We start from the raw sequence: 252,850 nt of genomic DNA, 5'->3' as shown, positions 1-252,850 counted from the left end.
GAGAAGGGGGAGGTATCACGCAATTGCTTTTGTCATTCCAAATCAGTTACAAAAGTCCCCGCAAGATGGCGCTTGATCATACTATACGTCAAAATAAACGAAAGAAAGCTTTAAATTGAGAGGCAGGTTGCCCTCATGAAGTCTCCCCTCGCTTTGTACAGGCTGCTTTTAGACAGAGTGATAATAAACTTGTAGTTCAGTTCATTATAACTTTAATTTCACGCCCTTAGGCTAACAGACGTACTGTCTTCATCTGAAGAAGTAGCTGTCATCGTGTCACAGGTGTCAAAGCAGTCATCTATTTCATTTTCACTGCCAAAGCAAGCATTATTGTTTTCTCTCTAAGTCTCTGTTGGCGAGACGAAAATGCAAAAATGTGCATAAAAAGCTGTAACAGTAATTGTAATGTAACATTATTAAACATGCTGTTTTGCATAACCTATTAGTATAACCCTCCCCCTCCTTCCATCATCTACCATTAGACCGACCTGCATGGTCTGCTAGTACACTGGGGCTGTTCCTGAGAACCACAGACCTGCTGGGGCACTGGGGGGCACTGGGGTACACTGGGGTACACTGGGGCACTGGGGTACACTGGGGCTGTTCCTGAGAACCACAGACCTGCTGGGGCACTGGGGTACACTGGGGTACACTGGGGTACACTGGGGCACTGGGGTACACTGGGGCACTTGGGTACACTGGGGCACTGGGGTACACTGGGGCTGTTCCTGAGAACCACAGACCTGCTGGGGCACTGGGGGGCACTGGGGTACACTGGGACACTAGGGTACACTGGGGTACACTAGGACACTGGGGTACACTGGGGCACTGGGGTACGCTAGGACACTGGGGTACACTGGGGCACTGGGGTACACTGGGACACTGGGGTACACTGGGGGACACTAGGACACTGGGGTACACTGGGGTACACTGGGACACTGGGGTACACTGGGGTACACTGGGGCACTGGGGTACACTGGGACACTGGGGTACACTGGGGTACACTAGGACACTGGGGTACACTGGGGTACACTGGGACACTGGGGTACACTAGGACACTGGGGTACACTGGGACACTGGGGTACACTGGGGCACTGGGGTACATTGGGGTACACTGGGGCACTGGGGTACACTGGAGTACACTGGGGCACTGGGGGGCACTGGGGTACACTGGGGTACACTGGGGTACACTAGGGCACTGGGGTACACTGGAGTACACTGGGGCACTGGGGGGCACTGGGGTCCATTGGGGTACACTGGGGCACTGGGGTACACTGGAGTACACTGGGGCACTGGGGGGCACTGGGGTACACTGGGTCACTGGGGGGCACTGGGGTACACTGGGTCACTGGGGGGCACTGGGGTACACTGGGGCACTGGGGTACACTGGGGGGCACTGGGGTACACTGGGGCTGTTCCTGAGGACCACAGACCTGCTGGATCGACCACAACCAGGGAGCTGCTCCACACCACTGTGTCTCTGTACTGTTCTCTCCCCCTTACACCTCCTCACAAGTGGAGAGACTGATGTCAGAGATACACACATCGACGTAGGTTTAGGGGCGGACCAAAAGGACATGTCCCTGCCGGCGTCGAGACCATTGAAAAGTCCACATCAGTAATGACCAGCAAGGCAAGGGTTAGTGTTAGCAGACAGGGCGATAAAAAAATATTTGTCCCCACCAATGTTCAAACCAAACCTCTGCCCTTGGATACATGACCAACCCAGAGAGACATCCTCCTAACAGAGCTCGGCTTAATGTTGGGCTATATTTAAAAGCTTGTTCTTCATTGGCTGGTAATGACACTGACCCTGTGGACCAGTTCCCTTGGAACAACTTCTTTTAACACTGAAATGGCATGAAATTCAGTTTTTATCCAAACATTTTTCCTGTCCTTCTAGAATAAGACAAAGTTAGAATCCAATTTAACAATTTTGCACGGTTAAATTACGCGTGCATCCCACCCTCTTTCCTTAAAAGCCAATTAAAATATGCTAAAACACAGTCCTTCAATTTTCTCATAAAAATGGAAATTATACACAAAAAGGCTTGCTAAAATCTGAGGAATAATGATCAAACAATGGAAAATAAACCTTTCTTTCATTATGGTGTTTAAAGTAATAAGATGACTGGGAAACGATGGAAAGATCATCCTTAAGGGGATAACCAAGCAATAATAATGAAAACATCTGTATTTTCGAGAGAGAAAATTACATGGATTAGGAAGTAAAATGATTGAGTACTGATCTGAAGCACAGTCACTAAACTTTCCAAAGTGAAGGAAGACATAGTATCCCTGCTTCCTTATGGACACAGCAGAATTAGATGATACCTTGATCAAACATAGTCAGGTTAAAGCATGTTTGATGATTTAAGTGTACTATAACACTGACATCCCTTTCCTCTGGCTCAAGGGCTGGGGATAAAAGTTATAACGTAGAAAATATCAAAGTAGTTTCGTTTGATTAAAACTTAATTGACTTAATTAATGCATGTAAATTAAAATAAGCAAACTGATATTTACAGACAAGCATGTACCTCTTTAGCGGTCTCAGTTTCTCTACAGTTGTGGTGATTGCTGTCATGGAAACTCAAAGCCAATCGACAGTGTGTTTAACAATGCCTTTGTCTGCTATTAGGAGCCCCCCTGAATACTTTCAACGTATCCTTAGAAGTCATTCTTCATAATAGGATCATAAAATTGGAATCAAGACTTAAAAGTTCAAATGGTGAAGACTCCTTTCATGACTGTCCCCTGATGTATTTGGTTCACAATAACCCTCCCCTGCCCTCCCCTCCCCTCCCCCCATGATGTTCTGTAGATGAGTGTAGTTTATCCTTGGAATGGGAGGATCTCCTGTGGGAAAACTGGATGCAGCTTTAAATCTCATTAAGTATGCAAATATATTATTTTGTTTTATTATTTTTAAGTCCTGTACACTAAGGACCATTAAAACAGACCTGCTGTGTGGTTGTTTCCAGTGATCGCCGACCTAATGTCTACAGTCAAACGTTCGTTTTCAGAACCACATGAATGTGATTGAATAAGGTTTGTGTGACAGAAGTTCATTGGCTGCAGTTTTTGTGGTGATTTAAGGGTCGTAGCGTGGACCATTGTTTGACTGTCCGCCAAGAAGCCGAGGAATGAGGGGGAGCCGGGCCACAAACCACATGTCCACGGAGATCATGTCAATGCTAGGAAGGAAATCTTTCCTTGTCCAAGACCAGCACAATTTATATGAGTTTTCACAGAACTAGAATATTGTTCCTGATCAATTATTGGATATAACCAATTCAGCATGCATCAGTCTTGTCCCCAGGGTCTCTATAGCCTGGAGATGTTGGCTTCAGAGCAAGCAGGCCACAAGAGCTCATCCCTCTCTGCAGTTACAGGCTGCGGCGATAGGGGGCGCACCTGCAGGAGAAACAGGCTTTGCCCAACCCGTGTCAAGTTCCTGAAGAAGTAGCTGGTCTATATTCTGCATGCCTTAAACCATGCCAGTCAGTGTAATCAAATCAAATCAAATTTATTTGTATAGCCCTTTTTACACGCAAGCATGTCACAGAGGGCTTCACATATGCCCATAGAACTGCCCCTCAACCAACCTAAACCCTCAAGAAAGACAAGGAAAAACTCCCAAAAAACTCTCAACAGGAGAAAAAAATTGAAGAAACCTTGGGAGGAGCAATTCAGAGAGGGATCCCCTCCTCCAGAGACGGTTGGTGAGAGAGAGGAGCAGAACACAGGCTAAACATAGTCATACAGTGTCGATGGGTTTTTAAAACACCAAAATCCATTGTTCAACTTTATAGATGTAGGACAGGACCGGGAGACTCGCGACCAGGTCCTGCGTTGGCTGACCGACGACCAGGCAGGTGCTGACAACTCAAACCCCCCACACCACAAGGGATGTGCGTGGGGGGGGACAGAGAGAGGAGAGCAGGGATTAGAGAATGCCAGGAGCAGCTAACAGTTACAGTCATAATAGAATGAGATCCCCACCGGTCAAGTGTGGACTGGTGCAGCAATTCAACAGAGCAAAAAAGAGGAATTTGATGCAACCCCACACACCAAGACAGCGACAGCCCCCCTCATTTGGAACATGAAATCTGTTCCAGGGGAAGGGAACTCTAAAATAAGTTATACTTATAGAATAAGGATGGAAGCAACCCGTCCCCCATTGCCTCCAACTAGTAACATACTTACCTTTAACAGTCGTAGAATTGACTAAACAATAACGTTTTTAACCGAATTTTAAATGTCGAAACAGTATCAGACTCCTTAATTGAGACGGGTAATTTGTTCCAGAGAAGAGGTGCTCTATATGAGAACGCCCTACCTCCAGCTGTTTTTTTCTTAACTTTGGGAACCACCAGATAGCCGGCATCTTGAGATCTAAGTGTCCTTGCGGGGCAATAGGGTGCAAGGAGACCGGAGAGGTACAGTGGTGCCAATCCATGCAGAGATTTGTATGTTAGTAGTAGAACTTTGAAGTCAGCTCTGGCTTGGATAGGGAGCCAGTGTAGAGAGACAAGAGTAGATGTTATGTGATCAAACTTTCTTGATCTGGTCAATAGTCTAGCAGCAGCATTTTGCACCCGCTGTAAATTTTTTAGGTGGGTAATTGGGAGGCCAGAGAACAACACATTGCAATAGTCCAATCGGGACGTAACAGTGTACTTAAACCTGAGCAGAGGAATAAAAACATGCGAGGGTTGTCTTTGAAATGATAGTGGATACATCCTCATTGTTGAGATGTACTTGAGTTCATACTGGTTTATTATGACATTAAAACTGCTCTATGACTGGTAGTCTGTTAGACTTTGACTCTTGGACTTTTTAAGGAATGATCATGATTCCGAATGTAAAAGAAAAAACCCCAGTGCTGTCGTAGTGGTCTGGTGCAGATGTCAGTTAAATTATGGCTGGCTACAGTTATCAGCACATTCTTCTGAAATTGGTGTCATTCTCATTCTGATAAGTCTAATCAAATTGCAGATCTTTTCAGGACCTGATAAACATAGCTTTCCTGGAACACACACTGTACAGTATCCACGAAGGCAGAGACATTACTGACCATTCTGGGCCAGGTGTGCAAAAAAGCTTAACAAAATATGGTGGGTTAGGGTTTGTTTTTTCGTAGTATTTTTTTATAATAATAAAAAATACATGTAGACTCAATTGCCCCAAAAGTATATGTATTTTAGAGGGGCAGGTGTGGGGTGCCCACCCGGAGCCCCCCCCCCCCCCCCCCCCCACAGGTGGCACACTAGACGACCGGTTACCTATGCCCAGATACGCCCCTGCCTGATGGGTGGGGATGTCCCAGAGGCTGGAGGCAAATCACTTCCTCACATTTCCAAACGTTGTTCTCGTCCCTCTAACTTTATAAAGTCCCAGTCAAGGTCATGTGATTAGGCAGGGCCAGTCAAGGTCATGTGATCAGGCAGGGCCAGTCAAGGTCATGTGATCAGGCAGGGCCAGTCAAGGTCATGTGATCAGGCAGGGAACAGGTTCCACTTGTGTTCAGCCCAACTTTGAATCCCAACATACACCACGGCTTCATGGACAAGCCACAATGATGGAGCACTGAGCGTGGTCAAATATAGCTATATAGATGATAAAGATTCAGAACTTAGGCTTTAGACTAGTAAAAGCTACATTAAGTCACAGTTGAATCACTATCGCCTCCATCTTCTTACTTTGTCTTACGCTGATCAACATTGTTTAAACACCCAGTTTGAGGTTTAGTGTGTCTTTACAGCGGTTCTATCAGGCCCTATCCACAAGTAAGATGGCCGTATCGTCATGGAGACACTGCGATCAAACAGCCTGCCGGTGAGAGAAGTTTCAGTTCAGGAACTTTGTTATGTAACACTGAGCTGTCTCTTGTCAAATGCATCACAAGCGATGGGATTTGTTTTTGTTGCTGTAACACTTTCCTTGGTTGTGCAATGCTGAATGTCATGTCATCACTGCAAGAATTGTATTTAAGTATCCGTTTGTAGTAAAAGTACGTTCCAGAATGGAATGAAACCAAAATTCTAATATTGTCCCTAATACCAAAATTTAACAGGAGAAATTAACTATAGCCATGTCAAATCATGATTAATTGTGAAAGAAATATCCCTTTACTTTAATGCTAAAGAGTAACTATAATCTGCAATTACATTTGAGATATTGTATTATTATGTAGAAATGTATCCTAGATTGATCGTCATTCATGCAGCCTGTATCTTGCAGAGCACAAGCTAAATAGTTGAGTTGCTAGTTATGTCTTCATATACAAAATTATATAAACGGATGCATCCATGATGCATTTTCCCAATGCGCATAACTAATACATGCAACTTTTAAATACTCCAGTATGACTGTAATACAACTTCAACTATCCCCTCTCACAGACCTGCGCTCGAGAATGTACTGAGAACCCTACTATGGATTCAAGTTCTCATCAGTGACCTCACTCTGAAAGGTACTGGGGAACCTAATTCATACGCTCACTCATGATAAAATATTAAAAAAGCCTCCCATTCAGGGTCATTAAAGTAGACTAGGTCTGACATAGGGAAAATGTTAGATTTTTTTTTATTCTCACACAGTATTTGGGTCATTTCAACAATAGCATATCTTTTTAAGAGCATGCTAAGCACCCCATTAGGAGCTAAAACAAGACACTTTCATTCAACAAAAGCTATTAAATATTATATACAAGAGAGTGAAATCTTCCACCGAAGACATGATCAATTCACAAGTTAAACACTTGCCTTCCTTGATATGATATGTTACAGTGAATACCAGCTCATGGTACAAGTTACTTTTTCTAGAATCCCAAATGAACTTATGAGACAGACTTCATATACAAAAAAATGTCTACACAGACCAGCAATGTTAGAGACAATTTTCAATACGTAGGAAAGAACCGAAAGGGAAACAAAATAGACTAATTATATTGTAGCTTACTTTGTACTTCAACTATAGGACTTTTATTGCACTAGTGAATACTATCGAACTGGCTCTAACTTGGGCTACAACATATTCCTCATGTCTTCCCTTTTGACGTGATCAAGCGTCTTGTCGTGACACTTAATTTTTTTGTTCTGGTGAGTTTTGACATGTTTTGCCAAATGGTCACTCCTCATGAACCTCTTACAACAGTCCGGGCAAACAAAGCGCTTCTCCCCCGTGTGGGTCCTCAGGTGCCTCTGCAGTTCGTCCGACCTGGTGAAGCTCTTGCCACAGAAAAGCCAGTTACAAACAAACGGGCGCTCTCCAGAATGCCACCTGAGGTGCGCTTTGAGGTGGGAAGTTTTACCGTAAACTTTCCCGCAGCCTGGAATGTGGCAAATATGTTGCTTCTTCTTCCCGGGTTCGTCGTTCGAGGTCGAGGATTGGCAGTTCGGGCACCTGCATCGACGGCAACGGCGGGCAGTAGCGAGGGGCGATTTGGTGTGAAGGAGGGCAGCGATCTGTGTCTGATACTGCGCGAAGTCTGTATGCCCCAGCACCAACCCCCTCTGCAGCTGGAACCGATGAGGACCCAGGGATGACGGGTGACTGACGTGATTCCCCTGCTGAAGACTCCACCACGGAATATCCTCCCCGGGGTTTGGGGACAGCTGTCTCTGTTGCTGGTGCACAAGGCCAGAATGTCCCGTAACGAAACCTGACATGGCAGGCGGAATGGAAGTTGGCGCTGCGTAAGAAACCGCGGGAACGTACGTGGGTGGGCATGTTGACTGTAACGACTGCATGGAGCACGGCAACATCTTCACCGGGGAAAAGTCATAGGGGTATGAGGGGTCCGCTGGAGGGGTAAGAGGGAGCTCGTGGTGGGTAGTAAAGGAGCTTTGGATGTGCGCTGAGAGCTGGGATTTGGAGGATAGTCCGAAAGTTGAATTGCTAGACAAAGTGCTTTGATGATTCCCCTCGCTACTCCACGGGTGGAAAATACGCGAAGGGGAACCTAAGGTTGCGTCATAGGGAACCTGGAGAAAATCTGCAGGACTTGATCCGTGATGATGTCCGATCCTGTTACAAGTGGCAGCCAGTAGCGCCAGTGGAGAGTGCTTGCAGTTCTCTGGCGAGGAGTTCGGAGTACGATCCTGGATGAGCAAAATAAATAATGATTTTGAATACACGCTGAACTGTTATTGTAAACATTTTCTGTTATTTGTAAACTCATAAGTCATGCATTAGGCTACAAATAGTTGAAAACAAAGTTCCTCCATTAGACTTTCTTGCGTCTGCGTCGCATTTTGCGTTTTAGTTCATTTCACACAAACATATCGGGTAGAGGGTCTACTCTGTTCGAGTGTTAAATCCCAACATTCACATTTAATACATACAACATGAAGTGTATATACGGTGTCCTATAAACAGCTTTACTTATTACGAACAGTTATTGAAAAAGTGGTAACACAACCATTCTCCATAATAGAGAAACGCATTCAAGCGAGTCAAAAAGTCCTCCAAACATTATACAATGAAGTTAGATTTAGCAGTCTACACTGATAATGGTCTAAAGGAGACAAAATTCAAGAACAAACCTGAAGAAAAGCCTGGAGGGTTTCCGTCCTCAGCACAGCCACTGCTGCCATGGTAAAGTTCCACGTCCCTCTTACCGAAAACAGATCAAAATAAAAAAGACTAATTGAGATAAAAATGTATAAACGTAGAAAAATGTCTTGACGTCGTGAAGTCTTCCTTCTCAGTGCTTCCTCTCCTCGAGATATCCTTGGACTATCTGAGGAGTGAGGGATCACTTCTTAGAATTTGATAAGGACTTTGGTGGGCCGCCAGCCAGTCAGAAATAAGATTTATTACTTTGAAGTTCGCCGCTGCCCAATCATCAAAGAATAGCGGCTCTTTGAGGGGGGAAAGCAAATCCTTTGAATCCACAAAGCTCCAATGGTGTGTTTGTTGGTCTGGATAAAAGAGCTGATTATTAGGGGGGATGGGAAGGGAGGAGATAAAGGCGGGACAATTAATGAAGTAATCACTATGTGGGAAATGTATATACACAAATAATTGGATTTTCTTGATCAAAGACCCCACGCCGCCTGGAGACCCCGGTATTGGATGCTGTAGTCATCCGATCCTCTTTTTGTAATTAAGGATTTGTAGCAGAACCCTGTGTGACAATGTGACATTGTTATCTCTTGAGATCTCCTGGCATCGGGCTGTTTGATAACTTCAAGAAGAGGAATAAGACGAAATCAAGTGACTCAACACAAAGTTCATGTCTCTCTGAAGCAGTGGTTCTCTGCTCTTAAAAAAGGCGTCTCATGTCTTATTCATTTGCAGCGGTTATACCGTTGATAACATGTTGATGTTGAAGGAAAAACGGTTGAAAGTATAATTAGTGTCTTTTAGGGACACAAGGTTGCATGTGTTTGAACCCCTCACAGACAGTAATCAAATTAAGTAGTAAAAAAACAAAACAAATATGTGCTCATATTAGTTTCATGAATTGGTATGAATCGATGACAAAATATGGTTTTGTAGTTTTTTTCTATTTTGCCAAAATTGAGACTGACAATTTTCACTGTCATGTATGTCCAGTACAGGTAAATTACTGCAACTTTGTCAACAATTAAAAACAGAAAACAGTCCCCATGTTATTGTTGGTGTCCATTGACCCAGGTACCAGGAGTGGCACCTGAACCTGAAGCCAAGCTGACGGCTCTATCATGTTTGTGTCTTAAACCTCCTGAACCACCGTGGCCCGGCTTAGAGGGAGGAGTTGCCGTCCTCAGGAAAGTAGAACCAGACTCTCACCCGCCTCATCTCCTCCTCTCGTGTGATGGGAAACACACACTTATAATGAGACAGGAAAACACTGCGTGGGTTTTATAATGTGAGAGCAATATGAAACAGGAAGAGCGTAGCCAAAGACATAATGTGACAGAAAGTTTAGATTTGACAAACTAGGTTACCCCATGATTAGATTTTTTTATTCCAAGATAATCAGAAAAGTTTTTTTTCGTGTGATATTGACTCAACTTCCACAGCACTGGATTGGTAGTTTTCTATATCAACGCAGTGATCTTTATCGTGTTTCCCCGCAGAAACAATCACTGTCCTCTCAACTAGTTTGGAGCGGCTGATTTCGAATTAGATCTGTTCCTTTGAAGGGATTAATGTTCCCGGTCGGCTCCCACGGCTCGGCACACAGTCATGGGGGAGCGGGGGGAGCCGTGCTGGGCTGAGCTGCCCCCACGGCTCCTGGAGGAGCACCTCCTGGACCAGGGCGCAGCGCAGCCCAGGCGCTACGAAACAAGCTGACCCCAGCGTACGTGAGCCTCGTTTACACGCAGGGTCAGTAGAGGAGGCAGAGCTGAACCCCTTGTCAGCAAGACCCTGGAGACTGCCTATGAACTGATGGGGTAACGGCAGAGAAATGTCCAGACTCTGGGGCGAGGTCAGATCAGTATGGATGCTGTTATGCTGGCCGGCGGAGGGGAAGGACTGAAAACAGGAAGGAAGAAAATAATCAAATAATCAAGCAAGGACAAAGGTTGAGATACATTTGGGGAAACTTTAATAGTTTTACTCTCTTTATGATTATGGTACAAAAGATTGTTAATGGAACGATAGCTACAAGCAGGTGAAAGGGTAGGGACTATGAATACACCAACATGCACATACAGTAAAAGTACTAATAATATTCTCCCGGTAATACTGTCATAGTAAACAAGCCTATGACATGCATATAGATTTGTAAACATTCATATAAAATCACCTGTAAAGAAACAATGCAGCAGTTATGATGAGCAAATAATTCTATTTACAGATGTATTACAGTGCACGTATTTTGGTTTAAGAGATATGAATGATGACCATCGATCATTAGCCTTAATAACAGCTTTACCTGGTCAAAGAAAGAAAGAAATGCTGTTATGTGAACAGACATTCTCCGTAGAGTCTCTGTCGTAGACGGTATTTCACATCGACTTAAAATAAATAAATAAGGTAAACCATATGTAGACAGCACAACTCAGATATGAACATCCTATTTGGTTGAGGATCACATCAGGATCAACGAAGGCAATCTGAAACAGGAAGATAAAAGTTGTGTTACCTATATGATGCCAGCTGATGGCTGAAATTAAATCCCCCTCACCCTTTACTAAATAATACGTATTACTGTATAGTAACAAAGTATTAAAGTTGACAAAACAATCATTCCCATTTAAGTGTATATCAGTTAGTGCAGGTGGAGTTGCATGAGTTCTTGAAGCATTGGGTAAATTGACAGTGAGGATTGTAGATTTGCTGGAGTTGGAGGCCATGCCAAAACATGAACCCCTTTTTAACTTTTCATATTCTCTGGACAGTTGGAAAGAAAACCAGGTTCCACATCTGTCTCGCACAAGAGACATGAGAGAGAATGGGGGAGAGAGGGGGGGGGGGAGACAGAGAGAGATGTGTGTACGTGAGAGAGACACAGAGAGAGGGAGAGAGAAACAGTCAGAGAGATATGGAGGGAGAGAGAGAGAGAGGGAGAGAGAAACAGTCAGATAGATATGGAGGGAGAGAGAGAGAGAGGGAGAGAGAAACAGTCAGATAGATATGGAGGGAGAGAGAGAGGGAGAGAGGGAGAGCAAGAGAGAGATGCTTGAGGCTACTGGGTATTTGAGCCGCTATAATGGTGTCTCGTATGAGAAAACATCTGTGAATTTCCTCAGTGATCTACAACAAAGTATAACTCAGAGCAGTCACTCTGCAGACCTTTGAAGTTGCTCTCTGACAGAAAGCTGCCATTGTTCGCAGCCCCCAACACGGAGGAGCTCCAACTTTGGTCTCGCTAATTTTCAAGATTTTCCCTGCAATGCGATACCACCCCCCCAATACGCCCCCCCACCCCCTCGGACCGTATGAAGTGGGGGATCTCTGCATATTCAAGAGCAAAGAGCAAAGCCTTGGCAGTGAGCGTGCTGGCCTGGGGGTCAGGGGTGGAGGAACAGGGCACCTCACCTACCCCCGGCCCACCCTGGGTGGGGTAATTCAGATCCCGGGCAGGAAGTCTCCCTCCCAGCAGAACTCCCAGGGTTAAGGCCTGCAGTGATCTCCAGAGACAGATAGGGAGATCAAGTCATTATAATACCGCGTATGAGAAGTCAGGCACAAAGGCACCTCTTTGAGACTCGCAGCATATGTGTGGGTGTCCATGCAATATGATGATATTCAGACGATAAGATGCGATAATTGTTCGACTGGAGGATAACACAGGATATCTTTATATTCCTAACCTACAGTAGAGAACGACGCAAATCCTGAACAATTTTCCATATTTCCAACCAGTTTTGCCGTACGTAGACCCTAAATCTGACTGTGTCCTTAATTAAAAGGTTATTTCCTGAAGCACTAGGTGATACGTTCCTTTAGCTCCTGGCTATGGCAAAGAGACAGATTTCTCTGTTTTGCATCCTGAACTAAAACAGGGCCGTGGTGATTCTCCCACTGTTACCCACCCAGCGTTTATTCAAAGGCAGCTGGTCACACCATCTGGGAGAGCAGAGCCGACGCAAGACAAAACAGGTTCCACCTTTGGCCATGCCAGGTCTGGTACTACCCCTGCCCACTCCACACACCGAGAGGGGCTAATCACAATTTCACGCTCTGATTTGTCAAACCCCATTCCAGCACCAGAGGCACACGAAAAACTTCCAAGTAAACACATTTCCCGATACGGAAGATAGGAAACAGAAAAGGAAGTTTCTGTCTTTCTGGCAACGTTCTGAGCGATCTAGAACACTCTGTAGGCCTTCTGCCTCTGTGAGTGCTTAAGCACTATGGCTGTTGTGCTGCACTTCAAAGGGAAACCTAACCGTAATTTCAAGGGAGACGTTTGGTCACTACCAACATTAGAGCAAGGGAACTTTCTTAGAAAGCTTCTATTCCCTTCCCGCATTTTATAATCATGCAAATTCTTAACAACTCGCCTGTGCATAGAATGCCCTCAACAAACTGCAGGTGTGAGGAGCTGAAACAAAGGCCACTGTAACCCTAATGGCATCCCTTGTCATTAAGAGCCCTTTGATGTGCATACTCAACCAAGTCTTTTATCTCCTCCTTCCTCTATGCCTCTTCCCTCTCTCCCTCTCTCTCTCTCTCTCTCTCCTTTATTAATGCCGTCTTTAGGGAATGTTCTTTCGCACAGAACTCTCAACACATCTGACATCTGGTTGACGCTCATGCTTGTCCGATTCTTTGGCATCAATCATTAGCTTTGCTAAGAGTATCATAATGTTCAGGCGGGCAGAGACTTCCAAGCACCTGCTCAGCACCCCCCCCCCCCCCCCCCCCCAACGCACTCGCAAAGTCGGAGAACACACCAAAACAGACACCTTTTTAGAGTCGTCCATTAATCCGTTACTGAAGATATAAATACTATTGTATTCACTATTAGACATTTTCAGCGTGCCAGTCGAAATTTGTATTCACAAAGCTAAACATCTGTATATCAAAAGCCCACAAACTGCATGCAAAACTGCAAAGGGTGCATCTGAAAAGACTGCGCAAGAAACATTGGTATTCAAACTCTCCCTTTGAACTGAAAGGATATAGAAGCAGGACAATGTTGGGCTAATCACGTTTCCTCTTTGAAGTGAGACATCACTATTAGGTGAAAAGGTAAGTACGCTCCTGTCGAAAAAAGCAAGTCTATTCATCGTCTGCTGGGGCTGGAGCTGGAGAGATACCAGGAAGCTGAGGTGGAACTCTGGATGTGAAGGTTTCAGCCGGCTATGGATGGTAGCTTTAACAAAACCACGGTGTGTGGAGCAAATAGCTCCAATGGCAAAAATAACATTGGTGGTAAAGTCTAACCACATTAAAGGAGTCTTCTCCCAGTCCAGATGCAGTCAGTTTTAATGAGGGGAAAACAAGAAGGGCGCTGGGTTTATGAAGGGGTATTAAAGAAAGCAGGTGTCAGGCCTCGTGTTGACTAGCGTCAGGTCTGTGCGGCTCCCCGTCCTGGGGGAAGTCTGCTGGCTGGTTCACCTGCAGAGGTGCGTCAGCTCCACTAGGCCGTGTGCCCGTACCAGGTCCAAGTGAAGAGCAGGGTTTAGCCTCACCACAGTGGAGGTGCCCGTGATATAACAGCTCAGTTAACGACACTCACACCTCGGCCCATCTCCTTTCATAATATGCTAAATCAGGCAATCAGCCAGGGAGGTAATTTGGCAGGGACGAAAAGGGGGTGAGAAACACCCACTCCAGCACCATATGTCACCACAGTCCAACCTTGTTATTCAAACTAGTCAGCCTGTTTGAAATTCCTCTCTCTCCCTGGTAAAACAGGGCCAAAATAATCAAGGGAGCATGATCACACTTAATTGATTCAGTGTACTTTTAAGACGCACTACAGGGTGCTTGGGTGACCTATTTCATACACGCTCTACAGAGGAAGGAAATATCCCCGGCACAACGAGTATTCTAATTACCGCCGAATCTGGGGTTGAACATCCGGAGGTGAAAGTGCTTTTGAACTAACTGGAAAGCCACATTATACTGTGGCCAATGGTCGGGTCTATTTTTCTTGCAATTCTGCAAATTCTATTGGACTTCCTCCTTATTCTATGTCGAACTGTGTGTGTGTGTGTGTGTGGGGGGGGGGATAAAACACTTGAATGCATAAAACGGTCATCTTAATGCAATCAAATGAAATATTTTTGGTTTCCCGTTTTAAGTAACTGGTCACTCTAGTTAGGGCTGTTAGTGGACATTTAGTCTAAATGTCCACCAACACAACCTAGTTGTGACCCTAACTGTCCCTAGTTTCTTGGCCTCCTATCTACCCGGGGGGCTTCTGAGTGAACCTGGAACTAACTCCAGCCAGCCTCGCTATCCAGGCAGAGCTCTAATGTTTCCCCCGCTGTGCAGGAGGAGGATGGCCTCAGTCATACCACCCTACTCTTCCTATTAAGATCAAAATCTATTCTCAGGCCCTGGGGTGTCAACAAAGGAAGATGCAGTAAATGATATGCAAATTGAAAAGGAAAAGATGGAAAAAAGGAAAATAAGCCCCCCTCAAATCAACTCGCCAGCCCTGGGTTCCCCATACTTCACATCTTAAAAGACAATTCCTGTACTTAAGGTTGAAATTCTAAGTAGGGTCTGGCTTTGAGTCTGTAAGAGTGTCAGAGTGTGTTGGAAGAGATTCAGGTGCTGGGATATCACCCAGCCTAACCAAGTGCAACAACGTCCTTTAAGCCATCTTTTAACAGTCTTGATTTTTGAGCATTTTTCTCTGTTTTGATAACCGAAAGTTTCTCTTGAGAAATATTTTCTGACAGGAAACTTAACCATGACTGAGCCAGTGCAGGGAGCAGATGTGGCAAGAGTTTTACTAAGAGGTTCAGTACAACCAAAACACACATTTTGGGAGAAATGAAAGATGTGCACCGCTATTCACTTGGGTTACACCACTGCTATTTCCTCTGTGGACTGAGGATTTTCTTTGAGTGTCTGTCTAGTCCTGCTGGAGTCTCACCGGTTGACAGGGATGGAGGAGCAAGGCTCAGCTCTGACTGACAAGGGGGCCTCTAGACAGGGAGGAAGGGAGCCCAGGCGAGTAGTCTTCCTCAGGGATCGACTCCACCACCGACAGTAACGTGTAGTACTCATCCTCCGCGTCCAGCACTTTGACTTGGCTGTGATGTGGAAGAGAGGAAGACAGAACGAGTGTGTGTGTGTGTGTGGGGGGAGATAACGATGGGAAATGTTGAGGTGGGCGGATGGTTTTCAAGCCGATGCTAATGTCATGAGAATAACGTGTAATCTCAAAAGAAATGTATTATTATAAATGTTTTAAAAGCAGTAATATCCACCGCAGATGAGCATTAACAGGTTCAAACTCTTTGTTTGAATACTGACCCCCTAGACTGAACCAGGAAATCACTTACAAAGACAAGCCAGACCTCTGACAATTAACATTAACATGCTGACAAAGCCTTAATGTGGAGCCTCGTCTTAATGACGCAGAGGAATTGCTCATGAAAAGCCTGTTATTTTCAGCGTTCCCATTTACATTATTTGAAAACAAAATCCATTTCTGGATTCTCCAATTCCACAAAGGGCCTGCTCTGTTTAGAGTTGTTGTAAGTAGGAAAGCAGTTATTTACCCAAGTTTCCTCGGCTTCCTCTTGCTCCCCTGGTAATCCAGAGTTCTCTGAGGAAAGGGCCAAGAGCACACAGTCAAAAGATGAGCAGAGAGTCATTAATTTTTAATTCAAAGTGATTTTGTGTTGAATGCGAGCAGATGCTGATAATATCAGAAGTCACAGCATAATTTTTTTTGATCAAAGGGCTCAAGTGAGTCTGATGCAGCATGCATCTTGCTCAGCTTTGATAAACCACATCAATTATTCACCGTGAAGGCAGACATCCTGACATGAAAGCAACAGATAAAGAGCATAAGCACATGTTCAAGACAAGAGGCAGAGAAGTGGGGGTGGGTCTCCAGGCCCTGGCACAGGTAGATTTAATTGTATTATCATCTGGAACCAAAGTCAGACAAAGGCCTTTATCGCCGCTTTGAACTCACATTGAGCTGGTTGTAGTAGAGGCTGTCTTCGGGGCTGTTCAGCAGCTTGGGCTGGTGGGGCCTGCGGCGAGGGGTTCTCTGCTGTAGCTTCAGCTCTGGACCTGCAACACAGACACACAGCACACACACACACACACACACACCATGAGGCACGGCGCTCGCCAGGCGCCTCCCGCAACAACAATAAACAACAACAACAACCGACAAGATCACAGCAGCCGTCCGCAAAACCGTCTCCCCTGCTCGAAGCCCCCCGAGACACGAAGAAAAAGGACGGAAAAACGATCGCACACACACATCACATATATACGTTTTAATATTAATATATGCCATTAAGTAGACCGTTTAATTCAAAGTTATTTGCTTTCGATGGATTGCATACATGTGAGTGCCGTCTGAGGGGGGGGAGGACCCCCAGTGCCAGTCATCGCTCAGACAGCAACACAGGAAGGAGGAACGGCACAAAGACAGGGAGGCACCGGAGACCTCGCGAATCTAGAGATGTGGAACTACCGCTACGGTTATCCAGAGAAGAGCAGGTCCCATCGAAGGGCTTCCCACGTTCAGACAGGGGCCACCAATATAGCCCAGCCTTCTTAATGTTAAACTCCACGCAAATACCCAGGGAGCCTCTCGACTGGTCCATCCAGTTCCTCCAAGATGCGTGGTTGGGATGTTATAATGCAGTTCTGGGTGCAATCAAGCTCAGCAAGCTCACGCTATTCTACAGCACCAGTGTATCAACACATCCTCGCTCCATGCTCGTGGGGCACATGGCTGTGGCACTGCCAACTCAATGTTGTTTCCGCGTCACGTTCAAAGCAACATGACTGTTACTATTTATTATTCATAATACCACAGTGTGATATATCACAGTCGGTTTTCCTGTTAGGTAATGAGCTGTCTTATACGATCACTTGATTAAACAAACATGAGACAATTACCAAGGCATAGCAGATCTATTCTGTAACTGTACATCCAATGTTAAGTTTTTATGAGATTTATGAGTTACAAAAATGCGTTTTAAAACTCAGACACCTTTACAACGAAGTATATATATTTAATGGTAGACAACGTTTCATCTTCTCCTGTTGGTTAGGGTTGAGACAGGACCTCCCTTCATCATCTCCCATTACCTCGGCATCCCAACCCTGACTAAAGCGGCACTTACTTTTTCCAGCTTAACACTACTTTGTACTCACTTTGAACAGACCTCATCGCATCTCAATCCTATAGATCAAAGCCCAGACATTTCGCCCCTTCTTCATTTCACCCTCTGCTTTCTTGATGTTATTCAAACCAGCGTAAGTTTAGTGAATTTGCGCTTTGGAGATGCTCATGAAGATCCTGCGATTCCTTTACCACATCTGAATCTGGGATATGAGGTATTATCCCGTAGTACCTTTAAGGTAATCTCGTATCCTTAAAAATAACGGTCTTCGGGGAGTCAGTTAACTACATGTTTTGTAGTGTATGCACATACTGTATTTAAATACAGGAAATATGTATAGTTATAGTTGTACTCTACGTTGTCATGTAGTCATTTCAAGTTATAAGTTATGTGTGTGTACTGAAGGGGTGCTTGACTGTGACGTTTGCTGTTGAGAGCCTGTGTGGGGGATTGTGTTGAGCCAGTCAAAAACACATGTGCAAACTGAGAAATGTAGTTTATCTGAACAGTCATTATCGACATGGGTGGGAGTGTGTTGCCATGAGCAAGAAGGCTGTGGGTGAAACCACTCCTGCTTTGAATACCAAACATATGTGAAACTACCACAGTTGATGAAATAATCAGATTGCTCCAAAACAAAGGCGGAATCTGTTAGACACGACTGAATGTTTTCTTCTAATTTCGAATAAATCACCTATTTCAACAAAGGTTTTGCATCGCAGGTTTTTCAAAAAAAGGTATGTGGCACATTGTTCTGCTAATTATGTCTGAAAAGGGGTTTGATAAGCAAATTCTAAATTCCCCTGAAACCGCATCAAAGCCCTCAATCACTTCTAATGAATCCTGACGGCCTTGAACAAAGTTTCATAATGCAATCATAGCGCATACTAATTGTACCAAATAGCAGCATGAACTGTTAATCATTCCAACAAAATATATGTTATCAAATACATACATGAAATAATGATTTGTTTTGCTCTAGACTAGCAAACTAGTTAACTTAGGTAAGCAAATGCGCTTGTTCCAAGTCGATTTACAAACCATAATCACAATGTACTTAGTTAGGTAGACACACAGGAACAACCTAAATCCAGCGGACTCTTAAGAGCATTACAGTACACGGATGTGCAGGGTATGTCAGCAGAGCAGGTTCCTGCTGGGGTGAGGCGAGAGGAGACCCTTCACTGTGCCAGACTGAGAGGATCATCTGTGCTCCAGCACCCAGCTGTCTGGCTGTGCTCCGGCGCAGCCCTGGGAGAGGGAGACAGCTCCCACACAGCTAGCATCCCCGTTTATCCAGGCTCCGACCCGCAGCCATTAAAGCGCCGAGCAGATCAGAGGGAGGGGGGGGGGGGGTCAGGCTTTCCCATCTCCGTCTCTGTTTGGGAAATCACTGCCATTTGATCCAGGCCAGCCCCAGAGGAATGCTGCTCCTGCAGATAGGTTACAGGGACAGGGGGCTGCCAGAAGCTTCTGGCACAGCAGGGGCTAGGCTCAGGCAGGCCTGGGAGGAGGTCAGACTGGCTCGCTGGGGCTGGGCTCAGGCAGGCCTGGGAGGAGGTCAGACTGGCTCGCTGGGGCTGGGCTCAGGCAGGCCTGGGAGGAGGTCAGACTGGCTCGCTGGGGCTGGGAGATGAGGGGGGGGGTAGTATGGTGCAGGGAGAAATAATGGCCAAAGGAGAATAGAGAAGGAGGGCGAGTCATACAATATTGATTCACTCCTATCTGAAGAAACCCCAGCAGAGTTGGATGATGGGAGTTTGCCGTTTGCAGAGACTTGCATATTTGTACGCGCTTGCTTGCTTCTCGAGATAAAAAGGATGTTCTTTTAGAGATAGGTATTGCTTTCATTTTCAAAGCGGCGCACACGACTCGTAACACACATCTCTAAATACCACTTCTAAATCCCCTGAAAATCAGAACTCTCCGTCAGAAACCAGATAAAAGGAGCTGCTAAAAGGGATTCTTTTGCGGAATAAATTAACGAGACGTATCGATTTACTTCCTGGATCACGTGCCCGGATCACCTGACTTTTCCCAGACCACATTTAACCACTTGGGCTTTGTTTGTTCAGTTGGAGGCAAACGAGGCACCAAAAGGCATGGATTATAAGGAAAAATCATCAGCAGAGCTCTTTGATGTCTAAATGAGGCATGTGCAGCCCAGACCACTCTTTCCCCTCAGAAACCCCCTCACACACACGTATGCAAACACACACACAGGGGTGCACACAAGCAAACTACCGCACACACACACACATGCGCACACACTTATTGCAAACAGAACGTCCCTGAATAGATACTGTAGCTCAAGTTGAATTCTTCAAGAAGAGTTCCAGAACTTTTCAGGACTCCTGTGATTTATTACCAATGTCTTCATTTGGGACATCGTAGTTAAATGGTAACCCATGTGCTTTGAATTATAAAGCCCACTAGGAGAATCACAAGGTTTCTACAGATTATGCTACAAAGGGCGGTTTCTGCATCTGTTTTCCACTAATGCAACGAGAGGATGTTGTTACTTACAACCAATTTTTCACACTGAAATCAATCATTTCCACTGACGGCGGATTTGGTACTTTGACTCCCGAAGACATCTTTGTGTGGAGGAAAAATCTCTCCAACCTTCTGGAAGTCAATCATTTAGTCCAACATCTGTTTGATGTATCTGTCTGACCTACCAGCGGGAATGCATGTTAGTTGTTAGGCCGAGACCTGATCACAAAGTCATTAACAGGGTGACAGTTGTGAAACGGTTTGAGGACATCTCTAATGTTCCCTGCATTCAAAAGTTAGCAAACAACACTGGCCACTTCAGTTACGGCATCATCTTACACCTTGATTTTCACGTTTGAGGAGATTATTCAGAGGGAAATGGTGAAGAAGAGCCGTTTGGAAGTACATCCTGTTAGCTGCTCTCACTGACATTAAGAGGATTACGTAGGTAGGAGCAGACAGAGGTAACCCCTTCCGCTTGCCGGGAGTCGTCCTATCTGCTCCAAATCTGCCGTGATGTGGCGTTGCGCCTGTAATTTGCCTAAAACTGCAGGAATGCGTCCTGGCATGGAGGATGAGAGGCGGCACACGCAGACAGATAAATCAAGAGGCTGGGAGAGAAAGCGAGAGGGAAGGACTGGAGGGACGGAGGGTGGGAGGATGTTTGTCTGAAGAACACGGAGAGGGGTGGATCATTTGTCTGGCAGATGTACGGAGATGTGAGGCAGCTGATGGCGGTGGCTCTGGGGGGGGGGGGGAGTAGGCAGGGGTGGCTTCTGGGCCGGGGAGACGTGTTGCTGCGTCAGGGCGGCTGGGAAACGAGAGGCGAACGTGGGCTTCACCTCATGTCGGGTAACATCTCGTCCTAGCATGGCGCTCGCTCTGGCCTTCTCCCCTCAGTGTCTGAGCATGAGCAGAACAGGCCGAGAAGAAAAAAATCAATGGGCATTGATTCGAACAAAAGCACACACTGAAGGTACAGGAGAACTATAACCAATAAGTCAGTATTAGGAAACCTCAAAGGCGCCGTTGCCTTTCAGTTTCCTGCTTTCTTCTCCACTATTCAAAGGAGCAGGTTAACAATCCTTGGAGACGTGGAGGTAATTGGTCTCTGTGTTGTGACTCCTCTTTATCTCTCCTCACGACTGACATGTATGTTTACCACAACTATAATCTTCAAAAAAGCCTGTTAACATAAGTAGCTCAGCCTTCATAAACCATAAAGTCAGCTCTGACTGATCCCCGGGCCCATCCTGTTTACCACGCTGAGACGTGTAGAAGCAGCTCTCTGATCATATCTGCCTCTCGCTGGCACAGACTCTCTCTCTCTCTCTCTGCCTCTCTCTCTCTCTCTCTCTCCCTCTCTCTCCCACTGTGACTCATCCTCAGAAATATTTATTTCGTATTAATATTCAAGTTGCTAAGACAGGTAGAGAGGTATGTACTGTAAGTGTTCTGTTTACATGACGGCACGTTGCACTGGCAACTTTTTTTCGTCAACATAAAAATCAAAGGTTGACACTTCAGACATCTGAGAGTGTCTGTGAAGCGCTCTAATGCTGCCCTCCCCCCCCCCAACAAAAGGGCTTCACCGCAGGAGAAGGCTAAACCTAGAGAATAGTCCCCTCAGCCTTGTGTTAACGTACCCTCGCACAGACATCTCTCCAGCTAGAGGTAAGCTCCTTCAGTCGCGCTTTGTTTCATGCACAAAGGGGGCTGGCCTGATCCACCGCACAGCTGGACTCAGTCAAATTACTTAGAAAGGACTTAATGTCTATCAAATCCTGGGAGTGTTTCCGGGTCAAGCCACAAGGTTTCTGTTGTGGTCGCCCCCCCTCCCCCCCCTCCCCGCTTCATCGGCAGGGCCGAGCGCAGAGCGGATATCATTTCCTGGGCTAATTTCCAGCTTTCTCCGTCGGTGTCCTGAGACACTCCAGGTTCCACCTCCGCCTCAGAGCCGAGGAGATCACCAGGGGCGACAGCAGGATGAGACACAGGAGGCGGCCTGCTCTCCAAACATCTGGCAGGGCCAGGCTCACACGACTCGCTCCACCCCGGGATGGAGGAAAGAGAGGGCCCTCAGATGTGCAGGGATCAAAGTGTGCCCTGGGTGCCTGGGACAGTGTGGCCCCCCAACATATTCAAATAGGGTTTCCTGTAAAGGACCGGAGCTGCGAGCAGAGCTCGGAACATAAACGGGGGGTTGGGGTGGGGGAGGGGTGGGAGGGGATGGGGGAGGGTGGACAGAAGGTGGTGAATACCTGAATGTCTGTGTGTTCTCCACACGAAACAAGTACAGCATTAGTGAGGCCTGTGGCTCATGGGGAGGAGAAGGTTTTTTTATTCCAACATTTAGCATGTTGCCAAGAAGCTCTGCTCTCCCGAAAGAGAAGGGGATTTCAGACCTCATTAATGGACCGAGTCATCAGGAGTTCCCCCCCCCCCATAAACTCTGTTCCAGACTCATAACACCAGCACATTCTTAAGTCTAAATGAAGGAGTTTCATTATGCATTTGAAACAGAGGGCAAAATACATGTTATTTTCCATAAACAAAATTAAACCCAAAGCCTTTCATTTACCCCCCATATTCATAGTGACATTATACATTCATCAACCCCCCCCCCCCCCCGGCTCCAGTGTTGGTTGGTAGTGGGGGTCACCTGTACCCAGCATTACAGAATTAGCCGCTATCTAACCCAGACCTGCTGCGGCGTGCTGACACTAATCCCAGGCCCGCTCCAGAGCCCTGTCTGTGTTACATTATCATGTCTAATCCCCGTAATCTCCCGGCCGCGCTGCTAAACGCTATTCCACCTCAGTCTCGTACCCCACACTCCTGTAAGAACACTAATGAAGGGCCGGGCCCCTCTACACGGGCTGGGCTGGCGCTGGGCTGGGCTGGGCTGGGGGGCGGCAGTGATCCGGAGAGCCCCTCTCTGCCACCCGCTCTGCCCCCCCAGGCTGCCCGCATTAATGCAATTCATCGCCTGGGGCGGGAGGCAAACCAAACATATGTTGAACAAATCAGGGTTTGTGTATTTTTCTTGTCACCGTTACTGCACGAGTCTATTACAGCCGCTGATGAGATCTTTAGTGAAGGGCTGTGGGGGGGGGGGGGAGGAGCTTTGAAGTGCTGGTGCCACTTCTGAAAGGACCAGGGCGGCACAAGACAACGCCTAAGACGAGCTGACCCAGGTTATTAAAATACCACAGGCATGATCGCTCATAATGCTGCCTGCCTTTGTAGTCAACAAAGACATGCAGGAGAGGATTGGTAGGGATGACAGGTTGAAAAGGGTCCCGTATTCAAAATGGCACTTTATCCATTAGAGCAGGATTCCTCCTGTCTCTCTGTGTAATTACCCGCACCCTCCAGCTCCGAGCTTTACCTTGTTTACCCTGCGAGTCTCTCAGGCTGTGCGTCTCCCAGCGCGGCTTCGCCAGGCTGTCTCCTGCCCAGCCTTTGTCCCTGCTGTCGTCTCTCCCTTGTCCGTCTCTGCAGTCGGGGCCAACCTTGAGAGAGGAGGTGGGAACACAGGCAGGAGAGACAGTCAGAGGAGGCGGGGGGAACGCAGGCAGGAGAGACAGTCAGACGAGGCGGGGGGAACACAGGCAGGAGAGACAGTCAGAGGAGGCGGTGGGAACGCAGGCAGGAGAGACAGTCAGAGGAGGCGGTGGGAACGCAGGCAGGAGAGACAGTCAGAGGAGGCGGGGGGAACGCAGGCAGGAGAGACAGTCAGAGGAGGCGGTGGGAACGCAGGCAGGAGAGACAGTCAGAGGAGGCGGGGGGGACACAGGCAGGAGAGACAGTCAGACGAGGCGGGGGAACACAGGCAGGAGAGACAGTCAGAGGAGGCGGGGGAACACAGGCAGGAGAGACAGTCAGAGGAGGCGGGGGGAACGCAGGCAGGAGAGACAGTCAGACGAGGCGGGGGAACACAGGCTAAAGCAAGCCCCACCGTCTCTTGTTTAGTCACGCACGGGTCATATTCATGGGATTTTTTTGTATGTATTTTCAGGCGCATAAGCATTAGTTTGCCTTCTTAATCACGTGCTAATGTTATCACATCGGTCCCCTTATTAGTCCTACCTCCAAACAGGCTACATTGTGAAAGAGAAGAAAATAACAGCATACACAGACTTCCTTCCATATTTAATTTTTATCTTTGAATAAAAGAGCTATAGGAAAGTATTAATCTGCTTAACATTTCTAAGTACATCCTCCAAAGGATTTTGCTTTTTTAATCTTACATATGCTCAGCAGAGTTACTGGCAAAAACTGTACGTTTTCCTCATTTCATCCTTTCAACATCAAATGGTGAGCAGCAAAAATTGGATCAGACTTCAAAGCCTGCGATGTGCTCCAAGTCACGGAGTGGCTCTTCTATTTCACATATTGAATTCGAGCAGGATATCAAAGTGCTACCAAAGAACCTCAGGTCTTTACTAAAAAAGGGGTCTAACATCTGTAGAAAGAGAAGCGCAAAGACAAATCACCTCAGGGAACAGCGAGCATTTATTCTCAGCCGTGAATTTCCAGCCTTTTGATTCTCTCATTCCCGTCCCACCCTGTCTCTCCTCCGAGATGGAGTTTGGAGCAAGAGAAGTCTTTTGTCTCAAGGACTCAAAAACCTCCCAGTGAATAATCTATGTTAGAGCAGCTTTGTAGTACTGTACGGTATTATGCATACAGTGCATCTCTGAAGCCTCTTGCACATAAAGCATGTTCATGTGACTGAGAGGAACTTACCTTCTCCCTCTGAGCAACGCAAGCCTGGCTGTTCAGTGGGTCATTGTACCTGGGAAGGTAACGAGAGATTTAAAGGGAACCATCCTGTAACTGCTACATTATACATACAAAAACATTAAATCTTTACAGGCTAGTTATTAATAATACTACACACAGTACAAAACACTAGTGCTTTCGGTCGTACTTTAGAGAACATAGGACCAATGTACAGCACAAACCCTGGAAATCTGTTGGAAGCTGTAATGATGCAATGCAAGTCTTTGAAAGCGGACTCAAATAAAGATGGTTATGTACAGTAGGCGTTGAAGGTACGAGGGCAGCAGGTAGCAGGCAGGTGAGAACATGTTACAGGGGCCGAACGGCCCCGATCATGTCAAAATAGATCTATATGGAGAAATTCCAGCGCTGATTAAACAGAATTGTTAAGTGGAGGTTTGAAGTTTTTCTCACTGAGGAATACGATTGTAAACATGGAGAGATACATCTCCGAAGCATCAGATCTCTGCTTGAGTACACAACAAGCACAACATTTTTAGATGTGAAAATTTCATCTCTGGGTCTAGAGAGATTAGTAGACTCAAACAGATCTGCATTGGTTGATCATATTTTGTCAATCGAATTCCAAGGATGCTCTTTATAGAGAATCTGATTTTATTCTAAACATCTGAAGTACAGAATTACAGATGCAGGTCAGACCATTTCCAGCACTGATGTAAATCAGATTATACTACACAATTTAGCATTGTACATTCTCTCTCTCTCTCTCTGCTTAACCAGACACTCATGATAATAACATACACAGCTGGAACTCAGCCATCTGCACGCTCCATCAATCAAGAGAGAGAGAGAGAGAGAGAGAGAGAGAGAGAGAGAGACAAAATGAGAGAGACAGGCAAAATGAGAGAGTCAGAGAGAATCAGAGAGAGACAAAGGGAGAGTGAGCGAGCCAGACAGACAGAGTGTAAGGGTATGAGAGTCTGAGAGAAAGAAAGAGGGGGAAAGAGAAAGTGTGAGAATCAGAGACAGATATATAGAGAAAGAGAGTGAGAGAGTGATTCAGAAAGAGAGAGTGACAGAGTGACAAAGGAGAAAGAGAGAGAGAGTGACAGAGAGAGAGAGAGTGACAGAGAGAGAGAGAGAGAGTGACAGAGAGAGAGAGAGTGACAGAGAGAGAGACAGAGAGAGAGAGAGAGAGTGACAGAGAGAGAGAGTGACAGAGAGTGACAGAGAGAGACAGAGAGAGAGAGAGAGACAGAGAGAGAGAGAGTGACAGAGAGAGAGAGAGTGTGAGCGAGAGAGAGTGAGAGAGATAGAAAGTGAGAGAGAGAGAGAGAGAGAGAGAGAGACAGAGAGAGAGAGTGACAGAGAGAGAGTGTGAGTGAGAGAGAGTGAGAGAGATAGAAAGTGAGAGAGAGAGAGAGATAGAAAGTGAGAGAGAGATAGAGAGATAGAGTGAGAGAGAGAGAGAGAGAGAGATAGAAAGTGAGAGAGAGAGAGATAGAGAGTGAGAGAGAGATAGAGAGTGAGAGAGAGAGATAGAGAGAGATAGAGAGTGAGAGAGAGAGAGAGAGAGATAGACTGGTAGTGTCTGTGGGAGCTTCCTGACACCATGTGTTCAGCTGCTGCTCTCCTGCGTGGCGCATACTTCCTTAATGACGGACCTGCCCATGTGCTGAGTAAACACAAACTCCCCCGCGCGGAACATGTGCAGGGCAGCACACGGCCCGGCCCTGCCTGTGGCCAGACACGTGTGCTATCTCGCTGGAAAGATATTTACTACATGTATAAAACCCCAGAGAGGTGGTGGAGGGGGAGGAGCCTGTCCCCCTGTGGTTAGAACAACAGAACATTTGAGTTTCCCTGGTGGAGCTGAGGTTGAGTGACAGGTATGCAGGCCCACAGCTCAATAACTTTCTCTGTTGGTCTCTACTGGTGGTCTCTACTTGTGGTCTCTACTGGTGCTTCCTGTTTGAATACTGGGAGGATCTCATCTGACTCTCATTTACTGACCTTCGTAGGACACCGAAGACTAATACGACACTGTGCTTTGGGATGAAACACCTCGTGTTCCTGTCACAAGCAGAGCACGGGCAGGTTTACGGGAGCGTGAGGGTGGAGCGTGAGGGTGGAGGGTGGAGCGTGAGGGAGGAGTGTGAGGGTGGAGCGTGAGGGTGGAGGGTGGAGCGTGAGGGAGGAGCGTGAGGGTGGAGCGTGAGGGTGGAGGGTGGAGCGTGAGGGAGGAGCGTGAGGGTGGACCGTGAGGGTGGAGCGTGAGGGTGGAGGGTGAGGGTGGAGGGTGAGGGAGGAGCGCGAGGGTGGAGCGCGAGGGTGGAGCGTGAGGGAGGAGCGTGAGGGTGGAGCGTGAGGGTAGAGCGTGAGGGTGGAGCGTGAGGGAAGGGCGTGAGGGTGGAGCGTGAGGGAGGAGCGTGAGGGAGGAGCGTGAGGGTGGAGCGTGAGGGTGGAGCGTGAGGGTGGAGCGTGAGGGAGGTGCGTGAGGGTGGAGCGTGAGGGTGGAGCGTGAGGGAGGGGCGTGAGGGTGGAGCGTGAGGGTGGGGCGTGAGGGTGGAGCGTGAGGGTGGAGCATGAGGGAAGGGCGTGAGGGTGGAGCGTGAGGGAGGAGCGTGAGGGAGGAGCGTGAGGGTGGAGCGTGAGGGTGGAGCGTGAGGGAGGTGCGTGAGGGTGGAGCGTGAGGGTGGAGCGTGAGGGAGGGGCGTGAGGGTGGAGCGTGAGGGTGGAGCGTGAGGGTGGAGCGTGAGGGAGGGGCGTGAGGGTGGAGCGTGAGGATGGAGCGTGAGGGTGGAGCGTGAGGGTGGAGCGTGAGGGAGGGGCGTGAGGGTGGAGCGTGAGGGAGGAGCGTGAGGGTGGAGCGTGAGGGAGGAGCGTGAGGGTGGAGCGTGAGGGTGGAGGGTGAGGGTGGAGCTGAGCCGGGGCTCTTACCCGTACTGCTCCTCCTCCCAGGCCGTCCTCCCCGGGGCCCCTGGGAGGGAACAGTGCCTCCGGGGCACCTGGTCTCTCTGGGCCCCCTGGTCTCTCTGGGCCCCCTGGTCTCTCTGGGCCCCCTGGTCTCTCTGGGCCCCCTGGTCCCTCCGGACACGGTGGCCCCTGTAGGCTACACGTGTAGATATCACAGTTAGACACCGTACTGGACAATAGAACAATCATATACACTAATGAAAACACACATACAGTATATAAATATGTACATAAATACTGTATGCATACAGTACAGTTTATACATGCATACATACATGTATAAATATACACATGCCCATAGGCACTGACAATCAGCTTTACTCCACGCAGTTTGAATATTCACACATACAGAAAACAAACACACAAGATGATGTTAGCTCTTGCATAATTGCCATTTATTAAAAAAGTGCTTGTTCAATTAACTAGCCGCTAGTCACAAAAAAAACCTTTCTTTGCAAACGAGTGAGCAATTATGTTCCCCCAAACGGAACTATTAATTGGCACAAAGTTATTTCTGTGTTGCTCTATTCAAAGTGGGGGGTGTTTCTCTGTGTCCATGTGACAGTGTGTGATTAAGAGAGGAGCGTGGGCTCCAGTGGACGGCAGGCAGAGAGGCAGGGCAGGCAGAGAGGCAGGGCAGGCAGAGAGGCAGGGCAGGCAGAGAGGTAGAGAGGCAGGGCAGTCAGAGAGGTAGAGAGGCAGGGCAGTCAGAGAGGTAGAGAGGCAGGGCAGTCAGAGAGGTAGAGAGGCAGGGCAGGCAGAGAGGTAGAGAGGCAGGGCAGGCAGAGAGGCAGGGCAGGCAGAGAGGCAGGGCAGGCAGAGAGGAAGGGCAGGCAGAGGTACCGGCTGAACAGCCTTTGTGTTGCAGTTGTAGAATTACACACACAAGCGAAGAATGTTCAAGTACATTGTTGAGCCGTAGCTGTGTTCTGTGCCGCCTAATCTGATCGATGGTGAGCATGCCCCTCCCCCCCCCCCGACCCGCCCACCGCCCCCGGCCCCCCGCCCCCCCAAGACCCTGCTGGGATCTGAGAAGCCACCGGGCTCATACATTTGAAAGGCATCTGTTTATTTTCAAAATGCAAATGCGGGCCCACCTCAAAGGCTCTGAGCTGTGGAGAACACACAATGCGAGCGTGCTGGAGTGTTCCGTCAGGGGGCTGAGCCCCCACTTATGTCAGGTTCACGTTCTCCACAACCCTCCCTGCCCACACACAAACACACTTCTACAAAGAGGCTGAGGGAGAGAGGGGAGAGAGGGAGAGAGAGGGGAGAGAGGGAGAGAGGGGGGAGAGGGGGAGAGAGAGGGGAGAGGGGGGAGAGGGGGAGAGAGAGGGGAGAGGGGGGGGCAACAGTTGGGGGAAGGGGGGCTACCTTCCTTCACAGCAGACAACCCGTGTTTACCCATTCCACAGCACTATTTACAAGGGCTTTAATGGAGGACAAGTAGACAAGGTGTGCAAGCGACTGAGATGTTCCATGTGCCAGATGAGGGGCAGTCCCAAGGACCCTCTCCTCCCCAGACACCTCCTCTGCCCTGCCCCTCTTGGCTCCCTCTCTTGTCCTCCAGTGAGGGGCTCAGAGGAGGGGGAGGGGGGGGGAGGAGAGGAGAGGGGGCCCCAGGAAGGTTAATGTGCCCACTTTGATCTTCGTCAAGGCACACTGAGTAAGAATTAATTTACATTTCAGATGAAAAGGTTGACAGTCTAAAAAGGCATCTTGTTTCTGGTATGTGAGAGCTGTGTAATAGACCAGGAACTGGAGAGAGGAAGTGGAGAGGAAACAGAAGGGATAAGCCCCTCTCGTGCCATTACTGGGAAGGAGATGAAAGGAAGAAAAAAGATCTCAATATGCACTGTTCTTCTGAAACATGGAGACCAAATGCTGCCCGAACTTTCAAAAGCCTTTCGTCATACATTATTAATTAATGATTACTGTTTCGTGGAACCTTTTCGACATCACAAAAGGTTTTTCAAGGAACCAGAATAATTTTAGGCCTTACACATTTGTTTTGTGTGTGTATGGAATACATACACAGACACAATGCATTAAGCTCACACACAGACCTATGGGAGAGTTCTAGAAGGTGCCATAACGGGCTTGGAAGCAGTTGTCACGGCGACTGCTACAGTTTCTTACCGGACTGGATGCGTACAGCAGCTTCCTCCCTCTCCTTCCTGATCTGTCTGAGGGTCTGCCGAGCAGAATGGCCCCTCCAGGCTACACAGAGACAGAGAGAGACAGAGAGAGAGAGGCTTGTCATCAACCTCAGTGAAACCATCCAGGCCACACATTCAACACAAGATCCCACTTCAAAAAAAAGAAAGGCTAAACCAGGTGGCAACGAGACCGACCTCTGAACTCTGAGGTCCTGTTGTCTATTCTGAAGCATTGCTCTTGGCCCCCCAGTCACGCCATAGTGAGAAAGCTCATCTGCTTTCCCAGGACTAGCTAGGTTATTAGACACATGCTCATTAAGGGACCTGAGGTCAAAGTCACTAAGCATTTGCACCTGTTTCGTCTACAAAACAATAAAAAAAATAAAGCTTAAAAATTAAATGTGTACATAGAGTGTCATTAGTAACCATTCACTAGGTGTTTATCTTGGACTTCCTGTTGGTTCATGTAAGCATAAGAAGGAAAACGGGAATGAATGTTGCAGCTGGTCCACATTTCCCCCCAGCGCCTGCCCCAGTGAGAAGGTGCCCCAGTGAGAAGGTGCCCCAGTGAGAAGGTGCCCCAGTGAGAAGGTGCCCCAGTGAGAAGGTGCCCCAGTGAGAAGGTGCTCCAGTGAGAAGGTGCCCCAGTGAGAAGGTGCCCCAGTGAGAAGGTGCCCCAGTGAGAAGGTGCCCCAGTGAGAAGGTGCCCCAGTGAGAAGGTGCCCCAGTGAGAAGGTGCTCCAGTGAGAAGGTGCCCCAGTGAGAAGGTGCCCCAGTGAGAAGGTGCCCCAGTGAGAAGGTGCCCCAGTGAGAAGGTGCCCCAGTGAGAAGGTGCCCCAGTGAGAAGGTGCTCCAGTGAGAAGGTGCCCCAGTGAGAAGGTGCCCCAGTGAGAAGGTGCTCCAGTGAGAAGGTGCCCCAGTGAGAAGGTGCCCCAGTGAGAAGGTGCTCCAGTGAGAAGGTGCCCCAGTGAGAAGGTGCCCCAGTGAGAAGGTGCCCCAGTGAGAAGGTGCTCCAGTGAGAAGGTGCCCCAGTGAGAAGGTGCCCCAGTGAGAAGGTGCTCCAGTGAGAAGGTGCCCCAGTGAGAAGGTGCTCCAGTGAGAAGGTGCCCCAGTGAGAAGGTGCCCCAGTGAGAAGGTGCCCCAGTGAGAAGGTGCTCCAGTGAGAAGGTGCCCCAGTGAGAAGGTGCCCCAGTGAGAAGGTGCTCCAGTGAGAAGGTGCCCCAGTGAGAAGGTGCCCCAGTGAGAAGGTGCTCCAGTGAGAAGGTGCCCCAGTGAGAAGGTGCCCCAGTGAGAAGGTGCTCCAGTGAGAAGGTGCCCCAGTGAGAAGGTGCCCCAGTGAGAAGGTGCCCCAGTGAGAAGGTGCTCCAGTGAGAAGGTGCTCCAGTGAGAAGGTGCCCCAGTGAGAAGGTGCCCCAGTGAGAAGGTGCTCCAGTGAGAAGGTGCCCCAGTGAGAAGGTGCCCCAGTGAGAAGGTGCCCCAGTGAGAAGGTGCCCCAGTGAGAAGGTGCCCCAGTGAGAAGGTGCCCCAGTGAGAAGGTGCCCCAGTGAGAAGGTGCCCCAGTGAGAAGGTGCCCCAGTGAGAAGGTGCCCCAGTGAGAAGGTGCCCCAGTGAGAAGGTGCTCCAGTGAGAAGGTGCCCCAGTGAGAAGGTGCCCCAGTGAGAAGGTGCCCCAGTGAGAAGGTGCCCCAGTGAGAAGGTGCCCCAGTGAGAAGGTGCCCCAGTGAGAAGGTGCCCCAGTGAGAAGGTGCCCCAGCACGCCGTCTACCTGACTGGATGACGATGGCCCCGGTGTTCCTCCTCGCCTTCTCCCGGCGGTAGCGTCGAGCGCCCAGCCAGCCCTTGGTGTAGGCCTGCAGCACCACCACGCGTGCTATCACGTCCCTCAGCAGCAGGTTCAGCTGCTCCACGTGGTAGTACTTCAGAAACACCTGACGCACAAGCACACCCACACAGGCCCTGATAACCCTCTCAACATACCTCAGCACACAGGAAGCATTCCCCTGGACTTAGAAGCAAGCTAAATACACAATGAACCTTATGGTGTTAGAATTTTACTGTTGATTGTTTTTTCTACAGTCTTGTGGGGAGTTTCATGTTGTTCAATTGTAACTTGTTTAACTGCATGCTCTTACGGTTCTTCCCTTTGGCACTTATTTGGTTTTCCACCATGTATGCTTCATGTTTTGGCTGCTCGCAATGTTTGGGGCTATCTCGTTGTTATGATCAGTGACCTATGCTCTTTTGTAAAGCTCTCTCTTGGAAGTCGCTTTGGATAAAAGCATCTGCTAAATGCATAAATGTAAATGTAGAATGCTCCTCGATTTGGTCAACACCATTTTAGTCAGGAAATCGATCCCTAAATGACTTTAGTATCTTATGTCTGAGACACGTGGAGACACATAAGACGTTTTTGTCCCTCAGTCGGTGAGACATGCTCTCTGAAACTGCTTGAGGGTCACTACCTTGGTCTTGCCCACGACCCAGTTCTCCAGCTTGGCCCGCTCCAGGATGACCACAGCGTTCTCCAGGCTCGTGTCGGGCATCTGGTGGGCGCGGAAGGCCAGGTAATAATACCTGACACAGAGGAGGAGGAGGAGAACTTGACATCTGTCATTCCATCACAACACCCACTTTTCCCAGTACCACAAAAAAAAATATATAAGTGATTTTTTTCTCTCCAGCGATTGCATTTCCACCGTGATTTCCTTCTCCGTGTAACAGAAAAAAACAACGTTGAAAGCCGAGACCAGAAGCCCAGAGGCTCAGAGAGACATCAGTCCCAGACAGAGGCCTATTGTCTGCAGCTCTTTTCAGTGGCCCCTGCTCTCTTATTTCAATGGCCTCGCTCGGCCCACAAGCCAGGGCCACTCCGCGGGCATCAGCTCCACGGCGTGTTTACACCCCAGTCTGGACGGCCCTTCAGTTCCCCTCCTGCAGCCGTTTACCAAATACCCGCATAACAGGACAAAGCTGATCTAACTGTTTGTTCAGGGACATCAAGGCACACCAGACTGCTGGCTCATCCCACATGTTCTGCTGCTGGTCAAAGAGAAGAAGAACAACAAGAAGGAGAGGAGGAGGAGGAGAGGGAAAAAAAAAGGTTCTTTGAACCTCCATCCACTCCAGTCTACAGTCCTCCATTCTAATTCCTGTTGATACCTGTTATTTCTTTGATGGTAAATACAAAGCTCGCTCCTTGGCAACATCAGACGAGCCTTTGATATGAGAGCACACATTCAAATCAGTTTCCACTAAAGGTGCAGTTTAACCATGGAGTCTGTCTGTATTAGTTCTGCCTGGCTTAGGTGGGATGAGAAGGGGTTCAATGGCAAGGTGCTATCCAGACAGACAGGACCATCGCAGACGTGCACACACTCATGTATGCACAGACTCAAACTATTTGAGGGTTAACGGTGACTTTTTAAGGTGATCAACTATTATATTTAACACCGAACAAAACATTTACACAAATTTGCGTACACTACAAACTGGCCGCAGTCCTCCACCTAAATTAAATACACAATCTTTTAAAACTCCCCTAGAGCAGAGAAACCAACCAGCTGTCTCACAGGTTTTTACACAGGCCACAAGCCTGAGCTAATTAAATTTTATATCATCTGAAAGCCTTCCCATTGGAGGTGCCCGGAATATTTTTCAAAGGATAATTGATCAAACGTAGGTTTCCTGCGTTTTCCCAAGGATCTTGTCTGAGTGTGTGTGTTGTTCATGACAGCACTAAGGAGGGTTTAAATGCCAGTTTTGAAAATTGCTGGGCTAAAAATATATTTTAAAGTGTTTGAACAGGTGATATTAATTAGACTATTAACACTTGAAAATAGTAACACACAATCGGTAAACATTTAAAAACCCTGTAAGAAAGTCACCTAATTATAGAGTCGCTTCAAATTCTGTCGTACGTAATTATCGCCCGGGGTGAAAGGGGACTGATTTTGTCCAGAACATTGAAAATAAGAACAAACCCTTCATGAATAGTAAAGAAAAGTCATTAAAATGTACACTCTCAACATCCTCTCTTCCTTCCTATTTGAACTTTGTCCTCATGGTTCAGCCAGGCAGAATCCACCCAGTTACAGCGAGTACTGTAGGACGTAGTGTTCTGCCGTCGCTAATGACTACCAATTAGTCAGTCTTCTGCTCTGCTCAAGTTTGACTCCTAACTCATTAAGGAACCCGTGTTTTCCTGTGATGTCGCACGCAGTGTGCTCGTCCTGGTCCATCTCTGGGGTTGTGTCTGCGTACGGCACCAGCGCACTCCGCCAGGTCGCGGCAGCCAATCAGGAGAGGGAGGAGAGGGGGGGGGGTAGGTCACAGAGCGCCATGGTTACCTGTTAACAAACTCCTGGAACAGGATGCGGTGGGAGTAGCCCTGCCGGCGGATGGCCACGGTCTCCAGGATGCCGGTGTAGCGCAGCTGCAGCAGCACCCTCTCCTTGCAGAAGCGCAGCGCCTGCCTGTCGTCGTTGGGCTTGATGCAGCGCACAAAGTGTGGCTGTCCCACCACCATCTTGGAGAGGAGGTCCATCAGGGAGTACTGGGGGAGGCGCAGGATGGACACGGGGTAGATATTGTTTGAACATCTATCATTGCTCCTCGTGTCTCCACCTAAACTTCACCTCTGACGTGGTCATCATTGCTGTGGCAGTCCCACTGATGCAGTCCCACTGATGCAGTATTTACAGTTGGGTTTACTGTGGCCACAAAACAAGCTGTTCTCTAGGACTTCAGTCTAACAGGTGAATGATTGGTTCTGGCTTGTCTACAATTACAAGTGATGATAATAATATAAATCATAATATCAAGGATACAAAAGGTAGTATTAAGGTAGTAATAGGCATACATAAGATAGTATTACGGCAGTAAGAAGCATGCATAAGGTAGTATTAAGGCAGTAATAAGCATACATAAGGTAGTATTAAGGCGGTAATAAGCATACATAAGGTAGTATTAAGGCAGTAATAAGCATACATAAGGTAGTATTAAGGCAGTAATAAGCATACATAAGGTAGTATTAAGGCGGTAATAAGCATACATAAGGCAGTATTAAGGTGGTAATAAGCATACATAAGGCAGTATTAAGGTGGTAATAAGCATACATAAGGCAGTATTAAGGTGGTAATAAGCATTCATACACGGAAGTAGGAGGCCACGGTCTGCCTCCTCATGTTGGTGGTCTCTTCCGGGTGACGCATCATCTCCATGGTGTCCACCTGGGCAGAGGAAGACACAGTGCACATCAGCCTCCCTCCTTCTGCCCAAGCAACTCAAGTCTCCTAATCAAGTGATTGCAGTTGGTCCAAACCAGACAGCTTCAATGAGAATGAGGGATATTAATGCCGATAGCTTTAAATGGGCTGGGCCAGAATGACTTTCTATAACTGTGTCGTCTTGAGCTGGGATGCCCCATAAACACTTAAAGCCAACTGAGAGTGGCTCCCCCTCTGCTGCGGGGCATGGGAAAATAGCAGAGCATTGGGAATAATGAGACTAGCTATCCTGAAGGAGGTAGTCATTCTGACAAGGTATTAATGAGGACACAATATAAGCATTCTAATGGTGCCTGCACTTCATGGCTTCATCAAAATTAATGAAGTAATACATATTTTATAGTAAGTCTACACAGCAAAGTGCATATCTTAATACTATATTTCATCTTCGGCACAGAAGGAAAGGTATGTCAAACATTTTCTGAATAACTTCAGGGAGTAATTGGACGACTTGACAGTTTACTATGCGGAATGCTGTTCAGTTGGAAGCCCCGTCTGTCATGCAAGGTTCCATTTCTAAGGGCCGACTAGATGTCTGCTTTAATCTGATTGCACTGATGACTTTTGTAAGCTTCTCATCTGCTAACAGTAACAAACTTTCCTCCAACTTAGACTCGAGCAAAAGATGACACACATTTTACATCAATCATGTCTTGAAATATAAGTCCTCGGAAAGTACAGTAGTGATTTCAGCACTTTGGCCTGGATCTTTTGAAAACTACCATAAAGTTGAAAATACTAGTACTCAAATTTTTGTACGGTCTATGACACATGATCATTAGAAATATAAATAAGTAAAATATATATATATTCAAGACCAACTATCACAAGACTGTCTCATTGTAAGTTTTCAAGACTAACTGCTGACTACTGTTAAACACTACTGGTTGCCCTTACCTTCAACAGGTACCTGGGAGACTGACAACAGGACATGCAGGTGAAATGAATAGATATGAGGTGACAGAGAAGCAGTAAAGGATCTGAAATGTTACACACCTAGAATCATAGTGCTGAGCTACCTCAGAACAAACCACATCAACTGTCAAACGTGCCAGGCAAGTCCACACATTCATTCAGCAAATTCAACAAAGACATCCGGCGGCAGTATATGTATTTTTTCAAAACATTTACATTATGATCTTTGTATAATTATGATTGTAGCGAATGTTAAGCCTTAAATAAGGTTAGTTTCAAAAGGAGAGACTAACAGAAAAAACAAGGGAAGCACATACTGTACACAAGCTGTCCTACCAATCAGCCAGGTAAAAAGGTGATAACAGCTGAGTGAAAGGTCAAAGGTGAAGGTAGGTTTGATTACTGACGGGCGTTGTTCCTGAACTACAGAGCGGGCTGCTAGATGGAGCACCTTGTTGCGTCCTGAGTTGAGCTGTGGAGGCAGGGATCTGGAGGCAGCCGTGACTCGGGCTCTCGATGTGGCTAGATTACCTGTCGTCATACAAAACAACCCAAAGATCAATACATCGTATCCATAAATCATCTACATACGTATACATTTAGTATAATTTCATTATTACAGTGTGTACAAAAAAAGTTCAATACTTCAACACGTGGTTTGTTGTAGAGGGTTAGGGTTAGGGGACTGTGTACAGTAGGGTTAGGGTTAGGGGACTGTGTACAGTAGTACATTTTAAGCTAATACTGTAACTGTGGGGAAACGAGTACTGGTGTCAAAGAGTAAGCCTACAACTGCAGAACTGCAGTTACTTTACAGGCTGGAAACATGCAGGATGGCATCTGTTTCTTCTCCCAGTAAGACAGGGAGCCAGCCGAGGCGTATGTGGACTTGTGCAGTACTGTATGTTAGGTCATCTTAGCAGATGGAAAAAAGGCAGTTTTAGGACCCTGAGTTGGTCTGTGATGGATCCTGTGGACCCTGCAGTGCAGCTGTCTGCCCAGCAGTGCTACAGTCCTAAACACACACACACCCACACCCACACACACAGGAGAGGATATGAACCTCGCATATGCAAGACAGTCTGAACATTTCAAAGTTTCTGCACAAGATGTCCAAATGTTTTCTCTGGCGATATCTTCAGAGGCTAAACTGTGATTAATAGCACTGAAAGAACCCTTTGAAGCCGGATTGGTGACATCAAAGTCCTAATCCATGGGTGGCAGGATTTTTATAATGAGTGGGAAGTATCTTAACACATTTCAAAGGGTTTACTCCATGAATAAACAATAGCTGTGCAGATGTGCCACACACACCTTTAGAAAAATACGCCTGTGCAGGCAGGAGGCAGCCTGCGCCAAGTAGGAGCGAATGGCAAGCAGGAAAACCTTTGTTTTCATATTAGCTAAAGTTGAATTGACAGGCCACCGATTGTGCTGGGTTTTTATACAATGGAGTAAACGAACACACAAAAAACTAGGATGAGGTCATTCGTTTGATACCTTACTGCAACGCTTTATAGGTCAGTGGGCTGTGAGCGACTATTTCATGTATCAGTTTATAATGAAAAGCATGACTCGTACATTTCATAATCTCTGAGGAGATTGAAATCAATTTGTGGTGGATTAATTAAAAGTCACATCACATCTAACTTTAGATGAAGAACGCCCTGCTCGAGCCAAAGGAATGTGTCACATCACAACACACGCACACACACAGCTGTAGTCAAAATAACCCACAGACATAACAGGAACAGGGAAGTACAGTTCTTATGCACGTAGAAAAAAAGTGCTAAAAAGCCTGCAAAGCCGAGACCTGATCCGAAGAATAAACGTGTTTGAAAAACCACACGAACCCAAACACGACACACAAACAGCGAGCGTGTTTTCCGAGCGGCGCTACCTTAACCGTGTCAGGTGCTTCCTTTCCACAGCCTGGGCTTCGCTCCAATTAGCCCAGAGTAAAGCTGGCTGGATTAATTGGAGTGGGTCTTGTGCAAGCAAAGAGCCCACTCCCCACTCCCCATTAGCGCTGCTGGGCCAGATCATCTGAGAACATTTGTCATGATGAATTAGCTGCTGGGAGTGGAACGGGCCCGCGGAGTGCCACTGGGCTGTCACGCCTCTCAGCACCATGACACCATCAAGGGGAGATGAAGGGGCTGCTGGGAGATGAGGGCGGCTATGACAGTAGCACCTAAGCCCCGCTAACGGACACTCACAGCTTCCTACATGTATTCCTCGACGGTTCGAGTTAATTCATTCTCTTCGTGATTTCGTATCCCCCCCCTCCCGCCCCCCCCCCACCCCCACGACTGGGTGATTAGAGCAGGGGTTAATCGTCAGACTCCTGGAGGACGGGTCCTTCTGAAAGGTGTCAGCCAGCACCTGTGATGTCCCTCTCAGAAGCCAGGCTTCACAGAACAGCTGGATGGTGACGAGGGCCCTGTCAGAGCTGGACGGTGACGAGGGCCCTGTCAGAGATGGATGGTGACGAGGGCCCTGTCAGAGATGGATGGTGACGAGGGCCCTGTCAGAGATGGACGGGCAGTAACCAGGGAATTCACGGCAGGTTTCAAGATGCAAAAGATCGAATTTTGCAAGCGGGGCACAGCTTCCGTTTTAAGGCAGTCCCCTTTTAGTAGTGTCATGCCAGAGCCTTTAAACCCTCGCTAAACTCAAACCACTTTGCTCTCATCTTCTGCATCCCTTTTCATAGGTTGTCATTTCCATATGTTTATATAAAACCTATTTAAGTTCCACTATACCGTATGTTATGTAATATATTATGCTCAAGGGCTTGTGTAATATGCTTGTTATCATCACTTTGCACTTTTTATGTTGTGTGAATTATTGTGTGACTGAATATGTATAGTTTAGCAGTATGCAATTGCTGCATATAACCATATTCTGTATCGATTGGTGTTGATGTTTTTTTTTCTGGGATGAACTGCAGCATGGAGCCCAAGACAGATGTACCTTTGGGGACAATAAAGATTGATCTTATCTTTCTCTTATCATATGCTATCATATCAGCCGATAGCTATCGTTTGTTCTGGCAGAGGAGAAGCAGGGTGGAGAGGGGAGAGGAACCGACTGGTTCCACTTCCCATCAGGTCACCCTGTCATCAGAAACAGGCGGTGTCGGGGCATCCGACTGATCATTTCTGCTTCATGCCTGCTGCTCTTGGCGCAGGCTGCCAGGACAGACACAGGGAGGGAGAGAGGGAGAGACAGGGAGGGAGAGAGGGAGAGAGAGGGAGGGAGGGAGGGAGAGAGGGAGAGAGAATGAAGAAAGAGAAAAAAAAACCTTCCCTGGCATCTGTGCGTTCACTTTGAAAATTAAGCCCAGCAAGAATCCTATAGAAAAAAAAATCTCAAGCTGGCAGTTGTATTGGGTTTCTATTGACAAGAATAGTCAATGTGCCCAGGATTAAAAAGCAATCCCACGTTCAATATGACACCTCCCTACACGCTTTTATGAGTGCCAGTGAGCTGCCTTGTACTTCAGAAGCGGTGGATCGAGCTGTCGACGCGGGGGACAACCCAACTCGTAAGAGAAAGCTGCCTTCCCCGAGCTGAGTTAGCAGAGGATATCTCTCCGACTCTCCTCTCATGCACTCGTTTTGAATACATGTGGATCTGGAAACTCGACTCAGCAACCAAGCAAATGAGATTACGGCAGCCATAACCTCCGCCACCCATACCCTCTTCACAAGCAGCAGCGTTTAGGCCCACGGATCACTTCGGGGCTCGGCTGATTTAAATGGCATCCTCCACTGTCGGGGCACATCAATCATAAAAAGCACGGTGTAATTGGCTTTTCGTGACACAACATAGTGTCGCGTTTATCAAAGGGTGTTCAAGCATGTGCTTTCTGAGAAGGGCCTGCTCCCGTGCCAATGAAGAGGGGCAGCAGATCCCAGTGCTGACTCCAAATGTTCTCTCCACTACTACGATTAGATTTATTTTTGTGGGGAGGGGTGGGGGGGGGGAGAGAAGAAGATGAACAAAAGTATTACTTAGTAAGTGTCTCTGCATTGACAGAGAGTGTATGGGAGTGCAGTCTGGCACCCTGGTGAAGCAGTGTGGAATGTGCCCACTGGGATGAAAGACTTTCTACTGGGAGAGAACAAAGAGCTAAATGTGTCATAACGCTGGGTGAAGGATGTCACTTCTTCACAGGGGAAGAGAGAGAGGGAGAGAGAGAGTGAGGGAGAGAGAGAGAGAGGCACACTGCACTGTCTTAGAAATAGAAAATGTTGAAACCAATATCATGTAGCTTTCACTTCAGATACTCTTACATTAAAGAAACGTTCAATATGACAAAAAAATCACAGGAATGTGAAGGCTAGTAAAACAGGCGATGGAGACTAACTGTTTTACATAGCGGGCTTCAGTAATGTAATGACAAGTCTTGATAGAGCATACGAACATCATATCTGTGGTAATAAGAAAACCGGTGTACTCTAGATAGCATCTGACTACTATAACCGCTGAGATATAGATAGAGTATGTTAATTGTGCAGCCCTGCCCATCTATACACTAGAGAGTAGTCTTCGGAGCAGGAAGAATCAGCAAGCTTACATATTATAAACAGAACATACATTGGTTTGCAAGTGCATAAGTTACAACATATGAATATTTCAGCACACTCAGCCCACCCTTTTACTCTCCTGTTTGCACCAATAAGCTGTGTGTGCCTTACAGATCACCACCAGTACAGAAGCCTGCATACAGCCATCAGCAAGGCCAATATTACAGTTCTGTTTTCCTATACATAACTGGCTTTTCGTATACTGCAAAAAAACTCAAAAATAAACAGAATGTATTGCTTCACCAGTGAAAATGCAGGAAGTTGCTAGTACTGTGTGTGAAGGGTGGCTGTTTGCATGGTTCAAACCCAAAACTGAAAGTATCCAAACTAGAGCCCGACCGATATTATCGGCCGATATTGGGCATTTTCCAAACTATCGGTATCGGCATTTATAATGGCCGATAAATGAATATTAATGTTTTTTTTTTTTTAAAGGACTTTAAGTTTCATATCTTAAGTTTGTATTTTAATTTTAAAAAATTATCAGAAACTGCATTAACATTTTATTTTAGTGAGGAAATAATAACAGGAGTCAGATGGCTGAGCAGTTAGGGAATCGGGCTATTAATCAGAAGGTTGCTGGTTCGATTCCTGGCCATGTCAAATGACGTTGTGTCCTTGGGAAGGCACTTAACCCTACTTGCCTCGGGGAATGTCCCTGTACTTACTGTAAGTCGCTCTGGATAAGAACTTCTGCTAAAAGTGACTAAATGTAAACTACAAATAACTACTGTTAGATAAATCAGTTTGTTTTGTTACGCGTTTCTGGATTTAAAAAATATTTTTTTTATATCGGCCGATATCGGATTTTTTAAATCACCAAATATTTGTATCGGTATCGGCCTTAAAAATCCTTTATCGGTCGGGCTCTAATCCTAACTTCTGATTCCACATGAAGCCATGTATAGACTATACTGTAAGTGTGCAAGGATTCTTGCAGTGTTCTCTGAAAGTGGGCTGGCTGTGATAAGTAGCCAGGACTAGGGACAAGCTCACCGGGCCCAGGGACTAGCCCACCAGGCCCAGGGACTAGCCCACCAGGCCCAGGGACTAGCCCACAGGGTGACCACGGGCTGGCCAGCCCCTCCTGGCCTCCACCACTCAGCCCTGCCAGTTCAAACACCGGGGTCTGACTGATCTGGGAAAGACCCTGGCTCAGAGGAATTTGTCCATGCAAATACATGCCATTTCCTCTGACAAAACAGCACCACATGTCCAAGCCTCCAGGTCCAAGACTCTACAAGGCTCAAGCACCTCTTCTCCTCACGAGTTGGGGGGCTGGGAGGCTGGGGGGGCTGTGAGGGCGAGGGGGGTGGGCGGGCTGGGAGGCTGGGAGGGCTGGGGAGGCTGTGAGGGCTGGGAGGGCGAGGGGGGTGGGGGAGCTGGGAGGCTGTGGGGGCTGGGAGGGCTGGGAGGCTGGGAGGGCTGGGGAGGCTGTGAGGGCTGGGAGGGCTGGGAGGGCGAGGGGGGTGGGGGGGCTGGGAGGCTGGGGAGGCTGGGGGGGCTGGGAGGCTGGGGGAGCTGGGAGGCTGTGAGGGCGAGGGGGGTGGGGGGGCTGGGAGGTTGGGGAGGCTCTCAGCTACACACTGTTCTCAAGACAACGCGGCGTGAAGAATCCTTACTCACTCTGTTAATAATAAATACTACAACAGAGACATAATACAACTTAGGTCAACATGATTTGTAAGCAGTTGCTGTCCAATGCTTGGAATCTACTGTACAACTTGAATCTTGAGACTGTTCAGAGTATAAACCTTTCACAGTACGGGGTGGAGGGCAGTATCGACTAAGTCTCTGACTGTATGTTCATACACACATTTCATAACACCGATATAAAGTATCTGAACTGTGCTAGTGATGTCTGGTCTCAGATCCAACATTAGGCTCTCACACCACAACACTGTGCATCTGCAAGGGGGACCCCTAGTGGTGACATGAAGTCACATCACTCTGCAAGATGAAACCACCAGAGTGCAAAAGATTCAGATCAGATCCAGCAGATAGTTGTAATTTCACAGATAACGGGGAATCTATAATATGAACTAAAATGCAAATTAAATTCCCCCGGATTTTACCCCGAAGAATAGAATTATAATTCTCATATGCTACTTCTCACTTAAAAGAGAACTCAAGCTTTTCCAACTTGATAAGGAGCAGCAGTGTCTTGGAGGCGCTATCTGGTTTGATTATCTCTATTTTCATGGACTGTCAGAGGAAGATGGGACCTCTGGCTCTGGAGGATGATGGAGGTCGACTGAGAGGACCCTGAGGACACAACCTCAACTCAGAGAGACAGAGAGAACAAGACAAAGAGAGGAAAAAAGAAAGAATAGAAGGAGAAATCGATTGCTACGCGCTCCACATCGCCGAGTCTCCCCGTGACTGGCGTCTCACTCTGGTGATGCATTCCACTTTGACTCGCTAAAAAAAGCCCCCAAATTCAAAATAATAATCGCAATCCCAACCTAGTGCACAGGACCAAAAGGAACTGGTCTGCAAGTGAGTTTACGTACTCGACTAGGATGCAACACGAGCAGAATTTGAGGAGCTTTTAGGCCTTAATTGACAAGACAGTAAATGGGAGATCACATTTCTGTCCCCGTTCAATTATCTGGGAACCAAAGTGCAGCTCATTCCACACCTCTGCTCATAGAATTGATTTCCCTATTAAACCTGCTGGATTCCTCTGCTGGATTCCTTGAACAGCTCACCTCCCAACTTCTCTGTACGCTGCATGGAAGGTGTTGAACAGCTCACCTCCCAACTTCTCTCTCAGCGACGCAGACACAAGGATTTTTTACTACAGACTAAACCCAGGTGTGTTTTTTTGCTATTTTATAAATCAGAGCTGCAATTAATTCCACCACAACTTAAATCAGCCATTTACCCAAAAGCAAAGAAAAATTGAATCCAGAAGAACATAATACAGCTTTGCTTGGGGGGGAGGGGGGGGGGGGGGCGATATGAAGTTGTGGGCTCACAACTGAACCCATGCATTAGCACTCCCGCTAAATCAAGTGACCACGAGGCCCCAGCCTGGGCTGATGGCGAGAACATCCCCCTCATCTCCTACTGCACCCAGCCAGGAAGAGACGGAGGAACACTCGCTATTGTGATCTCTAAATAGCGTCTATTCATCCCCTGGGTATTTAGAAACCTTATCACGGAAATATCCCGCCGCACCCCCAATCTGCAGATAGCAGAGAGCAGCGGGAAACCAAGGGGGACAGCTTAGTGAAAATAAAAACAGAGCCCTGCGCTGAGAGCTGAGCCTCGGAGGAGATAATGGGAGACGGCAGACTTATCCCCCAGAGAGAGGAGAGGCTCCGCGTGGAGGAGGACCACACCAGCCCCTTCAGAGGAGTCTTTAAGAAACCGACTTACCTGAACATTCATGGAGCACTGAACAACAGCAGGCACAAACACACACTCTCAGACCGCCATGTAGCGCTCTGGCCAGGAGGCTGCTCCTCAGTGTATAGAAATGATCAAAGTTTCCAGCGAACTGCATTCGAGTTGTTTTAGGAATGATGGCAGTGCTAAAATAACACTCCTTAATACTCGTTTAGAGTACATTTACATTTAGTAATTTAGCAGACGCTCTTATCTAGAGCGACTTACAGTAAGTACAGGGACATTCCCCCGAGGCAAGTAGGGTGAAGAGCCTTGCCCAAGGACACAACGTCATTTGGCAGAGCCGGGGATCGAACCAGCAACCTTCTGATTACTAGCCCTATTCCCTAACCGCTCAGCCACCTGACTCACTAGAGTAGACACGTTGTTACTATAGACACATTTTCTATATTTTTTGGGGGGGATTTTTATGAACACATTTGCATCTAACAAGCATCCAGAAGATGACCTGGGGAACATGCTCACCGGTTTTGGTCAGGGGGCTGGAGAACAGCTGCTGCAGAAGCTTGTTCTCAGAGGTTCTCAGGAGCACCACGATGTCTGCCGGGAGCGTGTCTCGGTTCTTCTCCAGGAAGCCGTTGACGTTGTACAAGACCTGCACACACACAGTCATTTAGCGACTTGGAATCCGCCGGACTTATGCTCAGCACTTTTTTAAATGCATCACTGATTTATCACAAAAATGTATCATCGATGGTCATTCGGTTTGATCTCCTCACGGGTGATTTATCTTATAAATAGAAAACCTAATAGCGCTACGATACTGTACCTTTCCCGCGTAGTGCTGAATGCCAAAGCAAAGCTCCAGACGCTTCGGTCTCCAGAAGTACTTGTAGCGCAGATTGTCCTCAAATTTATCTGGACAGAAGAGAGGACACATTTGGAGGTTTTAACTGTGCAGCTTAACAGGCCCTTCATACTTTAAACAACACTTTAAAGAGGATGTCAAGACCTGTTCCTGGACTAGGAGGAAACATTTAGTTTAGCAGGATTTTGGGGAGGCGTTTTCTGCTTTCTTTATAATGACAGTTTGAGAAAGACAGGGAGCGCAGGCAGAGAGAGGAGGGGATGACATGCAACAAAGGGCCCGGGGTGGAATCGAACCCGGGCTACTACGGTAAAATTATAACGGATGCATTATAACACACGCCCCAAGTACAGCAGAATACTTGAGGATGCATTATAACACACGCCCCAAGTACAGCAGAATACGTGAGGATGCATTATAACACACGCCCCAAGTACAGCAGAATACGTGAGGATGCATTATAACACACATCCCAAGTACAGCAGAATACTTGAGGATGCATTATAACACACGCCCCAAGTACAGCAGAATACGTGAGGATGCATTATAACACACGCCCCAAGTACAGCAGAATACGTGAGGATGCATTATAACACACATCCCAAGTACAGCAGAATACTTGAGGATGCATTATAACACACGCCCCAAGTACAGCAGAATACTTGAGGATGCATTATAACACACGCCCCAAGTACAGCAGAATACGTGAGGATGCATTATAACACACGCCCCAAGTACAGCAGAATACGTGAGGATGCATTATAACACACGTCCCAAGTACAGCAGAATATGTGAGGATGCATTATAACACACGCCCCAAGTACAGCAGAATACGTGAGGATGCATTATAACACACGCCCCAAGTACAGCAGAATACGTGAGGATGCATTATAACACACGCCCCAAGTACAGCAGAATACGTGAGGATGCATTATAACACACGTCCCAAGTACAGCAGAATATGTGAGGATGCATTATAACACACGCCCCAAGTACAGCAGAATACGTGAGGATGCATTATAACACACGCCCCAAGTACAGCAGAATACGTGAGGATGCATTATAACACACGCCCCAAGTACAGCAGAATACGTGAGGATGCATTATAACACACACATTTACAGTTATTCATTTAGCAGACGCTTTTATCCAAAGCGACTTCCAAGAGAGAGCTTTACAAAGTGCATAGGTCACTGATCATAACAACAAGATAGCCACAAAACATTGCGAGTAGCCAAAACATCTAAAGACACACCCCAAGTACAGCAGAATACATGAGGATGCATTATAATACATCCAACTTAAAGGACTTTCTTCCACACAGGTGTAAACACATCCATCCTGGTAGGAAGAGGATCATGGGTTCCTTTTTACCCACTAAGGTCTGGTCAGTCGCTCTTACCCACTAAGGTCTGGTCAGTGGCTCTTACCCACTAAGGTCTGGTCAGTGGCTCTTACCCACTAAGGTCTGGTCAGTGGCTCTTACCCACTAAGGTCTGGTCAGTGACTCTTACCCACTAAGGTCTGGTCAGTGGCTCTTACCCACTAAGGTCTGGTCAGTGACTCTTACCCACTAAGGTCTGGTCTGTCGCTCTTACCCACTAAGGTCTGGTCAGTAGCTCTTACCCACTAAGGTCTGGTCTGTGGCTCTTACCCACTAAGGTCTGGTCAGTGGCTCTTACCCACTAAGGTCTGGTCAGTGACTCTTACCCACTAAGGTCTGGTCTGTGACTCTTACCCACTAAGGTCTGGTCTGTGGCTCTTACCCACTAAGGTCTGGTCAGTGGCTCTTACCCACTAAGGTCTGGTCAGTGGCTCTTACCCACTAAGGTCTGGTCAGTGACTCTTACCCACTAAGGTCTGGTCTGTGACTCTTACCCACTAAGGTCTGGTCTGTGGCTCTTACCCACTAAGGTCTGGTCAGTGGCTCTTACCCACTAAGGTCTGGTCAGTGACTCTTACCCACTAAGGTCTGGTCAGTGGATCTTACCCACTAAGGTCTGGTCAGTGACTCTTACCCACTAAGGTCTGGTCAGTGGCTCTTACCCACTAAGGTCTGGTCAGTGACTCTTACCCACTAAGGTCTGGTCTGTGGCTCTTACCCACTAAGGTCTGGTCAGTGGCTCTTACCCACTAAGGTCTGGTCAGTGGCTCTTACCCACTAAGGTCTGGTCAGTGACTCTTACCCACTAAGGTCTGGTCAGTGGCTCTTACCCACTAAGGTCTGGTCAGTGACTCTTACCCACTAAGGTCTGGTCAGTGGCTCTTACCCACTAAGGTCTGGTCAGTGGCTCTTACCCACTAAGGTCTGGTCAGTGACTCTTACCCACTAAGGTCTGGTCAGTGGCTCTTACCCACTAAGGTCTGGTCAGTGGCTCTTACCCACTAAGGTCTGGTCAGTGACTCTTACCCACTAAGGTCTGGTCAGTGGCTCTTACCCACTAAGGTCTGGTCAGTGGCTCTTACCCACTAAGGTCTGGTCAGTGACTCTTACCCACTAAGGTCTGGTCTGTGGCTCTTACCCACTAAGGTCTGGTCAGTGGCTCTTACCCACTAAGGTCTGGTCAGTGGCTCTTACCCACTAAGGTCTGGTCAGTGGCTCTTACCCACTAAGGTCTGGTCTGTGGCTCTTACCCACTAAGGTCTGGTCTGTGGCTCTTACCCACTAAGGTCTGGTCAGTGGCTCTTACCCACTAAGGTCTGGTCAGTGGCTCTTACCCACTAAGGTCTGGTCAGTGGCTCTTACCCACTAAGGTCTGGTCTGTGGCTCTTACCCACTAAGGTCTGGTCTGTGGCTCTTACCCACTAAGGTCTGGTCTGTGGCTCTTACCCACTAAGGTCTGGTCAGTGGCTCTTACCCACTAAGGTCTGGTCAGTGGCTCTTACCCACTAAGGTCTGGTCTGTGGCTCTTACCCACTAAGGTCTGGTCTGTGGCTCTTACCCACTAAGGTCTGGTCTGTGGCTCTTACCCACTAAGGTCTGGTCTGTGGCTCTTACCCACTAAGGTCTGGTCTGTGGCTCTTACCCACTAAGGTCTGGTCTGTGGCTCTTACCCACTAAGGTCTGGTCTGTGGCTCTTACCCACTAAGGTCTGGTCTGTGGCTCTTACCCACTAAGGTCTGGTCTGTGGCTCTTACCCACTAAGGTCTGGTCAGTGGCTCTTACCCACTAAGGTCTGGTCTGTGGCTCTTACCCACTAAGGTCTGGTCAGTGACTCTTACCCACTAAGGTCTGGTCTGTGGCTCTTACCCACTAAGGTCTGGTCTGTGGCTCTTACCCACTAAGGTCTGGTCTGTGGCTCTTACCCACTAAGGTCTGGTCAGTGGCTCTTACCCACTAAGGTCTGGTCTGTGGCCTGGGGGAAGCGGCTCTCCTCGTCCAGCAGAGACAGCAGGCCCATGGGCTTCTGGAGGAACATGTCCAGGATGGGCCTGTTGTCCTCGTACTCCACCAGGCTGGCATCCACCCCCTCGCTCTGGTACTCCATCTAATTAGAGCCGGCGAATGTAGAACAACCTTCAGTTAACGATTTCACTAAATAACCCACTTAAACAGTGTGCTGAATGTGATGTGTGGGTGTTTGGGAGGCATCAGTACTGGTGCCACAGCTGCATGTGCAGAGAGTTCCAATTCTGTGACTGAGGTTTATAATAAGAGGCTGTCGCTGTATGTATTATACAGAGCCTTTTCGGAAATAACAAATAGAGCCACTTACTAATCTATAATTTATTTCAATTTGCAAATAACCCAGAGTCATATCATATTATTGCATCTGCTTAATTCAGATCAAAAAGTTATTTTAAATATATATTTTACTAATAAAGTGGAACCAATGGATCTAAACAAGGCTCATGTTTAAGTGATTAACTTGGAATAATAAGCTTCTGTGTACCACTGGATGGAAGCCATATTCCTTTTACAAAAAAATCCCTTTCCCGCTAAGCACTAACCCTTTATCGAAGGCAGCTAACATGTCTGTATCACGAGAACCCATAGAGGCAAGTTCACTACTAAGGTTCCAGAGAGAGACACTAACATGAAGAGGACTTGATATATGAGGTACTATAGTACGGCCTAAAGATATTCCTGGATACGTAGACGACAAAAGACATTGGCCACGTTCACCTCTTAAGTTATTTGATGTTAGTAAGCTAATGGAGGCCGGCTCATAATAATAACAGGATTTCTGAGAAGGCTGGAAGGCACATTAAGACAAAACACATTACAGCAAAAACAGCCTTTGATTCATGTCTGTAACATGACGTCAAGGAAAATGAAGAGCTTCTTCAGAGTAAACAGCTTCATTAAATCAATTAAGAAAATGATTTCCAGAGTGTGGAAGGCAAAATCATTTCAATGTCAATGTGCAGCTAGAGCAGGAGTAAGATATAATGAATTATAGTATTTTAGCCACCAGAAATGTGATTCATTAGCCAGGCTTAGAATATTGAGACGCTTTTAGTAAACAATGATTGAAAATTAACAAGGCTTAGAATATCAAGAGGCTTTTTTGTTAACAATGGTAGAGAAAAAAGAGCCCCATTATGCAGTGCAACAAAAGGGCATGTAAGGCTATTGTTGTGTAAATGTGTTCATTGCTATGTAATGGACTGCCCTCCTACTCTGAGTTCAAGAGGCAATTCATCTTCAATAACCCAGCCCTTCTAACCACCCACCTGCTCAAGGGCAAAGATATGCTGGTTGAAGTAAAACTGAATCTGTTCGTTGGCAATGTTGATGCACAGCTGCTCAAAGGAGTTTTTCTTGAAGTTCTCAAATCCAAAGATGTCCAAGATTCCCACATTCATTCCACTTTCCGCGGCACTTCAAAGGAGAAAAAGGGGACACACACTTATTTTTCTGTGAGTAAATCCCAAGCAACCACAAGAGCTGATCAAATTTTCATGATAAACCAAGTTCAACCCAAATAGAAAGAATATCTGGAATACAGAATAGAATAATTATAATGGCCTATTCTACTTTAGTAGAGAAATGCACTTTAAATAAAACTTATTTTGGATCCAGAAAATACTCTAAATTCATCAACAAATGCAACTCTTTTTGTAACAGTTATGTAAACGAAAAAACCGTCTTTCAGACTAAGTGCAGAGTTCGGACCCCAGCGCTACAGCATCACCACTTCTCTGTTATTTGCCAGTTCCACTGTCTGCACACAGAGCCGTATGTCTTAGAGGTCACCTTCAGACTGGGTTAACAGGTTATTAATGGCAATAAGAGAGAGGAGAGAGATGATTGTAGTTTAGACAGGCACAGTGGGCCGCGCGCAGCTCTGATAGAGACAGTCAGACGATTCTCTGACAGTCTACGCTCGCATTTATCAGGGAATTCTCACGGATCAATGAACAACCCTTTACAGTCTCTCTGAAGTCTTTTTAATCATCTGAATATTATTTTCTTGGCACGCAACTCGGTATCAAAAATTTATTAAAACTTCTTTTGCGGTTCTTTTCACTCCTTGTGCTTGTCCATTAATATTCCACACCCAGGGTCCACTGCTCTACACAGACTTGAGGTAAAGGTCACACGAAGCTTCACAGATCATACAAAACTAGTGAGGGGAGCTCTGCGTCCCAAGGACAGAGGGAGGCACTGGGCGGGGCGGCGTGCGTGCTCACCAGATGTTGGTGTCGGGCTGGAGGAGGGCGTTGATGCGGTTGACTATCCAGCTGAACAGCCGTCCGTACAGGGCCTTGGACATGGCGTCCCGCACGTCGGTGGCCTTGTCCACCGTGTTGGTGCGGATGATGGTCTCGCCCCGGGTCACCACGCAGTGCGAGGTCAGGGCCTCCTGCAGCTCCTCGGGGCCGATGCTCAGGAGCGCCGCCGCTGAGGCAGACGGTGATGGATGAATCTCATTTCGCTCATAACAGCTAATCCACAAAATCTGTACTGCGGTGAAACCCTGTTTCACTCTGATCAGAGATTCATTCTTCTGATACTATATTCTCTGACTGAACCAGCATATATGGGAGATTTGGACTTTTCAATGACAATCCTTCCGTTCCAGTTTGGAGACACTAGAAAGGTTGCCAGCTGAACAGAGGCCTCACCGTTCTCCAGGGGTTCAGGGTTCGGCACTTCGCTCTTATCTGTCTGGTGTTGGGATGTGATGGCAGCGAATTCAATGTTTCCTGTATTTAAAATGGCACAGAGAATCCTGTACACCGAGTTCACCTCCTACAACAACAAAAAAAACAAGGAGGGAGAAAAAAAATTGCGCCATGTCAAGACAAGGATCGACATTCAAAAGTGCGTGGAAAATTCCAGTTGAATTTGTTGAATTTATGAAATGTAAGGAGGGCAGTGTTTCAGATGAGCCGGAAGCTTCTGTGACCTCGTCTGTGAAGCCGATGATGCGGAAGCAGTCCTGAATGGCGTCAAACTGCTCCTGGTACAGCTTGCTGGACACGATGTCTTGCATCGCCCGGCCATGCTCGTTATTGATGTACCTGGGACACACAGAGATCCTCACTGAGACCTGCTTCAGGTCGAGCAGGTGTTAAGAGCCCTCAGGGCAGCAGGGGGCGCCCTCTCAGGCGTGCTCACCTGGGGGGCTTCCTGTCAGGAAGGCTGTAGTGCTTCAGTTTGCCTTGGTGGTACAGCCCAGCATAGATGTAGTAAAATATGTGGAAGTTTTTCTCCCCGCTTTGGGTCAAACAAAAGAAGAACTGTGAGTTATAGTACGGTCAAAGAGTAAGTGTGCTGGGGAGGACCACGAGGGGTGCTGGAGCTAGCCTCACTCACGTGGCCTGTTTGATGACTCGGGACTTCTCCAGGAGGTACTCGGAGATCTTGGCCCCCATGACGGCTCCGGAGGGGGTGAACTTCATCTCCAGGTACTTGCCAAAGCGGCTGGAGTTGTCGTTAATGGCGGTGCACGCGTTCCCGAAAGCCTCCACCAGGGGGTTCACCTGCAGGATCTTCTCTCTCAGCATCCGGTTGTTAGCCTGCGATCACAGGTCATCTGTCAGACGGCCTGTCGATCCACGTAGCTCAGCGCTGTAAACAAACCTCTGAGAGGGACTGTGAGGCTGGGCCTGTCTGTGAGCAGTGATGTACCTTCCCCAGGAAGGTGAGATGCTGGACAATCAAGTGGGCGCTCTCTGTCTTCCCTGCTCCACTCTCCCCACTGATGATGATACACTAACCCACAAGGGAGTAGAGCAGAATACATCAGAGTAGAGCAGAACATATCAGAGTAGAGCAGAACATATCAGAGTAGAGCAGAACACATCAGAGTAGAGCAGAATACATCAGAGTAGAGCAGAATAGAGCAGAATACATCAGAGTAGAGTAGAGCAGAATGGGGGTCAGATGGCTGAGCGGTTATGGAATCGGGCTATTAGACAGAAGGTTGCCGGTTTGATTCCTGGCTGTGCAAAATGACGTTGTGTCCTTGGGCAAGGCACTTCACCCTACTTGCCTTGGGAGAATGTCCCTGCTCTTACTGTAAGTCGCTCTGGATAAGAGCGTCTGCTAAATGACTAAATGTAAATGTCTGAATGAATGCATCAGAGTAGAATAGAGTAGACTGGAATAGAGTAGAGCAGAATAAAGCAGAGCAGAATAGAGCAGAGTAAAGTAGAGGAGAGCAGAGTAGAATAGCACTTTATTGATACTGCACACAGAATACGACACATCGTCTACCATGATCAGGAGCTGTACAACAGTCTGTACAACGGGTGTAGCCCCCACATAGTAACGTTCTCCCTCCCTACCTGGTCCCTGCTGAAGGTCACCATGCCCTGGTACACAGCTCTCCCTACCTACCTGGTCCTTGCTGAAGGTCACCATGCCCTGGTACGCAGCTCTCCCTCCCCTCCCCACCTGGTCCTTGCTGAAGGTCACCATGCCCTGGTACACAGCTCTCCCTCCCTACCTGGTCCTTGCTGAAGGTCACCATGCCCTGGTACGCAGCTGTCCCTCCCCTCCCTACCTGGTCCTTGCTGAAGGTCACCATGCCCTGGTACGCAGCTCTCCCTCCCCTCCCTACCTGGTCCTTGCTGAAGGTCACCATGCCCTGGTACGCGGCGTCAGCCGAGGCGAAGATGTGTGGAGGGTGGTCGGCGCGCTTGGCCCCGTGGTACAGCTTGGAGAACTGAGGACGCAAAGAGATACCTGCTACCGTGGCGCTTCACCCGTCACAACGCAGGACAGGCACACGATGTCGCCCTGTCACCCTGTGACGATGACAAACAAACCTGCGGGGAGTAGATGCTGAGGTTCTGGAAAGGGTTGAGGGCGATGAGGATGTCTCCAACGTAGGTGTATATCTGGAGTTCGTCGTACCTCCTGTGGAGGTGCGTGATGATGGTTTCCTAGCGGGGTGGGTCAGAGACAGCGGCTGTACTGTACACCTGCTGACACGTTGTGCACTACAGCGGTTGTACTGTACACCTGCTGACACGTTGTGCACTACAGCGGCTGTACTGTACACCTGCTGACACGTTGTGCACTGGGTCAAACTACGGAGTGACTGAACGTGCGTTACCTCGTCTAGAACCTCCAGGTTGACGAGGTCGTCGTCGGGGGAACTCTCTATGATGAGGGTCTTGCGAGTATTGATCCTCTCATGCCTGCGTGAAGCCAAGCAGAAACGGAAGACTTGGGAAGCATCCAGATGAACGGTGGATGCAGACAAATGGGGGGGGGGGGGGGGGGGGGTGATAATGTGTCGTTTCCATGGTGAGGCCCTCGGGGGAGGCCCCTCATGATCACAAGCTGTGATCGCACTTCATCTGGGCTTGACCTCTCACTCTGCAGGGGCCCGCTGGGGGAGGTCAACACGCTGGCAGCTGGCTCCCCGGGGCCGCGCAAACTCCCAGGGGGGCCCTAGAGACAAAGTGTGTGTGTATGTGTGTGTGGCTGTATGTCAGATGGCTGAGCGGTTAGGGAGTCGGCTATTAATCAGAAGGTTGTTGGTTCGAATCCCGGCTGTGCCAAATGACGTTGTGTTCTTAGGCAAGGCACTTCATCCTACTTGCCTCAGGGGGATGTCCCTGTACTTACTGTAAGTCGCTCTGGGTAAGAGCGTCTGATAAATGACTAAATGTGATTCAAGATCACAAAACTTACCGTGACCTAACTAAGCCTCACACTCACAAGCAACAGCGGCAGTATCGGATTCTCAAAGTCTATCTATATTCCATGGCAATAAATAATCGATCATATGAGAGGAAGAACAGGAGACCAGATTCACCCTGGGCCACGTGCATTTTTAACCTCGTCTGTGTTCCCCTTCATTTCCTATTCTGAGCAGAAACCCAACAGTGAGTCCACAGGGGACACATCTCCGAAGTCGTCCCTGTCACCGCGCGTCACTGGAGGCTGCACGGCAGGAAATACTCGCCACTTCACTCTCTTACACACGTCCCATATAGCCTTGTCACATACCCTCTCTTACACACGTCCCATATAGCCTTGTCACATACACTCTCTTACACACGTCCCATATAGCCTTGTCACATACACTCTCTTACACACGTCCCATATAGCCTTGTCACATACACTCTCTTACACACGTCCCATATAGCCTTGTCACATACACTCTCTTACACACGTCCCATATAGCCTTGTCACATACACTCTTACACACGTCCCATATAGCCTTGTCACATACACTCTCTTACACACGTCCCATATAGCCTTGTCACATACACTCTCTTACACACGTCCCATATAGCCTTGTCACATACACTCTCTTACACACGTCCCATATAGCCTTGTCACATACACTCTCTTACACACGTCCCATATAGCCTTGTCACATACACTCTCTTACACACGTCCCATATAGCCTTGTCACATACCCTCTCTTACACACGTCCCATATAGCCTTGTCACATACACTCTCTTACACACGTCCCATATAGCCTTGTCACATACACTCTCTTACACACGTCCCATATAGCCTTGTCACATACACTCTCTTACACACGTCCCATATAGCCTTGTCACATACACTCTCTTACACACGTCCCATATAGCCTTGTCACATACCCTCTGGTCCGGATCATACCCAAGAATGCAGGATTTCTAGCAAGACTGACATTTTGCATTCGTCGTCACAGTATGCGTACCGTTTTTCTGAAAACCTCCCTCTGTGAATGACCTCCCTGATCTGTCCTTTTCCTCTGCTGTGATGAAACCTGCCTTTCATCGCTTTGAGATTTGCCTCCAATAAACACATTCTGCCGTGGCCGCGTGCCTCTCTCCAGGTCCACCACTTCCTGAAGCCTCCGTTTCCATGGATCAATCTCTCTTTTGTTTGTCAATGCAAATTATAGCCTATTCTTTGAAAACGGAGATCGTCTCGTGGCAAATACGACTCACGGGCTTCTCTAGACACTCGGAACTCAGAACTCAGTCTCCCTCCCTCTTTAAACCGTCGGCCTCTTCTTCTTTGTGTCGTTCTGTTAGATAGCTTGCAGGTTTGCAGCTGTCTGGCTTGGTGTCTCTCTGCAGACCACAGCTAGGCTAGCTACAACTCGGAGGGCCAAAATGTGTAAAGAACCGAAATTGATATGCAGGCCAGATAAAAATGTGCAAGGGGCCGGATTTGGCTGACGGAGCCTTGAGTTTGACACACATGCTCTAAACCAGGGGTCACTAATTGGCAGACCGCGGTCCGGGTCCGGACCCAGGCTGTTCCCTATCCGGACCCGGACCTATAACCGATATATTATTATGGAATTAATTCATTTTGACGGAACGTTTCCATTTTAACTGATAAAATAGCCTATGTTCCCGTGGCTATGACACAAAGCATGGACACTTTGAACAAAATTACCCCCAGAACTCTGAGGTAAGGGCCAGAAAAATAAACCATAATTGTTCCGGACCCTGGACTGAATACAAATTTGGTTAGTGGACCTTTTGGGTTTCTAATTGAGTACCCCTGCTCTAAACCCTCCGAGTCTGAGTCCTGGCTGGGGTGAGACCAGAACTCTAAGATCACCTTCTGTCTCCTCAAGCTCCTAATCTAGTTATACACTTTCACTGTGAAGGGGGGGCAAGGGACTACAATCACTGGCGCGCCACACACACGAGGGAGGGGGGGGGGTGGCAGGGGGGTGGCAGGGGGCTGGCAGGGGGCAGGGCTGGTGTTCTGGAGCAAGTTTTCAGATACCAGGGAAAGTAGTCCCATAGAAGCCAGAGGGAAGGCTTAAAGAACAATCTCACTAATCTCACCACAATGTGGAATAGAACTCACATGGTGGCCCTGAGATATTGTTTTCTTTTATATCATTATGTATTATGATCTTATTTATATTTAAATGGACTTTAAATACAAATCCATCCATATATAGGTCCATTAAGACCAATTCCTAGCTAGTGCATTTAAGAATGTCCAGTGCTGAGCGGTGATTTGGACGGTCATTAGGACACCATCCCGGAATAACTGGCAAACGTTCCGCCATTTAGCATTTGACTACGTCTTTCCACAAGTTGATCGATCTTCCACAGCGTTTCCCCCCCCCCCCCCCCCCCCCTTACTGCTTCACCCCGGGCAGCAGAGCTCAGTTTTACTCTGCTCATCAGGATGGTTAGTGGATGCACGGGCACCAAGCACAAAGCTTTGATTCATCTAAAGGTTAGTCAGCACAATTCCGGCACAATCCCTCCTCCCAAATGAGTCTCCCTCCCCTAACCTCCCTTAATCACACTCTCTCCATCGCCACTCAGACCGGGCTGCTGTGTGATTATGGAGCGACGCTACTGTTTTAGGAGATTAGACTCTGACCCCTACTGGTGAGAAATCTCATTTGATCGGTTCATCCAATCACTCCCCTTGCTCACTACTTCACCCTACTCTTTGCCAACCAAAGAGAACCTGACAAAAAGACATACTTTTTTTTTTAAACATCCACCATAGCAGTTTCAACAACACAAGCAGACCGGGATATCGGTCAGATCTCAGCATGTGAGCCGACGGGCTTCCATGGCTTACTTGGTCTTGGTTTTGCAGCTCTTCTGAGCTTCCTGCTGCTGGTGCAGGAGGCTGGAGAGCTGCTGGCCCAGGGGGAGCTCCTTGCCGTGGGCCTGCTTGATGAAGGGGTGCTCCAGCAGGTGGGTCACGGACGGGCGCGTCTCAAAATCCTTTATCAAGCACCTGCGCAGCGGGGGTGGGGGGAGACAACACACACACACGGTCACCACAAATTCATACACCCTCACAGAGACAGCAAACACACTGTCGGTGCCGTAACCTCCTCCGCATGGACCCGGCGCCTGATGATTCAGGTGGCTGAGCGGTGAGGGAGTCGGACTAGTAATCCGAAGGTTGCCAGTTCGATTCCCGGTCATGCCAACTGACGTTGTGTCCTTGGGCAAGGCACTTCACCCTACTTGCCTCGGGGGAATGTCCCTGTACTTACTGTAAGTCGCTCTGGATAAGAGCGTCTGCTAAATGACTAAATGTAAATGTAAATGATGATGACAGATCATCTCCATCCAGCTGATCTTTTCCTCTAGTCTCTGTGGACGTCTACAGCAGAAGACGCCGGGACAAACAGTCACCTGAGCATTTTGCAAAGCTGCTTCCTCCAGGGATCGTCTCGGTACAGGGAGGATGCCGAGGCAGGGATCCGCTCCAGAGTGTCTGAGTCTGGGGCACTGATCGCCTCTCTCCCCCCTCCCCTCCTCTGGACCACATGGTCACCATCACCATGGCCCCCGTGTTTGGGAGGGCAGTCCCTGCCCCCTATCTGCACCGTGCAGTGTTTACCCCCAGCTTGTAGTCTGTCTTCCTGACACACATGCAGTCACATGGGGGGATGATTTAAATCCATCACATCTGAGATGAGAAGACACAACCCAGTGTTGTTCTCGTGACATCGTAGGGACGTAGAGTAGCAATATCAGTGTAAAGTAGAACCAACATGTCCAACATGCTAACATGCAAAGTAAAGATAAACATGATATGTTTCATGTAATTTGACGCGAAAGGCATTCACATCCAGGTCAGACAACGGGTAGACAATACGTGACTGGTCTCATTGTACAATCCCTCTAAACTCCCAAGTGCCTGGTCATGTTTGTCTGTTTGGGAGCACTGCAATACAAAACTGCAAGCAGCCCTGAGATAAGAAAGCCAAACAGCTCTAACATAGCTAGCCCTTTCCGCGCTCTAATAAAACGCTCTGGCCACGCTCCCTATCTGCTTTGTTCTGTTGTGAAAATTCATTCCCAGAATTCATTAGTGTCAGAACATTAAGCAGAGGTTGCACCCATTAGCGGTGCTGTGTGGGTGCTATGCTAAGCACAGGCCACTCTCAGCTCTCTGGCTGCCTGAGACACTGGTGATGCTTTCATTAACCCACGACAGTCGACCCCTGTTCAAACACACGCACACACACATACGCTCACTCACACACATACGCTCACACACACACAGGTCTGGCAGAGAACTGAAGAGGCGTCACAAACAGCCTGCATTGCCTGATAACATTGTCCAGCCTCCCTGCATTGTACCCTTGTGGGCTTTGTTTGAGGAGATTATTTCTGATCTCTTATCACACAATCCATTACCTCACATTACAGTGGGCACAATCCAAATCAAATCCAATGAAAAGCACTACAATCTTACAGTATAGGGTGCATTAATACAATGTATCTTTAATCAAATATAGCAGTTTTAACATCTATAGTAGCCCTATTATGATGTGTGTTTGCAGAGAGAAAAGCGTGGTGGTAATGGATGTGTGATTTAAAGAAAATGTATTTTAACATTCATCAAAAGACTCAGAAAAGGCTTGTATTAGAAAATTATTAAGAAACCGCAACCAATGGGATTAAATAAACCCAATCCCATACCTAACAGTTTGTATGTTTATGACAGGGAACGCACTCCGAGATAACTAGAAGATATAAGTGCTGTTTTTGATTAATCAACGACAGACCCTGGTGCTTTGAAAAACGCACGAGTCACACAAAGAAACAAGAAGATTCAACCCCTTCCTGGTTCCGCTTCACATATGCCTTTTTATTGTTCTCAATACTCAAAAATGAATTAATAGTCATTCCTATTCCATTTACTCTTCTTTTTTTTTTACTACTGAAATAATAATACAAAAAGGAAAACAGAAATCCACAACCCACAAATAACCTTCCAGATAAATTGAATTCTGGCTCCCATTTACACCTTGCCTCAACTCCATCACCGCATCTCTTCAGGTTAGATATTAAGGTCGTATATTAGGAGACTGCATTAAGGGCAAACGTTGACATTATGTCTTTCTGCACACCAGAGGATGTGATGACTAAACTAGGACACAGATAGAACTGGTCATTCAGTAGAATTAGTTTTCTCCCTCTGTGGCAGATTTACACAAATAGAAAAAGGGTGCAGACTGTGAAAACATACTGATATCATCTAGTTTTGACATAACGTCAATTCCCCAATTCCCAATCATCATAGGTTACCAGGTAACAAATGCATAAGCGATTCTCATGTCAATAATGAGCTACATCCATCAAAAGCAGAACTGAAAACAGCTGGTTTATGATCACTATCATATTTTCCAATAGATTATTAAATATTATAATATAAATCAGGTGAATGGAACCATGTCACAATATGGTGTTAAACAACAGTCACACTACTCATTATACCCATTCAAAGCCAGCGAGTGGTGTGATGTGCTGTAGTGTGCTGTGGGGAGGTGTGGTGAGGTGTGGTGAGGTGAAGTGAGGTGTGGTGAAGTGAGGTGTGGTGTGGTGAGGTGAGGTGTGGTGTGGTGTGGTGAGGTGTGGTGAAGTGAGGTGTGGTGAGGTGTGGTGTGGTGAGGTGTGAAGTGAGGTGTGGTGAAGTGAGGTGTGGTGTGGTGTGGTGAGGTGTGGTGTGGTGAGGTGTGGTGTGGTGTGGTGAAGTGAGGTGTGGTGAGGTGTGGTGAAGTGAGGTGTGGTGAAGTGAGGTGTGGTGAGGTGTGGTGTGGTGAGGTGTGAAGTGAGGTGTGGTGTGGTGAAGTGAGGTGTGGTGTGGTGAGGTGTGGTGTGGTGAGATGTGGTGAGGTGTGGTGTGGTGAGGTGTGGTGTGGTGAGGTGTGGTGTGGTGAGGTGTGGTGAGGTGTGGTGTGGTGAGGTGTGGTGAAGTGAGGTGTGGTGTGGTGAGGTGTGGTGTGGTGTGGTGAGGTGTGGTGAGGTGTGGTGAAGTGAGGTGTGGTGAGGTGTGGTGAGGTGTGAAGTGAGGTGTGGTGTGGTGAGGTGTGGTGTGGTGAGGTGTGGTGAAGTGAGGTGTGGTGAAGTGAGGTGAGGTGTGGTGTGGTGAAGTGAGGTGAGGTGAGGTGTGGTGAAGTGAGGTGTGGTGTGGTGAAGTGAGGTGTGGTGTGGTGAGGTGTGGTGAAGTGAGGTGTGGTGTGGTGAGGTGTGGTGAGGTGTGGTGAAATGAGGTGTGGTGAGGTGTGGTGAGGTGTGGTGAAGTGAGGTGTGGTGTGGTGAAGTGAGGTGTGGTGAGGTGAAGTGAGGTGTGGTGAAGTGAGGTGAGGTGGTGTGGTGAAGTGAGGTGTGGTGAAGTGTGGTGGTGTGGTGAGGTGTGGTGAAGTGAGGTGTGGTGTGGTGAAGTGAGGTGTGGTGAAGTGAGGTTTGGTGTGGTGAAGTGAGGTGTGGTGAGGTGAAGTGAGGTGTGGTGAAGTGAGGTGTGGTGAAGTGAGGTGTGGTGAAGTGAGGTGTGGTGAGGTGTGGTGAAGTGAGGTGTGGTGAAGTGAGGTGTGGTGTGGTGAAGTGAGGTGTGGTGAAGTGAGGTGTGGTGAAGTGAGGTGTGGTGAGGTGTGGTGAAGTGAGGTGTGGTGTGGTGAAGTGAGGTGTGGTGAGGTGAAGTGAGGTGTGGTGAAGTGAGGTGTGGTGTGGTGAGGTGTGGTGTGGTGAAGTGAGGTGTGGTGAGGTGAAGTGAGGTGTGGTGAAGTGAGGTGTGGTGTGGTGAAGTGAGGTGAGGTGTGGTGAAGTGAGGTGTGGTGTGGTGAAGTGAGGTGTGGTGTGGTGAAGTGAGGTGTGGTGAAGTGAGGTGTGGTGTGGTGAAGTGAGGTGTGGTGAAGTGAGGTGTGGTGTGGTGAAGTGAGGTGTGGTGAAGTGAGGTGAGGTGGTGTGGTGAAGTGAGGTGTGGTGAAGTGTGGTGGTGTGGTGAGGTGTGGTGAGGTGTGGTGAAGTGAGGTGTGGTGAAGTGTGGTGGTGTGGTGAGGTGTGGTGTGGTGAGGTGTGGTGAAGTGAGGTGTGGTGTGGTGAAGTGAGGTGTGGTGAAGTGAGGTTTGGTGTGGTGAAGTGAGGTGTGGTGAGGTGAGGTGAGGTGTGGTGAGGTGAAGTGAGGTGTGGTGAAGTGAGGTGTGGTGAAGTGAGGTGTGGTGAAGTGAGGTGTGGTGAGGTGTGGTGAAGTGAGGTGTGGTGAAGTGAGGTGTGGTGTGGTGAAGTGAGGTGTGGTAAAGTGAGGTGTGGTGAGGTGTGGTGTGGTGAAGTGAGGTGTGGTGAGGTGTGGTGAAGTGTGGTGAAGTGAGGTGTGGTGTGGTGAAGTGAGGTGTGGTGGTGAGGTGAGGTGTGTGGTGAGGTGTGGTGGGTGGTGGTGTGGTGTGGTGAGGGTGTGGTGTGTGTGGTGGGTGTGGTGTGGTGTGGTGAGGAGGTGTGGTGTGTGGTGAGGTGTGGTGTGGTGAGGGTGTGGTGGGTTGGGTGGTGTGGTGAGGTGAGGTGTGGTGAGGTGTGGTGTGGTGAGGTGTGGTGAGGTGAGGTGTGGTGTGGTGAGGTGAGGTGTGGTGTGGTGGGGTGTGGTGAGTGAGGTGTGGTGAAGTGAGGTGTGGTGTGGTGAGGTGTGGTGAGTGTGGTGTGGTGGGTGTGGTGAGGTGGGTGTGGTGAGGTGTGGTGGGAGGTGTGGTGAAGTGAGGTGTGGTGAGGTGAGGTGTGGTGTGTGGTGTGGTGTGGTGAGGTGTGTGTGGTGGTGGGTGTGGTGAGGTGTGGTGAGTGGGGTGTGTGGTGGGGTGTGGTGTGGTGAGGTGTGGTTGTGGTGAGGTGTGGTGGGTGTGGTGGAGTGAGGTTGGTGGTGTGGGTGTGGTGTGGTGAGGTGTGTGGTGAGGTGTGGTGGAGTGGGTGTGGTGAAGTGAGGTGTGGTGTGGTGAGGTGTGGTGAGGTGTGGTGTGGTGAGGTGTGGTGAAGTGAGGTGTGGTGTGGTGAGGTGTGGTGTGGTGAGGTGTGGTGAAGTGAGGTGTGGTGTGGTGAGGTGTGGTGTGGTGAGGTGTGGTGTGGTGAGGTGTGGTGAAGTGAGGTGTGGTGTGGTGAGGTGTGTTGAGGTGAGGTGAGGTGTGCTGTGGTGTTCAGGTAGAGAGAGCAGGAGAAGCAGAAGAGACAGGGGAAATGCTTCACTCACTGAGCGATGAAGTGGCAGAAACTCCGGCACCATTGATCTGGCTTGCGTAATGTCGGGGAGGGGTTTCTGAAACACACAGGACAAAAAAACACCAATTACATGTTGTTCTTCCTGTGCTTAACCTAACCATCATCAGTGTACTGTATGACCCTTTAAAACCCTAATGTCGTGATCCGTCCATGACTGCCTGCAAAGGCCCATTGCCCATGGCTACCTGACCATAAGATTGTATTAGCTACAGGTGTCCTAAGACTCCAGTGTGAGTTACACAAGTTTACTAGGGACCCGGCTGGAGGGTTGCCAGGTTTGCTGGAGGGTTGCCAGGTTTGTGGCAGGCAGGGAGAAGTGACAAACGATAAGAGCTTCACAGCTGTCAGGCAGGAAGCATCTGCTAGGAGGAGAGGGAAGTTATGAAAGCCGGTTATACCTCTGTCAGCAGCGTTTATGGAGCCCATCTACAATGAGGCAAGTACCTTTAAAAGTAGCTCGGTGTGTGATGTCAGGTCTGGACACCAAGGCCGAACTGCTGGGAGGGAAAACTGGAGGTCTGGTGTTCAACAGTCCTAATATTCTCCATTAAATCATTAATGGGGAGTTGACTAATTGGGAAAACTGGTAACAGCTACTTGGGAGGGAAAAAAGTAATTATCGAATTAATGTGAAACTATTCAAAACAAATGGGCTCATTTTGATTATCACAAAAAACATCAAGAACAAAGCGATGAGCATCACTCATAAACAAGTCCCTATTAAACCTCTCTATTTTTCAGCAAGAAATCTGTCATTCTCTCCAGCACTAAGTCACTCGCTGCTTTGATAAAGATTCAGACAGGCAGTCCTTTCTGAAGTGCAGATCAAAGCCAAGTAACTGACTGCTTCAATGCAAAATATAATATAAGCCCAAAGCCATGCTCTAGCCTTGATGTTGTTCTGCACTGCTTATATTACAAAGTCAATACACCAGCACACTGGAGATAACACAGTCAAGTACCCTCATTGTGCTCAGGAAATTCAGGCATCTTTTTTTTTTTATTATTATTCCAGTATTTGTGAAAGCAGTGACTCACATTGTAAACACAATTGGCTTATTCAAATCTAAGTCCAGGCACACATAGTATTGTCAAACGTTTGTCAGAGTGGATCCAGGCAAAATCAGGGGAGGCTGTCAGTGCTGCCAGCGATGAACCCTGGGTCTCATTACTGAAACAGGAAGAGAAATGAAGAAATCTGTTGGCTTAAAGAAGCTGACTTCAATGCAGAAATCGTCCTCATACCAATACCAAAACACACAGTCTGACATCATTCCTCCACTCTTAAGGCTGACTTTAGGACTACATCGTCAGCCCAGCTGAAAGCGACAGCAGTGAGAGGCAGCATGGAGGTCTATGGGACCTGCAGAGTGACACAGAGATGGCCTTTTAAAGGCTGAAAGAGTCGAAGAGGGAGGAGAAAATAAAGACTCGTTCTGGGGAAGGACCACCCGCTCCAAACCCAGCTCATCTATCACCCCCCCCCCCCCCCCCCCCCCCGTTCTCCTGGGCACACATGAGCGCACACAGAGAGGAGCCGCAACATTTGTCTTTACCCAGCCGCGCATGCTGGGGTTCTGGGGCCCAGCATGCAGGCGGCACGGTGGGAATTACTGCATAAAACACACAGGCGTCTCGAAGCTCTCCTCACTGTTCATGATTGAAATGTCACACAAACAGTAGACTATCCCGCGTCAGGGTGTCGCTACGGCCGTGTCAGATGTATTATGTCGTCTTAGAGCTACGAGATGTTGAAAAAACAGGAAGTGGATGAACAGTCGGATGAGTACTATAAATTGCTTTCTTGGATAGGTTTTATCTGGTCAGAAATCGATGAGATTTAAAAAGGGAAGAGAGATAATTAGGTTGTAAAACTTGTCAAATGATGCTATATGGCTCGTTCATTTTTCAAAACAACCCATGAAAATAAATTCCACAGTATCGTGGAAAGAAATGACGGCGATCAAACAGCATTTCGTTTATTTGCTGCGGCTCAACTCTAAATCAGGACAACCAAGTCGAAAAACAACTGCGTGTGGTCTGTGTATCCACAGAGAGAAATATAAACATGGGTCACACAGAGTGCCAAATCTCACATTTTTCTTGGAGACAATCTATGATGGATCGACCAGTTGACATGTGGTCAATAGTAATCTGCCACATACAAAAGGTTCCACAATCGTTCCGAAAATGTAAGGTCTTCAGACAGGCCTCTCTGAGTCAGAAACTAACGCAGATAACACTACCATTTACTTATCAAAATGTAAAGAGACAGCATTGTGATTTAAAGAAGACACAATGTAATTTTTTTAAATGTACAATCTGTAAAATACACGTTTCTTTTGTTGAAAGGAAAGGGTTAGAAGAAAGGGTTGGAAAGGGTTAAAACACAGTTTAAAATGTTTATGCACATACGGTTCAGTACTAGAGTCAATTCCAAATCTATTCTCTCAGGATTGAGAAATATTGGTGGAAGAAAACAGCAAAAGAAAAGGCCATCTTCCCCCCCGACTGTTCTGTTCTGTTCCGCTCTGCAGATTTCAAATCCCCCCCTGGTTCCTGCAAGGAGCACGGACCCAAATCCCCCCCTGGTTCCTGCAAGGAGCACGGACCCAAATCCCCCCCTGGTTCCTGCAAGGAGCACGGACCCAAATCCCCCCCTGGTTCCTGCAAGGAGCACGGACCCAAATCCCCCCCTGGTTCCTGCAAGGGGCACGGACCCAAATCCCCCCCTGGTTCCTGCAAGGGGCACGGACCCAAATCCCCCCCTGGTTCCTGCAAGGGGCACGGACCCAAATCCCCCCCTGGTTCCTGCAAGGGGCACGGACCCTCACCACAACACTGCTTTTGGATTCCACTCACAAGCCTCATGATTTCATTAGCCTGAGTTGCCCGGGACAAAACATCCTTTCCTCCAACCCCCTCCCTCACTTCTGTTTTACAGCTCAGACATATACAAGCCTGGTTATATACATGTCTAATATCCACTTGGATCCGGGCAAATACACCCAGCCTTGCTCTTCTTTATCTATTACCTGTGACCTTCACAGCCTTTCATCACACACAGGTCCTGATGACTTTACACAGGGACTTTCATGGTATGGCAAACTTTGCAGTGAGAATATTGGCCCAAGTAATTAACCTTCCCACATATTGAACAGCATCGTCTTAAGTTTCCATAATTAATTCGGCAGCTTACACTTTTACAGCTTTCCTCTTTTACACGCCCCATTACCCACATCTATGGTAACCATGGTCCCCACATATATGTCAAATCGGCGGCGAAATTACAGCCGGCCGTCTCATCATAACACAGGGCATATAATCCTGAAGGTTCCAGCTTCTTGGAGGTAACAGAAAAAAAGAGGGGTGCATCTACAACACCACAAAACATCCACGACACCACAAAACACTGAACATCCACAACACCACAAAACACTGAACATCCACGACACCACAAAACATCCACAACACCACAAAACACTGAACATCCACAACACAACCACGACACCACAAAACACTGAACATCCACAACACCACAAAACACTGAACATCCACAACACCACAAAACACTGAACATCCACAACACCACAAAACACTGAACACATCCACAACACCACAAAACATCCACAACACCACAAAAGTCTGAACATCCACGACGAGTCAGTCCCGATATCAAGCCCCTGTACTGCGTTGAAACCATCTCCATCTCCAACCAACCAATGTGAACCTGCAACCTCTTGATCTGCAGTCAAATTCTCTAACCACTGAGCTATACCCCTCAGCAGTGCTGTGCTAGAGAACAGGGAACACAGAAATACTTGGACAACCTTGGAATTTAAACTCTTATGTTGGTCTGTATGTTCAGGAATAGAAATACTCTTATTTCAGGAAGATGAGTGTTTTTGTAGGGTGTGCAAACCCTAACATGTGCAGGTACGTTAAGAACTGCAGAAAAGGCACACTTCCCAAGGACAGTCCTTCATCAGCACCAGCTATTCTGATCAAAGCTCGTAAGATAGTCAATTGAAAAAGGTGCTCAAGCATGGGAAGCTCTTTTCCAGGAAGATACTTCCGTAACATGACATCCAGCTCTTCAATACAGGGAAATATAGTGTCCCAGTCGCCTGGGCTCATCAGAGGGGCTCTCCAGAGCATCACTACCGTCGTGTTGGAAGGCATTTCCCCTGTTAGGATCACAGTCCCGACACGACAGGCAGGACACAGCACACGCGTCTCCCCTTGATTCTGACTGCCTTCCTGCATTGATGGGAGAATATATTTGAGATAGATGACATGTTAACAGAATCATTTCACGGTTCAGTGCCCCCCCCCCCACTGTGATTTATCGTGGAGTCGCCCAGCCAAAGGTCCCAATTCACACGATTTATGGACCCGGGCCAAATATCTATTTTGATTCGAAAGAGAGACCCAAGCCTCAATAGCGTTGGCTTGTAACACGTGTCTAATTCTATTCAAACCTTTAAGTCGGTCAAAGAGAAGAAAAGGTGATAAAAGAGATGTATGACTAGCGTTATGTAGATGCATATTAGCCTTGCTATCATGGCCTAGGCTAGATGTCAGCTGAGGATCCTTGCAGTTGCATCTCTAAAGCAGTTTCATTTACGGAACTGTACTCGATACACTTTTTAAGGGTTGTTTTGTGTCCAACAGTCTATCAGAAGTAGTCATGACTGCCTCGGAATTAACCTTTGCAGACTTTGAAAGTCCATCTCGTTCTTTTACAACCCACTGGTATTGTTGAGCCCTTTCAAAGGGATGTACATCCCTCCAGTCTTTCTCTGCCTCTCTCTCTCTCTCTCTCTCTCTCCACACAGAGAAGAATGTTGCCGTCCTCTCTGTGATTTGGGAGCCCCTCAGGTTGAGCCAGACAGCCACTGAGAATCCTTCCTCAGATACAATCCATGCGACCGGTCCTAAATTCACATCAGAATGTAGTTGTGACCAAAAGCTGTGATGACACCCATAGATTCCTGCTCGACAAGGCCAAGGCCTGCCTGCCTGTCTCCCAGCTGGCTCATGGGGGGGGGGGGGGGCATTGTGACGGGAGGCAGCTGACAGGCTCATCTCAATGTGAATGGAGCTAATCACCGATGCAAATTGCAATCAGGGGGGGCCACATCCTCACCTAACAGTTAGATAATTGCACGATTGTGCTGATAACCAAAGGTCAGCCACTTGTACCATCAAGGCATTCAAATAATCTTTAATCAAAAAGGACGTCTGCATTGGAGGATATTGTCCGATTAAATACGCGTAAAATCAAGAGAGCGTTGTTCTTAATGATGTGGAGTTCTGCAGTAAGGACTTTCAAGATAAAGAACAAGGGAACCACTATATACATATATACTCCATAAAACTGTATAACTGTTTTATACATTTACATGTATATGTGTGTGTGATTCTACATAAAAAAAAAAAAAACTTGGGTGCATTTCGTAAAAATGTTCAGTGTAGCCTTCTCAGACAGAGAGACAAGGAAAGAGAGATCTGGAGAGATTCACACTTAAGGATTCCCTCACTATCCCCCCATCTGAAATGAGGGCCGGTCGTGTAGCGAGCGTGCGGCCTCAGGGAGAGCCCAGTCAGCCGTGTGCAGAGGGCGCCCCCTGGTGCCTCACCGTGGGATCTTGAAGAGGGCTTTGACGGGGTGCATCTCCGACAGCGGGGGGTCCCCGTCGGCCAACTCGATGGCCGTGATGCCCAGCGACCACACGTCGCAGCGGGCGTCGTACGAGTAGTCGTACTGCTGCTCGCAGGCGATGACCTGGAACAGAGAGCGCGGACGTGAGCAGGTGGCACGGCGCTCTGACCACTCAGAGGAGGGGAGGGGGGGAGGAGGAGGGGGGAGGAGGAGGGGGGAGGAGGGGGGAGGGGAGGGGAGGAGGAGGAGGGGGGAGGAGGAGGGGAGGAGGCTGCCCTGCGACAGTGCTTGTAACCTACTGTTTTTGTACATAATCTCTCAGTGATAGCGGGGAGCTGGGAAAGAATAATCCCTCTGCAATGCAACACAGAAGACAGTTTCTTCTCTGCTCCAGCTTTGCTTCCTCCCCCCACAAAAGGAACATAAATACTTGAATGAAACGAAACACACAGAGAGAGAGAGAGAGAGAGAGAGACAAAGGACGCCTTGCTGGAGCAGGGAACGGCGGGTCAGAGAAGTTGTCTTTGGTGCGCTCGTCCTTCCCTCACCGTCAGTAACCATTACCCACACCAGGATTTACAGCTGGCTTTATTCTAATTGGCCCTGAGGACCCCCTCCTACCAGCACAATCATCGCGCCTCATTTCTGCCAAACAGTAATCTGGGGCCGGCCCAGACTCCCAGCTATTAACCTTGAGGAGACCTCCAGAGCAGGACGTGCACAATGGAACAACAGGAGGAGGAGGAGGAGGAGGGGAGGAGGGGATAGAGAGAACAGCACAGCCACAAACCTAGACCAGTCTGTCTTTCAACAGCTCATAAAACACATCTACTGATGCTCGTATAACCCAACGGCCATGTCAATGACCATTAACATGTTGAAGAGTCTTTCATATTACCATTTGGCGGGGACAGGGGGGGGGAGACAGGGGACAGGGGGAGGGGGGGACAGGGGGAGGGGGACAGGGGACAGGGGGAGGGGGACAGGGGGGGGGACAGGGGACAGGGGGGGGGACAGGGGGAGGGGGACAGGGGACAGGGGGAGGGGGACAGGGGGGGGGGGACAGGGGACAGGGGGAGGGGGGGGACAGGGGACAGGGGGAGGGGGACAGGGGACAGGGGGAGGGGGACAGGGGGAGGGGGACAGGGGGGGGGGACAGGGGGAGGGGGACAGGGGGGGGGGGACAGGGGGAGGGGGACAGGGGGGGGGGGGGGGGACAGGGGGAGGGGGACAGGGGGGGGGGGGACAGGGGACAGGGGGACAGGGGGGGGGGGGGGACAGGGGGAGGGGGACAGGGGGGGGGGGGAGGGGGACAGGGGGGGGGGACAGGGGGGGGGGGGACAGGGGACAGGGGGAGGGGGACAGGGGGGGGGGGACATGGGACAGGGGGAGGGGGACAGGGGACGGGAGGGGGGGTGGGGTTAGAGGGACGCAGCAGGCTAGCAGACTGACCTCCGGCGCCATCCAGAACGGTGTGCCGACGGACGTGTTCCTCCGCAGGCGCGCACTGGTCAGCTGGGCGGACACACCTGGGCAGAGTTTAGCATCGTTAACACAAGCCCCTGCATTCAAACGAGCATCCGGGCTTGTAAGGAACATCGAGACTGTATATCACATTGACGAGAAATGACAACTGCGTGTTTGTAATTATATACTAAGCAGCGTTGGGTTTGTGTGAATATGGTAATCAATCAATAAAAAAAACTGCCATTTCCATTTCCTGTGGCAACCTGCCATACCGTGATAACTATTGGCAATAATAGTCTCAAATTAAGTGGGACAGATTTTTATCAGCAGGGGTCTGTTTCATCTGTAACACATAGAGGATCGCAACATGCCCGAGGGAGACTGGAAGCTATTTACTAGAACAGCTTTCTTTTTTATATGCAAAGGATCAAATAATGCAATTCAAATGAGCAATAATAGCCTTAGGTTAAGGCTCTGGCCCATGAATTACACAGATGCTACACAGAGTGAGGAACTCAGATCGTCTGAATAAAGAAGGTGATTGTCCGTGTGTTTGGGTTGGTCTGATGCTTTGTCGATGATGCCACGGGATTTTTTGCGGGTAAATAAAATGTGTTAAACTGTTCACAACAACAGATGAGTCATCTGTCAAACAAAAACCCGCACAAAACAGACAACGCTAAAGATACTGTCAATGCGCTCCCTTTGGCATATTTCTGGAAACTATAATTGGGCTAAATTGCCCCTCAAGAGCAAAACAAAGGCTGTTACCAAAGTCAACGAGTTTGACTCCTCCCCTGTTTGTCAGAAGGATGTTGTTTCCTTTGACGTCACGATGGATGATCCTGTTGTTGTGTAAATGCTGCAGGCCCTGTCAGGGAGGGGGGAGCACGGGGGGCTTGATAAACACCAGCAGCCCCTCTTCAACGAGAGTGATCAATATCATTTAAATGCACTTCAAATAAATCAGTTCACTGTCATGCATATCAAAGGACGCCCCCTGCCCTGGTCGTAGCTGGGTAAACCCCCCACAGACCGCTGTGGAAGAACCACACCCCTCCCCTCCACACCCCTCCACACCCCTCCACACCACACCCCTCCATACCACACCCCTCCACACCACACCACACCCCTCCACACCACACCCCTCCATACCACACCCCTCCACACCACACCCCTCCATACCACACCCCTCCACACCACACCACACCCCTCCACACCACACCCCTCCATACCACACTCCTCCACACCACACCACACCCCTCCACACCACACCCCTCCATACCACACCCCTCCATACCACACCCCTCCACACCCCTCCACACCACACCCCTCCATACCACACCCCTCCACACCCCTCCACACCACACCCCGCCATACCACACCCCTCCACACCACACCCCTCCACACCCCTCCACACCACACCCCTCCATACCACACCCCTCCATACCACACCCCTCCACACCACACCACACCACACCCCTCCATACCACACCCCTCCATACCACACCCCTCCACACCACACCCCTCCACACCACACCCCTCCATACCACACCCCTCCACACCACACCCCTCCATACCACACCCCTCCACACCACACCCCTCTATACCACACCACACCACATCCCTCCATACCACACCCCTCCACACCACACCCCTCCACACCCCTCCACACCACATCCCTCCACACCACACCCCTCCACACCACACCCCTCCATACCACACCCCTCCACACCACACCCCTTCACACCACACCCCTCCATACCACACCCCTCCACACCCCACCCCTCCATACCACACCCCTCCACACCACATCCCTCCATACCACACCCCTCCACACCACACCCCTCCAAACCACACCACTCCACACCACATCCCTCCATACCACACCCCTCCACACCACACCCCTCCACACCACACCCCTCCACACCACACCCCTTCACACCACACCCCTCCATACCACACCCCTCCACACCACACCCCTCCATACCATACCCCTCCATACCACACCCCTCCACACCACACCCCTCCATACCACACCCCTCCACACCACATCCCTCCATACCACACCCCTCCACACCACACCCCTCACTACTAACCCATCCCATTCCCCGCCCACCCCACATTAGCAGCGTGGTGGAGGCCCGTCTTACGGAGAGGGCGCCGAATAAGATGTATGCGATAACGGGCTCCTGCAGTCTCTGGCCTCGCATGAGCAGGCCCTTGATGAGCTCGGTGACAGAGCCACCATTGCACAGCTGGGACAAAGAGAGGGGGAGAGACAGAGAGACAGAGATGGAGAGACAGAGACATGGAGAGACAGAGACAGAGAGATGGAGAGAGAGACAGAGAGAGAGAGAGAGAGAGAGAGGATGGAGGGAGAGGAGGAAACAACAGTAAGTCATCCATTACTCACTGTGTGGATTATGATTCATGACCTGAGCTATCTCAGCTTCCCCTCCAGTCAGGCCTCTCTCTCCTCTCCCTCGTCCGGGTCATGTTTCCATGATGGGATTGAGATATCTGCAGGGAACCTTCCAGACCCTCGCAGCTCAACGCTGGGTCTTGATCAGAGTCATCTACAGTAAATCTGTTGTTTCTGTGACACAGAGGCTGCTCTGACATCACGCAGCAACAGTCGTAACCGAGGATGGATCAGGCGTGTTTAGACTGGATCTGAGTCCGTGTGCAGAAATGTGTGAGGTGACACGGACTGGGTGGGCGGTGATAAGGTCCCGCAGCACGTTCCGGCATCAACACGTTTGACAAACACATTTTATAGACTAAGTTATGCCTTTAACAGCAGCCACATGTAGTATATAAACCCATGTACGATGAATTGCTGTACATGTGTTTACCATGCTACTTCACTGTGGGGCCTTGTGACAGGTGCTATACAGTTCTGTCCAATGAAAGACCTTCAGATGAGCTCACCTCCAGAACCAACCAGAGCTGCCCCCCGGAGATGTCGTCGGACTTGTAGAACATGCCGTAGAACTTGACCACGTTGGGGTGGTTGGACAGGGTGCGCAGGATGTTGTACTCCGCCTCGATCTCTTCGTCCACATCCTTCCACAAAGGAGGCCCCAGTTAGCCCACATCACGTTATGTACAAGGCTGCGCTAGAGCACCATCACACAGACTCTCTAGGAAGCGTAGCTTCACACAGAGTACCCCTCTGGTGTCTCCTGTAGCTCTAAGCGGAGGAGGTTGATCTGGAGGTGAATAAACTGCAACATGGAGACCTTTGATCAGGGCAGAGACCTAATAAACACAGAGAGAGACTCCGGCTCTGACTCTGGTTCTGAAGGAGCGTCTCTTTATCAGTTTAAATCTCAGGGGAGGTGAAGAGAAACAGTCAGAGAGGCAGAATTCTTCTTCCTGGATGTGTGAGCGATAGTGTCAGCAGTCTAATCAAGGAGAGGGATGAGGGAGGAGGCAGATACATCTTCATGGGCAGGCAGGGAGGGAGGGAGGCAGGCAGGGAGAGAGGAGGCAGTCAGGCAGGGAGGCAGGGAGGGAGGGAGGCAGGGAGAGAGGAGGCAGGCAGGCAGGGAGGCAGGGAGGGAGGCAGGGAGGGAGGCAGGCAGGGAGGGAGGCAGGGAGGGAGGCAGGGAGAGAGGAGGCAGGCAGGCAGGGAGGCAGGGAAGGAAGGAAGGGAAGGAGGGAGAGAGGGGCAGTCAGGCAGGCAGGGAGGCAGGGAGGCAGGGAGGGAGGGAGGCGGCCAGGCAGGGAGGCAGAGAAGCAGACCATCAGTAAGGCAGGTAGACAGTTAGACAGACAGGCAGGTAAGCCGGCAGGCAGGCAGGCAGTAGCAGAGCCAGGAGGAGGATTTCACACACAGAGGAAACACTCCTCTTCAGCCTCCAAACACAACATGGCCCCTCAGCAGGGGCCGTGTGGGCGCCCAGCACAGATCGCCAGGGAGGCGGAGCGAAGCTGAAGGAGGCGGAGGTCTCTGGCAGCTAGCTGTACATCTCTGGGTTGATGTGACAGGGAAATAAGAGGAAAGGAGGGTGCACTGACTGGTAAGGATGAGCGGGGGGAATGCGAGAGGATGACATGGAAATAAACTTGACAAGAGGATGGAGACAGCTGAGAAACGTAGGCCACCGTGTACCAGAAACAGGAAACCCATAAGCTTTTAAAACAGTCGAGGAGGAAGGAGATGGAAAGGGAAAGTCAGATGACCACTTACTCTGTTTGTATGGCTGGAATACTGAGACAAGCCCAAAAATTGGTAAAGAAAAACAAAAATGATTTCCTTTATTCATACGTTTGATTCTGACCTTTTTTGTCATAGATCTGCAATGACATTTCATCAGGAAAAAAGGAAATGTCACTTGCCAGACCCGCAGCAATCGTGCTCTCAGGGTCAGCATGATTCATCATAGTTGTATTTTCTCCAGACTTACGTTGATCGGGTCCAGGACTTTGACAGCGGCCTGACTGCCATCCTTCTTGTTGGTCACCCGGTACACCTTTCCATAGGTCCCCTTCCCGATGGTCTCCACGATATCCCAGGCTCCAGACGGATCGGCCAGCTTCTCCAGACCCATCATGCTGGCCTTGTAAGGGTACAGTCCATACAGCGACCGCCTAGAGGTTCCACAACCAACACGAACACCTCAGCTGAGAGGAGCCCAGAAGGAACTGCACAGCAACCCAGGCTAACCACCCCAGACGGAGCGCTGCACCCGACAGCCCCAACAACACGATTAAACACGACAACACGTGTTCAAATGATACCTTCCATCCACTGTTGTTTGTGAGATGGGTTTTAAAACGATTTCAGCAGCGCAATCTTTTGTAATCTGAGTGCAAAGTTTACAGAAACTAAGTTCAATGTTAATCCCTCCCAATGCTTCTACCCTCTGAGGAAATCTTTTCTAATCAAGGAGCACAGCGTGGCCTCCCCACTGCACACAGGTGTTACCTCATGACAGCCAGCAACACTGTTAGCCTGTTACGACCACAGGGTTACAGCCAACCACCCACTGATGTTACGTGCATACCGTTACAGCCTGTCCCAGCCAACCACAGGGTTACAGTCATCCACAGTGTTGAAGCCAACCACAAACAAAAACACATTCTCTACCTACGGAAAATAATATACTGCCCCTACATACTCGTGCTCACTGGCACTGCGTTTGCCAAGGGAGCCCCTTAACGCCTTAACGGGTTTAACACGCTGTTAGAGAAAGCTAACACCAGCCGGGTGACTGGACGCCTCTTACTTACACTGAGACTGTTATTTTGTCCCGACTCATCAAAGCATCGGACGGAACACTCTAATGAGCGAAGACCAGCACAACAAGAGCGCAGACACTCGCTTCAAACCTGCCGACAGACAACAAGGAGAATCCCCCCCCCCGCCCACCCCGCCCCGCCCACCCCCCCGCCCGCCCCACCCCCGCGCACTGAGTTAGTCTTCTCAGCGGGGCCCCACAGCGCGCTGAGAACATCGCAATCTCCTCAGGATCAGATGGATTTACCTGGGATTAACTCGACAAGCGCGGCCCTCCAACCGCTGAACCCAAACCACCCTCACGCAACCACCAACATCCTGACTGCAGTGCGCTGATCCCATGTGCAGCATACACAAGTCAGCGTAAGTGAAACCATTACCATGAGGATTAGTGCTACACCAAAACACCTCACATTAATCACAACAGGCTCTATAAAGTCACGTGTCTTCTATAGATCACTGATTCAAACAGGTGACAGCGTATATGTACGAGTGGCATAACATGATGTATTAAGAAATCATATTTACATGCTCTGAACAAATGTATGTTTTGGGCTGTCCGAGTGATGGATGTGTGCGTGGACGCGCGCGCGTGTGTGTGTGTGTGGACGTTTTTCAAACGGTTTGTCATCGAAGTGTCACGCCTCACGTTGTGACCCTGAAGGAGACAGCTGGAGAGGGGGGAAAAGGCCTTTACTTTGGAGCGCAGGTTGATATGAAAAATGTAAACCACGTTTAAACCACGGAGGCTGTCTGTCCCTGGCGGGGCGTGTGGGTGTATTGATGAGCTGCATGTTGAGGGATGGCGTGACACCCTGGACGGACGCCTTAATGACCGCTAGGAGACTTCTGAACACACAGCAGCACAGCAGTGATGACGGATGTCCTTCACTGCGCCCTTTGTCACAAAGCGAAGGGACTCAGAAGCTTTGCGGGGACGTCTGAGCGTGCAACACGGGGAGAGGACGTCTGAGCGTGCAACACGGGGAGAGGACGTCTGAGCGTGCAACACGGGGAGAGGACGTCAGAGGGTGCAACACGGGGAGAGGACGTCTGAGCGTGCAGCACGGGGAGAGGACGTCTGAGCGTGCAGCACGGGGAGAGGACGTCTGAAGGTGCAACACGGGGAGAGGACGTCTGAGGGTGCAACACGGCGAGAGGACGTCTGAGCGTGCAGCACGGGGAGAGGACGTCTGAGCGTGCAGCACGGGGAGAGGACGTCCACAGATCTCACTCGCAGTCTGTCTTCACACAAACACAACGTTATCGCTGATCAACCGGCCTGGTGCCATTCCAACACCACGGTGAACAGCGCATGCCTTGCGCATACAAGATTAAAAAGGCTGCTTTAATAGCATCCATTACAGTCACTGCCGTTTCCATTGTACACACGGTGCATTGAACGTGTTGCTATGAGGCTTGTTGCCCGGGCGTCTAAGACGACCTATTGTAACAAGTGGCTCATATTCCACAGAAGCAGCTGTGCCCCAAGACAAGCTGCCAGCATCATGTCCCCATTCAGCAATATCAACTTGCTCCCGAACAGTATCTAACAAGCTCAAGAGTTCACTAGCACGGCTTAAAATAGCATCTTGCTGATGGCAAAACTATTATTTTTACAAACCATTTAATGAGCTTTATGAAAGCTTAAAATGTGCCATTTAAAAGTTCAGACTACAACGCACAAAACAGTACATGAATAATCAGGTTGCCTGGCAACATTTTCTTGTCTTCATGATTGTCAAGAAAGACATAAAAATCAGCCAATATGGTCATGTAACATAAAAAGCCCTGCTATAAAACAGTTATAAAGTCAGTGAGCTACATTAAAAAAAAATTTTTTAACAAAGGTAGTTATTTGCATGTGCATTTTCAGTAAAGCGATAAAATGCCAGATCATCATAAAATGTCATAAAACTTAAAAACGTATGCATACCTGTGTCTGATTAATGATGTTAAGTCAAGTTCTGCAGAAAGTGTGTGTGTGTGTCCTTGTGTCTCAGTCTGTGGCTTGTGCCCACTAACATATCCCTGGCTAAATCATGCAAATCAGCCACAATTAATTATTAATTCAGTAGTAATCTGCAATGCGATCTAGTGTTAAATATTCAGGGGCCAGATGTATCCAGTCATAAAGGTGGAAGTTATGAAGACTCGTGTTACATGCTGGTAACCAGGAAGTCCAGGATAGTTACAGGGTCACATGACCCCTGCACGCCCCCTCTTTGTAAATAATCTGCGCCCTGACCAGATGTTATATTCTCCACCTCACCATCTACGACCTGACACTTAAGAAACTGTGAACAGAACTACATATTCACGTGTTCATGTAGCATTGTGAAGCATACTCAAGAGTGTGTGTTGCAATGTGATGTTGTGTTACAATGTACCAAAATGCTACAGGGGCATAGCTATAAAAACACAACCCTATTTTGCCGTAACACCAGTCCCAGCAGTCATGTTGCCAGGCACTCAAACCCCTGGCCAATCCTCAACATGATACACCATCACAGAGAAACATTCATGTTTTCCGTTTCAAACAGATAACTGTCAGTAGGCTAGACTAGATTTCAATTTCAATTCCAAAGCTTATTAAAAGACATCAAAACTAAACACAGCATGCTCTCATTCAGAAGATGTTGTCAAACTTTTACTGCAACCAAGAGACAGCACAATTATGTCCAGTGACTGTGATACAGGCTGCCTCTAATCACACAAGGATGGAAGCCTTCAATTGTTTTGGCTCAGGGATACACTGACTGGAGGACAGGAAGGGAAAGAGAGAGAGGGAGGGCGAAGGCGAGAGAGAGAGATAGAGGAGAAGAGAGGGAGAGAGAGAGGGAGGGCGAAGGCGAGAGAGAGAGAGAGAGAGGAGAAGAGAGGGAGAGAGAGGGAGGGAGTAGAGAAGGCGAGAGAGAGAGATAGAGGAGAAGAGAGGGAGAGAGAGAGAGGGAGGGCGAAGGCGAGAGAGAGAGAGAGAGAGAGGAGAAGAGAGGGAGAGAGAGAGAGGGAGGGAGTAGAGAAGGCGAGAGAGCGAGAGCGAGCGAGAGACAGAGAGCGTGAGTGAAAGAAAGACAGAGAGAGCGAGATCCCTAAGAACTGGACACCGGCGTAGCTTGATGAGCAGGCTCAGGTTCCTCATTGTCTGCTGCAACACTGTGTCAACATGCCACACACGATCCTGTGACCTCACTGCTATGTGTACACACAAACTCATCAGGAGTTATTCAGTGCAATTGTAGAAAATGTGTACACAGACACACGGTACGTTTTACTGGCGTAAAGGCCAACATGGATGTCTTATATATGTGCATTGTGAGAGTCAGATGGCTGAGCGGTTAGGGAGTCGGGCTAGTAATCAGAAGGTTGCCAGTTCAATTCCCGGCCATGCCAAATGACGTTGTGTCCTTGGGCAAGGCACTTCACCCTACTTGCCTCGGGGGGAATGTCCCTGTACTTACTGTAAGTCGCTCTGGATAAGAGCGTCTGCTAAATGACTAAATGTAAATGTCTATCGAATGATCCCCAACACATGGGGCGGAAGCTACACCTCACAGCTACAGCAACCGTGTCAGAGCAGAAATAGGAGCCAGGAGACCTTGACTCTTGTTAGTGCGCTGTGCATCATTCTGTCCAGCCGGTGAGGTGGGCCGAGCCTGGGAGAGCACCATGGCACTTTCCAGACCACGAGGCATACTGTCTGGCAACAGGTCGTTAGCATTTGACACCAGAACCAGTGTTGCAAAAGGTAAAAGTGGTTAATCTAATTTTCTGCTTCCGTCTAACTCTCTCTCTCCCTCTCTCTCCCTCACTCTCTCCCTCTCTCTCACACCACACACTTGATAGGCTACTACAGCATCTTAGTAACTACCAAGCCACCACACTTTACTGTGGTAAAAAAAAAACTCAGTTCCTTAGCTATAATCCCTGTTAAGGGGATATGAGAAGGCTTTACAGTAAATCCTTCATCCTCAAAGTCAAATCATAAGACCACATACTGAAGATGTCCTCTATCTCAGCCTCAATGGTAGAGAGAGAGAGGGAGAGAAAGAAAGAGAGAGTAGAGAGAGAGGGAGAGAGGCGAGAAAGAGAGAGATACAGGGACCTCACACACTTAGGAGCAAAGGGAAGGATGAGCTTAAGGTGTATTTAGAAATTGAGACCAACGTACTGCCCATTTTTCCTACAATTTGCGTTGTACTATTTAGGGGGATTTTGAGGATAATTTGGCCCTGATACCATATGTACAAAACATCTATGTGATATGTACAGGCGAATGCTACAGATAGTAGGATTCACGGTATCTGGTCCTATCTCTCACCAGATCCTGCCATGGAGGTGGAAAAACTCTTTTGCCTTGAGGTGATTTTCGTCTGTGTTTCCAAGACCCCTGAGTATTGAGTAAAAACAGCGCACCTAATTATTGGCGATACAAATACATAATTACATTAAAATGAATGAGAGAAAAAACCTGTCGCAGTTTTAGCAATCCATTCACTCAGTATCAGTCTCTATTTATGGCGACCACGTTACGTAAAAAAAATGTAGGTAAATTAAAAACTTAAAATACAAACATGTTTAGAGCTACTTGAGACAAGTACAGCTATTGTATATTATTAATCCACAGGGGTGTGCGAAGGCCTCATCCAAGATCTAGATTATAGGCAGTGAGGCCTGGGTGATTTAAGATAATTGGTCATGCAGGTGAAATAAAAACATTGTCAGGGTACTGTGGCTCCATCTAGCTAACTTTGGCCTAGGCAACACCTACAATGAGTTTATAACTGTCACTTCATTGTATAGAATCTAAAACACAATCTGAAGGAACAAGGGTTTAACTGGATGACTTTCGATGACTTTTGATGCCACAAAATAATACTTTTTAAGAAACATCTCGAAGGCACAAGCAAAATGAAGAATGACAGTCGGCTAGATTGGATATGCCTACCCTGCCGTTGCTGCCCCTGTGTTTCCATTAGTGATTCCTGCAAACAGAACAGAGACAAAGGTACACATAATAACTTTGACGACTTTTCTGTTGACATTCCCACAACTGTACGCCTACACCAAGCATCACTCGTCTCCATCACAAATTGATGACTCAACCTGCGGCGCATTTCTCCTTAGATTGCTGTTACTGTACCTCTAAACCTACACACTTTCAAGGTACTCAATGTAATATACAGTCAAATGATTTGTCAATCAATATAAATGTATTCTGTGTAGCTTACCTTCCATGGCGACATATCCGAACAGATTTTCTCTCTTTCCTCACTTAATGCAAGAGGGTAAGTGAGGATTAATTATTAACTGAAACTTGAGCACCTCTTGCAGGAAACCAAGCTACCGCACCTGAACAGACCGTATCCTTGTTAGCTATACTCGTTACCAAACAACAACAAAGTAAATGTTTCAAATGTTCGTAGGCAATTCATTTTCTGCAATTGATGGCAATATGCCACTGAAAATCGCCGTTTCATATGGAATCTTACCGAGGCTTGGGATAACTAAACTGCTAAAGTGTAATGTTGGATATAAAACCCTTTGAAAGCGCCTCCATCTGTAACGTAGCATTTGTTTTAACAGTGTAACTCTGTAAAATGCCTTGCTGGCATCAGCTGGATGTCTCGCATTTTCTCCCAATTAGAGAAGATTCCACAAAACAGGCTTTGTAGGCCCTTGTTCATTAGGTTAGAGCCTCTATTGTTTGTGAAACTTCAACCCACTTTCCCCCTCAGTGCACAAACAAGTTAGTTTTGATTAGCGTTTATGGCTGCACTGCAACAGATGAGTATTGCACTGTCCTCTGATGAGGGGACGAAAATGCGAAGATCTTGTGCTGGTTAACATGACGGACTGCCCAACTTATATCTATTATACAAGGCCAACACTATGGCTTTAAAATCTTGAGTGGAGCAAACTATGAAACCGGATTTAGCTTTCAGGTTTATGCTGCACATCCAGTTGGGAGTAAAAACAGGATGAGCACGTGGCGATGAGAGCAAATCAATTACAGGGCTTCCATGAAGAGTGCATTAAGGTTGACATGCAACCAAAACACATATTTAATTGCCAAAGTGGGTACAGGAAATAAATGGTTACAGACACGTTTTTAAATTCTGTATGGGGACATCAGCCTCTGAAACACATTATTAGCTATAATAAGACACAAAAAAGCAAAGCAGGAATCAGTGTGTTTATATTTTATTCACATATGTTACATTTTGCATTAAATGTCTAAGTCACACTTCCTGATCCAACTCAGAAAGCACCTACAGTAATGTACTGTATTCTTTCTTTTCATCCATACAGGAGAACACGCAAAGAGCTTTCAGATGAAGTGTACAGCCATCGGCCCTTGGCCACTCTGTTGCGGTCATGTACAGACTGGGGACTGTAAAACAAGAGGCTGGGGAACATCAGAGTAAACAGATAAGCAGCATGCGTGAATTCAAGAGGAAATCATTCAAGTGTTTGCCTAAAAGAAAAAGAAAAAATCCTATTTCCAGCACAATGTGGACCAGCAAAACGTACTAACACCAGCATTAATCAACCAGGGATCCCACAGTACATTTTTTTCTTTCCAATATCAAAAGTAACATGAACCTTACAGGCACAGCTGGATAAGTGTCTACTCATTCGGAGGGGGAAATGGTGAATGAAACTAAGCATTTGAAACAGTTAACTCAAAGGAGTGGAAAACATGCGTGTATGATGGGTACTGAAGATGCTCAACTGAACTCTAATGTTGGAATGCATCCATGACTTGTCAGTCAGTGATTACAATTTGGAGTAACTTGTATGGGATTGTCTACTGTATGCTTAGCTATTTTGGATATACATTTTGGCAACCAAAAACATACAGACGAAGGTAGGTGACAGTGCGGAAAATATGATCTACTGTTATTGTGATACAGCACTAATAGACTGATGACACTTCTCAAAAGTTTCACACTAGGTAACACAATGAATACACAAACGGACCAAATGTTATCCTTCAGATCTCTCTCCCCCCCTCCCGTAATCTCCTTTTAATCCAAAAGAAAGAGTTGTTTGATATGCCCACAACATTTCACGACATTTACTGCATCTTCACAGAAAGGGCTCACTGAAAGCATGTGAAACCAGACATTTGAACATTCGCCCAACGCCCAATGACTAAAAACCTTCAAACTGCTAAATTCCTCACCAGCACAAAATGATAAAGGTTTCCCCCATGTAGTTGGAGTATTCCACATCAGTATAAATCTAAACGTGTTCAACTTTACAGGAAGAAAATAACTATCGAATTTGTGAAAAATGTAATACTAAGAAATAAAGAAATATAAATCAAATGGGCAAACATGTAAACTGAAGTGGACAGATGTACTTTGATCCACACAGGTTTGTCTGTATTTCAGTCTACTGGGTTTGGTCTGGGAAACGGCTGTCTAATGTTTCTGTCAGAGCCAGCGAGGCCTAGTGGAAGGAGGACTGCGTGTCGAATCCAGTGACGACCGCACATCTCTCAACTCTGCAGTGAGCTTCAGTCAACAGGCTGTCTCTATCTCCCGTAAACTCAAAACCTTCACCATTTTTATTTTTTAGAAAAAGAAAAAGAATCTTTACAAAGGTAAAATTACTTAAATCGAACAATGAGCAGCAGCATTTTATTTAAATATTAAAAACTTCGTATTTTAAACTACAGCAAAAAAATTCCTGAGGATGAATTGCAACTTGACCCCCCAAAAAACGAGCCTTTGTTTGTTTGCAATAAACTGTGTTGATGGGTGACTTCTCCTGCCTTCCACTATGTTCCATCCAACACTCATTTTGCAACAACATCGCTACCCTCACCAGGAGCTTGAAACCCATGCCGGCAACGAGATGTTGCTTAGATGAGGGATATGCATCAACTCATACATGGAGACAAATGAGCGTTACTCTAACCAAGGGAATCTATTTTTTTGTTGTTGCAGAAAACAAACTATATGTTGGGCTTGAAAAGCCTTCTAAACCTATCTTTTTTTCTCTGGGCAAGGTTGTGCTTTCACTTATCCAGCTTGTCAAATTTTGTTTCTCCCTGTTGAAAAGCACACGGTAAATCACTTAAATAAACACACACGCTTGTTAGTCTTTAGGCATGATTGTACACCAAACTTCACATAAACCAAGGCTGTAGCAGCGCCACTCTCACTGCATGTTCGTTTATATCACATCATAAGATTCCCAGTTTTACAGAGGCAGACACATGAAACCATGGAGATTCTTTTCCAGCTGGAGTTGCGGGGCTGCTGTGTATGCAGGGCCCCTTCACAGGCCGTTGTAGTGGGGCCCCCAGCGCTTGTTGATGTGGTCGAAGGTGTGCGAGACCCACTGCAGCTCCAGCACTCGGTACCTCTCTTCACAGAGAAACAGGGGCTTGCCACGGCTGGAGGAACAAGGATTGAGATATTATTATGGTTGTTATTATTATTCTCGTTCCCCGTGCCTGGTAGCCTTGCGATGTGGTTACTCTGCACTGGGCCTGGTTAAAAACAAGACATTCCTTGACTTTTACCGCCAAAATACGGTGGGTCAGATGGCTGAACGGTTAGGGAGTCCGGCTATTAATCAGAAGGTTGTTGGTTCGATTCCCCGGCCGTGCCAAATAACGTTGTGTCCTTGGGCAAGGCACTTCACCCTACTTGCCTCGGGGGGAATGTCCCTGTACTTATTGTAAGTCGCTCTGGATAAGATGACAATGTAAACAATGTAAATACAGTCAGAACTATCTAATCCTTGACCATCAGCAGTACTCTCTACAGTGTGAGTGTGTAATGTGTAACTCGATGGATCAAACGAGCGAGCCCCCTGACTGGACGTGGGCCTGAGAGGGGGTGATATGATGCGAGGCGAGGCTGGAGCCCCCGAGCACGAACGGTCCGGTCTCTCTTACCGGAGGTCTCTGTCCTCCTCTCCGTGGGCATCCAGGTACACGGACCCCCACAGGCAGAAGCGATGCCCTCGGATGATGATGATGACGGAGGCGTTGATCAGCAGGAAGATGCCCGTCGCCGCGCCACAGTGTTGGGAGTGCTGGAGAGACAGAGACCACAGTTACCATCAAACCTGGAGAGACCAGATTCTTAGGATGCGCATTCCGCTCATGGCGAGTCAGCGCACCTACAAGGACGCATTTCAGAGGTATATGGCAAGTTTTAATCGTTTTTTAAATACCGTGTCTTATACCACTATATCTCTCTTATATCTCTGATATTACGGAAGAAACATCAAAAAGTAAACAATATATATATATAAAATAAAAGACAAGATATCACTGGTGGTCCCTCGTGTTGGGGATGAGAGACTTGTGGCTTGATAGGAGGCAGTGACTCACCAGAACACATTCACAGATGCCCTGCTGCTTGCAGCACAGGCCCTTAGAGGCAGTGACTCACCAGAACACATTCACAGATGCCCTGCTGCTTGCAGCACAGGCCCTTAGAGGCAGTGACTCACCAGAACACATTCACAGATGCCCTGCTGCTTGCAGCACAGGCCCTTAGAGGCAGTGACTCACCAGAACACATTCACAGATGCCCTGCTGCTTGCAGCACAGGCCCTTAGAGGCAGTGACTCACCAGAACACATTCACAGATGCCCTGCTGCTTGCAGCACAGGCCCTTAGAGGCAGTGACTCACCAGAACACATTCACAGATGCCCTGCTGCTTGCAGCACAGGCCCTTAGAGGCAGTGACTCACCAGAACACATTCACAGATGCCCTGCTGCTTGCAGCACAGGCCCTTAGAGGCAGTGACTCACCAGAACACATTCACAGATGCCCTGCTGCTTGCAGCACAGGCCCTTAGAGGCAGTGACTCACCAGAACACATTCACAGATGCCCTGCTGCTTGCAGCACAGGCCCTTAGAGGCAGTGACTCACCAGAACACATTCACAGATGCCCTGCTGCTTGCAGCACAGGCCCTTAGAGGCAGTGACTCACCAGAACACATTCACAGATGCCCTGCTGCTTGCAGCACAGGCCCTTAGAGGCAGTGACTCACCAGAACACATTCACAGATGCCCTGCTGCTTGCAGCACAGGCCCTTAGAGGCAGTGACTCACCAGAACACATTCACAGATGCCCTGCTGCTTGCAGCACAGGCCCTTAGAGGCAGTGACTCACCAGAACACATTCACAGATGCCCTGCTGCTTGCAGCACAGGCCCTTAGAGGCAGTGACTCACCAGAACACATTCACAGATGCCCTGCTGCTTGCAGCACAGGCCCTTAGAGGCAGTGACTCACCAGAACACATTCACAGATGCCCTGCTGCTTGCAGCACAGGCCCTTAGAGGCAGTGACTCACCAGAACACATTCACAGATGCCCTGCTGCTTGCAGCACAGGCCCTTAGAGGCAGTGACTCACCAGAACACATTCACAGATGCCCTGCTGCTTGCAGCACAGGCCCTTAGAGGCAGTGACTCACCAGAACACATTCACAGATGCCCTGCTGCTTGCAGCACAGGCCCTTAGAGGCAGTGACTCACCAGAACACATTCACAGATGCCCTGCTGCTTGCAGCACAGGCCCTTAGAGGCAGTGACTCACCAGAACACATTCACAGATGCCCTGCTGCTTGCAGCACAGGCCCTTAGAGGCAGTGACTCACCAGAACACATTCACAGATGCCCTGCTGCTTGCAGCACAGGCCCTTAGAGGCAGTGACTCACCAGAACACATTCACAGATGCCCTGCTGCTTGCAGCACAGGCCCTTAGAGGCAGTGACTCACCAGAACACATTCACAGATGCCCTGCTGCTTGCAGCACAGGCCCTTAGAGGCAGTGACTCACCAGAACACATTCACAGATGCCCTGCTGCTTGCAGCAAAGGCCCTTAGAGGCAGTGACTCACCAGAACACATTCACAGATGCCCTGCTGCTTGCAGCAAAGGCCCTTAGAGGCAGTGACTCACCAGAACACATTCACAGATGCCCTGCTGCTTGCAGCACAGGCCCTTAGAGGCAGTGACTCACCAGAACACATTCACAGATGCCCTGCTGCTTGCAGCACAGGCCCTTAGAGGCAGTGACTCACCAGAACACATTCACAGATGCCCTGCTGCTTGCAGCACAGGCCCTTAGAGGCAGTGACTCACCAGAACACATTCACAGATGCCCTGCTGCTTGCAGCACAGGCCCTTAGAGGCAGTGACTCACCAGAACACATTCACAGATGCCCTGCTGCTTGCAGCACAGGCCCTTAGAGGCAGTGACTCACCAGAACACATTCACAGATGCCCTGCTGCTTGCAGCACAGGCCCTTAGAGGCAGTGACTCACCAGAACACATTCACAGATGCCCTGCTGCTTGCAGCACAGGCCCTTAGAGGCAGTGACTCACCAGAACACATTCACAGATGCCCTGCTGCTTGCAGCACAGGCCCTTAGAGGCAGTGACTCACCAGAACACATTCACAGATGCCCTGCTGCTTGCAGCACAGGCCCTTAGAGGCAGTGACTCACCAGAACACATTCACAGATGCCCTGCTGCTTGCAGCACAGGCCCTTAGAGGCAGTGACTCACCAGAACACATTCACAGATGCCCTGCTGCTTGCAGCACAGGCCCTTAGAGGCAGTGACTCACCAGAACACATTCACAGATGCCCTGCTGCTTGCAGCACAGGCCCTTAGAGGCAGTGACTCACCAGAACACATTCACAGATGCCCTGCTGCTTGCAGCACAGGCCCTTAGAGGCAGTGACTCACCAGAACACATTCACAGATGCCCTGCTGCTTGCAGCACAGGCCCTTGAGGCAGACGAAGGCCCCACAGACGAGGCACAGGGCGGGGTCCTTTGGCACCTTCTTGCAGGCGGAGCAGGCCTTCCTGTGGTAGTACTGGAAGATGGTGTTGTAGTTGTCGGGGAGCTGCAGGAGATGGGGGGGGGCCCACTGAGGGTCCTGGACCAGCAGGGTCTAGGAGAGACCAGTCACGACAACAGATTTATTATTATTATGTATGGCAAAGCACAAATATTGTATTTCGTACTGTAAATTCAATGATGTCTTGAGTAACCTTTGACTGCTGTACACAGTGGTTATGGTTAGTCTGAGGGAGGAGAGACCCATCACAACAGGATTTATTATTCTGTATAACAACGTCAATAAAATATGTTTGGAGTAACCTTTAACAGACGTACACAGAGCAGTTCTGGTTTGGGTTAGCATGGTTGAAGCATTGGAGACACTGGCGAACTGGACCCGAGTGTAACCTACAACACCCCTAGCCTGGAGGAGCACTGTGTCTGTACTACAGGATCTGTCAATCACTGAACATCAGAGCCGAATCCCACCAGACGTCCTCTTTATTACCCATGATGCCTCAGTTTGCATGAGCTCCTCTCTACTGCCTTAATGAGGCCTGAGTCACCATTAATCAGGCTGACCACTTCTCAGATCTCCACTGCCACTAGAAGCAGGGGATGTCCACTGATTTCACTGCAGGACGTCACTGCAACATATCGACGCTTTTGCATCATCTATTTACCACAAAACACAAATAGAAATAGATAAGGTAGCTACTAGCTATAAAAAAAAAAAAAAAAAAAAAAAAAAGAGATCAAATCGCGACTTTTATTTAGCCTTCAATTGAATGAATCTTCCTGTTATCTGCTGCTGTGCTGCGCCTTCTCCTGTCCTTCAGCTCATCTCTGGGATCATAAATAACAAGTAACCGTGCAGGAGGAGTGTGGAAACAATCCAAACGGCCGATCAAAACACAGAGTTCTCATCAAGTGATGTACGGCATTCAAAGGTCAATGCTGAATGACAAAGCAGGCCGACAAACGCCTGACTTGTACAGCCATAACTCTCCTGGGCTCAGCTTACAGACCAGCCCAGGCTGAAAACCAGGAGCTTCTTCCACACGGGGCTAAAATACGTTTGAAGACGTGGCAGTACACAGTGGGGACGCTGATCGAGATCCCTGTGGGAGCCCTGGAGACATCTGGGTGCCTGGTTGCCGTGGTGAGGGTGAACCTGGTTGCCGCGGTGTGGGTGAACCTGGTTGCCGTGGTGAGGGCCAACCTGGTTGCCGTGGTGAGGGTGAACCTGGTTAGCCGCGGTGTGGGTGAACCTGGTTAGCCGCGGTGTGGGTGAACCTGGTTAGCCGCGGTGTGGGTGAACCTGGTTAGCCGCGGTGTGGGTGAACCTGGTTAGCCGCGGTGTGGGTGAACCTGGTTAGCCGCGGTGTGGGTGAACCTGGTTAGCCGCGGTGTGGGTGAACCTGGTTAGCCGCGGTGTGGGTGAAGTGCACAAGCTCACCAAGGACTGCTCAGCCTGGGAGTCGGACAGCCCGGTGACCTCGGAGCACCACTGGGTGATCAGGGGGAAGGCTCCCACTGCCCACTCCAGACAGGAGGCACTGGTGATGGGGTTGGAGGTCTGGGGGCAGGGGGCTAGGAGCCCCAGACACACAGCCAGGGAGGAGAACTCGTCATCCTCCTGAGGACACGCACAGACAAGGAGGAAATCAACATCACCTCCATCTGGTTACGGTTTCTTAGAGGGAGGGTAACACCTGTGGTGTTTATTTGACTTGCGGAGCGTTTATATACAGGTCCACTCATGAGCTGGACATGTATAAACGCTCCTGGTGTCAAATGTCCTCTGTTAAACTGATTTCATTGGTGGATTTGGAATACCTCACATATCATATCATCGACATTTAAAAGAAAACAGTCCTTGTGTTAAGAGGTGTGGGCGTGGGGAGCTTGTGGGACAGGACTCCCGGTGGCCCTGCTGGGGGAGGAGCAGCCAGGGCGGGCGGGCGGCCGGCCGTGGTGACGTACCGGGCAGCCGGACAGGTGGTCCCCGTACAGGTGGTGCTGCAGCAGGCAGGAGAGGCGCAGGAAGGGCAGGCAGAACTGCTGGAGGCTGTACTCGATGGACTGGGGGGACCACACACTGGAGCTCAGCTGGGGAAGGCAAGCGCAGTGACGCCTCATCAATAACATGGGAACAGCTGGCTGATAATGGGGTGATATATATCTCTCTCCTGGAGACTGGGGATATCTAACCATTGTGGCTCTAGGTAATGGCCAATTCATCATGCAAGAGAAAATAGGAAGACGGGGGGGGGGGGGGGATGCACAGACTAGTGGATTAGCTACCAGGAGAGATGCAGTGATAGATAGAGGAGGCCTAGTTCTGAGTTCTGCGGGTTACTGGATCAGAACATCTCCGAACTGTTCTGAAAATGGTTTGTTCGAACTGGGAGACTTACCATGGAAGGTTCCTCAAGGTTCACATCGTACACGCTCCTCTCGCTGGACAGCTCACCGATGACATGGCCTAGGAGGGCTTCACTAGACTTGTCAGCATTGGCTGCATTCTGTAGGTGTAAGGTAACCAAATAAAACAGTTTCGGACAAAATGAAGATTAGCAGCTCAGGGAGCGTACGGTAGGATTTCCAACCAAAGCAACGCCCCACGGAGTTTTAAATGATCCATTGTAAAGTTCTAGAAGTAGTGCGAGAGTTGTGTCCCGGTGTCTCCCTAAGTACTCAGTCTATCTTACAACAATGGGCTGCGCTGTATAATATGATAATTTATGCAGAATGAAACTGGTGCGCAATAATTCTTTTCATGCAATAAAATATCTGACCGTCGATAAGCACAGAGACATTACCGAATGCGTGTCCTGATAAAAAAATTCAACTGGTTTGACTAATATTTTATATGGGGAAAAGCTGCTGGCATTTATCAAGTTGACGGTGCTGGAATTTAGAACAGCAGCCCTCTTATCTAGCCTGGCGTCCTCTGTCAAAGATTTATAGAAGAGGAATTTAATGTCTCTGGATTTCCTTCCTCTGGGCTCTGATCTAGGCTCTGAAACTTGCCGTCTTCCTTTATCTCGCGCAATTTAAATACGACGACATCCTTCCAAATATGGACGGTGTTAACAATAAGGATTTGGTGTGCGTCTTAATGACAGCGAGGGCTGCATTGTTGAGGCCCAGACGAGGGGGGATATTCAGTCGTGCCTGGATAATAGATGGCAACATCCTTAAGGCAGGGGTTTCGCTATTTGTCCACTGACATTCAAACTAGCCGCTCACTAATACAGATTTAATAGGCTGAAGACGAATAGCCAATTAATGGAGCGGTGGTTTGCAATCACACGTTCACTGATAATGAAGATCGATATTCTCGGCCTCACATACAACATAAAGAAAGACTGTAATAGCTTATTCGATCTCCAAGCAGAAATCAAATACAGCTATTTAATATGGTTGTGCATTGAGAACAGGGAGAAGCAACAAAGGCAGAAACACAGAAACACACGTGAGTGACAGGGGGGTGTGAGGCCTGGGGAGAGGCAGGGCGGGGGGGGGGGGGGGGGAGAGGCAGGGGGTGGGGGGGGGGAGGAGGCAGAGGGAGAGGCAGGGGGTGGGGGGGGGAGGAGGCAGAGGCAGGGGGTGGGGGGGGGAGAGGCAGAGGGAGAGGCAGGGGGTGGGAGAGGCAGAGGGAGAGGCAGGGCGGGGGGGGGGGGGGAGGCAGAGGGAGAGGCAGGGGGTGGGGGGGGGGAGAGGCAGAGGGAGAGGCAGGGGGTGGCCTGGGGAGAGGCAGGGCGGGGTCAGCAGAGAGAGGCGGTCTGTGGTACCTTCTTCAGGGCTCCAGACGTGCTCCAGGCCTGCCTCTCCTCGGGGCTGAACCTGCCTGACAGAGCAGCCAGGGCCTGGGCGTACAGCAGGTTGTACAGCATCCTCACCACACACATGAAGTGTTCTACATGAGAAACAACACAAGTTACACACTGAACACCAACTGACATTTAGCAAGGAGCCTCGAAATCCATACAGTGCATTATGTATTTACTGTTTACATACAATAAATTACATTTCTCGGGATATAGAGAACCAATTTCAGTTTAAGGGACCCTTTTAAAGGAGAGCCCCTTAAACAGGTGGATCAGCCTGTCTTGGGTGGAGCCCACTAAGACAGGTCTATTTGCCAGGGAAATGTCTCTTTCCCTGCTCCCTGTGTTTGAAAAGGTTCATCAAACACAGGGAGGTGATTAGCAGAGTCCTCCAGGTGGGAGGTGTGATGGGGGGGACAGCTCCTGGTTCAGAACGGACACTGACACAATGAGCTCCATTATCACACACACACCACCCACCCCCCTCCCCCCCTTTCCCAATAGAACCCTAGTGACAGGTCCACTGCAACAGCTCATTGTCTTGTGTGACAGCGTTGCATTAAAAGCACACACAAACACCTTTACTGCCGTGAAGGACAAGGTGTAGAGTCATTATGGGGCCAGGCCACGCCTCCACCCTGCAGTCCTCGCCCAATCCCAGGCCAGGCCACTCCTCCACCCTGCTGTCCTCGCCCAATCCCAGGCCTGGCCTGGGCTCCCCATGCCCGGAGCGTTAATGAAACACTGTTCACACCCGTCTCTCATCCAGATGTCGATCAAAAAAATCAATCCTTGATCTCACAATGAGTGCTGTAATGATGCTTATTTTTGGCTTTAATCAATTTGGAATTGAAAAAGATACAAAGCCTATTTAAAGGCTAATGAGACATTGAGTGCGGTTTTCCCTGGCAGGCTCTGAAGAGCTGTGTGTGTGTGTGTGTGTGGACGGGGGACGGGGGACGGGGGGGTTGTCCGTCGATAGAGGACAGCCTTAGCTGCAGAGACACGACATCCCAAGCACAACCTCTCCCTGGAACAGCTCTGCTGTCGTCCTGCTCTGATGATGCTGGTGAGTTCCACCACGGCAGCTTTGAAGCCCTGGGCTTCCGTCACGTCCTCCGCTGTGGAGGGCTTTCATGACGGCGTCTGCTCATTTCATGCTCACATCTTCAGGCTCCAGGGTTTCTCCTGGGTTCAACCAATTCAGTCATCACGGAAATGATCAGCTTTGTACGACCCCGTCCCCCGTTAAACGTGATTGCTGCCGTTTGGGCATCGGCAGGGGTGGCCCTCCCTCCACCCCTCCCTCCACCCCTACCTCCACCCAGCCCTGGCCTCCTATCCAACCCCCTCCCTCCACCCACCCACCACTTCCCTCCACCCCCTCCCTCCCTCCACCTCCACCCCCTCCCTGCCTCCCTCCACCCCTACCTCCACCCAGCCCTGGCCTCCTATCCAACCCCCTCCCTCCACCCACCCACCACTTCCCTCCACCCCCTCCCTCCCTCCACCTCCACCCCCTCCCTGCCTCCCTCCACCCTTACCTCCACCCACCCACCACTTCCCTCCACCCCCTCCACCCCCTCCATCCCTCCACCCCCCACCTCCACCCCCACCCTTCTCCTCCTCTTCCCTCAAAATCCACCCCCCCTTTCCACCTCCACCACCCTCCCCTCCACCACCCTCCCCTCCACCTGCCGTGAGGGGGCCTGAGCAGCAGGAGATCCTAACAGCCACTCCCCGTCTGGAGATGAAGGGCACGTGAAGGAGACACCAGGGCCCCGTCACCCTGCTCCCCACCCCCGGCCCCCCCCGATGAGGCTGAGGAACCTGCCCCGCCCCGCGCTCGCTCATGATTAGGTCTGATAATGGCTCTGTCATCGTGGGCCTGGCCCCTGAGAGACCTACCCCCCCCTCCCTCCCTTCCTACCCCCCTCCCCTAGCCCTCCCTCAGGCCTGAAGAACAGAGCAGAGAGAGAGAGAGAGAGAAGGATGGGGAGTGGAGGCTGCACCTTTGCGTAGCGGCTGGGGCATGGTCAACACGAAGATGATCAGGAGAGAGGGGACGTCTCGGAACAGCATGGGAACCTCAGGACGCTCTTCATCCAGGCCGCTGTGGACACACACACCACACACACACACACACACACACACACACACACACACACCACACACACACACACACACACACACACACAGTCATCAATACACATGCATGACACTGCATGTGATCCATAGATAACGAGCCTTCATCGTAACGAGCCTTCATCGTAACATGTTATACTCTTGCAAACTAGGTGCAGTGAGACATAGTGACGTTTATTGGGGCATTCAAATGAGTACACACGACAGGTTAGGTCCACAACATGAAGGAATGTAGGCCGTGTTTATTCATAAGAGCAAAGTCCTCCATGACGATGAGGCGCAATTAAACTGGCCTAAACAAAGATCTACTTCCAGGTCTCCACTAGGACTCATCCACTTCAGCCTCTCATGCAGCTGTAGAAAGGCAAAGCACAGCCCTCTCACACAGCTGTAGAAAGGCAAAGCACAGCCCTCATGCAGCTGTAGAAAGGCAAAGCACAGCCCTCTCACGCAGCTGTAGAAAGGCAAAGCACAGCCCTCTCACACAGCTGTAGAAAGGCAAAGCACAGCCCTCATGCAGCTGTAGAAAGGCAAAGCACAGCCCTCTCACGCAGCTGTAGAAAGGCAAAGCACAGCCCTCTCACGCAGCTGTAGAAAGGCAAAGCACAGCCCTCTCACGCAGCTGTAGAAAGGCAAAGCACAGCCCTCTCATGCAGCTGTAGAAAGGCAAAGCACAGCCCTCTCATGCAGCTGTAGAAAGGCAAAGCACAGCCCTCATGCAGCTGTAGAAAGGCAAAGCACAGCCCTCTCACACAGCTGTAGAAAGGCAAAGCACAGCCCTCATGCAGCTGTAGAAAGGCAAAGCACAGCCCTCTCACGCAGCTGTAGAAAGGCAAAGCACAGCCCTCATGCAGCTGTAGAAAGGCAAAGCACAGCCCTCTCACACAGCTGTAGAAAGGCAAGGCAAAGCACAGCCCTCTCACGCAGCTGTAGAAAGGCAAGGCAAAGCACAGCCCTCTCACGCAGCTGTAGAAAGGCAAAGCACAGCCCTCATGCAGCTGTAGAAAGGCAAAGCACAGCCCTCTCACGCAGCTGTAGAAAGGCAAAGCACAGCCCTCTCACGCAGCTGTAGAAAGGCAAAGCACAGCCCTCATGCAGCTGTAGAAAGGCAAAGCACAGCCCTCTCACGCAGCTGTCGAAAGGCAAAGCACAGCCCTCTCATGCAGCTGTAGAAAGGCAAAGCACAGCCCTCATGCAGCTGTAGAAAGGCAAAGCACAGCCCTCTCACGCAGCTGTAGAAAGGCAAAGCACAGCTCTCTCACGCAGCTGTAGAAAGGCAAAGCACAGCCCTCTCGTACACCTGACCTACTTCCTTAATGCCGCAGCAGATACGCTACATATTGTTGTTGACTGCCAACTCCATTTAAATGGCTTTTTCCCTCCTTCTTCTGACTGCCCACAGAGAGCTTGCTCTCGCTTGGCAGGGTTTCATACGAGGTGAAAGGCACTTAGAGAATAATACCTTCCATTCTGAAGGCACTCTCTGGTTAAATGTGCAGTGCGAGGATGAAAACCGCTCCTACACGGCACCATCCCCATCCCAGACAGACAAATGCACTGGCACCGTTCGGCTATTCAATTATCCCAGACAAACTGAAATGACTCATGAATTAGTCTGTTTAGAAAAAACACAATCTCTCCATGAAACTATGTATTCAACATTTACACACCCTTTAAAATGAATGAAATGAAAGTGTGTCTAGGTCACAGTACAGGCCCCTCCCTCCCCCCTCCCCTATTTAAATAGAGCAACCAGACTGCCCCAGGACACCAATGACTGCAGATCCTTCTAATATTCCTAACAAGGTATTTTTAACACCAGAGTGGTCCTGTGAGATTCCTGCCTGGCTGCTGGTGTTTCAGCAGTAACAGGTACGGGCGCTGTCTTCCTCTGCTAACAGGAACAGGAGAGCTTGTTAGCCCGGCTAACAGCGCTGAGAGTTATACGAGTGGCTCGCTGGCAACACTTCAGAATGTGAATCTTGACAATAGAACAGTATTGACCGCTAAAAGCACATTTGACACACACAAAAATAAATCCCCCTCACAGTCAGTGAAGCAGGGAGGGGTGAGGCAGGGAGGGGTGAGGCAGGGAGGGGTGAGGCAGGGAGGGGTGAGGCAGGGAGGGGTGAGGGCAGGGAGGGGTGAGGGCAGGGAGGGGTGAGGCAGGGAGGGGTGAGGCAGGGAGGAGTGAGGCAGGGAGGAGTGAGGCAGGGAGGGGTGAGGGCAGGGAGGGGTGAGGCAGGGAGGGGTGAGGCAGGGAGGGGTGAGACAGAGAGGGGTGAGGCAGGGAGGAGTGAGGCAGGACCCTCTGGTAAATGTTAAATGTCCTTTGGCTCCAGAGCAGCGTGTTGTGAAGGCGGGCCGGCAGAGATGGCTGTACTCTGGGTTCGTACTCTGGCGGTACGCCGGGCGGGCTATTCCCGGTGCAGTGATTGTGACAGGGTCGTTTCGCTCTCTGTGGAGCAGCCGGTAATTTGCCAGATGCGGCAATTATTGGTATCTATGGCAACCACACACGGCCCCTACTCTGTTTTTAGCTCCTCTTTGTCTGGAAGGAAAAGCTGTTAGGAGCCAGGAGGAGATGGTGTTCAGAGAGAGGGGAGAGTGGCACTGGGATTACCCTGTGTGTGTGTGTGTGTGTGTGTGTGTGTGTGTGTGTGTGTGTGTGTGTGTGTGTGTGAGTGCAACAAGACAGCAGTGCTTGTGGAGGCTGGAGGGCGAGGCTGGAGGAAGGCTGTGTTAAGAGGCTGAGGTGTGGCGGTAGAGGCAAAGGCTTGGGGTGGAGGTAGAGACTGGGGGTGGAGGATGGGGGTGGAGGTAGAGGCTGGGGGTGGAGGTAGAGGATGGGGGTGGAGGTAGAGGATGGGGGTGGAGGTAGAGGCTGGGGGTGGAGGTAGAGGCTGGGGGTGGAGATAGAGGATGGGGGTGGAGGTAGAGGATGGGGGTGGAGGTAGAGGATGGGGGTGGAGGTAGAGGATGGGGGTGGAGGTAGAGGCTGGGGGTGGAGGTAGAGGATGGGGGTGGAGGTAGAGGATGGGGGTGGAGGTAGAGGATGGGGGTGGAGGTAGAGGCTGGGGGTGGAGGTAGAGGCTGGGGGTGGAGGCCACTCACTCTGCCTCTCTGCCCGGGGTGATCTGGGTGAGCCGGTTCCAGGGGTTGTACGCAGAGTCGATGCTGTACAGACGCATGTGCATGTTCAACACATGGAACAGCTGGTCTGAAAGACAAGAAAACACACACGTTACTGTCTTCTAAACATGTTAACACACACGTTACTGTCTTCTAAACATGTTAACACACACGTTACTGTCTTCTAAACATGTTAACACACAAGTGACTGTCTTCTAAACATGTTAACACACACGTTACTGTCTTCTAAACATGTTAACACACACGTTACTGGCTTATAAACATGTTAACACTCCCTCACACAGACTTGGAATGGCAGAGGGGAATTGTATTCGTGTTGGAAACGCTTCATAAAAAGCATGTTAGGAGTATGACAGAATGGAAACAACTTGAGCTAACGAGAGAGACTGGACACTGATGACTGAGCAGGAGAGAGACAAAGAGAAGGAGTGATACACGACCAGATCAGATGTCACCCTTGTGAAAGGACGTTATGAAAGAAAACGTGTTCCCTTCTGGAACCATGTCTTCACTTGATCTTAATAGCTCAAAAACAAATTAACCTACTTTCCTGTTATAGCTGTGGTTCACATGAACGCCGATTAAAGCTAGAGTGAAAAATGTGACTTCAGAAGAGGACCCAGCTAATCCTATTTTTAAGATTTTTTGGAAAACATTCAATCACGGGTTGAAGAACGAGAGCATGCCTGCATCAGATGCCAGTACACCAAAACAGACCCAAAAACACACACGTTACAAATCCTAACCTCTCGTGTCAACAACCCTACAATCCACACATACCATTGGATTTTCTGTTTGCCAGAGAGTTATGACACATCTGTAATGCACCAAAACAATACATTCACAACCAGTGCTGCAATATTGACTTCCATTTCAGTCGGCTAGCCGAAACCTAAACCAACACTGCCCTCTACAGGTGGAACATGTGCGCACCGCAACCACGCTAGCTGCAAAGCAGTTCTGCTGTTCTATCAGACGGAGTTCCTCCACAGGAGGGGGAACAGGACAGCCAGTGTGTCCCGGCAGCAGTCCCTGCCCCGCGGCCTGGCGGAAGCCCAGCGCCCCCCTGCCGGACCCCCCGCAGGGCACAGTGACGCCTCCCTATCAGTCCTCCATGCTGCCCCCAGCCTGCAGCTCCCCACGCCCTGACAGCAGCATCACAGGCGCCTTCAGCCCCCTGATATCCATCTGGCTCGGCATCCTATTAGAGCTCCCGCCATGTGCCCTGATCCTTTACACCCCCCCCCCCCCCCACCCCGCCCGCCTTTCTTGTCATCCTTTCCGATTACAGATGTGTAATGTCTGTGTGACCCATGGTGGGCCCAGATTACCCAACAAAGCCCCCGCCGCCACCCCCCTCCAACCTCTCTGCCCCCAGCCACACCCCTCCACCCCCCTCCAACCTCTCTGCCCCCAGCCACACCCCTCCACCCCCCGTGTGGAAAGGCACTCTATTAAAATCGTCAACAAACCCAGACTCATCTTAGCACGCTACCTCCTAGCACGCTACCTCCTAGCACGCTACCTCCTAGCACTCTACCCCCTAGCACTCTACCCCCTAGCACGCTACCTCCTAGCACGCTACCTACTAGCACGCTACCTCCTAGCACTCTACCCCCTAGCACGCTACCTCCTAGCACGCTACCTCCTAGCACACTACCTCCTAGCACGCTAAATCCTAGCACGCTACCTCCTAGCACGCTACATCCTAGCACGCTACATCCTAGCACGCTACATCCTAGCACGCTACCTCCTGGCACGCTACATCCTAGCACGCTACATCCTAGCACGCTACATCTTAAGTATCCTTCTCTGACGCGGTGAGATCCCGAGACTGCTAAGCACATTCTAACCCTCGCTGCTCGACTGACCGGACCACTTGAAGGGTCTGCCGTGCACAGCTGATTTAACACGAGGCACTGCCTGCCAGCCCCCCTCTCCAGCCCCCCCCCCCTTCATCAGCTAACTGGCAGAAGCAGTGCCTCGTGGGATGCAGGCTCAGGACGCCCCCTGGGGTGCTGGCAGTTAGCGCATGTCTCCCGTTCCCCTCCATAACCCGTCTCCTATGAGGAAGGAACACTAATGTTCTGCAACTGAGTAAATGTGGCCGCCAGCACGGCTACACGGTTAATGTAGCTCAGAAAATTGCGTACCTCCAGCGCGAAATCTCTTTTGCCCCACTCAAGGATGACAGGCCATTCCAACAGGGCAGCGAGTGCTTCAAATTTATCGCCACTAAACAGACTAATTAAACAGACAGAGAAAATGGCCCTTGCTCGTCTCGTCACAAAGGAAGGTTCTGGGTGACGAGTGGAATCGTCTTTCAAGATGTGACTTTAAAGTGCCCAAAAGAAATAAAAACGGCAGAAAGTCGAAAACCAGCTCACTGTCTCAGGTAAACATTACAAAAGCCTCGTGGGACGGTCTGCCCGTGTGTGCCTCCCCACTCCACCACCTGAGGCTGTCGTTAGCACAGCTGTGTCACAGAGACCAGGCACACCTCCAGACAGCTCCATCACTCAGTCTCCGCCCTCCTCCCCCTCCACCTGGCCAGAACCTCGCATCACAATCAACTAAAAACACCACTTGACCCGTTTGTCCGCTTGGTTTAGCCAGCCGGCTCGCCCCGCCGGCTCACATGGGACCTCGTCTCTCCTTCGCTGCCACAGCTAATCGACAGTTTTACAAACAGTCCCTCGGTTCGCATGGACCAGCACCTTCCATCTCAGCCGGACACCTCATTACAGCGAGGCCGACGGGACACAAGTCCTGCCACCCCCAATATCCCAACAGCCCCCATCACGGCCCCCATCGCGGCCCCCCATCACGGCCTCCAATCAAGGCCCCCATCACGGCCCCTCATCACGGCCCGTCTAAACAGCACAGCCCTGGGGTACAGAGGACACCACCTGGCCCGTTAGACCTAGATCTTTACTGGATACTGACAGTAAGTCTCTAACCACTAGACTGAGGTTCACTTCCAGGCAGGTTTTTCTATTTCAGTCCAGTCCAAATAAAGTAATGAAAAACTTGAGTATTGAAAACAGTCAAGCCTCAAGAGAAAGAAAATTCTAATGACCACGACCCCAACACTGGCCCCGACACGGGCCCCGACACGGGCCCCGACACGGGCCCCGACACGGGCCCCGACACGGGCCCCGACACGGGCCCCGACACGGGCCCCGACACGGGCCCCGACACGGGCCCCGACACGGGCCCCGACACGGGCCCCGACACCGGCGAGTTGGTAAAGGAGGTAAAGACCCCTGCAGTGACACAGATGGAGCCCTGTGATGGAGGTGGTGTGGAGGGACAGGTACTGACAGACAGGGCTAGGGTTAGGTCATGTTGGGGTCATGTTAGGGCTGGGGGGGTACTGACAGACAGGGCTAGGGTTAGGTCATGTTGGGGTCATGTTAGGGCTGGGGGGGTACTGACAGACAGGGCTAGGGTTAGGTCATGTTGGGGTCATGTTAGGGCTGGGGAGGTACTGACAGACAGGGCTAGGGTTAGGTCATGTTGGGGTCATGTTAGGGCTGGGGAGGTACTGACAGACAGGGCTAGGGTTAGGTCATGTTGGGGTCATGTTAGGGCTGGGGAGGTACTGACAGACAGGGCTAGGGTTAGGTCATGTTGGGGTCATGTTAGGGCTGGGGAGGTACAGACAGACAGGGCTAGGGTTAGGTCATGTTGGGGTCATGTTAGGGCTGGGGGGGTACTGACAGACAGGGCTAGGGTTAGGTCATGTTGGGGTCATGTTAGGGCTGGGGAGGTACTGACAGACAGGGCTAGGGTTAGGTCATGTTGGGGTCATGTTAGGGCTGGGGGGGGTACTGACAGACAGGGCTAGGGTTAGGTCATGTTAGGGCTGGGGGGGTACTGACAGACAGGGCTAGGGTTAGGTCATGTTGGGGTCATGTTAGGGCTGGGGAGGTACAGACAGACAGGGCTAGGGTTAGGTCATGTTGGGGTCATGTTAGGGTTAGGTCATGTTAGGGCTGGGGGGGTACTGACAGACAGGGCTAGGTCATGTTGGGGTCATGTTAGGGCTGGGGGGGTACTGACAGACAGGGCTAGGTCATGTTGGGGTCATGTTAGGGCTGGGGGGGTACTGACAGACAGGGCTAGGGTTAGGTCATGTTGGGGTCATGTTAGGGCTGGGGGGGTACAGACAGACAGGGCTAGGGTTAGGTCATGTTGGGGTCATGTTAGGGCTGGGGGGGTACTGACAGACAGGGCTAGGGTTAGGTCATGTTGGGGTCATGTTAGGGCTGGGGGGGTACTGACAGACAGGGCTAGGGTTAGGTCATGTTGGGGTCATGTTAGGGTTAGGTCATGTTAGGGCTGGGGGGGTACTGACAGACAGGGCTAGGGTTAGGTCATGTTGGGGTCATGTTAGGGCTGGGGGGGTACTGACTGAGGCAGGAGCGCTTGGCTGCAGCACTGGCTCCTCCTGAACACAGGTTCCCCCCACGATGCACGAGTTCCAGCTCCAGGTTGGTCCTGAGGAAACACACACACACACACACATCCCTGTTAAGCAATACGTACAGCAGGCCCTGACGAACACACACACACACACACACATCCCTGTTAAGCAATACGTACAGCAGGCCCTGACGAACACACACACTCACGACACACATCCCTGTTAAGCAATACGTACAGCAGGCCCTGACGAACACACACACACACACATCCCTGTTAAGCAATACGTACAGCAGGCCCTGACGAACACACACACACACACATCCCTGTTAAGCAATACGTACAGCAGGCCCTGACGAACACACACACACACACACACACATCCCTGTTAAGCAATACGTACAGCAGGCCCTGACGAACACACACACACACACACACACATCCCTGTTAAGCAATACGTACAGCAGGCCCTGACGAACACACACACACATCCACACACACATCCCTGTTAAGCAATACGTACAGCAGGCCCTGACGAACACACACACACACACATCCCTGTTAAGCAATACGTACAGCAGGCCCTGACGAACACACACACACATCCCTGTTAAGCAATACGTACAGCAGGCCCTGACGAACACACACACTCACACATCCCTGTTAAGCAATACGTACAGCAGGCCCTGACGAACACACACACACACACACACACAAGGTAGCAGGAGGTCCATTCTAATTGAGAAACGGTGAATAACAGTCAGACTTCCAAAACCTGTAATAACCTACGATCAGGACTTACAACATCCAGCTGATGAACGGACAATCTAAACAAGTCACACAATCAGGTTACTGACGGCCTCATTTATGGTTTATTTACATTTAGCAAGATCCATACAAAATACAATCTCTAGTCAAACCTGTTATGCATCATTTGTTGCTTTGTATACATCAATACCAGACAGCATTTCCAAGGCTGAGATCCTGCACAATATGGACCTTTAGCATCAAATCAGTTTTTGTGTATAATCCCAGCTGTGGATTTCCTATGCATAGCCAAACACTTTTCACGTCACATTCCAATTTCCACAGCCAAACGGTGATGAAATTAGGCAAAAAAACAAAACATAATAAATGGATCTGGGGAGCAAATAGGTGTTACTAAAATTAGACTGAAAAAGATCTGTTTTTATTCTGCCGTCGACCCCAGCCTCCTAGGGGGGGCAAGTCCCCTGGCTTCCTGTGAGGAAAAGCAATTTCACATAGATAATGCAGCCTCTCCCAAGCTCCATCTGCCTGCTGCTGATAACCCTGCACTGTGACAGAGGAACGTTCCACCCTGCCCTGTGACAGAGGAACGTTCCACCCTGCCCTGTGACAGAGGAACGTTCCACCCTGCCCCTGTGACAGAGGAACGTTCCACCCTGCACTGTGACAGAGGAACGTTCCACCCTGCCCTGTGACAGAGGGACGTTCCACCCTGCCCTGTGACAGAGGAACGTTCCACCCTGCCCCTGTGACAGAGGAACGTTCCACCCTGCACTGTGACAGAGGAACGTTCCACCCTGCCCTGTGACAGAGGAACGTTCCACCCTGCCCTGTGACAGAGGAACGTTCCACCCTGCCCTGTGACAGAGGAACGTTCCACCCTGCCCTGTGACAGAGGGACGTTCCACCCTGCCCTGTGACAGAGGAACGTTCCACCCTGCCCTGTGACAGAGGAACGTTCCACCCTGCCCTGTGACAGAGGAACGTTCCACCCTGCCCTGTGACAGAGGAACGTTCCACCCTGCCCTGTGACAGAGGAACGTTCCACCCTGCCCTGTGACAGAGGGACGTTCCACCCTGCCCTGTGACAGAGGGACGTTCCACCCTGCCCTGTGACAGAGGGACGTTCCACCCTGCCCTGTGACAGAGGAACGTTCCACCCTGCCCCTGTGACAGAGGAACGTTCCACCCTGCCCCTGTGACAGAGGAACGTTCCACCCTGCCCCTGTGACAGAGGAACGTTCCACCCTGCCCCTGTGACAGAGGAACGTTCCACCCTGCCCCTGTGACAGAGGAACATTCCACCCTGCCCTGTGACAGAGGAACGTCACAGGGGTCGAGGCAGGGGAAGTCTGGAGGAGAGGAGGAGCAGGTGGGGGAGGGAGAGGTTGGAGGGATGGCCAGGTAACATTACATTCAGGTGCTTGTAATAAGCATTAGTTAATAGGTAATAAGGCCCTTATAAGATACTTATTAACATTAACATGGGTTAATAAGGCTTACTAACTTACTAAGGCCGTATTAGCTATTAGCTAAGGCTCAATACAAGCACCTGATCTACAGGGCTACCAGAGGGCCCTCTGAGGCACATCTCTGGGTGACAAAACTGTTGCCTACACGAGAGTCCTGTCACTTTAGGGTGGAAGGACTGCAAAGTGCCTGCTGGTGTCATTGTGTACACCATCAGGAGAACCGCCTCCTTCAGGGTGGCTTGCTCGGCTCCGAACACAGGAGCAAGCACAGCTGTGAAGAAGCACTCTGGGGAAGAAGAGGTGCTCAAAATCAGTTGGACTGGGAGCAATAAATCCATACAGTCAAGAGTGAATAAAGGGCCTGGTGAGGGGTGGCGGAGCCCGAGTCGATACCGTTTTACTGCAGGCTGAATTGACAAGGCTGCTAATGTTGCCTGGGAAGAGCGTTTCCAGAGCCGCCTCCAGCTCCTATAGCAGTGGAATCAGGAGGTATGAAGAAAGCCAATCAAGGGGGGGGGAAAAAAACCCTCTTCACAGCTCCTGAGAAACTTTCTGAAGAAATAGGGAAAAAATGCCAAGTAATCCATACGCTCGCTGTTGGTACAAAAACTGGGTAATATCCGTATCGAATTTTTTCAAAGCCTGTTCAAGCGTTCGCCCTAGAAGCTAAGAAGTTTACACAATGGAAAAGTAACAAAACAAGATGACTAAAGTGGGTCCACCAGGCTGTTTTTCTGAGGACAGCAATCAGACTACAGGGCGGCATGGTAGCATCTGAAGGAGACGGTTTTTAGTGGAGCGGGGCCACCAGGCAGGGGGTGGGGGGAGGGGGGGGGGAGGGTAGAAGGAGACCTCCCTATCTGAGCGTGGGGGACACGAGTAGAGGGTCACTAGCCACAGGGACAAGGCTCACTGAGAGATAACCCACAGTGACCACACCATCGCTCATACACCAGCCTGGAACAAACATTCAGAGGCACAGAGGCGCTAGCGCGCACACACACACACACACACTGACACTTAAAACACACAAAGCCGTAGTTCACAGAGACGAGACAGAGAAACAAACAATGTCTCGTTTAGTCTCTTGGCGTGAGACGGTTCTAAATGGAGACGCAGGCTCCATGCCAGGTGTGCATGAGTCATCCTGAGCGGTCCCAGGGGCCGGGCGGGGGGTGACTCACCTTGCTACGGAGTACATGAAGAGGAAGTCGTTGTCAGGGGAGCCAGGGTTCCTGCCGTAGTCCATGTACTTCTTCTGGGTGGTGTTCTTGATGTCCTTGATGACCAACTCCATCTCCTTGCTCAGATTCGACTCCGTCTAGGAGGAGAACGTTACGATGAAGCTTCACAGGATCCAAACAACACCTGGGACTGGAGGATGCTAGGCTAATCTGCTAGCACAACACCTGGGACTGGAGGATGCTAGGCTAATCTGCTAGCACAACACCTGGGACTGATGGATGCTAGGCTAATCTGCTAGCACAACACCTGGGACTGGAGGATGCTAGGCTAATCTGCTAGCACAACACCTGGGATTGAGGATGCTAGGCTAATCTGCTAGCACAACACCTGAGACTGGAGGATGCTAGGCTAATCTGCTAGCACAACACCTGGGACTGGAGGATGCTAGGCTAATCTGCTAGCACAACACCTGGGATTGAGGATGCTAGGCTAATCTGCTAGCACAACACCTGAGACTGGAGGATGCTAGGCTAATCTGCTAGCACAACACCTGGGACTGATGGATGCTAGGCTAATCTGCTAGCACAACACCTGGGACTGATGGATGCTAGGCTAATCTGCTAGCACAACACCTGGGACTGATGGATGCTAGGCTAATCTGCTAGCACAACACCTGGGACTGGAGGATGCTAGGCTAATCTGCTAGCACAACACCTGGGACTGGAGGATGCTAGGCTAATCTGCTAAGACACAACACCTGGGACTGGAGGATGCTAGGCTAATCTGCTAGCACAACACCTGGGACTGGAGGATGCTAGGCTAATGTGTCAGGCCAGTGTGCGTCAGCACATTGAGGGGACAACATGAGAGATGACCAAAGCAGAGTGTCATCAGGAGATGATAGATGGTTAGATATCGGTTGGTAAAAATTAGCTCAGATTGGAGTCATTTTGAACCCTTCACCGATTTCCTGAGTCTGTCTGTCTGTGAGTGAAGATGGGGATTAGGAAAGTGGAAGAGGTATGCAGGAAGTGAGGTATGCAGGAAGTGAGGTATGCAGGAAGTGAGGTATGCAGGAAGTGAGGTATGCAGGAAGTGAGTAAAGGTTTATCTGCCTTACAGTGTGACTGCTTACTGGGAAAAGGCCCAGAGTGTCCTGCTGGTCCTCCACCTCCTTGACCAACACGCTGGTGGTCTTGCTGCTGGGGGCCCGCCAGGCCCCGGCCTCCGTTCCGCGCCCCGGACGGCACGGCAGCACGCTGTTGGCGAACTGGCGGCACAGCGGGCAGGTGAACTCGCCCTTGTCCACGGAGAAGCCCTGCAGCACCTGGTCGTTCTGGGGGGAGCAAGCCAAGGCTCTCAGCCCACACGGTGAGCATTCACGAATAAGCGCGATGGTTGGGTGAAGAGGTTTTCACCACATTAGGATGTAACCTCCCCTCAGACTCACCCTCAGAGACTCCATGTAGGACTTGTGGCAGTCTATGTGCAGGGTGTGTCCGCAGGTCTGCACGTACACGCCTCCGTCCCAGCCTATAGACACCGACTGCAGGCAGGAACTCTGAAACCAGAGAGAACAACACCTTAACCACCACCCACGGGTTGCCAGGTCGAGAAAACCCTCCCTGTAGGCCACGCTCTCAAAAGATGTCCAGCTTCTCCCCGAGTGGCAGCAGAGGAGATTGGGCTTCTCCTAATGCTGACTGAACTCTTCACAGGCTGGGACTGGACATGTCGAGGTGGAGAGGGCATTTGGCTCTGCTAGGAGCTGTAAATCCTCCATGTCCTAATCCCTTTCTGCTGGAGCAGGCAGAGACGGGGGCCGGGAGGACTGATTCACCTGAACCTCAGTCAGGACAATGTGGGACACCAGACAGGATAGGAAGCCCAGTCTGTCATGACTGAGTGTGAAAGAGGCTTAGGGATGGAGAGGGCTGGGTTGGAAACGCTAGCTCGAGTGCTACATGGATCCTTTCACTCGGCAGGTCAAAGCCAATGACAATGGGAGGAGAGACACGAGGGGGGGGGGGGGAGGAGAGAAAAGCTAAGCAGAAAACAGAGTGAAAGAGATCGACAAGAAAGAAAGAGAAAAAAAAGAGAGAGAGAGGCAGGCAGGAGAAACTGAAGGACAAAAAGTCAGGCAGAGTGGGCGTGTTGTGGGAGTGCGTCAGAGAGAGAGAGAGAGAGAGAGAGAGAGAGAGAGAGAGACCTACATCTTTGAAGAAGCGCTGCATGAGGGTGAGCCTGACGTCGTGCGCCGCGCCGCACGTGTCGGCGGGGTAGACGTGCTCCTGGTCGCAGGTGGGCAGCTTCTTCGCCTGCTCGCCCCTGCAGCGGTGGCCCAACACTGCACAGCAATCAAGGAACACAGGACACGGAACGCCGTTCACTCTCACTCGTCACAAAATGAATAACGAGCTCTCAGGCGCGCTATTTATAGGTTACGCATAATATTTACATAAAATAAATCAAAGACAGTGACTGAGACGGGACCGTGTGACGGGCTCAGGCCTGCCGGCGATCCTACACAGATGTTTTTCCATTCCACGTCCGAATGGAAAGCGACGGCTGATAAATCAGATGCGGTAATGACAGCTCATTTCCAGCAACGCAGTCGCCGTAATCAGAGGCAGTGAAACCATTCTGGAGAAACGCCCAGCTGAAAATGATTACGCTGGTCTCCCGTCTGAGGAAGGGCAACGTGACAGCGTGAAATAATGAACCTTTAAATTTGTCACTTACGATTGTTTACATTGTCTTTTGATGGGACTGCGTGGGACAACAGGTGGTAGATGACATAAGGTGTACTCCCTGACCTTGAGGAGAGGAGTGCGCCGAAAACGACTTATTACTCCACTAATTGCTAATCAAACCCAACGTTTATTTTCGTGACAGTGAGTGATACTGCTCCGTTCGCAAACACGGCACAGAAATTACCTCCACGCAGCAAACCGCTCTCGAGCAACGCAACCTGGGATCAACATGAATGATGAACGACCCAATTAAAACAACAGCTAACCTGCCTATTAAGATGAGCCGTCCAATATGGCGGAGTTAAGCTTCCATGAATGACTATTTTGGTTTAATAGGCTGGACCGCTGATAGGGGAGTGGATTCTCCTATCTGTGAAATACACGACCTGTTCATTTGACTCCCCCTCCTGCTGTTTCATTAGCTGCGTGTTTAAACAGAACTACAAATCAGGACGGCGGTGTGAACAAAGCCAGGCCGTGTAGCCCATTAATCGAGGTGCGTCGGGGAGCGCGGGCGAGTGTGGGTAGTGTAGTTCCTGACCTGAGGAGGCCTGGAGCAGGACCACCAGGCCTGTGGGCCGGTCCTCTGTGGAGGGCCCGCTCTGGCCACAGATCACACAGTCATACAGGACCTCAGACTCCATCGGCTCAGACGCTCCCAGGTCCATGGCGGCTTCAGTCTCAGGAGATTCTGACAGGAAGAGACAAAGGAAACACAGGTTTACTTTGCAGTCCGTACGAAGCAGTTCATCAACATGCAGCACTGTGCACACGTCTTAGGCAGCCAAGGTTTTTGACACGAATATTGTGTCTTCATTTATTTCTTTATAATTTTGTCTTCTGTATTTGTGGGGCAGTATAAAAGTGCAATGTTGAGAACAGTTCCGTATTTTCATTTCATTATTTCTTCATGTATTCTTGCTTTAGAATATTTGTAATGCACATGTTCTGCAGGTTCGGGTGTACTGTTGTCCAAAGCTGTATGAAGTTGGGGGGACAACCACATCGGAAGAGGAAGACGAGCTTGACAAACCATGTGTAAAGAAAATCAAGAAAAACTGAACCCCCCCCCCCCCCCCAAAGCATTAGGCGGTAATGTTGTGTGAAGCTCTCCTCCTCTGGGCAGGCTAAAACACTGAGGCGAGAAAGCTCCATTAGAGTGAGAGGATCGTGGTCACTCCAAGATACACTCGCTCTCAGGGAAATAACACCATGCTCAATTAGGTCGTTCTTCCCTGCTTCACACCAGCTTGATGACAAGCTGTGTTACAATGACGGCCCCCAGTCTGGCCTGGTCTGCTAGGAAAAAAAGGGGATTTTTCTAAATGGTCTAATAAAGAAAGGGTTCAAAGGCTAGCTATTAAAAGAAGTAAAAGAGTCCCTTTATCAGGACAAAATAAGGTCTCTTCCTGCTTCTGTCATGTTTCACGAGCACTCTGCCTTACATAGCCTTAGCTTTCCTCGAAAATCCCTCCCTATTCTGTGGTGCACAGAAAAGAATTATTTGGAGAGCCTGGCTGTATCAATATGTACTGTAGAAATGCAACTCAGTTCCCTGCTTACTGACACATCGCCAGAAATTAATGACTGATGTGAAATTAGTTTTAAATGTTAAAGACTGCGTTCTATGTGAGCAGTAAATATCGTGGCGAAATGTCAACCTGTGTTGGAATTGATTTATCGCTTTTTTTGGGGGACAAATGTGATCTCGAGAGAGAGGTGGTCATGTCCTGGGGGAAATGGAAACTGTTTGTGTTAGATGTCAACGCAAGAGCTTTAGCCTTGGGCTATCAGTGTACCCAGCCGCTCTGGGTAAGGTGTGTGTGTGTGTGTGTGTGTGTGTGTGTGTGTGTGTGTGTGTGCGTGTGTGTGTGAGGACGCACAGGGGACAAGGGCTCCACTGTTACTATAAGGGACTTGTGACATTCATGTTTTTCCGTCATCACACAGACGTGATGACGCCTGCAGTGAATCTAGACTTTGATTGCTTTTTGTCGACTGGTGTTTGGAGTCACAGGGAGTCTGAGGTGCCTTTATATGCCACACTGGCCGCACCGGAGGGTCTGTCTCATTTGTATAATATGAAATATTATTTCTGTATACACATTAACCTCAAAGTCATTGTCAAGCACTGAAGAAAAAAAAAAGCCAAGCCATTTCTGGTCAAAGCAGATGCTCACAACATCTGTTACTATACACGAGTCAAATCCATAAATGCTCTGAAACTATTATGGCATCCCAAATCCCATTTCTGGTATACGAGCATTCCAACAGGACTCCCTCAAGTGGCACATGACCTAACCTGCAAGCCACACTAGAAAACAACTCGAAAGGGGACATGAGCAGAAGCTAATGCATGAAACACAAGACCCTGTTTACAGCCTGATCTTGGCTTTGCCACAGAGCATTCAGCTCTGAAGCCAAAGAGCCCAGGAGAGATTCATGTTTGAACAGATGCTTCTGCAGTCGGACCAATCTGCCTTGTTAAAATTCCAGAGCAAATATTTATATCCCCTATGACCTTTGATTCAATCTGGGAAACAAATGTAGCTCGCCAAAAGACCTGGGCCCATCCTTTAAACTGATAAGATGGAAACACTAATGTAGAAAAAGCTTCAGCACGTCAGCTGGGACACGTGCTGACGGATGAGGCTACACACACACACACACACACACACACACACACACACACACACACACACACACACACACACACACACACACACACACACACACACACACACACACACACACACACACACACACACACACACACACACACACACACACACACACACACACACACACACACACACACACACACACACACACACACACACACACACACACACACACACACACACACACACACACACACACACACACACACACCGCTCTGCAGGGTCACACACACACACTGCTTTGCAGGGTGTGTTTGGGCCCCTACATTTCAGCTGCATCTTCCAGATCTGGAATATAGCAGATTTTACTGACTCAGCAGCCTGGAATATAATCTGTAAGTATAATTCTACCGGTAAGGGGGAGGGGGGGGGACTACATAACGCAGGGGCCAGGTGTCAATTCAGGCCTGGGACATTTCCTGCATGTCCTCCCCTCTCTCTCTCTCTCTTTCTGCATTCCTTTCTCTCTCTCTCTCTCTCTCTCTCTCTCTCTCTCCAACTGTCTCGATCAGTAAAGCTGAAAATAGGTTGAAATAAAAGTATCTGTAAGGGGCCGTTTCTGACTTCCAGGCTGGTGGAGGGTCTGTGAAGCCGGCAGGCTGGAGCCAGGGGGCGGCGAGGAGCATCGCCTGCCCTGCAGGCTGGAGCCAGGGGGCGGCGAGGAGCATCGCCTGCCCTGCAGGCTGGAGCCAGGGGGCGGCGAGGAGCATCGCCTGCCCTGCAGGCTGGAGCCAGGGGGCGGCGAGGAGCATCGCCTGCCCTGCAGGCTGGAGCCAGGGGGCGGCGAGGAGCATCGCCTGCCCTGCAGGCTGGAGCCAGGGGGCGGCGAGGAGCATCGCCTGCCCTGCAGGCTGGAGCCAGGGGGCGGCGAGGAGCATCGCCTGCCCTGCAGGCTGGAGCCAGGGGGCGGCGAGGAGCATCGCCTGCCCTGCAGGCTGGAGCCAGGGGGCGGCGAGGAGCATCGCCTGCCCTGCAGGCTGGAGCCAGGGGGCGGCGAGGAGCATCGCCTGCCCTGCAGGCTGGAGCCAGGGGGCGGCGAGGAGCATCGCCTGCCCTGCAGGCTGGAGCCAGGGGGCGGCGAGGAGCATCGCCTGCCCTGCAGGCTGGAGCCAGGGGGCGGCGAGGAGCATCGCCTGCCCTGCAGGCTGGAGCCAGGGGGCGGCGAGGAGCATCGCCTGCCCTGCAGGCTGGAGCCAGGGGGCGGAGTGGAGCATCGCCTGCCCTGCAGGCTGGAGCCAGGGGGCGGCGAGGAGCATCGCCTGCCCTGCAGGCTGGAGCCAGGGGGCGGCGAGGAGCATCGCCTGCCCTGCAGGCTGGAGCCAGGGGGCGGCGAGGAGCATCGCCTGCCCTGCAGGCTGGAGCCAGGGGGCGGAGTGGAGCATCGCCTGCCCTGCAGGCTGGAGCCAGGGGGCGGAGTGGAGCATCGCCTGCCCTGCTGGACGGCCACAGACGCAGGGCTAACTGGTACCCACCAGCCCCGGGCCTCACAGCAGCTCCGGATCACAGGGAACATTATTCATCCACTAACCACAGTGTGTCAGGGTGGCCCCTGGGAGCCCGGCCCCTCCATTAGTGCTGTGATCCGCTGTGCCCTCAGCCAGCACGGCCCCCCGGGGCCCCCGAGGAGCGCTGCCCTCTCAGGCCTCCTAACCAGCGGCCCCCAGGGACCGGGCCAGCTCAGGGCCGCTGTCACCTTGCCACACTCAGGCAGGGCACTGATGGCTATATTTGAGCCCACAGCTCCTCCTCTCCTTCAGGGACTCAGTAGAACAGGTGCACAGTGTCCTCAGAAGGACGTTCAGAATAGGGGGCCGTTTTAGCGGTAACATGGTTTTATAATCGAATCTAGTCTAAAACGTTTAAAACAATTCACCCAAAAGTAGCACACAAACGATCAAATAAATGTGTTTTATGTGTTCCTCCCGTGCTCTGAACAGCTAGCAGAAGAGGAAGCTCTGCTGCCTGGGATATGAGTGATACCGCTGGACTGCTGGAGCCTGTTCTTACCCACGTCCATGGCCGTCTCCATGAAGCTCTTCTGCCTGGAGGCAAACTCAGCCAGCAGCTTCTGCTGCCTCTCCCGGGCTCGCTGGCGCCTGGAAGGGAAACACACGGCCACGTTAAGACAGGCCCGCGTTAAGACAGGCCCGCGTTAAGACACGCCCGCGTTAAGACAGGCCCGCGTTAAGACACGCCCACGTTAAGACACGCCCGCGTTAAGACAGGCCCGCGTTAAGACACGCCCGCGTTAAGACACGCCCGCGTTAAGACGTGCCCGACGGCCCACCCCCGAATGAACGCTCTGGAGGACACCGTCGCCGCATGACCACGGCATCATGCTTATCCACGGGGAGATCATCGCCATAGCAACAGCTTCCTTGGGAAGTGTCTCTATAGTGTACTGTATTTAGAGGGTTTAACAGAAAAGTCTCAGTGAAAATCCCCCTCCCCCCCCCTCCCAGGGCTACAGGTACACTAGCTGACACACAAAACAAGCATCCCACAACTTCCACAAGGTTACATGTGGTTGTTAGCTAGCCGTTGCTAACAGCTGAAACAGCAGCCGGTGCAGGCTGGAGGGGCGCGGGGCCGACGGGAAAATAGAGACCCTTAATAACAAGACGTAAACAAACCCTGACAGGAGGGCCACAGCCCAGCGCTTACACCCTGACAGTCCTGGGGGCGGGGGGCGAGGCGGGGGCTGGCGGCGCGCCCAGTTGGCCGTGAGAAAGGGGCGGCACCCCCCCCCCCCCCCCAGTTCTTTAACTGCTATTCGTTGGCTGTGGGCGGTTGCCGTGGTAACGGCGGCAGTGCTCACGCACGGGAAGGATGCCACCTTTGTCTTTGTCGGCAGGTCGAGTCAACCTCAAAAATAGGTCATCATGGAGCGCTCATAGCCCATTCCATCATCGTTAGAGGGGGGAGGAGACAGAGGGGGGCTGGTGGAGGCGGGGGGGGGGGGAGAGGAACCACCAAATCACATCGGATTCATCTTCATTGCGAAAACTGACAATCTCCAGTCTGCAGGAGAGCGCTGGTTTGATGCTGAATTCAAAAGGTACGGGCTTGGAGCCATAGTTGTACCAGCTACATCAGGAGAGATATGGGCCAAAGGCCCACCCTTCTTTTACTCTCAAGCCGGGTTTCTGTTAATCACAACCTCTGGGGTCATTTCAGTTGTATCCTTTATTGCACTAAAAGGATCTCTCTGACAGCTTTCATCTGATCTACAAGTCATATCCGCCCAGCACGGCACTTACACCACTTTGGCTCTAAGCCCTTACAATCTACCCTTCTCTGAAGGAGCCCTCGGACAAGAATGGATTCAATGAATAAATATCACGTTGTGGCAATTAATATAAGCTAATAGGAGATCACGACTCCTAATGGCTGTGTTTAGGTGCGGTCTAATGATTGATAAACAGATCCTGGTCTTAAGGGAGGTTGTGACAGTACTTCCTGCAGGCCGAGCCCCTCACCTCTCCTCCTTGTCCATGGTCTTCTTGTCGGAGGGGCTGTTCTTCTTCGGTGGTACCGGAGGACACACCTTCCCGCAGATCTCCTGGATGCAGCGCCGGCTCTGGCGGCTGCGCGTGGCCGCCTTGGTGAGGATGCGCTCGATGGCGGTGATGCCGTCCCCGTGGGCGTGGCGCCCCGTGTCCATGTCCTCCAGCCAGGTGGCGGACAGCGCGCTCTGCTTGGCCGACAGCTTCTGGTGCAGCTTGACGAGCAGGGACACCATGCTCTCACGGATCTCCAGGATCTCCGTGACCAGCTGGGGGGGCGTGCCGGGCGGGACCCAGCGGGTGGACGAGCTCTTGGGCCGGGCCGACTGGCTGGCCTCGGTGCTGCTGCGGTTGATGATCTCCTGGAACTTCCTCCTGCGCTCCGCCACCAGGCTGAAGACCTGCGCCTCCCGCAGGTTCTGCACGACGGACACACACACACACACACACACACACAGAGAGAGAGGTTATGTCAGGGCAGATCCAGGACCACGCTTCCCATCATCCCCCGGGGCGCTAGGAGGTCAGGCCGAACACCTGCGCCTCCCGCAGGTTCTGCACGCCAACGACACACGGCACAGGAAGTGATGTCACACGGGGCAGGTCCAGGACCATGCGGAGGACACCATGCACATCTCCAAATCATCTCACAAACCATGGCTGTTTAGTAGACACAGAGATGGAGGGAGCAAGGAGGAATTGCTCCAGTCATCATCTTTCCTTCTTGTTCCCCCCATCCTAATCTGAACCCCGTCTCTAAACAAGAGCCTGGACAGGCTAGTGGGTCCGACACACACACACACACACACACACACACACACACACACACACACACACACACACACACACACACACACACACACACACACACACACACACACACACACACACACACACACACACACACACACACACACACACACACACACACACACACACACTCTCTCTCTAGTGAAATTACAACTTCACTGACAGCCCATCCAGCCCTGATGCATCCCGACTCTGACGATAATAATATGCCAGTCCTTCAGTTTTAGACAGGCACGGCACACATATCAAAGTCAAATTAAATTCCCATTATACAAATCCAGCTGACTTCTCAAGTACCTGTCCTGAGAGTGCTGGCTCATGCTCATGGGGAACATTTCAAATCATCCTGCCCAAACCCAAGACAAGTCTTTGAAGGATGGCAGTGACCTGACCCAGCCTGGGAACCAGGCCGCTGTTAAATAAACATACATCATACAGCCCAGTCATGGCTCCATCCATCACACTGACATGCAGTTAAAAAGCATTTACCCAGGCTCACATTATACACTGAATTAGTTTCAGCCGTTGAGAGGGGGGGGGGGGGGGGCGAGGGCCCATCAGAGCACAGCAGTGTACACAACACAACACACACGCACCATGGGAGACTTTCACCGTCGTATCAATATAGCGACAATTATATAGTAAAACACACGGGCATATAAACACACACACAGGGGAAAAGGAAAACAAAGGTTTGGAGAGGCCGATGCGACCAGAACAGCACACCACCACCAGAGTCTGTGAACACAGACCATGTCTGGTTAGAGGACAGGAGACAGCACACTGAGATGCAAGAGGCTACCTCTCTCCAGTTCCCTGTCAGCCGTCTGGAGTTCTGTGGGACGAAAAGCAACCAAAACGATATGCACGGGAAGACTACTTCTAGAACATACAACCACCTTACGTCTCAAATTCCCTCGTCTTCACAGAGGTGACAGGCTGAGCACTGCTCCTGCCACCAGCACATTACAGGCTGTTTTCTCAGACACAGATTAAGCCTTAGTCTAGGACTAAAACATCGAATTCAATAGAAAACTGCATTGAGCTTGTTTGTTTAGTCCTAGACCAGGTTTCGCGTCTGCGAAACCAGCCCTACATGTTGTAACCTCCATGTAGAGATACGTAGCGGTTTCTACAGTTTCCCCCTGTGTCCCAGGACTCCAGTTCCCCCCTGTGTTCCAGGACTCCAGTTCCCCCCTGTGTTCCAGGACTCCAGTTCCCCCCTGTGTCCCAGGACTCCAGTTCCCCCCTGTGTCCCAGGACTCCAGTTCCCCCTATGTCCCAGGACTCCAGTTCCCCCCTGTGTCCCAGGACTCCAGTTCCCCCCTGTGTCCCAGGACTCCAGTTCCCCCTGTGTCCCAGGACTCCAGTGCAGAGCGTACCTGGCTGAAGGTGGAGGCCTCTGCGCTGGTGCTGGGAGGGGGCTCCTTCTTCACCTCCGGGGCCGTCTCGGGCACCCGCACCCTCACGAAGTTGATGACGTGGTGAAGGTTGGTCAGCAGGTTGGTGCCGGGGAACCAGCTGTCGTGGCAGTGCTCCTCGATGCAAGGCTCCTGCAGCACACACACACACACACACACACACAGCACGCACACACACACACACACAGGACGTCACCCGACAGGAACTACACCGGGAATAATGACACTTCAAAAATTTTTGGCTTAAATAAGTAAATAAAACTGCGATAAAAAAAACTGGGGATTTCTTGAAATATGATGTGATATTTAGGCCTTTTAATACATTTTCTTAAATCTAATAATCCTTTACTTTGACACAAGATGATCCATCTTTACCAAATAATACAGCATCTTAAAAACCTTTTGAAATGTCAAAAAAGCTTGCTTTATCTGAGATATGACTGCAAACAAGATTTCAAACCTCTTCAATTAACAAGATATTCAAGACGCATTGTCTAAAAACAAGTCCGTATATCTCACTGAAATGTTACTTATCGACAAATATACTTGATGAGATTTGGATGTTTCGCAGTGAACATGCTTCAGTCGAGCCGCAAACCCGACCACGACACCACACAACATCGGGGACGCATAAGAGAGATGATATATGTGGAACATCCTGACGAATCTTTACATAGCAGACCCAGGGAAATGAAACACTGCTAACCAAACCCAACAGCCAAACCCCCCCTAATGTCCCAGAGTTCACCTCCTCCTCCTTGTCCTCCTGCACCATGTTGTCCAGGCCCAGCTCGATGAGGTACAGCACCATGCACAGGACGTGCTCCGACATGTTCTGGTGGTCCATCCAGATCTAAACCCCAACCAGACAAGTGATTAGAGACCGGCTGACTGCCTGGCTGGCTGCACAGTAGGACGGGAGGAGAGGCGGGTGTTTAGACGGCTCACCTTGTAGAGCAGGGTGAAGATGACAATGTGAAGGGTTTTGCAGTGCAGCAGTCTGGCCAGGCCTTTGTAGCACGGATGCAGAGGGGTCCTCTCCTTGTAGGGCGGCCACGGGTTCCCTGTGTGCATCCCTGACTGCTTCAGACTGGAAAGAACACACAACCCATTCCATATGGTCAATTCATCAGACGCGGGCCACGTATATCCGCGCGACGCTGGCCCGATGATTAGGGTGACGCTGAATACTCTGGAGAGCGAGCGTCTGCACAGCAGAGCAGGCCGCGCTCTGGACAGACTCTCACTCTATTAGCGATGAAAGGAACGTGCTTACATCAAAACGGGGCCGGCCTGACAGGCAATCCATCACATTCAAACAGTGTGAACAAGTAACACAAGGCTGATATCACAGACTGCACGAGGAGGGGGGGGGGTGGGGTGGGCGCGCAACTTCACGATGTTTCAAGGAGAAACGTGCTTGTGTGTCGAGCTAAAGCTTCGTCAATGTCAGAGCGATCCAGGGCGTTTCACTTCCCAGAACAAGGGTGTTTCTAACACAGGCCATACGGGATGAAACGGCGACGTTATTTCGGTTGAGTTGAAGATAACGTATTAAAGAGAAACAGAGAATCCATTAAGCAAGTAATCTCCCACCACCAGTGAACTGCCATTTCACAGAGACAAGAGCAAGCAGGGGTGGGATCTCTCGGTTCTGCCCAGCATGCCCACTTATCCCAGAGATCTTCAGGAAATTAACCTCACTTGCTATCTCCTTCACCCCAACAGACAAGTTTGTCTTCTCTGGCTTCTAAACTACATCTTACAAGGAAGGATTTCCTCAATTCTATTACACTCTGGCTTGATTTATAGATTTTGTCCTCGACAGCCAACTAATTGGAACCAACATATGGGGCCAACCCTTCTTATCCCGGAGCGGGGGGGGGGGGGGGGGGGGGCAAGCTGGAGGGAACAGCCACCCTGAGCCTCAGGACCAGAGTGTGTGGGGGGGGGGGGCGATCAGGAGGGAACAGCCACCCTGAGCCTCAGGACCAGAGTGGAGGGGGGGGGGGGGGCGATCAGGAGGGAACAGCCACCCTGAGCCTCAGGACCAGAGTGGAGGGGGGGGGGCGATCAGGAGGGAACAGCCACCCTGAGCCTCAGGACCAGAGTGGAGGGGGGGGGGGGCGATCAGGAGGGAACAGCCACTATGAGCCTCAGGACCAGAGTGTGGGGGGGGGCGATCAGGAGGGAACAGCCACCCTGAGCCTCAGGACCAGAGTGGAGGGGGGGGGGCAATCAGGAGGGAACAGCCACCCTGAGCCTCAGGACCAGAGTGTGGGGGGGGGGGGGGGGCGATCAGGAGGGAACAGCCACCCTGAGCCACACACACACACAGTCAAGTTAGACGGAACAGGAACAGAGAGTTCAATCCTGATGAAGACCATTCATGTGTTTCCTGTGAATCAGTCTGTGAATGTGTCCTGGCCCTGCAACGCGGCACCCATTTTCAAGAAGAAGATTCACACAAAAAAAAAAATTGGTGTTCACTTACAATGCAGAGTATCTGTCCATGGCAGACTGGACATCACGCCGGTACACGGTTCTGAGGATCACCATGATGGGGTCAAACTCCTTCTCCCACACCTCCGCTGGCAGGGGGGAAAACACACATCTGTTTAGTAACCCCGGCTGATAAGTTGCAACAACGAAAAGATATTCCTCCAGTTCAAAACGTGGCGTTAGGCTGCCCCCAAGTGGCACGTGTAGCACACAAGCTCAAGTCGCCCACACACACGTCCTCCCACACTTACCCTATGACACCAGCAGTTTGCTGCCTCCTACAACCAATTGTGTGCAAGTCAAATATTCTCAACGCTTCAACACATCTCTATCCCACGCCGGCCCACAGAACAATCACATCATCTCCGCCTGAGCCACAGCAACCGTGGAACAATACCACGGCAACCGTGGAACAATACCACGGCGCCGTCTTTATAATTAGAACCCATTTGAGACTGGACCGAGGCCAGATGGGGGCGACCTCTTGTACGCTTCAATCTGCTTCAGAATCACAGGGCTGATATGAGGAGGACGAAAGCTAATGAGGCAGATCCTTCTCTGCTATCACAGAGAGACCATTTCTCATAACAGCCACAGACTTACCCGGGGGTCTGGGGCCAAGGCAATACCCTATGTTGGGTAACAGAGAGAGACTAAGGGTTCATAGGACAGGACTACTTCCAAACATGAGCACAGCAGGGAGTATTCCAGAGACACCACAGGTGTGCTGGAGTTCTGTGAGCTGTGCAGCTCTAGAAGACCAGTATTGGCCCTTGTGCCACAGCCCACTGTACAGCAGAGATGCCCTCTTCAGACAGAGGAGGGCAGTAGTTCTGTCCGACATCAAGGTGCTTCACCTGTTGATCTGTTACGAGGTTAAGGACAGCTAGCGCACGTCACCAGCAATGTTCCCTCTAAATGTTTTCCCCGCACTGAGCAAATAGAAATGTGTCTATTTGGCCCTAATCAGGCCCTGTCTGTCAGCGTGCGGAGGGGCTGTAGGGGGGCTGGACTTGGTACCTTTAGGCGTGTACATGCCCTGCTGCATGGAACCCCCCGGTTCAAACACGGGGGCTTTGAAGTCCGCCACGGCCGACAGCATGTCCTCGAAGCTGCAGCTGCCGGGTACGATCCCACTCTTGGGGTTGGGATTCTCAGGAATCTGCAAGCGTACTTAAGGAGAAGCGCGGGAATTTCTCATCGGGGATGAATGAAGTTGTATCTAATCGAATGTACGGTAAACCTACTCATAATTAGCACACACACGTATGTATGTTTGGCCTTAATATACATCTCCCACATTTATACATGATATAATGGTTTGTATACACACACACACATTCATGAATGATGTGTCTGCATGGGGGCAGGATGTGCTGTAAGTGAATGAGACCGTGTTCCTTTGCGACAGGAAGCGGTGGAGGATACGAGGTCGAGCAGGGAACTGTGGGTGCGGTCGTTCATACACAGCTGAGAGACCATCTCTGCCCGGAGGATCTCATCATCTCCCATGCCTGTGAAGAAGAGAGGCCCAGTCATCACACACACCAGCGCCCCAGTCATCACACACACACACCAGCGTCCCAGTCATCACACACACACACCAGCGTCCCAGTCAGGACACACACACCAGCGCCCCAGTCATCACACACACACACACCAGAGTCCCAGTCAGGACAGACACACCAGCACCCCAGTCATCACACACACACACACCAGCGCCCCAGTCATCACACACACCAGCGCCCCAGTCATCACACACACACACACCAGAGTCCCAGTCAGGACAGACACACCAGCACCCCAGTCATCACACACACCAGCGCCCCAGTCATCACACACACCAGCGTCCCAGTCAGGACACACACACCAGCGCCCCAGTCATCACACACACACACACCAGAGTCCCAGTCAGGACAGACACACCAGCACCCCAGTCATCACACACACCAGCGCCCCAGTCATCACACACACCAGCACCCCAGTCATCACACACACCAGCGCCCCAGTCATCACACACACCAGCGCCCCAGTCAGGACAGACACACCAGCACCCCAGTCAGGACAGACACACCAGCACCCCAGTCATCACACACACACACACCAGAGTCCCAGTCAGGACAGACACACCAGCGCCCCAGTCAGGACAGACACACCAGCACCCCAGTCATCACACACACACACACCAGCGCCCCAGTCAGGACAGACACACACACACAGCAGCTTAGAAGGGAATCACCAAGCCGCTGGGTGATGTGGCTTTGTCCCCAATGTGATTTCATTCACGCCCACCCCGCCGAGTCACTCCTGTGAAAACACTCTGTTCTCTAACAGAGAGATGCTTCTAGAACGTACCGAGGTGGATGCGGAGACTGGATAGGATAACCAGGAAGGTCAGAGCCCCCTCCAGCATGGGTCTCTCCTGCTCCGAGTCCAGAACAGCGTTCTGATGCTGAGACGCCATGGTGAGCAGGTCGACCACCTTGAACCTGAGGACGGGGGAGGAGCCAGGCTTCAGACACGGCCTTTATGTTAGGTTACACTAAGGGGGAGGAGCCAGGCTTCAGACACGGCCTTTATGTTAGGTTACACTAAGGGGGAGGAGCCAGGCTTCAGACACGGCCTTTATGTTAGGTTACACTAAGGGGGAGGAGCCAGGCTTCAGACACGGCCTTTATGTTAGGTTACACTAAGGGGGAGGAGCCAGGCTTCAGACACGGCCTTTATGTTAGGTTACACTAAGGGGGAGGAGCCAGGCTTCAGACACGGCCTTTATGTTAGGTTACACTAAGGGGGAGGAGCCAGGCTTCAGACACGGCCTTTATGTTAGGTTACACTAAGGGGGAGGAGCCAGGCTTCAGACACGGCCTTTATGTTAGGTTACACTAAGGGGGAGGAGCCAGGCTTCAGACACGGCCTTTATGTTAGGTTACACTAAGGGGGAGGAGCCAGGCTTCAGACACGGCCTTATGTTAGGTTACACTAAGGGGGAGGAGCCAGGCTTCAGACACGGCCTTATGTTAGGTTACACTAAGGGGGAGGAGCCAGGCTTCAGACACGGCCTTATGTTAGGTTACACTTTTCAAGATTGAGTAAATAGAAAAGTGGTACCTCTCGAATACAGAGGAGATGAAGTAGTCTGGATCGAGTCTTGATGCACAAACCTGGAAATAAAAGACATTTAATTGTGCTACATTACTACAATACTGACAATCGGAAAACGAGGCAGGTTGAATAAATAAATAAATAGAAATCTTCAACCTTTAAAATATAAAACCTTTTACTCCTCTGGAAAGCATCCTTGGGTGTGTGAAAGACGCAGTAGAAATGTGAACCTCCTCATTATTACGATGAAGTATAGTACACTGCTTTAGTCTCCGTGAGAGGGTGGTGTGTCTAGACCTACCTGGAGCAGGTAGATGTCTGGGTCGATCATGGAGTTGCAGAAATGAGACTGGACGTAGGTCATGGCCTGTCCTTTAATCTGCAGGCCGTTCCTCACCCACATGTTGCTGTGGACCTCAGACAGGCTCGCCTAGGGGGGGGGGGAAACAACACGCTGTCAAGCTCCATCTCTAACAGGGGAACTGACACTGGACAGGGCACTGAAGCCTCCAGCGCTGCACCTGGATCTGAAGAGGATGGACCATGATCTTCATCAGCATCTCCTGGTCTGGGAGAAGGCTATCCAGGTCCAGGCCCTGGCACTTCACTGCCTGCGGGGCACAAGAACCACATAACACGCGTGTCAACATGACACGTTTAGGTCAGGCGTGTCATATGTGTGATAGCATGTCGTGTATTCAGAGCCAGGTTATCGCACGGTGATACTGTTCCTAGTGAGGGTCATTTCATCAGACTTGCCTTGCTGAGGAACATGGCATAGTAGCGGTGCAGTGGAAGGTGAAAGGTCACCTGGTTTGGAGCCGGCTGGAGAGAGAGAGACGACAGGTCAGAGGAGAAGGAGGAGGATAAGGAGAAGAGGAGGAGGAGGAGGAGGAGGGCTGTTTGTCAACACAGATGCAGACACAGTGTTTCCTAAAATGGGCTCCATCTCAGACCTACCTCATCCACAAAGCCGATGGCATCTAACCAGATCTGCAGGGTCTCCAAGCAGTAGCGCACCACTGTTTTAGTGTATTCCTGCGTCTCCTGCACACACACACGTGAACCCAACGTTAGGAAGTCATCAAAACAATCCGACAACACAGAACAAGAGCCCACGGGGTTGATAAGCAGAGCGCTGTTGTCCACGTGGTATTTGTATACATGACGTGGACGTGAGCACACCAGCTCAATGTGAGGAGAGAAAGGGATTAGACTTACTTTGACTTTGCAGTGTGTTAACAAGCCCCACATGGGCTGTGCACAGGCCTCCAATTCAGCTGCGAAGGCTGCATAGTACGTCTGGGACTCAAACTCCACGTGCTCATTCAACTCCCGCTTATTCAAGTTCATACCTAGAGGGAACAGGAGGGGTTCAGGGCTCGCCACTGCATTCAGGAAGAGTTCTGGTTGCTAGGTTTTTTATTTACGCGAGCTACCTCGGAATCTCAAACTAAGAAATGTGCAAACCTGTTCACCGTGTTTCTTGAAAGCCAGATCAAATCTGTCATGAGAGGATCCCTTGTAAGCAAGGGAAGTGCTAACAGCACATCGCTAACAGCACATACAGTGACATAGTGGCACTCTGCACCGAGCCTGAGTAAGGGGACACTCGGGTTCACAGTGTTTGAGGTTGAGAGCAATTTTTAGAGCCGTGGTTTGACTACACATGACGGTGTGCAACACACACTGCTCATACAGAGACAGCCAGTCACGTCTGATTCATCTCTATTAGTGTCACTGTTGGTGTCATACGGCAAGTTCCAAATCACAGTGAAAAACTGTGTGCCAAATATGGATTTTGCAGGAGGAAGACAAAAATAAATCCATTCCACAAGCAAACAGTTTGGCTACTATTAAAATGAATAACAATGTGATGCAATATTGGAGGTTTAGATTCAGACGTCGTCTCCTACAGCCATGACTTGCACTTCTTTATCAGCGACATTATCAATAGTGATACAGAATCACTGAAGTTGTATCATATCAATTACATTGGTGCCCATAACTGTTATAATCTGCTAACAATGAATCATTTTCAAGACATGACTCATCTTGAACACAGCGGTAGCACCCAACAACAATTCCTGAATAACAGGTATGGTGGTTAGGTGTTAGCAATGCTAGTTAGAAAGGGTTAATCACCGTCATATCGAAAACAATATGTCTACCAAAGCTATGTCAATTCAGACACTTAATTTAATAAGGATTTCAATTTACCTTGAAAAAAGGACACGAATGTCATCCACAGCATGAGCAGGGAATGGTCTTCCAGGAACTTCTTTGCTACACTTTGGTGTGAGAGAATATTGATGAAGTCGCTAACTAAAGGCCAGTAGGTGTTGTTCTTCAGCAGAGCCTCTCCACAGTTCACCACCACGTGGCGACTGTTCTCTTCATCTGAGAGAGAGAGAGAGAGAGAGAGAGAGAGAGAGAGAGAGACAGAGAGAGAGACACAGAGAGAGAAAGACAGAGAGAGAGACACAGAGACAGAGACAGAGAGAGAGACAGAGACAGAGACAGAGAGACACAGAGACAGAGAGAGATTGAGAGAGACAGAGACAGAGAGAGCAATGGGCAACAGGACAGAATCATAAGATGACATCAAACTAGATTTCTATCAATATTCAGTGTTTCTCTAGCAAACAAAACCAACACACTCTCCTTTAACAGACAAATCCCACAACGACAACCTTGATTTATGTCACAATATTCTCAGATAAACAAAACCATTAACAGCCTCATCCCACATGTGAAATCCTGAAAACCTACTGGCCGTTCCAACACAGCTCACCTTGAAGTTCACTTTTGATAAGGCAACTCTCCATCATGTACAGGAGCACAGTGACCATGATGTCCAGCAGCTGGCACTCCTCAGTCACGTGACGCGCCAGCTCCTCGTTACTGAACAGCTGGACACTGATATGGACGATCCGATTGGACATGGTGTCGGACTCATGGCTCTTCATCAGTGTTTTCATAATGAATGCGTAATGTTGAACAAATGTTTTCGTAAAGGTGATCTAAAAAGACAAAAGAATGGGGGTAATGTGACCAAGACACCACTAGAAACAAGGGTTCCACCCTCCGCAAAATGTGGTTGCTTAAGAAATAATTTACAGATGTCAGTAAAAGATAGCATGTGATGAGTTGATGTTATCTAAACATTAATTCATTCATTCCAGGATTGTTCCACAATACTGAGGTCAAACATATTACAATACTGACAATCAGAAAATTAGGCGGGTAAAAATAAAATAAAAAATAATTTAAATCTTCATCCTTTAAAAAAATGTAACCTACCTTGTAGTCTTGATCTGGCAGCATGTTAAGTAGGAAGGTAACCATCTTCTGTGGAAACTCATACTTAATTGTCCAAAACAGTAACTCCTCCAAAAAGCATTTGTGTTTTAGAGAGTCCATTATGGATGGATCTTTGGACAACAACGAAAAACATATTAGTACAACGACTCACTAAAACTACCAGTGAAAGTCTATGGCGGCAGCCAAGCCTACCTTTGGTGGTACTGCTGAGTTTTACCCTCTTCCTCTGACCAACACACTGCCCGCCATCTTGATCCTCCTTTCAACAGACAAACTCATCAGCAACTAAACTGCTGGAAATACATCTAGGGCAGCCACATGACCCATTACTCTACTGCTTTTACATTTGGAGAAATGTTCAACTAAGAAAAAATGCTTGTGTACAGTACGCATACCTCTTTATTTGAGTCATCGGGGCTAGCTGGTGCTGTGGCCCCTATGAGGGGAAGAAACAGGTACAACATTTAGCCCCTCAATCCCATATCAAATCCAATAACGAGGCCCTGTTCTCACAGAACCATACTGATCATGTCTGCCCTCGTGTGTTAAGACTGGAGAGACACTACGGTACCTAGGAGCCCCAGAGCCCCGGCCGTGGCCCCGGCCTCGGCCCCAGCCCCGGCCTCGGCTCCTGGGGGAGGTTCTGCTGCCCCAGCCTGGGCCCCGGCCCCGGCCCCAGCCCCAGCCTTCTCCTCTGAAGACACCAGGCCTGAGTTCTTCAGTGCAGACAGGTACTTCTCATAGTTATTTTTAGCATAAACATTCTCTTCTTGACCTTAAAAGAACAGGAAAAGAAACTTGCTGGGTATTTGTTTAACCAACAGACAGACTTAACAACCTTAAGAATAATGGCCAGTCATCACATGGACATTAAACAGGACCTGTTGTACACAAAAACTGTAGCAAGTCCTACAACGAACAGTGGTACAGTATCCTGTGCCAATCACAGGTGTAAATGTTAAATGCGTACCCATGCTCAAGTCCTTGAATGTTTGCTGATTGGTTAAGATCTTTGTCAACACCGTCCTCATGGCCCCACCCATCTTCGTCAGGTCTTCCAGGAAGGAGATCTGTGGCTCCAGCTGCTGTAAGACCTTCTGCAGATCCCTCTCCGCTGATGTGTCTGCAACAGCAGGATAAGAGATACGATGTAGGGACTCTGACGTGGTAAACAAACAGGGTGACCTCAAAGAAACCAAGTTACGCAAACCACATCTCAACAACCAAACAGCTTTCCTGTATGACTGCTGCACGTTGCTGGGTGACAGGGGCTTACAAACATCCTGTGGAGGTTAGTTGTTGAACAGTCATTCAGTCACCTGGTTCGGTGTATCCATCCCGTAGGTACTGTAGGATACATATGATGAACCTGGGAAGGACAGTCTCTGACATGAGAAGTAAGTCTCGTGGCACTGACGGAACATTCTCTCCTGTTCTTAACCGATGCCTTCTGCAAAACCTGCCAGGACACAGCACACAGGACCCCCATATGTCAGTTCAAACCAACACTTTAAAATTCTGTTAAGATAGAGCATTTAAAATCTCGTGAAAAAAAACATATGCATACATTGGATTGCTATGAGGTCCAGGCCAATATCTGTGATCAGACTACTGAAGGGGTAACTCCCACATAATACATTTGGTGCGTTGTATAGTTAAGACTGATCTGTTAGACCGGAGCGTGCTTCCAACCCCTACGTGCCTACGAGCTCTAAGCAATAATTGTGGTCAATCATGGTATAAGCCACCTGACCTCAGCATTTGTTTAACGTTAAACCCAACAACTGCAATCATGCACATATTGACTGTAATATGCATTAACAACTAAAGTTTTTGTTTGTGTATGAATACCTAGATAAAAAGATTGCTAGCCTTGCTAATTACTGCGGATAGGCTAACTGGCTAGCTAGCCAGGAACTGTCAAACGGTACTGTTCTGTTTCAGGGCTTGTAAATAACTCACACGTTAGCTAAACAGGTTGACACATGCTCCCATCTATGCCAACTTACGTTACAAGAACGCTGTAAGAAGTTTGTGGCTTATTACTTAGCTTGTTGTATTGTTATTAGGTAAGTTAGCTTAGCTAGAAGCCTAGCTAGCTAGCACTGAGGACTTACCCACTTTCTCGCATGACATTACTGTCTCCACAGTCACAGGCCCCACCAGCCTGGCTTCTGAACATATTGAAATCATGGCCCGTATGATCACCGTTGTTAAAGCATTCAGCGCAGAGTGACATGCACGGTGATATGCCACAGGTCCGACAGCGATATGCCACAAAATTGGCTGTCCAAACCAAGCCACAGAGAGTAGCGTTGTCATAGGACCGGACCGTTTTGCAGAACTCTTCGAACCCTTCTCCTCCTGCTATTAGACATTTACACCAGTCCAGAGCCTCTGTGTCGGCCGCTGGTTTTTCAGGATTAAGAACACAATCAAGTAGCTCTTGAAGCTGTCGGACACCAGAGCTATTGTCAGTCCGATTAAGGTCTGCCTTTAAATGGGCAGCAGTAGCTTTCTTGTCCCGGCGTAGCAGCGACGCCGCCATCATGCACTCTTGCTTATTGTCCACAAATTTATTTTTGTTGTCTTGTTGCTACGTTCTCGGGGATTCTCGCGATACCTGTCAAAGCGATTGTTACAGACTTCCAAGTTCGGGGTTCAGAGTATCAGTGGTTCAGATGTCTTCAGCTTGACTTCCATGGTCTGTGATTTGCTGCATTGTCTTGAATCTAACGACACGAAATGAAGTGATGTGAAAAATGTCAAACTACATATCACTCTCACCACACATACGCGCATACACGTACACTCTTTCTCAGCAATGGCCATGAGACTTTATGCTTTACGTTGTCTATTTTTAGTCAAATCCATTTTGATATAATTCATTAAAATGATTTAGTGAACAGGTTGTTAGTTTGTTGGAACAGGAGCAAGTAGTATACTTCTATACCGCTAGTAAGTAAAGAGTAATAGCTTTGTCTTGGTCAATAACCATGGACTTACTTAAGGATATGTTTAGAATTATATCAAAGAAATCCATTAAATCAACACCGATCAGTCCCACCGGTGTTCTGCCCCCAGATGCACCCCCGCCCTGAAAAGCACCCCCTTGCGGGAGCATGCGGACAACACTGGGAACACAGGGGAACAGATTTCCCTGGAGGCCTAAGGAAAGTGGTTCCCCCCTGTATATTACAGTCTGGACATTTATAAAGCAATACAGTGATGCTGGTATGTTATTGTGATCATTATGTATAACAAGTTTCATCTATACACCAGTCTTTTAATGCCAATACATGTGTATGTACAGGTTTGACAGGTCTGAAAACAGAATGGTCCATGGTAGGTGGGGGATGAATCTTTTTTCATTTATTTATTTTGATATATAGAGGTTTTAGTACTTGTCTTTTATAGGCTATACTTATGTGAACCTTTGGTCCGGTTTCAGGACAGCTGATATTCTGGTTCAGAAGGCTATTAGTTTTCAACTTGCTCAGGCTAACTGCATTAACCCTTGTGCTGCCTTCATTGTGACCCACCGTTGTATTGCCATAACTGATACCTGATACAAAAATAAAGTGAAGCATTTTCTTTTAACCTTCGTGATGTCTCGGGGTCATGTGACCCCCGCCGTGTTGGTGCAACTTTTCCCAATAGCATGTGCCTGTAGAGACTGAGAGCTGCAGTTTCAGGACCGCAGTTCTAGGACCCTAGATTTATCAGACAGCGCCACCTAGTGAATTGGATGACAAAATATACTATTGAGTGTCACAAGATAGGCGATTTGAATGGTTTAAGAAAGGCAACAATCAAGGAAAACTCTGGGGACACGGTTATCCAATTTGCTAGGTGGCGCTGTCAGATAAAACTAGGGTCCTAGAACTGCGATCCTGAAACTGCAGCTCTCCGGCTCTGCAGGCACATGCTACTCACTTTTCCTAATACAATGTAATAACATGATCTTCATCAGTTATTTTGATTTTCATCACTTGTTTGTATTTTTCTTAAATTTGAAATATGTGGGTTTTTTGGAAATGTAACTTGATGTAAACAAAAAAATTAACATATTTCACATTTAAGAAAAATACAAACAAGTGATGAAAATCGAAATAACTGATGAAGATCAGGGGGGTGTTCCATCAACGTCGCTAACGCAAGTCGCGCTAACACGAATAAGTCTCACTTGGGTAAAAGTCAATTTAGACTTAAGCCTCAAGCCGTTCCACTAACGTTCCGTTCCATTAACAGGCAACGCTAATTCAAGCTAGACTTCAATAAGCTTAGACTGTGCAGCCCAGATCAGGCGATCGTCGAAAAGAGGAGTTATGTCGCAAAAAGTATAGCGTAAAGCAGCAGAGGTGTGTTGTTTCAGCAGCGTAAATTGATTTTTTGATTTTTTTTGTCCCCAAAAAGGGCAATGTTGCCGCAATTAACATGACAAGGGAGACAACTTGTCAAACCATTACGACCGTTAAAATGCGTAAATTGTAGACCTACCAAATCTACTTAACATATATATATATATGCATTTAGGCCTACTGATAATTAGCGTAATTTGATGAGCTGTCTGAAACCGTTCTGACAGGCTAGCCTATGGTCGATATTCTCAACAGGAGATTGAGAATAATAGCCCAAAAAAGAACGTGGCAGCAATTGAAAATTGTAGGATAAAATTCAAAACACTGAAGAAGGCCATGGTTAATTGCACTTGATGTGGGCTAATAATGTTTTTGTCTTCACATCTTGAACAAAATCAAAAATTACTTCAAAATAACTTTGCCACACACATTTATTAACTGATAGGCTAAATGCTGAGCTTTAAGATAAAAGGGAAAGATAACCATGACTTAAATGGGGATTCACTGAAATGACTAGTATTGCACAGATCCAGGACTGACTTTTTAGATCAGAAGGTGACCCAAACTGCACACTTTGTTTGGCAGAACAGTCATTTAAAATTGCTCAGCATGACTATCATTATTATATTACGAGTATTTCCAATTAACATAGTCTGCCTCCACAGATCCAGAGGGGGCTTGGACAGTGACAGACTGTGGCTGTGCCAAGTGTTGTCACAGCCTCACTTTGGGAAAGCATGCCCTACTGGGAACATTAGGGGAGACTGTTGGGCACAGAATCTAATTGTCTTCTTTGGAAAGGGTAACATTTGGGACACTGTCATGTAGGGGCAGCATAAAGGGCACTTCAGACCAGCACCTTTTTCCATTGGAAGTAAGGGCATGGGAACAGTCCAATTTAGGCCATTGTAAGGGCACCTTATAGGGTACTGCATCACATTTTCTATACTATAAAGGAACTATTTTTACATTTATAGAGGGCACACTGTCATTTATTGCATGGGGCATCCTGTGCACTCAAGCATATTTCACAATGTGAATGGCAGACAGTAGGGCACTTGGTCTAATTTTTGCCACTCTGGGCATTTTAGAAACGCTTTCAACCATGGGGGCACCAGGCAGTCACCCCCTGAGTCTTCCAATGGGCCTGGATATACCCATGGGGACAGTATATTGCACCTATAATATTGGGGAAGCCAGAGGAGAGGTAATATACAGGCTTGTCAACATATAGGCTACTTTAAACAATGAAAATACTTTATACAATTGAATAAAAGGTCCTCCTTGATTCTTTGTGTTTCAAGATTACCTGAAAAACTGATGATAATATTCAGGTACTGCTTTGGAGCAAGGTATACCCTTCATATTTCCTGGCATAGTTGCCCGTTCAAGAATGTCCCACATGCAAAGACATAGACAGATGCAGACAGACTGAACAGTGTCAAGGCTTGGCTACAGTGGGTTTGCTTCCTTGTGTGTGATTCCAGCAGACTACATAGTCTAGGCCTACCTACTTAGACTGCAGTCTACTACCCTCCTTTCTACTATTATAGTCTACTCTCCTTTCTATTACTTTTTACAAAGGATGGTAGGCTGCTCTTATGTGTTCATTGCCATCCTTAAGAGTTGCTAAAGTGTTATTTCATATATATATATATATATATATATATATATATATATATATATATATATATATATATATTTATGTTTTTTTTTTTAAGAATTACATTTATCTAGATAAACTATGCTGGGCCTGCTGAACCTATACTTCTTCCACAGATACTGGTCAGGGAACCATTACTTCTGTCTCTGAAGACCCTTGGGGCTGGTGGGATAAACGCTCTTTGTATAATCTGAGCACCTTCATCCACCACAGGGTTGTCAAAGAACGGATACGCCATAATTGATTGTAACTTGTCTAGACGCTCTGCTTAGTTTCTAAGTCCTTATTTTATGTCAATTAACCAATGGCTTTTGAAAACAAAAGTGACATTATTTCTTAACTTGTTTATTTAAATTAATATATTTTTGGGAGATTAAGTAAACATGTAGCTAAATCATTAATGTCTGCACTTCAAAAAGTCTGAATTTACGTTTCCGAATCCGAACACGGACTAAAGTGGTTTGCGCGCAGGAATTTACTCGACGGTACTGTCTTTTGAGATTCTGTTTCCGCCTGTTTGAAATTATTTGCAACACATTTTAGTTTAGCTTGACTTTTAGCCTGACACGGATCAGGCTAGTTCCGAAGTATAAGTTACCTTGGTTACGTAGGTAGAACTAAAATAAGCCACTTTAATGGAACGGAACTCTCGCTAAAGTAAGTGAGACTTGGCGAGATAAGTCTAGCTTTTCCTTAATCGACGTTGATGGAACACCCCCCAGGTTATTACAACAACAACGTAGATTCGTAGGGGAGGGAATGTGAAGGGGGGGTACATCACATGATATATCACGTTATATCACTAGTTACCACTAGGAGGAGCCCTCGCACTGTATCCGGGTCGTTGTCACCCACCACCATGTTGTGACAACTTTTCAGAATACAAAAATAAAGTGAAACATTTTATTCCTGACGTTGTCTGCCTAGTCTATTACGCCACTCCAGGGAGGAATTGTGTAATCACAGTTAGAATAATTTAACCTTACACCGCTTTTCTAAACCTCTGGTTTCCGATGGGCTCCCGGTGAGATTAACTAACTAGTTACACATATATACCTTTATAAGAAGAATATGTTATTTTAGTGACTAGGACACTTGTCAAAAATTGACACACACACACACTATAAACACTACTTTGAGGAAGTAATTTAACACAATTACCGACATCAATACTGTGTGTACGTCTGTGTGTGCTATGTCCCCTCCCTTCACCCTCCCTTCTCTCTCCTCCTCTTTCCCCTCCCCTGCCCTTCCTTCTCCCCTCCTCTCTCCCCCTCTCTCCTCTCCTTCTCCCCTGCCATCCCTTCTCCTCTCCTCTCCCCTGTCCCCCTCCCTTCTCTCATACACCTCTCCCTTCTCCCCTCCCCTATTCTCCTCTTCTCTCCTCTTGTCCTCTCTTCTCCTCTCCTACCTGCTCTTCTCCTGCCCTCCTCCTCCTCTCCCCTGTCTCCTCCACCCCTCCTTACATCCCCTCTCCTCCTTCCCTCCTTGTCTTCTCTCCTGCCCTCTCCTCCTGTCCTCCACCTCATCTCTTATCCCCCCCCCTTCCCATCTCATCTCCCTTCTCTCTCTCTCTCTCTCTCTCTCTCTCTCTCTCTCTCTCTCTCTCTCTCTATCTTGTCCTCTTCTTTCTCTCTTCCTCCCTTCTATTTGTCTTTCTCTTCCTTTCTCTCCCCCCTTTACTCAATCCCTATCTCTCTCTCCCATTGTTCTCTCCACCCTGTCTCTCTTTCTCTCAGTCTCCTCCCTCTTTCTCTCCCTATCTTTCTTTCTGCCCTTCTCTCTCTCCCTCCACTTCTCTCTCTCTCTCTCCCTCCACTTCTCTCTTCTCCATTTCAATCAGGAGAGGCCTGGGATGAGTAAAGTGTTATTTATTTACAAAAAATGCTGGATTTAGGTAACAACAGGTGTTTGTTACTTGGACCCCACAGGGAAATCAATGATCAGTGGGCATCAGCCCTGCAGCTGTTTCCTTTAGTGTCTCCACCCCTGCTGTAAGGGAGCCCTAGAGACAGTGTGACCCCCCTCAGTCTCACCATGTGTCCATCTCTGGGTTAACTTTGTCTCAAATGTTCTCAGACGGTCTGGTACCTGAACCGGTCAGGTTAGCTCTGTCTTCTGTTACAGGGAGGGACATGTTCACAACAACTGCATTTCCTCATTCCTGGCTGGTTCTCAGAAAGAAGAGATTCATATCAGTTTAAAAACATTCCATTAGTTTCCAAAAAGAGAGGAGAACACTTTTGTAAACATTTTATAATTGATATACAGTATGAAGCAGACATTGGAGAGAGAGAGAGAGAGAGAGAGAGAGAGAGAGAGGGAAAAGAAAGAGGGTGGTGGTCCCATCTCCTTCTCACCTCCGCTATCTCTCCTCCCCCTATCTCTCCCCTATCTTTCCTCCTCACCTCCTTATATCTCCCCTCCTCCCCTCTCCTCCTCACCTCCATATATCTCCCCTCCTCCCCTCTCCTCCTCACCTCCTTATATCTCCCTTCCCCCCCTTCCTCCTTCCTTTCTCCCCTCCTGTCAGGGCCTGCATGTACCCTTACAGAAGTAAGTTCTAGTAATGACACTCCAAACAGTGAGGGGTTTATGTTTGCATTGTGAATTATACGTAATGTATAAACACCACCCTAAGTACAGCTTAAAATAAAACAATCTTTGTCCATGTTTGTTTAATAATTACTGTATATTATTTACCCATAATTCTAATAAGTCATGGGACCTACACATCTTGGCAACACCCATCATTTCTGCTGGCAGCGTCAAGTTCAAAAGAACTGCATTTCCTCATACATGAAGTTGGTTTCTCCAGAACAGAGGCTGACAGACAGATAGACATCAGACATGAGCAGGAATGCTGTGTAGCCTACAGCTGAGGAGTGGATGCCTGTAGAAGAAGAGATTCATATCAGTTTTCTATATCAGTAAAACATTCCATCAGTTACAAAAAGAAAAGAGAATGACATTTTAAACATGTAATCATTTATAAATGAAGCAAGTCCAAGTCTTTCTACTTTCTGCAGAAGCTCCCAGTGAATGTCACCGACTCTCTACATCTCTCCCCCTCCCCCTCCCCCTCCCCCTCCCCCTCCCCCCCCCTCCCTCTCACTCTCTCTCTACCTCTCTCTCTACCTCTCTCTCTACCTCTCTCCCCTCTCCCATTTGTCTTTCTCTTCCTTTCTCTCCCCCCTTTACTAAATCCCTATCTCTCTCTCCCATCCTTCTCTCCACCCTGTATCCTCCCTCTTTCTCTCCCTATCTTTCTTTCTGTCCTTCTCTCTTTCCCTCCACTTCTCTCTTTCTCCATTTCAATCAGGAGAGGCCTGGGATGAGTAAAGTGTTATTTATTTACAAAAGATGCTGGATTTAACAACAGGTGTGTGTTACTTGGACCCCACAGTGAAATCAGTGATCAGTGGGCATCAGCCCTGCAGCCAAAGAGAAACCCCCCCATGGAGTCCAGGCTCTGGTGGAGGTGGCAGCAGCTGACCACCCAGCCAGACGGGCAGGAGATCAGAAGAGACAAAGACATCGGGGAGGTGAAGGGTCGCTCACAGTGGTAGCATGGACAAACTAAACAGGGAGGTGAAGGGTCGCTCACAGTGGTAGCATGGACAAACTAAACAGGGAGGTGAAGGGTCGCTCACAGTGGTAGCATGGACAAACTAAACAGGGAGGTGAAGGGTCACTCACAGTGGTAGCATGGACAAACTAAACAGGGAGGGAAACGTATTTAAAGGCACAGCATCATTATGAGGCATGGTACTGTGCTAACTGATAACAGCCCCGGCACAGAGGTAGAGGGACAGGAGAGAGCGTGCGTAGCGGGAGGAGTGAGTAGTGAGACATAACGTGTGGCCCGAGCGTGCAGAGTTCAGTCCTGCCTGACTGAACTGGTGCTAAGCTTCATCACTCTGTCTTCCTCCCTCTGTTCTCTCTTCCTCTCTTCGTCTGTTTCCTTTAGTCTCTCCACCCCTGCTGTAAGGGAGCCCTAGAGACAGTGTGACCCCCCTCAGTGTCCATCTCTGGGTTAACTTTGTCTCAAATGTTCTCAGACGAAACAACCTGTCTGGTACCTGAACCGGTCAGGCTAGCTCTGTCTTCTGTTACAGGGAGGGACATGTTCACAACAACTGCATTTCCTCATTCCTGGCACATGGAGAGAGAGAGGGATAAGTAAGAGAAATGGTTAGAAAAGGGTGGTGGTCCGATCTCTCCTTCTCACCTCCCCGATCTTTCCTCCTCACCTCCTTATATCTCCCCTCCTCCCCTCTCCTCCTCACCTCCTTATATCTCCCCTCCTTCCTTTCTCCCCTCCTGTTAGGACCTGCATGTACCCTTACAGAAGTAAGTTCTAGTAATGACACTGCAAACATTGAGGGGTTTATGTTTGCATTGTGAATTATACGTAATGTATATACACCACCCTAAGTACAGCTTAAAATAAAACAATCTTTGTCCATGTTTGTTTAATAATTACTGTTTTTTAATTACCCATAATTCTAATAAGTCATGGGACCTACACATCTTGGCAACACCCATCATTTCTGCTGGCAGCGTCAAGTTCAAAACAACTGCATTTCCTCATACATGAAGTTGGTTTCTCCAGAACAGAGGCTGACAGACAGACAGACGTCAGACATGAGCAGGAATGCTGTGTAGCCTACAGCTGAGGAGTGGATGCCTGTAGAAGAAGAGATCCATATCAGTTTTCTATATCAGTAAAACATTCCATCAGTTACAAAAAGAAAAGAGAATGACATTGTAAACATGTAATCATTTATAAATGAAGCAAGTCCAAGTCTTTCTACTTTCTGCAGAAGCTCCAGTGAATGTCACCGACTCTCTATAGCTCTCTTTCCCTCCCCCCCCCCCCCTCTCTCTCTCTCTCTCTCTCTACCTCCCTCTCTCTCTCTCTCTACCTCTCTCTCTCTCTCTCTCTACCTCCCCCCCCCTCTCTCTCTCTCTCTCTCTACCTCTCTCTCTCTCTTGTCCGCTTGTTTCTCTTCCTCCCTTCTATTTGTCTTTCTCTTCCTTTCTCTCCCCCCTTTACTCAATCCCTATCTCTCTCTCCCATCCTTCTCTCCACCCTGTCTCTCTTTCTTTCTGTCTCCTCCCTCTCTTTCACCCTCTTTCTTTTTGCCCTTCTCTTTCTCCTTCCACTTCTCTCTCTCTCTCTCCCTCCACTTCTCTCTTTCTCCATTTCAATCAGGAGAGGCCTGGGATGAGTAAAGTGTTATTTATTTACAAAAAATGCTGGATTTAGGTAACAACAGGTGTGTGTTACTTGGACCCCACAGGGAAATCAGTGATCAGTGGGCATCAGCCCTGCAGCTGTTTCCTTTAGTCTCTCCACCCCTGCTGTAAGGGAGCCCTAGAGACAGTGTGACCCCCCTCAGTCTCACCATGTGTCCATCTCTGGGTTAACTGTGTCTCAAATGTTCTCAGACGGTCTGGTACCTGAACCGGTTAGGCTAGCTCTGTCATCTGTTACAGGGAGGGACATGTTCACAACAACTGCATTTCCTCATTCCTGGCTGGTTCTCAGAAAGAAGAGATTCATATCAGTTTAAAAACATTCCATTAGTTTCCAAAAAGAGAGGAGAACACTTTTGTTTTATATCTCCCCTCCTCCCCTCTCCTCCTCACCTCCTTATATCTCCCCTCCTCCCCTCTCCTCCCTTCCCCCCCTTCCTCCTCCCCTCCTCCTCACCCCTCCTGTTAGGGCCTGCATGTACCCTTACAGAAGTAAGTTCTAGTAATGACACTCCAAACAGTGAGGGCTTTATGTTTGCATTGTGAATTATATGTAATGTATATACACCACCCTAAGTACAGCTTAAAATAAAACAATCTTTGTCCATGTTTGTTTAATAATTACTGTTTTTTAATTACCCATAATTCTAATAAGTCATGGGACCTACACATCTTGGCAACACCCATCATTTCTGCTGGCAGCGTCAAGTTCAAAACAACTGCATTTCCTCATACATGAAGTTGGTTTCTCCAGAACAGAGGCTGACAGACAGACAGACGTCAGACATGAGCAGGAATGCTGTGTAGCCTACAGCTGAGGAGTGGATGCCTGTAGAAGAAGAGATCCATATCAGTTTTCTATATCAGTAAAACATTCCATCAGTTACAAAAAGAAAAGAGAATGACATTGTAAACATGTAATCATTTATAAATGAAGCAAGTCCAAGTCTTTCTACTTTCTGCAGAAGCTCCAGTGAATGTCACCGACTCTCTATAGCTCTCTTTCCCTCCCCCCCCCCCTCTCTCTCTCTCTCTCTCTCTCTCTACCTCCCTCTCTCTCTCTCTCTACCTCTCTCTCTCTCTCTCTCTCTACCTCCCCCCCCCCCCCCCTCTCTCTCTCTCTCTCTCTCTCTCTCTCTCTCTCTCTCTCTCTCTCTCTCTCTCTCTCTCTCTCTACCTCTCTCTCTCTCTTGTCCGCTTGTTTCTCTTCCTCCCTTCTATTTGTCTTTCTCTTCCTTTCTCTCCCCCCTTTACTCAATCCCTATCTCTCTCTCCCATCCTTCTCTCCACCCTGTCTCTCTTTCTTTCTGTCTCCTCCCTCTCTTTCACCCTCTTTCTTTTTGCCCTTCTCTTTCTCCTTCCACTTCTCTCTCTCTCTCTCCCTCCACTTCTCTCTTTCTCCATTTCAATCAGGAGAGGCCTGGGATGAGTAAAGTGTTATTTATTTACAAAAAATGCTGGATTTAGGTAACAACAGGTGTGTGTTACTTGGACCCCACAGGGAAATCAGTGATCAGTGGGCATCAGCCCTGCAGCTGTTTCCTTTAGTCTCTCCACCCCTGCTGTAAGGGAGCCCTAGAGACAGTGTGACCCCCCTCAGTCTCACCATGTGTCCCATCTCTGGGTTAACTGTGTCTCAAATGTTCTCCGACGGTCTGGTACCTGAACCGGTCAGGTTAGCTCTGTCATCTGTTACAGGGAGGGACATGTTCACAACAACTGCATTTCCTCATTCCTGGCTGGTTCTCAGAAAGAAGAGATTCATATCAGTTTAAAAACATTCCATTAGTTTCCAAAAAGAGAGAACACTTTTGTAAACATTTTATAATTGATATACAGTATGTAGCAGACATTGGAGAGAGAGAGAGAGAGAGAGAGAGAGAGAGAGAGAGAGAGAGAGAGAGAGAGAGAGAGAGAGAGAGAGGGAAAAGAAAGAGAAAATGGTTAGAAAAGGGTGGTGGTCCCGTCTCCTTCTCACCTCCCCTATCTCTCCTCCCCCTATCTCTCTCCCCTATCTTTCCTCCTCACCTCCTTATATCTCCCCTCCTCCCCTCTCCTCCTCACCTCCTTATATCTCCCCTCCTCCCCTCTCCTCCTCACCTCCCTATATCTTCCCTCCTCCTCTATCCTCCTCACCTCCTTATATCTCCCCTCCTCCCCTCTACTCCCTTCCCCCCCTTCCTCCTCCCCTCCTTCCTTTCTCCTCTCCTGTTAGGGCCTGCATGTACCCTTACAGAAGTAAGTTCTAGTAATGACACTCCAAACAGTGAGGGGTTTATGTTTGCATTGTGAATTATACGTAATGTATATACACCACCCTAAGTACAGCTTAAAATAAAACAATCTTTGTCCATGTTTGTTTAATAATTACTGTATATTATTTACCCATAATTCTAATAAGTCATGGGACCTACACATCTTGGCAACACCCATCATTTCTGCTGGCAGCGTCAAGTTCAAAACAACTGCATTTCCTCATACATGAAGTTGGTTTCTCCAGAACAGAGGCTGACAGACAGATAGACATCAGACATGAGCAGGAATGCTGTGTAGCCTACAGCTGAGGAGTGGATGCCTGTAGAAGAAGAGATTCATATCAGTTTTCTATATCAGTAAAACATTCCATCAGTTACAAAAAGAAAAGAAAATGACATTTTAAACATGTAATCATTTATAAATGAAGCAAGTCCAAGTCTTTCTACTTTCTGCAGAAGCTCCCAGTGAATGTCACCGACTCTCCATAGCTCTCTTTCCCCCCTCCCCCTCCCCCTCCCCCCCTCTCTCTATCTTTCTTTCTTTCTGTCCTTCTCTCTCTCCCTCCACTTCTCTCTTTCTCCATTTCAATCAGGAGAGGCCTGGGATGAGTAAAGTGTTATTTATTTACAAAAGATGCTGGATTTAACAGGTGTGTGTTACTTGGACCCCACAGTGAAATCAGTGATCAGGGGCATCAGCCCTGCAGCCAAAGAGAAACCCCCCCATGGAGTCCAGGCTCTGGTGGAGGTGGCAGCAGCTGACCACCCAGCCAGACGGGCAGGGGATCAGAAGAGACAAAGACATCAGGGAGGTGAAGGGTCGCTCACAGTGGTAGCATGGACAAACTAAACAGGGAGGTGAAAGGTCACTCACAGTGGTAGCATGGCACTGTGCTAACTGATAACAGCCCCGGAACAGAGGTAGAGGGAAAGGAGAGAGCGTGCGTAGCGGGAGGAGTGAGTAGTGAGACATAACATGTGTGGCCCGAGCGTGCAGAGTTCAGTCCTGCCTGACTGAACTGGTGCTAAGCTTCATCACTCTGTCTTCCTCCCTCTGTTCTCTTCCTCTCTTTGTTTCCTTTAGTCTCTCCACCCCTGCTGTAAGGGAGCCCTAGAGACAGTGTGACCCCCCTCAGTGTCCATCTCTGGGTTAACTTTGTCTCAAATGTTCTCAGACGAAACAACCTGTCTGGTACCTGAACCGGTCAGGCTAGCTGTCATCTGTTACAGGGAGGGACATGTTCACAACAACTGCATTTCCTCATTCCTGGCATATGGAGAGAGAGAGGGATAAGAAAGAGAAAATGGTTAGAAAAGGGTGGTGGTCCCATCTCCCCTCCCCGATATTTCCTCCTCACCTCCTTATATCTCCCCTTCCTTCCCCCCCTTCCACCTCCTCCCCTCCTTCCTTTCTCCCCTCCTGTTAGGGCCTGCATGTACCCTTACTGAAGTAAGATCTAGTAATGACACTCCAAACATTGAGGGGTTTATGTTTGCATTGTGAATTATACGTAATGTATATACACCACCCTAAGTACATCTTAAAATAAAACTATCTTTGTCCATGTTTGTTGAATAATTACTGTATATTATTTACCCGTAATTCTAATAAGTCATGGGACCTACGTATCTTGGCAACACCCATCATTTCTGCTGGCAGCGTCAAGTTCAAAACAACTGCATTTCCTCATACATGAAGTTGGTTTCTCCACAACAGAGGCTGACAGACAGACAGACATCAGACATGAGCAGGAATGCTGTGTAGCCTACAGCTGAGGAGTGGATGCCTGTAGAAGAAGAGATTCATATCAGTTTTCTATATCAGTAAAACATTCCATCAGTTACAAAAAGAAAAGAGAATGACATTGTAAACATGTAATCATTTGTAATGAAGCAAGTCCTGTCAGGGTGAGTGCAGGGGTAGGACCCAAATGCAAGGAAGTACGCAGCCATACTGAAAACAAAGGGTTTTAGTCTCGAAACCGGGGAACAGATAGGGTACTCACACTGACAGGTAGTAGTAGGACAAAACAAAGACCAGACACAAAACAGAAACCTAAATACACAAAACCAAACGACACACAGGTGGACACAATGACGCTAATGAGAACGAGACACAGGTGAAGACAATGACAGGGAAACACTAGGACAGGGCAAAACCAAAAACAACAGGGGGGCACGGCTGTGGCCGTGACAAGTCCAAGTTTTTCTACTTTCTGTTCTCAGACGGAACAACCTCTCTGTTACCTCAACCGATCAGGTTAGCTCTGTCATCTGTTACAGGGAGGGACATGTTCACAACAACTGCATTTCCTCATTCCTGGCGTGGTTTCTACAGAACAGAGGCTGACAGACTGATAGACGTCAGAATGAGAATGTGTTTCGAGGTTTGCCAAAAGATTGTCTGATTTGACAAATGGGTTTAGGCCACTGAACATTTGATTCAGCGAATGGGGTTTAGTTTTTTAGCAATTGTGGAAAAACTGTTAGCATATTACCAAAATAGCATTTTTCCATCTACGTGGATTAGCACCACCATACCTCTCTGGTATCTTTGCACCCTATCACCCAACCGAGGGGAGCTGGAACATGAAACCCCTTTTTGGTCTCCTAACCCTAACCTGCTGCACTAGTCCACACCTGACCAGTGGGGCCCTCGTTCTTACAGTAATAGAACTGTAACTGTTAGTTTCTCCTGGCATTCTCTAATCCCTGCTCTCCTCTCTCTGTCCCCCTCCACACATCCCCTGTGGTGTGGGGGGTTTGAGCTGTCAGCACCTGCCTGGTCGTCGGTCTGCCAACGTTTGACCTGGTCGCCAGTGGACATCGGTCTGTGACAGTCTGCCAAAGCTGGATCTAGTCGCCAAGTGGACATCGGTCTCCCTGACGGACAACAGCTAGTTCCTGGTCCCTTCCCTTCCTGTCCCTCCACCTGTCTGTGATGCTGCACTGCCTGTGATGCTGCAATGCCTGTGATGCTGCGCTGCCTGTGATGCTGCACTGCCTGTGATGCTGCACTGCCTGTGATGCTGCACTGCCTGTGATGCTGCACTGCCTGTGATGCTACACTGCCTGTGATGCTACACTGCCTGTGATGCTGCACTGCCTGTGATGCTGCACTGCCTGTGATGCTGCACTGCCTGTGATGCTGCACTGCCTGTGATGCTGCACTGCCTGTGACGCTGCACTGATCACAGTCCCCAGCCCTGTGGCTACCTCTGAAATACTGACATTTACCAACTGACCCAAGTTGAACAATGGATTTTGATGTTTCAACACCCATTGACAATCCCTGCTGTATGACTATGTTTAGCCTGTGTTCTGCTCCTCTCTGTCACCAACTGTCTCTGGAGAAGGGGATCCCTCACTGAATTGCTCTAGTGAGTTTTTCTCTGAGTTTTTCCTTGTCTTCCTTGAGGGTTTAGGTTGGTTGGGGGGCAGTTCTATGGGCATATGTGAAGTATTTTGTGACATTGCTTGTAAAAAGGGCTATACAAATACATTTTGATTTGATTTATACATATGCAAGTCAACTAGGGATGCACCGAATCCAGATTTTTGGGGTTCGGCCGAATACCGAATCCACTGGTTAAGATTCGGTCGAAACCAAATACCGAATCCACTGGTTAAGATTCGGTCGAAACCAAATACCGAATCCACTGGTTAAGATTCGGTCAAATCCGAAACCGAATACCGAATCCTACTCCCATCCTCAGTCCATTAACACAGTAAACACATTAAAGAAGTAACCAACGTCCACAGCAGTGTACACAGCAGTTTTTCATTTGTATAAAAAAAAAAAAGAACAGGAAGACAAGTGGAAAAAACTATTTTGACAATTACCATATGCCTATGTTCCTGATCTTAAGATCCAATCAATATCCGAAATATTAGCCTTTTAGATTTCTTGAATTTCTTTCGGATGTTTCATACGCAAATGTTTTAACAGCGGAGATGTTGTGTATTGTTTAGGGTCCTTGCCACCACGAGACAAATCGGCATTGCAAATTGAACATGTGACTCGACTTGAATCGCCTTCTTTTGACTGAAAGTAGCCTACTGCCAAACAACACTTTTTCTGCTCACGAGTTCCATTTTCACTTTCTCTCAGCCTACTGCATTGAACGGTCCACCTACGCAAACACCTTCCTGTAATCAACGGCGGCGTCATTATGTCGACCAGCGTAGCGCGCGTAGTGCTGGGCGTAGGGTTGGGCCGAAACCGAACCCCGTCAAAAAGCCCAATATTCGGCCAAATCCAAAACCGAATCCTGTATTCGGTGTATTCGGTGCATCCCTAAAGTCAACACATACACACACAAACACACACACACACACACACCACACAGTGGTGTACTACATTCTCCTCCACTCACACTTACATACAGTATATTTACACATACAGTACACTGATACAAACACGTTCACACATATACACAGGGTTCATTCTCTATCTTTTTCTCTATCTCTCTCTCCTTCCTGTCAAGACTCAGGCTAAGAAAATGGATATCAAGTTTGAGTCAACACATCTTAACCAGGATCAAATCCTCCCCCTCTCTCCTCCTCTACACCTCCCCCTCTCTCCTCCTCACCCCCTCTCCTTTACCTCCTCTCTCCTCCTCTACTCCTCCCCCTCTCTCCTCCTCACCCCCTGTCTCCTTTACCTCCTCTCTCCTCCTCTACACCTCCCGCTCTCTCCTCCTCACCCCCTCTCCTTTACCTCCTCTCTCCTCCTCTACACCTCCCCCTCTCTCCTCCTCACCCCCTCTCCTTTACGTCCTCTCTCCTCCTCTACACCTCCCCCTCTCTCCTCCTAACCCCCTGTCTCCTTTACCTCCTCTCTCCTCCTCTACTCCTCCCCCTCTCTCCTCCTCACCCCCTGTCTCCTTTACCCCCTCTCTCCTCCTCTACACCTCCCCCTCTCTCCTCCTCACCCCCTCTCCTTTACCTCCTCTCTCCTCCTCTACTCCTCCCCCTCTCTCCTCCTCACCCCCTGTCTCCTTTACCTCCTCTACACCTCCTCCTCTCTCCTCCTCACCCCCTGTCTCCTTTACCTCCTCTCTCCTCCTCTACTCCTCCCCCTCTCTCCTCCTCACCCCCTGTCTCCGTTACCTCCTCTCTCCTCCTCTACACCTCCCCCTCTCTCCTTCAAACCTTTGCCTTTCTCCCATCCTGTTTTGGCATGCATGCACCCTTACATAAGAAAGTTCCAGTAATAAGACTCCTAACAGGATCAACTGGTCCAAGCATAAGTGTGTTTGTCTGTGTGTGTGTGTATGTATGTGGGTGTGACACATTCAAATATGTACTGTATGTTCATGAACAGTACCAATAACAACAGCAGTAAGAGCAGTCTTTAATGTTGGGATCAGATGAGTACAAGGTAGCACTACAGGTGATCAGACTGTCAGCATTACTGTCAGACACACACAGAACCAGATGGAGCACAGAGAGGAGGCTGATGGTGAAACCAGAGTTTTATAAAGGTCAGTAGATGGTGTTTATTCATATGTTGGAGAGTGAAGGATTTACTATCAGTCCAGAATAGGTTATGATTACAGTTAGTGACTTAGCATCCCTAACCGTGGTCTGATGTCTTACCCTTTCAAATACTGGATGTGTGTTTGTTTAAAAGCATTGATCTTAGGCTTTACAGTATACCATTATTTCACGTCCATTAAACATAATGTCTGTAAATGTGATCAGGGCAGAGAGAGGAGGGTTCTGGCAGGAAAGGTGATCAGAGACAGGGCAGAGAGAGGAGGGTTCTGGCAGGGCAGGTGATCAGAGACAGGGCAGAGAGAGGAGGGTTCTGGCAGGGCAGGTGATCAGAGAGAGGAGGGTTCTGGCAGGGCAGGTGATGTAGGCTGCAGGTGAGGGAGGACAAACATCCAGAGTTACAGTACAGATCACAGTACGGTGATAAATGACATATTCTTGAAGAATTATTGATAAATACAAAATGTTATTGTAGCTCTCTTCACGACAACACAGACACAGGTCGGTTCTTTCGAACGGGCGTTTATTGCTTTGCTCTTCTGCTCTTAAGGCATCCACGTCACGCCGTGAGAACTATGTGAACGAACATAGTAAGCACGTCAAATACATTATACATTACTGAAGAAACGAAAAAATACAAATTGCACTTAGCACCAAATATAAATAAAGCTTCAAATGCAAGATAATATACCTCATTGGCTGCTTGTCTTGAAAAGAGGTTCTTAAATCTGTTAAACTCTTATTGTTCTTCTTGGCCTTTACAAAAGTGTAACTCTGTAAGCTTAATTAGCAGAGCGCTGAAACGATTTCTCTGGTCCATTAACAAATTCCACAGCAGTGGAAACCACAACAGAGAACTTTAGTTCCGAGAGGAACAAAAACACAATGAAATAAATCTAACTGTTACATCACATTCATTTTAACCAATACGTTTCCTATGTATTTACTGTATGAGATTTTAACATAAATTTACTATAAATTCCGCGTTAATTATGCATCATAACACAGCACATATTTAAACAGCACTTACAGTTATTATGATTAAGGTGGAAATGAAAATATCAATTAGATTGAACTAGCTAGCACTGTCAGTATAGGGTTAAGTTTAGCTTATAAACAGTTTTTGTTGCAGAGGGCCTAACAGGTAAGGTTTAGTTTATCGCACTGTCAGCATAGAGTTAAGTTTAGCTTAGAAACAGTTTTTGTTGCAGAGGGCCTAACAGGTACGTTTTTTAGTCTATAGCACTGGCAGCGGATTTCAAATCCCAAACTAACCAGTTACCCAGTACTTTGTCATGGGTTGCTGCCTGGGCTAAACTACAGGTGTTTCCTCATTCTTTACACAGAACACAGAGGTTGGCAACACAGAAGATGTAATTTAGTTATCACTGTTACTAAGTTTACTGTCAGAGAGGAGAGAGGGTAGGCGTTAAAAATAACATTTCCTCATTCATGAAATTGTTTCAATGTATGAGGTGTGGTAACAGAAAGAGGAGAGAGGAGAGAGAGAGAGGAGAGAGAGAGTGTAAGAAAGAGAAATGGATAGAAAAGGGTGGTGGTCTTTATGAGCCACCCTGTTCTGTCTGAAAGGAACAGAGAGAGAATGACCTGTTTATATGGTTCAGTCAGGATCATGTCTTAGGAGGCCTAGGATGCTTGACTGATATAAATAACCTGAGTGACAAACCAGCACCTTGGAAGTGTAGATTTGATCAATGCTGGGTTGATGAAGTTGTATTAAACCAGGAAAACATGATTGAATGCATCAGTGATATTAGTTCCATGATTTAGGACAGTCAGGACCCAGGTTCTAGTGGACATACAGTTCTCCTTCTTTAGGTACATTCTTGGTCCTGCCCCTCTCTGCAGTTTCCTAGTGGTGGAACTCTACAATACAGTTTCCCAGACATGTATTAAGCCTGGTCCTAAAATAAAATAAAAATTATGTGTAGATTTCCATTAAGACATTTGTAGGATAGGACTAGGCACAATCCATGTCTGGGAAACTATGTTTTATCATAATTCCTAGTTATGTTAAAATGATCAAATCCCAATTCCAAGTGAGCAAAACACGATTACAGTATAACTTTAGTCGATGCCTTGTTGAAACGGCACTGCAGAGTGTCTCGCTGTGTTCCTAACTTAATAATTGTTCTGTGTCGTCTTTGGCGTAAGCAAATAAATGAGGTGCTTTTGCGTTTGTTTTGCAAATGGGTCTTTAGCAAAAATTCCTCTGTGAAAAAAGTATTTATATTGAGCCAGGTTTGAGAACATAAAAAAAGTATTGGAGAAGATAGTTTTGGATATTAACATGAAGTTCATGGAATAGAATAACCAGAAGGAGCCGTGTACCACCAAGATCCATCAGGGCCTTCAGGCTGAGGAGCTGCTTGGGCATTAGACTAAAGCTGCTGAACACCTTTGCCCTCAGCATGTCTTTCACGGTGCCTGTGATAGTGTCTACATTCCTGTGTGTTAGTGTGTCTTAATATGTACAGTTAAGCAATGTTTCCTTTCCCTCCCTAGGAAGACTGCTCTTGAGTCTGACCACGCCCCTCACCCTTCCCAGCCTGCTCCTGTAGGTCAGCCCCCCTCCCTTGGAGTGGGCGTGGCCACAGGGTGGTCGTTGTAGCAATGAGCTTTGAGAGGCGCAGCAAAGGTGTGGTTGTGGTGGAGTTTGCGTATCAGTACACAGACAGAACTGGCAGCATCGTCTCCATCAAACCTGGTGAACATTACCTCCTCCTGGAGAAGACCAGTGATGACTGGTGGCGTGTCTGCAAGGATGAGAGGACCGAGTCCTTCTACGTCCCTGCCAAGTGTGTCAGGGAACTTCCCAGCAGGTTCCCACTGTACCATGCTCACCCCCCCAGACCAGAGACCACCAGAGTCCCTGAGACAAGACGACAACACAAGACACCACAGGTGGGTTTCAGTGTGGGGAACAGGGTCGTACTGAATGTAGAACAACATGGGGGGACAGTGAAATACCAGAAACACTCATTCACAGAGATTTAGAAGCATCATTAGTTTATAAATGTGGTGTGCAGAATGATGTGTTACAGCAGTGGACATTGAACTGTTTTAAAGGATGAGACACTGTCCTGAAACCTGCTGTACAGATCCTCCCTGAAACAACACAGGGAGCATGTGTACAAGGACAGTGGGTAACACCTGACACAGTGTCAACATGTGACACAACACAGGGAGCATGTGTACAAGGACAGTGGGTAACACCTGGCACAGTGTCAACATGTGACACAACACAGGGAGCATGTGTACAAGGACAGTGGGTCACACCTGACACAGGGTCAACATGTGACACAACACAGGGAGCATGTGTACAAGGACAGTGGGTCACACCTGACACAGGGTCAACATGTGACACAACACAGGGAGCATGTGTACAAGGACAGTGGGTCACACCTGACACAGGGTCAACATCTGACTCTTACTGAGGTTTAATCCATGTCACTTAATATGCACTTGTTGTTGCTTTTAAAATGCATTGTTAGGTAATCCTGAAAATTGTGTTTGAGTGTTTTGATTTCATGACTCTAGACTGCATCATCTAATGAAGCTAGCCTCTAATGATAAAGATAAATAACTCTCTGAACTTCGTCCTGACAGCAGTATTCCAACTTGATCCTGTGACAACTAGCCCCTGTCTCACTATTATCATTATTATTAATTTATGAATATTTACTGTGTTTCAGAGGGCTGTCTCTAAAACCAGTCTCTCTGGGGAACATGACATGGACACCAAAGCTAAGAGGTAAGATGAGAATCCATACCTGTTCATGCCTGTTCTCCATCTCAGAGCTCAGCAGTGATATTATGACATCATCATTAGTCAGAATAAATGAGAGACTGAAGGTCTGTCTCTGTTGTGTTGAAGCCCAATCCAGCAGAGACCAGCCTCACCTGTACCCAGCTGTGTGTCCATGAAGAGTGACTGGTCTATGCATCAACCTATCATGTTCAGTGATGGAGGAGGACCTTCTAATGAGGAAGGGTATGTACTGACCTCTGCTGGTTAACCTAAAACAGGGTTAGAGCTGCTGACTATAGATACTGAAGTATCCCTCATCACATCCCTACTAAAACACAGGGTTAGAGATACTGACTGTAGATACTAAAGTATCCCTCATCACATCCCTACTAAAACACAGGGTTAGATCTGCTGACTGTAGATACTAAAGTATCCCTCATCACATCCCTACTAAAACACAGGGTTAGATCTGCTGACTGTAGATACTAAAGTATCCCTCATCACATCCCTACTAAAACACAGGGTTAGAGCTGCTGACTGTAGATACTAAAGTATCCCTCATCACATCCCTACTAAAACACAGGGTTAGAGATGCTGACTGTAGATACTAAAGTATCCCTCATCACATCCCTAAGCGCCAAATGTGCTAGGACCGGTACTGGCCACACACATTCATTGACAACACACAAATCATTTGAAGTATAACGTCATCATTAGATTCAGGATCATCATGTGACATTTCTACTAAACAAAGTCAGAACTCATAGCCTGGCTATGTTCAGACCACGAGGTAGAGGTACACAGTGAGAGGGAGCTGTTATTTAATGTTATTTCATTAACATGTGGTGTTGGTCTTCTCTGTATGTATCTATGGTTTAACCACTAGACACCATCAGACACATCAACACCTTTGACCTCCTTGTTGTGTTTGATCAGTGAGAGACAGGACCACAACCTACCAGTCCACTGTGCTGCTTTAATGTTGAACTTTACCTGATATTAACACAGAGACACAACCACAACACAACCACAACACAACCACAACAAACTACCCTGAAACTAATGCAGTTATGCAAGCCATACCATACTACCATTAGGTCATTCCATGTCGGTGCAGACAAATTATTCAAAGCTGCTCTTTCTAATTCAGTAGAGACTAGAGCGAACCAGGATAAGCCTGTGAGTTACTTCTCCACCTTAAAAGACTTGACATTTATTGTAAACATGTAATTTTGTTATAATAGCTTTACATACAAATAAGAGAGATCAGTGCAGCTCTAGTGAAACTTTGACAACAATAACCTCCCTACACACACACACACATACACACACACACACACACACACACACACCACACACACACACAGACAGCATGAGAGTCAGTGTACAGCCCTGCAGGTACCAGGCCTGGTATGAGCACAGACCGGGCGGGGCTCAGCCCTCTTAGACTGGTTGAGACCAGAAGGTCTTCAACTCCTGGGTGGAGGAGTGCTGCAGTGTCTAAAGCAGGCTGCTAGCAAACATGCAGCCCTGTGTGAGGTGGACCCTGATGTCATCTTCAGTGTCTGGTTGAAACACAACACACTTGTTTACCTGGGGGTGACAGTGCTCCTATCTTTGATGAATGTATTAAAGGAATAGTGCCTTGTAGCGGTATAGAAGATGGTTTACTTGGTAGTGATGGTATCACTCTTATACAGTGTGTTTGTGTGTATGCATGAGTGGATACAGTCAAGTTTACCACTCATGCTTATGTATGATACACTCTTTAGTAGATCATCAGCCCTTGTACATGTGGTCCATGTGTTTAAGTAATGTCATCTCTTTTCCTTAGAGATCAACAGGAGAAGTCTGAGTCAGACCAGAGTCACCATGAGGACTTGTCCTCCATATTCACAGTGAGTTTTGTGTTAATCTAAAGTAAAAACAAGACAGCATAATTTTTATCATATTGTTCTACTGTGTAGATAGTTCCTGGTTCGTCTGATATCTTCCCTCTCTGTTTCAGGTGCTTGAGGAGACTGTCATCAGGTTTGTGAAGAAAGAGCTGAAGAAGATGAAGAGGATTCTGAGTTCAGATTTCCCAGAAGGCTTAGAGAGTCAGAGGGAGGACCAGGAAGTGGTGGACCCTGAATATGAGAAGCAGGAGAGCAGTGCCAGAGAGGGAGCTCTGAAGATCACACTGCACGTCCTGAGGAACATGAACCACAAGGAGCTGGCTGACACTCTGGAGAAAAGTAAGAGACTCCATATTTAGTCTTAGTAGACCGATTGATGGTACATGATGAAGGTTAAATGTACAAAGATGGTTATGAGACTCAGAGCAGCCCAATGTTGTGTAGATCTTCCTATGACCTTGTACTATTTGTGAGTATACTAAGCTGTTTCATTATTGTGTACCTGATAAATGGTCATAGATTGGAAATATGTTTTGAATTGAATGTCAAGGACACATTGTCAGTTCATAATCTGTGAATAATCAAAACTACCTTTAACAAAAACATGCACTTAACATGTGTTGTTTTTTGTTTAGATGAGCGTGCTGAGATTTGTCGACAGAAACTCAAATCTGAACTAAGGAAGAAGTTTGAAACTGTGTTCGAGGGCATAGCTAAACAAGGAAACACAACTCTTCTCAATAAGATCTACACAGATCTCTACATCACAGAGGGTGAGAGTGGAGAGATCAATAAAGAACATGAGGTGAGACAGATTGAGACAGCATCCAGGAAATCAGCAAGAACAGAAACAGCCATCACATGCAACAACATCTTTAAACCCTCAGCTGGACGAGACACACCTATCAGAATTGTTCTGACAAAAGGAGTTGCTGGCATCGGAAAAACTGTCTCTGTGCAGAAGTTCATCACAGACTGGGCTGAGGGACTAGCCAATCAGGAAATCCAGTTCATTTTTCCTCTGCCGTTTCGAGAGCTGAATTTGTTGGATGGAGAAGAGTTCAGTCTGAAGGAACTTGTCCATCACTTCTTCTCGGAAACCAGAGAATCAGGAATCTCCAACTACGACAAGTACAACGTTCTGTTTGTCTTTGACGGTCTGGATGAGTGTCAACTGCCCTTAGCCTTCAAAAAGAACAAGAGCTGGTGTGATGTCACAGAGTCCACCTCAGTGGATGTGCTGCTGACCAACTTGATCAGAGGAAAGCTTCTTCCCTCTGCTCTCATCTGGATCACCACTCGACCTGCAGCAGCCAATCAGATCCCTTCTGAGTGTGTTGACCTGGTGACAGAGGTACGAGGATTCAATGACCCACAGAAGGATGAGTACATCATGAAGAGATGCAGTGATGAGATCCTGGCCAGGAGAATCATCTCACACATCAAGACATCAAGGATCCTCTACATCATGTGCCACATACCAGTCTTCTCTTGGATTACTGTTACAGTCCTTGAACACATGCTGAGAACAGAGAAGAAAGAGAAGATGCCCAAGACCCTGACTGAGATGTACACAACCTTCCTGGTGTTACAGACCAAACAGAAGAAGGTGAAGTATGCTGGGAAAACTGAGACCGATCCACACTGGGATGAAGACAGCATTCAGAGTATTCTGTCACTGGGAAAACTGGCCTTCCACCAGCTGGAGAAAGGCAACCTGATTTTCTATGAGAAAGACCTGACAGAGTGTGGAATTGATGTCCGTGATGCCTCAGTGCACTCAGGAGTGTTCACACAGATCTTCAGACAGGATGGTAAAGTCTTCCAGGAGAAGGTGTTCTGCTTTGTCCATCTGAGCTTTCAGGAGTTTCTGGCTGCTGTGTTTGTGTTTCTCTCATTCATCAACAACAAGCAGAATCTGATGTCTGAGACTCCATCAGCTTCCAGTTCCAAAAAAGTGTTGGCTCTTTTCAGAGAGAAACCAGAAGTCCGATTCTACAAGAGTGCTGTGGACAAGGCCTTGCAGAGTAAGAATGGACAGCTGGACCTTTTCCTCCGCTTCCTCCTGGGCCTCTCAATGGAGTCCAATCAGACTGACTTACGAGGTCTACTGACTCAGACAAGAAGCAAAACACAGAGCCATGAGAAAACAATCAAGTACATCAAGGAGAAGATCAGAGAGGATCCCTCTCCAGAGAGATGCATGAATCTGTTCCACTGTCTGAATGAACTGAATGACCATTCTCTGGTGGAGGAGATCCAACACTACCTGAGCTCAGGAAGTCTCTCCAGTGAGGAGCTCTCATCTACACAGTGGTCAGCTCTGGTCTTTGTGTTGCTGACTTCAGAAGAGAAGATGGACGTGTTTGACCTGAAGAAATACTTCAGATCAGAGGAAGGTCTTCTGAGGCTGCTGCCAGTGGTCAAAGACTCCAAAACTGCTCTGTATGTATAAGGCTTTTATTTTTATTTCTATGATAATATTACAACAGCACATATTGTGATAGTGTTTGATTATCGTATTTTCCTATAATACAAAACGTGACTGATGATGTCTCATGTTCTCCTTATGTTATTAGGCTGAATGACTGTAACCTCTCAGAACGGTGCTGTGAAGCGCTGGCCTCAGCTCTCCCCTCCTCAGATCTGACAGAGCTGGACTTGAGTAACAACGACCTGGGGGATTCAGGCATGAAGCTGCTCTCTGCTGGACTGGGGAATCCAGTCTGCAAGCTGGAAACACTGAGGTCTGTATTCATGTTCAACATGACACAACTATAGTTATAATCTCACACCACGCACTGAATCACACACTGGTCATAAGTTTGTGGTCTATTAAAGGTACAAGGGGTCCGGCCAATGAATAGTCAGGGCAGTCAAGGGTCGTAATCCACAAGGAGTCATTCAGGTACAGGGCAGCAGGCAGACTCGAAGTCAGGGCAGGCAGGATGTAAGGACCAGGGGAACTAAGAGGCAGAAAACGCTAAAGGAGGTAGAGAAAAACATGCTGGTACTGTCGGCTCGACAAACAAGAAGAACTGACCCCAAACAGAAAACACAGGGATAAATGAGGGTAGGAAGGAAGATGGGAGACACCTGGAGGGGGTGGAGACAAACATGAGATGGGTGAAACAGATCAGGGTGGGACAGGAATCTCTTTAAGACATACTACTTCATTATGTTATTGTAGATTGACATGGCATTGTGTTTTGTATCTGTCCGCTAGTGTACTGTTGTCCCTGTGCTTGACACCACTATCCCTGCATCAAGGGTTGTGTGTCAGAAATAGCCAGAAAAGTATGCTGCGTGGTATACTGACAGACCTGCTATTGGATGTAATATGTAATACTTTCTTGGGGTATTGTACTACTATGACGATTTTGAGTAAGGAACAGAAGGGTAAAATTTAAGAGGCCATTGCAAATGTTACCCTTCTGTTCCTCCCTCAAAATGGTCCTTCTCAACTTTTTGGACAGAAGGACAGAAAAAGGTGCACTGCATGTACAATTTCTGACACTATAGTTTGGTACGATTCCATTTGAGAGAAAAGTAAAGTCAGCCAACCTGAACAGAAAGTCCTCTGACTGATCAAACCTTGGTGTTTGAGAGGAAAATGACAGACTGATATTATTTATTTCTACCTCCAGAGGGTAGGAGTGTTTATAATTCTTCTTATAATCATAATAGAAATACCTCAGGATGACCACATGATGTCTCAGTATACGACAAGAGATAGAATATTCCACAGGTACAATCCAGCCCAGTGACATCAGCTTCTCAGACAGGTTAATATTTCACATTGGTTACTGACTACCGTGTCATTGTGTTCAAATCAATGTTATTTGTATAGCCCTTTCTACAAGCAATGTCACAGAGGGCCCATAGAACTGCACCTAAACCAACCTAAACCCTCAAGGAAGACAAGGAAAAACTCAGGAAAACTCAGTTAAAACATTTAAGAAAGCCTGGGAGGAGCAATTCAGTGAGAGTTCCACTTCTCCAGAGGTGGTCGGTGACAAAGAGAGGTGCAGACCATAAGCAAAGCATAATCATGCATCACGAGTAGAGATGGAAATAAAATGTGCAAATGGATGTTGAACACAGATAATCAGAGTTCCAACTCAGTGCTCTTGATGTAACCCTAATAAACACCTAGACAGTGCCAGCCTCCCTGATTGAAACATGAAGTCTGTTCCAGAGGAGAGAAGCTCTATATGAGAACACCTTGTTTGAACACCCCTGTTGTTTTCAGCTTGCAACAGTAACTCACCACAACACCCATAGGAAATGATCAGACTGATTTTCTTTATTTCTACCTCTAGAAGATAGTAGTGTTAGTAATCCATATCATGATTACCTTCTACAGGCTGTCAGGCTGTCACATCACAGAGGAAGGATGTGCTTCTCTGAGCTCAACTCTGAAGTCAACCTCCTTCCTGAGACAACTGGATCTAAATAACAATGATCTGAAGGATGCCGGCATGAAGCTGCTCTCTGCTGGACTGGGGAATCCACTCTGCAAACTGGACACACTGAGGTCTGTATTTATGTTCTACATGAGACAATAGTAAAGTTATAATCCGTAATGTATTTGTATGGTTGATTTAGACAACAGAGTTTCACTCATGACTTCATCAAAGAGAGAACTGGAGGGACTATCATCTGCGGCACCTTTATGGACTCTGTAATCTAGATCAGTAGCACACAATACAGCAATACAGTCCATTTCATTTCATTTCTGGATTAGTTCCATTCATTTTCTTTTGCACACAAATCAAACAATGACACACAAACCTGACACGGTGAAAAGCTGTATGCTTTTCCACCTAGCCACACACCTGTGTATCCCTGGCTGTTAATTACCTATATGCCTTCCCAAAGACAATGCTCCACCCAGTGCTCAAACAGAAAACTGCCCATTTATTAGCATCACCAATGTGGTATATAAATAAAACAAAACAAAGTTGTATAATGGCTCCAACACAAGGGTTAAGATATACTATTCCTCATATTATTGTACATTTACCTGGACAGGGAGTTATGCATCTGGCAGCTTTTGTGCTGTTGTTTGAAAATATTCAAAGTCTTCAATCAATCTTCAAAGTTCAAAAAACGGCACTGGAACTTGGCAAAGTTTGATGCAATGGCTTTATTGGTCTTCAAGATGACAAAAATCCCAATAAATGTGAGCAGGTTCCGGAACCCAACTGATCTTTACCCCCCAGGCATGCAATTACATACTGCTCACCTATTTTCATGTGTTATTTTACTATTGATAGTTACAGATGGTCTTCGATCTTACGCATAACACCTGTTCTGGGGGTTTCAGATTTCACTCGCACCTTAGCTTTGATGCCTTTGACCTTGCTTACATTTGGAGATGTACATTTTGCTGCTGGGTGACACTAATACGTTTTTCTCTTAAAACAGGTTCTGTAGCCCACATTTACGATGAGGCTGCTCACGCTGCTTACACAATCAGGCTCGTTGTAAATCCTCCCTACTTAGGGCTAGTGCTGACCTTGTGCAGGCGGCCACAGATAAGATTCTAGGTGTGGGGTCAAAAACAGCGGATCTTGACTTCTAGCTCAGGCCTCTGCCTGCCTCCAGGTGGCCTTCTCCCTCACTCCTCAGCCTCTGTCACCCAGATCTCACACTCAGGCTCAATATCTTCTATCGTTTAGTGGTAATAATACTAAGCTCAACTATAATAAGTCAACAGCTTAACATATGGTTCCCAGTAATATAAAATAATACTAAAAGGGGTGAAAATTTTCAAAATTTCATTTTCAATCAAATAAATCCATAATCATACCCATCGTCATCGTTTCAACAGTATGGTGTCAATTTCCACGTCAGTCCCTATGGTTGGCGCCTCTTCCACTGCATGAAGGGTTTCGGATTAGGAATAGCAAGAAGTGTGCTTGGTGTATAATACTACTCTGTAACTGGCTATTTTTACTTCAGAGGATGGTCCATTTACATGTATTCTTTCAGCAGACACTTTTATCCAAAGGGACTTCCAAGAGAGAGCTTTACAAAAAGTGCATAGGTCAATGATCATAAACAACGAGATAGCCCCAAACATTGCGGGTAGCCAAAACATGAAGCATACATTGTGAAAAAGCAAATAAGTGCCAAAGGGAAGAAACATAAGAGCATGTACAATTAATCAACATGATCCTCTAAAGTGCTAGAGTGTATCTGGTGGAAAGCAAGCAACAATAATATAATTCACAGCGAGTACAAATAGTTAAATCAGTTACAACTAACCAACAGGAGTGACCAACAAGTCCCTCAATAATTGTCATTGTGTTCCTGGAGGAAATAAGCTAACATCTGATCCAACAAATCTTTAAGTGCGTCTTTAGCCTTTTCTTGAAGGTGGGGAGACAGTCAGTGTCTCTGATGGAGGTGAGGAGGTGATTCCCCCATTGGGAGGCCAGACAGGAGAAGAGCTTGGGTTGGGAGCGGGTGCTCTTGAGAGGTGGGGCCACCAGACGGTTGTCAGAAGAAGACCGTAGGTGGCGGGTAGGGGTGTAAGGCTGGAGGAGAGACTGGATGTAGGCAGGCACAGTCCCGTTCACAGCTCAGAAGGTCAGTACCAGGGTCTTGAATCTGATGCGGGCCGTGATTGGTAGCCAGTGGAGGGAGATGAAGAGCGGGGTGACATGGGAGCGTCTGGATAGGTTGATGGTAGCATTCCATCGGAGATGCAGGGATAGCATACTGGCCCACGATTTCTGTCGGTATTGCACCTTGCGTATGCGTACATTTAAGGACCAGGGAGACGTGCACAAAGTACGCACCAAACAAACGCAGGATACGTGCTGCAGCCATTCAGCATGTGTAAGTCTGTTCCAGAGGAGAGAAGCTCTATATGAGAACACCTTGTTTGAACACCCCTGTTGTTTTCAGCTTGCAACAGTAACTCACCACAACACCCATAGGAAATGATCAGACTGATTTTCTTTATTTCTACCTCTAGAAGATAGTAGTGTTAGTAATCCATATCATGATTACCTTCTACAGGCTGTCAGGCTGTCACATCACAGAGGAAGGATGTGCTTCTCTGAGCTCAACTCTGAAGTCAACCTCCTTCCTGAGACAACTGGATCTAAATAACAATGATCTGAAGGATGCCGGCATGAAGTTGCTCTCTGCTGGACTGGGGAATCCACTCTGCAAGCTGGAGACACTGAGGTCTGTATTTATGTTCTACATGAGACAATAGTAAAGTTATAATCCGTAATGTATTTGTATGGTTGATTTAGACAACAGAGTTGCACTCATGACTTCATCAAAGAGAGAACTGGAGGGACTATCATCTGCGGCACCTTTATGGACTCTGTAATCTAGATCAGTAGCACACAATACAGCAATACAGTCCATTTCATTTCATTTCTGGATTAGTTCCATTCATTTTCTTTTGCACACAAATCAAACAATGACACACAAACCTGACACGGTGAAAAGCTGTATGCTTTTCCACCTAGCCACACACCTGTGTATCCCTGGCTGTTAATTACCTATATGCCTTCCCAAAGACAATGCTCCACCCAGTGCTCAAACAGAAAACTGCCCATTTATTAGCATCACCAATGTGGTATATAAATAAAACAAAACAAAGTTGTATAATGGCTCCAACACAAGGGTTAAGATATACTATTCCTCATATTATTGTACATTTACCTGGACAGGGAGTTATGCATCTGGCAGCTTTTGTGCTGTTGTTTGAAAATGTTCAAAGTCTTCAATCAATCTTCAAAGTTCAAAAAACGGCACTGGAACTTGGCAAAGTTTGATGCAATGGCTTTATTGGTCTTCAAGATGACAAAAATCCCAATAAATGTGAGCAGGTTCCGGAACCCAACTGATCTTTACCCCCCAGGCATGCAATTACATACTGCTCACCTATTTTCATGTGTTATTTTACTATTGATAGTTACAGATGGTCTTCGATCTTACGCATAACACCTGTTCTGGGGGTTTCAGATTTCACTCGCACCTTAGCTTTGATGCCTTTGACCTTGCTTAAATTTGGAGATGTACATTTTGCTGCTGGGTGACACTAATACGTTTTTCTCTTAAAACAGGTTCTGTAACCCACATTTACGATGAGGCTGCTCACGCTGCTTACACAATCAGGCTCGTTGTAAATCCTCCCTACTTAGGGTTAGTGCTGACCTTGTGCAGGCGGCCACAGATAGGATTCTAGGTGTGGGGTCAAAAACAGCGGATCTTGACTTCTAGCTCAGGCCTCTGCCTGCCTCCAGGTGGCCTTCTCCCTCACTCCTCAGCCTCTGTCACCCAGATCTCACACTCAGGCTCAATATCTTCTATCGTTTAGTGGTAATAATACTAAGCTCAACTATAATAAGTCAACAGCTTAACATATGGTTCCCAGTAATATAAAATAATACTAAAAGGGGTGAAAATTTTCAAAATTTCATTTTCAATCAGATAAATCCATAATCATACCCATCGTCATCGTTTCAACAGTATGGTGTCAATTTCCACGTCAGTCCCTATGGTTGGCGCCTCTTCCACTGCATGAAGGGTTTCGGATTAGGAATAGCAAGAAGTGTGCTTGGTGTATAATACTACTCTGTAACTGGCTATTTTTACTTCAGAGGATGGTCCATTTACATGTATTCTTTCAGCAGACACTTTTATCCAAAGGGACTTCCAAGAGAGAGCTTTACAAAAAGTGCATAGGTCAATGATCATAAACAACGAGATAGCCCCAAACATTGCGGGTAGCCAAAACATGAAGCATACATTGTGAAAAAGCAAATAAGTGCCAAAGGGAAGAAACATAAGAGCATGTACAATTAATCAACATGATCCTCTACAGTGCTAGAGTGTATCTGGTGGAAAGCAAGCAACAATAATATAATTCACAGCGAGTACAAATGGTTAAATCAGTTACAACTAACCAACAGGAGTGACCAACAAGTCCCTCAATAATTGTCATTGTGTTCCTGGAGGAAATAAGCTAACATCTGATCCAACAAATCTTTAAGTGCGTCTTTAGCCTTTTCTTGAAGGTGGGGAGACAGTCAGTGTCTCTGATGGAGGTGAGGAGGTGATTCCCCCATTGGGAGGCCAGACAGGAGAAGAGCTTGGGTTGGGAGCGGGTGCTCTTGAGAGGTGGGGCCACCAGACGGTTGTCAGAAGAAGACCGTAGGTGGCGGGTAGGGGTGTAAGGCTGGAGGAGAGACTGGATGTAGGCAGGCGCAGTCCCGTTCACCGCTCGGAAGGTCAGTACCAGGGTCTTGAATCTGATGCGGGCCGTGATGGGTAGCCAGTGGAGGGAGATGAAGAGCGGGGTGACATGGGAGCGTCTGGGTAGGTTGATGGTAGCATTCCATCGGAGATGCAGGGATAGCATACTGGCCCACGATTTCTGTCGGTATTGCACCTTGCGTATGCGTACATTTAAGGACCAGGGAGACGTGCACAAAGTAGGCACCAAACGAACGCAGGATACGTGCTGCAGCCATTCAGCATGTGTACACGTACATAGCGGAAAGTATATTTCGGCCTTAAGTGTCAGGTGCAACGCTGCTCTTTAGGAAGTTGAACACACTTGTATTGGTCATTTGCACAGATCACTAAAGATAATATTGGCCATTATATTCCTTGAGGTTGGTTTTGCTACATGTAACATAGCATTAAAGCAAAAAGAGAACAGAATGCAGACAATAATGTAACAACTTTAAACTACACTGCTCAAAATAATTAAAGGAACTGTTTTTTATCAGGGTATGGCATGAATTAACTTCTCTGATAATGATCTGGTCAGTTAAGTAGCAGAGGGGTACTTTCCGCTGCATTGGTGTTGATGTAATTAACAACAGGTACACTAGAGGGGCAACAATGAGCCGACCCCAAAACAGGACTGGTTTTGCATGTGGAGGCCATTTCAAGTTTTTCCCTCTTGATCTCTTTGAGTGGGAGCATGAGGCAATTTCTTAACCCTACAGAAGTTGCACATATTGTCCAACTCCGTGCCGTTGCAAGGAGATTTGATGTGTCTCCCAGCACAATCTCCAGTACATGGAGGACATTCCAGGAGACAGGCAGTTACTCTAGGAGAGCTGGACAGGGCCGTAGAAGGTCCTCGACCCATCAGCAGGGCCGATATCTGCTGCTTTGTGCAAGGAGGAACAGGTTGAGCACTGCCCGAGCCCTACAGAATGACCTCCAGCAAGCCACTGGTGTGAATGTCTCTGCCCAAACAATCAGAAACAGACTTCATGAGGGTGTCCTCAGGGCGCAACGTCCTACAGTGTGCCCTGTGCTCACTGCCCAGCACCGTGGAGCTCGATTGGTATTTGCTATAGAACACCAGAACTGGCATGTCCGCTCCTGGCGCCCTGTGCTTTTCACAGATGAGAGCAGGTTCACCCTGAGCACCTGTGATAGACGTGAAAGGGTCTGGAGAAGCCAAGGAGAACACTGTACTGCCTGCAACATCATTCAGCATGACCAGGGTCACTGATGGTCTGGGGAGGCATATCCATGGAGGGACGCACAGGCCTCTACAGGCTAGAGAACGGCAGTCTGACCGCCATTAGGTATCGGGATGAAATCCTGGAACCCATGGTCAGACCCTACGCTGGTGCAGTAGGTCCTGGGTTCCTCCGGATGCACGACAATTCCCGGCCTCATGTGGCAAGAGGGTGCAGGCAGTACCTGGAGGATGAAGGAATCGATACAATTGAATGGCTCTCACGATCACCTGACCTAAACCCGATAGAACACCTCTGGGACATTATGTTTCGGTCCATCAGACGCCGCCAGGTTGCTCCTCAGACTTTACAGGAGCTCACTGATGCCCTTCGACAGATCTGGGAGGACATCCCACAAGACACCATCCGTCGTCTCATTAGGAGCATGCCGCGACGTTGTCAAGCATGCATACAAGCACGTGGGGGCCACACAAGATATTGAGAAGCATTTTGAGTTGAAGAAATTTAATTTTGGCAAAATGAACTAGCCTGTCGCATCATTTTTTCACTTTGATTTTTGGGGTGTCTATAAAATTAAGCCCTCTTAAAGTATGAAAACGTATTTCCATCAAAAGATGTGTCATCCTTTCGTTCCTAAGACATTAAACTGTCCATATCAGTATAGATATCCAACATAATTTTTTTTCACATTGTGATCTGATGTGTTTTCAAAAGTGTTCCATAATTTTTTTGAGCAGTGTAGAATATATATATATATATATATATATATATATATATATTCAACATTTTATATATAAAATGTTGAAATACAGAAAGACAGGCATGATGGTGTTGATGATTAACCGTTTGTTCCAACCCCGTTATCCACGACCAGCATCCGAATATAGCAGTTCCTGTTCTCTCAGGATGGAAGGCAGAGCCAACAGGCAGTTATGTTGCTCTTTTGTAGCAGAATATGGTTATAGCAAGATATAAAATGTTGAAATACAGAAAGACATAGGCATGATGGTGTTGATGAATAACCGTTTGTTCCAACACCGTTATCCACGAACAGCATCCGAATATAGCAGTTCCTCTTCTCTCAGGACGGAAGGCAGAGCCAACAGGCAGTTATGTTGCTCTTTTGTAGCAGAATATGGTTATCTAATGACCTAACAGAATTAAATAAATACTGATAAGCATTCTGTTATTTTAAAATATATACATTTATTGGGTAGCTAAGTTTTTTTTGCATACATTTGGTTAATTTCACTTCCATTTAATTCCCCTTTCATTTTTCAGAAGAACTTGCTGTTATTTCTCTATGATAATATTGTCCAATAGCATGACGCGTTTGCATGTTCTGTCATGTGATCTCCATCTCTGGATCAGTTAGCCGTGTTTCTAAAAAGAACGACGTTAACTAATGGCGTCGGAACCAGCGATGTATATCTGCTCAGAAAATTCAAAGATAAGAAAAATGTAGCCAACATCTGAAAGTTTAAGTCAACAAAACATGACTTTCCAGTCCAGAACAAAAGTATTTCAGAAGTTTCTTTACTGTAATTTAGAAGAAGTTTACCTCAGGATAACCACAGGATATTCGCGGTGTATAAACCAGGACATTTTGTAGGTAGCTAATAAAGAGCGACTGAGGTGGGATATTCTTCAATTGGTTCAAGTTCGCCAGGTAAGCTGATATTTCACCGTTTTATATGTAAAATGACATTTTAGGTGACTGAGGCAGGGTAGGGGGAACGGGAGGTAGTTACAAATATCTAGGAAGAGGCAGCAGGAGAGGGCTTTGCCGTTTAGTTGTTTATTAAACATAAGACCTCATTGGCGTAATGCAGGAACGTTTGTATGCCGACTGCACGACTTTCAAACAGACGATATTGTTATAAGATTTTAGCATTCAGTCGAACAACCCCATTATATTAGCCGTTTCCCAATACGGCTTTTATAGCATTCAATAAAGCGTGCTTGATGCTGCCCATACGCACTCTCCCTGCGCGTTGAACTTCAGGGTTTCCAATCTGTCAGACCAGCGCATGTGACGACAATGTCCCTTGATTGGGGATAGCGGCCAGGTTTTGTGGAATACAAAAAACCTTTTTCAGTTTGAAGCTCAAGTTCCAATAAAAGGGCGAGTTCTGGCTTAACGTTTCTAGATTTCCAATACGTATATATCGTAGCCATTATACACAGGTAGTTTAGGAGTGATCTTATGCTGACACAATGTATCAGATTTTCCAGTCCTTATTTGCCGTTTAGTTGTTATTTATTATGCATAGTTGTAAAATGTAGATTGACATACCAGGTTTCCCAATGTCATTGGTGGTCTGTGCACTGTGGTCTGTTCTCTGGTCTGGTGAGAACTGTGTCCCTTCCCTCTACCTGTGCCCCTTCCTGTCACCTGTGTCCCTAAATATAGAACCCTGTGCCTCCAATGACTGCCACCCAGTGTCCAAAATATTCTGACAATTCTATCTAACCAAAATAATATGACATGTCAATAAGAAACACAAATGGCTCCTACAGTTAGGAAAGTGGAAGATAGATGCTGTATATTCTGCCGGAAAGCTAAAGGAGAACTACAGCTTAACTACAGTTTAAACAAGAGCTCACACAGGGAGACTTATTAGTTGATTTGGTCACTACCTCCGTATACAGAGGAATGGCCATTTTTATTTATTTTTGTGTACGTCTATTAATTGTAAAGTGGTATGTTCACATCAACCAAGAGGCCAGTCGTGATGTGTCGTTTGTGAACGATTCCTTCATATTGAACGAAACTTTAGAATGACTGGGGAGTAACGAGTCGTCTCAGTGAGTGATTCGTTCATCTTCTCGTGGCAGCGCATCGGGACTGTTGCATTGGCTCAGTAGAGGAAACAGAAAGGATTCGTTCACCTCATTCACGTTCACGTGACTGCTAGGTTTAGCATAGAATACGTGAATGGTTCGAGTGATAATTACAGGTTTTGTTATTTTTGCTTTACTTAAAGTTCAGTGCAGTAATTGTTTGCTGTGATAATTAAATACCAGTGTGATAATAAGTGACCATTTCAAATCATGCAAACTGTCATGATGTATTGTATTTAATGGGGGAATTTTTGTGGAAATATTATCTGGCACACAAATGTGCAATTCCTTTCCCTATAGCCTACTCTAATTTATCTTGGCTGGTTTAGATGCACAAATATTTCTTCCTTTGGAATATGATAACTGTTTAAAATAGTGGAAATATTGAACAAGCAAACTTGCTTGTTCTTTATCCTCGATTCTCTATTATCATCCCAACATTCCCAATACAAAAACCATGTTGTACAAATATATAGAATTGTCTGTCACATGGCTCTTCTTTCATTGGCTCCCTTGCATAGATCCTGCACACGTGCGTGCGTGCGTGCGTGCATATGTCTTAAAGTGGCCCTGCTTAGGCTAACTCAATGAAATGCTCAGATAAGATAAGGATCTTGCTGTTTACCTAAGCCTTTACCTTGCCTATAGTTCACCTGGGGGGTTGGCCTCTCTCTACACAAATGGAATGCTGAACACAGTATCATTCTTATACAGTATAAAGAGTTACATCTTCAACTTTTCTGATATTGGATTACGTGGGTCACTCTGTCTAATGAGGGGAGGTGCAGCTATGACAGTACCTGCCAAATGAACCCCTCTGTGCTGACTCACTCTGGAGGCCCAGATGGATTCTGTCACAATATTGATCCTCTTTCTACAGGCTGTCAGGCTGTCTGGTCACAGAGGAAGGCTGTGCTTCTCTGGCCTCAGCTCTGAGGTCCAACCCCTTCCACCTGAGGGAACTGGACCTGAGCTACAATCATCCAGGAGAAAAGGGATTGAAGCTGCTCTCTGCTAGACTGGAGGATCCACACTGCAGACTGGGGAAACTCAAGTAAGGAGATGTTTGTTTTTTATATACCTCTTAATGTAATGTCGCTTAACACTGAATATATCTAATTACGTTAATAGGCCTTGCATTTCTTGATGTTACAATTAAAACTGCATGTTTACTCTACAATCTACAATATGGTTGTAGCCACAATCATAATTGTATTTCCAGAAAGCGGGTTTAGTGAAAACTGAGTTTTCAAACCCTGAGATGAGGGAAACTCTGGGTTTTTAGCTCCAGAAAGAGAGGTCACTAAAACCAGACGTTGTAAAATGTAGCTCAGCTCAAACCTAGGTCCTAGTGTTGGTTTGAAGTGAATGTAGCTAGGGACTTCAACAAGAAAAGAAAATGGAATCAATTTGAGCGCAAAATAGTTTTTGAGCTTCATATAATATAAACATTATGTTGGACTCATATTGTTATATTTGCCGAATGTTTTTAACCACAAATATTATTATATTTACTCAGTTTTGGACACCTTTGTGCAGAGAATGATGATACTAAGGCCCAATCCCATGTCCCCCCTAAACCCTAAGCCCTGAACCCTAACACACTTACTTGATGTCACCTAGTAAGTGATTGAGTGCAAGAGGCTACAAGAGCTCAAAATGCTATAAATTGGAATGGTTCAGCACTTTGCGGCATTATAGGTAAAATAGTAATGTTGTTGGATCAAATCTGATGAAAGCATATTTGGAATTTATCATCAAAGGACAACCTACACACTAGGGCTGCACGATTATGGCCAAAATGATAAGCACGATTATTTTGATCAACATTGAGATCACGATTAATTATCATGATTATTTGTTGATTTTAACCAAAACAACTTTTTTTGTCACGTAGGCTAATTATACCATGCAGTTCATCAGTGATGAAGTAAGCAAACAGCGCTTGATCGGCCATGACTGACGTCAACGCAGCAAACCAGGAAGCAGGAATGTCCGACTTTACGCAGCCGTTTATAACTCTTCCCCAACTGCAAGCAGCAACTCTCGCTGGTCGTTTCATGCAGCCGATGTCGAACGCACCTATGGTTTACGGAGCGCTAGATTGGCTTTGCCAAAAGAATGCCGCATTTTAAATATCGCTCCATCACGCGAATTTGATCGTGGGAAGCCAAAATCGTGATCGTGATTAAAATTGTATTAATTGTGCAGCCCTACTACACCCAGTTCTGGCTATATTAACCGTCAGTGAGCTTTGTGTTTAAACTTACTGATGTTAACTGTTATTTCTAACTTCTATTTCTGTTTACGTCAGGGTTGGTTGCTCCTTCCATGCTTGTTTGTTTACTGTTCTTCGTCTTTCTTGTCTTATGAGGAGGGTTAGCCAGGATCTTTTTCTCTCTTCCAGGCTTCCCCCGGTAACCCTCGTGTTTCACGTCACTACGCTGTGAATTGTGGGCAAGTCTGCAAAAATGCAGACTTACGGGTGCATAAAATGTGTTCGAAAGAGCCCTCACAAACTTGACAATTTGACAGTGGGACAGCCCTAAGCCCTCACAGACTTAGTGAGAACGTGCCTCAAAGTCTGTGAGTCTGTGAGGGTGGACATTGGGATTGGGCCTAACCGTTCGTAAACTCCAGATTGATTGTCCTGTTGTCTCTGAGGGAAAAAGCTGTTTGACCCGTGCATTGATTCAGAGCGTGCACGGAGAGAGGGGCTTATTCACGGACGTGTCTGTTGTAGTGAGAGAGAGAGAACGCGAGCGGGGCAAGAAGGGGCTGAATCAGTATGCTGCGTGCAGCTCTACTATTAAATATTTTTTTGTGATGTTAAACAGTAAAAGCAAAAAGACCATTTTATAAATTTGTGGTGGTAAATCTCTAATTGTGGCCGGCCGTTACAAATAAATTAATGTATGGGAAACACTGAAAACTCTGGGTGTGTTACCACGGTAACTGACTGTGAACCTCACCTGCTTGCTGGCAGCTTTTCTGTAACAAAGCATGAGTTTCTCCCCTCCCTCATGATGAGCCTGAAGCTACTGTCAGACATGGGGGGTCCTTTCCTCATCAACCTGATTGTTGTTGAAGCCATATAACACATACGGATGACATGAAATTCTACAGTTTTCCATGCAGAGCTAACCTGGCATTTACTGAACCTCTCACTGTTAATCTGTGCTGTGGAGGTTGATGGACCCTCCTTCTCGTAATCTTGTCATTAAAAAGGAGAAGAATGTGCCAGTTGTTTTGCGCACATAGGATTGTTCCATTTCCAAGACGTTAGCCTGGTCCTAACCAGACTCTCGTACATTTCATTTGTACAGAGAGTCTGGGCTCGCTCCCTTGACAAGCGTTAACTTCCTTGAAGGCGGGTACTCTGTTGAAGTTTAAAACTATTGGATCTGCCCAGAGCCACTCTGGATCTGCCATAACCAATCTCTAGCGTTCGCCTTAGCCAACTCCTTCACCACTAACGGAGCGAGCTGGAAAATCAAACGAACCCCGTGGGGATCAAAGATTGTTCTTGCTCCGGCTTTAACTTCTGGATATTTGGCAGCGTTGCCACAACAGACCGAATGGCTTCGCTCGCATCTTTCTCCGCGGCCATTACAGAACTACAATCCAAACTAGCGCACGACATCAACGTCATCGTTCTCAGCCACTCCCTCTGTTTGCTGATTGGACGGTAAAAAGTTGACTTGAGACATCAACTAATATACGGAAAGCCCTGACGGAGTACAGAAGCAAAATGAAAATTGAGCGGAAGTACGTAGGAGGGCAGAGCCAGGCTAGTAAGACGTGGTTAAATGTCAAATTAATATACTGCTTTGAAATGTACTGAATGAACAATTGCCTCTTTTGCTGTTGAAGTTGGTTTTCTGCTTTCTGAAAATGTCTTCATACTCGGCTGCACGCATGAGAATTTCTAATTCTCTGGATGAGAGCGTCTGCTAAATGACAAAATGTAATTCCAGTGAATTAGAATTGAACTCAGATCAGCTGTTCTGGAAGCGATAACTCTGAGCTTCCCATCTCAGGGTTCATCAAGTCAGAGTTCAGGGTTCGGCTCAGAGTTTGTAAAACCTGCTTTCTGGAATACACCTCTTATGATAAGAGAGAAACAACATGTTTACTTAGAAAGTCAGTTGCTAAGTCACTTATCAACAGGTGAAGTGTATTTTCATCATTCCTCTGCTTATCCCTACAGTGTGGATCATGGTGGAGAGTGCAGGATCAAACCTGGCCTTTTGAAGGCCTGGAGATGTGAGTATTGACTGCTACTTGGTTCTAGTACACAAGGTCATACAAGGGACAATACCATTAGTGACTTGGACACTGTCAAAAATGGACACACACACACACTGTAAACACACACTTTTAGAAGCAGTAATTTAACACAATTACCCACGTCAATACTGTGTGTACATCTGTGTGTGCTATGTCCCCTTCCTTCTCCCCTCCTCCCCTCTTCCCCTCCTCCCTCTGCTCTCCTCCCCTCTTCCCCTCCTCCCTCTCCTCCCATCCTCCCTCTTCCTCTGCTCTCCTCCCCCTTTCCCCTCCTCACTCTCCTCCCCTATTCTCCTCTTCCCTTCTTCCCCTCCTCCCTCTCCTCTCCTCTTCCCCTCCTCCCTCTTCCTCTCCTCCGCTCCTCCCCTGTTCCCTTCTTCCCCTCCTCTGCTCTGCTCTCCTCTTCCCCTCCCTCTTCCTCTCCTCCCCTCCTCCCCTCCTCCCCTCTTCCCTTCTTCCCCTCTTCCCTCTGCTCTCCTCCCCTCTTCCCCTCATCCCTCTTCCCCTCATCCCTCTTCCCTCTCCTCCCCTCTTCCCCTCTTCCCTCTGCTCTCCTCCCCTCTTCCCCTCCTCCCGTTTCTCTCCTCTTCCCCTCCTCCCTCTTCCTCTCCCTCCCTCTGCTCTCTTCCCCTCCTCCCCCCTTCCCTTCTTCCCCTACTCCCTCTCTCTCCTCTTCCCCTCCTCCCTCCCCTCCCCTGTTCCCCTCCCTCTGCTCTCCTCTTCCCCTCCTCTCTCTCCTCCCCTCTTCCCCTTCTCCCTCTCCTCTCCTCCCCTCTTCCCCTCTTCCCTTCTTTCCCTCCCTCTCTTCCCCTCCTCCCTCTGCTCTCCTCCCTCTCTTCCCCTCCTCCCTCTTACTCTCCTCTTCCCCTCCTCCCTCTCCTCCCTTCCTCCCCTCTTCCCTTCTTCCCCTCCTCCCTCTTCTCTCCTCTTCCCCTCTTCCCCTCTTCCTCTCCTCCCTTCCCTCTTCCTTTCTTCCCCTCCCTCTTTTCTCCTCTTCCCCTCCTCCCTCTCCTCCCCTCTTCCCCTCCTCTTGTCCCCTCTTCCCCTCATCCCTCTTCCCTTCTTCCCTCTCCTCCCCTCTTCCCCTCTTCCCTCTGCTCTCTTCCCCTCTTCCCTCTGCTCTCCTCCCCTCTTCCCCTCATCCCTCTTCCCTTCTTCCCTCTCCTCCCCTCTTCCCCTCTTCCCTCTGCTCTCTTCCCCTCTTCCCTCTGCTCTCCTCCCCTCTTCCCCTCCTCCCGCTTCTCTCCTCTTCCCCTCCTCCCTCTTCCTCTCCCTCCCTCTGCTCTCTTCCCCTCCTCCCTCTAATCCCTCTTCCTCTCCTCCCTCTTCCCCTCCTCCCCCCTTCCCTTCTTCCCCTACTCCCTCTCTCTCCTCTTCCCCTCCTCCCTCCCCTCCCCTGTTCCCCTCCCTCTGCTCTCCTCTTCCCCTCCTCTCTCTCCTCCCCTCTTCCCCTCCCCCCTCTGCTCTCCTCCCTCTCTTCCCCTCCTCCCTCTTACTCTCATCTTCCCTTCCTCCCTCTTCCTCTCCTCCCTTCCTCCCCTCTTCCCTTCTTCCCCTCCTCCCTCTTCTCTCCTCTTCCCCTCTTCCCCTCTTCCTCTCCTCCCTTCCCTCTTCCTTTCTTCCCCTCCCTCTTTTCTCCTCTTCCCCTCCTCCCTCTCCTCCCCTCTTCCCCTCCTCTTGTCCCCTCTTCCCCTCCTCCCTCTGCTCTCCTCCCCTCTTCCCCTCCCTCTCCTCCCCTCTTCCCCTCCTCCCTCTCCTCCCCTCTTCCCCTCCTCTCCTCCCCTCTTCCCCTCCTCCCATCTTCCCTTCTTCCCCCTGCTCTCCTCCCCTCTTCCCCTCCTCTCCTCCCCTCTTCCCTTCTTCCCTCTGCTCTCCTCCCCTCTTCCCCTCCTCTCCTCCCCTCTTCCCTTCTTCTCTCTGCTCTCCTCCCCTCTTCCCCTCCTCTCCTCCCCTCTTCCCTTCTTCCCTCAGCTCTCCTCTGCTCTCCTCTTCCCCTCTTCCTCTCCTCCCCTCTTCCCCTCCTCCCTCTTCCCTCCTCCCCTCCTCTGCTCTCCTCTTCCCCTCCTCCCTCTCCCCCCTCTTCCCTCTGCTCTCCTCCCCTCTTCCCCTCCTCTGCTCTCCTCTTCCCCTCCTCCCTCTTCCTCTCCTCCTCTCTTCCCCTTCTCCCTCTCCTCTCCTCTTCCCCTCCTCCCTCTCCTCTCCTCCCCTCTTCCCCTCTTCCCTCTTCCCTCTTCCTCTCCTCCCCTCTTCCCCTTCTCCCTCTCCTCTCCTCTTCCTCTCCTCCCTCTCCTCTCCTCCCCTCTTCCCCTCTTCCCTCTACTCTCCTCCCCTCTTCCCCTCCTCTGCTCTCCTCTCCTCTTCCCCTCCTCCCTCTTCCTCTCCTCTCCTCCCCTCTTCCCTCTGCTCTCCTCTTCCCCTCCTCCCTTTTCTCTCCTCCCCTGTTCCCCTCCTCCCTCTCCTCCCATCCTCCCTCTTCCTCTGCTCTCCTCTCCTCCCCCTTTCCCCTCCTCACTCTCCTCCCCTATTCTCCTCTTCTCTCCTCTTCCCTTCTTCCCCTCCTCCCTCTCCTCTTCCCCTCCTCCCTCTTCCTCTCCTCCGCTCTTCCCCTCCTCCCCTCTTCCCTTCTTCCCCTCCTCTGCTCTCTTCTCCTCCCCTCTTCCCTTCTTTCCCTCCTCCCTCTCCCCTCCTCCCTCTCCTCCCCTCTTCCCTCTGCTCTCCTCCCCTCTTCCCCTCCTCTGCTCTCCTCTCCTCTTCCCCTCCTCCAGCTTCCTCTCCTCCCCTCTTTCTCTCCTCTTCCCCTCCTCCCTCTTCCTCTCCTCCCCTTTTCCCTCTCCTCCCCTCTTCCCCTCTTCCCTCTGCTCTCTTCTTCCCCTCCTCCCTCTCCTCCCTCCTCCCCCCTTCCCTTCTTCCCCTCCTCCCTCTCTCTCCTCTTCCCCTCCTCCCTCTGCTCTCCTCTTCCCTTCCTCCCTCAGCTCTCCTCCCCTCTTCCCCTCCTCCTCAGCTCTCCTCCCCTCTTCCCCTCCTCCTCTGCTCTCCTCTCATCTTCCTCTCCTCCCCTCTTCCCTTCTTCCCCTCCTCCCTCTCCTCCCCTCTTCCCCTCCACCCTCTTCTCTCCTCCCCTCCTCCCCTTCTCCCTCTCCTCTCCTCCTCTCCTCCCCTCTTCCCCTCCTCCCCTCTTCCACTCTTCCCTCTGCTCTCCTCTTCCCCTCCTCCCTCTCCTCCCCTCTTCCCTCTTCTCTCCTCTTCCTCCCTTCTTCCCCTCCTCCCTCTTCTCTTCTCTCCTCTTCCTCTCCTCTTCCCCTCTTCCTCTCCTCCCCTCTTCCCTTCCTCCCTCTTCTCTCCTCTTCCTCTCCTCCCCTCCTCCCCCTCTCCCTCTCCTCTCCTCCCCTTTTCCCCCTCCCTAGAAAGATGGAGTGATGGGGGCATATCAGGGGTAAGGAGATGAGGGATTTGGAGGGAGAGAGGTAGCATGTGAGGGAGGGAGAACAGAATGAGAGAATGAAAGGAAGAGAGGGAGAGTGGAAGAGAGAGAGAGAGGGAGGGACAGAGAGCAGGGTAGAGAGAGAGAGTGAAGAGAGAGAGAGAGAGAGAGAATGAAAGGGGGAGTGAGGATGGGTAGAGAGAGAGAGAGAGCGAAAGAGAGAGTGAGCATGGGTAGAGAGAGAGAGAGTGAAGAGAGAGAGAGAGAATGAAAGGGGGAGGGCAGGAAGAGGGAGACATTCTAATGTGAATGATGATGATCAGTAATATATTGTGTTTTGGTCTCCCCCATCAGATGCCTGTGAGCTCACACTGGACCCAAACACAGCAAACAGACACCTCTCTCTGTCTGAGGAGAACAGAAAGGTGACATGGAGGAGAGGGATGCAGCCGTATCCTGATCACCCAGAGAGATTTGAGGAGTGGCCACAGGTGCTGTGTAGAGAGGGTCTGTCTGGGCGCTGTTACTGGGAGGCAGAGAGGAGTGGAGGAGTGGTTCATATAGCAGTGACATATAAAGGAATCAGCAGGAGAGGAATGGGTGCTGACTGTGTGCTTGGATGCAATAACAAGTCCTGGAGTCTGAGGTGTGATGATAACAGTTACTCTGCCTGGCACAATGATAAGTACACTGTCATACCTGCCCCCCCCTCCAGCTCCCACAGAGTAGGAGTGTATCTGGACTGGCCGGCCGGCACTCTGTCCTTCTACACAGTCTCCTCTGACACACTGACCCACCTGCACACATTCCACAGCACATTCACTGAGCCCCTCTATCCTGGGTTCAGGGTTTGGCCTGACTCCTCAGTGTCCCTGTGTCAGGTAGAATAGCCCACACACACTCTCACACACTGTGCTCACATAGATGTCATTGAAGATTGAACTGTATACAGTTGTGATTGATATCCCAGAGTGTTTGTAAATATTGCTGTGTGTAGAATGTTTGTTTTGTTTTAACCTTTAGATGTAAATATTACTGATATTAAATATGATTAATATCTCTAAATATTACCGACGCTTCCACCAGAGTGAGTTATTTTTCCAAAACGGAAGCTAGCTAGCTTTAGTTAGCTTCCGTTACCTAGCAACCTAGCATAATACTCGTAGCAATGCTACTACCTGCTAGCGTTACTTGTTAGCCTCCTAACTGTACATTTTGAAGCCATACTACAGCGTTTGTCATGTCGTTTTTGTCTATCGGAAAATAGTGGGTTGGAATGTTCAGAATCACACGTGCGACGTTACTCTGTGGGGCTTTCGAACTATCGCACACGTGTGATGCTACTCCTTAACGGGTTCATTGTTGACAAACAACAATCCAAGTTTATGTACCCTTAGTATAGATAGTCCACATATTTAAATTTTAGGTATATGTTTATTGTATGCACCTTCCTGCCAAAGCAAATTCCTTGTCTGTGCAAACTCTAATGGCAAATAAATCCCATTCTGATTCTGATCCTGTCTTTGATCTCAGTTCCACTGAATGTGATGAACTAAATAGTGTCTTAGTGACTAAATAAGGAGAAATAAAGATGTTTTATACAGGATGATAGAAGACATGCTGTGTGTTTGTTGGTGACCCAGTGGCCCTATAGACACACACACACACATGTACACACACACATGTACACACACACACACACACGTACACACACACACATGTACACACACACACACACACCCTGGAAACACTACATTTAGGACAAGTAATATGACAGTATTACCCACTTGAAAATACACTGTGTGTGTGTCTAGTGTGATCCCCTCCCTCCCTACTCTCTCCCCCACCCTCCCTCCCTACTCTCTCCCCCCCACCCTCTCTCCCTACTCTCTCCCCCCACCCTCCCTCCCCACACTCCCTCCCTACTCTCTCCCCCCACCCTCCCTCCCTACTCTCTCTCCCCCCACCCTCCCTCCCTACTCTCTCCCCCTACCCTCCCTCCCTACTCTCTCCCCTCACCCTCCCTCCCTAACCTCCCTCCCTACTCTCTCCCCCCTCCCCTCCCTCCGTACTCTCTCTCTCCCTACTCTCTCCCCCCACCCTACCTCTCTACTCTCTCCCCCCACCCTCCCTCCCTACTCTCTCCCCCACCCTCCCTCCCCACTCTCTCCCTCCACCCTCCCTCCCTCCCCACTCTCTCTCTCCCTACTCTCTCCCCCCACCTTCCCTCTCTACTCTCTCCCCCCCACCCTCCCTCCCTACTCTCTGCCCCCCACCCTCCCTCCCTACTCTCTCTCTCCGTACTCTCTCCCCCCACCCTCCCTCCCTACTCTCTCTCCCCCACCCTCCCTCCCTACTCTCTGCCCCCCACCCTCCCTCCCTACTCTCTCTCTCCCTACTCTCTCCCCCCACCTTCCCTCTCTACTCTCTCCCCCCCACCCTCCCTCCCTACTCTCTCCCCCCACCCACCCACCCTCCCTCCCTACTCTCTCCCCTCACCTCCCCCTCCCTACTCTCCCACCCTCCCTCCCTACTCTCTCCCCCCACTCCTCATCTCCCTCCACTGGCTTCCCATCACGGCCCGTATCAGATTCAAGACTCTGGTACTGACCTTCCGAGCGGTGAACGGGACTGCTCCCGACTACATCAAGTCTCTCCTCCAGCCTTACACCCCCCCCCCCCCCCCCGCCACCTACGGTCTTCTTCTGACAACCGTCTGCTCTTATGGTTCTTCCTTCTGGCACTTATTTAGGTTTTCACAATGTGTGCTTCTTGTTTGGCTCCCCGCAATGTTTGGGGCGTCTCAGTGTTATGATCAGTGACCTGTGCTCTTTTGTAAAGCTCTCTCTTGGAAGTCGCTTTGGAGAAAAGCGTCTGCTAAATGAATAAATGTAAATGTACTCTCTCCCCCACCCTCCCTCCCTACTCTCTCCCCCCCACCCTCCCTCTCTACTCTCTCCCCCCCACCCTCCCTCCCTACTCTCTCTCTCCCCCACCCTCCCTCCCTACTCTCTCCCCCCCACCCTCCCTCCCTACTCTCTCTCTCCCCCACCCTCCCTCCCTACTCTCTCCCCCCTCCCTCCCTACTCTCTCCCCCCTCCCTCCCTACTCTCTCCCCCCACCCTCCCTCCCTACTCTCTCCCCCCACCCTCCCTCCCCACCCTCACTCCCTACCTCTCCTCACCCCCACACCCTCCCTACCAACCCCAAGCCCGACTCTCTCCCCCCACCCTCCCTCCCTACCCTCCCTCCCTACTCTCCCTCCCCACCCACCCTCCCTACTCTCTCCCCCCCTCCCTCCCTCCCTACCCTCACCCTCGCTACTCTCTCTCCCCCCCCACCCTCCCTCTCCTACTCTCTCCCCCCTCCCACCCTCCCTCCCCACCCTCCCCTCGCTACTCTCTCCCCCCCACCCTCCCTCTCCTACTCTCTCCTACCCTCCTCCCCCCCACCCTCCGCTCCTCTCACTCCCTCCCTCCCTACTCTCTCCCCCCACCCTCCTCCCCACCCTCCCTCCCTACCTCTCTCCTCCCCCACCCCTCCCTCCCTACTCCCTACTCTCTCCCCCACCCCACCCTCCCTACTCCTCTCCCCCCATCCCTCCCTCCTACTCTCCCCCACCCTCCCTCCCTACTCTCCCTCCCTACTCTCTCCCCCCCACCCTCCCTCCCTACCCTCCCTCCCTACCTCTCTCCCCCACCCACCCTCCCTCCTACCCTCCCTCCCTACTCTCTCCCCCCACCCTCCCTCCCCACCCTCCCTCGCTACTCTCTCCCCCCCACCCTCCCTCGCTACTCTCTCCCCCCACCCTCCCTCCCTACTCTCCCTCCCTACTCTCTCCCCCCACCCTCCCTCCCTACCCTCCCTCCCTACTCTCTCCCCCCACCCTCCCTCCCTACTCTCACCCCACCCTCCCTCCCCACCCTCCCTCCCTACTCTCTCCCCCCACCCTCCCTCCCTACTCTCCCTCCCTACTCTCTCCCCCCACCCTCCCTCCCTACCCTCCCTCCCTACTCTCTCCCCCCCACCCTCCCCACCCTCCCTCCCTACCCTCCCTCCCTACTCTCTCCCCCCCACCCTCCCTCCCTACTCTCTACCCCACCCTCCCTCCCTACTCTCTCCCCCCACCCTCCCTACCCTCCCTCCCTACCCTCCCTCCCTACTCTGGGCGGGGTCACACACACACACATGAACCAGGGAGCTGGTTTAGTAACTTAACTAGGAGGTAGTTCGGTGACAATCATTGTTTTGCTGAAACCCATCTGTTTGTATCTGTCCATTTGTAGCATGAGAAGGCTCAGAGGACATATTTAGGTGCCTGCATGAGTACCCGTCTTGTCTCACCTCCCTGAGAGCCCTGCATATCCCAGACCTGCTCAACAAAGGAGCAGACCTGATGTCACGGGGACGAACCACCGTTGGGGGTGGATGGACGAGGCCTCTCCCTCAGTGGAAGGATGCTCTCCCAAGCCGGAGGCACGGTGAAGAGCCCACCTGGGATCGGAGGTCCTCTCATGGCTTGGCTACTGAGAGGGACCTGTTAGAACACAGAGGTCTGTCTGAGGCTGTCATCCAGACTGTACAGAGCACACGCATGTGATCCACTGTGAGGGGTCATGTGATCCACTGTGAGGGGTCATGTGATCCACTGTGAGGGGTCATGTGACACGCTGGCAAACTTTCTCTCGGTGGTGTGAAGGACAAAACGTTGACCCAGTCTCGTACCGGATCAAAACGTTGTTGTGCTTTTTACGATCACTGTTTGACAGGAGACTGCGGGTAGTGTCAGGGTATATGCAACAGCCGTATCAGCTTGTCATGAAGGTGTTGCCAGGACGACTGTTCAGCCTCCTGTTGGTTAAACGTTTCCTGTCTGGTACGTACAGGCTCAGACCCCCTCAGAGAGCGTCAGGGCCCCGGTGGGACCACGTGAATTCCAGCACATAACCATGACAACATGGATCTCATTCCAGTGCTGCTGAATCAGCAGAGAGCAGCTGTCTGGGGAATGTCAGAAGGTTAATAAAGTGAAATGGATTAAAGCCTCAGAGACAAGGGTCTAGTTATGGAAGCCTTTGTTTGAACCGATCACCAGCCTGCGCTTCGTTTATCTCACCAGCTTCCTCCTCGCTCTGACTCCGGCTAAGCCAGTGACTGACTTGTGTGCCTTGTCCACACACGCAGACTGTCTGATCATCTCAGGTGACCAGACAAGCGCAGTGGTGTGACCTAACCCAGGCTGTGTGCCCAAGGTCACCAGTGGGATGTTCAGGGTACAGAGCTGCCAGCTGAGATCATTCTTCCCCCCTCCACACAGCGGGGAGAAAGAAAAACGTAGCTGTGTTTATGTCCAGTAGGCGCTCTCTCATGCTACTGTAAGGCTGGGTGTCCCCCTGCCCCCTCCTCTCTCATGCTACTGTAAGGCTGGGTGTCACCCTGCCCCCTCCTCTCTCATGCTACTGTAAGGCTGGGTGTCCCCCTGCCCCCTCCTCTCTCATGCTACTGTAAGGCTGGGTGTCCCCCTGCCCCCTCCTCTCTCATGCTACTGTAAGGCTGGGTGTCCCCCTGCCCCCTCCTCTCTCATGCCACTGTAAGGCTGGGTGTCCCCCTGCCCCCTCCTCTCTCATGCCACTGTAAGGCTGGGTGTCCCCCTGCCCCCTCCTCTCTCATGCTACTGTAAGGCTGGGTGTCCCCCTGCCCCCTCCTCTCTCATGCTACTGTAAGGCTGGGTGTCCCCCTGCCCCCTCCTCTCTCATGCCACTGTAAGGTTGGGTGTCCCCCTGCCCCCTCCTCTCATATGCTAACATCTGGAGTTGCTGGACAGAGTCTCTGCTTGATGGGTCTCACACCTCATTGTGTAACTTCCTGTCACATTGCTAAGTCATGTGTTGATAAGGGTCAAGATGTGATCTGATTGGTTGTTCTTGTGTATAAAGGGAATTGTGAAGCATTGTTCTGTGGATTCTTCATCTCCTGAGACCTTCTCCTCAGCTCTGGCTTGTCCTACTCCTTCTCCTTCCTCACCTCTTGCTTTCCCTCTCTGATTTACAATAATCATGGTAGAGTAGTATGATTTAAAGATTTCATTTTGTAACATGTTTGACTTGTAATTGATTTCATTCATTTGCAATGTTATTAAATGTATATTCATTTAACCTTACTTTGACCATTCTTGCTCTGATTTAACCCACATTTAAATACCTAATTATATTGATATTGGCATTGACATTGGTTAATGTTAAAACACCGTTTAGTTTCCCATCTTCCATCAAACAGGGGAATTTGTTTTGGTTGTTTGGCCAATATTGTCCTGTGTTACTGATGTGATGTGGTGGATCAAGAGTTGGGATACTTTGTCTCCACAAAGCCTCTCTCACTGGATCCACAATGCTCTCAGTATCATGGATATGTCCTGTGTCTCCTGGCATTCAGGCTCATTCCACCAGAGGAGTGGAGACTTCGGTAGCCATCCTCCGTGGTGAGGGAGTGGAGGAGATCTGTAAGACACTACGGCCCTCCCTTTCTAACCCTAACCCTGTCTGAGACTGCTGTTATTGTCCCCATGTACATGTGACCTCCAGCACACAGCCATGACAACACTGCTCTCATTCCAGTGCTGCTGAATCAGCACACAGCAGTTATCTGGGGAGTGTTTACAACAGAAGGTTAATAAGGTGAAATAGATTCAGCCCAAGAGAAAAGGGTGTAGATTTTCCTGGTCATGAAGACTCTTGGTTGTAACAGGACAGAGAGACCAGGAGTGGAACACAAGTGCAGAACTTTTAATCAGAACACAGGTTCAGATGTACCAAGAGCTGATCCAGAATCATGGTCAGGAACAGGTGAGGGTCAGTCCAGGTACAGCAGGTCTATAGGAGCGTGGTGGTCAGGAACAGGTGACGGTCAGTCCAGGTACAGCAGGTCTATAGGAGTGTGGTGGTCAGGAACAGGTGAGGGTCAGTCCAGGTACAGCAGGTCTATAGGAGCGTGGTGGTCAGGAACAGGTGACGGTCAGTCCAGGTACAGCAGGTCTATAGGAGTGTGGTGGTCAGGAACAGGTGAGGGTCAGTCCAGGTACAGCAGGTCTATAGGAGCGTGGTGGTCAGTGACAGGTGAGGGTCAGTCCAGGTACAGCAGGTCTATAGGAGCGTGGTGGTCAGGAACAGGTGACGGTCAGTCCAGGTACAGCAGGTCTATAGGAGCGTGGTGGTCAGTGACAGGTGAGGGTCAGTCCAGGTACAGCAGGTCTATAGGGGACAGGGGAGATAGGGCAGGGTTTATACAGGAGAGCAGAACTTCTGGTCAGAGTGTAATAATCTGCTTTATGAAGTTCATGCTGTTAATGATTCAACTTTCTAGAGTGTGTTGCCACCAGGGCATTGTGAAGTCACTGTGATCTCAGGTAACAAGGGCAGTGGAGAGGTGGATTCTGGGACCTGAAGTCCTGTAGATATCCAGACCAACAACTCTGCATCTATAAAGATCTTGTCTCAGGGATATTGTCTTTCTTCAGTCAGTCGTAGGTCTGTAACTTCACTTGTGTCTGATGTTCTGATGTGACAGTACACCCAGGGCCCTCCTACCTGAAGGGTTAACAGCTCTCATGATGGGGTCTATATCACTGGACTCTGACCTGTTGTATTGTACTGTTCAGTGTACGTGCTACTACAATGAATGATAGCGTCTATATGACCAGACTTTGACCTGTTGTATTGTCTGGAACCTGTAACTAGTATGTGTCAGAAATATTAATCTATCAAGCATTGCACAGTCAGTCGTTGAACAAGTTTAAGAAAGCTTTATTGCTTGCGGCCGCAAGGAGACAAAACATCACACTCCATGGTGCTACAAAGTTTGTCCGCTAGCATGTTGTGCTAGCTACCTATTTAAATAGTATATTCCAGAGACACTCGACTTGAGGAAGCAGCACAAACAGCATAAACAGATTTCTTCTTCAGCACGAAGGACAATGCCTGCTTGACTTGACGTTGTGTTTGTGAATTCAGACCAGGAGAAAGCAGAGGTAAGTCCCTCCAAGGATCATGTTCAGGTCAGGTAGGAAGTGAGGATGATTCTAGTTGAACGCTCAGACCTACAATCCTCCTGAATGGAGGACCAGGGTGTGGTCAAGAGACACAGCTGAACCGTTGGAACAATTGGTTGGACACTCACATGAATAACTATCTAGTAGAGAGTGAAGGATTTTAATGGGTTTAATGGTAATATTTGTTTGTCAGTAGTTAGTTTTTCATGGTACTGAAGGGGATTTTGAGTACAAATGTACAGTACAGATCCTTGATCATTCCTGTTAATCATTGTCTACAGTACAGATGTCTACAGGACTGGGTGTTATTACAGAACATGTGATGACAGAGAGAGCAGTTTCAGAGAAGGTAGTAAAGCTGCTTTAGATAAGATTACACTGTTCATTATGTCTCTTGAGTTAAGTTTGTTGAAAGTGATCATGTGTTAAATAATAGAATATAATCCAATGCTGATATTGTAGAGTCAGACTTGGTGATGTGTCCTCAGTATGAACAGCTCTGACAGTCCCTCCCTTCCTGACTTTCTGACTCTTATTTCATCTACTCATCCGTCTCACACACACCAGCTCTCCATCTGTCTCTCTCTCCATCTTCTCTGTATAATACACACTACACACACACCTGGGTGTGTTTGTGAGAGAGAGAGAATTGTGTGCCCCCTGCACTGTTCTGTCTGAAAGGAACACAGAGAGAGAGAGAGAGAGAGAGAGAGAGAGAGAGAGAGAGAGAGAGAGAGAGAGAGAGAGAGAGAGAAATAGAATGACCTGTCTATATGTCTCCAGCTCTCCTCCACCTGACTACCTACACCTGTATCTCCCTCCAGCTCTCCTCCACCTGACTACCTCCACCTGTATCTCCCTCCAGCTCTCCTCCACCTGACTACCTACACCTGTATCTCCCTCCAGCTCTCCTCCACCTGACTACCTACACCTGTATCTCCCTCCAGCTCTCCTCCACCTGACTACCTACACCTGTATCTCCCTCCAGCTCTCCTCCACCTGACTACCTACACCTGTATCTCCCTCCAGCTCTCCTTATGTCTCACCTGACTAATACTGACTGTATCTCCTATGATTTCTACAGAACAGAAGCTGACAGACTGATAGACATCAGACATGAGCAGGAATGATGTGTACAGTTGAGTAGTGAGTGTCTGGTGGGTTAGAAAGAAGAGATCTAGTTGTGTTGTTCACCTTATAATCTATGAAGCAAACCAAATTAGTGACACTCCAATAAATAATGCTGTTGTTGTGATGAATTAGAGAGTGCATGTTTAAAAATGAATCTATTTTACCAGTATAATTGATCCCAGGACACATACCGTTTAAACTGAACCCTGACTCCTTTCCAAAATGTAGCCCCGTACCTCTGAAATGTTCTTTTGCCAACGGACAATTCTGTGGTAGCACTGTCTGACCCCTCTTCAAACCCCTCTTTTTCACTTAACTCAGTTGTTGTCTTCTGTACACACACCGTGTCGTCCAGGGTCAACGTGACCCCCCCCTTGGCCGAAGCCCTGCTCGGTGGGGCATGTGGGGCAGTGGGGCATGTGGGGTATGTGGGGTATGTGGGGCAGGTGGGGCATGTGGGGCAGTGGGGCATGTGGGGCAGTGGGGCATGTGGGGTATGTGGGGCAGTGGGGCAGGTGGGGCATGTGGGGCAGGTGGGGCATGTTGGGTATGTGGGGCAGTGGGGCATGTGGGGTATGTGGGGCAGGTGGGGCATGTGGGGCAGGTGGGGCATGTGGGGCATGTGGGGCAGGTGGGGCAGTGGGGCATGTGGGGTATGTGGGGCAGTGGGGCATGTGGGGCATGTGGGGCAGGTGGGGCAGGTGGGGCATGTGGGGTATGTGGGGCAGTGGGGCATGTGGGGTATGTGGGGCAGTGGGGCAGGTGGGGCATGTGGGGCAGGTGGGGCAGTGGGGCATGTGGGGTATGTGGGGCAGTGGGGCATGTGGGGCAATGGGGCATGTGGGGTATGTGGGGCATGTGGGGCAGTGGGGCATGTGGGGCAATGGGGCATGTAGGGCAGTGGGGCATGTGGGCCAGTATACTTGCGAACAGGCTCTGCAGACATCCCTCTTACACCCGCGACAAACGGTAAACGTTTTACAGTCCTTCTTCACCTTCCTCTTACTGGCAGAGACCGGTGAGGCCAGTTCTACCGATGTGGCAGCATCTTTGGGTTTTGTATTTGGTAAAGTTGTCACAACATGGCTGTGGGTCACAACGACCCGAATACAGTGCAAGGGTTCCTTCTAGTGGTAACTAGTGATATAACGTGATATACCCCCCCCCCCCCCCCCCTTCACATTCCCTCCCCTACACATCTACGTTGTTGTATTAGGAAAGGTTGCACTGACACGGCAGGGGGGTCACATGACCCTGAGACAGCGCAAAGGTTAAAAGAAAATGCTTCATTTTATTTTTGTATCAGGTAAAGTTGTCGCAACACGATAGGGGGTCACAATCATCCGAAGGCAGCACAAGGGTTAAACAGTAAACTGTTTGTTACTTTAAAATTAACCTTCATCTGGGTCATCACAGGGATATTTGATTTGTCAACTGAGTGCATATGTCAGATTCACTGCATGACTTGTAAGCAGAGAAAAGCTGTTGCTATCAAACGTTGTCTACTTAATCAACTGAATTAGTGTACCGGTGAAGCAATAGATCAAATAGGCCGGTAGATAGGTTTGTCAAGGTATTTACTGCTCCCTTGTAAAAGTATTTTTAGTATTTTTAAAATAGGGTTAGATAAAATACAGTAGTTTATGTTGATACATGTTGTGGCCAGGACCGGTCCTAGGCATAGGCGAAATAGGCAGCCGCCGATAATGGCTGCCTCAGTCGGTTCCTTCCGGTCAAAGTAAATTCATTGTCTGTGCAAACTTTCATGGCGAGTAAAAACCCATTCTGATTCTGATGAAGAGGGGAGCGGCAAATTCCCAAGTGCTCCCGGGGGGGGGGGGCGGGGGGGGGGGGTGGGGGGGGGGTGATAAATCTTGCCTAAGGCGCCAGATGTGCTAGGACCGGCACTGGTTGTGGCTGCTGTATTTTGTACATTTACATTTACATTTAGTCATTTAGCAGACGCTCTTATCCAGAGCGACTTACAGCAAGTACAGGGACATTCCCCCGAGGCAAGTAGGGTGAAGTGCCTTGCCCAAGGACACAACGTCAGTTGGCATGACCGGGAATCGAACTGGCAACCTTCGGATTACTAGCCCGATTCCCTCACCGCTCAGCCACCTGACTCCCTATTTTGTAGTTTATTTTGATACACTTACAATTAAGGTATTTGGTATTTTATTTTTAAATACATTTTGATGTATCTTTGCCCATCCCTGGACGTATTGACCATGACAGTTTATGAAAAATATATTTGAGCGAGTGCTCCACTCTGGATGTTGTCCTCAGGAATGATGCTGACCCTGTCTGACTGTGTGTTCTGGATGTTGTCCTCAGGAATGATGCTGACCCTGCCTGGCTGTGTGTTCTGGATGTTGTCCTCAGGAATGATGCTGACCCTGCCTGGCTGTGTGTTCTGGATGTTGTCCTCAGGAGTGATGCTGACCCTGTCTGACTGTGTGTTCTGGATGTTGTCCTCAGGAATGATGCTGACCCTGCCTGACTGTGTGTTCAGGATGTTGTCCTCAGGAGTGATGCTGACCCTGCCTGACTGTGTGTTCAGGATGTTGTCCTCAGGAGTGATGCTGACCCTGTCTGGCTGTGTGTTCAGGATGTTGTCCTCAGGAATGATGCTGACCCTGCCTGACTGTGTGTTCAGGATGTTGTCCTCAGGAGTGATGCTGACCCTGCCTGACTGTGTGTTCAGGATGTTGTCCTCAGGAATGATGCTGACCCTGTCTGACTGTGTGTTCAGGATGTTGTCCTCAGGAATGATGCTGACCCTGTCTGACTGTGTGTTCTGGATGTTGTCCTCAGGAATGATGCTGACCCTGCCTGACTGTGTGTTCAGGATGTTGTCCTCAGGAGTGATGCTGACCCTGTCTGACTGTGTGTTCTGGATGTTGTCCTCAGGAATGATGCTGACCCTGCCTGACTGTGTGTTCAGGATGTTGTCCTCAGGAGTGATGCTGACCCTGCCTGACTGTGTGTTCAGGATGTTGTCCTCAGGAGTGATGCTGACCCTGTCTGACTGTGTGTTCTGGATGTTGTCCTCAGGAATGATGCTGACCCTGCCTGACTGTGTGTTCAGGATGTTGTCCTCAGGAGTGATGCTGACCCTGCCTGACTGTGTGTTCAGGATGTTGTCCTCAGGAGTGATGCTGACCCTGTCTGGCTGTGTGTTCAGGATGTTGTCCTCAGGAATGATGCTGACCCTGCCTGACTGTGTGTTCAGGATGTTGTCCTCAGGAATGATGCTGACCCTGTCTGACTGTGTGTTCTGGATGTTGTCCTCAGGAATGATGCTGACCCTGTCTGGCTGTGTGTTCAGGATGTTGTCCTCAGGAATGATGCTGACCCTGCCTGACTGTGTGTTCAGGATGTTGTCCTCAGGAATGATGCTGACCCTGTCTGGCTGTGTGTTCAGGATTCTCCTACTGCTCCACACAGCAGACTGCGGTAAACAAAACACTGTCATGGAGTTGTGTATTTTACCATCTAGCTATCTGTAAAGTTTTGTCTCTTAGGTACACTATAATGGTCATAGTAATAGTTAACAGTAGGACTGATAGTAACAGTTGAAAGTGATGCAGATCAACTACATTGCAGGCCTCCATCAGACCAGAGCAAGTTGAGGAGAGAGGATGTATGTCCACTGAGATTCACTCTTTATCTGTTCTCTTCTCTTCAGTTACTCATAAGGTCATTACTCCAGTTCATCACATCACTGCTGTGGCTGGTGAAAGTCTAGTTCTGCCGTGCTACGTCGACCCCAGCATCAGTGCTGAGGGCTGGACGGTGGAGTGGTTGAAACTCTCAGCAGACAGATACCAACGCAACGTCCATCTTTACAAAGAGGGCAGAGATGACAATGAAAATCAGAATCCCTCCTTCAGGACCAGAACAGCTCTGTTTAAAGAGGAACTGAAGACAGGCAACACCTCCTTGAAGCTGCTCTGGGTTAGAGGCACTGATGAAGGAACTTACAAATGTTTTGTTGGGTCACCTACCTTGGAATGGTATGATGATTCCAACATTGAAGTCCATGTTAAAGGTGAATTTCGTTTTCAAGTCTAGTTCTTTTTACTTGCTATTGTGCCTAAACCAAGGCCATCCTTCTAATAACATGATTGAATCTGTATCTGTGTGTTTGTAGCTGTAGGATCTCAGCCAGTGGTCTCCATCGAGGGGCACAGAGGGGCAGGGATGGTTCTGGTGTGTGAAACACAAGGCTGGTACCCTGAACCAGAGATGGTGTGGTGGGACAGTAAAGGAGTTCCCCTCTCTGCTGATCCTCCAGAGACGACCAGAGACTCTGAGGGACTCTACGCACTCAGACTGAGGGTCACTGTTCAGAAGACACATAGAAACCTCTTTAACTGTAGAGTGAAACAGAAATACATGAAGAGAGAGGAGACGGCAAGGATTCATGTTCCTGGTGAGTTATTCAGCCTCACATCTTCCTCTGAAAAAGGTTTGGGATTTTCTGGGAACGTGGGAATTTCTACTAGTGAATAAGAGAGGAAGGACAACAACATCACACAAACACAACAACAAAAAGGACAATATTATACACAACCAATATATACATAGTGATAGACAGACATTGCAGCACTAGGTATAAACAATTGTAAAATAATAGCACTGCTTTAAACATGCATGTTTCAGGTGAGCTGTTCTATCAAGATCACTCTTGGATATGGTCCTTGGCTGGGGTGTTGGCTGTGGTGTTTGGCGTCTCTGTCGTGGGATTAGCTGTGGCCATCTGTGTGCTGGTGAAGAGACATAGAGATAAAGGTAAATGATGGATGAATAAGAGATTGACAGACATGTTCCATTCAATTATTCTTCATAGTCATGTCATTAGTCAAATCTTGTACAAGTCTTACGTGTAGATGATCCATGAGTGGATTCATGTTCTTTATTTGATCTGACCTCTACAGAGTCATGTTGTATATCCGACCTCTACAGAGTCATGTTGTATATCCTGTTGACGTTCCTGTATCGCCCGCGTTACAAAAATGCTGCCCCCCCCTTCCTCAGTTACGACGCACTAAATTCTAACAAATATATTTTTTAGACGCTACACATGTTATACATCATTGGAAAGCTACGATTCTTGTGCTTGTAGATATGTAAACCATTTCAAGATCGAGTCACAACAACAAGTTTAGTCAACGTCTTTGTCCAGTCACCACTTTGGTGATGTTTACAAAGCCAAACGTCTCTACTTACCCTCAAAGGTTCTGTGTCGTCCAGGTATGCAAACAACACATCAAAACTTGATCTGCGTACATTCCCAAGGGTTCAAAGTATCTAACCATGTAAAGTAATTCTCCAAATACAATGTTTTACGTTCATGAATAGCCATTATCCTTTGTTTCATTATGCAAGTTAGCCGACGGAAGAAACAACTTGTTCACATAAAAGTGCACATTCCTCCGGTTAGAAACTGAGAATTTACGATATGGAGGGATCAAAATGTCCGTTGAACCCTCCCCTTTTGATTGACACCTTGTTTGACCCAATAGGAGCTTCCATGCCCCGTTGACAGCCCTCTAAAACCAATTAGGTCTGTGCGTCCTGCCCCCCCCCCCCCCCCCCCCCCCCCCCACACTCTTTCTAAACAAATTTCTCGAACTGGCTTCGACTGGCTCTGAAATGAGCTCGTTAGCCTTGTAGCTGAAAGCTAGCTGAAAATGCCAATACCTCATTTGTATGTGTCTGTGGAGCCGTCAAAATAAAAGTCGATTGCGCAATATGGTATTGCGCAATCAGTTTTCTTTGTGCGCCAATCCTGGGAATCAGATAAAGCACTCCAATGTGTTCATGCTTCAATTTTTGTGTTTCAGTAATACTAATTAGGGATTTAGCTATTATATATGATAGTTCTAAGTACCACCTTTCATTAGAGATAACAATTATGAAAAATAATACCTTTTATCCTGAGTATTTGACCTTGGTTACAAAGGGTCATTTTGGAGTCTCCAAAAGGCCCTTTTAGAAAATGAATGGATGTACTCTTATAAAAACATGTGTCAAATATGAATATATTGTGGTATTATGTTTGACTTTTGATTTGAATTGGGTAAGGCTTCAACCTGTGGTCCAATTTAGTCTTCCAGCTAATACCTACCACCTCTAGGCCTCTTCAGGCCTCTGTTTTCAAAACAAAATCTAGACGGAAATAGAAATTTTCACTTTCCTTGTGTTCAAGCTTCTATTACTCAACACTAGTAGGACTGACAGGGGTCCTGACAACAGGGGACATAACTTCAGAGTGTCAGCTTTCAAAAGAGATCATTTACATGCATGTACTCCAAATGGTTCAAGAACAGCTTCCAATTTACTTTGGGTATGCTGTTTAGGCGTTTTCAGGCAAATTTAACAGGATTCTGAAGAGGATATCTGACCTCTACAGAGTCATGTTGTATATCTGACCTCTACAGAGTCATGTTCTATATCTGACCTCTACAGAGTCATGTTGTATATCTGACCTCTACAGAGTCATGTTCTATATCTGACCTCTACAGAGTCATGTTGTATATCTGACCTCTACAGAGTCATGTTGTATATCTGACCTCTACAGAGTCATGTTCTATATCTGACCTCTACAGAGTCATGTTGTATATCTGACCTCTACAGAGTCATGTTCTATATCTGACCTCTACAGAGTCATGTTCTATATCTGACCTCTACAGAGTCATGTTGTATATCCGACCTCTACAGAGTCATGTTGTATATCCGACCTCTACAGAGTCATGTTCTATATCTGACCTCTACAGAGTCATGTTCTATATCTGACCTCTACAGAGTCATGTTGTATATCCGACCTCTACAGAGTCATGTTCTATATCTGACCTCTACAGAGTCATGTTGTATATCCGACCTCTACAGAGTCATGTTGTATATCCGACCTCTACAGAGTCATGTTGTATATCTGACCTCTACAGAGTCATGTTGTATATCTGACCTCTAGAGAGTCATGTTCTATATGTGATCAGCTATTGTGTTCACACCTCTGTGTTTCCTTTGCAGGGAAGCGTTTCAAGGCCCAGGAAGGTAATAACCAGCATTAGTCTGCAGAGGGAAGTGACTTCACTGTCAGGACAGGAGCATATATAGAAAGGTTAACATGTTCTTAAAAGGCTCATGTTTTGAGATGGTCAGTGTATGTTCTTATGAGATAATAATGTACATTTAAAACACCAGCTAACTCATTGTAAACTCAGATTATACATAAGTTTCTACTGCAGAGTGGTCTTAAGGTAAAATGTAAAGTGGTGTTAAATTACAACTGTTAACAAAAGACTTCTGATGAACAGTCACTCGAGGGGAGAGTGGGTAATGGTAGGGTGCTGGTTCAGCTGGTCGCTATAGATCCAAGTTCAGATTCTGGTGTTCATATGTCTGATTCTCACTGTCATCTCACTTCATTTACAGGTGATCTTAAGAAAGACAATGGTAAGTGATATCCAGTTTATCACTATGTTATGATGTTGAAGCACAACTGTCATGGTAGAAGAGCAGTGCAGCGTGGTGGAACTGATCACTGAACACTGATAAAGACCTTGATATCTTGATGTCATACAGAGTTGAAGAGGTTGTCACATGTACATGGTTGTTACAACACATGAAGAACAGTGATGTACTGCTGTATCTCTTCATATCAGTATCTCTGGTCTGACCCATAGACTTATATATTAATAGACACAGCTAGATTTCTTCCAAGATGGCGTCCCCATTCATTTCTATGAAAAGTGCTCAGTGGCGCAGTGAGGCAAGCAACAGTGCGAAAAATGGACCGCGCCATCTTTCCAGACCGACTAGTCCGGTCTTTCGCAGAAGCTTGTTCCTAGCTCCGAAACTCGTGCATGCTTGCAACTAGCTGTACACGTCATACTTTGCGACAACCAGTCGCGAGCTTGTCCAAGTCCAATCAAGAAGCAGATACATGTGAACTTTACAAAAATCAATGCTATTAGTACTGTAGTATTCCTTTCACTTGGTTTTTAGAAATATTACTATTTTAGATGGAACATACGTTCCACATACGACTCAGACTCACCAAATAGCCTATATGTTGTTCTTTTTGCTTCGTGTTTTTGGTTTGACTGCTTAAGTATTGTGTCGGATTAAAGAAACTTGAATATCTGGCTCCGTCGTTGTTCTAGCTCGGCAAAGAAAGCTAAATTAAGCCTATACCTATGTTACTATTTTAATGATGATGAGTGTTGCTTACTATTAATAGCTTATTGTTAATGCCATCTTTGTGGTTTTAACTGACATAAAGTTCTAACATATAACGACCATAACAATATTGTGGTTATCAGACATGATTTATTCATCTTCGTCTTTGCTCCAGAATAACATGTCAACAATCTATAATGACACCGTAACATGCCACAATATTATAACTAATTATATTAGCCTATAATTACTTTGTCATGCCATGAGCATATAGCCTGGGTGCCAGCCGAACTTATCCCCGCCCACAAAATGTTTTGGTCGGGAAGTTGGGTCTGGGGTAGCTAGGTTGGGGAAAAAGTATGTCCGAACAAGAGCTGTTCGGACCAATCAAATTGTCAGGGCGGGCTTTATACGATGATGGACAGATGATCAACAGTAACGTAATCAACCACGTCAAAGAGCGCTTGGATTGAATTAGTTTTCAACAAACATGGCTGCCGCTGGAGAGCTGAGATGTGTAGATTCTGCCATCGAGTCTGTTTTAGAAGACATCGACAGCGCATTAATTTTGAAAGAGGAACAGAGAAAGGCGATCAAGGAATTTGTCGATGGAAAATATGTTTTTTCCGTCCTTCCTACGGGATTCGGTTGAAGTTAACATACTACGTTGCTCTGATTGGTTGTAGGTCTATCCAATTGAGCGAAGAGGCTTTTTTTTTCAGGGTTCGGTTGAAACACGCCCCATACTCACAGCCCAACGGAGCGGTATGAGCATATAGCGTTCATTACAAAATGGTTAAATCTTCTTTAAAATAACGGAAATAAACTCTACAAACAACCGTCATGTATCTGTGCAACCATTTGTAAAACGTGCTACAATAAAAGGCAGGCAACTGTAGATTATCAAGTCCTTGTTATCATTCAGCTCAGGTAAATCAGCGATTTGCTGATGTTCCCTTTTGTGCTTGTCCGCTGTTCTTATCCGCGAGCACGTTTCCAGGCAACTTTTCTTGACATAAGCAAATAAATGGGGTGCTAGTTTACCTATTTCGGATTTGTTTCAAACTTAGCAAAAATCTTGAAAAATTATTCTATGAAAAAGCTAGTAGTATGAGCCAGGTTCGAGAATGAAACAAAAATATTGGAGGAGATAGTTTTAGATATGTTGACTGGAATTAAAGGGGTGATTGACTCGGTTTTTGGGGTATTTCACACTGTTCCTTAACCCTTGTGCTGCCTTCGGGTCACATGACCCAAAGGTTCATAACGAACCATCGTTGTGTTTACCCAATTTTACCCAATACAAAAACTAATAAAAATAATTTTCTTTTAACCTTCGCAATGTGGGGGGTCTGAGACAGCCCAACGGTTAAAAGAAACTGCTTCACTTTGTTTTTGTATGCGGTAAAGTTGTCGCAATACGACGGTGGGTCACAATGACTGATGGGTCAGAATGACCCAAAGATAACAAGGGTTAAGGTCTCCGAATAGGGTATGTAACATTGGTTGGGCTGAAAATGGCCCGGGTGCTGTTCTATGCCCCCTGATACATCCAGTGAAATTTTCCCGGGAAAAAAACGCTAGGTTTTCTCCTTTTATGGTATGCTCATGAATATATAGATGAGCTGCGCGCTGATTGGTTGGTTTACAACGAGTTAAGCTGCGGAGCAAAGACGCAACACGACCAACACTCACTGAAACATGAAGGTGGAGACTTGAAATCAAAACGTACAAATAAATCTATTGTGTCTACACAACACTGTTTTCAACAGATTGACTAGATCATTTGAAATGATTACGTTAGCAGACATCCCAACCTGCACACTCATTTCCGGGAGGAAATGTACCTCCAGACGCAATCAGGACGCGCGATATGCACCTATCTCTACCAGAAATTACAGTTCGACAGTCTCTCGCTCGCTCGAAATACAAAATCCCCGATTTCCGGGAGATTGTACAGCATTTGCCGGCGTCAGGGAGCCGCTATTGAAATGTGGGAGACTCCCGGACCTCCCGGGAGACTTGGGATGTCTGCGTTAGTTGTTTCCACTTCTGTTGTTCAGGGAGTCAGTTGGCTGAGCGGTGAGGGAGTCGGGCTATTAATCCGAAGGTTGCCAGTTCGATTCCCGGTCATGCCAACTGACGTTGTGTCCTTGGAGAGCGTCTGCTAAATGACTAAATGTAAATGTTGTCGAAGCAAACAGGATCGCCTTAGGTGGGTAACGTTAGCACTACAGCTTAGCAAACAAACTATAGTGATTCAACTCAGCTTCAGTTACTGAGTTAGCTCTAGCTATCTTGCTGAAAAATAGATCTGGACAAACATGCATCTTGAATTGTAGATTTACATGACAACACAGGTTATTTATTTGAATGAAACAGTCAGGAACATGAAATAACGTTAGCCCCATTGCAAATAAACTGCTAATTCATCACACATTCTACCTATGCTCTTGCGTTAGCAAGCTAAACTAGTTTACATGCCTACAGTCTAGGTGTTTTCGCTATCTAGCTATTCTTGCATTCCTTGCAAATCAGCGTTAATACAAAGCAGATGAGCTAGAGTCTAGCTAACATTGACTAGACGGGCATGGCTGATGTTTGTTGTAGCGTAGAAGATCCCTGTGCAGTTCGACACTCGACACATTTGCGCGAACCATTTCACCAAGGACTGTTTTGAAAACCTGGGACAATGTAAAGCAGGATTTGCTATAAGGCTGTTGCTGAAGAGGTGCGTTCCGACCTTATGTTCATCACAACCGCAAGCAGTATGATTTTGTCGATAACAGTTATTTGCAATGCTAACGTATCCTGTATCTAGCACCTGCCTTTCTCCAGTTCTTTCAAATAGATAGCTAATCTAGACAGGCGTTAGCAATAGGCTAGACTGCTATTCGTTTTCTGGCTATTTTTTCGGAAGCTTCCCTTCTAATGCCGACTACAGCTAGTCTAGCTAGCCATTTGCTAAGTAAGGTATGTTGATGTGTTTAGAAACGTATTTAGCATTCTACCTATGCTAGATACAGGAGACGTTAGCATTGCTAATAGGCTAACTGTTAGCGACAAAATCATACTTACAGTTTGCGTTTGTGATGAGCATACGGTTGGAACAGCACCTCTGTTTGGCAACAGCGGCTTAGCAAATCCTTCTTTAAATTGTCCATTCATTCAAAACTGTCTTTGGTAAAATGGTTCGAGCAAATGAATAAATGAGTGTCAAACTTCACAGGGATCTTCTCATAGAAAAACATCAGCCATGCCCGTCGAGTGTCTGGTTTCTTGGGAAAATTATTAAAAGTAGGTATGGGACGTATGGCACTGACGCATCGATGCTTGTGTCGCAAAACCAATACGCACAGTTTAGAAAAATTGTTTTGGAGCTTGTGTCAAATTATGAAACCACGTGATATGTGACGTTCAATGCTTCAAACGTCACAAACTGGTTCAAAGTTTTGCCGCTCTTTTGAACCAGAGCCATAGAAGGAACGAAGCCACCGCTTCTTGTTAAAGACAAATCTCACATTGCCAGAGAAGCAGCACCAGGCATCGCTCGAGTTTCTTCCATCAGTCATTATTATTTAGCCAAATCCGCATTGTAATAATTATAAATCCGTGCACTTGAGTGTTGTTATTTTATTGAAATGACACGTAACATGATAGGACTAGGTAGGTCTATACAGTGCCCAGAAAACAAATGTTGATGATTCGTCAAAATTGTCAACAGTAATAATAATTAGTAAAAATAAAATCCCCCCAGTTCACAATAGGCTTACATATCACAAATGTTAAGAATAAGAAAAAATCAGTGTAATCTAGTTTAATTTACATAAAAACCGTATCGTATAAAGTCCGTCCACCCCCATCGACAGGTAACGGCTTTTTCGGTGGTGTAGCTGGTTAAAGCGTTGTACGACAACGTATTGATAATGAGAGTCTGGATACCCGAGTTCGCTAGCCTGGCTCTGCCCTCCTACGTACTTCCGCTCAAATGTATTTGCTTCTGTACATAGGTCTGGTCATGAGGTACGTAAGTCAGATTCTCCAGGTTGATTTTCTACCTGTCCAATAAGCGAACAGAGGGAGTGGCTGAGAACGATGACGTTGATGTCGTGCGCTAGTTTGTGTTGTAGTTCCGTAATGGCGGCGGAGAAAGATGCGAGCAAAGCCATTCGGTCCGTTGTGGCAACACTGCCGAATATCCAACAGCTAAAGCCGGAGCAAGAACAAGTTTTGCTGAGTTTTGTTGGTGGCCATGATGTTGTGGCCCTCCTCCCCACGGGGTTCGGGAACAGTTTGATTTTCCAGCTACGGCAGCTAGCTCTGTTACAGTAGTGGTGAAAATTGGCTAAGGCGAACGCTAGCGATTGGTTATGGCAGATCAGAGTGGCTCTGGGCAGATCCAATAGTTTTAAACTTTAACAGAGTACCCGCCTACAAGGAAGTCAACACTTGTCAATGGAGCGAGGCCAGACTCTCTGTACAAATGAAATGTACGAGAGTCTGGTTAGGACCAGGCTACGAGTTCACGCCCCAGTGCAGGGAATCTCGGATGATATTCTTTAACTTTTACTGTGAGAAAAGGACATAATTCTAACGGCCTACAGATGTATCACAACATTTTAATGTGTGAGCACTAATATCAGATAAAAATGAACACATGTAGCCTTGATTAAAATATTAAATAACGTAGGGTAGTCTACCGTTGGAGACAACCACTATGCCTCATTCAGCCAGTTTAACTGGCTGCTATATGAAGCTGTTCATTTTCAATGCGCCGATAGTTCGGCTCTTTGGGCCGGCACAATCCGGAAGAAACCACCAAAGCTTCACAAGGCATCGTTCGCCCATCCCTAATTAAAAGTGTCAGCATTCCCTGTACAGCCTGGAACACATTTTTTTAATTGTGAGATTTGCATAGGAAAGAGGTGTCAATGGACTTTGAGGTTCACTGTATGTCCATTTTACCCCCTGAACTGTCGTTATTCAACTGTGACAAGGTAAATTCGGTTCTGCAATCAATGACCCCTTTAATAGAATAAAAACGACCGGACGAGTCCGGTAGCAAATCGGAAATGCAATACCACCTACATCCACCGGGGCCGTTGCCTCAAGCCGAGGGGCGGGGGTCTGGTCTGACCACAAATGGGACCGAAAGCCTTATTTACAATCTCCAGTCTTTCCATTCATATATCTGTGCTGTGCTGCCTCTACTGTTCACACTGGTAGTTTTTGACTGAGGACTTGGGTCAGGACTGTGTAGTGTCGTCATTAGAGGGAGAGTAGGTAGTGGTAGTGTAACAGATGTGGTCTTGCAAGCTCCGTCAGAGGTATACGGGCAACTGTCCGCTCCGACCAGGAGTCGAACCTACCACCTCTGACTTCCCAAGCGCCACCACTACCAACTACGCCAACGAAAAGCTAGCAATTCGTTGACGTGGGTGGCCTGTTACTAGCCTGGTCCTAACCAGACCCTCGTACATTTCATTTGTACAGAGGGTCTGGGATCGCTCCATTGACAAGCGTTAACTTCCTTGAAGGCGGGTACTCTGTTGAAGTTTAAAACTAGTGGATCTGCCAAGAGCCACTCTGATCTGCCATAACCAATCGCTAGCGTTCGCCTTAGCTAACTCCTTCACCACGGAGCTAACTGCCATAGCTGGAAAATCAAACTCCACCACATCATGACCACCAACAAAACTCAGCAAGGATTGTTCTTGCTCCGTCTTTAACTTATAGATATTCGGCAGCGTTGCCACAACCGCAGAATAGCTTCGCTCGCATCTTTCTCCGCCGCCATTACTGAACTACAACTCAAACTAGTGCACAACATCTACGTCATCGTTCTCAACCACTCCCTCTGTTCGCTGATTGGACCTACAAAAAATGTGTTTCTGAAATCCGACTGATGCACTGAAATCCCAGACCTAGTACAGAAGCAAAATCCAAATTGAGCGGAAGTACGTAGGAGGGCAGAGCCAGGCTAGCCTGTTACATACTTGAGGAGTGAGTTTCACCACACACCAGCTACAGTAGCGTGCTGGTTCAGCTGGTCGCTATAGATCCAAGTTCTTGTTCAGGTTCTGGTGTTCATATGTCTGATTCTCACTGTCTCTCATCTCAATTCATTTACAGGTCGGCTCATAAAGGGTAAGTGATATCCAGTTTATCACTATGTTATGATGTTGAAACACAACTGTCATGGTAGAAGAGCAGTGCAGCGTGGTGGAACTGTCAGAAGGATTCCTGCAGAGTGGATTTAACTGCACTGTCAGGACAGGAGCATGTTCAGGAATGTCTCCTCTTGTTCAGCTGTTGAAGAGGTTGTCACATGTACATGGTTGTTACAAAGCATGAAGAACAGTGATGTACTGCTGTATCTCTTCATATCAGTATCTCTGGTCTGACCACAAAGGGGCCAAAAGCCTTATTTACAATGTCCAGTCTTTCCATTCATATCTCTGTGATGTGCTGCCCCCTAGTGTTCACACTGGTAGTTCTTGACTGAGGACTAGGGTCAAGAGTGTTTAGTGTCATCATCAGAGGGAGAGTAGGTAGTGGCAGGGTGCCCTTGCAGCTGGTCACTATAGATCCAAGTTCTTGTTCAGATTCTGGTGTTCATATGTCTGATGTTCTGCCTCTCATCTCACTTCATTTACAGAAATGCTTTATTTTAAGATTGGTAAGTGATATCCAGTTTATCACTATGTTATGATGTTGAAACACAACTGTCATGGTAGAAGAGCAGTGCAGCGTGGTGGAACTGTCAGAAGGATTCCTGCAGAGTGGATTTAACTGCACTGTCAGGACAGGAGCATGTTCAGGAATGTCTCCTCTTGTTCAGCTGTTGAAGAGGTTGTCACATGTACATGGTTGTTACAAAGCATGAAGAACAGTGATGTACTGCTGTATCTCTTCATATCAGTATCTCTGGTCTGACCACAAAGGGGCCAAAAGCCTTATTTACAATGTCCAGTCTTTCCATTCATATCTCTGTGATGTGCTGCCCCCTAGTGTTCACACTGGTAGTTCTTGACTGAGGACTAGGGTCAAGAGTGTTTAGTGTCATCATCAGAGGGAGAGTAGGTAGTGGCAGGGTGCCCTTGCAGCTGGTCACTATAGATCCAAGTTCTTGTTCAGATTCTGGTGTTCATATGTCTGATGTTCTGCCTCTCATCTCACTTCATTTACAGAAATGCTTTATTTTAAGATTGGTAAGTGATATCCAGTTTATCACTATGTTATGATGTTGAAACACAACTGTCATGGTAGAAGAGCAGTGCAGCGTGGTGGAACTGTCAGAAGGATTCCTGCAGAGTGGATTTAACTGCACTGGCAGGACAGGAGCCTGTGTAGAAAGGTTAACATGTTCTTAAAAGGCTTATGTTTTGACATGGTCAGTGTTTGTTCTTATGAGATAATAATGTACATTTAAAACACCAACTGACTCATTGTCAACTCAGATTATACATCAGTTTCTACTGCAGAGTGGTCTTAAGGTAAGATGTAAAGTGGTGTTAAATTACAACTGTTAACAAAAGACTTCTGATGAACAGTCACTCGAGGGGAGAGTGGGTAATGGTAGGGTGCTGGTTCAGCTGGTCGCTATAGATCCAAGTTCAGATTCTGGTGTTCATATGTCTGATTCTCACTGTCTGTCATCTCACTTCATTTACAGGTGATCTTAAGAAAGACAATGGTAAGTGATATCCAGTTTATCACTATGTTATGATGTTGAAGCACAACTGTCATGGTAGAAGAGCAGTGCAGCATGGTGGAACTGTCAGAAGGATTCCTGCAGAGTGGATTTAACTGCACTGTCAGGACAGGAGCATGTTCAGGAATGTCTCCTCTTGTTCAGCTGTTATTAGAACACTGATAAAGACCTTGATATATTGATGTCATACAGAGTTGAAGAGGTTGTCACATGTACTGTACATGGCTGTTACAACGCATGACGAACAGTGATGTACTGCTGTATCTCTTCATATCTGTATTTCTGGTCTGACCCATAGACTTATATAGACAAGAAACGACATTACATTAACTCAAAAACACATTACATTAACTCAAAACGGAAAGGGTAGGTACAACACTTCGTCGCTGAATGGATGCAGTAACTAACAAGAAATGTATCGACAGAAGTACAAAATGCAATAGCCTGACAGAGTTACGTGCACCAGGACATTTGTTTGGCTATCGAAGCATGTAGCAAGTGTTTTTTAATTAATGTAATGTTGTTTCCCATTTGGGGGAGCGTGTCCTTGTATTGGGGGGAGGTGAGCAAGTCATCCTATTTGAGGGGAGTTCACTCGTATTTGGGGAGAGTGTTTTCATTTGGGGGATGCACTCATGTTAGTGGGTGTGATTTACATTTAGTCATTTAGCAGACGCTCTTATCCAGAGCGACTTACAGTAAGTACGGGGACATTCTCCCCGAGGCAAGTAGGGTGAAGTGCCTTGCCCAAGGACACAACGTCAGTTGGCATGACCGGGAATCGAACTGGCAACCTTCGGATTACTAGCCCGGCTCCCTCACCACTCAGCCAACTGACTCCGTGATTTGCACTTCAGGGCCACCGTAGCTTTCCCATTTGAATTGCGGATTGCATTGCCTCTTTACACATTGCCATTTTGACAAATGCATTTTCATTTGAATAAAGAGTCGAAAAAACCTTGTCAATATTAAATGCAATGCAATAAGGGTTCATACTTTTTTAAATTCATAATAATACAAACTGAATTGCGGATTGCATTGTCATTTGCACATTGAATTGCCATTTGACAACAGCTTTACCATTTGAATTGCGGATTGCATTGCCACTTTGCACGTTGAATTGCCATTTGAAAAATGCATTACCATTTGAATAAAGAGTCTAAACTTCCATAAGAAAGACATCTTTGCACTCGATCAAATTCCAGAACCCTCTTTTCACGACTTTTCCGAAATAATTCATCATCCAGTTAAAAAATCACAGTAGGAAAACTTCATTTCAAAGAGTTTTGCTCCTATTTTTTTGTTAAATTGGTACTTCGCAGGTCAGCTATTTCTTTCTGTCTTTCAAGGATCGCTCGATCCTCTATTAACTCAGCAGATGTCGCAGAGACTCGTAGGCGAGTGCCTATTTGTTTTCTGTAATTCATCAAAATCTAAATAAGATTAAGTAGGCTATAGTATACATAAAATTAAGTATATTCATAGCATAGGTATAGCCTACTTTATATTTAGCCTAATTACCTACCAAATGACAATAATTCTATTGTGCATTTTGGTTTCATATTAGGCTATAGCCTAGCGTAACACGCAGTTTTGCATGTCTTCGTGTTGGCCCTATCAGCGTAAATATTCATCAGGCTTATGAATTGAAACCATTCAGACTCTGCGTTTCTAGTGTGTTTTGCAAACGTGCTGAATAATTTAGCAAAAAGTAGGCTCTGTCCTTTACAATGAACAGATTTTCGGCCGCATTGAAACCGGAAGGTATCCTGAAACAACCGGAAGGTTGTCTTCTCTCCCCCCTTGTCTTTTTCTCTCTCCTACCTTCCCTCTCCCCCACCCACGAGTAGGCAGTACGAGTTTCTGCGAGACTTGCTGAAAGAAAAGAGAATCGCAACCTTGAAAGACAAATCGCTGATCACGAAGCAGCCATTTAACTGAAATAGCAATGACAAAATAGCTTGAAACTAGCTTTTACCAATGTAATTTCAATACTGGATTGATTATTGATTAAATATTTAGGAAAAACCATGAATGGATCGTCCTATGCACCTGACAATAAAAAACTTGAAAACTTGAAACTCCCTAGAAGTCGATCTGTGCGAAAACTTCCAGGGGCACTGAAAATCGTCTCCTCTCCCACCTTCTGTCTCTCTCCCCTCCCTTCTCTTTCTCTCCCCTCCCTTCTCTCTCTCTCCCCCACCTCTCTCTCTTCTAAATGAATACATTACAAATGAAATGTGTTAATTCTAGATGTACTGGCATGATATCAGTACAACAGTGCTAAAGAACAACTGATGAGTGCATGTGTATGAGTGTTTCATGGGGTAGCACAAGTGATGAGTGCATGTGTATGAGTGTTTCATGGGGTAGCACAAGTGATGAGTGCATGTGTATGAGTGTTTCATGGGGTAGCACAAGTGATGAGTGCATGTGTATGAGTGTTTCATGGGGTAGCACAAGTGATGAGTGCATGTGGAGGAGCAAGTTTTTCAGGAGTTTCGCCCTAGACGGCCTCTCATACAGATCCTCCTTTTCTCTAATCTCTTCCTCCCTGCTCCTCCCTCTCCTCCCCTCTTCCCCTCCTCCCTCTCCTCTGCTCTCCTCCACCTGACTGCCCCTCTTCTCTTTTCCTCACCACCTTTCACCCCCTCCTTACCTTTGTTCTCCTCTCCCTCTCCCAGTGTCTGCTCTAAGCTCCAGTCGCTGATTGTGTGTGTGGAAGTGTGTGTTTTCCCTATCCTCCCTCCCTCTCTCTCTCTCTCTCTCTCTCTCTCTCTCTCTCTCTCTCTCTCTCTCTCTCTCTCTCTCTCTCTCTCTCCTCCCTCCCTCCCTTCTCATCTCTTCTCCATTCTCCTCCTTTCTTCTCCTCTCTTCTCCTCCCCCCTCCCCTCTTCTCTCCTCCTCCCTCCCCGTCTCCTTTCTAATCAACTTCCCTTATCTCCTCCCTTTCCCTCGCCTCCTCCTCCATTCCTCTCCTGTACTCCATTCCTCCACTCCTCCCTCCCTTCTCATCTCCCCTCCTCCTTTCGTCTCTCCATCTCTCTTCTCCTCTCTACCCCTCCCCTGCCTCCTCCATCCCCCAACATGTGAAGGGAACAGGAGGAGGATACAAAGATGGAGTGATGGGGGCATATCAGGGGTAAAGAGATGAGGGATGATGGAGGGAGAACAGAATGAGAGAGAATGAAAGGAAGAGAGGGAGAGTGGAAGAGAGGAATGGAGGGAGGGACAGAGCAGGGTAGAGAGATTGGAACAGAGAGAGAGAGAGAGACATTCTAATGTGAATGATGATGAGTATTATATTGTGTCTTGGTCTCCCCCATCAGATGCCTGTAAGCTCACACTGGACCCAAACACAGCACACAGAGAACTCTCTCTGTCTGAGGAGAACAGAAAGGTGATGAAAAGAGAGAAGCAGCCGTATCCTGATCACCCAGAGAGATTTGACTACCGTCCACAGGTGCTGTGTAGAGAGGGTCTGTCTGGGCGCTGTTACTGGGAGGCAGAGTGGAGTAGAGGAAAGGTTTCTATAGCAGTGACATATAAAGGAATCAGCAGGAGAGGAGAGGGTCATGACTGTAAGCTTGGATACAATAACAAGTCCTGGAGTCTGTACTGTGATGATGACAGTTACTCTGCCAGGCACAATAAGAAGAGCACTGACATACCTGCCCCCCCCTCCAGCTCCCACAGAGTAGGAGTGTATCTGGACTGGCCGGCCGGCACTCTGTCCTTCTACACAGTCTCCTCTGACACACTGACCCACCTGCACACATTCCACAGCACATTCACTGAGCCCCTCTATCCTGGGTTCTGGGTTTATGACTTTGACTCCTCAGTGTCCCTGTGTCAGATAGAATAGCCCACACACACTCTCACACACTGTGCTCACATAGATGTCATTGAAGATTGAACTGATGGAATTGATATCCCAGAGTGTTTGCAAATATTGGTGTGTGTAGAATGTTTGTTTTGTTTTAATTGTTGACAAACAACAATCTTGTCTTTGATCTCAGTTCCACTGAATGTGACAAACTAAATAATGTCATACTGAATAAATAAGGAGAAATAAAGATGTTTTATACAGGATGATAGAAGACATGCTGTGTGTTTGTTGGTGACCCAGTGGCCCTATAGACACACACACACACACACACACACACACACACACACACACACACACACTGTAAACACTACATTTAGGACCAGTAATATGACAGTATTACCCACTTGAATATACACTGTGTGTGTGTCTAGTGTGATCCCCTCTCTCCCTTGACCCCCCCCTCCTTATCTACTCTCTCCCCACCTAGTCTGGTGTGTTTGCTACGTCCACCTGTAGGGAGAAAGGGGGCAGCATCAACATCCTGAGATGATTCCCTACTGGTTAGTGGAGTGGAGGGTTGGGGTGGCACAGGGGGACATTTCTGGGCATCAGGGCCAGGAGTAGGGTGGAGGTCAGGGGGAGGGTGGAGGTCAGGGGGAGGGTGGAGGTCAGGGGGAGGGAGTGGAGCACTGGGCTCTCAGAGGAGGGGGGGAGGGAAGGGGAGAGCGAGGGACAGAGGGGAACAGGAGTCCAGGGGGGCCTTGTGCTCCTGCAGCCAGCACCCCCACAGCCTCCCTCCTGCGTCCTCCTCCACCCCCTCTCACAGGTGGAGCTGCTGCCCCCCAAGCCCCAGCCGGGTCAGGCCGAGTCAGGCAGCCAGTCCAGCCTCGGCCCTCCCCCTCTCTGGCCCCCCCAGCCTGTGTCCCAGCCCACCGTCTGCTCCCCCTCTCTCTCCTGGTCCCCATCCCTCCCCCCCTCCGGCCAGAGCCAAGCTCCAGTACCAGAGACTGCGCTCCCTGCCCCGGCCCTGGAGGTTCAATTCCCCCTGCTTGCCCCCCAAAGCCAAGAGCCTCCAGCCTGGAGAGGGAGGTACGACGGGGGGAGACGAGAGAGGGAGACACACGAGCCGTCAGCACCACCCATGACCTGGCAACAGGAAGTAAGGACACCCACTCCTCTACTGAGACCACCGCCGCCTTGGCAACCACATACTATGACCCGGTGGCCGTTGCTATGGGAACAGAGACGGAGAGTTGAGCTGTTTGGTGTCTGCTGGTGAGAGCAGCATGGTGACTGTACACAAACTGTCTGAAATGTCCTCAGGTAAACGAGACCAAACACAGATTAGGGGTCACAGATCTTAGTGACTAAATAAGGAGAAATAAAGATGTTTTATACAGGATGATAGAAGACATGCTGTGTGTTTGTTGGTGACCCAGTGGCCCTATAGACACACACACACTTGTACACACACACACACTTGTACACACACACACACTGGAAACACTACATTTAGGACCAGTAATATGACAGTATTACCCACTTGAATATACACTGTGTGTGTGTGTCTAGTGTGATCCCCTCCCTCCTTACTCTCTCCTTTCACCCTCCCTCCCTACTCTCTCCCCCACCCTCCCTCCCTACTCTCTCACCTTCCCTCCCTACTCTCCCTCCCTACCCTCCCTCCCTACTCTCTCCCCCCCACCCTCCCTCCCTACTCTCTCCCCCCCACCCTCCCTCCCTACTCTCTCCCCCTACCCTCCCTCCCTACTCTCTCCCCCCACCCTCCCTCCCTACTCTCTCCCCCCACCCTCCCTCCCTAAGATCTGTGACCCAGAAACCAGATTGAGCTAGATAAGCCCAGTAAGCACAGATGTGACGTGTTTAGGAGACAGAAACACTGTGACATTGATAAGAAGTGCTGACAGAACACACAGGACTGATCAAACAGCCAGACTGGAAACAGGAACAGATATGCAGTGACAAGATGTGTTTCTGTCTACTCATGATTATGTGGGGGTGATTTCCTGGAGTGTATAAAATGATCTCCTCGCATAAAGACTAAAAGAAACTATGGCCATTTTCCTACCAAGTACAAAAAAAGTCAACACAAAACACAGTCCTCATACAAACAGCTCTTTCCACATCATGGATCAGTTCCCTCTCCTGGTGCTGAAGAAAGGTGCAGCTTTTATGGGAGGCAGGTCGTGCTGATGGTTGGGATAGTGGCAGTTGATTGGTCCATTCCGGTCCCCTCCCAGGTCCAATCAGACGGCGAATTGGGACCTGAGCGATTGAGTGAGAGGAAGGGAGTGAACAAACAACACAGACATCATCCAGACCAGAACTAGAGACAGGATGTCTGGTGATGGAACGGTGTACTGTGTGTGTGTGTGTGTGTGTGTGTGTGTGTGTGTGTGTGTGCAGTGGCTCAGCGGGCTCTGGTCCAGGAGCTGCTGTGTCCAGAGGGGGGCCATGAGGAGCCAAAGGAGCAGACCTGATGTCACGGGGACGAACCACCGTTGGGGGTGGATGGACGAGGCCTCTCCCTCAGTGGAAGGATGCTCTCCCAAGCCGGAGGCACGGTGAAGAGCCCACCTGGGATCGGAGGTCCTCTCATGGCTTGGCTACTGAGAGGGACCTGTTAGAACACAGAGGTCTGTCTGAGGCTGTCATCCAGACTGTACAGAGCACACACATGTGATCCACTGTGAGGGGTCATGTGATCCACTGTGAGGGGTCATGTGATCCACTGTGAGGGGTCATGTGACACGCTGGCAAACTTTCTCTTGGTGGTGTGAAGGACAAAACGTTGACCCAGTCTCTTACCGGATCAAAACGTTCTGGTGCTTTTTACAATCACTGTTTGACAGCAGACTGCGGGTAGTGTCAGGGTATATGCAACAGCCGTCTCAGCTTGTCATGAAGGTGTTGCCAGGACGACTGTTCAGCCTCCTGTTGGTTAAAGGTTTCCTGTCTGGTACGTACAGGCTCAGACCCCCTCAGAGAGCGTCAGGGCCCCGGTGGGACCACGTGAATTCCAGCACACAACCATGACAACATGGATCTCATTCCAGTGCTGCTGAATCAGCAGAGAGCAGCTGTCTGGGGAATGTCAGAAGGTTTGTAGATTGAAATGGATTAAAGCGTCAGAGACAAGGGTCTAGTTATGGAAGCCTTTGTTTGAACCGATCACCAGCCTGCGCTTCGTTTATCTCACCAGCTTCCTCCTCGCTCTGACTCCGGCTAAGCCAGTGAGTGACTTGTGTGCCTTGTCCACACACGCAGACTGTCTGATCATCTCAGGTGACCAGACAAGCCCAGTGGTGTGACCTAACCCAGGCTGTGTGCCCAAGGTCACCAGTGGGATGTTCAGGGTACAGAGCTGCCAGCTGAGATCATTCTTCCCCCTTCCACACAGCGGGGAGAAAGAAAAACGTAGCTGTGTTTATGTCCAGTAGGCGCTCTCTCATGCTACTGTAAGGCTGGGTGTCCCCCTGCCCCCTCCTCTCTCATGCTACTGTAAGGCTGGGTGTCCCCCTGCCCCCTCCTCTCTCATGCCACTGTAAGGCTGGGTGTCACCCTGCCCCCTCCTCTCTCATGCTACTGTAAGGCTGGGTGTCCCCCTGCCCCCTCCTCTCTCATGCTACTGTAAGGCTGGGTGTCCCCCTGCCCCCTCCTCTCTCATGCTACTGTAAGGCTGGGTGTCACCCTGCCCCCTCCTCTCTCATGCTACTGTAAGGCTGGGTGTCACCCTGCCCCCTCCTCTCTCATGCTACTGTAAGGCTGGGTGTCCCCCTGCCCCCTCCTCTCTCATGCTACTGTAAGGCTGGGTGTCCCCCTGCCCCCTCCTCTCTCATGCTACTGTAAGGCTGGGTGTCCCCCTGCCCCCTCCTCTCTCATGCCACTGTAAGGCTGGGTGTCACCCTGCCCCCTCCTCTCTCATGCTACTGTAAGGCTGGGTGTCCCCCTGCCCCCTCCTCTCTCATGCCACTGTAAGGCTGGGTGTCCCCCTGCCCCCTCCTCTCTCATGCTACTGTAAGGCTGGGTGTCCCCCTGCCCCCTCCTCTCTCATGCCACTGTAAGGCTGGGTGTCCCCCTGCCCCCTCCTCTCTCATGCCACTGTAAGGCTGGGTGTCACCCTGCCCCCTCCTCTCTCATGCTACTGTAAGGCTGGGTGTCCCCCTGCCCCCTCCTCTCTCATGCCACTGTAAGGCTGGGTGTCACCCTGCCCCCTCCTCTCTCATGCTACTGTAAGGCTGGGTGTCCCCCTGCCCCCTCCTCTCATATGCTAACATCTGGAGTTGCTGGACAGAGTCTCTGCTTGATGGGTCTCACACCTCATTGTGTAACTTACTGTCGCATTGCTAGTCATGTGTTGATAAGGGTCAAGATGTGGTCTGATTGGTTGTTCATGTGTATAAAGGGAATTGTGAAGCATTGTTCCATGGATTCTTCATCTCCTGAGACCTTCTCCTCAGCTCTGGCTTGTCCTACTCCTTCTCCTTCCTCACCTCTTGCTTTCTCTCTCTGATTTACAATAATCATGGTAGAGTAGGTAAGATTTAAAGCCTTCATTTTGTAACATGTTTGCCTTGTAATTGATTTCATTCATTTGCAATGTTATCAAATATCTATTTAATGTTAACCTTACTTCATTCTTGCTCTGATTTAACCCACAGTCAAATACCTAATTATATTGATATTGGCATTGTGGTATTGGCATGGACATTGGTTAATGTTAAAACACCGTTTAGTTTCCCATCTTCCATCAAACAGGGGAATTTGTTTTCGTTGTTTGGCCAATATTGTCCTGTGTTACTGATGTGATGTGGTGGATCAAGAGTTGGGATACTTTGTCTCCACAAAGCCTCTCTCACTGGCTCCACAATGCTCTCAGTATCATGGATGAGGGTGTGGGATGTCCTGTGTCTCCTGGCATTCAGGCTCATTCCACCAGAGGAGTGGAGGAGATCGGTAGCCATCCTCCGCGGTGAGGGAGTGGAGGAGATCTGTAAGACACTACGGCCCTCCCTTTCTAACCCTAACCCTGTCTGAGACTGCTGTTATTGTCCCCATATACATGTGACCTCCAGCACACAGCCATGACAACACTGCTCTCATTCCAGTGCTGCTGAATCAGCACACAGCAGTTATCTGGGGAGTGTTTACAACAGAAGGTTAATAAAGTGAAATAGATTCAGCCCAAGAGAAAAGGGTGTAGATATTCCTGGTCATGAAGACTCTTGGTTGTAGCAGGACAGAGAGACCAGGAGAAACACAAGTGCAGAACTTTGATTCAGAACACAGGTTCAGATGTACCAAGGGCTAATCCAGAATCATGGTCAGGAACAGGTGAGGGTCAGTCCAGGTACAGCAGGTCTATAGGAGCGTGGTGGTCAGACAGGTGAGGGTCAGTCCAGGTACAGCAGGTCTATAGGAGCGTGGTGGTCAGTGACAGGTGAGGGTCAGTCCAGGTACAGCAGGTCTATAGGAGCGTGGTGGTCAGTGACAGGTGAGGGTCAGTCCAGGTACAGCAGGTCTATAGGAGCGTGGTGGTCAGACAGGTGAGGGTCAGTCCAGGTACAGCAGGTCTATAGGGGACAGGGGAGATAGGGGAGGGTTTATTCAGGAGAGCAGAACTTCTGGTTAAGTCAGGCAGCCAGTCCAGCCTCGGCCCTCCCCCTCTCTGACCCCCCCAGCCTGTGTCCCAGCCCACCGTCTGCTCCCCCTCTCTCTCCTGGTCCCCATCCCTCCCCCTCTCTGCCCCCCCAGCCTGTGTCCCAGCCCACCGTCTGCTCCCCCTCTCTGCCCCCCCCAGCCTGTGTCCCAGCCCACCGTCTGCTCCCCCTCTCTGCCCCCCCAGCCTGTGTCCCAGCCCACCGTCTGCTCCCCCTCTCTCTCCTGGTCCCCATCCCTCCCCCTCTCTGCCCCCCCCAGCCTGTGTCCCAGCCCACCGTCTGCTCCCCCTCTCTCTCCTGGTCCCCATCCCTCCCCCCCTCCGGCCAGAGCCAAGCTCCAGTACCACAGACTGCGCTCCCTGCCCCCCCCCCCCCATTACCTAGAGAGAGAGAGAGAGAAAGATCCTATCCTCCTCCCTGCCTTCTCACATGCACAACCTCCCCCCCCCCCTCTTTATCTGCTCCCCCCACCTCCTCTCCTTGTCTCTGTCCTCCTTACCTTCACTGAGCTCTCTCAGTGTGTCTATTGAAACGTTTTCATCCTCATCTCTCTCCCCATGTGTGCTCTCCCCCTGAAGAGAGCACATTCTCCCTCCCCCTCTCCCTCCTCCACGTCTTTGCCTGCAGCAGTTTCTCTCTCTCTCTCTCTGTTTCTCCCTCTTTCTGGATCTCTCTCTCTCTTTATAGTATCCTAATAATAATATTTATAATGCACTTCACATTAGCTAAAATCTCAAAGTGCTACAGGTTAAAAACAAGAAAGGGCGAAAAAAATAAAGATAAAATCATGTCGACCAAAAAAGAAAATGGGACAGAATAGTGAGTCAATCAACCAACGGCTCTGTTAAAAAGGTGAGTTTTGAGGCCACGTTTAAAAGCATTCCACAGTCTGTGGTGTCCTCAGGTGATCAGGGAGAGCATTCCACAGACTGTGGAACACATACACACACACTCACACATACACACACATCTAACTCACTGTGAGTGATAAAGAGGGGTGTTGGTAGGGGGGTGTCTAACTCATGTAATATAAAATTACTTTTCTTCAAGATGTTTATTATATTCTTTGGCCTAGAACAGTTATTGTTTGCTGACCAAACATGTAACAAATGTGACTGTTTGACCCTGGTTGTTCTGCCCACACAGCAGGAATTCTTCAACTTCCTCTTTCTTGTCTTGAGCTCTGTCTCTAGTGTTGAACATCTGTATTAAGTTCTGCAGCCTGTTTCCTTTTTGCTTCCTTACATATTGTGGAGTTCCTCCTTTGATAGACATGAACTATTGAACTGATTATGTAAATGTTTTAGAACTACTGTTCAACGGAGTGCTCATATAATGTCATGTCAGAGAGCCTTTCTATTCCAGACATCATTTTGGTACTGTTTTAGAACTGCTCCTCCTTCCTGTAAGAATAAACAGATAAAAACATTCTTCTGACCTCAGACTTTTAATGATAAGATTCCACCACACCAGTCTGATATCAGGGGGTCCAGGGCCTCCCCTCTGACTCCACGACTGCTGCCCACTGAGTACAAAAACAAGCTCAACTAAACAAAGCGCAGGCAGTCTTATTCTTCATGATGACACAAACTCAAATACATTCAACAAACAGTTCAGACGAGGGTGTTCGCTCCAAGGCTGTCGTAAGTCTCACCTGTAATGAGGCATGACAAACACTGACAACCCGAAAATATAGTATTTATCTTGTGAAGAAAAGATTACAAGTATATCATATTCTACTATAATATAAAACCTGTTTTTGTCCTTCTTACCCTGTGATCCTGGCAGCGTCATGTATTGGATCTGTGTTTTTTGGAGTTCTGACACACCAGTTGTGTCCAGCTGGTCTACTGCTAGGGCCCCTGAAGAGGTGAATAATACCAGAAGAAACACTTTGAGGATCTAAACACTTGCAAAGTCTTGACATTGTTTCAATGAGACAAGTGTCCTGTAGCACCACTAGGGGGCAGCACTAGGACATGGCTGCATTGTGAACCACTGATTAGTGCTTCCACACACAGTAATGGAAAACACTCTCTATCCCTCCCTCCCGCTCCTTTCTCTCTCTCTCTCTCTCTCTCTCTCTCTCTCTCTCTCTCTCTCTCTCTCTCTCTCTCTCTCTCTCTCTCTCTCTGTCTCTCTGTCTCTCTCGCTCTCCCTCTCTTTCTCTCTCTCTCTGTCTCTCTCTCTCCCTCTCTATCTCTCTCTCTGTCTCTCTCTCTCCCTCTCTATCTCTCTCTGTCTCTCTCTCTCCCTCTCTTTCTCTCTCTCTCTGTCTCTCTATCTCTCTCTCTGTCTCTCTCTCTCTCTCCCTCTCTTTCTCTCTCTCTCTCTCTGTCTCTCCACTCACACTTACATACAGTATATTTACACATACAGTACACTGATACAAACACGTTCACACATATACACAGTGTACATTCTCTATCTTTTTCTCTATCTCTCTCTCCTTCCTGTCAAGACTCAGGTTAAGAAAAATGATCTCAAGTGCGAGTCACAACATGCCTTAACCAGGATCAAATCCTCCCCCTCACCCCCTGTCTCATTTACTTCCTCTCTCCTCCTCTACACCTCCCCCTCTCTCCTCCTCACCCCCTGTCTCCTTTAACTCCTCTCTCATCCTCTACACCTCCCCCTCTCTCCTCCTCACCCCCTGTCTCCTTTACCTCCTCTCTCCTCCTCCCCCTCTCTCCTCCTCACCCCCTGTCTCCTTTACCTCCTCTCTACTCCTCTACACCTCCCCCTCTCTCCAAATCTCTGCCATTCTCCCATCCTGTTTTGGCATGCATGCACCCTTACATAAGAAAGTTCCAGTAATAAGACTCCAAACAGGATCAACTGGTCCAAGCATAAGTGTGTGTGTGTGTGTGTATGTGGGTGTGACACATTCAAATATGTACTGTATGTTCATGAACAGTACCAATAACAACAGCAGTAAGAGCAGTCTTTAATGTTGGGATCAGATGAGTACAAGGCAGCACTACAGGTGATCAGACTGTCAGCATTACAGCAGACACACACAGAACCAGATGGAGCACAGAGAGGAGGCTGATGGTGAAACCAGAGTTTTATAAAGGTCAGTAGAAGGTGTTTATTCATATGTTGGAGAGTGAAGGATTTACTGTCAGTCCAGGATAGGGTATTATTAAGTAAATTAGCATGTCTATTCCTGGTCGGATGTCTAACCCTTTCAAATACTGGACATGTGTTTGTTTAACAGAATAGATCCTCGGCTACAATATAACATGATTTCATGTCTGTTAAACATGTCTATTGTATGTCTGTAAATGTTATCATAGGCTATTGTGTGTTGGCAACAATGTCAGTCAGTGGTTAAGGACCTCCCACCTGTGCTGATCAACAGGAAGAGGATGTGCTGTGTTATCAGTTATCAGTGTCGAGGGAGGAGACAGGCTAGGAGATTTGACAACAACACTATGTGTCATTAAGGGTTTAAAGAATATATATTTCTATATCATATTTAGACTACTTTGATCCTCTATAGACTGGGGAGCTAGTGCTAACAGCTTTTGATTGTGGGTCAAAGAGATGGCTAGCCCATGACAACCTATGAAGACATAAACCTTCATTCAATACATCATCTAGTGTAAACCTGTTCCACTGTGTTGCTCTGTGCATTGGTTAATGTTTCATTTGCACTGGGTGACAAGTTATGTTTCTGGAATGATTAGGGGGGATTGTACATCAGACTGGCAGAGGTTTTTAAAATAATGTGTTTAGATCACGTCGTATTTACCCATCATTCTTATAAGTCCTGAGACCCACAACTCCACCCAACACCCATCATTCCTACTGGGAGCATCAAGTGAAAGTGCATTTCCTCATCCATGACATGGTTTCTACAGAGCCCTGTAGCAGGAATGTAGAACTGGGTAAAACCAGATAGATGAGAATCAGACTAAACTCTACAGTGGAGAGAGTGGGGGAAGGGTGCTGAGTGACAGGGAAATGACATTTTCTTGAAGAAATATTGATAAATACAAAATGTTATGATTAATGTGGCAATGAAAATATAAATTTCTATATTTCATTTTGATCACCTCCAGACAGTAGATTGAACTTGCGAGCACTGTCGGTGTACGGTTAAGTTTAGCTTAGAAACAGGTTTTGTTGCAGAGGGCCTAACAGGTAAGGTTTAGTTTATAGCACTGGCAGCGTCTGGTTAGGTTTAGCTTAGTGTGTTTTTGTTGCTCCATGATACTTTTCTTTGTACACTGCTGAATGATTCATTGGCGTGAAGTGTCATGATTATATTTATAAGGGACAGGTCTTGTTTCTGGACATAATAGGTGTCAGAGAGAGAATGACCTGTCTATATGGTTCAGTCAGGATCATGTCTTAGCAGGTCCAGGATGCTTGACTGATATAAATGACCTGAGTGACAAACCAGCACCTTGGGAAGTGGAGATTTGATCAATGCAGGTTAATGAAGGAAAGCATGTTTACAACTCCTCTCCTATATACACAGACTGCATCATGTAGACCTCTCCTATATACACAGACTGCATCTTGTAGACCTCTCCTATATACACAGACTGCATCTTGTAGACCTCTCCTATATACACAGACTGCATCATGTAGACCTCTCCTATATACACAGACTGCATCATGTAGACCTCTCCTATATACACAGACTGCATCTTGTAGACCTCTCCTATATACACAGACTGCATCTTGTAGACCTCTCCTATATACACAGACTGCATCTTGTAGACCTCTCCTATATACACAGACTGCATCTTGTAGACCTCCTATATACACAGACTGCATCATGTAGACCTCTCCTATATACACAGACTGCATCTTGTAGACCTCTCCTATATACACAGACTGCATCTTGTAGACCTCTCCTATATACACAGACTGCATCATGTAGACCTCTCCTATATACACAGACTGCATCATGTAGACCTCTCCTATATACACAGACTGCATCTTGTAGACCTCTCCTATATACACAGACTGTATCTTGTAGACCTCTCCTATATACACAGACTGCATCATGTAGACCTCTCCTATATACACAGACTGCATCATGTAGACCTCTCCTATATACACAGACTGCATCATGTAGACCTCTCCTATATACACAGACTGCATCTTGTAGACCTCTCCTATATACACAGACTGTATCTTGTAGACCTCTCCTATATACACAGACTGCATCATGTAGACCTCTGCTATATACACAGACTGCATCATGTAGACCTCTCCTATATACACAGACTGCATCATGTAGACCTCTCCTATAAACACAGACTGCATCATGTAGACCTCTCCTATATACACAGACTGCATCTTGTAGACCTCTCCTATATACACAGACTGCATCATGTAGACCTCTCCTATATACACAGACTGCATCATGTAGACCTCTCCTATATACACAGACTGCATCTTGTAGACCTCTCCTATATACACAGACTGCATCATGTAGACCTCTCCTATATACACAGACTGCATCATGTAGACCTCTCCTATATACACAGACTGCATCTTGTAGACCTCTCCTATATACAGACTGCATCATGTAGACCTCTCCTATATACACAGACTGCATCATGTAGACCTCTCCTATATACACAGACTGCATCTTGTAGACCTCTCCTATATACACAGACTGCATCATGTAGACCTCTCCTATAAACACAGACTGCATCATGTAGACCTCTCCTATATACACAGACTGCATCATGTAGACCTCTCCTATATACACAGACTGCATCATGTAGACCTCTCCTATATACACAGACTGCATCTTGTAGAACTCTCCTATATACACAGACTGCATCTTATAGACCTATATACACAGACTGCATCTTGTAGACCTCTCCTATATACACAGACTGCATCATGTAGCCCTCTCCTATATACACAGACTGCATCTTGTAGACCTCCTATATACACAGACTGCATCTTGTAGACTGCACCCCCTCAGTCTCACCATGTGTCCATCTCTGGGTTAACTTTGCCTCAAATGTTCTCAGTTCTCTGTTACCTCAACCGGTCAGGTTAGCTCTGTCTTCTGTTACAGGGAGGGACATGTTCACAACAACCGCATTTCCTCATTCCTGGCTTGGTTTCTACAGAACAGAGGCTGACAGACTGAGACATGAGCAGGAATGATGAGTACAGTTGAGGAGTGACTGCCTGGTTCTCAGAAAGAAGAGATTCATATAAAAGTTATAAACATTTAGACAATGCATCATTAACATTAGACTATTTTTGTAAAACATAAAATATTTGTACATGAAGCCAGTCTAAATTGTTATGGTGCGCGTTGGGGTACAACGAAATGCAGGAGAGGTAGCCAGTCAGAGCGTCAAAACCATGGTTTATTCTTGAACTCGGAAACAGACAAGATACTTACAGGGCAAGGACCAGACCAACTCTGGACACAAAACTGGAACCTAAATACACAGAACCAAACAAGACACAGGTGGACACGATAAGACTAACGAGAACTGAAACCACTCAACGAGACACAGGTGAAGACCATGACAGACAAAGGGAAACACTAGGGCAGGGCAAAACCGAAAACAAGGGGGCACGGCTGTGGCCGTGACATAAATAAAACTAGTGCCATCTTCCAAGTTGGAGGCCTTCTCCTTCTTTATCTCTCTGCCTCCCCCCTCTCTCTCTCTCTCTCTCTCTGTCTCTCTCTCTACCTCCCTCACAGTCTTGTCCTCTTCTTCCGCCCCTCCCTCCGTCTTTCTCCCCCTCTCCCCCCCCCCCCCTCTCTCTCTCTCTCTCTCTCTCTCTCTCTCTCTCTCTCTCTCTCTCTCTCTCTCTCTCTCTCTCTCTCTCTCTGCAGAACCTATTCCTCCATCTCCTCCCTCTCTTGTTCTGTGTACAGTTCCCTTATAGTTAGGTTCCACATCCTTCATTGTTCAGGCAGCAAGACACTCAATGATTATCAAAGATTATGCCCAATTCCCTTCAGATTAATATCACCAGTTCCATTGTTTATTTGCTCTGATTCTATCAAGGAACTTGAAGAGGATTAGATAGATCGGTAAAATGATTAACGAGCCATGCTGTTGTTGGTCATTTATAAATGTATTCTAAATACTGTAATTACACTGACATTGTTGTAATCCTGTAAACTCTATAAACATAGATAATCATACAGACACATGTCATACGTTACTGATCCATCAAGGTTTTCTAAGAGGAAGTGAGGTAGTGCTCAGTACAGCTGATGGTGCAGTATGATGGAGTGGAGCTTGTTGTAAGAGGAAGTGAGGTAGTGCTCAGTACAGCTGATGGTGCAGTATGATGGAGTGGAGCTTGTTGTAAGAGGAAGTGAGGTAGTGCTCAGTACAGCTGATGGTGCAGTATGATGGAGTGGAGCTTGTTGTAAGAGGAAGTGAGGTAGTGCTCAGTACAGCTGAGGGTGCAGTATGATGGAGTGGAGCTTGTTGTCTTCTGTTGTCTTATGTCAGTATGAGGTAAATGACTGAGGTACTGAATACATTTTAACTGGGTTGTTTACATCATAGTGGTGTGTTCTTAATGAGGGTATCAAGCAGGGGTGATTCTAGGATCAGACCTTTAGGGGTGCTCAGCCCCCAATGAGAATGTGACATGAATACAGTGCCTTGCAAAAGTGCTAAACCCCCTTGCTAATATAAATCCCTAATTTCACTGGATAACAAGAAATACATTTATGTATTATTATGCAAAATATTGAATGAATGAAAAAACTAAGGATGTCCCTTTCTTCATGAACTACCAGAATCAAATGATAATAAACAATATTTTTTAAATGTTTTTATTATTATTTTTAGGGGTGCTGAGATGAAATTTAGGGGTGCTTGAGCACCCCTAAAAAGGGTCTAAAATCGCCACTGGTATCAAGTTAGTTTTCCTTCCTCTCTTGAGGTAAAAGTCTGACAGGGTTGGATTATATCTGTTATTTGTTTACAGGTCTACAGGTCTGGCTTTAAAATCCTTCTAATCTGACCCTGAGGAGAGAAGTTCTGACTTTGAGAGGGAGGAGGGGGCACTGCCTCTAAAATGAGTATCTCTGGAGAGAGAGAGGAAGGGGGCCCTGCCTCTAAAATGAGTCTCTCTGGGAAGAGAGAGGAGGGGTGCCCTGCCTCTAAAATGAGTCTCGTTGAATGTTGTTGAATATGGTGTTTTCTTGGATGATGTGGCTTTGAATTTCTCGTAATCTGATTTGATTATTTTCCATAACCAAGTTTACAATGGCAGCATCCTGTACCCCGGTGAACATTTGGCCACTTCCTCCACCATGGTTGCATCTCTCAGTCATTTAGAAAAACAAAAAAACTATAATATAGGGCTTGGACAATGCAGCCTAAATATATTTCTCCACAGTAGAGTAAATTGTACAGGAAACTTGTACAGTTAGTGTATGACATCAGCCATGGGGTGTACTTCATAGTGTGAAAGAAATGTTGGTTACATACCTGTGCTCCAGTCTAGATGGTTACATACCTGTACTCCAGTCTAGATGGTCACATACCTGTACTCCAGTCTAGATGGTTACATACCTGTACTCCAGTCTAGATGGTTACATACCTGTACTCCAGTCTAGATGGTTACATACCTGTACTCCAGTCTAGATGGTTACATACCTGTACTCCAGTCTAGATGGTTACATACCTGTACTCCAGTCTAGATGGTCACATACCTGTACTCCAGTCTAGATGGTTACATACCTGTACTCCAGTCTAGATTGTTACATACCTGTACTCCAGTCTAGATGGTTACATACCTGTGCTCCAGTCTAGATTGTTACATACCTGTACTCCAGTCTAGATGGTTACATACCTGTGCTCCAGTCTAGATGGTTACATACCTGTGCTCCAGTCTAGATGGTCACATACCTGTGCTCCAGTCTAGATGGTCACATACCTGTGCTCCAGTCTAGATGGTCACATACCTGTACTCCAGTCTAGATGGTCACATACCTGTACTCCAGTCTAGATGGTCACATACCTGTGCTCCAGTCTAGATGGTTACATACCTGTACTCCAGTCTAGATGGTCACATACCTGTGCTCCAGTCTAGATGGTTACATACCTGTGCTCCAGTCTAGATGGTTACATACCTGTACTCCAGTCTAGATGGTCACATACCTGTACTCCAGTCTAGATGGTTACATACCTGTACTCCAGTCTAGATGGTTACATACCTGTACTCCAGTCTAGATGGTTACATACCTGTACTCCAGTCTAGATGGTTACATACCTGTACTCCAGTCTAGATGGTTACATACCTGTACTCCAGTCTAGATGGTCACATACCTGTACTCCAGTCTAGATGGTTACATACCTGTGCTCCAGTCTAGATGGTTACATACCTGTACTCCAGTCTAGATGTCCGGATGACAGAGGCAACAGTAAAACGGCCCCCTCTCATTCTCCCTCCCCCTCTCATTCTCCCTCCCCCTCTCATTCTCCCTCCCCCTCTCATTCTCCCTCCCCCTCTCATTCTCCCTCCCCCTCTCATTCTCCCTCCCCCTCTCATTCTCCCTCCCCCTCTCATTCTTGCTCCCCCTCTCATTCTCCCCCTCCCTCTTCCTGCAACGTCTTCCATTGTTGTTGTAAAAAAAAAAGTGCTCATCTGTGGTCTTTTCATAGTGTTTACTTCCTGAATGAAGTGGTAACAATTGACCATTGATTTAAAAAGTGCCATTTTGAATTGCAAAATGTGTGTAAAGCAGAAAATGTGTTTAGACTTTTGGAGACTTGAAAAGAGTTTTTGGGAGGGGGGTGTCTAACTCACTGTGTGTGATAAAGAGGGGTGTGTCAGTTTAAATAATTGTGCTGTGCATGTCATTTTAGTGTGTTAGCAGTTGGAAAAAAACTGGAAGTAACTGTTCTAGATCTAAAGCAAAGCTGCTTGAGAACACACTGAATCATCAGTTTAGGTGTCAGAGACAGAACAGAACACCATGATATTAATAATCATATTCTACTGAAATGTGAACATTAGCGCCATACATTACATATAGATTCATCTAATTGTAGCTTCTTAGCCATATGTTGTGGATTCATTAAAATCAACTATATACATTATATAATGAAATAGATCATTACATTTCTTATGTGTGGTGTTTCTCCTGCGTGTTTGTCTCTTTTCAGCTCCTGCTCTTAGGATCAAGTTTCAGCTCCTCCTGTTTCCTATTGGCTGATATAAGGAGGTGGGTGAGGCCTGAAATGAAAGAGGAGGGTTAGGTGAAAGTGAAAGTCAAAATATCTTTTACAGGATCCATTTTGTGACTAAAAGAATGTGTAAAACAGATTCTCAAACTGAAAAGAAGATTTTAAAGTAAGTCATTTTACAATATTCTTTCCCAGTATCAATGTACACATACAGTAAAAGAGAAGGGGAGGTTTCAGAGTTATGGCATCTTAGTACCACAGTTTTCTAACAGGAAATGAAACGGCCTTTCGCTCAGTCTAATGGCCAACATGCAACAAGTTATAACTAACTCACTATGGTCTAATAATATCAAGATCACTTTTATTGTTTCATATAATTAACCAGCCATAGTGTTGATGGTCGTTTAGAAACAAATTATAAATCTTCCAATTACATTTTTTTCTTCACATATACTAAAAACTAACGTACATCCACAGAGACATGTGACAGGTCCGTTAAGGTTTTTCTAAGAGGAAGTGAGTTAGTGCTCAGTACTTGTTGTCTTATCTTATGTCAGTATCAGACTGAGATACTGAAGTAGTTTTAACAAAGCTGTTTTTGTCACATTGGTGTGTCATCAATGTTTATCAATGAACAGTTTTTGTTTTGTATGTGTTTTAATTGAGTTGTTTACATCATAGAGGGGTGTTATGAATCAGGGTAAAAAGTAAGTTATCCTATCCTTCTTCTCTTGAGGTAGCAGTTTAATAAGGTTGGATTCTAACTTGTTTGTTTACAGGTCTGGCTTCAAAATACTTCTACTAATCAGACCCTGAAGAGGAACGTTCTGTATTTTAGAGAGTGGAGGGAGAGAAGAGGGTGGTATTGCCTCTAAAATGAGTCTCTCAGGGGAGAGAGAGGAGGGGGGCACTGCCTCTAAAATGAGTCACCCTGGGGAGAGAGAGGAGGGGGTCCCTGCCTCTAAAATGAGTCTCTCTGGGGAGAGAGAAGAAGGGGTCCCTGCCTCTAAAATGAGTCTCTCTGGTGAACATGACATGGACACCAAAGCTAAGAGGTAAGATGAGAATCCATACCTGTTCATGACTGTTCTCCATCTCAGAGCTCAGCAGTGATATTATGACATCATCATTAGTCAGAATAAATGAGAGACTGAAGGTCTGTCTCTGTTGTGTTGAAGCCCAATCCAGCAGAGACCAGCCTCACCTGTACCCAGCTGTGTGTCCATGAAGAGTGACAGGTCTATGAATCAACCTATCATGTTCAGTGATGGAGGAGGACCTTCTAATGAGGAAGGGTATGTACTGACCTCTGCTGGTTAACCTAAAACAGGGTTAGAGCTGCTGACTGTAGATACTGAAGTATCCCTCATCACATCCCTACTAAAACACAGGGTTAGAGCTTCTGACTGTAGATACTAAAGTATCTCTCATCACATCCCTACTAAAACACAGGGTTAGAGCTGCTGACTGTAGATACTAAAGTATCCCTCATCGCATCCCTACTAAAACACAGGGTTAGAGCTGCTGACTGTAGATACTAAAGTATCCCTCATCACATCCCTACTAAAACACAGGGTTAGAGCTGCTGACTGTAGATACTAAAGTATCCCTCATCACATCCCTACTAAAACACAGGGTTAGAGATGCTGACTGTAGATACTAAAGTATCCCTCATCACATCCCTACTAAAACACAGGGTTAGAGATGCTGACTGTAGATTCTAAAGTATCCCTCATCACATCCCTACTAAAACACAGGGTTAGAGATGCTGACTGTAGATACTAAAGTATCCCTCATCACATCCCTACTAAAACACAGGGTTAGAGATGCTGACTGTAGATACTAAAGTATCCCTCATCACATCCCTACTAAAACACAGGGTTAGAGCTGCTGACTGTAGATACTAAAGTATCCCTCATCACATCCATACTAAAACACAGGGTTAGAGCTGCTGACTGTAGATACTAAAGTATCCCTCATCACATCCCTACTAACACACAGGGTTAGAGCTGCTGACTGTAGATACTAAAGTATCCCTCATCACATCCCTACTAAAACACAGGGTTAGAGCTGCTGACTGTAGATACTAAAGTATCCCTCATCACATCCCTACTAAAACACAGGGTTAGAGATACTGACTGCCAGCCTGGTTGACATACAGACCATGTGGTAAAGGTTCACAGTGAGAGATACAGAGTAACAACAGGTCTGGAAACCTGCCTTTCTGACTCTCATTCAAGTTGAACAGCAACATTAAAGCCTGGATCTGACCCTACTGATGAATGACTACAGCAACACATGTTGGACAGTATGATATATCTGTGGTGTCTACTTTAGTGATTTATGTTTGTAAGACACTTTGTTGTATTTGTTGACAGGATGAGACAGCAGAGACCAGCCTCACCTGTACCCAGCTGTGTGTCCATGAAGAGTGACAGGTCTATGAATCCACCTATCATGTTCAGTGATGGAGGAGGGCCTTCTAATGAGGAAGGGTATGTACTGACCTCTGCTGGTTAAACTAAAACACAGGGTTAGAGCTGCAGACTGTAGATACTAAAGTATCCCTCATCACATCCCTACTAAAACACAGGGTTAGAGATGCTGACTGTAGATACTAAAGTATCCCTCATCACATCCCTACTAAAACACAGGGTTAGAGATGCTGACTGTAGATACTAAAGTATCCCTCATCACATCCCTACTAAAACACAGGGTTAGAGATGATGACTCTAGATACTAAAGTATCCCTCATCACATCCCTACTAAAACACAGGGTTAGAGCTGCTGACTGTAGATACTAAAGTATCCCTCATCACATCCCTACTAAAACACAGGGTTAGAACTGCTGACTGTAGATACTAAAGTATCCCTCATCACATCCCTACTAAAACACAGGGTTAGAGATGCTGACTGTAGATACTAAAGTATCCCTCATCACATCCCTACTAAAACACAGGGTTAGAGCTGCTGACTGTAGATACTAAAGTATCCCTCATCACATCCCTACTAACACACAGGGTTAGAGCTGCTGACTGTAGATACTAAAGTATCCCTCATCACATCCCTACTAAAACACAGGGTTAGAGCTGCTGACTGTAGATACTAAAGTATCCCTCATCACATCCCTACTAAAACACAGGGTTAGAGCTGCTGACTGTAGATACTAAAGTATCCCTCATCACATCCCTACTAAAACACAGGGTTAGAGCTGCTGACTGTAGATACTAAAGTATCCCTCATCACATCCCTACTAAAACACAGGGTTAGAGATACTGACTGCCAGCCTGGTTGACATACAGACCATGTGGTAAGGGGAGTCAGGTGGCTGAGCGGTGAGGGAAGCGGGCTAGTAATCCGAAGGTTGCCAGTTCGATTCCCGGTCATGCCAACTGACGTTGTGTCCTTGGGCAAGGCACTTCACCCTACTTGCCTCGGGGGAATGTCCCTGTACTTACTGTAAGTCGCTCTGGATAAGAGCGTCTGCTAAATGACTAAATGTAAATGTAAATGTAAAGGTTCACAGTGAGAGATACAGAGTAACAACAGGTCTGGAAACCTGCCTTTCTGACTCTCATTCAAGTTGAACAGCAACATTAAAGCCTGGATCTGACCCTACTGATGAATGACTACAGCAACACATGTTGGACAGTATGATATATCTGTGGTGTCTACTTTAGTGATTTATGTTTGTAAGACACTTTGTTGTATTTGTTGACAGGATGAGACAGCAGAGACCAGCCTCACCTGTACCCAGCTGTGTGTCCATGAAGAGTGACAGGTCTATGAATCCACCTATCATGTTCAGTGATGGAGGAGGGCCTTCTAATGAGGAAGGGTATGTACTGACCTCTGCTGGTTAAACTAAAACACAGGGTTAGAGCTGCAGACTGTAGATACTAAAGTATCCCTCATCACATCCCTACTAAAACACAGGGTTAGAGCTGCTGACTGTAGATACTAAAGTATCCCTCATCACATCCCTACTAAAACACAGGGTTAGAGCTGCTGACTGTAGATACTAAAGTACCCCTCATCACATCCCTACTAAAACACAGGGTTAGAGATGCTGACTGTAGATTCTAAAGTATCCCTCATCACATCCCTACTAAAACACAGGGTTAGAGATGCTGACTGTAGATACTAAAGTATCCCTCATCACATCCCTACTAAAACACAGGGTTAGAGCTTCTGACTGTAGATACTAAAGTATCCCTCATCACATCCCTACTAACACACAGGGTTAGAGCTGCTGACTGTAGATACTAAAGTATCCCTCATCACATCCCTACTAAAACACAGGGTTAGAGCTGCTGACTGTAGATACTAAAGTATCCCTCATCACATCCCTACTAAAACACAGGGTTAGAGCTGCTGACTGTAGATACTAAAGTATCCCTCATCACATCCCTACTAAAACACAGGCTTAGAGCTGCTGACTGTAGATACTAAAGTATCCCTCATCACATCCCTACTAAAACACAGGGTTAGAGATACTGACTGCCAGCCTGGTTGACATACAGACCATGTGGTAAAGGTTCACAGTGAGAGATACAGAGTAACAACAGGTCTGGAAACCTGCCTTTCTGACTCTCATTCAAGTTGAACAGCAACATTAAAGCCTGGATCTGACCCTACTGATGAATGACTACAGCAACACATGTTGGACAGTATGATATATCTGTGGTGTCTACTTTAGTGATTTATGTTTGTAAGACACTTTGTTGTGTTTGTTGACAGGATGAGACAGCAGAGACCAGCCTCACCTGTACCCAGCTGTGTGTCCATGAAGAGTGACAGGTCTATGAATCCACCTATCATGTTCAGTGATGGAGGAGGGCCTTCTAATGAGGAAGGGTATGTACTGACCTCTGCTGGTTAAACTAAAACAGGGTTAGAGCTGCTGACTGTAGATACTGAAGTATCCCTCATCACATCCCTACTAAAACACAGGGTTAGAGATGCTGACTGTAGATTCTAAAGTATCCCTCATCACATCCCTACTAAAACACAGGGTTAGAGATGCTGACTGTAGATACTAAAGTATCCCTCATCACATCCCTACTAAAACACAGGGTTAGAGATGCTGACTGTAGATACTAAAGTATCCCTCATCACATCCCTACTAACACACAGGGTTAGAGCTGCTGACTGTAGATACTAAAGTATCCCTCATCACATCCCTGCTAAAACACAGGGTTAGAGCTGCTGACTGTAGATACTAAAGTATCCCTCATCACATCCCTACTAAAACACAGGGTTAGAGATACTGACTGCCAGCCTGGTTGACATACAGACCATGTGGTAAAGGTTCACAGTGAGAGATACAGAGTAACAACAGGTCTGGAAACCTGCCTTTCTGACTCTCATTCAAGTTGAACAGCAACATTAAAGCCTGGATCTGACCCTACTGATGAATGACTACAGCAACACATGTTGGACAGTATGATATATCTGTGGTGTCTACTTTAGTGATTTATGTTTGTAAGACACTTTGTTGTATTTGTTGACAGGATGAGACAGCAGAGACCAGCCTCACCTGTACCCAGCTGTGTGTCCATGAAGAGTGACAGGTCTATGAATCCACCTATCATGTTCAGTGATGGAGGAGGGCCTTCTAATGAGGAAGGGTATGTACTGACCTCTGCTGGTTAAACTAAAACAGGGTTAGAGCTGCAGACTGTAGATACTAAAGTATCCCTCATCACATCCCTACTAAAACACAGGGTTAGAGCTGCTGACTGTAGATACTAAAGTATCCCTCATCACATCCCTACTAAAACACAGGGTTAGAGATGCTGACTGTAGATACTAAAGTATCCCTCATCACATCCCTACTAAAACACAGGGTTAGAGCTGCTGACTGTAGATACTAAAGTATCCCTCATCACATCCCTGCTAAAACACAGGGTTAGAGCTGCTGACTGTAGATACTAAAGTATCCCTCATCACATCCCTACTAAAACACAGGGTTAGAGCTGCTGACTGTAGATACTAAAGTATCCCTCATCACATCCCTACTAAAACACAGGGTTAGAGCTGCTGACTGTAGATACTAAAGTATCCCTCATCACATCCCTACTAAAACACAGGGTTAGAGATGCTGACTGTAGATACTAAAGTATCCCTCATCACATCCCTACTAAAACACAGGGTTAGAGATGCTGACTGTAGATACTAAAGTATCCCTCATCACATCCCTACTAAAACACAGGGTTAGAGCTGCTGACTGTAGATACTAAAGTATCCCTCATCACATCCATACTAAAACACAGGGTTAGAGATGCTGGCTGTACATACTAAAGTATACCTCATCACATCCCTACTAAAACACAGGGTTAGAGCTGCTGACTGTAGATACTAAAGTATCCCTCATCACATCCCTACTAAAACACATGGTTAGAGATGCTGACTGTAGATACTAAAGTATCCCTCATCACATCCCTACTAAAACACAGGGTTTAAAAAAAAACATTACAGTAGGCCTTGATTCTAATGAGAGCAAGTTACACAATGGTTGTGTAGAGCGCGTGGGGAGGGGGAAGGGAGAGAGAGAGAGAGAGAGAGAGAGAGAGAGAGAGAGAGAGAGAGAGATAGGCCTCTAGAGCAACAGTGGACGTGTATGGTAACTGAACCTAACGACATCAGGTAAATCATTTGTAAACTAAAATCAAACATCAACAAATTAAATCACAACATGCCAATATGTCACAAGTAAGAAGTATTGCAAATCGCAGTTACTTTTGTCGGTTTGAAGAAAGGTAAATTCAATGGTTTCGTTATGTCCAAACGAATAGAAAACGGAATCTCTCGTTAAAGTTCCGGGCGCTCAGTGAATTTGCAGGTTGAGAGGAATAGGTTAGAAATGACACATCAGTTTAACTCCTACGAACAAGCGGGGGTGATTGTACGTTGGGGGGTTTTATACTCCCAAAGGAAAGAGGGGGGTATCCTTGTACAGGTGAATTCCTGATTGGTCAGTTAATCCCCACCTGGGCGTCAGCCTGATATTCGCGTATAGGTGAAGTGTTGAGTTCGATATTTCGAAATGTCCATGGATTGCTTATACTTCAAAATATAACAATACAACATTCATAAATGGTTTTGCTAGTGTGATACAATTATTTTGGATCTAAAATGGACTGACGTAACTCTACCTGAAGGGAAGTTATAATCAAACATCAATTAAACCGTTCTAAGTAAATGAGAAAAGAACACATTATAACACATCAACTACTGTCATTGAAATAGTGTCCATGAGCCATGTAATCCTTGAGAATATGTTTGTAAATCCAGAAAAGTTAGTTCTTCCTTAGAAATCCTTTGTCTTATACTGAGGCTGTGTGGTCTCTGTTTCTGACCCCATGCTGGGCCAGAAGCTTTGAAGCCTCTGCGGGTGAGATAAGGAAAAGGGGGAAGACCCTTTCCTTGTCGGGGTAGGAGAAAGGTGTGGATGGTACCGTGCTTTGTCTGTTGGCTCTGCTACAAACTAATATATTACTTTTGAGTAACTTCCCCCAACACTGCACATCACACACACAGTGTCCAGCCCTGCAGGTACCAGGCCTGGTATGAGCACAGACCGGGCGGGGCTCAGCACACTTAGACTGGTTGAGACCAGAAGGTCTTCAACTCCTGGGTGGAGGAGTGCTGCAGTGTCTAAAGCAGGCTGCTAGCAAACATGCAGCCCTGTGTGAGGTGGACCCTGATGTCATCTTCAGTGTCTGGTTGAAACACAACACACTTGTTTACCTGGGGGTGACAGTGCTCCTATCTTTGATGAATGTATTAAAGGAATAGTGCCTTGTAGTGGTATGGAAGATGGTTTACTTGGTAGTGATGGTATCACTCTTATACAGTGTGTCTGTGTGTATGCATGAGTGGATACAGTCAAGTTTACCACTCATGCTTATGTATGATAATACTCCTTAGTAGATTATCAGCCCTTATACATGTGGTTCATGTGGTTAAGTAATGTCATCTCTTGTCCTCAGAGATCAACAGGAGAAGTCTGAGTCAGACCAGTGTCACCATGAGGACTTGTCCTCCATATTCACAGTGAGTTTTGTGTTAATACAAAGTACAAACAAGACAGAATCATTTGTATCATATTGTTCTACTGTGTAGATAGTTCCTGGTTCATCTGATATCTTCCCTCTCTGTTTCAGGTGCTTGAGGAGACTGTCATCAGGTTTGTGAAGAAAGAGCTGAAGAGGATGAAGAGGATTCTAAGTTCAGATTTCCCAGAAGGCTTAGAGAGTCAGAGGGAGGACCAGGAAGTGGTGGACCCTGAATATCAGAAGCAGGAGAGCAGTGCCAGAGAGGGAGCTCTGAAGATCACACTGCACGTCCTGAGGAACATGAACCACAAGGAGCTGGCTGACACTCTGGAGAAAAGTAAGAGACTCCATATTTAGTCTTAGTTGACCGATTGATGGTTTATGATGAAGGTTAGATATACAAAGAAAGTTATGAGACTCAGAGTAACCCGATGTTGTGTAGATCTTCCTATGACCTTGTACTATGTGTGAGTATCCTAAACTGTTTCATTATTGTGCACCTGATAAATGATCATAGATTTGAAATATGTTTTGAATTGAATGTAGAGGACACATTGTCAGTTCATAATCTGTGAATCATAAAAACTTCGTTCAACAAAAAACACACACTTAACATGTGTTGTTTTTTGTTTAGATGAGCGTGCTGAGATTTGTCAACAGAAACTCAAATCTGAACTAAAGAAGAAGTTTGAAACTGTGTTCGAGGGTATAGCTAAACAAGGAAACCCAACTCTTCTCAATAAGATCTACACAGATCTCTACATCACAGAGGGTGAGAGTGGAGAGATCAATAAAGAACATGAGGTGAGACAGATTGAGACAGCATCCAGGAAATCAGCAAGAACAGAAACAGCCATCACATGCAACAACATCTTTAAACCCTCAGCTGGACGAGACACACCTATCAGAATTGTTCTGACAAAAGGAGTTGCTGGCATTGGAAAAACTGTCTCTGTGCAGAAGTTCATCACAGACTGGGCTGAGGGACTAGCCAATCAGGGAATCCAGTTCATCTTTCCTCTTCCGTTTCGAGAGCTGAATTTGTTGGATGGAGAAGAGTTCAGTCTGAAGGAACTTGTCCATCACTTCTTCTCGGAAACCAGAGAATCAGGAATCTCCAACTACGACAAGTACAACGTTCTGTTTGTCTTTGACGGTCTGGATGAGTGTCGACTGCCCTTAGCCTTCAAAAAGAACAAGAGCTGGTGTGATGTCACAAAGTCCACCTCAGTGGATGTGCTGCTGACCAACCTGATCAGAGGAAAGCTTCTTCCCTCTGCTCTCATCTGGATCACCACTCGACCTGCAGCAGCCAATCAGATCCCTTCTGAGTGTGTTGACCTGGTGACAGAGGTACGAGGGTTCAATGACCCACAGAAGGATGAGTACATCATGAAGAGATGCAGTGATGAGATCCTGGCCAGGAGAATCATCTCACACATCAAGACATCAAGGATCCTCTACATCATGTGCCACATACCAGTCTTCTCTTGGATTACCGTTACAGTCCTTGAACACATGCTGAGAACAGAGAAGAAAGAGAAGATGCCCGAGACCCTGACTGAGATGTACACAGCCTTCCTGGTGTTACAGACCAAACAAAAGAAGGTGAAGTATGCTGGGAAAACTGAGACCGATCCACACTGGGATGAAGACAGCATTCAGAGTATTCTGTCACTGGGAAAACTGGCCTTCCACCAGCTGGAGAAAGGCAACCTGCTTTTCTATGAGAAAGACCTGACAGAGTGTGGAATTGATGTCCATGATGCCTCAGTGCACTCAGGAGTGTTCACACAGATCTTCAGACAGGATGGTAAAGTCTTCCAGGAGAAGGTGTTCTGCTTTGTCCATCTGAGCTTTCAGGAGTATCTGGCTGCTATGTTTGTGTTTCTCTCATTCATCAACAACGATGAGAATCTGATGTCTCAGTCCACCTCAGACACATCTGCCATCCACCTCTACAAGAGTGCGGTGGACAAGGCCTTGCAGAGTAAGAATGGACAACTGGACCTTTTCCTCCGCTTCCTCCTGGGCCTCTCAATGGAGTCCAACCAGACTGACTTACAAGGCCTACTGACTCAGAAAAGTCACAAGACAGAGAGCCATGAGGAAACAGTCAAGTACATCAAGGAGAAGATCAGAGAGGATCCCTTTGCAGAGAGATGCATGAATCTGTTCCACTGTCTGAATGAACTGAATGACCATTCTCTGGTGGAGGAGATCCAACACTACCTGAGCTCAGGAAGTCTCTCCAGTGAAAAGCTCTCATCTACACAGTGGTCAGCTCTGTTCTTTGTGTTGCTGACTTCAGAAGAGAAGATGGACGTGTTTGACCTGAAGATATACTCCAGATCAGAGGAAGGTCTTCTGAGGCTGCTGCCAGTGGTCAAAGACTCCAAAACTGCTCTGTATGTATAAGGCTTTAGATTTTTTATTATAATATTACAACAGCACATATTGTGATAGTGTTTGATTATCATATGTTCTTATAATACAAAACATGACTCTGATGATGTCTCATGTTCTCCTTATGTCATGTAGGCTGAATGACTGTAACCTCTCAGAACGGTGCTATGAAGCGCTGGCCTCAGCTCTCCCCTCCTCAGATCTGACAGAGCTGGACTTGAGTAACAACAACCTGGGGGATTCAGGCATGAAGCTGCTCTCTGCTGGACTGGGGAATCCACTCTGCAAGCTGGAAACACTGAGGTCTGTATTCATGTTCAACATGACACAACTATAGTTATAATCTCACACCACGCAATGAATCACACACTGGTCATAAGTTTGTGGTCTGTTAAAGGTACAAGGGGTCCGGCCAATGAAAAAGTCAGGGCAGTCAAGGGTCGTAATCCACAAGGAGTCATTCAGGTACAGGGCAGCAGGCAGACTCGAAGTCAGGGCAGGCAGGATGTAAGGACCAGGGGAACTAAGAGGCAGAAAAGACTAAAGGAGGTAGAGAAAAACATGCTGGTACTGTAGGCTTGACAAACGAGAAGAACTGAACCCAAACAGAAAACAGGATAAATGAGGGTAGGAAGGAAGATGGGAGACACCTGGAGGGGGTGGAGACAAACATGAGATGAGTGAAACAGATCAGGGTGAGACAGGAATCTATTTAAGACATACTACTTCATTATATTATTGTAGATTGACATGGCATTGTGTTTTGTATCTGTCTGCTAGTGTACTGTTGTCCCTGTGCTTGACACCACTATCCCTGCATCAAGGGTTGTGTGTCAGAAATAGCCAGAAACGTATACTGCTTGATATACTGACAGACCTGCTATTGGATGTAATATGTAATACTTTCTTGGTGTATTGTACTACTATGACGATTTTGTGAGGAACAGAAGGGTAAAATTTAAGAGGCCACTGCAAATGTTACCCTTCTGTTCCTCCCTCAAAATGGTCCTTCTCCACATTTTAAAAAGGAAAGAAAAAGGTGCACTGCATGTACAATTTCTGACACTATAGTTTGGTACGATTCCATTTGAGATAAAAGTAAAGTCAGCCAACCTGAACAGACAGTCCTCTGACTAATCAAACCTTCTTGGTGTTTGAGAGTAAAATGACAGACTGATTCTTTATTTCTACCTCCAGAGGGTAGTAGTGTTTATAATTCTTCTTATAATCATAATAGAAATACCTCAGGAAGACCACATGATGTCTCAGTATACGACAAGAGATAGAATATTCCACAGGTACAATCCAGCCCAGTGACATCAGCTTCTCAGGCAGGTTAATATTTCACATTGGTTACTGACTACCGTGTCATTGTGTTCAAATCAATGTTATTTGTATAGCCCTTTCTACAAGCAATGTCACAGAGGGCCCATAGAACTGCACCTAAACCAACCTAAACCCTCAAGGAAGACAAGGAAAAACTTAGGACAACTCATAGTTAAAACATTTAAGAAAGCCTGGGAGGAGCAATTCAGTGAGAGTTCCACTTCTCCAGAGGTGGTCGGTGACAAAGAGAGGTGCAGAACATAAGCAAAGCATAATCATGCATCAAGAGTAGAGATGGAAATAAAATGTGCAAATGGATGTTGAACACAGATAATCAGAGTTCCAACTCAGTGCTCTTGATGTAACCCTAATAAACACCTAGACAGTGCCAGCCTCCCTGATTGAAACATGAAGTCTGTTCCAGAGGAGAGAAGCTCTATATGAGAACACCTTGTTTGAACACCCCTGTTGTTTTCAGCTTGCAACAGTAACTCACCACAACACCCATAGGAAATGATCAGACTGATTTTCTTCATTTCTACCTATAGAAGATAGTAGTGTTAGTAATCCATATCATGATTACATTCTACAGGCTGTCAGGCTGTCACATCACAGAGAAAGTCTGTGCTTCTCTGAGCTCAACTCTGAAGTCAACCTCCTTCCTGAGACAACTGGATCTAAATAACAATGATCTGAAGGATGCCGGCATGAAGCTGCTCTCTGCTGGACTGGGGAATCCACTCTGCAAGCTGGAGACACTGAGGTCTGTATTTATGTTCTACATGAGACATTAGTAAAGTTATAATCCGTAATGTATTTGTATGGTTGATTTAGACAACAGAGTTTCACTCATGGCTTCATCAAAGAGAGAACTGGAGGGACTATCATCTGCGGCACCTTTATGGACTCTGTAATCAGTAGCACACAATACAGCAATACAGTCCATTTCATTTCATTTCTGGATTAGTTCCATTCATTTTCTTTTGCACACAAATCAAACAATGACACACCAACCTGACACGGTGAAAAGCTGTATGCTTTTCCACCTAGCCACACACCTGTGTATCCCTGGCTGTTAATTACCTATATGCCTTCCCAAAGACAATGCTCCACCCAGTGCTCAAACATAAAACTGCCCATTTATTTGCATCACCAATGTGGTATATAAATAAAACAAAACAAAGTTGTATAATGGCTCCAACACAAGGGTTAAGATATACTATTCCTCATATTATTGTACATTTACCTGGACAGGGAGTTATGCATCTGGCAGCTTTTGTGCTGTTGTTTGAAAATGTTCAAAGTCTTCAATCAATCTTCAAAGTTCAAAAAACGGCACTGGAACTTGGCAAAGTTTGATGCAATGGCTTTATTGGTCTTCAAGATGACAAAAATCCCAATAAATGTGAGCAGGTTCCGGAACCCAACTGATCTTTACCCCCCAGGCATGCAATTACATACTGCTCACCTATTTTCATGTGTTATTTTACTATTGATAGTTACAGATGGTCTTCGATCTTACGCATAACACCTGTTCTGGGGGTTTCAGATTTCACTCGCACCTTAGCTTTGATGCCTTTGACCTTGCTTAAATTTGGAGATGTACATTTTGCTGCTGGGTGACACTAATACGTTTTTCTCTTAAAACAGGTTCTGTAACCCACATTTACGATGAGGCTGCTCACGCTGCTTACACAATCAGGCTCGTTGTAAATCCTCCCTACTTAGGGCTAGTGCTGACCTTGTGCAGGCGGCCACAGATAGGATTCTAGGTGTGGGGTCAAAAACAGCAGATCTTGACTTCTAGCTCAGGCCTCTGCCTGCCTCCAGGTGGCCTTCTCCCTCACTCCTCAGCCTCTGTCACCCAGATCTCACACTCAGGCTCAATAACTTCTATCGTTTAGTGGTAATAATACTAAGCTCAACTATAATAAGTCAACAGCTTAACATATGGTTCCCAGTAATATAAAATAATACTAAAAGGGGTGAACATTTTCAAAATTTCATTTTCAATCAGATAAATCCATAATCATACCCATCGTCATCATTTCAACAGTATGGTGTCAATTTCCACGTCAGTCCCTATGGTTGGCGCCTCTGATGGAGGTGAGGAGGTGATTCCCCCATTGGGAGGCCAGACAGGAGAAGAGCTTGGGTGGGAGCGGGTGCTCTTGAGAGGTGGGGCCACCAGACGGTTGTCAGAAGAAGACCGTAGGTGGCGGGTAGGGGTGTAAGGCTGGAGGAGAGACTGGATGTAGGCAGGCGCAGTCCCGTTCACCGCTCGGAAGGTCAGTACCAGGGTCTTGAATCTGATGCGGGCCGTGATGGGTAGCCAGTGGAGGGAGATGAAGAGCGGGGTGACATGGGAGCGTCTGGGTAGGTTGATGGTAGCATTCCATCGGAGATGCAGGGATAGTATACTGGCCCACGATTTCTGTCGGTATTGCACCTTGCGTATGCGTACATTTAAGGGCCAGGGAGACGTGCACAAAGTACGCACCAAACGAACGCAGGATACGTGCTGCAGCCATTCAGCATGTGTACACGTACATAGCGGAAAGTATATTTCGGCCTTAAGTGTCAGGTGCAACGCTGCTCTTTAGGAAGTTGAACACACTTGTATTGGTCATTTGCACAGATCACTAAAGATAATATTGGCCATTATATTCCTTGAGGTTGGTTTTGCTACATGTAACATAGCATTAAAGCAAAAAGAGAACAGACTGCAGACAAGAATGTAACAACTTTAAACTACACTGCTCAAAATAATTAAAGGAACCGTTTTTTATCAGGGTATGGCATGAATTAACTCTGATAATGATCTGGTCAGTTAAGTAGCAGAGGGGTACTTTCCGCTGCATTGGTGTTGATGTAATTAACAACAGGTACACTAGAGGGGCAACAATGAGCCGACCCCAAAACAGGACTGGTTTTGCATGTGGAGGCCATTTCAAGTTTTTCCCTCTTGATCTCTTTGAGTGGGAGCATGAGGCGATTTCTTAACCCTAGAGAAGTTGCACATATTGTCCAACTCCTTGCCGTTGCAAGGAGATTTGATGTGTCTCCCAGCACAATCTCCAGTACATGGAGGACATTCCAGGAGACAGGCAGTTACTCTAGGAGAGCTGGACAGGGCCGTAGAAGGTCCTCGACCCATCAGCAGGGCCGATATCTGCTGCTTTGTGCAAGGAGGAACAGGTTGAGCACTGCCCGAGCCCTACAGAATGACCTCCAGCAAGCCACTGGTGTGAATGTCTCTGCCCAAACAATCAGAAACAGACTTCATGAGGGTGTCCTCAGGGCGCAACGTCCTACAGTGTGCCCTGTGCTCACTGCCCAGCACCGTGGAGCTCGATTGGCCTTTGCTATAGAACACCAGAACTGGCATGTCCGCCCCTGGCGCCCTGTGCTTTTCACAGATGAGAGCAGGTTCACCCTGAGCACCTGTGATAGACGTGAAAGGGTCTGGAGAAGCCAAGGAGAACACTGTACTGCCTGCAACATCATTCAGCATGACCGGTTTGGTGGTGGGTCACTGATGGTCTGGGGAGGCATATCCATGGAGGGACGCACAGGCCTCTACAAGCTAGAGAACGGCAGTCTGACTGCCATTAGGTATCGGGATGAAATCCTGGAACCCATGGTCAGACCCTACGCTGGTGCAGTAGGTCCTGGGTTCCTCCGGATGCACGACAATTCCCGGCCTCATGTGGCAAGAGTGTGCAGGCAGTACCTGGAGGATGAAGGAATCGATACAATTGAATGTCTCTCACGATCACCTGACCTAAACCCGATAGAACACCTCGGGACATTATGTTTCGGTCCATCAGACGCCGCCAGGTTGCTCCTCAGACTTTACAGGAGCTCACTGATGCCCTTCGACAGATCTGGGAGGACATCGCACAAGACACCATCCGTCGTCTCATTAGGAGCATTCCGCGACGTTGTCAAGCATGCATACAAGCACGTGGGGGCCACACAAGATATTGAGAAGCATTTTGAGTTGAAGAAATCTAATTTTGGCAAAATGAACTAGCCTGTCACATCATTTTTTCACTTAGATTTTTGGGGTGTCTATAAAATTAAGCCCTCTTAAAGTATGAAAACGTATTTCCATCAAAAGATGTGTCATCCTTTCGTTCCTAAGACATTAAACTGTCCATATCAGTATAGATATCCAACTAATTTTTTTCACATTGTGATCTGATGTGTTTTCAAAAGTGTTCCATAATTTTTTTGAGCAGTGTAGAATATATATATATATATATATATGTATGTCTTTCTATGTCTTTCTGTATTTCAACATTTTATATATAAAATGTTGAAATACAGAAAGACAGGCATGATGGTGTTGATGATTAACCGTTTGTTCCAACACCGTTATCCACGAACAGCATCCGAATATAGCAGTTCCTGTTCTCTCAGGATGGAAGGCAGAGCCAACAGGCAGTTATGTTGCTCTTTTGTAGCAGAATATGGTTATAGCAAGATATAAAATGTTGAAATACAGAAAGACATAGGCATGATGGTGTTGATGATTAACCGTTTGTTCCAACACCGTTATCCACGAACAGCATCCGAATATAGCAGTTCCTCTTCTCTCAGGACGGAAGGCAGAGCCAACAGGCAGTTATGTTGCTCTTTTGGAGCAGAATATGGTTATCTTATGACCTAACAGAATTAAATAAATACTGATAAGCATTCTGTTATTTTAAAATATATACATTTATTGGGTAGCTAAGTTTTTTTTGCATACATTTGGTTAATTTCACTTCCATTTAATTCCCCTTTCATTTTTCAGAAGAACTTGCTGTTATTTCTCTATGATAATATTGTCCAATAGCATGACGTGTTTGCATGTTCTGTCATGTGATCTCCATCTCTGGATCAGTTAGCCATGTTTCTAAAAAGAAAGACGTTAACTAATGGCGTCGGAACCAGCGATGTATATCTGCTCAGAAAATTCAAAGATAAGAAAAATGTAGCCAACATCTGAAAGTTTAAGTCAACAAAACATGACTTTCCAGTCCAGAACAAAAGTATTTCAGAAGTTTTTTTACTGTAATTTTGAAGAAGTTTACCTCAGGATAACCACAGGATATTCGCGGTGTATAAACCAGGACATTTTTGTAGCTAATAAAGAGAGACTGAGGTGGGATATTCTTCAATTGGAATCCAACCCAGTGGAACAAGTTCGCCAGGTAGGCTGATATTTCACCGTTTTGTATGTAAAATGACATTTTAGGTGACTGAGGCAGGGTAGGGGGAACGGGAGGTAGTTACAAATATCTAGGAAGAGGCAGCAGGAGAGGGCTTTGCCGTTTAGTTGTTTATTATGCATAAGACCTCATTTGCGTAATGCAGGAACGTTTGTATGCCGACTGCACGACTTTCAAACAGACGATATTGTTGTAAGATTGTAGCATTCAGTCGAACAACTCCATTATATTAGCTGTTTCCCAATAGGCTTATATAGCATCAATAAAGCGTGCTTGATGCTGCCCATACACACTCTCCCTGCGCGTTGAACTTCAGAGTTTCCAATCTGTCAGACCAGCGCAGGTGACGACAATGTCCCTTGATTGGGGATAGCGGCCAGGTTTTTTGGAATACAAAAAACCTTTTTCAGTTTGAAGCTCAAGTTCCAATAAAAGGGCGAGTTCTCGCTTAATGTTTCTAGTTTACCAATACGTCTATATCGTTGCCATTATACACAGGTAGTTTAGGAGTGATCTTATGCTGACACAATGTATCAGATTTTCCAGTCCTTATTTGCCGTTTAGTTGTTATTTATTATGCATAGTTGTAAAATGTAGATTGACATACCAGGTTTCCCAATGTCATTGGTGGTCTGTGCACTGTGGTCTGTTCTCTGGTCTGGTGAGAACTGTGTCCCTTCCCTCTACCTGTGCCCCTTCCTGTCACCTGTGTCCCTAAATATAGAACCCTGTGCCTCCAATGACTGCCACCCAGTGTCCAAAATATTCTGACAGTTCTATCTAACCAAAATAATATGACATGTCAATAAGAAACACAAATGGCTCCTACAGTTAGGAAAGTGGAAGATAGATGATGTCTATTCTGCCGGAAAGCTAAAGGAGAACTACAGCTTAACTACAGTTTAAACAAGAACTCACACAGGGAGACTTATTAGTTGATTTGGTCACTACCTCCGTATACAGAGGAATGGCCATTTTTATTTATTTTTGTGTACGTCTATTAATTGTAAAGTGGTATGTTCACATCAACCAAGAGGCCAGTCGTGATGTGTCGTTTGTGAACGATTCCTTCATATTGAACGAATCTTTAGAATGACTGGGGAGTAACGAGTCGTCTCAGTGAGTGATTCGTTCATCTTCTCGTGGCAGCGCATCGGGACTGTTGCATTGGCTCAGTAGAGGAAACAGAAAGGATTCGTTCACCTCATTCACGTTCACGTGACTGCTAGGTTTAGCATAGAAGACGTGAATGGTTCGAGTGATAATTACAGGTTTTGTTATTTTTGCTTTACTTACAGTTCAGTGCAGTAATTGCTTGCTGTGATAATTAAATACCAGTGTGATAATAAGTGACCATTTCAAATCATGCAAACTGTCATGATGTATTGTATTTAATGGGGGAATTTTTGTGGAAATATTATCTGGCACACAAATGTGCAATTCCTTTCCCTATAGCCTACTCTAATTTATCTTGGCTGGTTTAGATGCACAAATATTTCTTCCTTTGGAATATGATAACTGTTTAAAATAGTGGAAATATTGAACAAGCAAACTTGCTTGTTCTTTATCCTCGATTCTCTATTATCATCCCAACATTCCCAATACAAAAACCATGTTGTACAAATATATAGAATTGTCTGTCACATGGCTCTTCTTTCATTGGCTCCCTTGCATAGATCCTGCACGCGTGCGTGCGTGTGTGCGTGCATATGTCTTAAAGTGGCCCTGCTTAGGCTAACTAAATGAAATGCTCAGATAAGATAAGGATCTTCCTGTTTACCTAAGCCTGGACCTTGCCTATAGTTCACCTGGGGGGTTGGCCTCTCTCTACACAAATGGAATGCTGAACACAGTGTAGCACAGTCCACAGACAAAGCACAGTACCATCACACCTTCTCCTACCCCCGACAAGGAGAGGGTCTTCCCCCTTTGTCCTTCTCCCAGAGGAGAAGCTTCAAAGCTTCTGGCCCAGCATGGGGTCAGAAACAGAGGCCACACGGCCTACAGTATCAGACAAAGGATTTATAAGGAAGAACTTTCTTATGTGGATTTACAAACATATTCTCAAGGACTACATGGCTCATGGACACTATTTCAATGACAGTAGTTGATGTGTTATAATGTGTGTTTTTCTCATTTACTTAGAACGTTGTTTAATTGAGGTTTGATTATAACTTCCCTTTAAGGATAGTTAAGTCAGCCAATCTTGATATCAAAACGATTGTACCATACTAACAAAACCATTTATGAATGTTGTATTGTTATATTCTGAAGTTTAAGCATTCCATGGACAGTTGAAATAACGGAACTCAAAAGGTACAGCTACTTCACACCTAGGCAGATCTCAGGACGACGCCCAGGTGGGGAGTAACTGACCAATGAAAGAGGTCACCTTCACGGGGACCCCCCCCTTGTTCTTTGGATTATAAAACCCCCAAACGTACAATCACCCCCGCTTGTTCGTAGGATTAAACTGAGGTGAACGCGTCACTCTCTAACCTATTCCTCTCAATCGGCACATTCACTGAGCGCCCGGAACTTTGACGAGAGATTCCGCTTTCTATTCGTTGGACATAACGAACCTTTGACTCTTTCTTCAAACCGACAAAAGTAACTACGATTTGCAATATTTCTTACTTGTGATATATTGGCATGTTGTGATTAAATTGTTGATGTTTGATTGTACTTTACAATTTAGCTAACTTAACCCTTGCTAAGTCAGTTACCCTTGCTCGTCCATTGTTACCCCAAAGGCCTACCTGTCCCTCTCTACCCCTCTCTCTCTCTCCCTTCCCCCTTCACACGCGCTCTACACAGCCATTGTGTTGCTCGCGCTCATTTGCATACAGCCACTGTACTACTCTGACTAACCCATAACTTACCTGGTATTTGTTCATTATAATTACATTCTCCTAAATAAATCATTGTGTATAATCCTCACGTATCACTCCCGTTATCTGATCTGCTCTACTTTCATAGAATTCACTACTTAAGATTAGATTGATTATTACGAAGGCTATTATTTCAATATTATTCAATAAGGTTTCCTCTATCCCTTTAACAATAAGAGGTGGTGCCCCCAAGAACTACATGCTTTATTATTAAATTAAGTATTGCTAATCTTAAACGAGCAAACCCCGCTACAACAGTATCATTCTTATACAGGATAAAGAGTTACATCTTCAACTTTTCTGATATTGGATTACGTGGGTCACTCTGTCTAATGAGGGGAGGTGCAGCTATGACAGTACCTGCCAAATGAACCCCTCTGTGCTGACTCACTCTGGAGGCCCAGATGGATTCTGTCACAATATTGATCCTCTTTCTACAGGCTGTCAGGCTGTCTGGTCACAGAGGAAGGCTGTGCTTCTCTGGCCTCAGCTCTGAGGTCCAACCCCTTCCACCTGAGGGAACTGGACCTGAGCTACAATCATCCAGGAGAAAAAGGATTGAAGCTGCTCTCTGCTAGACTGGAGGATCCACACTGCAGACTGGAGAAACTCAAGTAAGGAGATGTTTGTTTTTTATATACCTCTTAATGTAATGTCGCTTAACACTGAATATATCTAATTACGTTAATAGGCCTTGCATTTCTTGATGTTACAATCAAAACTGCATGTTTACTCTACAATCTACAATATGGTTGTAGCCACAATCATAATTGTATTTCCAGAAAGCGGGTTTAGTGAAAACTGAGTTTTTAAACCCTGAGATGAGGGAAACTCTGGGTTTTTAGCTCCAGAAAGAGAGGTCACTAAAACCAGACGTTGTAAAATGTAGCTCAGCTCAAACCTAGGTCTTAGTGTCGGTTTGAAGTGAATGTAGCTAGGGACTTCAACAAGAAAAGAAAATGGAATCAATTTGAGCGCAAAATAGTTTTTGAGCTTCATATAATATAAACATTATGTTGGACTCATATTGTTATATTTGCCGAATGTTTTTAACCACAAATATTATTATATTTACTCAGTTTTGGACACCTTTGTGCAGAGAATGATGATACTAAGGCCCAATCCCAATGTCCCCCCTAAACCCTAAGCCCTGAACCCTCAATCACTTACTTGACGTCACCTAGTAAGTGATTGAGTGCAAGAGGCTACAAGAGCTCAAAATGCTATAAATTGGAATGGTTCAGCACTTTGCGGCATTATAGGTAAAATAGTAATGTTGTTGGATCAAATCTGATGAAAGCATATTTGGAATTTATCATCAAAGGACAACCTACACACTAGGGCTGCACGATTATGGCCAAAATGATAAGCACGATTATTTTGATCAACATTGAGATCACGATTAATTATCATGATTATTTGTTGATTTTAACCGAAACAACTTTTTTTGTCACGTAGGCTAATTATACCATGCAGTTCGTCAGTGATGAAGTAAGCAAACAGCGCTTGATCGGCCATGACTGACGTCAACGCAGCAAACCAGGAAGCAGGAATGTCCGACTTTACGCAGCCGTTTATAACTCTTCCCCGACTGCAAGCAGCAACTCTCGCTGGTCGTTTCATGCAGCCAATGTCGAACGCACCTATGGTTTACGGAGCGCTAGATTGGCTTTGCCAAAAGAATGCCGCATTTTAAATATCGCTCCATCACGCGAATTTGATCGTGGGAAGCCAAAATCGTGATCATGATTAAAATTGTATTAATTGTGCAGCCCTACTACACCCAGTTCTGGCTATATTAACCGTCAGTGAGCTTTGTGTTTAAACTTACTGATGTTAACTGTTATTTCTAACTTCTATTTCTGTTTACGTCAGGGTTGGTTGCTCCTTCCATGCTTGTTTGTTTACTGTTCTTCGTCTTTCTTGTCTTATGAGGAGGGTTAGCCAGGATCTTTTTCTCTCTTCCAGGCTTCCCCCGGTAACCCTCGTGTTTCACGTCACTACGCTGTGAATTGTGGGCAAGTCTGCAAAAATGCAGACTTACGGGTGCATAAAATGTGTTCGAAAGAGCCCTCACGAACTTGACAATTTGACAGTGGGACAGCCCTAAGCCCTCACAGACTTAGTGAGAATGTGCCTCTGAGTCTGTGAGTCTGTGAGGGTGGACATTGGGATTGGGCCTAACCGTTCGTAAACTCCAGATTGATTGTCCTGTTGTCTCCGAGGGAAAAAGCTGTTTGACCCGTGAATTGATTCAGAGCGTGCACGGAGAGAGGGGCTTATTCACAGACGTGTCTGTTGTAGTGAGAGAGAGAGAACGCGAGCGGGGCAAGAAGGGGCTGAGCGAATCAGTATGCTGCGTGCAGCTCTACTATTAAATATTTTTTTGTGATGTTAAACAGTAAAAGCAAAAACACCATTTTATAAATTTGTGGTGGTAAATCTCTAATTGTGGTGGGCCGTTACAAATAAATTAATGTATGGGAAACACTGAAAACTGGGTGTGTTACCACGGTAACTGACTGTGAACCTCACCTGCTTGCTGGCAGCTTTTCTGTAACAAACCATGAGTTTCTCCCTCTCCCCTCCCTCATGCTGAGCCTGAAGCTACTGTCAGACATGGGGGGTCCTTTCCTCATCAACCTGATTGTTGTTGAAGCCATATAACACATACGGATGACATGAAATTCTACAGTTTTCCATGCAGAGCTAACCTGGCATTTCCTGAACATCTCACTGTTAATCTGTGCTGTGGAGGTTGATGGACCCTCCTTCTCGTAATCTTGTCATTAAAAAGGAGAAGAATGTGCCAGTTGTTTTGCGCACATAGGATTGTTCCATTTCTTCTTCACTTGTAGTAAGACGTTAGCCTGGTCCTAACCAGACTCTTGTACATTTAATTTGTACAGAGAGTCTGGGCTCGCTCCCTTGACAAGCGTTAACTTCCTTGAAGGCAGGTACTCTGTTGAAGTTTAAAACTATTGGATCTGCCCAGAGCCACTCTGGATCTGCCATAACCAGCAAAGCTAGTAAGACGTGGTTAAATGTGAAATTAATATACTGCTTTGAAATGTACTGAATGAACAATTGCCTCTTTTGCTGTTGAAGTAGTTTTTCTGCTTTCTGAAAATGTCTTCATACTCGCACGCACGCATTCTAATTCTCTGGATGAGAGCGTCTGCTAAATGACTAAATGTAATTCCAGTGAATTAGAAATGAACTAACTCAGATCAGCTGTTTTGGAAGTGATAACTCTGAGCTTCCCATCTCAGGGTTCATCAAGTCAGAGTTCAGGATTTGGCTCAGAGTTTGTAAAACCTGCTTTCTGGAATACACCTCTGATGATAAGAGAGAAACAACATGTTTACTTAGAAAGTCAGTTGCTAAGTCACTTATCAACAGGTGAAGTGTATTTTCATCATTCCTCTGCTTATCCCTGCAGTGTGGATCATGGTGGAGAGTGCTGGATCAAACCTGGCCTTAGGAAATGTGAGTATTGACTGCTACTTGGTTCTAGTACACAAAGTCATACAAGGGACAATACCATTAGTGACTTGGACACTGTCAAAAATGGACACACACACACACTGTAAACACTCCTTTTAGAAGCAGTAATTTAACACAATTACCCACATCAATACTGTGTGTACGTCTGTGTGTGCTATGTCCCCTTCCTTCTCCCCTCCTCCCTCTCCTCCCCTCTTCCTCTCCTCCCCTCTTCCCCTCCTCTGCTCTCCTCCCCTCTTCCCCTCCTCCCTCTTCCTCTCCTCCCCTCTTCCCCTCCTCTGCTCTCCTCTCCTCTTCCCCTCCTCCCTCTTCTTCCCCTCGTCCCCTCCTCTCCTCTTCCCCTCATCCCCCTCTTCCCCTCTTCCCTCTGCTCTCCTCTCCTCCCCTCTTCCCCTTCTCCCTCTCCTCTCCTCTTCCCCTCCTCCCCTCTTCCTCTCCTCCACTCTTCCCTTCTTCCCCTCCTCCCCTCTTCCCCTCCTCCCTCTTCTCTCCTCTTCCTCTCCTCTCCTCTTCCTCTCCTCCCCTCTTCCCTTCTCCCCCTCCTCCCTCTCCTCCCCTCTTCCCCTCCTCCCTCTTCCCCTCTTCCTCTCCTCCCCTCTTCCCCTCCTCCCTCTTCTCTCCTCTTCCTCTCCTCCCCTTCTCCCTCTCCTCTCCTCCCCTTCTCCCTCTCCTCCCCTTCTCCCTCTCCTCTCCTCTTCCCCTCCTCCCTCTTCCCCTCCTCCCTCTTCCTCTCCTCCCCTCTTCCCCTCCTCCCCTCTTCCCTTCTTCCTCTCCTCCCCTCTTCCCCTCCTCCCTCTTCTCTCCTCTTCCTCTCCTCTTCCCCTCTTCCTCTCCTCCCCTCTTCATTTCTCCCCCTCCTCCCTCTCCTCCCCTCTTCCCCTCCTCCCTCTTCCCTTCTTCCTCTCCTCCCCTCTTCCCCTCCTCCCTCTTCTCTCCTCTTCCTCTCCTCTCCTCTTCCCCTCTTCCTCTCCTCCCCTCTTCATTTCTCCCTCTCCTCCCCTCTTCCCCTCCTCCCTCTTCCCTTCTTCCTCTCCTCCCCTCTTCCCCTCCTCCCTCTTCTCTCCTCTTCCTCTCCTCCCCTCCTCCCCTTCTCCCTCTCCTCTCCTCCCCTTCTCCCTCTCCTCTCCTCTTCCCCTTCCCCCTTCTTCCCCTCCTCCCTCTTCCTCTCCTCCCCTCTTCCCCTCTTCCCTTCTTCCCCTCCTCCCTCTACTCTCCTCTTCCCCTCCTCCCTCTTCCTCTCCTCCGCTCTTCCCCTCCTCTGCTCTCCTCTCCTCTTCCCCTCCTCCCTCTTCCGCTCCTCCCCTCTTCCCTTCTTCTCCTCCCTCTTCTCCCCTCTTCCCCTCTTCCCTCTACTCTCCTCCCCTCTTCCCCTCCTCTGCTCTCCTCTCCTCTTCCCCTCCTCCCCTCTTCCCTCTGCTCTCCTCCCCTCTTCCCTTCTTCCCTCTCCTCCCTTCTTCCTCTCCTTCCCTCTGCTCTCCTTCCCTCTGCTCTCCTCCCCTCTTCCCCTCTTCCCTCTGCTCTCCCCTTCCCTTCTTCCCTCTCCTCCCCTGTTCCCCTCCCTCTCCTCCCTCTTCCTCTCCTCCCTCTTCCCCTCCTCCCCTCTTCCCTTCTTCCCCTCCTCCCTCTCTCTCCTCTTCCCCTCCTCCCTCCCCTCCCCTGTTCCCCTCCCTCTGCTCTCTTCTTCCCCTCCTCCCTCTTCCTCTCCTCCCTCTGCTCTCTTCCTCTCCTCTTCCCTTCCTCCCTCTTCCCCCCCTCCCTCTTCCTCTTCCTCTCCTCTTCCCCTCCTCCCTCTTCCTCTCCTCCCCTCTTCCCTTCTTCCCCTCCTCCCTCTTCTTTCCTCTTCCCCTCTTCCTCTCCTCCCTTGCCTCTTCCCTTCTTCCCCTCCCTCTTCTCTCCTCTTCCCCTCCTCCCTCTCCTCCCCTCTTCCCCTCCTCCTTCCCCTCCTCTCCTCCCCTCTTCCCCTCCTCCCCTCTTCCCTTCTTCCCTCTGCTCTCCTCCCCTCTTCCCCTCCTCTCCTCCCCTCTTCCCTTCTTCCCTCTGCTCTCCTCCCCTCTTCCCCTCCTCTCCTCCCCTCTTCCCCTCCTCTGCTCTCCTCTTCCCCTCTTCCCCTCTTCCTCTCCTCCCCTCTTCCCCTCTCCCTCTCCTCTTCCCCTCCTCCCTCTTCCCTCCTCCCCTCCCCTCCTCTGCTCTCCTCTTCCCCTCCTCCCTCTCTTCCCCTCTTCCTCTCCTCCCCTCTTCCCTTCTTCCCCTCTTCCCTCTCCTCCCCTCTTCCCCTCTCCTCTGCTCTCCTCTTCCCCTCCTCCCTCTCCTCCCCTCTTCCTCTCCTCCCCTCTTCCCTTCTTCCCCTCCTCCCTCTCCTCCCCTCTTCCCCTCTCCTCTGCTCCCCTCCTCCCCTTCTCCCTCTCCTCTCTTCCCCTCCTCCCCTCTTCCACTCTTCCCTCTGCTCTCCTCCCCTCCTCTGCTCTCCTCTCCTCTTCCCCTCCTCCCTCTCCTCCCCTTTTCCCCTCTTCCCTCTGCTCTCCTCTTCCCCTCCTCCCCTCTTCCCCTTCTTCCTCTCCTCCCTTCTTCCCCTCCTCCCTCTCCTCCCCTTTTCCCCTCTTCCCTCTGCTCTCCTCTTCCTCTCCTCCCCTCTTCCCCTTCTTCCTCTCCTCCCTTCTTCCCCTCCTCCCCTCTTCCCCTCCTCCCCTCTTCTCCTTCTTCCTCTCCTCCCCTCTTCCCCTCTTCCCCTTCTTCCTCTTCTCCCTTCTTCCTCTCCTCCCTCTTCCCTCTGCTCTCCTCCCCTCTTCCCCTTCTTCCCCTCCTCCCTCTCCTCTCTTCACTTCTCCCTCTCCTCCCCTGTTCCCCTCCTCCCTAGAAAGATGGAGTGATGGGGGCATATCAGGGGTAAGGAGATGGGGGATGATGGAAAGAGGGATTTGGAGGGAGAGAGGTAGCATGTGAGAGAGAATGAAAGGAAGAGAGAGAGAGTGGAAGAGAGAGAGAGGGGGAGGGACAGAGAGCAGGGTAGAGAGGATGGAACAGAAATAGAGATAAAGAGCGAGAGAGAGAGCGAGAGAGAGCGAGAGAGCGAGAGAGAGAGAGAGAGAGAGAGGATGGGTAGAGAGAGAGAGTGAGGATGGGTAGAGAGAGAGAGAGAGTGAGGATGGGTAGAGAGAGAGAGTGAGGATGGGTAGAGAGAGAGAGAGAGAGAGAGAGAGAGAGAGAGAGAGAGAGAATGAAAGGGGGAGGGCAGGAAGAGGGAGACATTCTAATGTGAATGATGATGATCAGTAATATATTGTGTCTTGGTCTCCCCCATCAGATGCCTGTGAGCTCACACTGGACCCAAACACAGCACACAGAGAACTCTCTCTGTCTGAGGAGAACAGAAAGGTGACAAGGAGGGGAGAGGAGCAGCCGTATCCTGATCACCCAGAGAGATTTGAGGACTGGTCACAGGTGCTGTGTAGAGAGGGTCTGTCTGGGCGCTGTTACTGGGAGGCAGAGTGGAGTGGAGGAATGGTTCATATAGCAGTGACATATAAAGGAATCAGCAGGAGAGGAGAGGGTGCTGACTGTAGGCTTGGATGCAATAACAAGTCCTGGAGTCTGTACTGTGATGATCACAGTTACTCTGCCTGGCACAATGATAAGAGCACTGACATACCTGCCCCCCCCTCCAGCTCCCACAGAGTAGGAGTGTATCTGGACTGGCCGGCCGGCACTCTGTCCTTCTACACAGTCTCCTCTGACACACTGACCCACCTGCACACATTCCACAGCACATTCACTGAGCCCCTCTATCCTGGGTTCAGGGTTTATAACTCCTCAGTGTCCCTGTGTCAGGTAGAATAGCCCACACACACTCTCACACACTGTGCTCACATAGATGTCATTGAAGATTGAACTGTATACAGTTGTGATTGATATCCCAGAGTGTTTGTAAATATTGCTGTGTGTAGAATGTTTGTTTTGTTTTAACCTTTAGATGTAAATATTACTGATATGAAATATGATTAATATCTCTAAATATTACCGACGCTTCCACCAGAGTGAGTTATTTTTCCAAAACGGAAGCTAGCTAGCTTTAGTTAGCTTCCGTTACCTAGCAACCTAGCATAATACTCGTAGCAATGCTACTACCTGCTAGCGTTACTTGTTAGCCTCCTAACTGTACATTTTGAAGCCATACTACAGCGTTTGTCATGTCGTTTTTGTCTATCGGAAAATAGTGGGTTGGAATGTTCAGAATCACACGTGCGACGTTACTCTGTGGGGCTTTCGAACTATCGCACACGTGTGATGCTACTCCTTAACGGGTTCATTGTTGACAAACAACAATCCAAGTTTATGTACCCTTAGTATAGATAGTCCACATATTTAAATTTTAGGTATATGTTTATTGTATGCACCTTCCTGCCAAAGCAAATTCCTTGTTTGTGCAAACTCTCATGGCGAATAAATCCCATTCTGATTCTGATTCTGATCCTGTCTTTGATCTCAGTTCCACTGAATGTGATGAACTAAATAGTGTCTTAGTGACTAAATAAGGAGAAATAAAGATGTTTTATACAGGATGATAGAAGACATGCTGTGTGTTTGTTGGTGACCCTGTGGCCCTATAGACACACACACACACACACACACACATGTACACACACACACATGTACACACACACACACACACGTACACACACACACATGTACACACTGGAAACACTACATTTAGGACCAGTAATATGACAGTATTACCCACTTGAATATACACTGTGTGTGTGTCTAGTGTGATTCCCTCCCTCCCTACTTTCTCCCCCCCACCCTCTCTCCCTACTCTCTCCCCCCACCCTCCCTCCCCACACTCCCTCCCTACTCTCTCCCCCCACCCTCCCTCCCTACTCTCTCCCCCCACCCTCCCTCCCTACTCTCTCCCCCTACCCTCCCTCCCTACTCTCTCCCCTCACCCTCCCTCCCTAACCTCCCTCCCTACTCTCTCCCCCCTCCCTCCCTACTCTCTCCCCCTACCCTCCCTCTGTACTCTCTCTCTCCCTACTCTCTCCCCCCACCCTACCTCTCTACTCTCTCCCCCCACCCTCCCTCCCTACTCTCTCCCCCACCCTCCCTCCCTACTTTCTTCCCCACCCTCCCACTCTCCCCACCCTCCCTCCCCACACTCCCTCCCTACTCTCTCCCCCACCCTCCCTCCCTACTCTCTCCCCCACCCTCACTCCCTACTTTCTCCCCCCCCCTCCCCACTCTCCCCACCCTCCCTCCCCACACTCCCTCCCTACTCTCTCCCCCCACCCTCCCTCCCCACTCTCTCTCTCCCTACTCTCTCCCCCCACCCTCCCTCTCTACTCTCTCCCCCCCACCCTCCCTCCCTACTCTCTGCCCCCCACCCTCCCTACCCTCCCTCCCTACTCTCTCTCTCCCTACTCTCTCCCCCCACCCTCCCTCCCTACTCTCTCCCCCCACCCTCCCTCCCTACTCTCTCCCCCCCACCCTCCCTACTCTCTCCCCCACCCTCCCTCCCTACTCTCTCCCCCCACCCACCCTACCCTCCCTCCCTACCCTCTCTCCCTACTCTCCCTCCCTACTCTCTCCCCCCACCCTCCCTCCCTACTCTCTCCCCCCACCCTCCCTCCCTACTCTCTCCCCCCACCCTCCCTCCCTACTCTCTCCCCTCACCTCCCTCCCTACTCTCCCACCCTCCCGCCCTACTCTCTCCCCCCACTCCTCATCTCCCTCCACTGGCTTCCCATCACGGCCCGTATCAGATTCAAGACTCTGGTACTGACCTTCCGAGCGGTGAACGGGACTGCTCCCGACTACATCAAGTCTCTCCTCCAGCCTTACACCCCCCCCCCCGCCACCTACAGTCTTCTTCTGACAACCGTCTGGTGGTCCCACCGCTCAAGAGCACCCGCTCCCAACCCAAGCTCTTCTCCTGTCTGGCCCCCCAATGGTGGAATCACCTCCCCACCTCCATCAGAGACACTGACTGTCTCTCCACCTTCAAGAAAAGGCTCAAGACGCACTTGTTCCGGGAGTACAACGGTACTTAGGGATGATTTGCTGGACCTGATTTTAGTTTCCTCCAGGATCACAATGACTCTTACTTAGAGACTTGTTGCTCTTGTTGGTTAACTGTAACTGATTTAAAATGATCGTACTCGCTGTGAAATATATTTTTACTGTTGCTTGTTTTTTCTACAGGTACACTCTTGCACTTTTTTGAGGTTCATGTTGTTTAATTGTAACTTACTCAACTACAAGCTCTTATGGTTCTTCCTTCTGGCACTTATTTAGGTTTTTCACAATGTGTGCTTCTTGTTTGGCTCCCCGCAATGTTTGGGGCGTCTCAGTGTTATGATCAGTGACCTGTGCTCTTTTGTAAAGCTCTCTCTTGGAAGTCGCTTTGGAGAAAAGCGTCTGCTAAATGAATAAATGTAAATGTATTCTCTCACCCTCCCTCCCTACTCTCTCCCCCCTCCCTCCCTACTCTCTCCCCCCACCCTCCCTCCCTACTCTCTCCCCCCCACCCTCCCTCTCTACTCTCTCCCCCCCACCCTCCCTCTCTACTCTCTCCCCCCCTCCCTCCCTCCCTACTCTCTCTCTCTCCCCTCACCCTCCCTCCCTACTCTCTCCCCCCACCCACCCACCCTCCCCCCACCCTCCCTCCCTACTCTCTCCCCCCACCCTCCCTCCCTACTCTCTCCCCCCACCCTCCCTCCCTACCCTCCCTCCCTACTCTCTCCCCCCCACCCTCCCTCCCTACTCTCTCTCTCCCCCACCCTCCCTCCCTACTCTCTCCCCCCACCCTCCCTCCCTACTCTCTCCCCCCCACCCTCCCTCCCTACTCTCTCCCCCACCCTCCCTCCCTACTCTCTCCCCCCACCCACCCTACCCTCCCTCCCTACCCTCTCTCCCTACTCTCCCTCCCTACTCTCTCCCCCCACCCTCCCTCCCTACTCTCTCCCCCCACCCTCCCTCCCTACTCTCTCCCCTCACCTCCCTCCCTACTCTCCCACCCTCCCTCCCTACTCTCTCCCCCCACTCCTCATCTCCCTCCACTGGCTTCCCATCACGGCCCGTATCAGATTCAAGACTCTGGTACTGACCTTCCGAGCGGTGAACGGGACTGCTCCCGACTACATCAAGTCTCTCCTCCAGCCTTACACCCCCCCCCCCCGCCACCTACAGTCTTCTTCTGACAACCGTCTGGTGGTCCCACCGCTCAAGAGCACCCGCTCCCAACCCAAGCTCTTCTCCTGTCTGGCCCCCCAATGGTGGAATCACCTCCCCACCTCCATCAGAGACACTGACTGTCTCTCCACCTTCAAGAAAAGGCTCAAGACGCACTTGTTCCGGGAGTACAACGGTACTTAGGGATGATTTGCTGGACCTGATTTTAGTTTCCTCCAGGATCACAATGACTCTTACTTAGAGACTTGTTGCTCTTGTTGGTTAACTGTAACTGATTTAAAATGATCGTACTCGCTGTGAAATATATTTTTACTGTTGCTTGTTTTTTCTACAGGTACACTCTTGCACTTTTTTGAGGTTCATGTTGTTTAATTGTAACTTACTCAACGACAAGCTCTTATGGTTCTTCCTTCTGGCACTTATTTAGGTTTTTCACAATGTGTGCTTCTTGTTTGGCTCCCCGCAATGTTTGGGGCGTCTCAGTGTTATGATCAGTGACCTGTGCTCTTTTGTAAAGCTCTCTCTTGGAAGTCGCTTTGGAGAAAAGCGTCTGCTAAATGAATAAATGTAAATGTATTCTCTCACCCTCCCTCCCTACTCTCTCCCCCCTCCCTCCCTACTCTCTCCCCCCACCCTCCCTCCCTACTCTCTCCCCCCCACCCTCCCTCCCTACTCTCTCCCCCCCACCCTCCCTCTCAACTCTCTCCCCCCCACCCTCCCTCTCTACTCTCTCCCCCCCTCCCTCCCTCCCTCCCTACTCTCTCTCTCTCCCCTCACCCTCCCTCCCTACTCTCTCCCCCCACCCACCCACCCTCCCCCCACCCTCCCTCCCTACTCTCTCCCCCCACCCTCCCTCCCTACTCTCTCCCCCCACCCTCCCTCCCTACCCTCCCTCCCTACTCTCTCCCCCCCACCCTCCCTCCCTACTCTCTCTCTCCCCCACCCTCCCTCCCTACTCTCTCCCCCCACCCTCCCTCCCTACTCTCTCGACCCCACCCTCCCTCCCTACTCTCTCTCTCCCCCACCCTCCCTCCCTACTCTCTCTCTCCCCCACCCTCCCTCCCTACTTGAAATGACTGAATGACTGAGTCCCAGGCAGTAGCTACGTTTCCACTTCTCTTTTTATTTTCAAATCAGCAGCTCTTTGGTCAGTTCAATAGCAATCAGCCAATTAGGTCAAAAACCTTTAGACAAACAGAAACATAGCATACATAAAACCCCAGCAGTACACAGTAACAGCTCACAGACATCAACCCGTGAAAAGAAATGCTTTAAATATTTAGTTACTTAGTTTGAATTAAACTACTGTAGAAAACACTTTGAAAATGCAGATGAAAGTTTAACAGTTTAAATGTAAAATGCAAATCGAAGTGCAAATTCGTGCAACATTCTTTTACAATGGTCAGTGTAAACCAAAATAGTCATTTGGCAATTTAAAAATAACTAACAATCTCATGCCCACTTAAAACCGGAAGCCAGTAGCAGACATTCGCTGCAGCACTAACTCTTTTTACATTTAGTAACTTTACATTTAGTCATTTAGCAGACGCTCTTATCCAGAGCGACTTACAGTAAGTACAGGGACATTCCCCCGAGGCAAGTAGGGTGAAGTGCCTTGCCCAAGGACACAACGTCAGTTGGCATGACCGGGAATCGAACTGGCAACCTTCGGACTACTAGCCCGACTCCCTCACCGCTCAGCCAACTGACTCCCTGCTTTTTAGCACAAGCCACGATTCAGGAGCAGCGGCAGACTTCGATGGAGGTCAAATTTGAAACACGATTGAACGCTTCTTTTCTTACCGGCTGCCTCTCCAGACTCCGTAGATGATCCCGATTGCGCAACACTCCATGCACGCAGCGCGAGCTATTCTCAGCGTTCCCTGTGGCGTTTCGAACACTTCTTTCTTTTCTGCTTTATACCTACTTAGGCACCTGTTACCCTTTGTTGCACGTGTGTTCCGCTGCTGCGTCTCGTTGGTCCACAGTGAAATTGTCACCTCCCTTCTTTCTGTTTTCCCCGTGCATTTTCTCTAAACCCCAAAGTAAAGTTCAAACTCATCTTTGACTTGACATCTACTCAGGCTACACATCCTTTTCCCATCATAAGTTTGCCAAACCACTTCTCCCAACATATTTCCTCTTGTTCTGGTTTAATCAAGTTTAGAGTGGAGTTTTATGAACTGCGTAGTAGTCAGCCATCTTAGGCCCAACAATCTAACCTGGTGTAACCCTGCCTAGGTTGCTTGCCTAGCTGTCCCATAATTAATCTCCCACGACACCGTCTAGTGCCAAACTACTGAAACACTTGCTCATACACATACACTCATCACTTGTGCTTTAGTACTATTATTATTATTACTATTATTATACTGCCAATACATCCTGAATCAACACTTTAAAATAGATTAAAAGTCATTTTAATGAGCAATTCATTCATTTGGAAGAGAGTAAAAGGATTTGGACTGATGACTGGATGTGTGAGTGTTTCATGGGGTAACACAAGTGATGAGTGTGTGTATGAGCAGCAAGTGTTTCAGTAGTTTTGCCCTAGACAGCCTCTCATAGATCCCACCCTCTCCTCTCCCTCACCACTCCCCTCTCCTCCTGTCCTCCCCTCCTTCCTCCTCCACTCCCTTCTCCCCCCGCTCCCCTCTCCTCCTGTATTGACCTCCTCTCCTTCTCTGTCCTCTCTGCTCCTCCTCTCTCCTCCTCTGTCCTCCTCTCTGCTCTCCTCTCCCCCTCCTCCCTCACCTCTGCTCCCCTCCTCCCTCTCCTCTCCTCCCATCTTCCCCTCCTCACTCTCCTCCCCTCTTTCCCTCCTCCCTCTCCTCCCCTCTTCCCCTCCTCCCTCTCCTCTCCTCCCCTCTTCCCTCTCCTCCCCTCTTCCTCTCCTTCTCTCCTCCCCTCTTCCCCTCCTCTGATCTCCTCCACCCCACTGCCCCTCTTCTCCTCTTCTCTTTTCCTCTCCACCTTTCACCCCCTCCTTACCTAAGCTCCAGAACAGAAATAGAGATAGAAAGAGAGTGAGAGGAAGGGTAGAGAGAGAGAGAGAGAGAGAGGGGGGGGGGGGGGGGGGAATAAATGTGAAGGGAACAGGAGGAGAATAGTAAAATGGAGTGATGGGGGCATATCAGGGGTAAGGAGATGAGAGATTATGTCTTTGGAGGGAGAGAGAGGAAGGGAGAGAGAGAGAGAGAGAGAGAGAGAGAGAGAGAGAGAGAGAGAGAGAGAGAGAGAGAGAGAGAGAATGAAAGGGGGAGGGCAGGAAGAGGGAGACATTCTAATGTGAATGATGATGATCAGTAATATATTGTGTCTTGGTCTCCCCCATCAGATGCCTGTGAGCTCACACTGGACCCAAACACAGCACACAGAGAACTCTCTCTGTCTGAGGAGAACAGAAAGGTGACAAGGAGGAGAGAGAAGCAGCCGTATCCTGATCACCCTGAGAGATTTGACTACAGTCCACAGGTGCTGTGTAGAGAGGGTCTGTCTGGGCGCTGTTACTGGGAGGCAGAGTGGAGTGGAGGACTGGTTAATATAGCAGTGACATATAAAGGAATCAGCAAGAGAGGAGTGGGCGATGACTGTGTGCTTGGAAACAATAACAAGTCCTGGAGTCTGAACTGTGATGATAACAGTTACTACTCTGCCTGTCACAATAATAAGAGCACTGACATACCTGTCCCCCCCTCCAGCTCCCACAGAGTAGGAGTGTATCTGGACTGGCCAGCCGACACTCTGTCCTTCTACACAGTCTCCTCTGACACACTGACCCACCTGCACACATTCCACAGCACATTCACTGAGCCCCTCTGTCCTGGGTTCAGGGTTTATAACTCCTCCGTGTCCCTGTGTCAGGTAGAATCGCCCACACACACTCTCACACACTGTGCTCAAATAGATGTCATTGAAGATTGAACTGTATACAGTTGGAATTGATATACCAGTGTTTGTAAATATTGCTGTGTGTAGAATGTTTGTTTTGTTTTAATTGTTGACAAACAACAATCCTGTCTTTGATCTCAGTTCCACTGAATGTGATCAACTAAATAGTGTTTTACTGATTAAATAAGGAGAAATAAAGATGTTTTATACATGATGATAGAAGACATGCTTCGTGTTTGTTGGTGACCCAGTGGCCTTAGACACACGTTAGGGCAGATTTTGTATGTACTTGAAGCTTGAGTCTCCGTGAGGTCAAGAGGTCATGCAGCGAGGCCCCACTGAGAGCGAATATAGACTGGGGAACGCCCTCGAGCCCAGACTCTTAGGAGACAGTAAGAGAGGAAAACATGCACTAATAAGGGACTTACATGAGTAACGACTTGTTCAGAATCTATCCTATCAGTTGGCGTCACAGAACAGCAAATTCTTCAGCAAAGGGAGTCAGCAGGTGAGCAGACCTTGATTGTCATTTTTGAATGGTTCTATTAACTTCTGCTTACCTGTGGTCCAAGAGGTGTTAAGAGCACGAACCTGTTCAAATCTATAAAGGGGGAATTGATGATTTATGTACAGAGAGAAGGCAAGAGGCACGACTTTTGTTGATTGTTTGCAATACGAAAGGCCTAACAGTTTCTTGGGAAAAACAAAAGACACCCGGATACGGGACAGGAACCATAAATACAGAAGCCCTGGTCCGTTTGGTATTTTTCAGATTTAAATAAGTTTTGTATCTGTGTGGTCATGATGCGGTGAAAGGCCGTTGTGATAAATGTATCATGGTAAGACGTAGGGCCGCAAAATCCTTTAGTACAGATTGTTAGAAGGTCAGTTAATTGAGGCAGGATTCCTTGCTGTAAAGTCCATTTAACAAGTCATCGTGTCTGGAATATGATTTCAAACTTCGGTTATTGGTTGGAAGCTACGCAATGAAACAAGTTTCAAATAAAAGTTTCGGATATCCGCTTTCAACGGCCCCCCCGCCTATGACGATGAGATGAATAATGACATTTATGACTGGTTGTTTTTAGATTCCGGCTCTGTCGGACGGCCTAATCCACAGATTTGTCCCAGCGCTACGCCCACATCTGTATTACCAAAAGGAATCAAGTGATAATCTATGTCTAAGTGTGAAGTGTAGAGTAGATTAGCAGCATGATCTTTTACTCATTCTTTGTCATGTGTGGAGTGAGGTTTTGTTTGTGCGAGTATAGATTACGGGTGACTGACAACTCATGCACCATTGATAATTGTGATGGGAATTCAAATTGATTCCAGATTGATTTAAACGGTGCAGGCTTATCAGACATTTGTACAGTGATTTCGAGTGTTGAAAATGGTAAAACCATTTCCAAAGATAGAAGAGGGAGGACTGATATGCAGGTTTTCTATACATGTGTGAGGTTGTCTCTTGCTGTGGTCAAGAGGGCACGTAGCGGGCCTTTGACAAGACACATATAGATCAGGGAATGTGCTCCTTTCAACCTTTGGAAAAGAGCAAGATGCAGAAATAGTACAAACAATGAGTTATGACCGCACCACCTGTGTGTTGTTTCTCCTGTGCCTTAAGTCGTGGAATGTGTACCGTTTAAGGGCATGTTTTGGTGGTTACTATATCTGTACTGTCCAGATCATGTATATAATGTCCTTCTGAGAGACGTTTCTCACTCATGCTAACCACTCTGCCTGTCGTGATCCGGGCAGCTCGACCTAATAAACAAAGTCAACTCTTTTTCATTGTGGTGCTTTCCTTGGCCCATCTTCTGACAGTAAATCATCTAACACTCCTAGAACCTCTCTACTGCTGAGATACTGGAGTCACGACCATATGCACATTATATGGCTGCCCTCAGGTATCTCCATGTGTTGTCCCACACTCTAAACCACCAGTACCAGGAATCAATACAACATCTTCTACCCTTAATGCCAGATAAACACATGGAGCACCTAAACACTTGTAAAGTCTTTTACTATTGATTCAGGCAGGAGGACTCAGTATAGTATTTACTTGATACTTTATTTCACACGGTACAACACATGATTGTAACAATTGATTTGGCATTATGGTTCTGCTTGCATCGGCTCCCTGCCGCATCCAACGGAGACACCGTCTCGACCTCCGAGCAGAGAGCAGCGACGCATTCCCCAACACAAAACCACATGCCAGACGACAAATGTATGAGACTGCTGTGTGTATGTGGTGTCCCTGTTGTGCTAGAATTTGAATGAGATGAGCGTCGTGTTAGCCATACTTACCCTCAGCATCGTATCTCAGAGCAGACTGTGCCCCTAGCTGCATCTATAGTGAATGAATTTAAATTGAATGAACGTGATTACTGACTGAGGCACGGCCTCGACTACCCAACTGAGGCACGGCCTCGACTACCCAACTGAGGCACGGCCTCGACTACCCAACTGAGGCATGGCCTCGACTACCCAACTGAGGCATGGCCTCGACTACCCAACTGAGGCACGGCCTCGACTACCCAACTGAGGCACGACCTCGACATCCCAACTGAGGCACGGCCTCGACTACCCAACTGAGGCACGGCCTCGACTACCCAACTGAGGCACGGCCTCGACATCCCAACTGAGGCACGGCCTCGACTACCCAACTGAGGCATGGCCTCGACTACCCAACTGAGGCATGGCCTCGACTACCCAACTGAGGCACGGCCTCGACTACCCAACTGAGGCACGACCTCGACATCCCAACTGAGGCACGGCCTCGACATCCCAACTTTCGATGGTGACTATGTCACCTGTCGCTCCACATGCTGCTGCATACCCGCGCCCGGCCAGCCACCAGACAAAACATTTCTTATTAAGCATTGAACACCTGTACATGGAGTGAGTGACTACATGCCTGAATATAGGAAGAAGAGTGAACGTTATTAGAGGTTGGAAGAGTGAAAGCCATCCTCCTGGCCTTCCAGAACATCACTGCCTTCAGTCTGATGCAAGGCCATAATCATAATACAATATTCAAATCTGGTCAAAATGTCCCCCCCAATATATCGATATGAAAATATAAATGTGCGGTACGACAGGCAACCACGCACGCTGTCCGAAATGATCATTTAAAAATTAATTTGTCCCCCCCAATGTTGACTCCACGGCTACGGCCTTGGTCTGATGTAACCAGGAACCGTTGCAGATGACCAACACCCATGACTTTCAGCGTCGATGCCGAGACCACTTGAGACGCCGACGTAGCCGCTCCGATTCCAACGAGTGCGCCGTGTAGCTACAGTTTAGGATCCAGACCACAGCGCCGGCACAGGATTCCAAGCTGCCGGTGAACCAGTACCCCGTCATGGCTTCCCGGCATCGGTGACGAACGGGGGCTCGCACATTACCGTTGATGAACGCCCACGGAGGTATTTCACCATGGAAGAGAGGGGACAGAAGGAGGAGTTCATCTGTGACATCACGACAGGAGTAGGCTACCCGCACTTGCCCCGTTTAAGAACCACCGTGGACATGTGCGAGTCTATGCCTCGACATCCCACCGGAGGAGTTGCCTCGACGTCCCAACTGAGGCACTGCCTCGACATACCAACTGAGGCGTTGCCTCGACATACCAACTGAGGCGTTGCCTCGACGTCCCAACTGAGGCGTTGCCTCGACGTCCCAACTGAGGCACTGCCTCGACATCCCACCGGAGGAGTTGCCTCGACGTCCCAACTGAGGCACTGCCTCGACATACCAACTGAGGCGTTGCCTCGACATACCAACTGAGGCGTTGCCTCGACATACCAACTGAGGCGTTGCCTCGACATACCAACTGAGGCGCTGCCTCGACATACCAACTGAGGCGCTGCCTCGACATACCAACTGAGGCGCTGCCTCGACATACCAACTGAGGCGTTGCCTCGACATACCAACTGAGGCGTTGCCTCGACATACCAACTGAGGCGCTGCCTCGACATACCAACTGAGGCGCTGCCTCGACATACCAACTGAGGCGCTGCCTCGACATACCAACTGAGGCGCTGCCT

The 252,850-nt window shown here is 47.9% G+C and overlaps 5 protein-coding genes and 1 long non-coding RNA gene across 13 annotated transcripts; 2 read left to right on the top strand and 4 right to left on the bottom strand.

Annotated features, from left to right (window-relative positions):
• Positions 1 to 6,574: 6,574 nt before the first annotated feature.
• On the bottom strand, positions 6,575 to 8,697 carry sp5a (Sp5 transcription factor a). Its single transcript, XM_067260297.1, has 2 exons — positions 8,553 to 8,697; positions 6,575 to 8,108 (listed from the first exon to the last, which is right to left on the bottom strand). Exons 1-2 carry the CDS (start codon positions 8,601 to 8,603, stop codon positions 7,032 to 7,034), a joined length of 1,128 nt encoding a protein of 375 aa, XP_067116398.1. The 5' UTR covers positions 8,604 to 8,697; the 3' UTR covers positions 6,575 to 7,031.
• Positions 8,698 to 10,952: 2,255 nt separating this feature from the next.
• On the bottom strand, positions 10,953 to 74,919 carry myo3b (myosin IIIB). The gene is made up of 35 exons (XM_067257773.1): positions 74,891 to 74,919; positions 74,065 to 74,248; positions 72,584 to 72,718; positions 71,803 to 71,907; positions 70,421 to 70,520; positions 69,635 to 69,711; positions 68,160 to 68,305; positions 62,489 to 62,554; positions 57,095 to 57,256; positions 53,636 to 53,720; positions 53,346 to 53,462; positions 53,138 to 53,242; positions 52,204 to 52,287; positions 51,889 to 52,091; positions 51,691 to 51,789; positions 51,479 to 51,593; positions 51,195 to 51,321; positions 50,760 to 50,970; positions 49,800 to 49,947; positions 48,457 to 48,610; positions 45,084 to 45,172; positions 44,780 to 44,909; positions 36,757 to 36,836; positions 35,256 to 35,333; positions 34,452 to 34,657; positions 32,568 to 32,679; positions 31,871 to 32,033; positions 30,087 to 30,167; positions 27,912 to 28,083; positions 24,975 to 25,023; positions 23,614 to 23,737; positions 16,556 to 16,656; positions 16,134 to 16,180; positions 15,503 to 15,662; positions 10,953 to 11,057 (listed from the first exon to the last, which is right to left on the bottom strand). The coding sequence occupies exons 1-34, from the start codon at positions 74,917 to 74,919 to the stop codon at positions 15,530 to 15,532; spliced, it is 4,017 nt and encodes a 1,338-aa protein (XP_067113874.1). The 3' UTR covers positions 10,953 to 11,057; positions 15,503 to 15,529.
• A 5,997-nt stretch (positions 74,920 to 80,916) lies between these two features.
• Positions 80,917 to 126,402, bottom strand: ubr3 (ubiquitin protein ligase E3 component n-recognin 3). 3 transcript variants are annotated; one of them, XM_067252710.1, is made up of 39 exons: positions 125,939 to 126,402; positions 125,141 to 125,280; positions 124,792 to 124,944; positions 124,393 to 124,596; positions 124,217 to 124,257; positions 124,014 to 124,080; positions 123,801 to 123,931; positions 123,292 to 123,520; positions 122,718 to 122,897; positions 121,719 to 121,852; positions 121,458 to 121,544; positions 121,253 to 121,322; positions 121,019 to 121,104; positions 120,799 to 120,927; positions 120,504 to 120,556; positions 119,748 to 119,881; positions 118,821 to 118,906; positions 118,413 to 118,554; positions 117,385 to 117,481; positions 115,839 to 115,980; positions 115,639 to 115,743; positions 114,852 to 115,022; positions 112,633 to 113,078; positions 111,161 to 111,249; positions 107,014 to 107,163; positions 105,933 to 106,066; positions 105,170 to 105,280; positions 104,840 to 105,055; positions 103,719 to 103,855; positions 100,284 to 100,369; positions 95,828 to 95,933; positions 92,581 to 92,681; positions 90,533 to 90,657; positions 89,153 to 89,260; positions 88,719 to 88,844; positions 88,192 to 88,371; positions 86,635 to 86,844; positions 83,815 to 83,954; positions 80,917 to 83,307 (listed from the first exon to the last, which is right to left on the bottom strand). In XM_067252710.1, the coding sequence occupies exons 1-39, from the start codon at positions 126,370 to 126,372 to the stop codon at positions 83,190 to 83,192; spliced, it is 5,598 nt and encodes a 1,865-aa protein (XP_067108811.1). In that variant the 5' UTR covers positions 126,373 to 126,402; the 3' UTR covers positions 80,917 to 83,189. The 3 variants fall into 3 exon arrangements, with proteins under 3 accessions (XP_067108811.1, XP_067108828.1, XP_067108820.1); XM_067252727.1 differs by having other exon boundaries at positions 104,855 to 105,055; XM_067252719.1 differs by having other exon boundaries at positions 124,014 to 124,077.
• Positions 126,403 to 137,452: 11,050 nt separating this feature from the next.
• Positions 137,453 to 139,143, bottom strand: LOC136933277 (uncharacterized). 2 transcript variants are annotated; one of them, XR_010874799.1, is made up of 3 exons: positions 138,960 to 139,143; positions 138,559 to 138,629; positions 137,453 to 137,682 (listed from the first exon to the last, which is right to left on the bottom strand). It is a non-coding gene; the product is annotated as an uncharacterized lncRNA (long non-coding RNA). The 2 variants fall into 2 exon arrangements; XR_010874800.1 differs by having other exon boundaries at positions 138,989 to 139,143.
• Positions 139,144 to 140,137: 994 nt separating this feature from the next.
• LOC136933266 (protein NLRC3-like) lies at positions 140,138 to 242,358 on the top strand. Its single transcript, XM_067228587.1, is given in 15 exon segments — positions 140,138 to 140,742; positions 207,098 to 207,229; positions 214,290 to 214,476; positions 215,090 to 215,365; positions 215,489 to 215,605; positions 216,689 to 216,805; positions 218,032 to 218,148; positions 222,305 to 222,368; positions 222,479 to 222,707; positions 223,005 to 224,778; positions 224,912 to 225,079; positions 226,695 to 226,865; positions 234,653 to 234,826; positions 237,655 to 237,701; positions 241,021 to 242,358. Coding segments are annotated over 12 exon segments (3,741 nt in total). The 5' UTR covers positions 140,138 to 140,742; positions 207,098 to 207,229; positions 214,290 to 214,476; positions 215,090 to 215,186; the 3' UTR covers positions 241,605 to 242,358.
• Positions 142,711 to 198,735, top strand: LOC136933066 (butyrophilin subfamily 3 member A2-like). 5 transcript variants are annotated; one of them, XM_067228478.1, is made up of 13 exons: positions 142,711 to 142,848; positions 145,388 to 145,786; positions 146,578 to 146,636; positions 146,760 to 146,876; positions 148,468 to 148,531; positions 148,642 to 148,870; positions 149,167 to 150,976; positions 151,111 to 151,278; positions 152,898 to 153,068; positions 155,564 to 155,734; positions 162,734 to 162,907; positions 166,064 to 166,119; positions 197,973 to 198,735. In XM_067228478.1, exons 2-13 carry the CDS (start codon positions 145,496 to 145,498, stop codon positions 198,506 to 198,508), a joined length of 3,846 nt encoding a protein of 1,281 aa, XP_067084579.1. In that variant the 5' UTR covers positions 142,711 to 142,848; positions 145,388 to 145,495; the 3' UTR covers positions 198,509 to 198,735. The 5 variants fall into 5 exon arrangements, with proteins under 5 accessions (XP_067084579.1, XP_067084571.1, XP_067084549.1 ...); XM_067228470.1 differs by lacking the exons at positions 145,388 to 145,786; positions 146,578 to 146,636; positions 146,760 to 146,876; ... (6 more) ...; positions 162,734 to 162,907; positions 166,064 to 166,119 and adding exons at positions 182,133 to 182,198; positions 182,431 to 182,793; positions 182,896 to 183,177; ... (4 more) ...; positions 194,120 to 194,140; positions 194,605 to 194,625 and having other exon boundaries at positions 142,728 to 142,848; XM_067228448.1 differs by lacking the exons at positions 145,388 to 145,786; positions 146,578 to 146,636; positions 146,760 to 146,876; ... (6 more) ...; positions 162,734 to 162,907; positions 166,064 to 166,119 and adding exons at positions 182,037 to 182,198; positions 182,431 to 182,793; positions 182,896 to 183,177; ... (4 more) ...; positions 194,120 to 194,140; positions 194,605 to 194,625 and having other exon boundaries at positions 142,728 to 142,848.
• Positions 242,359 to 252,850: the final 10,492 nt, after the last annotated feature.

Source organism: Osmerus mordax, chromosome 2 (genome assembly GCF_038355195.1).
Source record: "Osmerus mordax isolate fOsmMor3 chromosome 2, fOsmMor3.pri, whole genome shotgun sequence".
NCBI classification, from domain to species: domain Eukaryota; kingdom Metazoa; phylum Chordata; class Actinopteri; order Osmeriformes; family Osmeridae; genus Osmerus; species Osmerus mordax.
Note: the sequence above shows the minus strand (reverse complement) of the source record. Positions and strands in the feature narration are given on the sequence as shown.

What these genes read in the sequence shown, in the direction of transcription:
- LOC136933066 (XM_067228478.1), top strand. Translation starts at nt 145,496, where the DNA reads ATGAGCTTTGAGAGGCGCAGCAAAGGTGTGGTTGTGGTGGAGTTTGCG. An exon ending in GACAACACAAGACACCACAG is followed by an intron (nt 145,787 to 146,577) that starts GTGGGTTTCAGT and finishes ACTGTGTTTCAG; the next exon opens with AGGGCTGTCTCTAAAACCAG. An exon ending in TGCAAACTGGACACACTGAG is followed by an intron (nt 153,069 to 155,563) that starts GTCTGTATTTAT and finishes TACCTTCTACAG; the next exon opens with GCTGTCAGGCTGTCACATCA.
- sp5a (XM_067260297.1), bottom strand. Translation starts at nt 8,603, where the DNA reads ATGGCAGCAGTGGCTGTGCTGAGGACGGAAACCCTCCAGGCTTTTCTT. An exon ending in CCCTCCAGGCTTTTCTTCAG is followed by an intron (nt 8,109 to 8,552) that starts GTTTGTTCTTGA and finishes TTGCTCATCCAG; the next exon opens with GATCGTACTCCGAACTCCTC.
- ubr3 (XM_067252710.1), bottom strand. Translation starts at nt 126,372, where the DNA reads ATGATGGCGGCGTCGCTGCTACGCCGGGACAAGAAAGCTACTGCTGCC. An exon ending in ATTCAAGGACTTGAGCATGG is followed by an intron (nt 124,597 to 124,791) that starts GTACGCATTTAA and finishes TGTTCTTTTAAG; the next exon opens with GTCAAGAAGAGAATGTTTAT. An exon ending in GCATCTGTGAATGTGTTCTG is followed by an intron (nt 83,955 to 86,634) that starts GTGAGTCACTGC and finishes CTGTCTCTCCAG; the next exon opens with CACTCCCAACACTGTGGCGC.
- myo3b (XM_067257773.1), bottom strand. Translation starts at nt 74,919, where the DNA reads ATGAGTCGGGACAAAATAACAGTCTCAGT. An exon ending in AGCTGCAAAACCAAGACCAA is followed by an intron (nt 53,721 to 57,094) that starts GTAAGCCATGGA and finishes GGCTTCACGCAG; the next exon opens with GCATGAGAGGATCAATACTC. An exon ending in CCTGACAGGAAGCCCCCCAG is followed by an intron (nt 51,594 to 51,690) that starts GTGAGCACGCCT and finishes TGTGTGTCCCAG; the next exon opens with GTACATCAATAACGAGCATG.